This window comes from Vespula vulgaris, chromosome 3, assembly GCF_905475345.1.
Source record: "Vespula vulgaris chromosome 3, iyVesVulg1.1, whole genome shotgun sequence".
In the NCBI taxonomy this organism is placed as follows: domain Eukaryota; kingdom Metazoa; phylum Arthropoda; class Insecta; order Hymenoptera; family Vespidae; genus Vespula; species Vespula vulgaris.
In genome coordinates, this window is record NC_066588.1 from 1 (window position 1) to 276,907 (window position 276,907).

Sequence of the window (276,907 nt, forward strand, 5' to 3'; positions counted from 1 at the left end):
CAGACGCAACCCAGACGCAACCCAGACGCAACCCAGACGCAACCCAGACGCAACCCAGACGCAACCCAGACGCAACCCAGACGCAACCCAGACGCAACCCAGACGCAACCCAGACGCAACCCAGACGCAACCCAGACGCAACCCAGACGCAACCCAGACGCAACCCAGACGCAACCCAGACGCAACCCAGACGCAACCCAGACGCAACCCAGACGCAACCCAGACGCAACCCAGACGCAACCCAGACGCAACCCAGACGCAACCCAGACGCAACCCAGACGCAACCCAGACGCAACCCAGACGCAACCCAGACGCAACCCAGACGCAACCCAGACGCAACCCAGACGCAACCCAGACGCAACCCAGACGCAACCCAGACGCAACCCAGACGCAACCCAGACGCAACCCAGACGCAACCCAGACGCAACCCAGACGCAACCCAGACGCAACCCAGACGCAACCCAGACGCAACCCAGACGCAACCCAGACGCAACCCAGACGCAACCCAGACGCAACCCAGACGCAACCCAGACGCAACCCAGACGCAACCCAGACGCAACCCAGACGCAACCCAGACGCAACCCAGACGCAACCCAGACGCAACCCAGACGCAACCCAGACGCAACCCAGACGCAACCCAGACGCAACCCAGACGCAACCCAGACGCAACCCAGACGCAACCCAGACGCAACCCAGACGCAACCCAGACGCAACCCAGACGCAACCCAGACGCAACCCAGACGCAACCCAGACGCAACCCAGACGCAACCCAGACGCAACCCAGACGCAACCCAGACGCAACCCAGACGCAACCCAGACGCAACCCAGACGCAACCCAGACGCAACCCAGACGCAACCCAGACGCAACCCAGACGCAACCCAGACGCAACCCAGACGCAACCCAGACGCAACCCAGACGCAACCCAGACGCAACCCAGACGCAACCCAGACGCAACCCAGACGCAACCCAGACGCAACCCAGACGCAACCCAGACGCAACCCAGACGCAACCCAGACGCAACCCAGACGCAACCCAGACGCAACCCAGACGCAACCCAGACGCAACCCAGACGCAACCCAGACGCAACCCAGACGCAACCCAGACGCAACCCAGACGCAACCCAGACGCAACCCAGACGCAACCCAGACGCAACCCAGACGCAACCCAGACGCAACCCAGACGCAACCCAGACGCAACCCAGACGCAACCCAGACGCAACCCAGACGCAACCCAGACGCAACCCAGACGCAACCCAGACGCAACCCAGACGCAACCCAGACGCAACCCAGACGCAACCCAGACGCAACCCAGACGCAACCCAGACGCAACCCAGACGCAACCCAGACGCAACCCAGACGCAACCCAGACGCAACCCAGACGCAACCCAGACGCAACCCAGACGCAACCCAGACGCAACCCAGACGCAACCCAGACGCAACCCAGACGCAACCCAGACGCAACCCAGACGCAACCCAGACGCAACCCAGACGCAACCCAGACGCAACCCAGACGCAACCCAGACGCAACCCAGACGCAACCCAGACGCAACCCAGACGCAACCCAGACGCAACCCAGACGCAACCCAGACGCAACCCAGACGCAACCCAGACGCAACCCAGACGCAACCCAGACGCAACCCAGACGCAACCCAGACGCAACCCAGACGCAACCCAGACGCAACCCAGACGCAACCCAGACGCAACCCAGACGCAACCCAGACGCAACCCAGACGCAACCCAGACGCAACCCAGACGCAACCCAGACGCAACCCAGACGCAACCCAGACGCAACCCAGACGCAACCCAGACGCAACCCAGACGCAACCCAGACGCAACCCAGACGCAACCCAGACGCAACCCAGACGCAACCCAGACGCAACCCAGACGCAACCCAGACGCAACCCAGACGCAACCCAGACGCAACCCAGACGCAACCCAGACGCAACCCAGACGCAACCCAGACGCAACCCAGACGCAACCCAGACGCAACCCAGACGCAACCCAGACGCAACCCAGACGCAACCCAGACGCAACCCAGACGCAACCCAGACGCAACCCAGACGCAACCCAGACGCAACCCAGACGCAACCCAGACGCAACCCAGACGCAACCCAGACGCAACCCAGACGCAACCCAGACGCAACCCAGACGCAACCCAGACGCAACCCAGACGCAACCCAGACGCAACCCAGACGCAACCCAGACGCAACCCAGACGCAACCCAGACGCAACCCAGACGCAACCCAGACGCAACCCAGACGCAACCCAGACGCAACCCAGACGCAACCCAGACGCAACCCAGACGCAACCCAGACGCAACCCAGACGCAACCCAGACGCAACCCAGACGCAACCCAGACGCAACCCAGACGCAACCCAGACGCAACCCAGACGCAACCCAGACGCAACCCAGACGCAACCCAGACGCAACCCAGACGCAACCCAGACGCAACCCAGACGCAACCCAGACGCAACCCAGACGCAACCCAGACGCAACCCAGACGCAACCCAGACGCAACCCAGACGCAACCCAGACGCAACCCAGACGCAACCCAGACGCAACCCAGACGCAACCCAGACGCAACCCAGACGCAACCCAGACGCAACCCAGACGCAACCCAGACGCAACCCAGACGCAACCCAGACGCAACCCAGACGCAACCCAGACGCAACCCAGACGCAACCCAGACGCAACCCAGACGCAACCCAGACGCAACCCAGACGCAACCCAGACGCAACCCAGACGCAACCCAGACGCAACCCAGACGCAACCCAGACGCAACCCAGACGCAACCCAGACGCAACCCAGACGCAACCCAGACGCAACCCAGACGCAACCCAGACGCAACCCAGACGCAACCCAGACGCAACCCAGACGCAACCCAGACGCAACCCAGACGCAACCCAGACGCAACCCAGACGCAACCCAGACGCAACCCAGACGCAACCCAGACGCAACCCAGACGCAACCCAGACGCAACCCAGACGCAACCCAGACGCAACCCAGACGCAACCCAGACGCAACCCAGACGCAACCCAGACGCAACCCAGACGCAACCCAGACGCAACCCAGACGCAACCCAGACGCAACCCAGACGCAACCCAGACGCAACCCAGACGCAACCCAGACGCAACCCAGACGCAACCCAGACGCAACCCAGACGCAACCCAGACGCAACCCAGACGCAACCCAGACGCAACCCAGACGCAACCCAGACGCAACCCAGACGCAACCCAGACGCAACCCAGACGCAACCCAGACGCAACCCAGACGCAACCCAGACGCAACCCAGACGCAACCCAGACGCAACCCAGACGCAACCCAGACGCAACCCAGACGCAACCCAGACGCAACCCAGACGCAACCCAGACGCAACCCAGACGCAACCCAGACGCAACCCAGACGCAACCCAGACGCAACCCAGACGCAACCCAGACGCAACCCAGACGCAACCCAGACGCAACCCAGACGCAACCCAGACGCAACCCAGACGCAACCCAGACGCAACCCAGACGCAACCCAGACGCAACCCAGACGCAACCCAGACGCAACCCAGACGCAACCCAGACGCAACCCAGACGCAACCCAGACGCAACCCAGACGCAACCCAGACGCAACCCAGACGCAACCCAGACGCAACCCAGACGCAACCCAGACGCAACCCAGACGCAACCCAGACGCAACCCAGACGCAACCCAGACGCAACCCAGACGCAACCCAGACGCAACCCAGACGCAACCCAGACGCAACCCAGACGCAACCCAGACGCAACCCAGACGCAACCCAGACGCAACCCAGACGCAACCCAGACGCAACCCAGACGCAACCCAGACGCAACCCAGACGCAACCCAGACGCAACCCAGACGCAACCCAGACGCAACCCAGACGCAACCCAGACGCAACCCAGACGCAACCCAGACGCAACCCAGACGCAACCCAGACGCAACCCAGACGCAACCCAGACGCAACCCAGACGCAACCCAGACGCAACCCAGACGCAACCCAGACGCAACCCAGACGCAACCCAGACGCAACCCAGACGCAACCCAGACGCAACCCAGACGCAACCCAGACGCAACCCAGACGCAACCCAGACGCAACCCAGACGCAACCCAGACGCAACCCAGACGCAACCCAGACGCAACCCAGACGCAACCCAGACGCAACCCAGACGCAACCCAGACGCAACCCAGACGCAACCCAGACGCAACCCAGACGCAACCCAGACGCAACCCAGACGCAACCCAGACGCAACCCAGACGCAACCCAGACGCAACCCAGACGCAACCCAGACGCAACCCAGACGCAACCCAGACGCAACCCAGACGCAACCCAGACGCAACCCAGACGCAACCCAGACGCAACCCAGACGCAACCCAGACGCAACCCAGACGCAACCCAGACGCAACCCAGACGCAACCCAGACGCAACCCAGACGCAACCCAGACGCAACCCAGACGCAACCCAGACGCAACCCAGACGCAACCCAGACGCAACCCAGACGCAACCCAGACGCAACCCAGACGCAACCCAGACGCAACCCAGACGCAACCCAGACGCAACCCAGACGCAACCCAGACGCAACCCAGACGCAACCCAGACGCAACCCAGACGCAACCCAGACGCAACCCAGACGCAACCCAGACGCAACCCAGACGCAACCCAGACGCAACCCAGACGCAACCCAGACGCAACCCAGACGCAACCCAGACGCAACCCAGACGCAACCCAGACGCAACCCAGACGCAACCCAGACGCAACCCAGACGCAACCCAGACGCAACCCAGACGCAACCCAGACGCAACCCAGACGCAACCCAGACGCAACCCAGACGCAACCCAGACGCAACCCAGACGCAACCCAGACGCAACCCAGACGCAACCCAGACGCAACCCAGACGCAACCCAGACGCAACCCAGACGCAACCCAGACGCAACCCAGACGCAACCCAGACGCAACCCAGACGCAACCCAGACGCAACCCAGACGCAACCCAGACGCAACCCAGACGCAACCCAGACGCAACCCAGACGCAACCCAGACGCAACCCAGACGCAACCCAGACGCAACCCAGACGCAACCCAGACGCAACCCAGACGCAACCCAGACGCAACCCAGACGCAACCCAGACGCAACCCAGACGCAACCCAGACGCAACCCAGACGCAACCCAGACGCAACCCAGACGCAACCCAGACGCAACCCAGACGCAACCCAGACGCAACCCAGACGCAACCCAGACGCAACCCAGACGCAACCCAGACGCAACCTATTTTGCAGAAAAAACCTTCAGTCACAACCTCGAACACAACCTCGGACACAACCTTCAGACACAACCTCGGACACAACCTTCAGACACAACCTTCAGACACAACCTTCAGACACACCCTCGGACACAACCTTCAGACACAACCTTCAGACACAACCTCGGACACAACCTTCAGACACAACCTTCAGACACAACCTCGGACACAACCTTCAGACACAACCTTCAGACACAACCTCGGACACAACCTTCAGACACAACCTTCAGACACAACCTCGGACACAACCTTCAGACACAACCTTCAGACACAACCTTCAGACACAACCTCGGACACAACCTTCAGACACAACCTGCAGACACAACCTTCAGACGCAACCTCAGACACAACCTTCGGACGCAACCTTCGGACACTACCTTCAGACGCAACCTTAGACCCAACCTTCAGACACTACCTTCAGACACAACCTGCAGACACAACCTCAGATCCAACCTTCGGACGCAACTTTCGGACACAACCTTCAGACGCAACCTCAGACCCAACCTTCAGACACTACCTTCAGACCCAACCTGCAGACACAACCTCAGACCCAACCTTCAAACACAACCTTCAGACACAACCTCAGACTCAACCTCAGACACAACCTTCAGACAATACTTTTTCTACAACTTTTACAGAATTTTCTCACAAGTTTTACGCACCTTTTACGTAAGTCTCACACAACTTTTACACACATTTTGGACATCTCACACCACTTTTGCACAACTCTCATACAGTTCTTATACGTCTCTTTTACAATCTTTCCACAGCTTATGCCGCATAATTTAACATGAAACAGAAGGAAGTCTGATAGAATACTGAACGCAAATCAGACGTACTGCAGGCGGAATGTCATCGAAGCTCAGTCGTGTCTCTTATTCAATAAAGACGCAAGCTTGATGTAACCGTTTTCTTTTTAGACGATTATTCAAAGGCGTCGTATAAATGATCAATCACAAACATTCAAATTCTGATGTCTACTTATAGTTTTTCCTCTGTTTAATATTACATAATAAAATCACACAAATATCATGCAATAAAATTAAACAAATAGTATATATTAAAATGAGACAAATATTATACAATAAAATCAGGCAAATAGTATACAATAAAATGAAACAAATATTATACACTAAAATCAGTCTGAGAGTGATTACACGGAAATTACGGAGGCCTGCTACCTGTTTTAGAAAATGGCCGGTAGAGGCACTCTACGCTCTCATTCGTACGTACACACTTACGTTCACACCCATATGGCGGTGCCCCTGGGATTATGCAAATATGTTGTCATTTATCGATTCTACGTAATATTTAGAAAAATAAGCTGGGCATTACAGATAAACAGGAAAAACCAATCGATTACCTAAGAGAGAGGAACATAAGAAAAATAATTACTTCATATCACTGGATGGTTTTTATGCGATTACTGTGGAATTACGTCGAACCACTGTAAACCACCATAATACGTACTAGAATTTTTGCAAAATTTGTAAGGGTTACATAGAAACGAGCTTTATGGAAATGCTGGTGGTTACGCCGATTTTTCGATAATAACGCAAACGCCCCACGGACTATGCTAATTGCTGTTTATTAAATAACTACGTTAATATCTAGGATTAGTAAGTTGGTGGATGAAGATACCGTGGAAATTACACGGACATTTAGGAATTATGCAAAATCGACAAGCATTTTGACAAGCATTAGGTAGAAACAAATTTATTCGCTTATGCGGACACTATGACGTTACGCCTGACGCTCGGAGGCCACCTAAATACGTTCTAGGATTGACGACAAATCTATGAGGATATACAGAAATGCTGCACTTTATGAAGACGCTGGTCGTTACTTGATTCGTAGGAAATAACGAATATGCCCCTGGGATTATGCAACGATGTTGTCGTTTAAGTAACCTCTCTAGAATCTAGGGAAATAAGATGGGTACTACGGATAACCTAGAAATTACGTCGGTATATTAGTAATTATTGAAGACAGATATTACATAAGAATAAAAAATAAAACACAAATACTTACTTCAAATCGCCAGTCGGATAAGCCAAAATCTGTAAGGGTTACCCAGAAACGATGAGCTTTATAAAGATGCTGGTAGTTCGTATAGTCTACGTAAATAATGCAACCGCCTCAGGGACTATTCAAAAATGCTATCGACTAAATAACCTCGTTAATATCTAGAATTAATAAGCTGATCGTTACAGATATCCTGGAAATTACACGGTCATCTAGGAGTTAGGAAAAATCGACATCCATTACGGAAAAACAATATACTTGAACGAAATCACGAGATGGTTATGCGGAAAAAAATGAGATTACGGAGAAAGCTCGGAGGCCAAAAATGTCGTTTAAGTAACCTCGCTAGTATCTAAGAAAATAACCTGGGTATTGCTGATAAACCTAGGAACTACGTCGGTACGTTAGGAACTATTGAAAAACCGAGGGATTACCTAAAAAGAAAACGGACAAATACTTCTAATCACCGGATGGTAAAGCGAAGACAGTAGGGTTATGTCCCACGCTGTAGATTGCGTACTTAGATTTTTGTAAAATCTGTAGGTTACGCAGAAATGCCGGACTTTATGAAAATGCTAGTAGTTACGCAAATTCGTCGGATATAACGAGTGCCCCGCGGATTATGCAAAAAAAAATGCAGTCGATAAAATAACCTCGGTAATATCTTCGATTAATAAGCCGACAATTGTAAATACACGGGAACTACACGGTCATCCACAAGTTATCGAAAACCGACAGGAATTTACACAAGTATTACGTACAAAGGCAAGTACTTACGCGAAATCACAGGGTGGTAATGCGGAAACAATCGGATTACGCCGCATTCTCGGAGGCCACTTAAATACGCCCTATTACCGACGCCAAATCTACAAGGATTACACAGAAACGCCGCATTTCCTGAAAACCCTAGTATTTACGCAGATTCGTCGGAAATAACGCGAGTGCCCCACAGATTATGCAAAAAAAATGCAGTCGATCATATAACCTCGGTAATATCTTCGATTAATAAGCCGACAGTTGTAAATACACGGGAACTACACGGTCATCCCCGAGTTATCGAAAACCGACAGGAATTTACACAAGTATTACGTATAAATGCAAGTACTTACGCGAAATCACAGGGTGGTAACGCGGAAACAATCGGATTACGCCGCATTCTCGGAGGCTACCTAAATACGTCCTATTACCGACGCCAAATCTACAAGGATTACACAGAAACGCTGCACTTCCTGAAAACCCTAGTATTTACGCAGATTCTTCGGAAATAACGCGAGTGCCCCACAGATTATGCAAAATAAATGCAGTCGATCATATAACCTCGGTAATATCTTCGATTAATAAGCTGATAGTTGCAGATACACATGAAAGTACACGGTCATCTACGCGGTCATCTACGCGGTCATCTACGAGTAAAACCCTAGTATTTACGCAGATTCGTCGGATCTAACGAGTGCCCCACGAATTATAAAAAAGGAAAAAAGAAAAAATGCTGTCGTTTCAATAACCTAGCTAGTATCTACGAAAATAAGCTGCTTAGAGTATTCTACGAATAACGCAGCTGTTAAGAATGTCAAAAAGAAAAACCTCCGACAGGCATTATGAAAAAAGAAAAAAGAAGTACTTTCGACAAATCTCGGGATCGTTATGTAAAAATACGTTACGCTACGTTACACTAGGGCTTTCAAATCGTGCAAAGGTTTCGCAAAATCGCTTGGCGTTGTAAAGAAGTTGGACATTGCAACGATTCATCGGAAGTACCCCTGGGACTATGCAAATATTCTGTCGGGTAAGTAACCCATCTAGTATCATGGAAAATAAGCTAGGGCTCTAAATACCCTCCAAATTACGATATACGCGAAGAATTACGCGACGAATAGAGATCACGTTAAAAAAAAAATACGGTCGATAACTAAGTGATAATGTGGAAACGTTAGAGTTAAGTAGACACGCTAAAATGAAGCTAAATACACGCCACGGTTTACACAGAGACGTTAGGCTATATAAAAACGCGGATTCTTCGGATAAAACGAAAATATCCCGAACTATGAAAAAAAAAAAAATGCCGCAGTTTAAATAACTTCGCTGGTATCTAGGAAAATGAGCTGCGGGTTGCAGATACTATGCAATTTACGCAACACGCGTAGAATTACGGAACGAACATAAAGGCAGTAAGTGAGAAAAATACTTACTGCAAATCGTTGGGTCGCATCTGGATTACACCGAAGTTGGACCACAGAAGTTCGGCTGAATACACGCAAAGGTTTACACAAAATCTGTAAGGATTATATAGATACGGTGGGCTTCATACAAAAAAAAAGAAACTACTGATTACGCGCATTCGTTCAAAACGACGCAATGCCCTCAACATTATGCAAAAAAAATACCATCGCTTCAGTAATCTCGATAGTATGTAGGTGAATAAATAACTCCGAGGTTGCAGATAACCTGAAAAAGACAAAACTCTGGGTGTCCACGTTGGACGTTGCGAAAAATCGACAGGACTTACGTGTAAAAAAAAACCCATACCTTGCCAAATGGATACTTACGCCGAACCACGTAGTGGGCGAAATCGCTGGGTTGCGTCTGGCAGAGCCAGAGAATTTACCTAAATAAGGGTTAGGGGTTTACGCAATATTTCTAAGGGTTACGCCAATCTGTTCGGAATTACGCAACACGCTTAATTACGCACGAATGGATTCACGGTAGTTGAAACGCTCTACCATGCCCTAAAATTTCCGGTACACGCGTTGGACCGCGTTGAACCGCGCTAAACCTAGATCATTTTTATTTTTTGTCGTTTTACAATCATTTAAGCAATGTACGCTACATATGTACGCTCGGTAGTATCAAACTAATATTTACAGAATACAACCCCGCCGCTCAAGCTTTATACCGCTCGTAGTACGTAGAAAATAATTTTAATCGAACGTTTCGCAGAACAGAAATCTGCTTACATACTGCCTTCTATTTAAGCTTCTTTTTTTTCGACGCTTTCTTATTACAATGATAAAAATAATATTTTTTCTTTTTTAGTATATGAGCATTTCAATTATTCGCGAAGCTGGGGTCACGCGATATCCTAAGAATCGTCTAAAAAGATGTTTGTTGTTACGGATAAATACTGGACGACGGTTTTCGATACGCCCGACGGTGGTCTAAAATTCTCTTAACGCATCAAATTTATGTATGCTTTCTATCACTTTACAATTATTTAAAGAATCTATAATATACGATTGGTCGATATAAAATAAGATTTAAACAATAATACAACCGCTTAAACGTTGCACCGCACGTAATATCTTGTGAAGTATAAAACAATTTTATGTTAACATTCCGGAAAGAAATCAACTGATGTACTACCTTCCAATTGAAGTTTCTTTTTTTCAACGCTCTATAAACTCCAACAATATTATAACAATGATTCTAACAAATTTGTTTCTATCTTGTAATTTTTCGTAAAACATCGCAATTATGCGCAAGACTAAAGCAGGGGAATCGTTTGAAATGCTGATGGTTACGCAAAACGCTGAGAATTGAACAGAATACGACGTTAGGGATTGCGCAGGTACGCTGAGGGTGTCGCAGAAACGCTTAAGGGTATCGTGCAGGATCGCTTAGGGTGTCACGCAGGATCGGTTAGGGTGTCGCGCAAAAACGCTCAGGGTATCGCAGAAACGCTCAGGGTATTGCAGAAACACGCTTAGGGTATTGCAGTATCGCTTAGGGTGTCACGCAGAAACGCTTAGGGGTGCGCAAAATCGCTGAGAATTACGTAGAACGTTGGAGCTTAAGCGGATTTAAAGAAGCAATACGCACGAAGGAGAGGCGAGTCTTCTTTCGGTTCGGTAAAATGAAGGAAGCGTTGTTTTCCTGCTGATTTTAACCCAATGGAAGATTCTTCAAAATTCCATCCTTCGTTATTGCTTCCATCGCATCTTCCTGGCTCCTTTCCTTTCCTTTCTCATCTTCATATTCATAATAGATCCTAGAGGAAGGAGGCTTTCCTATTTTAGGAAAATAATAAAAATGCAGTATTGAAACCTATAATAAAGTACATGGCGATAAAAAATACTAAAATATCATTAAACAATGCTAACCATGAGTCGCAATTTTACAAAGACCATTTCCAACTAGAGCGTTGAATTGTTCTTTTACCCGTATCCAAACAGTAGAACGAAATTACAACATAGGCTTCCTATAAGAAAAAAAAAAAGAAAAAAAAAGAAAAAAAATTAACAAAGTTAATAAAAATAGTGTTATAATAAAAATATCAAAATGTTAAGTATTCCTCATCAGACAAGAGAATAAAGAACCATCTTGCTCTAACGAGCGTGATACTTAGGAACTGCTATCCGGGAATCCACGACCCAATTAACACATATATTTCGATTTAAGCAGTGTTCGTTCTGTCGTATACTATCGACGAAAAGCCTATCGTTTCTATTTCGCAGCGATATTTCAAGAGAGACCATATGACTCGTTGAAATAGTGTTATTTAAGACGCGTTCGCTTACATAGATTTTTTCATCGATTAAAGGAATGAAGTTACGATAAAGTTATCCAACTTGAATAAACTTTGAATTATCAGCTACTCGATGTATATTAAATGAAAAATGTAATCGGAAGAAAAATATACTCCGATGTAAAAGTATCGTTAACAGAACACTGTTTAATCGAAGAATGAATGTGTAAACAGATGTCAATTCTGTTCGACTGTAACTAAATTCACCATGCTTATTTCAAGGAACACGGGCCACGATGCATTGTTAACAATAACGGACGAAATCGCAATGCCTATACCCTGAAAAAATAAATGTAGAATTAGCTAAACGTTATCGTAAAGGGTAACGTGAAAATAAATAATAATATATGTCAACTATTGCTTATCAGTTGTCGTCCTGTGTCCAATACCATTGCTTATCATAGATAAGTAAAACTGATGACGAAAATTTTGAACTTCATACTTCTTTCTTTCTATCATCGAAAATAATGATTCCTTAGCTGGTTGTTAGATCAAGGAACGCTTCCTTCCACGATTTAAGTAGCGTTCGTACTGTCAAGATGTCAATTCTGTTTGAATGTAACTAAATTCGTCTTGCTTATTTTTAAGAAAATTAGCCACGATGTAATGTCAACAATAACGAAAGAAATCACGTCTACATCCTGAAAAAGTAAATATAGAATTAAGTAAACGTTCTAATAAATATTATACTAAATATTATAGTGACAATAAATAACTATTTTTTTCAACTAACGCTTACCAGTCGTTGTTGTGTGTCGAACACCATTTACTATCGTAAATAAGTAAAATTGATGACGAAAATCTGGACGTCCTACCTCTTCCATTCTATAATTGAAAGTAACGATGACTTAGATGGTTATGTTACGTTAAGGAACGTAGTAATATATGTTATATTTCGTAATTGAGCGTGATCGATGTTAATAAATTTACCAGCGAAAATTGTTTTCGATATTCTAGCGGTATATAAAATAGGAGTGTACGTTAAATAAAATATTCTAATTACCTGCAATCAACGAGAGAAAAAAGCTTGGTCGTAACACGTGCCAATAATTATTCAAAATGATGGATTCTGAGGCAGCAAGGGGGCTGTGGACCGCCGCGCTTGCGCATTACGTCACCTTTGCAATGGCTTCCCCACGTGCTTGTAACATTTCGATCTATTTGTACGAAAATATCGGAATATTAAAAATATGATATAAATTTTTCAATTTAATATCTCTCAAAATAAAGCTCCTAGGCGTGAAAACTATATTTTTAAGGAAAATGTACATAAGCCTGCATGCAATTACATATTTCTCCTAGATCATTCCTATATAATATCTTGTAGAATTTCTTCTAAGATCATATCTAAGTAGAGCGCAGGTCTGCACTATTAATGGTCGAAAAAAAGAAAAAAAAAGAATGAAATCAAGAAGATCGGTTTTCTGAGAAACCCACAATAAAATAAACTGAAGAATACAAAACGAAATACAGCTGCAGTAAAAGTATGAATAATTCAAAAATATCTTACGGCTAAAGAACTGTCAACCGCATTACAGCAATCAGGAAACGATCCGTCGAATGATACATCCACTCCGTGATTTAAGCAGTATTCGTTCTGTCATGTACTATCGACGAAAAGTCTACAATTTTTATTTCGCAGTGATATTCCAAGACGGACGAGACGACTCGTTAAAATAATGTAGATTAAGCGCGTTCGCGTACATAGATTTTCCCATCGATCGTCCTCGACGTGAGATCAATTAACGACATCTGAAGCAGGTCTAAAAAATAAGGAGGAGAGTAGAATGTCCTCGGTTATTTTATAATGCTGGACGAGGGCAGAGCAACCAGCGTAAATGCACAGAAAATGGTACGAGACAAATCTCGACCATAAACACGTGCTCGATAAAAAGTGGGTTGCGTCTAGAAAGATTCAACTGCGCGGTGACGACCGTGCAAAACTCCTCCCTATCCTGATGATGTCGATTATTAATCACATGACGACGATGAAGGTTGAAAGAATCCATATAAAATCCACTAATGTAAAATTAAAGAAACAATGTTACATCAACGTTATTCAATTTGAATGAACTCTGAATTATCAACTATTCCACGTATATAAAACGCACTTCCCAAAAAATGTACAATCGAACAAAAAATATACTCTGACGGCAAATTACTAAAAGAAGTTTCGCTGAAAGAACACTGCTTAATCGAAGAATGAATGTATAAACTTAAACGGAAGACGTCTACTCTGTTGAACTCTAGCCGAATCCATCTTGCTTCTTTCTAGGAACACAGGGCACACTGTATCGTTAACGCTCACGAACAAATTCACAGAATCTACGCCCTGAAAAGGTAAATATAGAATTAACTAAACCTTCCCGAAAAGATTAATGACAATAGCAATATTTTTTAACTACTGCGCACCACTCGTCGTCCTGTATCGAATATCACTTCTTATTGTACGTAAGTAAAATTGATAATCCGGACATCGTACCTCTTCCATTCTATAATCGAAAAAACGATGGCTTAGATGATTATGTTAGGTTAAGGAACGCAGTAGAATAAGTTATATTTCGCAATTGAGCGTGATCGTTATTAATAAATTCACTCGCGGAAATCGCATTTTTGGTATTCATCGCTGTATAAAATCTGAGTGAACGTTAGATAAAATATTCTAATTAACTAATAATTCTAATTAACGAGAGGACGAAGCTCGGTTGCGACGCGTGCCACGAACTAATTCGGAATGGCGGATTAAGCGGCAGGAAGGAAGCTATGGACCGTCCCGCGTACGCGTTACGTCATCTTTACAATGGCTTCCCCACGTGTTTGTTGTTTCGATCTGTTTGTATAATAATATGGAAACGTTAAAAATATGATATACGAAATTAAAAACTATCTAAACGGATATCTTGCTGCATCAAACTGTGAAAATTAATGATTTCGATTTGATATCTGTAGAAATAAAGCTCGTAAACGTGAAAATATATTTGTAAGAAAAATGTTCGTGCGCCCGCGTACGATTATTTTTCATATAAATGTATATTATTTTCAATGTTCGTACGAGGAAAGTATTAATTCTGAAGTTTCTGCTTTTAGAAAGAGAGTAACCATCCGATTCGTTCAAAGGTCCGTTTTTATTGACAGTCCATCACTCGTTGTTTTATGTTGGTTTACGCCAACGATAAATACAGGTATAATTTTTTAACGATTTTGACGAACGAGATCGCTTCAAAGATGAATATTCGAGTGAGAATACGATTCTTCCGAACTTTCAAATACGCGCTTCGTTTTGTTTGAAAAAATCGTGTCAAAAAATGATGTTTTCTCGACGATAATTCACGCATAAAAGTAAAGGATAAGGTTAATTTTAAAATTAGATAGTTTAAATCGTCGTTATAGCAAAGTCTCGTTGCGCGCACGTAAGTTTGTCTGTTTTTGAATACATACAAAGAGGCTCTTCGTAGAAAAAGAAGGATAACATTAGTATATAGATAATAGCTTAAAGATTCCTTTACCTATTGTTTCCGGCAAACAACGAAAGAAAAACCGGTCGAGCGTGATAAATTGTTGTTACCACGTGTGTATATATACATCGTATACAATTCGGAGAATTTGGGAAGTCTTGTAGTGAAAAGTATTTGTAAATAAACGAGGGACGATCGGAGAGATCGACCTTGGCACGACTTCTCTCCATTCGTCGTCCTTACAACGCGTTAGTCGCAGTATTCCTTCCTCTCGGCAGCTGTCTGGACGTGTTTTATCTAGATAAGGCATAATTCTAACAACGCTTGCAGCGCGTAAGTATTCCTGGAGTATTTCTCTTAACTTAATTTACGTTAATAATCCGATTGGTACTGGATATAACTTTGTTAGAAATGATAAATATTAATAATGAAACTCAAGTTGCAAGAGACATTTATAACCCTTTATTACGGTTCTTTAAACTTTTCCCATAGCTTCGAAATAATAATTTTTTTGTTGCTAAAGAATCTGGCGACCAATATACACTTGCTATTCCGTATATCATCGAAGACTATAATATTGAAATATAACTATGAAATATAAGGCTATAATATTAAAACGTAAAATAATCGTCTGCATATCGATATCCTAGAACGATTTTCTATCTAACAAGTTGATGCGATGTAAAACTGCTTCGTGTATATATCTATATATAATTGTTTTCTCTATCCGTTTGCCGTTCTTTTCCAGCACGTACAACTTTTGGAAGCCTAAAAAGTGTGACATTGTTTGGTAGGACATAAAATTAATTGCGTGTGTGTATAGGAGAGAACCATATAAGAAGTATGCATAGATGTGTGCTTGTGTGTGTAGGGGCGTGTGTATTCGAAAATCAAATGTAATACGAAATACGATATATGAAGTATAATTAATGGCAAATTATTAATTGATACATCGTTAAAAAGTGAAATGACACCGCCAAAAATAAGACAAGATAATTCGAAATAGAAAGCGTTCATAGAAGACACCGATTTTATTTTTGCGAATATTTTTTAAACGAATTCACAACTAGTGAATATTCATGTACGTGTACTTTAAATAAAATATTCTAATTACTTGCAAGTGATGACCGGACGAAATTTGATCAGAAAACGTGCCACAAAATAATTTTAAAAACATAGCGGATTCACCTGCAGTATAATTTACAAATACGTAGTATAAATTTACAAATTTTGCAATATAGAGTCAAGTAGTATATGTATAAGACAAGCATAATAATGAAATGTTTAATGCGTTAGACCTTAATAGAATTTATAAATAGATATTGACGATTAATACAATCAAATTAACTGACCAACTTATACGATGCCGCCAAAAATAGACGTGTCGCGATACCAGCGCTCCTATGTTCATACGTACATATTATTGAAGTATAGGCATGAAAAACAGAGACATGTAACGAGGTGCTTATTTTTTGTTTGGTATTCAATTACCTTAGTGTCAAGAAATATTTCGTGTATTCGTTGTTTAATGTTATTTAGTCAAATAAGAAAAATCCTAGGGTCTCTATGAACGATGGATTTGTTAGGATCTATTCTGAACTCTATGGAAAAGCCACCTACAGTGAATAACAGACAAAAGGCACTAATGAAAAGTCAGTTAAGAAATGTAACCTAAGCTTTTGCTTTGCATGTGTGATAAAGTGATTTGTGTGTGTCATTTAATCATTTCATATTACACAGAACAACAAGAGGAATATCAGAAGCATCAGAAAGCAGAATCCGAAAGGTTGAAGATTTTTAGAAAAAGGGTAAAAACAATACAATCGCTAATACATGTAATTTTACTATATTATTGCTCTAAAGTTGTTTAATTTGTAGGTAGAAGAGAAAATGAATAAGTTTCTTCAAGATGACAACGCAAAAGAGTATAAATTTCCTGCAATGGATCAGATTCATAGAAGTATAATGTATATAAACAAATTGCATTGAAACAAATACATCTTTATATTTTAATTGATTTCATATCCAACTTTATTAGACATGATGTTGCCGAAGTTGCAAATGTTTGGGCATATTCGTTTGGAGAAGAAGGTATTGACCGTTACATTATGATCTTCAAAAGGGAACATGCTCCTTCCGAAGATCAATTAAATACTCTTCGGAAAGGTGAAGAATGGAACGAAGAAGTAGCAAAAAGGATACAAGAAGAAAGACAAAGACAAGCAAAAGAGGAAGAAGAGGCGTCAAACTCGAAAAAACGAAAAGAGAATTTTGTTCCAAATAGTTATTATAAGGATAAATATCAGCATATAATTGGAAAAGAAGCAGCCTTGGAAGCTGCTAGAAAAACGGAAGCTAATAGCAGTTATGGTTGTGGTAAGTAGCATTAACATGTCGCGTTGATTTCAATAGGCCCCAAACCTGGGCATCTTGCAATAATATATTCTTTCTAGTACCTAGCGAGAATAAAAAGGATCAACGAAGTATAGAACAAACATTAGCGGACATACGCGCAAAGAGAAGAAAATTAGAAACAAGTAATACTGCACCTAACGATAAAAAGAAGTGAGAACGTAAAGTAGTTATAATTATATTGTTCAAATTTACATAATTTTAACCGTGTTCTCTTATTCCTGCTGTAAATATTTGATTAATTGACGGTTGTCACAGAGACCATAATATGTATACCTTATACATTAAACGTTTCTCAGATTAAAATTTAGATAAAACGCATACATTTTTTTTTAATATAGGTATAGAGGATTATTAATTTAACAAAATATTTTTCATAAATAACTGTCTATATATTAGATATGAATAGGCAGTGCTACGTATACTCTCTAAATTCGAATATATTGAATTTTTATAATTAGGATGTGATAATACACACACGCACAAACATACATGTATATATATATACACGCGCGCGCGCGCGTACCCAAAACACACACACACATATATATATACAGTATTATACAGTCTTTCACTTGTATGAAAATATCTTTTGACATTGCATTAATTGATTATGTTTTCAATGACGTTGTATCATTTAAATGTATTCCGTGGATGAGTATTTAGGTACCGAAGTCCTGGGTGCAGCTTTAGGCTTCATTGGAGAGATTGGTTCAAGCACAATTTGTTCTTTGAGTACTAAAAGTTTGGTAAACTTCCGATTTGTTACACTTTTATATAATTCCAGACCTCTGTTGATTACTACATCTCTGACATAAGCCGCGTTATCTTGTACCATTCGTTTCTGAAATATAGAATAATAAAATAATGTTAAGGTGAAACCATCTGTGCATTTAACAAGTGTCACATTACCTCTTGTTTTAATTTTGGATTATTAAGAGATGTTATTAAATATTGTACTTGTGTTCTCATCAATGACAAAAGAGCAGTATCGATTGTCTGCATAAGTTCCGGGGTTGCAATGCTTAGACAATCCTCGAGAAAACTAACGTATAATTTTGAAAATGCTAGTGTATTACTGGTTAATGCGATCCAAAAATCATTCGTCAAATAAGTTTTTGGTATGCCGATACCAAGATTATCTAATTCCAATAATGAATTTTGAAGATTTTGACTACTTTGAAGATTAGTGGGGTTCCATGTATCCTCTGGAGTTTGGGCCTTCGTAACGGTATCGATGTAATTTTCACTAGTGTCTTGTATAACTTTAGACAAAGGGGATCTGAGTTGACCATCTAATTGATAACGAAAATCCATGCCTAGTTGTGTTAGCTATAAAATTATACAAGATAATAAAATGAGCGTATTGTAATTGACAAATCCACAAATCTGTTTTACTGTAAGAAAATAATACGATTTTTATATACCTGGTCACAATGACTTCTAACAGCGACAATACATTCGGCTAAAATGCTTAATGATACTTGCGGGATGAAAAGTAAATTGGTTAAGTGCGATGTCAAGTATTTTATTTCTTGACTGCACCAAACCACTAAGCCTGATATAGGAAAAGGAAAATTAATCAACGAGATCGATATTACGTAAGAATTATACATGCGACATATTGTAACTCTTACCAGAAGTACAATTTGTAGACTGTGGGAAAAGTTTCAAAAATTCTTTTGCCATTTCTGCTATATTACTGAAAGCAATTGCACTAAGTTGTCGTATGTAAGGCACAATGGCACCTTCTCTCTTTACCCTTTTAACTCGTGCTTTCAGCATAGCACTACATAATCTTAGGTACAATTTACATCCTTGAGCACTTCGATTTAATTGTATTAAAAGTCTAACTATACGTCGTGCGCTTCGTAAACCACCACCTTGTAGCGATTTTGACTCTGAGCTCAATTCAAGCTCTTTGATTAAAACATCGATCAGAGCACGTCCTCTCTCGTTAACTTTTGCTTGAATTTCCAACAAAAGAGGTGTCATTGTCGTATCTTTTAAATATGTTCTAGCTCTTTCTAAAAGACTATAAGCATCTTCAAAGTGGCGTTGTGCTATGCAAGAGTCTAAATCCTCTGCTACTTCTAATACCCATTCAGGTGGTGGCTCATGATATTCCGATTCTTCATCATCGTCCATACCTACAAACTCGCAGATAAACGGGCATATATATTATTATATGTTTGATATAAAATAAATTAATACAAACAGACAGTTGCGCACACATTTCTCGCTTATCTCTTGTGGCATAATAAAAACTAACCTAATGTGTTTGATTCCAAAGACATCGAGCGTGATGGTATGGTTTGTTTTTCCTTGGAAAGTTTATTTTTATCTGCATCGTTACTTCCGTTCTCTTGTGCCAGCTTGGCTCTCTTTGCTTGTTCGCATTTGTCCAACCATTCCTTCTGCAGCAGATAATCTCCCTTAAGTCATTTCGTATATTTGATAAATATGATTCTTGTATCACACTAACTTTACTTGTTGCGGTTGCACACTGAAATACTCTGGTATCTGGAAACGCAAGAAGTTTAAATGCCAACTTCACAGTACCCAGATCTCTAATATTAACAACAGCTAAACTTTGTAAATTGTAGACAGCTTGCATCTTATATCTGGGTGGACCTCTTCTGCCACCATTAGCTAACCAAGAGGCTATCATTAATACGTCGTTGAATAAATAAGCATGAATTCTTTTTAATGGCATCCCATCAACTGGATCTAACTCTAGAAGAGAACCTTCGTGCAAGCAAACACGACCAGCAATTTCTGCCAAATTCTGTAGCAAATCAAAATATTATTATATTCATTTTGTATTATTTATATCGTTTGTTAAATCAATTTATAACTAACCATTGCACCCTCTACATTTTCAAGTAATTGAATCAGTTTTTGTTTTTGCTCTTGCTCCTTAGTAATATTATCATTATTATTGTCTTGTTGGGATTCTGATAAATCTTCAAACATAAGGCCAGTAGTTCTGGTAGTGCCAAGTGTACTTAGTAAAGAACGCTGTTCGCTTAACAATTGCGATAACTGATACATTTCACTTTCTAAATGAGAAATTTCTTTAGCCGTTTCTATAAATTGCATATAATTTTGATAAACATTGCGCTTTAACAAAGCAGATGTATTATTTGCAAGTTCTTGAATCTTTGCACGTTGCTGTCGAAGTTCATCCGCACCAACGCATTGCGCACTTAGATCCTTAACAACTAAAAAGGTATTACTTGATCAAATTTGTGTCAAATATGCATTGCTATAAAATGCACAATAAGATAACAAATAATTGTAAAACAAAATAAACACTTATTTTCTTTAGAATGACATGATGTATCCTTCAATATGAGATAATATTTTTGCCAGTATAAGGTTAAGATAGATAAAGATACATTAAAAATATGTTTACACAAAGTTATGTTCCTTACATTTCTCCGCATTAAAATCTTCTGCTGCAAAAACTTTAGCTAAATTTTCTGCCATCGTATTTTGCACTTTATTAGTTTGTGTTACTATTACGATTCACCTATAATAATTGCAAGAGTCATACGGTTGTACTCTAATCACTAGAAATAAAGCGAGTTTATTTTATTTACACACTTCATCTCTTTCCTCTCTCTCTCTCTCTCTCTCTCTCTTTCTCTCTCTTTATGTCGATGCTCGCTAATAGTACGTACAATCTTCTAACCTATCGAACTTTGTTGAATCTGACATCTGACATTTTTCGTACAATTTATGCATATATGCGCGCACGCGCGCCTTTTATACGTAGGTGTACTTATATGAATGTATAGATATATGTATGTAAATATGAAAGATGAGAGTATTGGGTATAATAAAATTAGAAGTGTTTTTATTTATTTTATTACTCGGTAAACATTAATCCAATTCCTTTGTCATTTACTTGTTTTTCTATATTTTCTTATATTTATTTCGAATTCTAGATGAAAGGCATACATAACGCACACATTGAAAAAAAGTATTTAAAAGAAGAGAATGAAATAAAGTTATATGCGTAATTCAAAGAAAATGTGTAAATATTTATTCGAACTATAAATTTTATATACTCATAGATAAACTATGATTAGTAACGTAACCAGTGAAAAGAGGAACAGTATCGTATATAACAGCATTCTGCTCTTGAAATTTCGGAAGTTCAATAAATAAATTTTTGTATTACTTACAACAAATATTTATTATAAAATAAAATTAGTTTTGTTAATCTCTATCTTATTTCAATATGTCTTGTATTTTTTTTTGCTTCTTAATGAAAACACTTGGGAGACGATGATGAAAAGGATTAGCGTAGTCGAGGTTGAACGAGATGTTCTTGTGAAGTAGCGCAGATGGCGCTTATGACGAAATTAATAGCAAAAAGAATTGGATCCATTGATAAAAGATATTCTTTTTTTTCTTTCACGGTGACCAATTGTGCGTTGCACGATTAACTAAAGGTCATAAAAGTGAACGATTTAACTGTTCGTATGTGCGCTATCATTGTATGAAATTCAAATGAAATAAAGATAATATGTATAAAAAATCGAAGATACGAATAACATTAATCACTACTTCTTTAATCTTTCTTTTCTAAATCACGCGTTATCAAATGAATCCTTTGAATCGTTATTTCGAACGTTCAAATATATATGTATATATATATATGTGTGTATGTATATATATATATCCTGTACGATATTTCAACGAAAATATGCACCGTCGATACGAATGGACAAGTCGTAGAAACTATAGATGCACGGAACAAATATTATAATAATGAATAATTTTTAATAACGATGAAAAGTATTTACATATTTACAAGCACGTAAAGACTTATATAGTAAGACATATATAGGGACATTAACGAACTGCTTCGCACGAGAAGGAAGCAGAATTAGTTCGATACGCAATATCGTACATCGATTCCACTATCTTTTCGAACGATACCGCGATGATCATCGTGACTATATCGCGATGAGTCTTAAACAAGAATTTTACTTTCCAAGATCTTAGAAAGATAATATTGGAAAAACACTTTATATTCGACGTAACGTCGGAATCGACCTACAATTTCGCTTCTATTTTATTTTAACAAACAATACAACATCACACAAATATCATATTTCCGCTATCTCTCGTTACTTACTCGCGTACATATTATGTACTTACATTACACATTATGTAAGTACAATTCTTTGTTTTAATTATCAGAATGAGAAATGAATGATATGTATATCGTGATACGTATAGAAAATATTATGAAAGATAGATGTTAACCGATCGTACGATACAGGTAGTATTATAGAGTTAGTATGCGCGTAATACGTTCGTCAAATGAATCATTAAGATGAATTTCAATCGATCTATCTTTGCTGTATCATCTTGTTGCGTTGGCATTTCTATGCGTTTCTTACTCGAGAGAAATGAAAGAATGTTCTCGATGCTAGCTGTTGCTTATGCCGTTGCTCAAGTATTGCTTTTTCTCTTTTCTTGCATCGCACCATTAGCACAAAGGAGTAAGATTCATGGTAAAAAAAACAACTGGTACGAAAAGAAAGAATATTACAAGTACCTACAGTTTCGACGATTTAGTTCGGACAATCGTTTAACAGCCGTACGAAAAGACGGATTATTTTTACTTTAGATATGTCGAACGAGATAATATATTGTAGATTTTCTTTCTCGATCACTTCTTTTTTTATCATTGTTCACGCGTGCATGTAAATACATTTAGAGCCTAAAACATAGGTACGTCGTACCTAATACCTACTACGTAGTACGTAGTACATAGGTACAATACTTACTTTTACTTATCAATGAAGCGCGCACGGAGAGAGAGATAAGTACTCACGTTATTATTAAGTACTTGTATATGTAATGGTATTAATAGATATATGGGTATGTGCGGGGATTAAAGATTGAATACGATAGATACGATGGAATGACACATGTATCTCGGCGAAGTCGTTTACGTTGCTATATTATGTTTTCCGACTCCTTCGCGCGTTGACGGCGAGGACTGCGTGTCGACGCTGACGTCGGATCACACGACGTTGTTTTATTATCGCATAAAAACGATTCCTATACTCAAGAGGAGCATTTTCCATTTCAGCGAAGCTTCGACCGAACATCCTAAAACATATATCGGACTTTTAACGTCTTTTTACTTAACGCTTATCGATAAGTAATATCTGTTGCAATTGGAGTTTATTTGAAATTACGTTTATTACCACTGATCAAGTCGTTGCGAATGTGACTCTGTGCTCTGGTTTCGCGACTCTCCATTACAGGAGCTTTCAAAATTCGCTCGTCCCCTTCGACACTTTCCTCGTTACTTTGGAGATAAACAGCGGCTATCGTTGCTAAGCATTTCAGCTTCATGTCCCCTCTTTTAAAGTGTTTACTGGCAACTCGAAATTCCAAACCTAAAACCGCCGTTTCCAATCCTCTCGCGTCGACAGCGGTAATATGCGGACCTTTCAAGTACTGCGCGTCGGCCTGCGAATGCGATCGCATATTCGATGTTTGATACTCCTTTGTTGTTGAAAAGCACGCTTTTCGAATTGATGGAATGGATATGTTTTTGGAAAAGTTTGACACTTACGGATTCGCCATTAATGAACCACGTCAATAGAGCAGCTGGCTTCGAGGGCGCAGATGTACAATTAAGACGAACGACGTCGCCGACCTGATATCTCGATCGACCACCCGATATTAGAGGACCTTCGTTCGGTAGGACTAAAAGGAGAAAATATGAGATAAAATGGGAACAGGAAAGAAGGTAACCTTTGGTTAGAAATAAACTCACCGACTACCGTCATGTCGGCATGATCGGAAACGGTCTGAAAAGCTGGCGCTTCGGCCGACACTTCGCATCGATACCTCCCGGAACTGGAGAGATCCACGTTATTCAAGACGACGGATCTTTCCGTGGAATGATGCGTCTGAAAGCCGATAAGAAGAGCTTTACGTCGGCAACGTTTACTCCCGAACCCGCGATTAGTCGTACGGGTATCGATGCTCCCCGCATGACTCTATCGTCTAACGTTTAATGATGTTCTCAAAGTTAGTAACGCACGTTCACGTTTACGCCGGCGACGGGGAAAATTTGTACCGTCGGCTCGTCCTTCGGAACGTATCGATAAAACTCATGACCATCTTTGTACCATTTCACCGAATACAGCAGCTCGTTGTCCAGGCTAAAGTTGCACTGCATACGAATCGTTTCGTTGAAAACGACGTGTTGCGGTATTTGTAGTGTCGTCATACGAAGGGCCGTTATATCTGTAACGAACGTGCCCGATGAAAAATTTTAACGCTTTCTGATATGCACAGATACTCACGTAAGTGAACATGCGTGCATATTAAATATTCTATACGTAACTTTACTTACCTACGCACACCTGCTTTCTCTTTAATATCTCTTACACCCTCCCCTATTTTTCTAAGATCATAATATTAATTAAAGAGAAAACAATAAAAAAGAAATAAAGACCAGTGGAATAAACGCAACGGGAAGAAGTGAAATTACATTGAATGGTCAATAATATTGCCAATATGTTGAAGTAAGATATGGATCGTTTCATTTAAGTTGGGAAAATAAACGATGCAGGCCAAATAAACAAGGCAAGGCAAAATTTTATCGAAATTCAAGTCAATTGGAACGTTCCTAAGCAGTTAAGATGATATCATTTGATGAACGGTTTCGTATTATATAAGATACTGGGTCATCGCTGGAAATCTATTGGTTGTCACAATGCATTGAACTTTACTTTTAATTTCGATATTCTTTAAATGACATTATCTATAATACTTTTCATATGTCGTTCTCTCTTATCGTAGATGACAGAAAAATGGCACGGAGAATAATAAATTCTTGCAGCATCGTATTTTTTTATTCGTGACGATTCTTATGTGTATAGTGCGAGGTTTTTATACGTATGTAGACACGTGCAATCTTGAAGAAAGAATTTTCAGCATTATCCAATCACAATCAGAACGAGACTATGTATGAACGCAAGTTATATCTTCGATTCGATTCGAAAGGACGACATGATCGTCCGTCATTCGATCGTTGAAAACGTTTATGTATTCGTATGACAATCTAAAGGAAGGGCTTTTGCGATGAACTTTTACGATAAACGATCGATTGTTCTAACTAGTTTGAGAAAATGAACGTGCAAACGAACCTGAATAAATATGTAATAGGGAGAGAAGAATGAGTCTCAAGGGTAGGGTCGTACGAAACGAGTCCACGTAGCGCAGCATCCTCTCGCGAATGCTTCTCCTTCTCCAGGACGGCGCGGCGTTGAACCGATCATGGACTTTTCCACGAAATAGGGAAGAACTATTTCTCACGATATCCTTACTCTTTTCATAGTTTCAACATGGGCTTTGCTTTTCTCGCGTTCTCCTATCTTTTTCGAGGACATTAACGCGCGCGTTTTTCCTCGTCCTCGTCCACCTCCTCGTCCGCGTTCTTGTCCTCGTAGCGGATCGATCCTTTCCTTCTCTTGAACTTGGATAACATGGAGGATCGCCGATGAAAGACAAGTACCTTTAGGTATTCCCTCTTTCTTCGAGATAACACATAATTTTCTTCCTACTGGTCAGCCCACTTGACTAATTGAAAATCTATATATGTATGGCTGCGTTACACAGGTTTCCACCTTCCGCGACAAGCAGTCGGTACTGCGGCATCAGCGGAGCGGTCGCTAAATAGAAGAGGAGGTGGTAAAGCGGGACACGCGACGACTACTGCTGCCGCTTGCTGGTGGTAGTGATAGCGATGGTGATAGTGATGTTGATGGTGTGGTAGTGGTGGTGGTGGTGGTGGTGGTGGTGGTGGTGGTGGTGGTGGTGGTGGTGGTGGTGGTGGTGGTGGTGGTGGTGGTGGTGGTGGTGGTGGTGCTGGTGGTGGTGGTGCTGGTGCTGGTGCTGGTGCTGGCGGTGGTGGTGGTGGTGGTGGTGGTGGTGGTGGTGGTGGTGGTGGTGGTGGTGGTGGTGGCGGCGGTGGTGGTGGTGGTGCTGCTGCTGCTGCTGGTGCTGGTGCTGCTGCTGCCGGTGCTATCGCTGCGTCCGTCACCGCCTCCACCTCCACCGTTACCACCGCCGACGTCGCTACCGTTGGTAGTTGACGATGGTTCGCGGAGCTAGCGACGCTTCGCGAGGGTGGAGAAGCACCCGGGGATAGAGAAAGAGAGAGAGAAGAAGTGAGGCCACAACACTAGGAGAAAGAGAGAAGAGGAGTGGGAGTGAGCGAGTCGGCTTTTAGTTCGTTCCTAGGCGACTGCGCCGTTCTCCAAGTCGATGATCGCTGCAAAATCTCTCTCTCTCTCTCTCTCTCTCTCTCTCTCCTTTTCTTTTATCCTCTCTCCTCCTTCCTACTATCACCAGGGTGAGAATGGGCTTTTCTATATCGCGCGTACCTTCCTATATAAATACATATGTAACTCTAGGTTTACTCGAATATAGGTTTTCTTTTGCTTATATTTACACGCAAGTCAATCGAGCGGCTATCATGTGTTGATTTTAACTCGATATCCTTTACTCATAGCTTTATTTTGATTCTCCGATTTATTATTATATTTAAGTAATTATCCCATGAACGTGCGATTAACTCAATGGACGCGCACAAGCATAATTTTTCATTAACAATTTCAAAGTCTACCACGATTATTGAGGCAATCGCGATATGAAAAAATTCGCCGATTAAACACGACTGCGTTAAAGTATTACAATTAGACGTTTCAATATCTATTGAGATTCAAGAGATATAGCAAGACGCCGATGGAAATTGAGATTATCGATAAAAGGGATTGATAATTATGTGGTCAGTCGTTATTTCATACCGGTAAGTACGCGAACTGGATTTGACGAATCGCAAATCCAGATCACTATTGTCACTTTTAGGTTTCCTACCTGGCTCGAAATATCGGTCGAATATACAATGTATAATATGTACAATGGCTTTTCGCTTACCTATATATGTACGTACGTAGATAGGTATGTGTGTACCTATCTACATAAACCCATATTCGCTAGATCCACTTGTTGCAAAAATGATGATGAACTCGTTATCGAGCCTACTCCAGGTATTGTTATCTATTTCCTTGAAATTATACTGATATTTCCGCGCTCTTTCAATGTTTCAAATTTCACAAACATAAAGATCTCCTAATACGCGTATATAAAAATGCAATACGCGAATATACGAGTTACCTATGTACGACGTACAGCCTACCACTCTACCATCGTCTCGATAAAATAAAAAAGACACACCGATCGATATCATGGTTATCGGTACTTGTAACCTTATGGATTTTTTCTTAATATCCATTGCCTTAATAACAGTTACAACTTGATTGTTCCATGTGCTTGGTTCTAATGTAATGACACAATGTTTAAGCAGGAAAAAGGATCACGTTGAAATTTCAGGCGAGCGAGAATGATGTCGAAAGTATCTAATGTGTAAACTTGAAGTTGCTAAAAATTCAAAGACGAAAACCTTTTGATTACGAAAATAAAAAATGACTAAATCGACAATACTAAATCGAAAAGCGATCTTCCCCTGTTCATCGTAAGGAGAAATCAACGGACAAGGGTTAGAGCGAGATAGGGAGGCCATGGAGCGCGTGTGCGAAAGAGAGAGCTAGATCGACTAACGATCCCCGCCGAGTAATTGGGGTACCAGTTGCACGCGTCAGGATGAATTTCATCCCCTGAAGGCAGCAGTCTTACAAACCCTCCCTTTGAAGTCCGAACACGTATTCGCGTTTTCGCGCATATGATACGATTGCATCGTGTATCCCGCTTTTTCGAAATATAAATAATACTTTATGCCTAAAAACATATAGATATAGTTCGATCGATCGACCCGCTGGCACGTTTCTTTCTCTCTCTTTCTTTCTCTTTTTCTCTCTCAAATATTGACATATACGTTTATCTGTAATTATATAAAAACGAATAAAGAATATTGTTAATAAAGCGAGACTTTATGAATCCGATCAGTTCTATTTAACAAAGATGATATCGAGTAGCGATTGAAATCGATGCTTAAACGCGTTACAATCGTGCCGAATCTGTTAGCCTTGAGTGAAAATACAATATACAGGAGTAGATACGTATATCTATGCACGTACACACACGCGCGCGCGCGTATATATATATATATATATATATATATATTTATTTATATATATACATATATATAAATATATTATACAAATGTATTTATATATATTTCCATATAATAGAGATATCTGTATAAATATCTACAGATCTTGTTAGATAGGAATATTGGAAAAAGAAATTTAAAGGATCTTGCAGGCTCGGAATTCTTTGAGCACCAGGTAGAAGCGGAGCACAAGACGCATGCGCTTATTTATTAGCGCGACCGAAAATCGATATTCGCCCTCTCGTTTGCTCCCTAGGCTAATATTTCTTTCGACTTCGTCTTTTCGTACGCGCGTATCGTTAAATTTTCTTCTACGTCCCCGATAACGAGGAAATATTCTGAACGTTTCCTCGATAAATTTTTGCGGACATTCGTGCGAGAAGAACGACGGCTTGTAGAAAGTTTAGGCGATTCTCAAGTGTATCGAGATAAAGGAACAAATTAATCGTCGTAATTTCGATAAAGGGATACGACCTATATATAGGTACATCTAATATTTGCGCATCGTCTATCTTCGTTCGAGGAAGTCAACGCTAAGCTCACGTGCATAGATACCTACCTACATATTTACTCGAGAGCATATTGTACAGTTTTTAAAAGTATTACCAAGTCACCTCCTACGTTCCCACCCTTTTCCCTAGAGTCGTTTTTATCAATTCGGCTCCTCCGTTCGAAGATATACTTACATATATACTCGTAGCTCGAGTCTCCCGAGTGAATATCATCCTATGACATCATACGATGACGCTCGAGCGTTATAGGTGCGCAACCCTCTTATTCTCTCGAATATGTATATTTTTTGATTCGCGATGGCTTCAAATTCCAATGGTAGACGGTAGTTAGATACACGTCGAATATGTCAAAGTATCCAATAATAGCTTCGTTGTTACGACCCTTTTAAAAGATGATTAGAGAGAACTATTGTCAAAGATTGCTTTCTCATTGGGTTTTCAAATTTACAACCATAAAATCGGTGATAACGTTGAACTTTTTCGATTCGTCGAGTAATCGATCGATCCCAGATCTGTACATATTGTCAATCGAAACGAAAATTAAAATGGTCATTTCAACGGAAATAGAAAATGGAAGAATTCGATTTAATCGAGATAATCAGCTTGACAAGTCTCTTTGGAATAAAAATAGATAACTTTTGTTCTCGTTTAAATTCGATACATCCTTTGATGTATTTTCCATATACGTACATATGGATACCCACAGCTATATCTACACATAGTAGAGATACACGCACGCGTGCACGCGCGCGCACACAGACAAACATATGGATATGTAGGTAATGCATTCGTATACGTAGCATACTTGCACAAGTATGAGTAGTCGTGTTGCGTAAGTAGATACTCGAGGAATATTACAGATGCTTATGCGAGCATGAAACCGGCTCATAAAATGTGCGGTTTTCGCGTATATAGGAGATGCAATGACATCAAACTATTTTGGATGAAATGGCCTGTATTTAATGGAATGAGAGATGCACGAAAAAATGTTCGTCGATTACGCGCATCGTGCCTTTATTATTGCTCCGGTGATACATCTTTTTTTCAGAATATTCTCCAAACTTTGTTTTTTTTTTTTTTTATAAGTTTTCTCTCTCATCGTAAATAATGCACGCGAAGAAATAAGTAGGACAAGTTGATATTCGGTTTCAAATGAAAGAAACCTATAAAACAAACAAAACGACTATTCAAAAAATAATAGAACCCCCGTCTTCTATTTTCGTCGATGGCAGACAGAAAAATATTCTTTTTTCGATGACAAAGTAAGTCTACGATGCACATTGCATGAAATATAGAAATTATAGGTAGAATAATTGCAAGCCAACCGGAACATAAGACAAAAGTGACACGTCTTGCAACGCGAATCTTGCGAATTTCCTTCCTGGGTTGAGAGTTCTCTGTCTAAAATAATTAAAGTATGTACTATACTATATTTTCCAAGTAAATAACGTGCATGCAATTTTTCGTAAGCATTTCGTAAGCGACAAGTAACAAGCGACATACTATACACACTCCATTAATATTGCATTATGAAATAAATTATTTTTTTCTTTCATCGTGTGTAATCTTTCAGTTAGAAAAAACACAATCACCCATAGCGGTTTCTTCTTGACCATGCGACTTTAACGAACGAAACGAAACTTTGAGTAGGTAATCTTTCTTTTTTCTAACAATATTCGAACAAAGGACGATAACAAAAGTTGGCGCAAAAAATGTAGAAGTAAAATAAAGAGGATCCGGTACGGAAAGAAAGAAAGAAGAAAAGAAAGAAGGAAAGAAAGAAAAGAAGAAAGAGTGACGAGAGAGAGTGAGAGAGAGAGAGAGAAGACTCCGTGCATTTTCCGTTGGGAAGACACAAAGTGGGTCATCTCGAGGAAAAGTAAAGTCCGTAAAAGCGAGAAATGCAAAAGTAAAACTATGAGACGCAGCGAGAAAAGTAGGGGAAACGAATAGATAGACGATAGGCAGAGAAGAAGCTCTTCTTGCCCAAGCAAGTACGTAGCTCGAGATGATTTGCATAAAGTACTTGCGATTCCGGAAAGCGTCGAAGACTATAACATATAACCTTGCGAACTTGTTACGATTTTTTACGCATATATCGTCCGTTTTTATATTTCTGTTAAAAATAATTATAAAAGTGGCAATGGATCGTCATACGACAAAATTCTCCAACTTATCGATCTCACGTTCGATGATTTTATTTCAGAGTTTGTTGCCGCATTTTAATATTTTTTCTATTTCATGTCACGAATAACAGTCTCCAACGATTTAGTCGATATCGAATGATTTGTCCAAACGGATTTGTCATCGAAAGAAATAAATTTGTCATTTTCCTTGAAATAATGTTTCTTTTAGTAGATACGCAGTATATAAGCAAATCTATGTTTTCGCGATATTGCCAAGAAAAAAATAAAACTCGTCCTTTCGAGGAAAGGAAGATATGCTTAACGTCGTGGCTAAGGAGTTTGTCCGTTGTCGATGAGATATCTAGGAAATCCTGAATGACGTTAATCGGGCCCCTTGTAGCTCTTACGCAGCAAATCTAAGTAGTTTCCACGCATTCGACATAACCCGTCGTCCTCGGGTCTGGTCTATCAACAAAATTAGGCAGCTGCTAGCTCTCGTAGATTCTGTCTCTGGCTCGCGACTTGCACGCACGCACGCACGCACGCACGAGGGTCAGGGACACGACGAATTCGAAATGGCAGATGCTAGCGTTCAACTAATTGCCCGCCCTCGCCTCTTTCTTTCCTCTCCCCTCAACGCGAGCGCCTTTTCAAAAAGTTTCCCTCGCACTATCGCGTCGTTTCGCGAAGAAGAATGCAAAGCTAAGTTGTACAGCGTGAGTAGCGCGTAGCGTGTAAAAGTCGATCGTTACAAATCGCCGAACGATTACCTCGAATCGAACTTTAAATTTCTATTTTTCAACGCGTCAATCGGACGGACCTGAGTAAAGTACGATAAAGCTCGTAACTTGCAAAGTTGAACGTTACCAAGCGCTTAGTAGGCTCTTCTCGTACGGTCGAACAAGTTTTCGAAAAATTTCAATCTTTTAAATGGAACGAATGGACCTTTCGGGTAATTGTACGAAATGCGGGTTCTACGAGATGCGCAAGCTGAACGAGGGCAGGAAATAAAAGCGCTACAAGAGACTCGTTCAATCGACTTGCGCGTATATACGGGCAATAGACGTATAAGCTATAGTTCCGCGCTGAAAGAATCTTTAAAGTGTTCGTAAGAACCTTAAACGAAGCTACTGTTCCCCGTTAATCCGAATCGTTTCAAATTGCAAAAGTATTGCGAATCATCGAGTTTAGCAATAAATATATTTCTTTTTATATCAAGAAAATATGTACATTCAGAAATCCAGTTATGCGTCGATCTATGCGTACTAATCATTTAAATGTACGAATCGCTCGTTCTCGAATTGATTTCTACTACTAGACACAGACGCACGCACACACGCACGCTGTGGTTAAATAACACCAGTGACGACATACGCATGCGTACGTAGAAACGCGTGTATAAGTAGAAGAGCGCATACCCAAAAACTTTGAAATCTCATAGTGACGTAGTAGAAATACTTTCTTCGCATGTACGTGCTTGTACGCTTATATTCGTACGTTATGTATTTACGCATATACGCGGATCGTTTCCGTGCGCACTCTTAAATGCGCTTTTTCTATCAAGCGAAACAAGCTTACGCGTTTTCCTGGACGAGTTAAAAGCTAATTCGACTCGTTAATTTCTTCGACCCAACTCATCTCATTCGAGTCGCATCCTTTCGAGTGCAACTTTTCCGTTTAAAATAACTCGGCTTAACTCGATTATTTCTCATTAGCTTGGCCGTCGGTGCAGTCATTCTTTTGTTCTTAACTTTTCCACGAAGGCGATGTTCCCTTCCTCTCGTACGGTTTACGCTTTCTCCTGCCACCTATATCATAGCTCAAGTTAAAGGTATGCCACCAATTACGTTCAACCTAGACATACATAGCATTCTGTGCTACCGTACATAGATGCATTTACATAAAGGATGTATACATAGGACTGGTGAAGGTCGTCATTTTCTTCAACCGACGATGATTCCACAGAGCCTAACAGAAGAGCGTGGATAGAGCGAATACTCGTCAGCGAGAGTAAGTGTGCCTCGTACAGGAACAGATATTCGTGCACGTCGGAAAAGTAGAACGAGATCGTATAAATTGGGACAGTTACATTGTACAAAATGCCCCGTACATCCTATATAGAAAAGTTTAAAAGCAACAACGAGATAGAATATCGAATAAAAAGCGAAATATGGAGCTGGAGGATAGGCGTGGCCGTAAGTTATGGAGCCATCTACTTATGTGCGTATTCGTAGGCATAGCTGTATTCGAAATATTCGATATGAACATTTGATTTAATCTTTCCATCATTTCGGTGGGAATAGCCAATTTGAATACTCGATAATAACAAATTTCGAATTTGAGCGAAAACAGAATCTGATCGAACGTTTGCGCATCTGCATTCACAAGAATTGGAAGGAATCTTTTCGAAGGAAGAGAAAGAATTACTTGGTAAAAGAAGCATTGTATCCAAAGGAATTTGTATCCAAGAAAAATTGTAACGAGAAAAGTACAAACGATAAAACGAGATAACTAGAAGCAAAATTTCGAGTTGGAATATCTAAAACGCAACGAGGGAGGAAAGCGAATAAGGCCTCGACGATAGGTCTTTCGATTTGAGTCTTTCGGCAGTGATGGTGGTGGTGGTGGTGGTGGTGGTGGTGGCGGCAGCGTCGTCGTCGTCGTCGTCGTCGTCGTCGTCGTCGTTGTTGTTGGTGGCGGTGGCGTTGGCATCGGGGGCAGCGCGCGGTTCCCGAGGCAAAGGCCTTCTCGGCGGCCGGTATTTCCGCGCGACGCGTGTCCGAGTACGCACGATCATCGTGGTTATAGCACGTTATCCGTGTATCGTACTCACGGTGTCGTTCCTTGTCAGAGGTCAAGGAAAACATTTTGGCGGTAGAACGTATCAGTGCGTGGCGCGCGCGCGCGCGCGCCCGAGATAAAAGGAACAGACAGAAAGAGGGGGAGAGAGAGAGAGAGAGAGGAAGGAACTCTCGATGACCGCCGCTCCCGTTATCGCGGTGGATGTCAAAGGGCAACGTACGACCTGACTAGAGCCGTGCCAGGGCCGTGCCAGGGCCGAAGCAGGGATCGCGTCGCGCTGGCGCGCGTCTCCTCCTTCGGGCGACGTCGCGACGTCCTCGACGCGAAAGTGACTTCGACGGTTTTCCTCCTCGCCATCGCCGTTTTCGTCGTTACCATCAGCATGGATTGGCTCCGCAAACTTGGACCGATTCTCCTCTTACTGCTCTTTGCTCTAGGCACCGAGGGTAAGTCGCAATCCGCCTCGCCCTAATCCCTTCTTTCCATTTGTCCTCGTCTAGCAGCGTCCATCCTTGCCTATGACAGCCTAGTCTAGCTCTCGATCTAATGTCGTTTCCGTCACGCTCGCCGCGCCGCCAACGCTCTCGCTTCGTCTCTCAATCGGTTCTTTGTTGAGCGCGCCTCCGATGGTAGATGTGACTCGGCGATATCGAGGATCTTCCTCCACCACCACTTTCCATCGTCTCGAAGGAATCTTCGAGAAACGACAACGACGACGACGACGACGACGACGACGACGACGACGACGACGACGACGCCTTTCCGAATTTTACTGCGCGTTTTCGATAAACTCGGACTTTACGTCGTCGTTGTCATTCCACCCAATTCACGATTCTCCATTTGCATACATTTCTTTAACCTTCAGCTCGATCGCAATAGTTTCGCCGCCTTTTATTTAAAAAAATCGATTGGCTTCAATTATATACACGTTTCTAAACATGTAGGTAAGTTATGCGTGGGATCGCGCGCGCATTAATTGACTCGTGAAATTTAGAGAGCTGAAGAATCCTGTCTGCGACAGATGCGGTTCGTAACGAAAATAATTGTTCTCCCCCCCCCCTCTCTCTCCATCTATCTGTCTATCTGTCTATCTATCTATCTCACTCATTCACTCACTCACTCTTTCTCTTTCCCCTCTATCTCTTGCTATTTCTTTCTTTTTCCCTCTGGTCATCGTCAGTCCTCCCTTTGACATACCACAAGTTACGCCAGAGTTTCAAACGAGTGTTGTTCAAAGGAGAAAAATAATTATTTCTCCTAGATAAAAGTTGTTGAAAAAAGTGATACTTCGAGATAAAAAGTCATGAATTCGAGAACTAGGTATCTCGATGTCCGAGAAAAATAATAAAAATCTCTGCGGATAGACGGTGGTATCGTTCGCGAGCAAAAATTTCTGATAACGATCTGAAGAAGAATCGCGAAATAGAGAGTATAAAGCATTTCTCTCATGTCGCTTCCTATATTCGCGAGAGACAATAGACGCGAGGATAGGCACGAATTCGTTGGACATTTCAATTCGGTAATGGAAATGAATTAAAATGAGAGGAGCGGACGGTGGTCTTGCCTCTTTCCCGTGAGACTCGGCTCACAATGGCTAGCGAAATTTGGTCGCTTCGCTTGCGACTCTCTATAAATGACGCACCGCGATCCCGGAACATTTCCAAAAGGATAGGTTTTCTCTATTCCATTTAGTTCTATGATGTTATAGTCGTTTACGCCTCGTGCGTCCACCGATCTGAGAGAATCGTGTAAAAAATTAAAACGTATTTATCGAATATCCACTTATGCACATATTAGAGTCGTAAGGTATAGCATCGCTATTATCTCGATTAATATTCCAAGAACATTACGGCTTTACGACTGTATGCGCACGTTCTCATCGTCCCTTCGATCGCATCGTCTAATCCTTGAATTTCGATGCGACTCGCGTCGTCGCGAGCATTGTCTATATCTACCTTTACACCGTTCCTTAAGAGCGCGCTTTTCGAATAGCTGCCTTATTATATTTCAACGATTGTTAGAGCGAATTAATAACGGCGATCTATCATCGATAACGGCATCGATTTACGATCGTTCCAACTGTATTTATAATCGAGCCAAATTGGCTAGGTTTCCTGTGAAATCGTGCATTTTTCGATCGAAAAAGATTTTAAATCGAACCGATTAAAAAGCAGGAAGGCATCCTCTTCGTCGTCCGTGTGTCCGGTCGAAGCCAGGACGGTCATCGGGGACCATCTGCTGTACGTTTCAAGTGCACGCGGTGTACCATGACGTTGGAAAAAATAACTTTATCGCATGCGTCTGTTTCAAATATACGCTTTTACGTATGGGTTGCAACAGATATGTATATATGTAGGTCGCGTATACAGATACGTACGTTAAATTATCGTTCGTTTCGCTCAGACATACCGGCAAAGAAAAAAAACCGGTAGAGAAAGATGCGGCATTGAGTTCTCCGCGGACGTTAGCCAGACACAAAATCGACGATCCTAGGCGTACGCGGTATAATTTCGTAAAGTTTGTTTTGCGATGCAACCGACACCACGGACTGGATAGCGTCTTTTATACTTTGGACGAGTCTGCTGGCGAGAGCTGAGCGAGAGTCGAGCGACTCTTCGCGTGTTTGTTAAATAAACGCTGAAGGGCGGGTTGCGCCTCGAGGGAAGCCAAAATGAAAGCCGAAGCGGAAAAGGGAGGGGGGAAGGTCCAGGCGCGGAACGATAACGAAGATACGGTATACGCGGTGCACCGTCGCGAGAGCTCAAAGAAGCGCGTCGTATGATCGTCGTATGATCGGGGTGGTGTGGGCGGGGGATGGCGTCGGTAGCAGCGGCGAACCGGAGAGCACGCGTCCTGATACAATCGTCTTTTTCTAAACGCTCTAAATCATTTGCGGACTTCTCATTTTTCGTTTTTCTCGAGCAAGTAAAAGATGAAAATGTTTTTTCAAGAACATATGAGATCTTCGATGGATACGTCGATGGTTCCTCTGCGGAGATGGGATCGAATCGATTAAGGGAAAGTTTCGAACGCAAAAACCATTTGAGCGACTCGTTGTCACGAACTCGTTCGTTGTCGAACGGGAGGGTGACGAAGAAAGAAGAAAATCAGAAAAAGGGATAAGATTTTCGTCGAGGGATTTTTCAACGTTCGTACGTCGACGTGTCGAAGGGCTACCGTTCTCTAACGAAAAGTTCCGACTCTTATCAATGACCGCCGTCCAATAGAATGCCAGTTTCTTCGATACGTTCGGTCGGTCGCCTTGCCTTAGCTTATTAGCGTGAGAAATTCTAGGCGAAGAGCGATAACGCGTCGATAGCCTCGTTTCCCTTCCTTTCCTACGCTACGAGGATAGCGTAGTGTGTTCCTTAGACGAGATCCTTCGATTCGCGACTAATAAAATATGATGATACTCGCATAAAGTATTATAAATATCGCGAGAAAATTGAGAAAGATCTCGAAGGACGTAACGCGATGAACGAGAAAAAGCGGAAATTTCGGGCTTTGGGCAATCACGGGTTTCACGGATGCGACGTATCCGGTAATTTGACTATTGTCGGGTAACGACGTGACACCGTGAATGCGGATGCACGCAAGTGTAACATCGCTCGGCCATGTTCCCGTCGCCTTTCAATATTTTTACCGTCTCCTCGCTTCGTCTTCGTCAATCGGCTTTTACAATTAAAACGATACTTCCTCGTTCCATCGAGCTCTTGTTCGTTGTCGTCGTCGCCGTCGTATTGGTATTCGCGATAACGGAAACAAATAGATATAGAGAAAGAGAGAAATGAAAAAATCAAACTCGCTGCTCCATTAGCCTGTATTTGTACGTGTCCGTATTCGATCTCATCGGTTCGTTCGCCCGTTCGAATCCTTTCGCGAGTATCGACTTAGAAATGAATGTTCCTTTTCGTCCGAGCAGCGACAATTCGTGCTCCAGTCTCGTACTCGTTGTCTTTTCGTCTCGTTAGCCGCGTAAAAAAGTTTTCGTAAAAAAGTCTCAAAGAAATCGGAAAGAAACGTGCGAAAGACGTCGAATCGTTTTATACGCTAAACCGTCATCCTTGTCACGAAGCTACAGGTTCGAGAAAAAATAACTTGGAGAAGGAAGCCTCCCGAAGGCCAATTTCCGACGCTCGGGCCGACGTTCTTTCCCTTTTCCTTTCTTTCCGCGGCAAGGAGCACGACTCTGCCTTCGCTTCGAATATCGTCGAGCATGCATCGAGGCTGACTACGAGTTTCTAATTCTCCGAACGCAACTCTGCGCTGCTCTGCGCTACCCCGATCTTTCCAAAACTTCATCGACAATCGCTCTTTTAGATTAGCGCACTTCCTTATTTTATCATACCTATATTATACGTACCTATATCGCGAGCGATCCGCGTCGCTTCGAAGCGACCGAAATAGGACGTACCGGATGCGACTAATGCGAAAATCCAATATTTACACGACGCACGGTATACAGGACGTGCGGTATAAAGTAACTACGCGGATATCGATATCCGTATTTATCGATATAAATATGAAAAAATATTTGGATACTTGGTCCGATTCCGTTAAATCCCGTTCGATTAGATCTCCTGGTTTTACAAACGAAACGGTCCATCATCTTTTTTTCTTCTTTCGTTATGCTCTCTGCGATACGGCAATCGCCGTTGCGATACGGTCAAAATGACAAATCGGACATATCTACGATGATCGTCGGATGAATTCGTGTTCGTAGACCGCGATAATACTAGCACATAGATCTGTGTACCTAATAATAGCGAGGCCAAATTTGGGGATAATCTATTTCGTAGAGATAGAAAAAGAAAGAAAGGGAGAACTAAAGCTTTCCCCCTTTTTTTCTTTATTTATTTATTCCCCAAGGACGGATGCGTCGCGTGAGATGTTTTTTTCCTTCTTCTCGAAACTTTCTCCGCGATCGTGAATCTTTTAATAGAAAGGCACGCGAATGCCTACGATATATTTGCTTTTGGCATGATTTACGACGGTCTTGCCGATTACGCGTGCTCTATATTTCATTTCTTTCCTTTCTAGGTACATACGCGAGAGGCATTCGCGTGAATATATGCATACGCAAATCGCTGTCCCCCAAAGAATATTTCCCTCTCGAATTTCCCTCGGAACGATCGCGCTCTCGAATCTGATCTCCTGAGGTAAAGATAAAGCGAAACGAGTTTTCGAGTCCGTACGGTATATCCAGATCCTATAAGAGAATGGTAAGAGAGACGAAGCCGTACGTCGTTATTACGTCGTTAAAGTTTCTCGTTTTTGCGCGTTCGTCAAAGAAGGAGAAAGAGAAAGAGAAAAAGCTAGAGCCTTTCTTTCTTCGGACGATGACGGTGTCGCGACCCTCCTGCGACCCTCCTGCGACCCTCCTGCGACCCTCCTGCGACCCTCCTGCGACCCTCCTACGACCCTACTACGACCCTCGCGCGAGCGACACGCGACACCGCTTGCCCTCTCGCCTCTCGTTCGACGCAGCCAGGAGTCAGCCGATGAGACTCGCAGATGCTTGGCTTCGTTCTTCGATCGGTATACGATTACTCTGTAAAGTAATACCAAAACGAAATTAAGCGACCGTCGAGACGAGAAGGGCTGCTAGTGCGACGACGCTTGCGATTCTTTTTCTCTCTCCATCTCCCTTTCTCGTTTTCTCTTTATCCGTCCTTCGGACCGAACGTAACCCAAAACTTTGTCTCTTCGCTATCCTTTATCGGTATCCTTCTTTTACGAGTAGCTCTAGTTTTGCAGCGTTTTACGTCGCTCGCTTACCCATCTCCTCCTCCCTTCTTTTATTTCCGCGACGACGGAAATTCCTATCCAGGAAGTCCGCTCGATCGAGTTTACGCGAACTATTTTCGAATTTGATTCCCTCTTCCTCTCCCTCTCTCTCTCCCCCTCCCTCGCTCTCTCGCTCGCTACGGAGTCTGCCGACTCGACGTTTGGCCTGAAGGTAGAGAGATCGATAGTCGCCCTCGCTCTTTCGTGATCGTGTACGACAAGTTTTTTTATAACGCCTCCCTTTCTGACTCACGATTTAAGGGCCGCACGAGAACGCGTTATAAGCGTGTATTATTACCGCACGAAAATGGTCCGGCTTTCCTTAAATTAGGCACGCGCGATCACGGCCATTTGACAGTGGGATAATTATTTACTTTTCCACGTACATTACGTACGCAGCTATCGATCAACGGCAATTCGATCGTCTCTGTCTTTTAGCACTCCGCGAGAAAAACGAACGAGTAAGCCTTAGTTAAGGAAGAGCGAGGAATCTTTTGAAAAATAACGTTATTGGTAACGGTGGCAGAATGTACTTTTGGCAACGCCAAAGACTAAAACGTACTTATCCCCGAAAATATCAGGAGTTTAGATCGCCGATCCTTGACGGGCAATTAACTGGCGACATCAACGTTACCGTCCGTTTCCGGACGCGTTGATTAATGCATTTTTCGAACAACGACGAAACGGTGGAAAAATGGCATTGCTTTCCGGTGACCTCATAGCCCGGTGACGATTACTCATACCTATTAACCGTTCGTTAGTCGCGGGGCCTTTCTTCTCTTCCGACGATTGCTCTTTTCTCTTTGGCTCTTTGGCGATCTTTATAGGAGTAAATCATAAATTTTGGATTTCCCAAATGAGATCGGTATTTACGAATTCGCCGCATTTTGACTAAATAGCGAAGAATTAAACCGAGAGCGCTTTTAGATAGAAAGAAAAGGGGTGGCGGAAGGTTTCGAGATATATGAAATATTGGAAGAAGAAAGGGGATTGGGAAAAAAAATGGAAGAAAGGATAGATGAATGAACGGAGGGGTGTAACGAGTACGATATACACACGTATATCGAGGAGACGGATATAGGTATGATTCATTCTTAGTGAGTTGGGAATGATAACTCATGCATATTGAACGACACAGGGGGTGGATCGTTTCGTGAGTCAGTCCAACGTCGTACACGCGCCTCTGGCGAAAAAGAGGCGAGAGGCCACGAGGAGAGCGCGGGATCGTTCCTGCTTTTCGATCTCGTTTCTGGCTTGGTTGCATGCACGCACCACTCGATGACTCGACATCGAGTTTTCGATAAACAGTAAACGGAACAGTAAACGGCGCGTCCTTTCGTAATATCGTTTCGTGCATCGTTTTACGCCATTAATTAGGTCGACGATGTCATCCTTGCCTTTACCTTTGTCTCGCAACCATAGGAATTAATTCGAGCGTGATTGCATTTTGAATATCCTTCTCTCCTCGAATCTTGTACAATACCTTCCCGACTTCTTCTTCGCGTTTATACATTTAACGCTTACGCTTACGTATGTCCGAACGAAAGGTGTAGAAAAAATAACGCATAAACCGTAAAATAAAAACGATTGAAGATTATGATTAATGTCAGAACAGGCTATTAATCATGGTCGGTGTCACGCGTTGTCTTCACAATTTATCCTTTAGAAAAGGAATACGTATGCTTATTCGCATAGCTACATTGATACATATGTACGTATGCACTTGTTTTAGAAGTAGAAGCGCTCAGGATGCTGGAGCTTGTTATACCGCAATACGTGGTAAGGGGACAGAACATACGTCTCGAGTGTAGCTTTAGCCTGGACGGTGAGATACTCTATTCGGTTAAGTGGTACAAGGATGGCAACGAATTTTATCGATACGTACCCAGGGATATGCCACCTGTATTGGTTTTTCCACTTCCCGGCGTTACCGTCGACGTAAGGACTATTTAACGATTTTTCTTGCAAACCTATACGATATAGGTATACGTGTGATGCGTGTGTGTGTGTGTGTGTGTAAAACACGCACACGCACGCGCACAAACACATGGGTACCTTTTTCCATCATCCATTATTTTTTTCTTTCATTTAGATTCATAACTCTACCGAAAGATCGGTCGTTCTTTACTCCGTAAATCTAATGAGTTCCGGAAGATACAGATGCGAGGTCTCGGCGGAAGCACCTTCCTTTCAGACTGTGTCCGATCATTCCGATATGATGGTAGTCGGTAAGTACGACCGAACGTTTTCACCTAGCAATGACACGCGCGCCTTAATGTCCCTGGACGACTTTCTCTATTTCAGCTCTACCCGAGAACGGGCCTGTTATCGCGGGTAGACCTGGCAGGCATCGTTATCAAGTATCGGACGTCGTCCGATTCAATTGCACGTCGGCTAAATCGAAACCAGCCGCCATGCTCAGTTGGTTCATAAATGGCGAGCCTGTAAGTAAATTAAAAGATATAAGATTGGCGAGAGTAGAAGCGAGAGAGGGGGGGGAGGGAGATAAAGGCGCGCGTGCATATTCCTTTGTCGATCAGGTCGATCCGCAATACCTAAGAGGACCTCACATCACGGAGGTAGACCGCGAGGGTCTAGAGACCGCCGTACTTGGTCTGGAGTTCCGTCTGCGTACGAAACACTTCAAGAAGGGTGACATGAAGATCAAATGCCTGGCGACGATAGCGACCGTATATTGGAAATCGAACGAGCTCAGTATAGAGGGTGAAAGGCCCCTAAAGATTCCGGTAATGGAGAGTAGGGAGACAAGAGCGCAAGGCCACACACACGCGGAACACATTTTGGGTATGGCAGATAAATACGATTTACGTTGCATTCTTCTTTCTTATCGACGAACCGAAGGTCGATTCTATCGACCAAACAAAGTACTAGAGGAACGTCTAACTGAATAATCGGATATTTTTATTCGATATTATTTTTTCAGCTAGCGGAACTATCAAATCCGTAGGATCATCTCTGTCGCTGCTAACCCTAGGATTGCTTGTACTGCGGTAAGGGCAAAGGATATCGTGTTACGCATTTTCGATTCTCCTCCTTTGTCACTCGTGATACCGCATCAGTGTGAAATAATCTATCAAATTATCTACCTTGTTTATATTTTTTTATCATTCCACTTAGCGAAGCGAGGATCGCATAAAGTGTCGCTTTTAATTAATTTAAGTGCATACGCGTGCGTACTAAAGAATTCCGACGAGCGAGACCGATCGTAATACCGATCGATATACTCGATATTTTTACAATAAACTAGGAGATTTTATTGATAAATGATTTTTAACGGATAGTCTTTCTATCTCTTCGATCCTTTCTTTATATTTTCACTCGATAACACGCGCTTTTACCGGCATCGATCGGGATGCGTTTCGTACGACGATGATGTTACTTTCAAGCGCATGTAAAAAGTCGATGATCGTTGATAATTTCGATATTCGGCGAAAAACGAAAAGGAAAATTAAGTATATTGGTGTACGAACGAATCGGGCACGAACCGATTAAGAATTCGGGCGTTATCGACATACATATCTATACGAATCTACACACATAAATTACATACTTATTCGTAATTAATTTCTCATTCAACTTGATCGCACTGTCGATATCTCGAACATCGAAACGATGAAATTATTTGGGTAAAATGTAAAAGCGATTATCCGAAATGGATCTTATCGAATGAATCATTTAATCGTAGGGCTAAGCAAATAGATCAACGAACAATCGATAGAATTTCCATTTATAAGGAATATCATCTTTATCGAATATATGCATGTACATAGATCTTTTTCCTATTTACGCGTATAAACACATTACCGTTATTATATTTACGACTGAATTTTTTACTTACGATTTAACACTTTTCGTATATCAATCGCCAAGCATGCCATTACATTTCAATGAGTTGCACTCATGGGTTACATACAATCATACTTGTGAAAAATACAAATTTTATAATTGGCCTTCGGATAATCGACGTTTGCTACAATCGCGGTTAACTTGATGAGTAAGCGTTGTCCAAGCTGGTACGATATATAGTTTCTTACGGTACAGGTATGAGTTGAAGAAATTTAAAGAACGAAAAAAGGAAAAAAAGAAAAAAAGAAAACAAAACAATCAACAATAACATTTCAAATCGTTGTTGCGTTCTCTGCATCATAGCTTTTAATATTCTAGTCGCTATAAATCATATAATAATAACGTCATATTTTAGGATGATTGTAAACTATGTAAATCTAGCGTGTGTACCAAAGATATTCAAATTATCGCGATAAACATTCCTAATTGTTAATCATAGTCGTAGAATGTGTAAAGATAAATGCGACTAAAATTTCATATATGACGACTTTAAAAATATTTTGTACATATGTACATAAATAAAATGTACGTTATGCAAGATTAAAAGGTAAAATGATGTTAAGTTAAGCAATGGAAGAAAAAAAAAAAAGTATCGCTATATTACCGATCTTTCGGAGCATTGAGATTTATAAAAAGAGAATTCTGTCCAAATATCTTGTATACCAATCAAATAAAATCATAAAAAAAATATGCGACTACATAATGTAATTTTATTACGGCGATAAATCCACAAGAGTGATGATCATCATAGAGTACTAGCATTGGTAATACATCGTTCTGTAAAGAAAACGTGCTTTTTAACGTGAACCTTGTAGGATTTTAAAGGTGATTTCGCAAAAAATTTAGAAATCTTTTGCTCGCTACGTATTTCGTGATCCTCTATTTCTTCCCACTCGACGGTTAATGCATTGGCTTCAAGAATCTTCTCTGCGGTAGACCAACTGAAACGGACTATCTGTGGAAACCCAAACACAGCATCGACATTGGCCGTCAACCATTTCTTTGTTACTGGGTCATTAGGATATCCACTGCCATATTCAGTTTCGTTACTACTTTCGGGGAATTGCCACGCGCGTATCGCATGATCTCTACAGACTTTTGCACAAATGCTTGCCGCGCTAACGATGGGATAAGTAGAATCTGCCTTCTTCGCAACGACTATTTCTAATTGAGGAAATATTTCTTCCAATCGAGCCTGATATTTTTCTGGTTTACCAACCGTATCGACGTATACTTTACTGACATTTACACCAGCTTCGACAGCTCGCTTGATCAGTCCAATTGCTGATTCCATAGAAACTTCGTTTAAAGATTTTTTACTACGACGATACATACTATTAGCAATGACATTAGGAGATATCACCTCCACAGTCCATCCCATTTTATCATTTTCTTCGCATATCTTATCGAAGATACCGTCTCTTTGATTTTCCGTTAAGCTCTTTGAATCTGCGCAACCTAAGTCTACGAGTAATTGTTTCTGGACCAGTGGAGCATAAGCTATTCCATATACCATGGGACCCAATACAGGACCTCTTCCTGCTTCGTCTACGCCCAATTGGCATGGTTCGTCGCAACACACTTTTGGAATCTACAAAATACGCCATAAATGTATTATTATTTGTGAGCATTTAAACAAAAAGTGAGAGAGAGAGAGAGAGAGAGAAAGAAAGAGAAAACAGATTTTAACCTTCGTAAAACAAATTATTTACCTCCGAAAAATAAATGCTATTATTACTATGATCACTCTCTTTAAAGTAAGATGTCAATTCCGTTCTACATTTTATTTGTATATTCGCTTCTTTGCTCGATCTGTCCGCTTCTTCTTTAGCATTCTCACTGATTATATTACCGAGTTGAAAACTCATGTCTTAACGTAACCACCAAAATAAATCAAAACACGTTCAGAGAAACCGCCAAAGTTCTCGTAAAGATTCCTTCGGTTTACATTCAGCCGACCCTAGCGGCATCAAAACAATAATATACACATATATGCGAAATATATATAATAGATATAGTTTGCTATTTCCGATTTTTATCAAAGAATGCTGTTACATGATATCTCCCAGAAAATGAAAAGATTAGAACGTATTCATGAAGATTTTATAAAATTTAACTGGTGAGTGTATAAACATGTTGGATATTAATTTGTTTAAACGAATTAAAACATTCAAAGCGAAAGTAAATGTAGAGTCTATTGGACATTTCTTAAAATCTGCACTAATCACTGATTGGCCAATTACGTGTAGTATCTCTAGACGAAATGCCAATGAGAAAATTTAATCCAATAATGGACATTGCTGTACGTTACATGTCAAACTTGAGATGCTTATGCGGTAAAACTTTTTGCACTTTAGTGGGTAAACAGTAATTTTGATAATATATAAAAATATAGGAATAATGAGTGATAAAACGTTACTTGATATCGATGATACGATGTTGACGAAAAATTTATTGTTATCTGTAAGTAATTTATCGTACTTAAAATATTTTTTAGGTTAAGCAATGAAAGAAAATAAAAAAAATACATATATGTGTCTTCCGTATTTATGTTTCAAACACAATCTTTATCGCAGGAAAATAAACATGAATATGATATAGATGAAATATTAAAGCAACAGTTTGAAACGAAACCTAAATGCATTATTATTCATCCTTTACCTGGTATGTGTTGAATTACGCGATATTTCTTACATAAATGTGTATCAAACTGGCAACATACATATTCATTGTACGACGTTGTAGGCGTTTGTGTAAAAACAAAAACGGATACAGGTGAAAAAGTGTTTTTAAATGTATGCACGACGACTAAAATACCTGAACCAGAGGACATATCGGAAGAGAAACTAATTTCTCTTTTGGACGAAGAAACGCCTGCTTATTCTATACCGATGAGTATTGGCGAAGAGAGATTAGAACCCGATAAAGGCAAGGAACGATCTCTAGTATATAATTATTAAGATTCCATGTAATTTCATTGTCGTTTAAAAGTATTATTCCACAGGTGGTACCTTGTGCGTGACTCATGACGTTGCGATAAATAAGAATTATTTTGAAAAATGTCAAACTAAACATTCCTTCTGGTTATTTACGATATCTGTTATAATCGAAGGTGTATCGCATAAATTTGGTAGATCTCTGGATTCCAAAACTTGTATTATTCTGAAAAACCGAAAAGTGAATAGTTTTATTTACAAAGGTATTGTATTTATAGAATTGATACGAATGGAACTTCTAACAGGTCATGGGTACAATTCAGTCGCAACGTATTGATGATCGTGAAGCGCGTAAAGTATTACCAACGCCTAAAAAACCATTAATTCAGGAAATATCAAGTTCTTCGAAGAGCGACTGTAATCGGTCAGCCACCCTGGTAAATAATCGTGAAGAATTTACGACTAACAATTACGTAATATTGAAAGAACCTTTGAAAGGAATTGCAAGGCGTTTAATTGGTTTATTTTATATACCCAAAGGGGTAAGATATATGACAATTGATTCATTCGTGTCGGTATGAAATAATATTATGCTTGTAACATACGCATTCCATTTTATTTCTTCTTCCGCTAGGTATCTGGTAAAGATTTAAATGTGCTTGTTGACGCTGATCATATAATTATTACAACGAATGAGAACAATTTCGCGTACGATGTTTACATACCTTATACCATAAAGTTGGACGAAACGGAAAGTTTCTTCGATAAAGATTATAGAGTAAGTAAATGTAAAGTAAAAGTCGCAAAATATTACTTTAACATTATTTCCTGTATCTTTATGTCATATAGGTTTTGCGATTAAATATGCCGATCGAAAATAAATAGTGATTAAAGTTAAAGTAACGAGCAATGTATGGAGAGGAGGAAACACACACGGCCCTAAAATAATATACGTATGTTTGCAGAGCTCTACTTGTATTCATTAACGTATTCATCATTAATTTTTATTTTATTTAAATACATCTATTACGAAGTGATATGCGTTCCTTTACATTTGCATTTTCATCATGGAAGTATGAATTTTACTGGCAAAAATACAAAATCACAAATAAAGATTCATATAAAAAAGATTTTCTTTACTTCGGACACCGTTAAATGATATCTATGATATTTCGCATGTAAATTATTCATGCATACACATGCATATCTCTGTATTATTTTCATTTTCGACAAGATGGTACATTTCCGAAGATAGTTTTAACTGTAGCAATTACATCGTAGTAATTACTTTTTACAGATATAATACCAAGTTTTATTTGTACAATAAATGCTCATCTACGAAGCTTAAAATTATTTGAATACAATAGAGATTTAAACGAAGTGACGAATGTTATATGTTATTTACAATTACATCTAAATGTATTATGTTTATTGAATCATGATTAAAAGAAGACCAATCAATCGATTACGACGTATCGACGAGGCTTCGGTAATTGAACTCGCACATGCAAGAGATATCCTCCAAATGCGTAACAATATATGTAATATTATATATGCAGATCGAATATTATCTTAGAATTCTGTATAGAATGTTGACCGTTCGATGCCAATTATAGCAAAGATATTTGGCAAAAGATACACCGTATTCACACCTATCATGAAACAAGTTAGATATTTATAGACTAGATCGGTGAAAATTTTTTTCTTATTTTCCAAATAGTTTTCACTTTTCATCAGCTCCTTAGAATTGACTTTAAGTATGGCACATATTACGGTATAACAAAAAGATTTGCAAACAGCCTTCGTTCCAACGATACTACAGAAACCAAGTAACGTTCTAAAAATCATACATCCTAACATACGATAAGATGGCCAAATAATATCGTATGGTGGTGGAAGAAGCGAAAGTGAAAGCGTGCCCGGCTTATAATTTAACCATGCTCCTGCATGAACTCCAGCAGCCACAGAAACGACCATGGTTGTATCGCCGCTACAAGTACATATGTTCCATAGCTTCTCATAAAAATAATATGAAATGAAATGCACGTAAGATTATTCCCTTACCGAGTTGGCGTCCATTTATTGCTACACGGATAATAAACCACAGCGATGACGCTAATTAATATTAAAAGCGTTAAAACCCAGACATTAGTAATGGTATAATAATCTAATGCATCTACTAGAGGTATCAATGGAACCATCAGCATGATAGCTAATAGCAGTCCCGCTATAATATCCAATACCGTGTGCATTCCCAAATAGAGTCGACTCGTGCAGATAAGCGTACACCTATAGAAATGAAATATATCAGACGAACCGCTTGAGAAAAGGAAAAAGAAAGTCGAATTTCGTCGTGTCGTAATTACCAGAAGAAAGCTATCGTACAACCAATTGAAAACGAATAGATGTATTTGTCCATGGTAAATATCAGTACGCTAAACGGAATTGAAATTCCGATCATGGCATGAGTCGACGGCATCCCATATTCTTCGGACCATTTGTTTTGCAATCTGACGGCTGGTGGACACGCCGGTCTTGGCCAACAAATCACATCTTTCAATGCTTGTCCTGTAACGCAAAGACCAAGAATCATAATGAGATAAAAATTTGTTCCGCGTATCGTAAAAGTACGTTGAACATATAACTTTACCGATGCTCATAACAACGGCCCACACTAAGATCACTTTCCGGCCAATGGTGCCATCGATATTCCAAAACCAAAAGGGTATGAATGCGGAATAAAAAATTTCATCCCCTAATTCTGTACCAAATAAAAACAAGTAATACCAAAAACGATTCTTAATGATAAATTCTGGAGATTCTAATTTCATTAAATATCTATTAGAGGAACATTCGAGTTCGTTCAACGCAACTTCTTTGCAGAATGGTATATCCATTTTAATATATCCATTTTGCTCCTTATTATCGGATAACCTATGAAAATAAAAGAATCCCGCTGACCTTTTGTAGACGATTCGTATCCTCCATGTAGACGATTTGATCTATTTTCTTACCTAAAACTCTCGGAACGCTTAGTTTTATAATTTATTTGTATTCCGAAAAACTCCTGTATGTTAGCAACGAGATGCGGGCTCTTTAAGTACTCGATAATTTCAAGCAACCACATTTTGGCAACTTTAGGGTATGATGTTTAGCAATAAGAGCACATTGTGTCGTTCTAAAGTTTACAATACAAAAATACATGTTTTTAAAATGATATCAAGTCAGTAATAAGGAATACAATGTAATAAAAAATGTTACTGCGGAGTGTAGATTTTTTTTCACTCGTCGAGTCATTTACCCACATCCAATTCGTAAACGATTGTTTTGTAAAAACAACAAAATAATTACGTAAGGATTACAATGACTCTACAATCAAAGTAAAAAAAACTAGGCGTTTAATTGGTTTTTGAAAGAAAAACGGCACGATACATTGACAGTCGGCCGGAATGGTATAAAGCAATAGACACCATGACACTTTGCTTTTATATGCGTGCGCGTGTCTCATTTTATAAATACAAGACATTGATCGTATTTTGACGGAACATAAATAATTGTAAGTACGAGTACAAATTACTTACTTACCGACAGTGAAATGCACGTGCACGATGCACGGCGTACGCACAAATGACGCACGCACGATGCACGTACGCACGACGACGACAACGACGACGACATTCTAACCCTATTTGCCCGTTGCATCACCACGGATCACTTTACGGAAGATCGTATCCCTGGAGCTTTGCCTGCTCGATCGTCCATTCGAGCTTTGGTTCGGGAAAGAAAGAGGAAAGAAAAGAAAAAGAGCTAATACGGTAGATAATTCAACGGATTACCGAAGTAATCAATTTTATCGCGTTTCCCACGCGTTCTTTCATGTCACACGCGCGCCGCGCTGATACGTCATACGTACAAACACCGTTTCTCGTCTTTCCCTTTTTAACTCGAAAGAATATACGGTATATGATTCGCCGCTTATTTAAACAATTACGTTATTGTCTACGGAATGATCGATCGATCGGTATTACGATACGACCGGTGAGTGTTTTTTATTTCGTATAGTTTAGCTCGAAATAAAAATATCAAGAGAAAGTTACGAGTTTTCACATGGCTCGAAAAAATATATATAAGTAATAACGAATTAATAAATTTAATCGAAATATTTGATTGCTCTTTATTGTATACATATATGGATCCATATTGAATTATTGTAATCGTACGAATTTGTATGTACGTGTAAAGCGAGAAGCGATCTTCCACGTCGAACGTCTTCTTTTGCTATCTCTCTCCTCATCCTTTTAGCGTGTATCCGTACGTATCGAGAACGCAATTTAATAGTTGGGTATTGAGGCGAACCGAAATTGTTTACGGCGGTTGAATCAATAAAACCACGCATTGAGAAGCATTCTCTCTCTCTCTCTCTCTCTCTCTCTCTCTCTCTCTCTCTCTCTCTCTCTCTCTCTCTCTCTCGATGCTTTTCTCATGAAAATCTTACGGTTTCGTATATTCGTGCGTGCGTGTGCGTGACATGTCGCATTAAACGTAGCCCCTCCCTCCTTCTTTGTCGTCGCATACACGACGATATCTCTTTCTTTTGCATACGTACGATAGGAACGGACCGATAAACATCGAAAGTCTTAATATACGCCTTTGTCGTTCTCGCTTTTATACGTACGTACGGTTAACTTCGGTAATAAAGTGCGCAGTTAGAGTTTCCTCCGCGCTTAACATATAATCGATATATGTGCCATCGTGAAAGCTGCAGATCGGAAAGGCGATTTTCTATGATAAAAGATAAAAAGAATCGATAAACGTAAAGTCGTATAACTTCTCGATTATGCGATGTGAAATTTGTTGTCGAATTGTCAAATTAATTACAATCAGCGAATATCTATTTACAACGAATCAATTCGATATAAGAAAGAAAATCTGCGAGACCGCTCAACGATACTTGCAATAGATAAAGTCACTTTGAAAGTAACGTATGTAGATGACTCGTAAAACGGGACTCGAATTTCGATAAAAATATTGATCGAAGTGAACGTTCATTATCCGTAATAGATGCATCATCTTCTTTCCCTGCAGGAAATATTCCTTCTATTTAGCAATTTGGCGTTACGCCGATAATACATATTACGCGTTTCGTTCCAACGTAAAATTACATCGAACGTTCTAAATTCGTTCATCTTCGTAAATGAAAAATATAATTCTACGTCATGTACCCCCATTAACCCGATAACGATATATAGTATAATCCGCGTAGGGATCCGCAAGAAAAATTGTTAATATTTCTCTATCGTAGCACGCATTCGACGTATACGACGTATCTTAACGCTTTACGAGGGGACTTGTTAAAAATTGTCACGTATCACAGAAGGGTTCTGCTGGTTAGCTTTCGTTTCTTTCTCATCGCAATTTGATCTTTAAGAGTAAAATACTTGTCCGATGATGGCGATGTTTCTTACTGCCGATGCTACGTCTGGAATATCCGGACTGGGATGTACATGCAACGAAGACGAACCGACTACGGCCGCAGCTGCAGCGGCAGCAGCATGCGCGTTCATCCTTTGAACGCTCTCCATATAAGTTTTATTCGCTTGAGAACTTAAAGTACCACCGATATTACTTAAATGAGATTGCGGCAGTGTTGAAATAATAGGAGCAATGACCGGCGTGCTCGCGCAGACATTTCCTTGAGGTTGTCCATAATCTTGCGTATTTTGAGTCGGCGTGGCTTGATAATTATTGTACTGGGCTTTACATTTCTTTTCGTGAACGAACAAGCTCCCTGAATGGCTGTAAGCCGTGCCACATATTTTGCACGCATACGGTTTTTCCCCCGTATGGGTGAATCTATGTTCCTTCAAATATTTCAGTCTTCTGAAAGACTTGCCGCAAGTTTTGCAGTGATAATTGGCTTCACCGGTATGCGTAGTAATGTGCGCCTTGAGAGTGCAAGATTTAGCAAAGGCAGCGCTACAAAAGTGGCAGACAAACGGCCTATCGCCGGTGTGCGTTCTCTCGTGATTAATACAATTTGAATTTGACGTAAATCCTCGTCCACAATACTTGCAAACGTGAGGCTTGTATCCTGTATGGGTTCTCATATGAAACATAAGGCCTGTATTTTGTCTGAAAGTTTTGCTACAAATATGACATAAAAACCGTTTGAAATTCGAATCCTGTTGTTCTTTCGTACGTTCGTGTATTCGCATATGCCTTTGCAACTTGATTTCTTTTTCAAAGGTTTTATTGCATTCCATGCACGTAAAAATTTTCACCTTTTCGTTACTTTTCCGAGTTCCTTTACGCTTGACAGCACACCCGCATTCCTTACCGCAGCTTACACAATTTTCTTCTTGTACATCGTGAGTGTTCGTCTGATGTTTCAACAACGATTTCTTCGTGTCGTAAGATTTACCACAGATCTCGCAAGGGAAACCCTTCCCTTCGTTATCGGAATCTAATTCTTCTCTAATCCAACTATTTATTAATTTAATGGCCGACTTGTCGTCCGGTGGTTTTTGAGGTATAGAACAATCTTTATCCTCGTCGTGTCCGTATCTGTCTCTATGGCTCTTGAGTCTGTCCTGCCGAAAGAATTTCATGTTACAAACATTGCAAACAAATTTCTTTTCGTCGTGTATCAACAGATGACGCTGAAGGGACTTTTCCGCGGAATAACATTTGTTGCAATGTTTGCAACGATAAAGCGGTACCTTGTCGAGAGAATCGGATTTATTGTCGCTATTAGAATCAGAACTGGACGTATAAAAATTATCAATTTTCTCCTCTGCGTCCGATGATACTTGTTTCGTTAAACTTTTTATCGGATCGTTGGCGCCGCTATCGAGCGCCTCTCGATCTTCTACATTTTTCCGATCTTGTACGGAAACGACAGATCGATTATTAATCTCCAAAGATTGCACGCTGTTTTCCAGCTTTCTCCTATCCCTAATTTCTTTCAATATAGAAAATACTTCCTTAGGATTGACTCTTTTGTGAACATTCAAGTGCCGTACCATAGTGTCGGTTTTCCTAAAACTTTTATTACATATTTTGCACGGTACCAAATTTGACTTTTGATTCGACCTGTGATGTTTGCCGTGTTGGAGTAATTTGTCGACATGAAAGAATTGTTTCTCGCACTTTTCGCACTTGAATTCCTTTTCGTCGTGAGTTAAGATATGCCTTTCTAAAGATTTCTTACTGGAATAACGTCTGTTACATCGAGGACATTCGAGATTTAATTCAGAATCCATAACAGAAACTCTGGCTACCTTATTACACGCGCTTTCAGTATTTATAGGCCCATCTTTTTCAGCAGCGTCGTGTTTCGTATTACCATTTTTCTTTATATACTGCCTTTGTCTCTCTTTGTGATTTCTTAAATTTTCCATCGAGGTAACTCTTTTGAACATCGTCAATCTTCTCGTACGATAGGCTTCTCTTTTGACGACAGACAACTCTTGTATCGACCGCTCAAATTTATTATCCATATCCGGCAATGTCTCATTATCGGTCTTAGGATTATCGTTGAATTCATTTGATACTGGTGCAGTAGAACTTTTTAGAAACGGGGGAGAACTATCGTTATTACAAACGACCAAGTCCTTGCGTAAAGAAGAACGATTATCTGCTTCTTCCGTTAGAACTGCGAAACATTTGTCGGTTTGACAATATTGATCCTAGAAAAAATAATAACGAGGCATTAATTTAAAAGCAACGTTCGATCGACGCCAAAATAGGGACACATACTTTTACCTCGGTATATCTCAAAGCGTTACCAGTCTTGATCGCTTTGCCATATAATTCTCTCAGCTTCACGTCCGCTCGTTGACATTGTTCCCTGAGTTCGTGAGCCGCGTTGACCCTCGAGATACATTTTGTACAGATATGCTCCGGTAATCCGTCGTTCTCGAAAACCTGAAGCATCCTTAAAGATCTTTATAGATACCATATAGACGCGTATCAATGGTATACGAAAAATATGGAACAGAAGACTGACCTCGATACCTCCGCACAATCGTATCTTTTCCGACAAGTCGTGCACGCTCTTGTCTCTCGTCTCGTGCGCACTTTCGTTCGTGAAAAAGATGCGTTGATTATCGTTGCTCGACGAGAGACAAACGCGACATAAATAGTTACTTCGGTTTGTCATTATTTTCGATTGTATTTCCTATTGCCGGTTGTGTTTATCTTAACCCCCCCCCCCCCCTATTTGAAGTCGTCGAAAAATCCTTCGTCGAACACGTTTTCACGAAAAAGCCAAACTTTGACGTGATCTCATGGTCGAGTGATATACGCCATCATACGTGTATGTCCCCATTTTTTTTTACTTTTTTCTTCGTTTCGGTCTTTTTTGCTTTCTTTTTTCGCTAGAGTATATCGGTAGGAGGTTATGATAAAAAAGCCTATGGTAATTTATAATTCAGGCCAATAAGAAAGATACACATAATAAATGTCCGTTAAAAGTCGAGCGTTTTCAAAAGATGAAAATTTGTAAACGAACCAGAAGGATTCGATCGAAACTTAAAGAGAGTTTATTAGAATCTCGTCGGCCAAGGAAGACGTTGCTGAAAGATAACAGTTTGAAAAAAAGAAGATTGAAATGAATTATAGAAGCTTGTGAAAATATCGTGAAAATTTCGAAAGAATTCGGGGTACTTTCCATTGCGTTATCGGTCGACGAGAAGGAGAAGACTAAGAACGCGTGCGCGAACTCGAATACTTAGCGGAAAGAGAAGAGAGAGACGAGTCGGTTGAGTTGAGCGGCAGAGCTCCGCGTGGTCAGTTGGTTGATTGGTCGGTCGATTCGTCGGTAAATTATTTAAGAGGATCTACGTCTTCAGGATAGAAAGGACGATGGCACTATTTCGTTTTAGTTCCAAGCGATGTCTCGAATTACAGGTAAGCGACGAATTATTATCTCTTTAGTTTTTGCACCGTATTACTGTGTAGAGAGCAGAACGATCAGGAAGATTTGAATAATTCGCAAGAAACAGCGACACGTTTTCCATTTCGGTGCGAAATTCGAACGATCTGCGATAGGTATCGAGAGAGGATAGCATTCCCAAGCTTTCATCTTGTTTCGCGAGACCTACTTTGCCTTGTAATTTTCGCGTTTTCACGAAGAGGAGGTCGATCGATTCCGTCCCCTTTCTCTCTCTCTCTCTACCGATTCTCTCGATATGCCATCCTTTCACGGCACGGTACATTCTTAAGGAGACTCGGATGTTCGGGGAGGGCGTTCGTTTTATCGACCGACATCACCTACCATTGTCGAGCATCGCGAACGACGAATATTACGATAATTCTCGACCTCCGTTTTACGATCCACCTTATCCTGCATCCACAAAGAGATGAAAATCTCACATTCGAAATCTCTACTTCTTCCTGCCTGTCTGTCCGTCTGTCTGCTGTTATCTCTTTCTCTCTCTCTCTCTCCGTCTCCCTTTCTCTCTCGTCTCTCTCCATCTCTCTCTCTCTCTCTCTCTCTCTCTCTCTCTCTCTCTCTCTCTCTTTCCCGCTGACGAAGAGCGTGAGAAAAGAAGCGTACCTATTGGAACGAGCCACTGGAAAGGGTGCCCCGTTATTCGACGGGCAAACGGCGGATGCACTCCAGTGTCAGAAAATACACGACGACGAGTCGAATTTTTCGCTGTACGATAAACACGATATAATATAGGTAAATCGATTTTAGGTCGATTATTTCCTGACACTTCTATATTTTAGGTATTCCGTTAGTGATACATCTAGCTTACCGACCAAGAGTTTACTCTTCGATCAATGTCATCTCTGGTTATGTAATAAAATTGTTGTGCCGACCGATCGGCAATATCTATCTTTGCTCGTGGACAAATATTCTTTCTCCGTTTAAAGAAGCAGACGAATGAACGGACATGAGAATCTAAAAAAAATGCTGCATTCTCTATGAAAAAGTAGCTATCGAGCACATCGAAAGGAAATTCTTGTTCGGTCTTTTTCGCGCTAAATCCTACAGCAATACACCTAAGCGCCTTCGTTCTGCCTTGTATCGAGCGTACGTAATACGACGAACGTTCGAAGAAACATTCGTACCAATTTTATAATTATCACCGAGGAATGAAAAACCGAACGCGTTATCTAATCGATAGAATCGATTAGAGTTTCTTTCAGCTCTCATACGCGACAAGATGGAAGAATGTGGGGCATCTTGATTCGTCTAAAAATACGAGACGCGTATGTCCGAAAATAGTGAAAAAATTGAGAAAAGCGATCGACCTTTCTTGGATCGGCGTTTGCTGCTTTTGGAGAATGTATCGTCGACGTGCGATCCTAGATCCGGATCTCGGAATGGAATCTTTCGTTCCTCGTAGGGTTCTCGTTCCCGTTTGAATCGTGCTCTCTTTCGTTCGCGGTTCTCTCGAGCCCAACCCTTTGTACATCGTTAAAATCGTTTACATCTATTTTCTTGTTTTCTTCGGTAATCAGATTTACGTATATCATTACGTATTTTCGATGGAAAAGGAAAAAGAGTAGTCGTGCCGCGAAGCATTCGCTTAAAGCGCGCACGAGTTATTCGAGGATTCGCGGAGACGCGAACAGAGACGTTCATTGAAGAAAATAAGTAATACGATGATAGTAGCGGTATGATAGAGAATGGCGATGTTTATTTTGCGAAGCGTGGGCTAAGTTTGGCGACATTTCGAGGTCAAAAATCTGACCCATTTTCTTGATCCACATTGGTCGTGACCCGTCCCTAGAAATCCTTGGTAGCACCTGCCTTCGCATACCACCCTCGAGCACGATCCGCTTAGATCGGATCGTAGATATCTATCCGTTCCGATCTGCGTGATATCTCGACCGATTTCATTTTTGTCTCTTCTATTTCTGTTTGAAAAGTATTGAAAATAATTGTTTGCTGCGTAAAGAGTATTTAAAGGAAGCAGTTAGTTCAAAAAGTGTTTCAAGTAACTGGTATCACGTCCTACCGTTGTTGTTATCTAGCTGAATATATTTTTACTCCGTTCGAATGCGTTCCTGCATGAGCCGAGCAAGAGGAGTTTAGCGAAGGAGCGATCGGGGAAAGGATGTCGGTCGAGCGAAACTATCCTTTCTCTCCTTTTATTTTATCCAAGATAACGTTCTTTCGCCCTCGTTATAAACGGCTCGGTCGTTACCTAACGTCGCGCATACAGGCATATGGCCTCCGAATCGCATAACGAATTATTTCAGTGTCGCGCTTCTTCCTTTTCTACTCGAAACCTTACTTTATTTTTAGTCGGGCGTCGTAAGCAGTAGTTTCATTTTCGTCGAGCGTCTACCAACCAAGGTGTGTAGACCTTGCTCTCGTCTTTAGATAGGATTATTTGTCTATACGCGTGTTTTAATATATCTGTGCGCGCGCGTATTTTTTCTTACGTATATATCATATTGTTTACGTTACGCGTAAACAGTTTGAATTTATTTCGGTCCACGTAAATCTGTCCTTGTCGCGTAGGTCCGATCAGCCGTCTGAAATTTAATCGCGCGTTTGGATCTCTAACTCTCTTCCTCGCATTGATACGCGTTGAGCATATATATTTCAGGACTAATAAAGAGCTCTTGAGACCGGACCGCCAACACCCTCCGTCGTTCGTTTTAACGCCGTTTGACGATTACATGACTCGAAATCAATTAGATAATTGCGATTCGCGGGTGTGCACCAACTGGCAATGCCCTTCACAAGCCGCTCTTTATTACGTAATATGCGATACCAAGTGTTATCAGGCGCGCGCGTCGAGTGGTTTATCTTACTAATAATTAATCAAACATACGCACGCACGCGCGCGCATAATATATACAATTGATCACACATGTCGTCGATGCGTGATAATTTGATTAAAAATGCGTCCGCACTCGAGCATACGTTCGACGATACGTTTTCCCGAATCGAGGATTTAATGAAACAAGTACACATCTATTCTTGCTATTCCGTACCTATGACTCTCGAGTCGTTTACGTTTCGTTTTCGTGCCAGCGACGAGCCCGTGTCATTCGCGTGTCTCCATCATCGTTCACCTTTCTTTCTACCAACGAACGAGTATAGATAATATTTCGTTGGATTCGTCCTCGGGCATGCCCCCTGTGTCTTACGCTCCAAGGACTATGATACGACAGAAAGGAACAAATAGATGCCGCTGTAACGCTGAACGGTGAAAGTCGGTACGCGTCTACGTTCGCGGGTACCAACGGGAGATATTCGAAACTGAAGAACCACGCGCGTATCTGGAAGAAACGTTTCCTCTCGCGTCGCAAGAAACTAGTGATCTTACGCCTAAAAAAGGCTTATAGCGATTATATCATCGATTACGCGTTCGTAGTGTATCTAAGTATATCGTACCGACGCTCCTGTGGTATTTAACGCGTCATATTTTCGATAAATCAATGCCTGCGTAAACGTTGCCTCCGTTCCAACGGAAAATATCGTTTCTAACTCGTCCGAGAATAAAACAAATGATCCGCGTTCGCAATGATAACCAAGTACTTGCCTTCGATTTTAGGAACGTGGTTCGTTTAGTACGAGCACTTTTTTATGGGGAGGAGGAGAAAGAGAGCGACAAAGAGCATCCTCCACGGCGCGGTTAAGAAAGTTATATACGGCCGAAAGTTAATCACACGACGAGCGTACCAGACGAGCTTAGTCGAAGTTTCCAAGAGGAAAAATCATTCCTTCGAATTTGACGTGCGCGTAAAGTAAGATTAATCGTCGATCGCTCGTCGATCGCTCGTCGATTAAGGAGAAACGTCGGGCGGTAGGACGAGAGATTGATATTCGACGAAATGGTACCGCGGAAAATAGCAGCAGCTACTTCGTAGGAGGTGGGTGCGCGCGAGGAAGAATCTACGTAACGGGAGATGGTTACAATTTTTTAACTCCTTCGCTAAGATTTTTAATAGCATTACAAAAGTATTATTTCCGTCAGGAGACGGCGGAACGGCAGACGGCAGCAGATAAAAGTTGCTCGTTGTCTCGTGAATTATCGTAACTACGATACGACGAGACGCGAAGCATTTATAATCGAGAAGCAAATAAGTTCTATATATAAGAAACATATATCGGATTGATAAATGTTTAATCGTTATCGTTTCGTTACCAATTGTTGTTCCACCATTGTCGAGTTTAAAGCGTGAGACGAACCGGATCCGATAAGTTCTTCGATCGTTGTACCTGCCTCGGCGATAATTGTAGGTAGTAACGACAATGGCTGTCTCGTGTTACGCACTAAGCACCCAATATATCTTTTTCCAAACGATCGACCACACATGCCTTGACGCGTCTTCTCGATGCAACGACGAGAGAACAAAAGAATATGTTCTCATATGCCTATCGTTTCGTATCGTTGAGAACGAAATAATATTCTTTCCATAGGTTATGAAGTACATAGGTACTACGTTGATATATTTGTGTGTCCAATACTCGTTGTAACGTTAAATTACATAATACGATAAAACACGGGCGATTTTATCTTTAAGTCTATACTGGCCAAGTTCCAAAATCATCGTTTCTCTGAGAACAATGTTGCGACGGAGATTTGACGAAGCGATCGAAGACACGCTCGAATCTTGTGGTTATCTCGTCGATGAAATTCGTACGAAAAATTAATAAAAATTACTTGGAACAAGTAGAGGCAACCCGAACCTCGATCGAGCTGTTGTTAAAAAACGTAAAGAAAAGAAGATCGATCGATTGCAGGTTATACGTCGAATCAAAGTAATATTTATACGTAAATTATACAGATATTCTTACGTAAAAATAATAACTCTTTTATAGAGTATGCTATCGAGCAAAAAGATAAGAGCGGTGCGTAAAACGAGGAGTGTGATCTTTGGACAGAAACTTTTAAGAATTGAAAGGTGTAGATCGGCCGACATCTTTCTTATGCACGAATAATGACCGAGTCAACGTTAGTAAATCCAGCTCGTATTCGTCAGATCTAGTTACGAACGATCAAGTTCGAATTTGAATTTCACGGAAGAACGTAACGAACGAACGAACGGACGGACGGACGGACGGGCGGACGGACGGACGGACGGACGGACGGACGGACGGACGGACGGACGGACGGACGGACGGACGAGCGGGCGGACGAACGTAGAAACGGACGAACGGACGAACGGACGAGGCAACGAAGAAACGACTGTCAACGTCACTCGAGTATCACGCGAGTGAGTAAAAATAGAGCCAATCGCGTTACTCGATGGCGAGCGACGATTTTTTCAACGATCGCCGGTATTGCCACCGCCGCGAGGCAAAGCATGATAATGACCTCTAATGCGAGACCTCGTGATCTCGAGACGGGTCCCCATTTTATATCATACCGAACGATCCGATTCATGTACGCGATATGGACGTATCAGCAATGACCACGCGCTTCGTATTAGGATATTACGATCGCGCAAAGTTTTTACGTAAAATTATTTCGTTTTCGATCAAAAAATGCAAAAGAAATTAACCAAGATATTATAGATATATTTCTCGAAGAACGATACCCCGAATAAAGATCGCTAAGCGAAAGGACGGATAGTCATTTGGCAACAGGAAATTCTTTCGATGTAGAACGATCGCGCTGGAACGTGTTAATTAAAACGTCGTATCTCAAATCGTTACGTTGCTTCCTTCATTGCCTTCAACTTCGATAATTTAATATCTATGATTAATATTATATAAACGTCGCTTATCGATCTACCGAGCGTACGTAGAATATAAAGATTCGTTAATTCGAAAAAAAGATGTACGCGCGTAATACGAGACGCGATAAGGAAATAGAAACGATTTAAAAAATCAACCGATGAACTTTATCGATTGATATCTCGCCCGTTCATTACTTAATATTCTCAAGAGAGCACATTAATCTCCGAGTAGAAATCTTGACGTAGCAGCGTGGAACTTGGATCGTTCGCGTGTGAATCGTTATCCACTTTTGACGTATTGGCATTAACGGCGGGTTAATGCGTGCGCGCGCGCGTCCTCCTCTTTTACGTAATTCATATATGCCATGTCGGTGGTTCGGCATTCATAGATATCTTGCGATCTTTGCGCATTTCTCACGTGTCGCTTCTACGACGGACACACGCATGCCGGTGTTTATGACGAAAATATCAATGTCCATTCTGTCTCGTTTCAGAAATTGACAAGCACGGTTACGAGCTCTGTGGTCTTTCGATCGTTAGCCGATGCTTCTACCGACCTTAAGAAAGTTTTATCCGAGAAGATACCCAAGGAGCAAGAACGCATAAAATCTTTTCGCAAGAGTTATGGCTCTACCAAAGTTGGAGATGTCACCGTCGATATGGTATTACGATAAGCTAATGCGATGACGACCAAAAAAATGATAATATGTATTTATGATTGATGATTTAACTCGATACGTAGATATACGGTGGGATGCGCGGTATCAAAGGATTAGTCTGGGAACCTTCCGTACTCGATCCCGAAGAAGGTATTAGATTTCGTGGTAAATCGATCCCCGAGTGCCAGAAGATCCTTCCAAAGGCTAGCGGAGGCGAGGAACCACTACCGGAAGGTCTTTTCTGGCTTCTGATAACCGGAGAGGTTCCAACCGAGAAACAAGTCCAAGCGATCTCGCAGGAATGGGCAGCGAGGGGTGCCCTACCGCCGCACGTGGTCAAGATCATGAACACTTTCCCAAAGAACCTGCATCCTATGACGCAGTTCTCAGCGGCTATCACTATATTGAACAGCGAGAGCGAATTCGTGAAAGCGTACAATAAAGGAGTCCATAAGACCAAGTATTGGGAATCGGTTTACGAGGATACGATGAATTTAATCGCCAAATTGCCCGCCGTTGCCGCTACGATATATCGGAACCTTTACAGAGGCGGCAACGGTCCGGGTGCCGTCGACCCCTCCAAAGACTGGGCGTGGAATTTCACGAACATGCTCAGTTACGACGATCCTCAATTCGTCGAGCTTATGAGGCTCTACCTCACCATCCATGCCGATCACGAGGGTGGAAACGTTTCGGCCCATACCACTCATTTGGTAGGCTCGGCCTTGTCCGACGCTTATCTGTCCTTGGCAGCTGGCATGAACGGCTTGGCCGGTCCGCTTCACGGTTTGGCGAACCAAGAGGTGTTGATATGGTTGGAAAAGTTACGTTCCCAAGTAGGAGAGAATCCTAGCGACGAGAAGCTCAAAGACTTCATCTGGAATACCCTCAAGAGCGGCCAAGTGGTGCCTGGTTACGGTCACGCTGTACTCAGGAAAACCGATCCCAGATATACGTGTCAGAGGGAGTTCGCTTTGAAACATTTGCCCGACGATTCCCTCTTCAAGGTAATTTATCAATGTCATCTCTCAACCTTCATCTCAATTTTCGTACAGCGGCCCGCTTACGGTACTATACCCAATTTTGCCTTTTCTTTCTCCCCAGTTGGTCGCTCAAGTCTACAAGGTCGTACCTCCTATTCTCCTTGAAACCGGAAAAGTGAAGAATCCATGGCCAAACGTGGACGCTCATTCGGGTGTACTTTTGCAATACTACGGTATGAAGGAAATGAATTTCTACACCGTTCTCTTCGGTGTGTCGCGCGCTTTGGGCGTCCTCTCATCCTTGGTTTGGTCTCGTGCTCTTGGCTTACCCATCGAAAGGCCCAAATCTTTGAGCACCGATCTACTGATGAAGGCCGTCAAATAAAATGGAGACCCGTGTTCGCGCGCAACGTTTCAGTATCATTAAAGCCACCTTAAGATCATATCTACCAACCACGACCATCGTTGATCTCTGCGAGAGCTCGGCGATGAAAATCGACCGATTCGACGAGTACGAGAAAGCTTTACGAGACAGTTTTAACTTCATTTTGATACGATTCCGAGGAAATCATTTTTAATCGCCGCTCAACGGATGGACGCGCCAAGTTACGAGGAACCGTTTTCTCTCTTGTAACGCGATGTCGCTCTTACGCGAAGACACTTTAGCCGCATTTGCGTACTCGCGGCTTGCGTCTTTGCGTGATCCGAGCATCGTGAAAAACGTAGCTTGGTACGTAACAACTGCCGAATTAAGAAAAAGAATATTAAAGATAGCAGTCTCTTGAGATAGTAGATAAGGTAAGGTATAGATGTACATAGTTGCCGCTTGATATTCGCATGATAATGATCTAATAAAATCAGATACCAAGTGTAAAGATAAAAGGCGGTAAATCGATTTCGAAGGATAATTTTCGCGTTTCGCAACGGAGGAAATTATCAACGCAGATAACGTTGGATATAGCATAGTAAGCGCATAGCGCTTACTGTTAAAAGAACATGATCGTCGTCGTCGTCGTCGTCGTCGTCATCGTCCGATAATTCAATGAACACTGCCCAAAATTACGCGCGTTTTTATTTTTTAGAATCTATAATACACCTCTCGATCGATATAGACATAAATTCTTTTCCTCACATTTCAAAGGATAATAAAAACAATATTGGTTGGTATATTAGTTAGCGCTAATGCCAAATATGTATGTACACGGTGCTACATATCGTTACAACGTCTTACAATTAGATGCACATATTATTTCACTTGCTCAGGAAGTTTACGTATGTCACGATTCCCACTACCTAATAGTCTCCGTAACAGAAAACACTTACAAGGCTAACTAAATACTTAATTAAATATCCTTCAAAGTGCTTACCATAGCACAGGTTGTTGGTTTTAGATTTTGTCAAACATACTAATAAAACGATTCGGTCTTATACCGAGCCGGTACGAGATACGCGTAAATTAAGGATGACCAGTGGTAGATCCACTGTTATGAGGATGTATGAGTGTGCGATTCTTTATTTATAACAAACTTGAAAATAAATAGATATTTAAAAATAATATGTGATATACGCGATCATTTCTTAATACCTAATCTGATAAATGCGCAACTACATGTGCGTCCACCCTTAAAGGAATAAACGATTATTGATATCGATTATATCAAACTCTTTCGTTTCATATGCGATAGACGGGAAATTAAGAAAATCCTAATGTTTCTTTGCGTTTTCCTTTAAAATACATTTTATTCGCTATTTGCTATCTATATAACATCACGGCGCAGAACGTAACAATCTAAGATAATGAATTACCGATAAGAGCAACTTCATTGCAGTCCTCATTATCTCTAACTTATGTGATTTAACGTAGAGATTTCGTTACAACTTTAAAGCACACGTACTTTTACCATACGGATCGTTGATTTTCATGTCAATATTTTTAAAAAGCAATACTATCGGAACAAAAATAGATCGTCACTTGTACGTGTAGTATCAAAGAAGAGGAAGACGGATAGAAGAGATCTAACGATTTCGTGTGATTTTAAACAACGTCGCAGGATTGGTTCGCCTGCTTTCTTTATTAAATTGAACATAATATATTTCTCTCTCTCTCTCTCTCTATATATATATATATGTGTACATATGTATGTATGTATGTATGTATACACACACACACACACACACCTACACATATATTCATACACACGTATACATATACACATATCACGCACGCCTTACAGAATTTGCTTTGAATTTTTCCTGCTTTTTTAAACTAATTCAAGTACGAAAATTACTCAAGGATCAGTGATAAAAATACTACTTTTAGCCACGCTTCTATCAATTGTATTATTGAAACACTTTGACAGAATTTCGATTAAAGAGAAAATGACGTATGTTTATATATGATGTGCAGAACAGTGCGATAATTATACGTATGCGCGATAGTTCGTTATTTTCAAGGGTCATTTCTCAATATGAGAAAATTAACGTTTCATTATTTTCTATGTAAGAATCTCACTCTTGACTTTAGACGGCATTTATCTTAACAACGATGTTCAAAATCTTCTCAAGTAAATTTAATCAACGTCCATTAATTGGTACTCAATATTGTTAACAGTTTAACTGAATATTGTCTAAGTGACGCAACCCAGACGCAATAATGTTTCTAGTTGCATACAAATTATTATCAAACAGCTGTTGGTTGAACATTAAACCAATATATTTTGAATTAATAAATAAAAATTTCTCTTCCATTATACAATTACATACAAATGAGTTTGTATCGTTACATCAAGTGCATTGATTTAATTAAGATTATTTGTAACGCACAAGTCAAATTAAGTTTTTCCAGCAAACAACCGCCCGTCCCGATATCGAGTCGATGTATCGCAGAACAATTCACCTTCTGTTTGCTAATGCTCAACTGTCTCTGTGGGTATCTTTGTTATGAAGTCCTACAGCTGTTTGCATAGTTCAGATGCTAAGAAATCTGCTTAAAATCTGATACAGAAATGTTAAAAATATGTTATAGATTGGAGCTATACTTGCTGATCTTACTTTTTTTTTTCTTTTTCTTTTTCTTTTTTTTCTCTTTCATCTTTTTCGTTATTTTTTACAGTTGCTTATTGTTAATAAAGTGTATAAAAACTATGTACAAAGATGTACCTTTTACTTTTGCATAAGAAGCCAAACGATGTATTCTCTTTGTATGTAAACGAGTATTTCCTGCGGCTTCGGCATTTATTATAAACACAAGTGACGGGTCGGACTATTTTCAAGAATTTATTTCAAATTCTTCCAATTGCGCTTCTTTTTCTTATAATAACCGATAGTTTATTGGATAGTACTTGCAGGAATTAAATGATATATGAATTATGTGCGAACGAGAAATAAAACTTGGCAGTTGTCACTCTTGAAAATGCATGTTACTTAAACGTAAAACAACACATATTTAACGTATCTGTAATATTGTAAAATTAATCAAGCGTTATACATTATGGTAAACCTATTTTATATTTTACAATCTTTTAGCTTCGCCCTGTTTTTTTTCCTTTCCCTTTTTTGCTTTATCCCTATCAATAATTCATTTTTTCTCCACAATTATTTTCACGCTTTTATATCAGAAACGCGCGCGTGTATCATCATTTTATTGAAAATAAATAAATTTTTTGCCCGTCCACTCTGAAATACATTAAACATTTGCTACAGTAATTGTCTCTCGGTATATGCAGTTATACTTTGATGATCGTACTATAAATTAATGTATCGTTTTAAAACATCATAAAATTATTTTTGCCATACGTACGACCATCAAAGTAGCAACGATACTAACTCGCGCTAATCACATATTATACAGCTTAGTTATTCCGTGGAATTTATGACAAATTCTCATAATGTACGTCATGTCTTCTTGAGACGTCCAACGATCCATTCCAGTCCTTGATAGAGCCTACAATGCCGATTATAATCATTATTTCATTAACGCTATACGATATTTCGTAGTTATCGCGTATAACACAAATTATCTTCTAACGAATAGTAGTTTAGATTACAAATTAGATTTACAAATAGTATTATAGATAAATTACTGAGAATATATCAAGAGAGCGTATCATAATGTAACGTATGAGAGAATGCAGAAAGAAAGAAATATTTACCCTTCTCCCGTGAGAGCACAACAGCTTTGTATGTGCCACTGATGTTTTTTGATTGATGTCAAATCTAGTTGCCTTGAAATTTCGGCGGCTGTCATACTACCCTTCAAGTCCTGCTTATTAGCATAAACTAAAACGTTGGCTTTGCTAAGTTCCTCGTGATTTAACATAGAATATAATTCTTCTCTTATTACACCAAGTCTTTCTCTATCCGTACTGTCTATAACCATAATTATAAATTCTGTATTCGTGTAATAAGTTGACCATGCGGCCCTCAAGCTCTGCTGTCCCCCTAGATCCCACATTATGAAATGAATATTCTTCCATACTACTTCTTCTACGTTTGAACCAATAGTCGGCGACGTATGAACAACTTCGTTCATTAAAAATTGATATAATATGGTTGTTTTACCGGCATTATCCAATCCTACCATAACAATTTTATGTTCTGAAAAATGATGTATGTTTCGATAAAATTTATACGTACACGGGTCAAGTAATAAATATAAATTTATAACGCACAAAAAAGCTTAACATACGTAGAATGTAGAAACATGCGAAAGAAATAAGTACGTTAATATGGCGAGTAAATCGAACAAGTAACTGATATAAGCAAGTATAGTAACTAATGACAAACGGAATACGCCAACAAATATAGCTATTGCCACGAACAAGGATTTTTCACTCTTGTATAATCTATTGGTATCTAGTTTTACAATGGTAAATGATAAGTAAGTTACAAGTAGTAAATAACAGATATTAAAAGCAACGCGATTAAAATCAACAAGGTAAAAATCTAATAAATTTGTAAACTTTTTCTACGTGTTGACATCAACCGTGAAGAAAATGCTATTTTCTGAGAACAAAGAAACAAAGCATAATATTGGATTAACCAAAGGATTTCTTTTACCTTCATTACCAAAGAAACTCCACAACTTAGCAAATAGCAATCCCATATTGAGCCTACAGTTCCAAAATAATTCGAAAAACACCGCGCTCGGTTACTCTCTCTTTCCTTCACTTTTCTCTCTCTCTCTCTCTCCCTTCCTCGTATCAGAATACAGCCTTGATTACAATAAAGAGAATGTATTTCGACTTAGAAATAGGGCATCCATCTCATTGTTACAGGGTTATGTCCAGCTTTTCATCACTTCACTCTTTCTCATTTGCACGATATTTCGCAGCCTCATGTCAACGACCGGTGTACCGCAAAAGTGAGAAACGCACAACGGTTTCCAACTGTTACGATTAGATAAATTGTTAAATGGAGTAATTTTAGGCGAACATTCTCTAATCTAATTAAGACGATCGCGACATGTTGCATATGCGATTAAAATGCTCCTACATACTGATTGGCCCAATCCGAGTTTGCAGGTATTACGATATGACGTCACGAAAATATAACCATGCGCCAATTGGAGGGGAACCACTTGTAAGCGTTGAGCGCGCGTAAAACGATATTTCCCTGCCAATCAAACGTACATATATGCACGTATATGCATATATTACGATTCCTAAATGATAGTTTACTATTCATAGTTGCAACTACCCTGATTAATAAGTACTACTAGTAGAAATTATGCTACACTATTACGTATATAGTATGGATCGTTCAACTAAATATTAATTAATCTAAATATTCTACGATTTCTAGAGTAGTTCAAGTTTCATATTTCCATTATACTGTAAAAAGATTAAAGTGAGAATGATTTAACGTATAGCTACTCTTTAGATATTTCTTCTTAAATTTATAAGTCGCGATTAAAAATGAATTTTATAAAAATTTCAATGTCTATTCACAATTGCATATTATTATCTTGCATCAGTTTCCTGATATTATCACATCGTTTATAACATATTTAGAAATCTTAAAACGTTAAGAAAATTATTTGTACGATTACGCGTAACAATTACTAGTCAAATATTTCGATGAAAATAGAATTAAAAGCAAAGAAAGCGCTGAAACATTATGGAGCCCGCCATCTAACTGCGAACTGTCTTAACTAAACTATACTCGAGCAACTATTATATATTAAAAAATTCCATTTTTTATTATAGCCAGCGCCAACTGGTGTGTCAATATTAAAGATACCGTTCGCGCGTTTTCTTTAAGAAATTTCGCTGTTACTATATCCTTGTCCCTGCTTAAGAAAACGTGATTTTTGCAACGATATGGCGATAATTTGATTTCTCATACGCACGCGTGCGCGCGCACACACACACACAGAGAGATAGATAGATATGAATAAATTTATTACATTGACGCGTATGTGGTAACGTTTTTTAAATTAAACACGTTTTGCTCAAGTTATTAATCTTTCTTGATGAACTTTCGTGACGCATATTCTCAGCGAATATAAAATTACACGGATAAAATATGCGGATAAGATGTTTAATATCCACGAGTATAATAGACATATGTATATAAGCACACATGTAACATCGGATACCTTTGTAATGACCGTGCTTAATCAGCAGAAATAATATCTGAAAATAATAGCTGTTATATAAAAGGATGCGTTTACTTGGATTTTTATTTTCTAGATCTATGTATGTGATACGATCGACTTAAAAAATCTAATGATTCAATTTGGTAATAACCAGCGAAAAAATAAATCGCACGTATGCGACATATCGAAGAAAGAATTTGGAAAGCTTACTTGCGTAATATATTATGAAATTCGAGCGTATAGTAGTGTAGTAGTAGTAGTGTAGTGTGTAGAAGTGGAATCAGCTAGCATGCCGAGGATATGTGCGTTATGATTGGCTTGTTAACGTCTGATGACTCTGCGAATACACGATTATGTGTTGTTCGTTGGACATTCGTCGAACATAAGTATATATGGCCACTTGTTGCTGCTTATTGTCCTTTGATACATCGTAAAGAATATTTCCGTTAATTGATCTTTGAAAAAAATGACGCAACCGTAAGTAATCTTCGTTAGTATGAAATTTAAAACGTATATTGTATATTGTATATGTAGAAATTGGACGATTTTTCTTCTATTTAAGAAAAGAAATTTCAACATTTATGTATACATTTAATTCGAATTTATATCAAAGAGATTCTTCTCGAACCCTTTAGCTATCCTCGGCATATCTTTAAAAGAGAGGACGATCGTTTCAACAATTCAAACCGAATTATATCGTATCTTTCTATCGCAAATAATGTTATTTTGAAAATTTCAGCACTGCGGATATCGCATTAATCGGCCTAGCCGTTATGGGGCAAAATCTTATTTTGAATATGAATGATCACGGCTTTGTCGTTTGTGCCTACAATCGTACGACGGATAAAGTAAAAGCTTTTCTTGAAAATGAAGCTAAGGGCACGAAAATCATTGGCGCATTTAGTTTACAAGAAATGGTTAGTAAACTTAAATCTCCAAGGAGAGTAATGTTATTAGTTAAAGGTAAGCAACTTAGTTTTTACCCGAGTTAAATATCGAGTATATTATATCATATATGTTGCAGTTTCAAAGAAACCGTTCAAACGTTATTTATTTAGTCGGTTAGATAATTAATTAGTTGGTTATTGGATTCAGTTTTATAATATTTGCTTAAAAGTATTCAACGTTTAGTAATTATTTCTTTGGGTCTAATGCGAATATCGATCGATGTTGAATATATTCTACGTTATTACAATTGTAACAAAACGTATGTAATCGAAAAAACGTACGACAAACATAAGTAATTATTGACTTTCGACCGATGTATGTTTGTTTATACGCGTACATTAAATATTCCTTATACGTCGAAGTAATACAGACGAATAAATTTTCCTGAAACTCTAAAGTGTATGGTACGTTTGCAGCTGGCTCCGCCGTAGACGCGTTTATAGAGCAACTTGTGCCTTTATTATCTCCCGGAGATATTATCATCGATGGTGGTAATTCCGAATATCAAGATACTGAAAAAAGGACGATATATTTGGAAAAAAAAGGAATATTTTTTGTCGGAAGTGGAGTAAGCGGAGGAGAAGACGGAGCACGATATGGGCCATCTCTAATGCCTGGCGGTAATCCTAAAGCTTGGCCGCATATCAAGCAAATCTTCCAAGTAATAATACAATTACTAAATAAGTAATAATAACATTATGGTTTCTTAATCCTCCGATGAAAAATTCTAAGGAACATTTTTTCTAGGCGATATGCGCTAAGGCTGACGGGGAACCATGTTGCGATTGGGTAGGTGAAACTGGTGCAGGACACTTTGTAAAAATGGTACACAACGGTATAGAATATGGTGACATGCAACTTATTTGCGAAGCGTATCATATCATGAGAGATGGTTTACAACTGAATCAAGAAGAAATGAGCAAGGTTTTCAACGAATGGAACAAAGGAGAACTGGATTCATTTCTTATTGAAATCACTAGAGACATTCTTAAATACAAGGACGAGAAGGGCTATTTGTTAGAACGTATCAGAGATACAGCGGGACAAAAAGGAACTGGTAAATGGACGGCTATAGCGGCATTGGATTATGGAATACCTGTCACATTAATCGGAGAGTCAGTTTTTGCAAGATGCCTTTCCTCTCTGAAAAATGAAAGATTAGAAGCAAACAAAGTGTTGCAAGGGCCTGATACTTTGTACCAAGGTGACAAAAAGCAGTTCTTAGAACATTTACGAAAAGCTTTATACGCGTCGAAAATTATATCTTATGCGCAAGGCTTCATGTTACTGAGAGAAGCTGCCCAAATTCACAAGTGGAATTTAAATTATGGCGGTATAGCGCTTATGTGGAGAGGTGGATGTATTATAAGAAGGTAAATATATATATATATATATAAGTATATAAATACAATGATGCGCGAGAGTACTTATCAAGAGAACGACAAAGGTCACGATATTTGAAGTCATATGTCTTTTACAGTGCTTTTTTGGGAAATATAAAGTTGGCTTTTGATAAAAATCCGAAACTTTCCAATTTACTGTTGGACGACTTTTTTGCCAAAGCAATGAAGGAATGTCAGAATAGCATTAGAGTTGTCGTTTCTAATGCTGTGACCCTTGGAATACCAACCCCTGCATTATCAACGGCATTAGCATTTTATGACGGGTTTAGAACTGCTCGATTGCCAGCTAATTTGCTTCAAGCGCAAAGAGATTATTTTGGAGCACATACGTACGAATTAATCGGTCAAGAAGGTAAATTTGTACACACAAACTGGACCGGTCATGGAGGAAACGTGTCTGCTTCGACATACGATGCTTGATAATATTTGAAGAAAAATAAAGAAAACGATAAGAAGAAGTACATACGTGCTGACATTACCTTTCGCGTTAAATCATATAACGGCCGAAAGGTTTTGTGCATGCTTTTCGATATCCGTTAATATTGACATGACTTTTGTTTTAGGGTGATCATAATCTGTTTCTTTTTTCTAAATATTTAATAACATGTTGTTTCCTAAATGATAAGTATAAACATTTATTTATACACACGTAGAAGGTGCTTGTACAGACTATGTTATTTTTGTACATCGTATCGTACAGTGTTACCAAACAAATATATTTTTGGAAGAGAAAAAGATATATTTATAATATATTTCTTTCGAACGATCGTTGGATTAATTTTTTTACGATGATTCGTATGGTATATACGACAAAGATTATATCACATATTCGTTGGGTATGGGAATATTGTAAAGAATAATAATCGTAATTGCGAGGTTTTGGACGAATCGCGAGTGAAACTTTTCTCTTGTCATTTGCACATTAGAATCGTGTTGTGCGACCGATATGTTGTATGTTACGTTTACATTTTGTTTACAAGCCACGTGCTAATGAAGGAGCGTGATAGTAGGACTTTTAGTATAACATTTAATGGGGCTCGATCAAATAAGAAAGGCTTCGTAAGAATATGTTTTTGCGATTAGTAGCGCAAGAAAAGTATTTTTGTGTGCGATGACGCGCCGAAAACGGGCCAATCGCAACGATCGTACGAGGAAGAAGTTCTACTACCCTGGTGTCCCGTCTAAGGGCGAATAACCGTGAGAGTCTATTTTTAATTGTTTTTCGTACAAACGTATATAAACATTTTACTATTTGTTCCTTCATTTTACATTGTACTTTCGAGTGATTCGTTCATCCTGTAAATACATTGATTTGAATTACGGAGTCTCGTTATTTTCCTTCGTTGAAAAAAGAAAAGAAAAGAGAAAAAAAAGAACACGCGGTAAAATTACTAGATAAAGTTCCCACGTATCCCATTTCCGGTCGAAAGAGAACCATTCTGAAGTTACCGAACAATCGATAAAAGGGTCCAGAATGGAAGCCAGTCATAAACAACTTATTTATCTTCATAATAATTGGTTGCCGCAAACGTTTGCGACACATAAAACACAATTCTGCGTTTTTATGTAAGTATAATTTAAGTTGAAATTTGAACGTTATACGGAAACGCTACGTACATTATATTATTTCCGATACAAACATATGGCGATAAGCTTGTCCCCATTGTCGTTTGCAAGTTAACCTCAACCTTCTTTCATAATACTTTCTACGAACACGCGTATAACGTATTAGTTCTCTGCGTTCATACGTGATATTTGAAAGAATCGATAAGGGAATGATATAACGTTGCAAAAATTATTTACTTTCAATTTTGGAATATTACTTTATACGCGAGAGTTGTAGATGATCAATGTTGGAAGGATGGTATTGTCGTTCTATCGCAAACAACAATGCAGATGCGGAAGAAGATGACGAGGAAAGCCCAGAAGAGGAAGTACCTAACTACAAGGATCAGTATCGAAATCTTAAGCGAAAATTAAAATTTTTGATTTATGTATGTCGCTATACGAAAGTCCATTGGCTCGCCGAGTCTGTAAGCTCGTACGTAAAGTTTCATTAACGAAGAAATGTATTTTAGGAAAATGAATGTTTTCAAGAAGCTTTAAGATCCACTCAAAGAAAACTACTTAAAGTAAACAGAGACAAAAGCTTCTTATTGGACAGGTTGTTGCAATACGAAAAGGTAGATACATCATTTAGCGAAAGCGATGAAACAGAATCGTCCGACGAAGAAGTTGCTAGGCTCGATACGTCCAAGAGGTAACTGGCTATAATTTTAATTATAGTTAAATGTCTATAATTTCTATACATCGTTGTAATACCTTTCCAGAAAAAAGATAGAAATGAATGTTGGTAATCATATTTCGCATCATCCGTCTACGGTTACGAAACCCCTTAATACCAGCAAAAAGAAAAAAGCTACGCCAAAAGTGTCAAAAACAAATAACATACCTGCAGTATGTAATTATATATACGTTCTCTTCTGATATCGCGACGTTATTTGTCGTAAATATTCCAACGTCAACAGAAAATTCAACGTTTGTATTGACGGATAATTATTTGTTTTAAGGTACAAGCGACTAACAATATGGTACCAATGTCTTTAATGTCGGACGGACATATGACACCCGAAGAAGTAGAAAGGCATTTGGAGTCTCGTCAAACGTTTATAGAACTTGTTCCAGAAAAAGCACCACCTACGGTTCCAACAGAAATGTTTAGTAATGACCCTTCGCTAGATAGGTAACATTATAATTCTATTTAATGGTCAGAACGTTAATTTGTTTCATTATGGTGCTTTCTATTACGATCGTCTATTGCAGTGAATCCAATGAAATTGGCGAGTTAGAAACGTCTCCCAGTAATATGGGTGAAGATTGTCTCAGTATGGACATGATGGCTGAGTGACATCAATTCAGTCGTAGATTATTAATCAATTATAAATTGCACATAATTGCATGTTTCGTTAATATTAATATTTTATTCAATTAACTTATCTGTGTATTCGTCGTGTGTAGCATAATAAAATTTTTTATACATATGAAAAATGTGTATGTAAAATATCTTTGTAAATAATTTCGTTGCAGCGTTTGAAAGAATATTTCATTTAAATAATGTACCAATGATATCATTGTTGATATTTATCATTTCTGCGAGAAAGTACGTTCTTAAAGATATAAGAATCGTATGAGACTTTCTATAAATACGAATACGTATGAATACGTACGTATACATGTATTTCCCTGCTCTGTGTGTGTGCGTGTGCGTGTGCGTGGTACACTCATAAAAAATTTCTCTTTTTGGCTTCGATTTGTTTCTGTCCATGATTTATCAATCATCTATTGTTTTTTCTTCTTAGTGCAGAATGCTCGTTTTGTTATAATTCATTATATTTTTCAAGATATATTGGAAACATTGGATATAATGATTACCGTTAATAGTTCAGTCGCAAGTATATTAGAAAGAATCATTTGCAAGATAGAAGTAGAAACGACGTCGGATAAGGAAATTTCCCGATTTGCAACTAAACGAAAACTCGATGACATTGGAACGTCAAGTAAAAGAAATAAACGTGCACGGTACGAGACAGCTGGTGTAGAAGAAATACATTGCCGCATATGTTACGATTCTAATCAGCAATTTCCTATTGTTTATCCATGCAAATGCAAGGTTGGTTCGTATAAATGTCAATAGTTTTAGCATGCTGATATGGGATAATAGTGTGTGTGCGCGCGCGTGTGTGTGGTATGTATATCATCGTATATTACCTATATTTATACAATATCCTGTCTTTTCGTCCATTTTTGGCAATTGACATCCACGCATACATAAAAAATAATTATAATATTTATATCATCATTTAATACATATTATTGGGCTGCAACCCATTGGATTTTATAAATATATAACTTATATTTGAGCATAGGAGAGAACGTAATTGAATATGTAAACTTATGTCTTACAAAGTTACATACGATCCAAATAATTTTTTTACACAATTCTTTCGTCTGTTCGAATTTTATTAATTATAGAAAAATAGATACGTTGCTCGTATGTGAAATTTCTGAAATATATATATTATTTATAGGGAACAATGGGTGCTATTCATGTCAAATGTTTGGAACATTGGTTAGAGGAAAGCAATAGAAATAGTTGCGAATTGTGTGGACACGTATTTCAAGTTGAACGCACACCACGTTATAAAGCTATTACATCTATTATTATTTGGTTGTGCGTTAGTCAACATCAACGTCAATTATACATGCGCAATTTGAGAACAGATTTACTTCGCTGTATCATTGTCACACCAGTGACTATAATATGTTCATACATTTGCGTGGTTGGTGCTGATTTTTACGCAATGAATAATTATAATAATTTTCCCCCAGCACGATGGACTACTTATTCTTTGCTAGTAATGATGGCATTACTAATTTTCTCATATTTTCTATGGATATACATGGCAGTTCAAAATCATCAAAAAATTTGGTTCTATTGGTGGCAGAAAACGAGCGCAGTGAAAATTACATTGCCTTTGCAGAATAGAACTTCAATAAACTATAAATCTAATATATCACAAGTTTGATCGTTATTTGACAATTAAAATTATAGAATGATGTATGTAAATGCCATTAATAGTTGGAGAATTACGATGCTCGTCGTTTTATAGAAATCTTGCCACGACTCAGTTGTGATATGTAAATCCTAACTTTGCTTCCATCCGAGATCTTTTTCACCCATATCTATAAAAGGGCATAAATTAAATCGATCACTTTTTGCTATTATTTAAAATGCGCCGAAATACAAAATCATTTCAAATATCAGTTGTTTTGAAAACTGTCAACATTCATTATTCTTCGTTCGTTATTTCAATATTTAAGGAATACGTAGAATAATTTCACTTACAGCTTCCGTTCCAATTGCCGATATGTTTGCCGCAAATCTTGTCAAGTCTTGTCCCTCTACATATACCGGTTGCCCACGATGGAACCTATGGAGTATTTCGTGTCGTTATTGCATTATCCAACGCGTATACCAAAAGACACATTTCAAATATATTATCAAATTCCTCATCGGACGTTAATTATACGAAGATATACATAGGTCATAGACGCGTTACCATCTTCTTTCATATAGGAGTTTTCCACCTTCTATCCTTGTTTCCACTAGAGACGTGTCGGTAGATGGCGAAATATGCTGAGATTGTATGTTTACTGTATTGTAATGCGGAAGTACTACTATAAACATTTTTACATATCCGTGAGAATTTATTAAAACGAAACGCGTAGATCGAAATAAGAACTTTACGAGACAATACCTGGTTTCCTTATCGTCGTTAAGATTTTACCCCGGCTAATAGCTTTCAAATCGCTTTCTATTTCTTTTTCATCCAATAGATAGTTCAATTGTGCCGGAGGCGGTTTTCTACGTTTCTCAACTTTTTCGGGTACTGGATCATTCGGTCGTCTACGTAATTTTCTCGTCATTACTGGCTTTACCTGGGAGTTACAGTTACGAGTAATGGATTATCGAATATTTGAGTTCTTTCGACGATATGGCTTGGCCTTATCGTATTGCCTTATATTAATCTTAATAAAATAAGTCTACCTCCATTGAATCCCCTGTAAGTTCCATCGTATGACGATCGGATTCTATCATCTTTCTTTTTTCTTCCATATCCGTTAATAAGTTTTCTTTCAAATCTATTTTCTTTTCCTCGAATTCTTTAGCAGCTGCTTTCTTCTCGAGTATGTAATCCCTTTCGACCCATTCCGTTAAATAATCTCTATAGATTATATTTAGACGCAACCTAACAATTAACGGTAAAGTTAAAACAAAAGAGATAGAACGTCGATAGAAAACAAAGAAATAAAAGAGAAACGCAATTCGATCAATAAAATGCATCACCTCTCTTTGTATTGTGCTTCTAATCGTTTCAGTTTGCGATTATACTCGGGATGAGTGCCATCCTTCAGTTGTTGCAACTGCTTCTTTAAATTGGCTAATTTATCTTGATATACCCTAAAATCCAACTGTCTTTATAAAATGAGCCAAGAAATCTCGATCTTCGAACAAAGTTATTCGTAACTCACTGTTCCTTTATCTCTGTGTATTCTTCAGATTTTCCCATGTCGGTCTCGCTAGCTTCTTCCGTATCTGTATATTGAATCGTAATTTATATGATTTATCGGAAATAATTCAACAAGATTGTAATGCCACGGACAATTCAATGGACTATCCGAACGTTCACGATGGTAATAATCGAAGTTACGACAGGGAATCTTATTCGAAGACATTTCAAATAGGATATACCTTCATCGCTGTCGTCCTGCTCCTCCGCGTCACGATCTTCCTCGACGTATTCTTCATTATCTTCGTCAATGTCAAAGTCTTCTTGGGCGTACATCGTTGAAAATGGTGAATTTTGATACGACATTGTCTCTTCGAAATTAATATCTACATTCTCGGATTTGAAAGCTTCGTGCTTTTAGGTTAGAGACATAAAATGTGAACGATGTCTTCCATCACGTGGCCCATGTGCAAACACAACGCAGCAACATATTCTTATAACGGATCGTAGCATGCGACGAACACTGGCAATTATGATCGCTATCTCGATTATGTCGATACCGCGTACCGTTTTACGTAGATTCGACGAGAGATAAATGACAATTCATTTTCTATTCAACATAGATCCTTCAACACGTCCTTCGCAGAGTTCAAAAGCATTCAAATAATTAATATTTTTACCGTTTCACTGTTATCGATCGAGAACAAATACGCGCTATAACAGCGGTGTGAAAAATCGTGGAGCGTGAACTTTTAATACGATTTCATCGCAACCCAAGACGATTAAGGCTGTTCGTCGATCGTGGTTTTACGATCACGATTTACTACGCTACCAACGACGAGAGCGGCCGTAATTTTTTATCGATTTTGACGAACAATGGCTCGTTTTAAAGATTGGAATCCCGCTTTTTTTTTTGGAATTGTTGAAAAAGCTTTGTTTTTTTTTTTTTTAAAACAATCGCGTCAGAAACAATGTTTTTTTTCGAGAATAGTTTACGCATAAAAAATGAAGCTTTTTCAAAAAAACAGGATCCTAAAAATAGAAAGTATAAGAAAAGAAGATCAGATTTTCTGATCCGTTGTAAACGCAGAAAAGTGCTTTTCAAGTTGCTCACAAGGAGAAGGTACGGTGGTTCATTCGTGAACTTTCTAATGGAACTTTCGCCGGATGATTCTATGTCAAAATAAAGAATATACGTGTTCAATCGTTTACGTCATTTCGCAAGCAACGTTTAGCACGTCGGCGGGCGTCTACATTCGTAATTCAGAAATCGTAGATTCGAGAATAAGTGATTCTGTCAATTTCTTTTTTCTTTCTTTTTTTTTTCATTCTATCGTTGTAAACGAATATAATCAATTAACTCTTTCGTTTCTCCTCGTCGTTCGACGGTTCAGTAAGGAGTCGCTATCCGATCTACCGAGCTTATACGTCGATACGATAGGGCGCATGGTGGGAGAGTGGTCCCATCTACACGCGTTTCGAGCGAAAAGATGACCTTACCGCCAGCTTGCGCTTCGATCACAATTTCAAATCGCGCATGTGCGCTGCAAGCTTCTGTAACGAGATTTTACCAACTACCGCATCATGTGTTTATCAATTGGTATAAATTTTTCTGTTGCTAACTGCGTTTCACGCGATACGCGTACGTATAATGGTTCTTAATCTTGTAATATAACAGTTGGTATGAAATTAATTTAGCTATAGAATTATGCGGATAACTAATTGATTTTGAATGGCAAAATGTTTGATGCTTATCCGTTATATCGATAAAAATATACGACGTATAATGTTTGTTAAGAATATATTAAACATAAGTTAAGCGTAAATTTTAATAAGAGCGATAGAGCACAAGTGAAATTCTCTGTATAATTTATATTATTTTAAGGTTTCTAAGATATAAGATACGTATTGTCAGAATGCCAGCTAATATCCAGGAAGATTTGTCCGGTTTTTCCACAAAAGCTATTCATGCTGGTCAAGATCCGGCTCAATGGAGTCATTGGTCGTTAGTTCCACCTTTAGTAATGTCTACCACGTTTCAACAAAATGGTCCGGCAGAACATAATGTAAATCAAAGAAAGTAAATATGTATTCTTTTTATGCTTGCAAATTATATACATAGAAATGTTCTTTAGGGTTATGAGTATGGCAGAAGCGGTAACCCAACGCGCAATGTATTGGAGACGTGTTTAACGGCGTTGGAAGGTGGAAAACATGGTTTTGCTTTTTCATCGGGTTTGGGAGCTATCACAGCTATAGCCGGTTTATTGCAAAGCGGAGATCACGTTATTTCTGGAGATGACGTATACGGTGGAACTAATCGTTTTTTTCAAAAGTGCTTAGTCAAACAAGGTATTGAAATTTCTTTTGTCGATCTGACGGATACAAAAAATCTCTTGGCTGCTCTACAACCAAACACCAAGGTCAGTTTAGTAACAAATATAATCTATTAAAGTAAAATAATCCTAGATATTTTTTGTATGTAACGTTATTGTGTTTACGAACGTAAGTTTAATCCAAACGTTGTTTTTTAGATGGTTTGGTTGGAGACACCCACGAATCCTTTATTAAAACTAGCAGACATTGAAGAAGTCGCAAACGTTTTAAAGTCTAAGAGTTCAGATATCGTTTTAATAGTCGACAATACCTTCCTGACGTGTTATTATCAAGTGAGCGATATAATTTGGCAGATATTATTTTTGTAGAATCTAAACTTATCGAATGATGTAATGAAATCTATATGTACGCGCGCGTGTTAGCATACATATACATGCATACATACGTACATATATATATATATATATACATGTTTTAGAAACCGTTAGAACTTGGAGCTGATCTTGTAGTATATTCTCTAACGAAATATATGAATGGACATTCGGATATTATTATGGGTGCAGTAATTACGAGGAGAGATGATTTAGCAGAGAAACTTCGTTTTCTACAAAATGGTACGTGAATCTATAGATGCGATTTACTTTTACTACTTAATTATACATTTTCATATTACAGCAATGGGAATAATTCCATCGCCTTTTGATTGTGCTATGGTTAATCGTAGTTTAAAAACTTTAGAACTTAGAATGCAGCAGCATATGAAAAGTGGATTAGCTGTTGCCAAATTTTTGGATAAGCATCCTCTAGTGGATAAAGTTATTCACCCTTGTACGTATATTCTACTTTGATAATACGTGTTGTTTTGTTGTGTCGTTTATATAAATTATTTAATGACATATTTTTGTGTGTATTGTACTAAGCTTACTTAAATAATATCAATATTTTTAGATCTCCCATCTCATCCACAGTATCAACTTGCTCTTAAGCAATCGACAGGTCACAGTGGCATAGTTTCATTTTATATCAAAGGAAATTCTAAAAAATTTTTGAAAAGTCTTAAATTATTTGCTTTAGCAGAATCGCTTGGTGGCTATGAATCTTTGGCAGAATTACCGTAAGTACGATTGTATAATAGACATATCTTAAAAGTTATATAATATTAACATATTTTATTTATTTATAGATCCGTCATGACGCACGCTTCTGTCCCAGAAGTCACAAGGAATGAACTAGGAATCACGGATCAGTTAATTCGTTTATCCGTCGGACTTGAAACCGAAAAAGATTTGTTAGCAGATCTTAATCAAGCTTTGGAAGCTTCTCAATGATACAAAAAATATTATTTACTTTTAATTATTTTCATGTAACACGTAATGTTTTAAAGACACGTCACAGATCGCCACATAGAAACTGTATAATATACACACACGCGTGCGCGCGTGCGCGCGCGTATTGTTTCCTCTGAGAAAGAAGATATGTTAACTATTAGAAATTATTTTTTTAAAGAACGTTTTAACACATTCCGATAATCACAGGTTAAATAAGAATGCAATAGTGATACGTTTTGCCATGCGCTTCGTATTGATTTTTAAGAACACGAGTATACTTTTTTTTTTTCTTTTTTGTATATGTGATAACTGCTGCTATTAGTTTCTTATTTAAAAAAGAAAAAAAAAAAGGTAACAAATTAGTCGATATAAATTTCCTTGCAGTTGCATATCCGTATAGATATATAGATTTTTATATTCATTTACATCCATATGCTACTGCTAAAAATAGAATTTCCGAACATAGTCTTTTATTTACGCGTGTGAGAACTCTTATTGAATGTAAATAAGTAAATCTAATGTTTTCGATAAGGAAATTTAAATGTCATTAAGAAAGAGATGAGTATTCTTATACTTTTGACATATCTAGAATTTAAGATAATTAGATTTATGGTCTTTTTTTTTTTCTCTTAGAACTAATTAAAAAAAGAAAAGAAAAAAGTTGAAACGTGAATATTAAAACTAAGATGCAATAGATACTTGACGATATTAGAAACATATGAGACACAACGATGTTACATGGTATCAGTGTTTATATAAATCTTTATTGATTTTGAAATTTTATTACTGTAAATTAATTTTCGAAGTATGTCGTAATTTAGCAGTTTTAATTCTATCATATTCTTGCGCTTGGTTGTATAATAATACACCAGCTATTACGGCACAAGTTCCAAGGGCCGATAAACCGGTTACCGAGTTATTGAACAGTAAAACCGAGAGCCATATTAGAAAAGCTCTTTTTGCTGTATTGGCAACACTGCAAAACGAACAATAAATATCGTTAAGAAGAAAAATTATTGATATCATTTGTCTACTTATTAACGTTTATAAAATTATTCCACCTACCTGTGTGTTACAGGACTGATATAGTCCATAAGTACGTACGCCGTAATACTTTGAAAATGGAAGAACACGCCATTCAAGAGAAATGCCGCAAATATCTTAAAACTTAGGGAATGCTCAAGAGCTGGCAAATCTACTAATAGAATTGACACTGGTATTTGTACCACGACCGATGCTAAACTTGTATAAAATTGTAATTCTGCTGGTCTAGAATTATATGTGACTGGATAAATGCTAATATATCTATTTGAAATACAAATAAAATACAGAGTACATTGTGCGTGCGTGCGCGTGTCAATATAGGGAGTAATTTGGACGCGTAACTTACGTATATTTGAAATTGTCTCCGCTAATCAACATTTTTGAATAAACATTTTGAAGACACTCGGTCATGTTTGTGGCCATAGCAGCGATAAATCCTCGTAAATCGAAACTAATTTCATTTACCGAGCATAAAGCCAGACCACCCATTACGGGGATTAAAGATAAATTTACATATAATCCAGTGTGTTCTCCTGTAATAGAAATATCGATACGTAACAAGTAGACAATTATATAACGTAAATAATTATAAAGGAGGGATACAAAACGGTCTTACCTAATAAATATCTGCTAATAAGGACGGTAAAAAGTGGTGCGCTACTCTTAATAGTTTCTGTAAAGCTTACCGCCACGTAATTGAGCGATACTAATCCTAAAACTACGGTCGTGAACCTTGTACATCCAACCAATATCATATGTTTATAGAAACCCGGTGGTCGCATTAAACGCGAACTAGCCTTATACATACCGCAGGGAAAATACATTTGTATAAATCCACAAATTGCTGTCATTAACATTTGACAGGCACCTGTAACAAAGATCACGTCTCTAAGAGAATACCTTCCGTGGCGATGCAAAATTTACGACTCATCGATACGACTGAAATTTCTTACCCAAAATAGTTGGATTGCCTTCCATGTACGACAATATGTACTTGTTTAAAAATAACGTACAGCCACTGAAGACGTACCACAACGTTAGGAATAATAACGCCCTTGGATTAAATAAACCACCCTTTACATCGTTCGTCAATATAACTATTTCCTCTCGTTTTTTAACATGTTCCGCGTATTGTTTCCCGTGACTTTCATGCACCATCGACAATTCTTCCGTGTCGTGAGGGACACTTTGCGCGTAATTAATACGAACGGAATGATTTTCCATCACACCTTTAGCAGTTACGACATTACGTACGATTTATAATAAATATTATATTATATTCTAACGAATTTATGTTCTTCCGCATTTCTATCGGAAAACCGAGCAACATCAGCTCTTATTGGCAATCAGTATACGTCGGCTGATATCGATGGGGGAGTAGTACGTGCATTTGTTTATGTTCATACTTAGGTTATGCTAGGCGAACTTGACTTATCGTTCAAACTTTTTTTTACAGATACACGTCGTGATACGAGATAAGGCGCGACAATCTATAATTAACACTCGCACACGGATTTCAATTCGACTCCTCATAATAATTCATCAACTTCGCATATCTCTCGTCAATGACGCTTCTTCGACTTGATATTAAATCGATTATGCGTCCAAGGCACTGAGCTTTCCATACGAAAGCCGCACTACGAGTTGAACGTATCTACTGGTTGAGCGACCGCGATAGACCAATCGCGTTATTCGATTTATTTGATTAGAAAACGAAAGGAAAGAAAACAAAAAAAGAAAAAAACACACAAATAAACGAATAAAATAAAACAAAAAAGAATACAAAAGCACAAAAAGAGAGAGAAAAAAAAGGAAGAACGAAAAGGGGGAAACGAAAGATGTGAAAAGTTTGGTCGCGATCCAGTAACGTTGTCGCAACTGTCTCCTCGTCAAGGATGTCTCATTAGACGACAAATCTGTATTATAAATTTTTATTATATTTTACTTAGATATAAATGCATATCGCAACGAGATGCCGATCGCTCTTCATTCCCTTTATTTCATCGTTTTGTCCAAATGGAGAAAGCAAACGCACTATCCTCACGCGTTGTACTCTTGACGATTATCCATATCGTTTGGAATTATGATGCTTTAATATCTCTTAAATAGAGAAAAAAAGAAAAGATAAAGAAACAACCTTAAAGCTCTACTTTATATTTATCCTTCCGTATATCGGATCTATTTGGTTCGTTCGAGAACCTCTGTAAAAATTCACGATGGGCTAAAATCGCTACGTTTCTTCCACCTATCGCACTCATCTCCATCGCACTGGCTATCCATTCGATGGCATTGACATGATAAAGGCCATCGTAAAGTTTAAATTTATCTAATCGTATGTTTGTAGAATATCGTGGGTAGGCTTTCCAAGCGACTTCCTTGACTTCTTCGATCTAAAATACACGTTTAGAGAGACTTATTATTTCACGAAGGTCTATTAAAATAATTTGTAATGTCTGGAGAACGTATTTGTCATACATTGAGAAAAAAGTTGTGTAAAACGTTTAAGGGTAAGGAGGCATTGCTAAAGATCTTCCATATTTTCGAATCAATTTTAGTCGGACCTTCGACCGTGTCTACTTTTCCAACGGAATGAATTTGCGCGTTAGAATCGCAACTTAATACGCTATCTAATTCTTCTTCGAGTCCAAAATAATTTGGATTCAAATCTCCTTTCACGAAGGTCGCAACAGTCGTCTGATATTCGCCTGAAAATGTTAAACCATCCGCAGGGAATTCTTCGAACGTAATCTGCATTTTCTGATCTTCCGTTAATGGGGTCGCCAGAATGACTATGTCATAGTGATTTTTCATAACGTTGTTTACGTCATCTAAAAAGGAAACATTTCGTGATTTTCCGTCAAGCGGTGGAAGAGCTTTTAGTCACCGACCTATGTTCGAATATTGTACTTCGTAAATGGGAAAATCATCCTCGTTTAGATAACGGATCTTCTTAACGTAAGAAGACACTACATTGACGTTGACGTTTCTATATATCAAGTGTTCGGGCACCTAAAATAGGGAAGCGAGATGAAACGTCAAAGCGTTATATCTCTTAATCAGAGACGTTACTTTCTTATTTCCTCCTTTAACTGCCCATAGATCTCCAATGGTCGCAGCAAGCGTTACGCAACCGACGAAACTGTGTACGCTCGTTGTTTGTCCGTAATCTACCAACAAAGGAGCTTCGACCAACTCGTCGATCAATTTTTCCGCATAGCCCAAGTTTAAAAGGTGATCTTTAACGGACACTTGCAATAGCTTCGGAAACTTCTCGTTTATGGCCGTCAGCATAGAGGTCACGTTGACGAAAGAACGACCCTCGTTTTGCAGGTGATAAATTTTATTGAAATCGGCTAGTACAGAACCTATATAACTAAAAGAGAAGATTTATTTGTCGTCGATGTCGTATATATCGAGGTAGAAAATTTATACCTGTTAAGCCTAAACGGCTGTATGCCATATCTATATATTAATTTGATCAAAGTGAATATTTTGGAATCGCTTTCTTGGAATACGACTTCCGTGCCGTCCCATATACCAAATCTTTGCTCTCTGGTGGGTCTATGTTCCATTCCTACGAGAGTATTCGAAGAGGCGTAAATAATACATTATTGCGACAAAAGTATTAATCGATTGAACGTACCGAGCAAATGTAGAAATTCTTGCATGTATTTGTTCTCTTGATGAATAATCGAACCTCCGGCCTCGTATTCGTTGTCGTCAATTTTTATCGTTGCCAAACGACCACCAATCTTATTAGCTTCGTAGAGGTCAATCTTTAAGTCATTGTTAAATAATTCAGTGAGAAAATGCGTGGTCGAAGCGGCTCCTATACCTCCACCAATAACGGCTAAATCGCGTGTGACGATATCGAAAGAAAAACGTTTCGACGTTAATAATTCGGTATTGAGGGTGCGCGTAAAGCAAATAATATACCTCTTACCAATTTTTGGTGTTTGTATTTTCGAAGAGAACGCATGTTTCAATAGAAAACTTGCTAGCAGTAGCAGAAAATAACGATGCATGTCGAGCTCTTTTTAAGAAAAATTACGATGTATGTACAAAGGAGAAACGCGTGTATGTGCGTACGAGAAAATATTTATCAATGAAAAATGTTTGCCCGTGTTATTTATTCGATATAGGCACTATGCTCCTACGATATCTAGCAGAAGAAAAATATGTTTTTCGTGCAATTGATCGATTAACGTCGCGAGGTTATGTTTTCATATAGATGCGCCGACAGAGGATCGCCCCAGGTCGTGCCTTTCAGGAAGCAGCGCCATCTTTGTCACTTGCGTACACGCTTAGTCTCAATCTTTCGACAAACGTCGAACGACTAAATTCGACGTCGTATCGAACGTTTCACGTACTCATGAGAGAAGGTAAATCTTGAAATCTTTGAACGGAAAAGCGAGCACGCGCAAAGACGATCGCTCGATCGACGAATAGATATGCTTTGATAACCGATACGCCGCGTAATATAACATCGTATCTAATTGTAAGTACGATTGAGCATAAGGAGACTCTTAACGCGGGCACGTACGTAGAATAATAGCGTTACGAATTGTTCTCCCAGTCGTTATTCCAAGGGCGAGCTTGTCGAGATGCTTTCGTCGAAAGCGCTATGACGTAAGGTATGGTTTTTGTAAGGTGGTTCTTTTTCATTTATTTATATCAGCTTCAAGATACGCGCGCGCCCGCCTGTGTATTTGTTTTCTTTTTTCTTTTTTCTCTTTCTTTCTTCAAGAAACATCGAAGACGAATTTCGTTTATTTAAATATACAGCTCATTGTTTTCCTCGTTGTATTTGTAAGAAAAAGTTGGAGGCTCGAGCACGCAGCACTTCGGTTCCTGCATTCGCGCACGTTCTACATTCTATATCCGTGCTTTTACGAACAAACCGTGCGAAGTGAAACGAAACTTTGCGTTTGAACTATTTCCGGAAGCGACGTTCGTACGAGATTATGTATTTTATGCGTACGCATACACGAGAAAAGGGTAAAACAACGAAAGGCTGTAACAGCGAGATAAATATAAATACAACGATCCGTCGATTGATTCGCTTCTACGTTTACAAGGTAGATCGGTGAGTATCGATCGACGATCAATTTCGATTCATTATCTTTCATATCGCGGATACAAAGGCGGCACCGTTTCGTTATCGTCTCCGTCGATCGGTTTACGGATTTTCTCAGGATCGTTTTCGACGAGTCGAGATCGATCGAAGAGACTCCGCGATTTGAAATATTCGACGTATCCTTGGAATTGGAGAAAAAAGCTAAACCGATAGACCGAGCTGAATAATACGTGTCTCGTAAATAAGGACGGTACGGTTTGTTACCTTATCTTTGGAAAGAAAATTTATTTTGATTTCGCCGATAAGCATCCGATCGTAGCTCATTCGCGTTTGTTTGTTTGGCCCACATATCATCGGTTTTATTTTCATTCGCGGTTCGCGTTACCTTTCGATCGAAAAGAAGTACGTACGTTAGGACGCGATTTCACGAGATCGCGAGGAATCGTTCGGCCTAAATTCTCATTGTACGTAGCACTTGGAATCTTTACGAGAGATAAATAAAGGCGACGGAGACGGGTCGGTGGTGGATCATCTCGTTGTTGGCGGACAGATGCATCTCCTTCTTCTTCTCTTTTTCTTAAATTCGTGTCGCGAAATGGAGGAGGGGACGAGAAGAAGAAAAAAGCAAAATGCGTGGGGGCGAAAAGTTCGTTTCGACGATTAAGCCGTTTAAAAAAGATCAGCTTTCGCGTCTGTTGCCGAGGCGAGGACGGTAATCGAGAGAGCGAGAGAGGGAGGGAGGGCGAGCGAGCGAGCGAGCGAGCGAGCGAGCGTGCGAGAGAGAGAGAGAGAGATCGCAACGGGAAACGCGCGAATATCTCGAGAAACGCCGAGCCCTTATCTTTCTTTTCTTTCCTTTCTTTCTTTTTGAGAGCCCTCCTATCCGGGATATGCGAGCGTGTACGTCGATACGCGAAACTCTATTCTTGAAAGACGAGTTATATAAAAGTTGTTCGGACGAAAGTAAGCGTGGGAAGCGTACGTGTACTAGGAATCTCTCGAGCGAAGGAAGATGAATGAAATCGAAGGAAAATTATTGATCGGTTTTTTGAGGGAGGGCAATGAGAAGAAAAAAGACGAAAGAAAGAAAGAAAGAAAGGGAAGATTGGTATATTCGGAGAATACAAAAACGTACGTACATATCCTCGGCGTGGAGCCGGCCGTCTCCCGAGCGCCGGCATTGGCGTCTCCTTCGCCGCACGCCGCTCGTCGCTCGTACTTTTGGGTGGGAGTAAAACGAGAGAGCCCGAGCGGGTTAACGAGAGAGAAGGAGAAAGATGGAGCGAGACGATGTAGGAAGTCGATGGTGGGGGAAGCAGCCGATCTGACCAGAGAGAGAGAGAGAGAGAGAGAGAGATACGTAGGAATCTGCAACACGGTGGGAGGAGCGCGAGTCGGAGAGAGAAAGAGAGAGCGACCGATAGACTCGAGGGAGAGGGAAAAGCACGGTGCTTTTGAAAAAGTTTTATCTTGCGGCGCGCTTGGTCTCTCAGACGCTACCGAACGCCGGTACGGTGTTGCACGGTGTGTGCTGTGCTTTCTTCGCCGTCCATCGGGAGAACAGAGAGAGAGAGAGAGAGAGGGGGGAGAGAGAGAGGGGAGAAGGACAGAGTCAGAGATCATCGCGTGGACCATCTCGCGGAGTCCTCGCGCGTACCCTTCCCATACCGATCCGATCCTCTGCTTTTTATTCTTCGCATCGTTGTTGCCCGCTCGTTTGCAACGACGGACACACCGATAATTAAAAGAGGACAAAGTTCTTCGTCTTTCATTCCTTCGTTTAAATATTCGCGTCATGAGTCGTTGAAGAATTCGTCGAAAGAAAGAGATAGACGAATAGAGAAAAAGAAAGAGACTGCGATTTTACGCGAGAAGAGGGCGAAGAGGTCGAGGAGTACTCTTTGCCTTGTTATCGAAATGAAGAGGAACCGTGTTTTATTAAGGAGTGCGTTGCTCTTCTTGCTGATCGGCGCTGATCTACTCGTCTCCGCATCCGAGGTGAGTCTCTTTCCATTTCCATTTCTTTTTCATTTTCGTTTTCTTTGCTCGCGTTCTATCGCGGGCTCGAAAAGAGTATCGTCTTCGATTCGACCAGCACGTGTTTATTCTCTCCTCGAGGTAGCTCGATTCCGTCGTTCTTCGTAGGAATCAAAGACGTTTTTCGTATCGGACACGAATTCATTCGTTATATACGTCCGTAGACACGTGCGCAAGTTTGCGCGTATTTCGTTTTCCTTTTTTTTTTTTTTTTCGAATAAAATTCGTGAGTAACGTCACGGTACAGAGGAAAGCTCGGTTCTGTCGCGCGACGTTTACGTTTTCTGGAGTTCTTCGTAAGTTCTATGGAGAATCTATCGTCGTTCTTGCGTTTCTCGTTTCGGTTTAGACTTATCTCGACAACTCGCGTTTCCGATATTTGAGTCGATAACGCGACTCGCGATCGTTTCGTAGAACGGCGTGCGCGACGGCTGCGATCAACAGGTATGTATGCGTACGCGCGTTCGTGTTCGAAGGACGATGGCTAAAAAAAAGACTCGTTTCTCGCCGGAGAAACTTGCCATCTTCTCTTTGCGAAGTCGAATCGTTATTCTCGACGACGAGATACGAGACGAGAGAAACTCGCTGGATAGTCCCGATATGTTCCTTAACGGACGTGCGGATAATTCCTCGAGGTCGATTATATTCCGATCACACCTCCAACTTTGAGACAAGAAAGAGAGAGAGAGAGAGAGAGGGAGAGGGAGAGGGAGAGGGAGAGAGAGAAGCCACGTTTGTCGTCTGGCGGGCGTTAAGCATTACTCGCGCACCATCTCGAAATACACGAATAGAAAATTAACGAATAACCGAGACGCTTTGTATCGAGCGAAAGAAGAGACGATTGAAGAGTCGCGATCCAAAGAGATCGCGCGTTCGTATATCTTTGAAAGATCTTCCTTCATTCTTAAGGTAGTCGGAATGAAATTCCGAAAGATAAAACGTCTATTTAAAAATCAGCCTGTATAATTTGGACGAGTAACGTTATCTGCTCGTGTTGCGATGCTCGATAATCGCGATATCGCGTTTCGTCATGGTGCGTGTACACAGCCGAGCTCGTTCGATAAAATTACTTCTGCCGGATGCACGTTAACATCGAGACCTAACTTAATTGGAGAGATTATCGGAGGTTGAAAGGACTCGATTCGCGAAATGGTAGCGCGTGCGGAGTTAATGACTCTATTCGAAACGAGGCACGACCTACGCACGTATACGTTCCTCTTCTTCTCCATTATATACGATTTTTTCGCGATAGCCGAGCGAGATCCTTGAAGATTAGCTTTTATCTCGATGTCTTGGAAGCATCGGTACGTCGAATCGATAAAGTTCACGTCGAGGTGGATGCGTCACGGTTCGTCCGCGAATCGTCGTCGTTCGACTTTTACATTTGCATACGTTACCTTGGCCACACCGTTCGGCATCCCGCGCAAAGGGCTACGCGCGTTTCGTAACAAACTTTCTTTTCGGAAAGAGTTTCGAATCGTTGGAAGGTTAACGCTAATTCCTTCCGACGATGCGTCATCGATATCCCCTCGATAACGTTCGATTCATCGTTTTTACGATTTCCTTGGCAACTACTCTTGAAAACTAAACGCGCTTTAGCAAAACTTTTTCGGAAGAATCTCCAGATCGAGATCGTCACCTCTGTTTCGTCAGTTTTATCAGAAGCTAGTCCCCTTAATTACCGCAGTGATTGGGACGACGAGCGCGTAGCGATTCGGAATAATATTCGAGTTGTAGTCGTTCGAACGAATCGAATTCATCGTCGAAGGATCGAGCGAAGTCGATCGAGCATGTCGCTGCATCGAAGTTGCGATATCGACTTCGTCGAAGTCGTCTTCGAAAGCTTTATCGTCGTTTGGAGTAAAGAATTTAGGTGATCGTTGCAAACGTAGAATTTTGAAATCAAAGCAACGATCTTTCGATAGATATCGCAACGATACGCGGAATGTCGGATACGAACGATTCGTCAAAAATAAGACGAATCGCGTGGCATCGTACGTTCTCACGACGAAATCGTTGTCCCAGAAGAGAGATGGAGGGTAAAGGATATCGAAGGAGAAGAAGAAGAGAAGGAACAGGGAGGGTGAGAAAGGTATATCGGAGTACAAGGTTCCTTCATTATCGTATCCTTTTTCCTCGGACGTCGACACGGGTATGGTCGATGTGTGTTTTCGAACGAAGAAACCTTTCGAACGGATACGGTATTTGGATTCGTTTGGGAAAAGGATGAAGGGAAGATTTGTACCTTATGAAAAATATGGTAATGCAGGTGGCTTTTCGCTGGCGCAGCTTTCGATTCGCGACCGTTTTCTCTCCTTCCTTTATACGCGAACTCGGCAAACGTGCGTTCCCGCACGAACATGGTCGCACTGCGAGGATATTTATATACGGCGCGCGAGAGAGAGAGAGAGAGAGGAAGGAAGGCAGAGAGACAATGTCCGCGAGAGCATCGGAATTGTATGCTGGAAAGATCGAGCGAGGAAGCGAAAATTTAAGGCTTCCGGACGAGACGCAATTCAAGCGCGGGTAATTTGAAAACTTGCGATGTCCTACGACTACGCCAGAGATATACCGAGTGTACCCTTACCTACAGAGATAAACAATATTCTTTATCCCGATGATCGTGGTGCTTCTCTTTTCTTTCGAGCTTCCTCGAAATGAACTTTTTGTTCTCTCTCTCTCTCTCCCTCTCTCTTCTTCGTCTTCCGCTCGCGCGTAAAAAAGTGGTACACCGTAATTAATTCATCGTTATCGGAAAACATTATCCTGAAATATCGTCGCTTCCGACGAGATTGCTTAATTTTTTGTCATTCCCTCGTACTTGTTCGGTCGAACGATTCGAGGAGTAAATCAGTATTTTTGGAGTCGAAGGAACCGCAACCGGTTGTCACGTATACACGGTCTTACGTAAATCGTCGTCAGGGTCGTCGAAAAAGTTACGCGGTGTGGTACGAGGAGAGAGGAAAAGAAAAAGTGAAAAAAAAAAAAAGAAAAAAGGAAATAAAGAAGCAAGAGCAGCGATCGCAAGAAAGATATAAATGCACGGGACATTGCGAGTCTCCTCCATGATAAATCGCTTACCTCACCGTGCAAAGTCCATTGGTACTTGAGTGGTAACGGCGTTACGACGTTTTTTAATGACCGTTACGAATGACGTATTCGTTATTTAAATATATATAGCTACACGCACGACGATATACGTAAGCCTAATGATCTTATAGAAAAATCTTGATTCGAAAATGGTTCGTAATTGACCAGATCGTAATAAATAAATTGTTCGAGAAAATGAATCACCTGTACGTGGATAGTATCGTCGCGGCATATTTATATGAGAGAGAGAGAGAGAGAGAGAGGGAGAGAGACGGGAGCTCGATACAGATATTTCGATTCGTATTGGCGCGGTCCAGCTTTAGGGCACTTGAAACGCCGCATTCGAGTACGAGCATCCTCGTGGAAGTACTTTTTCGTTCCCGAGTACCGGTACTCGAGTGCCGCTCGAGCGCCACTTTCGAGTGCCTTATCGTCAGAAGGGATCTACTTCTTTTAACGTGTCCATTCGCACCCGCGACGATTTTCGCACTGACCGCGCTTTGCGCGAGAAGACGGAGACCAAATATCCTCTTTCTATTTTTTTGTTGTTCCTTTCTTTCGCGTTCACGAAACGTAAATTTCGTTAACGCGCGAATTTCAGGATAACGTTTCCATTACAAGAGTCGTCGTGTTTTTTCCTTCTCGTAACGTACTCGTAAAAGAGATCGTCGATTCTTCTAGTTGGCGCGAAAAACCAATCGGATACCTGTAAGATTTATGAGGAGATAATTGACGCTTAAAGTGGGTCGAGCGCGTCGAGTAATTCGATAAGATGTTTATCTTCTCGTTCGGCGTTAAATTAAAGCTAAACCAGAATGGGACGGATCTCATTGAAAAAATCTTTTGTCCGACCAAGTATCTAGACGGATAAATATTTACATCGATAGATAAAATCGGAAGCTACGGAGGTAGGTATATAAGCCGTTAGTCCGATCGATTTTTCGGTTAATCCCGATGGGGACGCTAATATGTCAGTTATCGTTTTTCGTAGTCGATCTCACGCTCTCGATCATCCCACGAAATACGTAGAGATACAATACGATTGCGATTATCCCTCTTTTCTCGTAGTATTCTCGTAACATCGATTATCCTTTTAATCGGATATGGACGGTGAAATTGCGTGACTGACCGTGAAATTAAAGGAGACGAATACTTGCGGAAGTTAACGGTATCGCGTTACGGTCAACCCTCACGATCGATCGCGAAGGAGCCAAACGAAAGAGAAGGCTCTTGTACTTTTCCTCGAATAGAGTAACTTCGATGCCCGGTCAGGTAGGATCCTTTCGAGAGTTCTCCCGCATCTCTACGCATGTACCGATAAACAAACGCGTCGCGCGTCGCGCGTCCACTCGACCGGAGTGTCCTGCACCTTTCTTTTTTCTCTACTTTTATCGAAGGAAATCATCCTCGCGCGGAGGCGTGCCGAATGTGCTCGCAACCCAGAGTGTGCTCAGAACGAATAAGAGGGATTAAGCGCATCGTGACCGTGTCAAGAGAGGGACGGAGGGAGAGAGAGAGAGAGAGAGAGCGAGGGAGGAAGGAGGGGAAGGAAGGAGCCTCGTTTGCTTGACGAACAAAGAGCGTGTTCGAGGAGAAAGCACGTTGTACGAGAATAAGAAGGGAAGAGAGAGAGAGAGAGAGAGAGAGAGAGAGATGCTAAAGAGGAACGCGAGGAGAGACGTTAGGACGATCGCGTCTTAAACGTGTGGGCGAGTCAAACTGGTTTTCACGTTCGCGTGTCCATGGAAAGAAAGGAGAAGAAAGAAGGAGGAAGGTCTTGGAAACGAAAAGCAAGAGCGAAGGCGACTTTCGTACGTATCGCGGTGCTCCCCATGGCAACAACGCAAGTTGGTCTCTCGTTTAACGTGCATACTTGTGTACTACGTACAACTCTTTCTCTCTCTCTCTCTCTCTCTCTCCCTCCCTCTCGCCCTTTTTCTGCGTGCTCCTCTTTCTTCGCCTCCGCCGCCCATGCCACCTCCGCCGCCCCCGCTACTTCCGTTGACGATTCTGACGCTCCGCGATATCGCCGAGTGATAATACTACGCAACAGCGCAATATCAAGTGCTGTTCGACGAGGAAAAAGTTTGATATCGTAATCGTAGAATTAGCTAGAAATGAAGATTTGTAGGATTTTCAAAATTTCATGTTTAGTCGGAGATCGGAGGATCAACGGTACGAGGTTATATGGGAGTGTTTCAACGAGACCCCATGGCAACGTCGGAGTCGAGAAAAGCTTGAGCGAACACGTGCGCCTCTGCGTCGTCTCTTTTTCTTTTTTATTTCTTTCTACGATTCTCGCTCGGAGAAGCAACGAAAAAAAGCGATAGGTTACACCGATCACATTTTTTCTTAATTTCGTCCTTTGAAAAGATTTGTCAACGAGCGCCATTCGGTGTTACACCGAGAGAGAGAGAGAGAGAGAGGGAGAGAGGGAGAAGTCTTTACGACGACGAGACGATCAACGTAAATATGTAAATAAAAGAAAAAACGTTTCTCTCGAAGAAGGTTACTCTCCGAAATTCTTATCGAGAGGAATTGCGTTTGATTTTGATACGAAGTAAACTTGGAATTTGTCAAATATAAGGGTGTCAGGTGTGCGTCGGAATATCGCGATAGTTCGATTTACTTTTCGTTTTCCTCGATCGACACGCATTGTTCGCAAGTGATATTCGATCGCGATTTATACAGGAATATTAGATTCATAGGGTGTGAATAATGTAAGCGATATTCGAACGTATGTAAATCCGATTTGGATCTTTTCTTCCTTTTCTTCGATCGGCCTAAAGCTTGCTCATTTTGCGCGCGTATACCTAACCATAGGGTTGTACGTAGAGAGCTACTTAGGTACGCGGACGAGAACCAAACTATATCGACATGCAAATTCAATTTTTTTACCATTTGTTTGCCTTTCAGAAAGTAGCGCGGTAGCCGAACGAACGAAAGTATTTAACGTTAGGTGGCCGAAAACTCGGCGATTCCTCGAATTTGCCATCGCTGCGTTTCGTCTGTCGTCCGTTTAACGGGACGCACGGTTTCGCTCGAGATCGTAAAGCATATTTTTAGATACTTCTCGCGCCAGGCCTTCCACGAAGGGGCGCGACAAAGACGAATCGTTTTCGTTCGATTCCGATCGTCGATCCGGACTTCTTTTGAGTATTACACACGTACCGTTAACGTCCATACCCGTGCGACGTTTGGTGCGGCGTGTAAAGTCAAGGCCAATTCTCGCGATCGTGCACGTGTCCGTCTCGACGGGATGGCGCCGTGGCGAGGCCCTCCCACGTGGCAAGGGCCTCTCGCAAAAAGGGAATGCCGATTCTTGGAACGTCGTTACAAATCGACGATGCGCGAGGAATATCGCGTGCTACGCGCACGAGAAAGAAAATGTAAAGGCGAACGAAGGAAGGCAGGCGCGATACGGAACGAGAAGTTTCGCTCGTCTCCGATCGTTGCAAGATCGCGTCGGTTCTTTTTTTTCTCCTCTAAGGCGCGAACGGCTCGGAACGACGCGGCATTATCCAGCCGCGAAAGTTGGTCGTTAGCGAACGCTTAACGATCACGCGCGATCCCGAGATTCTCCTCTCGTATGCGTGTAAGCGCCGGCAAATACGGCCACTTCTCGGTCCGACCAGCAACCGCGGCACTCTTCGATCCTAATCACTCGCCATTCAGCGTAGCTGCTCTTGGCGGATCCTTGCCGAATTTCTCGGCATTGACGAGTCGAAGGAATGGAGAGATCCGTCGATTGTAACGACGGCCGCGTAATTAACTACTACGATCGCGCGTTGTGGGTTAAGTACCTGCGCTAACGCGGATCATTTCGTTTCGAAGGGAATAGGAACGGAACGAGAAGCGTTTCGAGGCAAGGAAAAAGGGAAAGGATTAACGCGAGAGTCACTCCAAAGCCGAAGAATCAACGTTCGTCCGCCGTCCTCGTTTGTCTCCGCGTAGGTCGCAAGACAAGGCACGGTATTGAGTCGATTGACTTTTGGCTCGATAAGGCGATTCTCGAATCACGCGGACGGCGAATGGTTTTGAAAAGAGTAAGCCACGGTATCAATAAATTCAACGTTATCTGCGGTCATAAATCCATGCGGTGCGACCATTGGGGCTCGACGAAGCATGCTTAAGCCGATGTCGTTTGTGTGTCGGCAGACACCGCGAACCGGTGGAATACGCGAACGCTTGCGCTTACGTCGGTGCGTTCCTACTTAAAATAACTCGTAAAAGTACTCGCTGGAGGACGAATCTTTTACATATTCATACTTGCATATGGTACTCGACGTACGGCGAGGATCCCAGCGCTGCGCCGGTCGAGTGCATTGCGTTTTGCACGTTATCGCCTCGCGAGTGCCACTTTCTCGAAGCGTTAGAAACAGGCAGTCGATGAATTCGCTCGTAATAAAGTCTTGGGGCAATCGGTCGAGTTAATGAGCCGAGAACCTTCCGGATAGTTATCCAGCAGTAGTTTTCTGGTAGATCGCGCGATAAATTTCAACGAACGTACGCTTGGACGTTCGCGTTGCGTATTCGAGAAGGAAGAAGGGCGAGATCGGAGTAGAAGGGACGGATACGTCAGGAGGAAGAGAGGGACGGTGTTTGTCGTCGTCGTCGTCGTCGTCGTCGTCGTCGTCCCTCGGTACGATTCTATCTTTAGCCCGCGCGCTCTCTATATTCTTCTCTTGTCTTTTACCGTCTCGCCCTTTCCCTCGTTCTCTCCCGCGTCCCGTGAAACGTCCGCGACCAATCGATCGACTTATGATCGTTCCGTTTCCGAGTCGAGAGCATTGCGACGACAAGGCCGAACACGGAACGTATTTGTTTACTACGCTGGAAATATCGCTCATCCCTTTCATAATTAGGATATTTCTTCAACTTCCACAGGGAGAAGCAAGGAATAAAGATAAATGAAAGTGTTGGAAAGCTTTGTAGGTTAGGGGGAGCGAGAAAGGTTGTGTCAGGGTTGCGATTTCTGGGGACTTTTGTAACAATTAGAATCCGTGAAAAGACGCTTCGCAGGGAAAAGAGCGATACCGCTGCGCCACCGCGGTCGGTGAAAAGAGAAAATCTGCTCGTTTCCACTTGCTCGTTGAAAAAATCCCTTTTTCTTGAAGAGTCGGTATTCGGGTCGTGCGTCCTACATTCTGGCCAAGCGTCAAAGTTAATTGCAGGTGTTGAGGACGATTATGTGTCACGCGAAAGCGCGAAAGCGCGAAAGCGCGAAAGCGCCCCTTCCGTTGGCTCGACGAATGCAACAATTTATCGCCTATATTTTCGTTCCTATATTCTCTCGAACGTCGATGTCTTTCACATAGTCGCGCGACGCGTGTATCACGCGCGTACGCTTTTTCGAAAAGAGATGAGCTCCACGCTCGCAGACGCCTACACCTACGCGGGTTAACCGTACGTCGATCGTAGGTTGCTCGCGAGCCTCGATTTTCGACGTCGAACCCCAGCGAGAAAAGTCTTTTCAACCTGGCGCGAGGTTGCCTTTCGAATGGAAACACGCGCAGAGAGAGCGAGAGAGAGAGAGAGAGGGAGACGATCGCGTTCGAATAACAGTTTGATTTTCACTTTTTAAAGAGCGACTTTATCTCCGACAAATCGATCGAACCGTCGATAGCAGACGTCTCTAATTGAACGATATAAAATCTACCACGATACGAATTTCAACAAGTTCGTATAATGCGAGGTATAAAATTTCTGGTAATTAACATCGCGATCATCGAAAGGATTCGCGAGAAAAACTCGTCGAAGCCATAGGCGCGATTCGCCGTTATGGATTTATTTTCAGAAAAGTCTGTTAATTAAATTCTCCCTTAATTTTTCGAGATACTGGCTAGTTTAAACACCACATCTCGTTCAAATAACAAAGAACGAGCGAGCAAAGTTTTATCTAATTTTATTCCAATTTTTCATATTCATCGGATATTAATTACTTCGCTTTTATCAAAAACTGCATTTTTCTCCTCTCTTCTCTCATTCGTCCTTTTTATTTTCTCTCGAAATGAGAATCAAGCGAAAGTAGGCGGATAAAAAGTTGGCTCGGACAGGGGAGATATCGCGAATGCGTTATGTCTTCGGGTTACTTTACTCGCTCGCGCCGTTACGTAGGAACAGGGATTATCGTTATCCCGCGAAGAACCTTCGTCAGCTTTCCTCCTTCTCGGACGAGATAGAGAAACATCTCTGGCACGTTCTTTTTTTCTCTGCAGGACTTTCTTTTCACCAACTTTGCCCTAACCTGTCCGCGTAATAAGATAGTGCCGCGCAACGATACAACGCAGCGGAGAGAGCAGCGTTAGCACCGCAGTACCGTCAGTAGTAGCATCGGATTATTATCCTTCCGCGGACGATCGATTCGAGATTCTCGTGAAAAATTTTCTCGCGAAACGGATGTAGGAAGCGTGGGTATACGATAGAATAAAACCACGCTTCGTATTCTCTCAGCTATTTCGAGCAATTCCGTCACGAGCGTTTCCCGAAAAAGTTTCTTCTTCGGGTACAGCGCGAGGCTCTATAAATAAGCGCTTACAGAATGGTCTCGCGCATTACATGTACCTATATCTAGAAAAACGGGACGTTTCAATTAATGGATCAACATTTTTTCGTTCGCCCGTTAATATCGTCGTTATCGAGAACACGTTCCCCTCTTCCCTTTTCCTCTTTTCTCTCGGTCTTTCGCGACACGCTCTCGCAGATTTCACTTATCGCGTAATTCCTCTTACACACATTCATACGCGTACTCGTTGGCCGATTCCACCAATTCGTACATTTTATTCCTTCGCCATACATTCTCGCTCGCGGCGGTGTCTCCCATTCCCGGCGAATCTTTTTCAACGAAACGAAAGAGTACCTACGTACGTCGAAAATATACGACTCGATTCGGGCTTTTATCGCAAATTATAATTTCTCATTGCGCCGAGATCCTTTAAATAAACGAGAACGTCCCGGTAACTAATCCGATCGTTTAATCTGAAATCGCAAAATATGAAGATCCGTTTCGCGTCGACACGATTTATTTTTGCAAACTGCGATTCATTCCATCCTCGCGTCCGTCCTGCTTCGAGGGACAAAAGCAAACGTGTTTTCTGGGGACTTGACCCGTTTCTCGGTCGAACGTTGCGCGTCTCGACGAAAATTATCTCGGATTTCTCCGGCCAACGTGTAGAAATAGATATATCGTAAAGAAAGGTTAAGAAGCGATTGAAATATTAAAAAGGAAACGTTGAAAGATGTACGTGTTAAAAGCGATAGCAATTTCTTTTCGTTATTTCTCCTCGCGGTTCGACTCGAGACAGAAGTTATCTCGTCGGACGCGTATATCGCGACGCGCAGATATGCCTTCTCCGAAAACTCCCAATCTTCGTTACGCAATTCTTCTTGAGACCGGTGATACCATTATATTCGACTCGGAGAAAGTATTACGCGGACGCGTCGCGTTTCATAATCGTACGCCGCGTCGATGCAAAGCGCTACCATATACGGTCGAATCCTTCGAAACGCCACGTTTTTATCTTTTTTCTCGCATCGACACCTTTGCTGCTGACTCGAAGAAGCAAAGGCTAGCCGTCGCGACGCGACGGAAGAACGAATCGTTTCCGGCGGAAGTTCCGGTCGCTTCGTTTCCCTTCTTTTTGTTTCTTCCAGCTCCTTTTTCATTTCTTTTCCCCTTCAACGCGGCGAATGCCTCGTCCGACGCGACGCGTACGAGTCGAATCGGACCACCTCTGACGACGAGCGAACCTCGGATCGATGTTCGTTGGTATCGTTATTCGAAATTGGAATAATAAAGGGTGGATTTAAGGGTGGACATCGATGACATCGAGAGACGCGGATGGAGTCGAAAAGTCGGTTTTCGCTTTTGGGACTCGACTCTCGAGATCGAAGAATACGACTCGGTCGCCGTTGTTGCCGAGCCAGGATCGAGCGAGCGAGAGAGAGGGAGCACACGCCGAGAGCAAACGGTTCTGCCGCGCGAACGTGGCTTAGGGCGAGCACGCTAAAAGGTAAAGGTGATATTGCGTAAGCCCCGAGAGCACATACGTACGTGCGCTGTGTTTGCCGTCTCCTCCTCGATGAGTCAGACCGCGCGCGCTACGACGCTATATCGAGGATTCTCGAGGATTCTCGATCGATTCGCTCGGCGGTATCGACCAGCCGCTTATTATCGTTATTGGGGTAAAAATTAACCGTCGAATGTGCAAAAGTTTACGCGAATCGATTAGAAGGAGTTCGAGACTCACGCGACGAGACGAGAGACAAAGAGTAACGAACCGTGACGCACCCCGGGCCATCTCCAGCTACCTCTTTGAAGTCGATCGAGAGATCGCCGGAGAAATTGTTCGAGAGGAGAGGAGGCCCGGTCTCGATCGGAGAATACCAACGATAAGCGCGAACGCGATTGCAAATATTCGATACGTCGGAATATCGTCGTTCTCGAGGATCGTGACTATCGACGAGTGACCAACGATTGCAAATAGCGCAGGTAGAGAATTTGAATAATCTATTGTCGGAACGGAGTCGGTGGATCGATGATGTCATGGCAAAAATGACGTAAGTCGCGAATAAACGTCCAAGCGTTCTCCGCGAAACCATCAAATGTGGTAGGCGAGATGTATCGAGTATGTCGTCGAAATGTCACGCGCTTACTTCGACGGACCGTGAGAAAGAATTAGCGAGAGATATCGATCGGAGAGAACTTTTTGTCATTTCTCTCTAATCTGTGCGCTCTCGACTTCCTCCGACCGGTCTCTCCGTTTTAAACGGCGGCGCGAACGACGAACGACGGAAACGAACGCTCCTACTTGAGAATTCGGAAGACGGAAAAAGAAACGAAACGTTCGCTTCGATCGCACCGAAAATAGGACCTTCTCCGAGATGCACGGTTTCTCTCGTATAAATCGACTTTATCGCGCGTAAGCGTTTGACTGTTCTTCGACGAAGTAACAGACGGTCGTCGCCGTTTCGAGCGGTCGCCTCGTTTTCCGCTCGAAAGACGGAAAGAGCCAACAATGTTGTTCTTCGAGCGGGCGCGAATCGATCGACGTCCGTTGACCGTTAAAGCGATATATTCCCGTATCCCGTATCCCGTCTGGGTTATTAATTCGCGGTAAGCGTCTTTAAATTCGTACGAAGAGGAAACGTTCTTAGTTTCCGATATTCCGTTGGTGGCTTGCCTTTATTATTCTCATTTTAATCAATCCCTGATGAGTTCTCGGTAATGACCGAAGCTCCCTCGGAAGTGTTGCGTTGAAAACGTTATAATTGGTGCTTAATTGGAAAGCCGATATCCACGTATTAGATTTGCTTTCAGAAGCAACGGATAACTTTAGAGCGTTGGGCTAGCGTATTACGGAGGTTTACGGACCGCGCTTCGTAATCCATGAAATTTTTCCCAAGAAAATTGAACTTTTTTCTTTCTTTTTTTTTTTTCTTTTCTTTTTTTCTATTTTTCCCCCGCTTAATCGTTTTCGGCGCTGCGAAGGGAACGAGAGAGGGAAGAAACAAAAGGACCGAAGGAAAGCGAAACGAAAAAGGAAGAAGGGAGAAAGGAGAGGAGAAAACGAAGAAAGAAACGTAAAGGCTTAACGATCCTCCTCCTTCTCTCGACGATAAAGTTCTTTGGTGAGTCATTCGCAAATGAAGTGAGCGCCGCGAACGAGTTAGGCGGCCGAATTGAAACGTTAGACGAGGTCAAATAAAAATGATCGAGCGCGTTGAAGAAAGGAAGGGAGATCGCGAGCGAGATAGTAGGAGAGAGAATTGATATTTCCGAGAGCATGCGTCTGGGTTGCGTGCCAATTAACGAGATGCATCTCCGACGTATCGTCTCGCGTTCCTACCACGAACGTTTAGAAAAATATTCTCTCTTTCTCCGAGCGTAGGAACGTGCCATCAAAGCGAAACGATTACGGTCGCTCGACGTTCCGCAGACTCGGATGGATGTAAGGATCGTGTAAAGGGGCGTGCAAGCGTCGCGACGCATTAGAATTAACGTCGATCGTTGCTACGCGTCCCGGAAGATGAGCGAAGCGAACGAGCTCGTAGGCACGCTTTCACGGGCTCCGAAGGACGGATGAATCGCGGCGCGGCGTTTCGGAGAGCAAAGGGCGTCTCGTCTCTCCTTTCTTCTTTCCTTCCCTTCGCGCCGTGCGAAGCTCCTTTTATTTCCCTTTCCGTCCCCTCTTCCTCTATTCGACTCTTTGGGGGAGAGCGCGAAGGACGCTCGAGGAGCGAACCGCGCTCCGTTTCGCGGTCTCGAGTCTTCGCGCGAATTTTTACGCGTCGAAAGTATCGAAGGGTGGTCGCTTCTTCGAGCGAGGAAGAGGATCGCCGCGACGAGAGGCGATTATCGATCGACGGACGATCGTTCGTCGGTCGGCGCGACGAGCTCTCTCTCTCTCTCTCTCTCGCACTGATTCGTTTCTTTCTTCGGCCGAACGGTAGGATATATTTGTGGACGATGAGTCACGATCTCTACCGTCTACACTGTCATTGAGTCACGAGAGCGAGTTATAGACCGGGTACGCGAGCGACTCGCGTACCGCTCGTTTATCGTTATTTCTCGTTGACGATCGAAGATGGCCACCTTCCTCCTTTGATGCGGGGAGAAGAGCTTCGGTGTCGGATGACGAATCGTAAAGGTTCCGAGTTTTAGGCGAGTTAGCCGTGCGGATTCGCCGTAGCTCGGATATGTCAGACAATGGACTATTAGGGCAGTTTTGCGGTAAGCTGCTCGACGGGCTGCTCGTACCTCCTTATACTCTCGGGCATTCGCCGAGAGGGTGCCTGCTCTCGAGTGGGCTCTCGTTGCACGTTCTCCCTCCTTTTCTCGCTCCTATTTAGCCCCCGTCGCTGAGAGTCCGCTCGGCTTCGTAGTCTTTGTCGCTCCTCGCTCTCTCTCTCTCTCTCTCTCGAGAGAGAGAGACGCTCGAAAGACGCTCGAATTCCTTTGTACATTGGCTCGCCGCTGTTTCCCAATAGCGATCGGGTAGGGGCGGCGGTGGCGGCGGCTGTCGGTTGTGTGCGGACTCGAGGAGAATAAAAGATCGATCGAGACTCGCCGCTACCTTCGGCCGTCCGCGATGATTTTTTTCTCTTCTTTCCTTTTTCATACGAACGAAGTTCGAACCAACTCGCTCGGTGTACGCGACGCGCGTTCGAAACTTTGTTTCGCCCTCCGTCGTACCCCTTATCGTGTATCGCGACGTATGACGTTTCCCGAAAGACCGCGATTCTTTGTATATTTTCATCGACACGAGGCTTATACTCGGTTTCTAGCGTAAGACGGGATCGAGGTCGTCTTGCGATTCCTTTTTTTTTTTCTTTCTCTCCTCGCGAGATGCGCTCGACAACCGTAATCCTATACAATGGTCGTAGCGCCACGTAGGTATACGAGGTAGCGCTTACGTACGAGTACGGGGACCCTCGTAGAGTTTCGTCGTAGTTTCGTAGGATCTCGTGATTTAAAAAAGATACGCGGACGATGAGACACCATCGGATGCGCGTGCAAGCGCGTCGTAGTTTCTTTTGTTCGAGATCGAACTTAACGATTCGCTACAGGTCGTTCGTGGTTGGCATACGACGCGACCGACCTGCGTTTCTTATTTTTCTCGTCGCAACGCGTCATCGCCTATGCGCCAAACGACCAATCAGATTTCTTTCGCGTCGATTCTTCGATCGAACGATCCGAAAGGTGCGAGGAGTTTAGCTCGCCGACGACGACGACTTTAATGATCGCTCGGTGTAAGCGTCGTTTTCGCGCGCGATGGCATCTGCGAGAGCAACGAACGAGCGAGGAATACGAGGTATGACGTTGGAGATTAGGCAGATACGTTTATGAAATGCAGCGAGAACGGCTGCGAGAAAGAGGGGAAGGAAAGAAGAGATACATCTATTCTCGATCCGTGCTCGATCGTCGGAAGTGGGTCTCGCCGCGGGAATTATTTGCTTTCGTCAAACACGCGGCTCTGCCGGCCTTCCGAAAGATACGTTCCAGTCCCGAGCGAGCACAGGGGCCCTTTTGTCGTCGAGCGGGGCTTGCCTCCTTTTTTCTCTTTTTTTTTTTTCCTTTTTTGCGCTAGAATCGACAAACTTTCCTCGAAGAGGAGTCACGAAAGAAGAAGGCACGGTTTGTCAAAAGTATACACATATTTCCTTTTCTCATTGGCGATAGTCGATCGGAAATGTTTGCCGATACGTGTCTTCGACGACACATTTCTCGTACCTATGTATCCGAGTACATGAACGCGTACCTTTGGTTCGACCGCCGAGATACTTGACCCATTATTTTCTGTGAAAGCACACGCAACGCTAGCCAAAATACGATATCGACCGGATACGATTACGTTCGCTCCACAACACAGATCGCCTTTTTATTATATCGTAATGTCCGAGGCAAAGGGAATTTTGTCGGCGTGTCAAAAAAAGAAAAAAAAAAAAGAAAGAAACAGAAAAAACGGAAAGAAGGAAAAAAATCGCGCAAGAATTTTATTTAAAGGCGCACGTTCGCCGGTCGGATCGTTTAACGAAACGGCTGGAGAGAACGGGAAGGCAAAAAAGCTTACTAGCCGTGGGATGTTTCCAAGTACTCGCGTACTCGGAATAAAGCGCGACCAACGGCCGTATTTCGGCTATTCAGGCGTTTACAGTGAAAACAAAGTGTCGAGCTTTGGCAAAAGTGAGGATCGATCGTCGCTTTCGGATATCAGCTTTCGAAGCTTCGGCGAGAGCCGCCTTTAGCTCTCCTTCCTTATCAAACGTCCTCCGTAGCGCGTCACGAGGGAGAGAGAGAGAGAGAGAGAGAGCGAACGGGTTACATGAAAAGAATAGAGTAGAAAAGGAACCAACGTTAGCATCGAACGTATCTACCTACGTCGAGAGTAAATGCGGAGTCGAAAAAAGAGAAGCCGAGCTTCCTCCTATCCCTTCTCGGATATTTTTCGAATGCGAAAAAAGAGAAGCGTTCTCGCGAGTACCACCGAGTAGTGACTTCTGACTGGCAGATCGTAGCCCGAGGGATCTTTGATTTGCCGGAACGAGTCGGGCGAGGCTTTCCTCGGGAAATCAGACCGACGTGATTTCCGCAATTTCGCGTAGAGCCTTGGCAAAATGCGGTGTCCGAGTCCGAGAGGATTGCCCGCTTGATATTTGGCCTCTCTGTCTCTTGGTACGTCTCTCTATCTCTATCTCTCTGGATATGAAACTTCATATAAGATCATCCTCGAGGAAATCTCCTCTTCTTCCCGCCTCCTTCTCCCGATCTGGCTGGGAAATAGCACGTGTCGTTTATTTCTCGCTCCTACCTCGCTTACCCGCCGTATCTTTCTTTATTTTTCGGACGACACTCGAACTCGCTTACAAATACATAAGTAATACACATTTCCCCGATATTGTTCGGATAAATCCGATATAGGTAGGTAGATGGATGGGCGGCGAGGGGGGATAGAGAGAGAGAGAGAGAGAGAGAGAGAGAGAGAGAGAGGAGACTAGCGAGTCTCACGAGGTAGACGTTTCCAAGGGCTAGCTCGAACGGGTCGAAATTTAGCGACAGGCACGTGTGCGACATTCCGAAAAGATGGGTCCGCAACGTCAAAGTGGATGAAGGGAAATTTTTCGCGCGTGCGGATGTTTCTCTTCGCGAAAGAGTCGTCGTTCCGGTGAGAGGCTGTTAAAATGCAAAGGCGCGGTTAAACGACGCCGGACCCGCTCGCACGCTCCTCTTCTACTCGCGAGTAGGATTCGCCGCGTGCGACCGCTATTTAGTATTCCGTGGCCTTCTACGAGTCTCTCCTCTCTAACGTGTTCCTCGCATTAATATACCATAGCTTAAGACAAAGGACGATCGTTGGGCGCTCTCCTGCTTTCCTCTCTTCGCCCTCTCCCTTCTCGGTCGCCCTCTCGGAAGCACGGCACGTCGGCTTCCACCCCCGAGCTTCGAGCCCCGAGCTTCGAGCCCGAGCCCGAGAGCTTCGAGAGCCGCCGAGCTTCGGCCTCGAGCTTCCTCGACACTCGACCGACGTATATTTTCGTTAACTCGAAGCCCTCGAGAGGTCTCTCAAATTGCCGGGATTTTCGCCTTTCGTCTCTAGCGACGCGTCTTCGAGTTCTCGCCGTCCTCCTCTCGCGTTCCTCATATTTCTCGTTCCTTTTTCGTCGTTTCTCTCTCGTCTCATTTTCGTTCATAAAAATGAGCTGGAGCGAATTAAAGGGCTCGAGACGCGGGCGTCGAACGTAATTCGAAGAAAATTCGCCGAGACGGTGGTCGAAGGAAAGATAGCACTGGCGAGCACGGGCCGACTCGTTCGGACATTCGTTCGTCCGAGCGAAGCTTTCGCAAATTTCTTGGTTGGTCCGAGCCGTGCGGCCCGGTCGTACCGGGCAGGGTTATCGACGTTACGCGCCTTGACCTCGCGGATCGCAAGCCCCGCTATTATAATAATTATACGAGTCGTCGTTTCTCGGCTATTCCCTTGATTCTCGATCGGGGAGAGGAGAACGCCGTTGATTATTCTTTCCGTTCCCCTTCAGTTTTCTACGAATCGCTCTCTTAGTTACATCATTTTCGAGATAGAAATGGATTGGGTGGGGGATAAATTAAACGACGCTGGTAAACGATGAATATGCGTTGCACGTGTAGGCGCGCCGGCCGGATCAACGTATCGTCGGAACGTCGCGTTCGAGCGTTCTCGCTCGCTAAATCGAGACCTCGGCGAATCGTCGCGTCGTTCTCCGCGAAAAGGATTTTTCCTTCGATCTCGCGAGGTGCCGTCCTACGTGCGATATCTCTCGCTCTGGAGCACTCGCGTACCTCGTTTCGATCTTCGCTTCTTCGGGGCGGCGGCGGGGGCAGCTCTCCCGATGAGTCATCTCGCACGGCTTTTTTCTTTTTCGTTCGCGGTTTAACGACCTCGCTCGCTACGCGTCTCCTTCTCGCGCGCGCGACCGCGAGAGATCGCTCCCGTTCTTCCGGCTCTCTCTTCAAAATTGATCCCTTCTCCCGTCGGGAGAAGTTTCTCTCGACGACGATCCAACCCGAACGGGATCGACGATAACGAGAGAGTTAAGGCCGATCGAATCGGCGTTTCTCGATCTCATCGAGTATCGTCGCTGGTCGCTCGCGGGTGTAGCGGGGCGTAAGAGCGGCGAATCGACGATAAAAGAGATACGAGTCGTGCGTCGTTCGATCTATTACACGTACGTGGAAAGGGGTCACGTCGGTTCGATTACCTAATCGGTTCGTCCGTAAGCCACTCGCGAGAAGTCGCGTTGCAGCTGTTACAGAATGGAATCGTATCGTTAGCGACGGTTCGGTCCGAGAAAGGCGTGGATATCAGAAGGATGGAATGTTCTCTTATCTCCGGTGCGCGTCGTCGAGCGAGCAAACTGCGATGGCCTAAATACGGGATGGGGGTCCGTAGATTGGAAACGCGACTTCGCGTTCGAGCCGTGACACGGTAACGTTGCTCGGTCGAATTCGCGATCCTTCTCGAACGATCGAACGCTCGCCACGATCCCACCCTCCGTGATACTCCTCGAAGAGCAATCGTCTTGCTCCGGCGATCGAGACTGAGGTCGAGGGGCGAGAGGAGGGAGGACAGAGAAAAAGATCCAAAGGAGAGAGCTCGCGCGTGGCTAGGCGTTTTCCCGAGACTTCGAAGCGCTCTCGCCCGGCCGTTTTCTCCCGTTTTCTCCCGTTTTCTCTCGGCTCGACTCTTCGAGGTCCTTAGCGACGCAGGACGAATTTCCTTCGGGCACTTAACCTGCGCGGACACGTATTTCCCATGCATTTTAAGGATTTCGGACTGTAGGGGCGGTGTTTTGTCGAAGTATGAGCACGTAGTTGCCGCGAAAGGATCATAGAGTGGACTTAGCTCGAAAATCCCGTGTAAAACTTGGCCGGAATAACAAAGTTCCGTCTAGCCGGCTCGGATCTCCCTTCCCGATGCTCCCTTCGACTCTTTTATTCTTCCACCGAGCCGTATATACCCGCGCGGGTCTTCGGGAGATTTATATTTCCGCAAATTTCTCACCCTACTTCTCGGAACGTCTCTTAATACGTGCTCTTCTCTGCGACATATTTTAACTCAACACCCTCCCGCCGCCTGTACGTACGCTACTCTGGAATCTCGATCGTCTAAATTAAAGTTGATCGATCCAACTGGGTCGATTTGCGTAACCGGGTACGTGGCCTGTACTCTCTTCATCGAGACGCGATATATCGGGGAGCGGAGTCGCGGTCCGCGAAAGGGTGCGTTGCGATACGGTCGAACGTAATCTATTAAATATCTATTTTCTCGATGTCGACTCGATTATCCGAGTGCGAGCGTGTCGGCCAATCGATAAATTCCGAGTTTGGAACGCGACGTGCCACTTAGGAGCGGCGATTCGTATATCGATACTGATATCTCGCGTCGTTGTCCTCGTTGTCGCGATTTTGCGTAAAAGGAGCAAAGGTACCTTTGCGTCGACGGTTTCGAGAGCGTCGCGATCGGTGCGACGGTAAAGTCGAAGCGAAACGAGAATCGTATTTCCATGGATCGGCTCTCGTTCTCGTAATTTCGCGTCGTAAATAAGCGCGCGCTAACGCAAATTCTTCTTCGGTCGACTCGATTCGAAACTCGGTTGCGCTCCATAACGATAGGTTAGATTTTCTTCGTATCTCGTTTCGGTACACGTAGATGGGGTAAATCGTTCTCTTCGGGTAGAAGTCGGTTAGAAAGCGGCCAGTTTGCTGCCCGTTGCCTGAGGCTTGCGAATCACGGATCGCGGCTCACACGACTCGCGGTTCCCGAGCCCGAAGAGAATGCCGGGTACGATCCTGAATTTATATCGCGTGTTTAGGTGAGAATTGCTTCTTTACGAGGGGCACGTGAGAACGCTTCGCGATAGCTATATGCAATGGCCGTGTGCGCACGTGTACGTGGTCTGTCCGTGTCCTTTCACGTCCGTGTGCGCGCGCGCGCGTGTACCCATATGTACACACACACACACACACACAGCGTATGTGCGCGCGACGACGTATCGGATATGCAACGAAACGCGTAGGCGCGCGAGCCACATTTTTTCATCCGCTTTACGCCAGACGTTATCGACAAAGATTTGTTCCTCCGATTCTTTTCAGAACGATGACTTGGTTTTCGATCAAGATGGGAAACAATCGAGCCTGGAAATTCCGTTGATCGAGAAACACGAGGAGCGATCGATCTTTCACAGGATAAAGAGATCCTTCTTTAGCTTTTTCGATCCCTTCGTATCGACGCCTGCCGCTGCCAATACCAGTGCTGCTACCATCGACAACGGCACCGGCGGCTCAGCGACCGGTACCACGACGGTATCATCGCCGACGCGTGAGTCGATCCTTCTCTCTGGAGCGATAGTAGCCCGTCGACGACGACGACGACGACGACCGGATCGTTTATCGGATCGTTTCTCTCATATCCATCTTTCTTTTCCTTCAGACCTTCGGGAGGACGAAGGCACCGTTCGGCTCGTCGACGATAGGAACAACACCGACGTCTCGAAACCTAGGAAAGGCGGTCCGAATTTGGAGAGATTGATTCGGAACAGTCAGGAGGAGTACGTCGACGATAAGCAGCAGGTAACGTTGAATCCTTCGTGGGAATTATTTAAGACGGCGGCGATCATCGCAGGCGGGAATCCGTTTAATCCGTTGAAAAACGTTCTCCCGACAGGAGAACGAGATCGGTGAAGCGGCGGAAGGGCGAAGGCAATCGCAGAGTTATGTCAATTCCGACGACGAGGACCTCGTGGCGTCGGGTAAAGATATCGAAGATATTCGCTCCGTTTGGACGACGGGTAGGTTCACGTTCCCTGCGACTTTTCCCATCGCGGAACTCTTTCTTTCAGGCGAGATCGAGGGTAGCGCAACGGACTCGGACGTTTCCCAACCTGTCACCGAGGGGCAAAGGATCGAAGGAAAGGCCCGTAAGTAGCACCGACCCGGGAACCTCGGTACAGCGACTGTTATCGATGCACGAACGTTATTGCCAACGAACTTGTCTAAGGACGATAAAGCGTGATCGAATCGTTCCCATCGACAGGGCTCTATCGGATAACGTTGACGGTCGGCGAGCCTTACAGAAGAGAGTACGCCGACAGGAACAGCAGAGAGTACAAGGAGCTAAGCGGCAATCTGACTCAGGCTTTGGAAGAACTCTACGCTCGACGTATTCCCAATTACGATCACATGGCCAACGTCATTAAAGTATCGTAAGTACATTGGCTGGTATGCCCGATCCGAGTAGAAGGTCGGCGATCGAACTCGTTGACGCGCGATGTGCGAGAGACGAAATATGATTTTACTTTCAGGCCAACGTCCGACGCGTTTACGTCGCAAGTCACACTCGATATCGGCTCCACGTTCACGGACGAGTTGGAGATTCGAGATATACTCGAGAAGCAGTTGCAGTATCACTCCTTGGGAAGCATCCAAGTCGGTCCGGAGGGATTCACTTTCCGACATTTCCTAGGTAACTTTGTCCGTAAAAGAGTACGTTTCGGCATTAGGAAATGATCGATTCTTCGTCGTACAGTCGCTCGGTAAAAGAGTAAAGTTTTCCCGACTATCGCGTACCAGTCGTACGTGGCTAGCTAGGTACGTAGGGACCTAACTACGTAGAGAGAAAATGTTCGTTCGAAGAATGGATCGTTTCCGTCCGAAGAGATGGAAGAGAGATCGAGAGCACGTTGCGATAACGTCGAGAACGTTGCGCCACGCACCGCGGATGCACGTAGAGCCTCTCAGTAGGTATTCGCACCCAGACATTGCGCATCGCACAAGATTTGTTTTCTCATCGCCGCTTTTTAAAGATCCTCCTTTTGTTACTTTCTTTTTTATTTTCGACGACCACGGCGGCAATGGCATTGCGTTCCAATCATCACGGGACAGTGGAGAAAGAAAGCGTGTTGCCGGAATGCGATCAGTCGAGCGAATTAACGTGTAGAAACGGTGCATGCGTGCCATTAGATTCGCGCTGCGACGGCACGGAGCAATGCGAGGATGGATCCGACGAGCTCGATTGTCACTCGACCTTACGGCCGACTACGACGCGTAAGTACCATGCCTACGTAAGGCCGAGTTACGCTTCGAACGAGACCCAACCCCTGTACCCCTTGCTTTCGCTACTCGTACAGCTTCTGGCCAATATCCATCCTTTCGAGTCGGCGCGCTTCGTTTTCCTCCTACGTGGGTACTCGTCTGGTGGCTAAACAAAATCCTATTTTAACGCATCGAGATATTCGCCCGACTAATTCTCCCAACTGCGTATTTGATTAACCTAGTCGGTAGGAGGGAAAAGAAATGGCTTTTCTGTGCCGAGGCTCTCCCTCCCTCCCTCCCTCCCTCTCTCCTTCTCGGTTGCGTTACGTGCCTCTTTCGTAATAAATCGCGCCGCACCCGTGCTCGACGAGCAGCACCGATATCGGTGGAAGATTGGCGCGTTGCGAATCGAGGAAGGGGCACGCGAAGCGACCGGGACGAGATCCGCCATCCGCCATCCACTCGTCCCCGAATCGCTAATTGCCGAATTGCCGAATGTTTGCGTTTCGCGCGAGCATATACGAGTGTGTATATCCGATCGACACGCGATAGACGTTAGCGAGAGCGAAGAAGAGAGATGGTCTTTGCCAACGGAGATAACCGGCGACGTCGAGGAGCCGACCGAAACTGCCGTGGCAAGAGCCAAAGGAGAGGAAGAGGATTCGACCTTGAGAGCAGCGTCGAACAAATGTCGCGCCGACGACGTGGTCCGCTGTCAGGATGGAAGTCGTTATATTTGTTCCGTACAGCGATGCGACGGCGTGCCGGATTGCGAGGACGGGGCCGACGAAGTAGGATGTCCGCATTCAGGTATACCCAGCGGACCCTTTCGATCGTCCGAACGAGCCGCGTACATATCTCCTACGCGTACTCTCTTGCTTCACCTTCGGAAGGTCGAAACCTACGGGGATCGACGTTTCGAGGACGAACGAGTTGCTTACGAGAGAAACGGAGCCGTCCGACGAGAAACGAAAACTTCGTTTCATGGTCGAAATGCGTCTCAAGAGCCGAGCTACGATCATGAGTCTCTCGAGCATGGCCGATCCAACTTGGTATCTCTCAACGAGTAGATCGTTAGTTCGGACGGCTCGTCTCCTTGTAATCATTCTGGACTAGTTACATTTTTCCGCTTCGATAACTATATATATATATTCTTGTACATATGTATATGATTTTACTAAATATTTGCATGTTTATATCGCAAAATGGTAGAAAAAGCGTAAAAGTTTTTTCGCGATACGCATCGCCGGTAGCCACATCTGTATCCATCTCTAGTGTGCGCGCGCGTACACACACACACACACACACACGCGCGCGCGCAGCGCTGTGTCACCGATTCGACGAGTTCGACGTTAAAAGCGTCTCTTTGTACGATCCCACAGGCTGCAAGTTCGGCGAATTCGCTTGCGACGTACGGAGGTGCATCCTGGAATCTCAACGTTGCAACTTCGTCGAGGATTGTCAAGACGGAAGCGACGAGCACGATTGCAACTATCCCGGTGAGTATCGAACGTTTCTTATGGCTTCGTTTGCAGAAAACTAGCTTACCGTGGAAGAAGATCGATGGTAAGAGCAATTTATCCCGAGCGAGCTTATCTACGGTCGGTCGAGCGAAGCGAACGGTCAGAGTTACCGTGGGTAGGAGAGAAGAAAGGAAGCTGCAGTATCGACGGTGCCTACGGTCGATAAGAAGCGAGGGAATCTTCGATCGTCTCTACCTCGGAGGGACGCGTATCGAGCAGAGTTGCAAAGTCGTACTCGGCGGAGGAGGAAAGATTGGAAAGTCGGAGAAAATAAATCTTGGGGAAAGTTTATTAAAAAGTTTGCTACGATTCGCGTCTTGTCTCTCTTTCGGAGCGTCGAAAGACTCGCACGGAGATCTTTTTTCTCCCCTTTTGATAAAAATAGGGTCAGGTGGAGGAAGGTGCGGAACTACGAGCGAGTCGACGACGAGCAAGCAGGACGTACCTACTGAATATTCAAAAACTCGAGAGCTTTTTCCCTGCTCCTATTTCACGAGCACAACGCGGTCTCGTGCTTCTCCCTTCCTTTCGCTACGTACTCTCGCTCGTCTCGTCTCGTCAACAACGCGGAAAGGAGTACGGGTGTCGGCCAATCTGCCAGAGTCGCTCGATCGCGCTTACACGTCCAGCCCTTCCTCGAAGCGAACGTCGATTGATTCGATTTCTTTTATGGACGATGAAACGCGGAACGTTCTCTTATTTTTTCCTTTTCTCATCGAGGTCCGATTAGCGAAGGAAAGAAACGATCGTAAATCAACGCGGTAGGAATAGGTACGTATCGTTATAGTTTAAACGGCCTTCGTTGCTTACGTCGTGCGCGCTGACTGGGACAGAGGACGGAAAAATAGAAAAGAGCGAAACGATTTCATATAAATAACCGGAGACACGCAGCTCTTCGTCGTCGTCGGTCTAAGCATGAGGTCGTTTTACTCGAGTAATCGCGATATGCATGCTTAATCAATATTCAAGTATTCAGCAGCGAGCTAGACCGGGGAGGATTTACCTGTTCTACCCTCTTTTCTCTCTCTCTCGCTCGCTCTCGTCCACCCTTCTTTCTTCCCATCTTCGGTGGGTAGGAATTCGCAAAACTACTTTCGTGTCTCTCGCTTCTTCCGTCTCGCAATATGCCAGTGCGGACAATTATGAGTCGTTGCTGGAAGCTAAGGTAACTGGAACCACGACAAAATGAAAAGAGACGGAACGAGAATAAGGGCTAGAAGAGGGAGAGAGAGAGAGAGGATCGTTGGGGTTATCGCACGCTAGGCACCACCACGACAAACGTCAGTACCCGCCCCTTCGAACATTATTCAGATGCGTCCTTCGACTCTGCAAGCGCTTTAGGTAGAGCCGCGTTTACGTATTTTAGCTCTCGTATCCTCCTCGCAGCCTCGAAGCGCTTATTAACGTCCTTTCTCGAATCGGCGACCGAAGAAAATAAAACGGATTTGTACGATATCGATTGCCAATTTCGTAATCGCGCGGACACGCACGCGATATACGCGCGAGATACGCGCGTTTGCTTTTCGATCGAACGGACGTTGGCGTTGACGAGCTTTTGAAAATCGACCGAGAACAGATATTGCGCCAGAGTTCGCGGAGGTAACGGCCCGTAATGCTAGACCCGAGCCAAAGTGCTCGTTTCGTCCGCGTCCTTTGTCCTCGGAAACCGACGTTCTCCGAATCCCGGAGACTGCGTCGCCCGACGAGGAACGATCCCCGATATGCCTCTCCGAAGACGCTTCGACCGAGGAACGGTCCAGGTACATGTCGGTGATCCGACGGTAAACGAGGATAGCGGAGCAAATTCGATTGAAAAGTTGGAGGAAAAGGTCGTACGATTTGATTTAAAAAATGTTGTCAAGTAGGACGTTGTTGAACGATATCGTGCAACGTCGGTAATTCGTTTCGTCGTTTCGCTACTACGCATTATTTAATTCTTCAAAGGGTAACATCCGGATGCTTTTAATCCGGCGCTCTTCTCTTTGTTTTTCAAAATATTACACAATTTCCATTATCGTCGATGGGAGAGACGAGCCGGAAGAAACGTTCCCGCTCTAGCTTTATCGTCGTTCGATACGTCGCGTCGGGTAACGACACGAGCTAGAAATATTTCAAAGGGCGAATTTTCGAGAACGGATTCGCAAGCTCTCTCTTTCGTAAAAGCGTACTCTTTTCCTCGGCGTGCACGGAGGTCTAGAGTAAACAAGGGAAGGGTAAATATCGACGCGCGACGCGTCGGACCAAGATCCCGTAACCGATAAGGCTCGTATTCGGTATTGTAGCGTAATCGTCGTCTCGTTGCTCGCGCCTTCGCGCTCGCATCCGGTCTCGCGTGAACGCGCCGGCATTCGTTTGGATCGCGATCGCGTCTCTTCGACACGAAGACGTCGGTCGATCGATCGATCGACCGATCGATCGGTCGCCTCGACGTCACGACCGAAAGGAGCCGAGACCGATCGTCGGCCTTTTCCTCTCGACGCCTCGCCATTGAAATCGATAGGATTCTGAGAAAAGTTATTTTTTCGTCGGAGCTAATCATCTCTTAATCGTCCGTCCGTTGGAGACTACATAAATCAGCCCCTCCCCTCTCTCCCTCCCTCCGTCTCCCTCCGCGCATTAATAGGACGGAATAAAAAAGAGAGTATGTTTACGTTCGACGTCGGCCACCCTCAAAGGATCATATTTCATCGAAGCGTTTAATGGTATTCGCTCACGCACGAGTACGTCCTCTATCTTCGCCGGCGAGTCGCTTCCCGTCGAGGGTTTCCGACTTGAAAATTTGCTCCCCGAGTAGGATTTTCGTCCTCGTCGAGCTGCTACGCCGAGCAGCGAGGAGGAAGGAAAAGGGAAAAGAGGAGCGGGTCGTTTTCGGCGTCGCTCGTCCGCGCGGCGAAATTCATTTTTGGTCGGTCGCTCCGAGAGGAGAATTAAACGCGTATCGTCGGCGAGGGGGACAGGGGTCGGGAAGGAGGGTCGGAAAACGGCGGATTGGTAGGCGTTACCACCCTCGGTAAGCGAGCTCGTAACGAAGGCGACGAGGAGGGGGACCTTCGGTTATCTCGCTCTCTCGCGAGTCGCTGGAGCAATTCGGCGGAGCCTTTTTTGTAATTTACGGCGATATCGCGGCCCCGGAGCCGCGGGAACGCTCAGCCGAGCAGCCCGTTTAATCGCTCGCCGAGAGACGCCCGCTGCGAATTTCGGGAGGCGCTCGTCGTTCGCACTTCCCGCGCGCTCACGCGGTCGTCGGCGGATCGCCGCGAACTCGGCAACGTCCCGTTCGCCCAACCAGGCGAATCTTATCTACCGCGCGTCCCTCCGCGCCGTCGGATTCGTTCTCGCCGGGCGAGAAGGGTGGCAGGGAGAACGTCAGCCGCGAGGGACTCGGCGGACAGTTGAACGAGTCCATTAGCATGAAAATGCGATGTAAGATAGGTTTGAATAAACATGCGACCTTTCCTTGGCTCGTTCCTCCTTCTCGGACTGGTCGCCGACGACGTACTCGCAATTACTTCTCCGCCTCTACTTTTCTCGTCCTTTCGTCCTTTGCCAGCTGCCCCTCGTTCTTCGGCCCCGGTCGCGGCGTCGGCCTGTGTCGGTCAGCGGAGCTGGTCGTTCCATTCGTTCGCCTCGAACCGACAGCCCGGCAAACTTATTTTATTTAAACTTGTGCAATTCGAATACGAAATTCCGTCGTACGCTTTGAAAAGCGCGCAAGTGGTTCCGCGCGATCGAAGCAACGTATTTTCGATGACGTCCCGCCGAATCGAAAGACTTTTCGCGCGGCCTTTGACCTTTTCCGCTCCCTTTTTTCGTTGTCTTTTTTCGACGAAATAGTTGGTAGATTATTTCTGCGCTAACGGATCGATCGGAAAGTGGATAGGTAAGTGGGTCACCGGAGGATAGGACGTTGAACTAACCGCGACGTTTGTTGGTTAAATACCACGGGATCCATTAGAAACGAGCGTTTCGTCGTTATCCTTCTTCCAAACCGGCTTTCCTTGGACGAGATATCGATTTATCGTATACGCGTTCGCGAATATCTCGTCGCGTCTCTCCCTTTTCGCCTATCCGCGCTAACGAGGTACGCGTACGTCGTGCCTTTCGTCGGTTTCCACGATTCAGGCGAGGAAGATAACGGATTTCAAAGGGTCCGCGTTCGAGAGCCTCGTCCAAGAGGCCGACCAGCGAGAAGAGAGAGGGAGAGAGAGAGAGAGAGAGAGGAGGGTTACCTCCCGGGCATCCGGTCCCCCAAGAACCCCACCTAGCGATCGCGTAGCGCGCGCTACGGCGATCCTATTACGATCGATGACGATCGACGATCGTTGCGAACGACCTTGCGTCTTTCGCAAGGTTTGTCGTTCGCGACAGCCTCGCGGAGCAGCGAGGAACGGCGAAGTCGCTCGAAGAGCCACCGAGACCGCTCGAGTCTAGCCGAGGTTCGCCGAGGCCGAGCGAAGGGAGGAAGCGCGCCAAAGGGACGCGCAAAGGCGCGTTGGGTGCGCTCGGTGGCAGGCGCGCGTGCCGTCCTACCTGCGAGACCACCCACGCTTTTCTCCACTGACAGTCATTCGCTCGAAACAACGCGGTTCGGTCGCTTCTTGCGCTCTCAGAGAGAAGGAGAGCGGTCTTATCTCGATCGCGCTGCGATTCGTCGAACGGAAAATAGGGAACAGCGAACCGATCTTTCGTCTCGGTACGCGTCTCTCGACTCACGACCTCTCTCTCTCTCTCTCTCTCTCTCTCTCTCTCTCTCTCTCGGAGCGTTTTTCTTTTTTCACTCCCAACGGAGAGCCAAGCGTCCGTTTCGAAGCGTGTCTCGCGTTCAAAAGTGATCGTTCGCGGTTACTTAGGCGTAATCGCTTTTCGCGCCTTCCTTCTAACGATTCCGCGTGGTTCTCGTAAAACAGAGACAAGGATCCGCGGACCTCGTGGTTGCTCTCTCTCTCTCTCTCTCTCTCCCGCCCTCCTACGCTCGAAATCAGCCGCGCGACTTTCCCTTACATCGAATTTTCGAATCGCCAGACCATCTCGCGCGTCGAAACGGAAAGATTTTCTTGACACGGAGAAAGGCATCGACGGTGCGCTCGTTCGCGTTCGGAAGTATTTTTCGGAGACTCGCCGATCGTCGAAACCGATCGCGAAAAGAGAGCGATGGGAAGGGGCTACGGTAACGTATTCCCCGTGGAGTAATTCGGCTAATTAGCCGTCGGTTAAAAGACGTCGGAGGGAAAAGGAGGGTTTCGGCGCGTATCGCGTGGCGTTTCACCGTGCCACCGAGTTAACCGGCAGAAGACGGAGGTAAGGGTGGGGGGGAGGGAAGTAGCAGAGGCGAGCGCGAGGGGGTTGGCGGGAGCGGAAAAAGGAGATCCAAAGTAGCTTAGTGCCTCCCACGCTTGGCATCGCGCGCGTTGACAGGAGAGGTGGGGTGTGCCGTGTAGACAATGTCGGTCGCGTTCGTTCGGTTCATGCCGAGGAGACTAGCAGTTTGCCAGTCTGTCAGGTTCGGCCAACGCGGCAGCTACGTCCTTTTTCTCGCTTCGTCCGGCGATCCGAGTCGTCTCGATTTCTACCCCAGTACCCAGGTTTGCTCTTGATCGCCCTATCGAGCAGCTCGCTTTTTCGTTTCTTCAGGCTTTTCCGCGCCACTTTCGCGACTCTTTCTCCGAGCGCGCGCTCTCTCTCTCTCTCTCTCTCTCTCAGCTCCTTTTGAAAATCACTCGGCGGACCGTACGCGTTTCCCCTTTGAAAGGAGCGCGCCTTTCGGGGTATCTCGCGGCGAAACGCTCGTGGGTCTCGTTTTCTTTCGCGGAGCGAGGACGAGCGCCAACGGCGACTACGTCGACGGCACGTAGACGAACGTGGAACGAACGGGGAAAGGGGCCGACTAAACGCGGGAGAAAAAGAAAAAAGGGTGGTGTGTGCGTTAGCGGTGCACCGGTAAAGAGACCGCCACGGTTGCGTCAAACGCGAGGCGCTGCCATTCAGAAAATAATTAAAAATAATTGAAAACACAACGAGTGGCGCGAGACTACGCGACAAGAACGACGGGGTGCCCGCTGCTGCGAGCGTGCATTGTATTTTCCCGGCTCGCTATTTCCTCCACCTTTCCTTGTCCGCGTTTTCTTTTCCTTTTTCTTTCTCGACGAGCTTCAACGGCTTTGCCTTCGCACGATTCGCCTCCGCTTTCTCCTCTTTCTCTCGTTTTCCTTCCCCTTGCTACCGCGAACAAAAACCAAATTGTCGCTCGCTAAAGAAGAAGGAAGGGGGGGAAAAAAGGGGTGCCGGGGCGAGTGGTCAGGGATAAAGGAAAGAGGTAAAGAGAAGAGAAGCGTTCGCTCGCGCGAACCAAAGGACGAAGCGAGAGAGCGAGCTCGGAAGAGATCGGCCGAGTAGATTCGAAGGGGTCCGTCGTCACGGCTGGAGAGAGAGAGAGCGAGAGAGAGGGGATGGGCAGGGGCCAGAGGGGAGAACGGCTTCGCGAGAATAGCTCTTCGAGTTGCGATACTGCCGGTCCGGTGGTAGTGACGGTAACGGCAGACTAGTACCGTAAGGGAGAGAGAAATATCGCGTACGTCGAGAAATAATTCACGTTGCGGCCCGTTAAATATTTCACGCGCTAAACGCTTCGGACGTACGAGCGAGCTTTTTCCTAGAACGAGCGAGAGGGAGAGAGAGAGAGAGAGAGAGAAAAGATCCGCTTTCGAAGGTACACCTTGCGGAAAGGTAGTCGATTAAAAAGGCAAGATTACTCGCGATCGAGCGATTACGCGAACGCAACGTAGACGTAGCTTGGATGGACGACGGTTCCCAAACGGTTTTCTTTCTTCCCTTTTTCCCTTCGAAACGTTTTCTTTCTCGGCGAATGATTTCAGTTACGTCGGCAATCGAAGCAGAATAGTTTCGCGAGTCGTTTCTCGAAAAGGAACGTCGATTTGATTTTCTAGAGGCGCGAGTCCGCCGCGAGTAAGAGGTTAAGCCGCGATCGTGGGAGGGCGGTCCTCGGACGAGGCGACGTTCGTCTCGACGAACGTGAAAAAGGATTCGAGAAGCGAGATGGAACGACCGGCGAGAAACGTCCTCGCCGTCATCCTCCTATTGGCCTTGACGTCTTCGAACCTCGCGCAGGAAGCGAGACTGTCTCACGGAACACGCAACAGAGGTAACTTTATTTCTATCCCGGTTTGATCTTCGGATTCGACGCCCGAGAAAAATCTTTTTTCGACGCTACGGCGAGTTTTTCTTCCCTCTTCCTTTTCCCTCGCGTTCGCTCTCGAAACGTTCCACCGTGGTGGGTAACGTTTCGAGGGAAAGGACAACGACGCCCGTCTATCCTCGTTTACTTCGATTTCTCTCCCCGAGCTTCAATCCCGAGAGATTTCTCTCGTTCGCGAATTCGCGCGTTAAAACGTAACTCGGCGAGCGATCCGGGTTGCGTCTCCCGAGCGCTATTTACGATATATTTTGCGCCCGAGAAACGACGTTTAAAAGGGGCGCATACGTATCTAGGGTCGCGTCGAATCTCTACGTGAGAAGCGACAATAGCCATTGTCGAGGACTTTTCCTCGACAGGAAGATGTAGGACGCGCTCTTGTTTTTAATCGAACGATGCTTTCGACGATTTCGAGTTCGTCACTTGCTATTTCTCGCGTGAAAATTGGTATCGCGAAAAGAATATGATTAAGAGACGACTCTCACAGCTGTACGCGTGGGATGCGTGGGAGGAAAAGAATTTGTCAAGCTGCTCTTTGTTTCTCGATTATCTTTCGCGTTCCGCGAAAGCGCGATAGATATCTATGCTCTATCGAATTCGACGGCACTTGTTGCGCGGGAGAGAGAGAGAGAGAGAGAGAGAGAGAGAGAGAGAGAGAGAGAGAGAGAGGGAGGGAGCGAGCGAGGGGAAGGGTCGGCAGGAAGAAACTTTCAGAGTTTGAATCCTATTTGTCGTCCCTTTTATTCCGCCAGAGTCGCGCCGGCTTTGATTCGTTCTCGGGCATGGCTCGTTTGAATCGCACAATCGTATCGAGTAATAATCGATACGAGCGACGTCGATCATTTCCCGATACCGGTGAAATTATTTAATCCTCCAAACGCTTTCGTCGGTTATTAACGCGTACGACGCAAAAGATCCTTTTTTCGCCCTCCTTTTTCCACCGAAAAGGAGAAAAGGAAGATCGATAAAGGCGACGAGTCTGTAAAGAAAATACAAGTGCTTCGCGAATTCAACGACTGGTCGAAAGGCGAAAGGAATGTCGCGAGAACATGAAAAATTCATTGTCGCCATGCCAACGATAACGAACGAACGAATCTCGCAGTCGCGTTACAAACTTCAATTACGGATTCGTAAAGTTAGGGAAAAAGAAAAAAAAGAGGCGATTGTTTACGGACCGATGATCGTCCGTCGAGCGGCGATGGCGGGAAGAAGGTCGTTTCTTTAAATTCGCAAATTGCATCGGCGCTCCCCGTTCTCGCGACTTTTCGCGGTAATAGATTTTTTCTCTATGTACTTTCGCGCACAACACGCGTAGCGTTTAATTGCACGACGTTGCTACGTGCGCGCGTTATGTATTTTCTGGGAGTAAACCACGCGATGTTTTTCCACCGAGAAAATAGGGGATAACGTCGACCGGCAGAGGGGGTGGGATAAAGAGGGATAGAGAGAGAGAGAGAGACGGGGTAAAAGCATAAGTCGGATATAGGGTCCGTGCGCGCGAGCGCGCGCAGGAGAAAGGCGAAAAGCGGTGGTGCGTGAATATCATTTTGAAAATGAAACAATCGCGCCTTATACGAGGTACGGTGGTCGTATAAAGGGCATGCATTATGTCCCCGGCTCGAGCGGAGGCTGCTGCCCGTTTTATCCGCGTCTACTCCTGCTAACGTACCGAACGTACTTAGGTACGTAGCTATCCACGGACGAGCTCGTAGTAAGCTCGACTTCGCGACCTCTCTCCCACCTATTTAACATATTATTTTCCACGGTGGAGCGGCAGATGCACCGCGTCCACCGAAATTGCCGACTCGCCTTTTCCTTTTCTCCGTAACTTTGTCGCCTTTACGCGTACGGCAGCTCTATCTCTTCTAACCAAGAAAATTTCTTTAGCGCGACAACGTGAAAATATGCGCGATATGAAAGGATCCTCTTTTCTCCTTTCCTTCGGAGAAAGGAGTTTTCTTCTCTTTCCTCCTTAACGGCCGATCGGTTTTGCAATCGACGTTCGCGATACGATTACGCTTCCGCGTGGAGCTACTTGTTGGCGCGTTTCAATAAAATATTCAGTAAAATATTCGATATCGACGGATTCCTCGAAGCAAGATTTCTCGTAAACCGTGAAAAAGCATCTCCGGGGAATTTCGACACGGGCCTACGGTAGAAATTTCGACGCGCCTTCTCGCGTGCCATTCGTTATTCTTTCATAGGACGGATCGCTCGTTGACGAGAGAAGAAAACGATAAAACGTTGCGGCTAGTCGCCCTCTTGTATTTCTCATGAACCGATCGTCGCATCCCCGATGCGTTAATATTTCCCATCGCATGGTTTTAGCTCGCCGCGGTTCAAATTCGTTGCGCACGTGTTGGCTGCATGCACATCATATTTATATATGTATGTACACATGGCGGGAGAGGAAATACGAATATGTTAAAGTTTTACATGCGCTCTGATAAAGATTAATAGACACGACGTCAAGCGTTTGCGGGATTATTTTTCTCGATTCATTTCGAGGTATTAAAATCGTAGAGAAAACGAGGAGATAATTATATTCTTCGAAGGGAGTACTCGATTCGATCGATCGAAACTCGAAAGTAATTTTCGAGCTTCGTTCTATCGAGAACAAAGTGCCATTCGATGATCGCGTACGAGTCTGGGTTATGGATTGGCAGTTATTTCAACACACAAAACCACGAGTTGAACCGAATCGATTATACTTTTTTAATCGGAACGAAGTACTCGACTCAAAGCGGACCGATCTTCTGAATTTTTAAAGAAACCAACAATACAGAATTTGTAGAACGAAGCAACGTTTGGTTTACGTAGAAACGCTCCTCGTTAGTCTCTCTCTCTCTCTCTCTGTCCCCCTCTTTCATACCTCAAGAACCTTCGAATTTCTGCGAGCTCGCGCAAACTTAGGGAGCTGGCAATGATTCCGTAAAAATCAAACGAGCTCTCTTCGGGGTCCTAGCGGGGACCTAGCATTTTTTCTCTAGGTTCTTCACTTTTTTCTTGTTTTCCATTTTCCTCGTTTCACCTTCTTTTGTCTAAAGCGACCATAAACCGAGAAAGTTTGTAGGTCAACCGGCGTGGCGCGGCGCGGAACGAAGGTATGGAAACTAGGTTTGAAACCCCCGCGGATAATTAACATCGAAAGATCGCTTTTATTAGAGCATAAATTCTTGAAACCTATATTAAAGTGATAAAATGCGGCCAACTCCCGTCGGCCGGTTTCTCTCTTCTTCTGTTCTTAATAATAAGAGAGCAAACAAGGACAAGGCACCCTTTCGAAATAATAAATCGCATTCGTTCTTTCCCTTTTTCGAGCGGAACGCGATGGAAGGACGTCGGCGGCGGCGGCGGCGGCGGCGGAGAAGGGACGCGGCCGAGAACGTAGCGGGACGTAATATTCCAGTTGGAATATTCGAAATGCTTCAGAGAGAACATTTATCGAAGATTATTCGGAATAATTGATGGGCTAACGATAAGACGAAAAAGTTGGATCTCATGCATATTGCGGCTCGATTAAATCCCATTAAACGATGGAATTATCCGGCGGACATCGCGATTAAACGCGCTTTGCTTTTTCCGTTTTTCTTTTCTCTCCGTTCCTTCCTTTCCCTCTTCCTTTCCCCCGGGGCGAATCGGTCCTAAATGCAGCGTAGGCGTGGGCGACGACGAACGACGATAAAGGATACCCGCGACGATGTCTCTTCGAGTCGATCTTTCCGTCGAACGAGAAGAACAAGTGGAACGCTTCGATCGGCATTATTTAACTCGGTAGCTGGATTCGCCGGAAATTCGTTTAAACGCGCTTCTCGAGGACGGCGAGAGACGGCGAAAGACCGTGAGGGAATACAAAGCGGGTTCTCGGCGTTTAGTCGCGGATTAGAAGGCGCGATAGGCGCGAGAAGAACGATCCTTCGAGGTGGGATGAAAGAGGAGGTCTTCCGTTCGAACCCTCTCCTCCCTCTGAAAACAATTCCTCCCGTTATCCGATTGCGAGCTGAAAACGGAATGCCACGGACAGCCGAGAGAAAGACGGAGCGGAGGGATTACTAATTATTTCAATCTCGGTGCGCGTTTAGGCGCGTCCCTCCTCGAGCTCTCGCTTCGAACGAACTCGAACGCTATTCTCGCTCGTTACGAAACGAAACGAAACGAAACGAACGGATATACGGAGATACTGCTAGCCGGTAGAACCGACGTCTTCTCTTCCTCTAAATTGCTCATTGGAACTTTCCTGTCCTCTCGCTCTCCCCTGAAGCTTCCGGAGGAGCTTTCTTCTTCAAATCCGCTTTTTATTCGCTTCTCAACGTAGCAAAGCCCTTTAACGGGTCTTCCACGAGCGTTGTTAACTCTTCTACTCGTCGAGCGGGGAACCGATCTCGGTCCCTGCCTTCTCGTCGGATCTCTTTGTCTCGACGGAGCGCGAGGAAGACGCTCGGTCGCGCGACCGAAAACCCGTTACGTCGCGTTCCTAGATTCCTCTTTTCTCGAATCTCCTCCGGGTCGAGGAGTTCCGCCGAGGAATTCAACGAGGTGGATACCGTTGAGATCGAGGTGCAAAGTCGCCTCGGCTGAAAGAAGAAATATCGGACGTTGTGTATGGATGGGCGAGAGCGCAGGAAGAAAAGGAAGAAGGGTGGCGATAATTAATGCCATAAATTGAGAGTCTCCGCTCGCGATTCGTCGAGGCGCGACGGTTTTCGATATATCGATTCGCGGGAAGAAAGAGGGCTCGAGGAGGAAGGAAGGGCTGCCTCCGACTCGCGGCCTCCTCGAAGCGACTCGAGTAGACGAAGCGGAAGTCGAAGCGGGCTATGACGTACCGCTTCCGGCTCGCGCCACACGTACGCGTAGACGCGTCTGTGCATCACCTTGCAACCGTGGTCGTAGAAAGCGCGTCGCGGCGTTAAACGATCGATCTTCTCGCCGAACGCCTTTCGTTTCTCGATCTCTCCTTATCGGCGCCTTCCCGTATTTCGTACGGGCGTTGCCGCGCGCAACGTTCGGTCCGACGTTTGCTCGCAACGCGCGCACCTTAAATCTCTTATGTATTTAGCCTTAAAAATGAATGGGATGGAAGGGCACGGGAAAAAAAACGAGCGAGACTCGTAGTTGTTCTTTTCTTCCCTCTTTTCCTCTTCTTCCTCTTTTTCTTTTACGAGAGAAATCATCCGTCGTCCCCTCTTCGGCACCCTCGAAAAGAGAATCGTCGTAAGTCTACGACATTTTCCCTCGGTCGGATATATTTGCTCTTGGGAATTATTGGATTTGCGGCTGGCTTTCGCCTTTCGTAGCACGGAGTAAACATACTTTTCGTGAGGAGAGCACACGCGCTCTTCTCCTCTACACACCGACGCGACGCGACATGGCTTTTCTACGGTTGGTGCGCGCGCCCTCACAACTTGCCAACCATCGCGCTCTATTAGATTTCATTCTTCTCGTACTTCTTTTTTACTCGGCTCTTCCTTCCCGGCTCCTTACGTTTTAAGACGCGCAACTATATTCTCTCTCTTTTTCTCCCCTTTTCTCTCCGCTCCGCTCCGCTCCTCTTTCCCCTTCTCGTTGTTTCGAGATAAAAGGGGAAGGAAGAAATTAATCGACGATCGATTCGCGTCTCGTCGTCGTTCGGCGAGGCAAACGTTTCGTTTGAATATGCATTGGCGACGTCCTTTCGCTGAGCCTCCGACGACGATCGCGCAAGAAAGAAATTTTTCCACGTCCCGGAACGACTCTCGAGCGCTCTTCGAGAGATTTTAAATCGTCGTTGGGCTCGGACGCCCTCGCGCTCTCGCGCGCGTCTCTGTCCTCTCGGAAAGCAACGGAGCGACGTACGAGGCTCGCGATTCGTTTCGATATTTACGACGTTTACGAGGCGAAGCGGCAAGGAGCGGCCCGACGCTTTCCCGACGTCGTCCGCCGTTCGGCTCGCTGCTCCCCTCCCCCGAGCATCTCGACCGAATCTCGTCGGAAGAATTCGTTTCGATCTCTTTTCGCGCAAAGATAAGGCGGAATCGTCGTTAAAGAGTGCCCGCTGGGTGCGTCGATGGATGAAAACGTATGCTCGTCCAAGGTGCGATAAATTATTCGTTCGGATCTCAACCTTGGCGCGCTCGAGCGTGGCTAATGCATATTGTAACGCGTGCTTCGCGTTCGTCGCCGTGGGCGTGCGCTAGCGCTGGAGATACGGTTAAGATGTTTCTTCGATGATGCAATCGATCCGGTACGATCGAGTTATTCGTTCGACCGAGGTATTCCAAACGAAAGTTCGCTCGGAGAGAGAAGAAGCGTCTCTCTCTCTCTCGAAATATCTCGAAGCGATCGCTCTTTCGGAGAGTACAAAATCGTTTGTTCGAAGATCTCTGTCGAGCGTCGGCCGTTGCGCAACATCCGTCTCGTTGACGCTAAAGAGGCAATTCTTCGGATTACCGTAGCGCGATTTCATTCGATTACAGGCGCGAACTTGGAAAGAGGTAGGAGGCGATCGCGTCGACGATTTTGGATCGCGCTCGTGGATCGACGCGACCTTTCTTATCGCTCGAGAAAAGCCAAATATAGTCTCGACGGTTACGCAAAAGCGCGAGGCATTAATTATCGACGTACGAACGAAACGTTCGAGTCGAAGGATCGTTCGTTAAAATAGCGGGACAGCCGTGCCGATCGATTGAAATCATCCGTCGAAGATAGCGAATAAATCTCACGGATGGGTAGACGATGAATGGAGAGAGAGGGGGGGGGGGAGCAAAAACTTTAGTACCGGTATTAAAAGCTACGCCATCCGATAGGAATGCCGATAAACGCGTACGACTGATTGATCGTTCCGAAATGTATAATGAATAGCGACAAAGTGCTTTAACGTCGCAAGCGTTCGGATGTTTCTTCGTGGCATGTCATTCGTTAGTACGGTATTCGTGCCTGTATATTTTTTTCTCCTTCTTCTTTTTTTTTTTTTTGTACGGCATTGTCAATGAGCTCGCATCGTGTCGGAATCTCGAGGTCGCTATCTCGGCTCGCCGTGAGTTATGGTCCTCGCGTCGGGACGGATCGAGCCTACCACCGTTACTTCCTTCCTTACTTTCGTTCGAAAGCGAGCGCGAAATATCTCTTCGACGTCGATCGATTTCGTCGATCGCGACCGCGCAGCCACCGCATTCGACGTTTACGACCGGACGAAATAAGGCGTCTCGATGAAATTCCAGAAACGATCGTACCTCGGATATAAATAATTTCGAGCGCGTTGCGTCGCGAAACAAACGTATATTGTAAAGCGCGATTAAAAGTCTCATTCCCCTCGACCTTCCACGAGTCGAACGATCTTGAGCGACGCGACCGAATCGGCGTCGAGCCGTTCCCTCGATCGACGCGCTTAACTCGACCCGATTAACAGGCGTCCGGTTATAAATCCGGCTCGTTCGATCGACCGTCGCGATAGCGCGTCCTCTCCGACGATCTTACGGATCGCGAGTACGGCTAATAATTCGGCGGCATCGTTAGCCCTGCCGATCGGGTCCTCGACGCGTCACGATTAGGAAGTTCCCGTCGACGTTCGCGCTCGCATAGCTTCAGCGGCCTCTGAAACGCCTTTGACCGAACGAAAGCGAGCCAGGCCGATGAGCGAGAATTCCGCGATTTCGCAATCGGTCTTCTCGTCGTACGAGTTAAACGCGCTCTCATGGACGTTGCAGCCTCGAGGCCAATCGGCGATCCTTGCCTCTTTCCTCTTTCTTTTTCGCGATCGAGCCGATTCGACGTTACGGAGTCGGAAAGAGAAGACGTGGCATAAATTCGGCGTCGCGCGAACGCGCGATATGCCACGGTAACAGTAAAATCATTGGCATTCGAGTTTTCGGCCGTTACTCCGAGCGAGTTAACGCGAGGAAGGACCGACGTCGCCGTTGGGGCGCGAGGGGGAGAAAGGAAAAAGAGTCGACGAAGATCGTAGGCACGCGAAAAGGCTTTAGCATTGACACGGAATTGAAGCGTAACGCGCTCCTACGGTATCTACCCACTCGTCGGCTCGAGGACTCGTCGCGGAAAAGCCGTCGGTTCGCGAGGCATTTGAATTCGTTCGTTCGAGACGTAGGTCGGACGCGGCTGCTTCGGCGCTTGAGAGACGAAGCGCGTCGGCAGCGTTCGCCTTCTTCCTTCGCTCGGGAGGGCAATCGAGATCTAACGGACGAGGAGAGGTTGGGAGAAGAGGGTGACGTAATCGTTTTTCCGCGTTACGCCTCGATTTCCTGCGATGAACTCAACACCGGGCGATGCTCGATGACATAATCTCGCGCGACGCGACGCGCGCTCGCTTATCGAGCGGAATGAGCAATACGAGGGAGAAGGGGGGGGGGGCCGGCCGATTGACCTTATTAGGATTCGCAGCGCTCCCAGTTTCGGTTACTTTTTCAATTGCTTCTTCAACGACTTAGACTCTTGTTTGCGTCGCGAGAGGAGCCGACTGTACGAACTCGTGCAAGTGGCTGGATAATATGGACAAGTGGCGTGTAAAAGTAATCGACGCGATTTAAACGTTGCGAGAGAAATATCGCGTCCCTTTTTGTCGCACGTCCGCGCGAGATCGTGCCGCGCCAGTTAACCGGAGCCAGATTCGTCGGCTCGTAAATAATCCTCGCGACAGCGTGCGAGGAATTTAGCAAAGCGTTTACGAAAAGATTAACGCAATAACGTTGCGAACGTTCGCTATCGGTGTCGGAGGAGCCGGAGAAAAATCAAAGCGGATTACAAGAAACCGTGTTATTCGTCATATTCCTATCCTCGAATTATCTCCATCGTCCGACGATTCGTCTATTATCTTTTCCTATTATTGTTTCATACGAACGTTCGTAAATCTTTTCTACGTTTCGAGTCATTTTCTGCTCGAGTCGTACGATAAATTAATAAATCAACGCGAGAGATGCTCATAGTCGAGCGGATATTTAGATAATTTTGGAAGATTATCCGATCGGAGAGAGAGATTGGAAAATTTGTAACGATGACGAAGAGTCGGCGGGGTCAGCGTCACGGTTACGCGGAGAGAGAGCGAGACAGAGAGAGAGAGAGAGAGAGGATCGCGAGTTCGATAGGCGATAACGGAAGCGAGACGGTCCCTTTCGCCCGCGAGTGCCGTAAATAACGACTAGGTAAAACGAATCGTCGATAAATAAATGTTCAGAGAACGCGTTCGATATGCGTCACGTATCTCGAGCTCGAAGAGAGCGAGTAGGAGAGATCGTTATTTCATAACCGTTTGCGATATCGTTTTCAAGCTTGATTCTCATCGTCTCTCTCGCTCCCTCTCCTTCTACCCTTGTTGACTATGTACGAGTACTACATTCGTTGCGATTTGATAGCGGATGGACGTGAGCTCGTTGTGTTTCAGGATCGTATTTAGAATTCATTCTCTCTCTCTCTCTCTCTCTCTCTCTCTCGCTCTCGCTCTCGACGTTTCTCTTCGTAGTTCATCGACTATTTCCGATCGTGCGGGTTAGATGGACTGGCGTTTACCTATCGACGTTTGCGTATGTTCCTCTTCTAGAAGACATTTAGCGAACGAGGCTCGGCCTTGGACGAAAGACCCTGTTCGTAGACGGTACACGATTCTAACGTAGGAAATTTTAATCGGGAAAAATACAAAAACTTTCCCTCTTGCCTCTACGGCTGGATGAGAAGAGATATGCGTCCGTCTTTCCTCTCGGAGAAAGACTGCCAAGATTTGGCCGATTAATAATTGAAACATCTCGAAAAAAGCGAAAAGGCTCGTTCCGAGCTATGCTCGTTCCGAATGCGAGAGTCGTGTGACGCTACTTTATCTACGTTCCAGGTAGCCTTATTCTCACATTTTCTACGGAGTATCACGTTTTACTGCTATCGCAGCACGCTCGAGTTTAGAACTCGCTGTCGCGAGCCCGAAATAAAAATTCTACTCGTAATTATATTCGAATCGTCGACTTTACTTTCGAGTTCGACGATCGCTCTTCCTCTTAACGACGGTTGAATTATCATCGAAAATATCGAAATAGAACGTTTGAAACGTTCGAGAGAGATCTAACTCGGTTGCATCGAGGTCGAATAAATATCGCGACGTTCGATCGCACGATTCGTCCAGCTTGATCCTATGTACGTACCCTGGCGCACAAAGGTATCTCTCTTTTCTTGGCAAATCCTTTGTTTGAAAGAACTCGTTGAAAAAATAGACGATCGTTCTGGAAGCTACGTAACCGTGACGCCATCGGATATACTTACGGTCGCGTCTAACGGACGCTTGTAAATCGCGACGAGTGGGAGGATCAACAACCATGACGCATACCTATTACTCGTAGTAAGTATATTTGTTCGTTCGAAGCGCGAATAAAGAAAGGGGGAGTCGTCCTGCAAGGTTAAATAGATCGAAAACCGTCGACAACGCGAGCTCGACGAGCAACGCGAGTTTATTTCTAGGAATCGCGAATCCGCTCGAACGTAAATCACAGGCGATAAAGATTCGAGGAGAGAAGAAAGCTCTCCATCGGTCGGGAAATTGTAAAACGTTTGCAGGAACGTAACTCTCGAAACGTAAGTTTGGCTTTGCACATTCTTGAAAGGTACACCTACGGTTCAGCCACGGTACACCGTTATCGGATGATCCCCAAGGGGGAGGGAGGACGCGACGGACGCACGTAATTCGCATTCCGTCGACCTGCGAACTCGCTTTAATAACGTCACGATCTCGCCTTTCTCTCTAGGATAAGGGCTCTGCGAAATTGAGCTTTTTCTCTGGCATTTCGATGAAAATAGGATATCGTCGAATGTATGAGTCCAACAAACGATTCGACGAGGACGGTCTTTCTCGCGCTCGAAGGAAGGATTTTGTTTTTCCTTTCTTCCTTTCTTCTTTTTCTTCTCCGTCGTCCAAAGGGAGAAGCAGAGGGGACTCGTCTTTCGAGAAGTTTCGCCAACTCTTCGAGAGACAAACTTTGCGACCGGAGAAATCCGAGCTATAGTTCATTATCTTATCGGGAAGGAGAAGAAGAAGAAGCGAGACGCGATAGCGAAAACGTTTCGCGGAAGAAATCCGTATAAGCAAACAAGCGAGCGAGCGAGCGAGCGAGCGAGCGAGCGAGCTGGCAACCTACCCACCTCGTAAGCGTTCCTCCTTCGTTCGAGACACGGTCGACGACGTTTCTTCGGCGTCGGATCCTCTTTACTTCTCGAGATTGAATTTTTACGTTACGTGGCTCGAATCGAACGAAAGAATCGAGAGAAAGAAAAAAAGGAAAAAGAAGTAAAAGTCGCGGATAATCCGAGAAGCCATCCATTAGCGTTGGCTACCCATCGACGACCCGTTTTTTTTCGATTATACTCGTGATCTTTAATTACGGTCATTCGTCTTAGGACGGATCGTCGAATCGGGGGTTCCCCGTCGTTGACAAGTTGGAAAAATACGACGATATAGAGACGAACGGGGCTGCGGCGGTAGCTTTGTCTCGTCTTGTAAAACCTTGATGCGAGCTTTCCCCGGAGCCATCGATATTTCGGCTTTCTCTCTCTCTCTCTCTCTCTCTCTCTCTCTCTTTTTTTCGTTAACGGTTGCCCCGTTCGTTACGTTACGTCCGGTCTACGTGCTGTTGCGCACACGCACGCATATCGTTACGCGAGATTCGCCCAGAGTGATTAAAATCCACGAGCTTTCGCCGCGTCGTTAAATTTTTACTCCATCTACTTTTTTATATCACCCGGTCGCGGTATATCGGGACGATACGTTGTCGTTACGTAAGCGGCAAAAGAAGAGAGAAAAACGAGCGAGCCTTTCCTCCTAGGGAACTATTCCTTTGCAATTATTCTCGAGTATCGGCATAATCGACGGAACCCGGACGCAACCCGGATACTCCCAATTTCACGAGTTTATTTACTACTTACGCATTAAGCCGAAACGAACGTTGGCGAACGTATCGCGTAACGATAACTATAACGATACTTTGATGATCATTCGAACGAACGACAATTGCGTATCGCGAGCGAAAAGTAAATAAAAAGGTATCCTATGTATCGTACATATTTGTTAAGCGTCGTTGAAAGTCTACGTATATAGGTATCGTTTGATGATATTCGTAAATTATCTACTATGTAACGAAAATACTATAAATATGCGAAAAATACGTTTGGCATATTTCGCGAGCTTGGAACAATAACAACGAGAACGTTCGCGTACGCGTTGCGTCGATCATAAATTGTACGGTTTAATTCTATGCCGTTATGCATGTATTTCCATATTTTTTTTTCTCTCTTTTCCCCTTTTTTCTACTTTTTTTTCTTTTCTTCTTCCTTTTGTTTTTTCCCTTCTTTTTCTTTTTTCCCCCTTTCGTAATTATCTTCCTTTAAAGCAACAGCTTCCGAAACGACGAGAGTCGCGCAAGGTTCGTAGTAAATACGATCGAGTCTTGAAAGTTTTTAAATGAAACGTATTTTAGAGAAAAAATCGTACGAGAAAATCCATCGCTTGGGACGATAATAATTATTATCTCGTTTTTCCTTTCTCTCTCTCTCTCTCTCTCGGGCTGTAGCGTTGTTTTTCTTTTTCGCAGAGCCCCTTCAACATCTTTCCTCTTAAACGACGATATCGTTCGTTCGTTAGTTCGTCACGAGCGCGCGAGGACGTCATTAATTATAGCGTTTAAATTGCAAATCGGCCACTAAAATACGTCGAATCCCAGGCGCATAGCATCGAGCGGGCATTTCGCGTTAACGCGTCTACGACACTTTGTGTCGCGAATATAGCAGTCGACTGTAATACGTCGTTTATGTTTGCGTTGCGTGCGCGCGGACGCGTGCGTGCATCTTACGGATTGCACCGGGACATGCACGACCACATGCTCCGGGATCGTTTTCGATCGGATCGGGTCGGGTCGGGTCGAAACGAATAGCTCTCGATTTTATTACCTTTTCGAGACTAACGTCGCGTTTCTCTGAATACCCGAATACACGATACGACTACGGCACGAGCTACTTTCGACGGAGGATCCGTTCGTTGGATGTAAGACGACTACGAAGGGTCATTCGATATACGTCGGAGGAAAACCGCGTCAGCGACTCGAACGCTCGTCGTTCATCATTTATCTTTCGGAATTATGCAAAAGCGAGACAAGAAATAGACGATTCGGACGGATCGCTCAAATGTCGCACCGAGACGACGAGGCGCGCGCGCGGCGAGACGGGGAAGTTATATTCGACTTTTCTTTCGCCGTGAAAGTTCCTGTCTTTTTTTCTTTTTTCTTCTTTTTTTTTCCCTCTCGTACGTCTCCCCGTATACAGGAGATGCAACGCAAATCGGTGTGCGCGTGCAGAGCCGATATGTGTTTGCGCGCGTCGTTACGTGGAGCAGGAAGCTACGCGTCATACGCGCTTTCGTTCTCGCATACCGAGCGAGGATTTTTCATGCAAATTTGCTTATAAAATCGATGTTAATTTTTGTAAAACGATTACCACCACCATTTATGTGACAATAATGTTAACCAAGCTGGCTCCGCTGGACGGAAATTCCGTTGACCGCGTCGTTGCGAACACGACCGAGCCGTCCTTTTCGAGAAAAAAACCGATCCAACCGGCATTTTCTTATCGATCCGAAGGCGCGATTTACGATCGTGCCGACGCGATAAGGACGGGACGGAATCGTGAGACGATTCGGCCTTCGTTCGTACGGGTGCGAATGTAACTCTTCTGAAAATCTCGTCGTACTCGATGGCGTCGCTCCGAACGCTTTTTTAGCCATCCGTTTCGGGTTGCTACCTGCCTAAGAGTTCGCCTCTGCGCCCGGCGTTTAACCGACTAATATTCTTTCAAGATCGACCGAGAAGACGGAAGAAAAGCGCGCGTAAGAAAGCTCGCCGAGGTCAAAAGTTTTTCCGTCGGCAGTCCATTAGAAGCGGCACGGACGATTTAGCAGAGGGAGCTTCCACCGACGCGCAGCTTTTAGGTCCAGCAATTTGATGCTCGTTGCTTGTCATGCTAATATCCTCAGCTTTATATCGTACCGCGTTTTTCTTCGCGTCTTGATATATGCGCGTGTATCTCTCTCTGCCTTTTTCGTAACTCGAGCACTCAAGGTATCTACGTCGCGACGCGTATCGCGCGTCGTTGAGAAAGAGAGCGAGCAACTACGTCCCCTTTTCGACGACAACGCTTCCACCGCGTTTTGGAGAGCGAAATAGAGATTTTTCGCAATCGTCGAATTACGAGAAAAAGAAAACGGAAAAATAAGAGAAGTAAAAGAGGAAAGAAGAGGAGAAAACAAAGGTAACCGTCCACATTTTCCTCGACAGAAAGGACACTTGGTCGCGTTGGAACTTTGCGCCGAAAGGCTGCGAGCAATTTTGCGCTCTTCGAAGATTCGTCGATTCGCGATCGGTTTCGAGCGAAGCGACCTATCCGCGGATGATTCTCGAGGAAGGCAGTAGGAACGGGCAAAGAAATGGAATAAAGAAAAATAAAGAGAAGCCGAGGAGAGACGCAATCGTCTTCTTCTTATTACGCAATGCGACGGATAAGCGGCATTGCATAAGCACACATGTCACTCGACGAACGCGCACGAGAGCGCGTTTCTTGTCTCCTCGAGAGAACGATTCGTTTCAAGGTGTTGGCTCTCTTTCACGCGCCCTCGTTTAACGATTCTCCGTATTCCGAGATGTTCTAGCGCGATCGCATTTGGCAATATTATTAGAAGTGGAATAACTCTGAGGAGATTCGTCGAAGCGTCGGGTTCTCTCGGTAAACAAATCGGCCATTTTCTTTCGAACAAAAGACGATTTATCGTTCGTCCTCTTTGTACGTGCGTACGCGTACGTATACTCATCCATTTTATCTCTTCCCTTTGTTCGCGCGATCCGTAGATACGTAAGAAGCGCGTTTTCTTCGCGTCAAAGGTCGAGTTTCGTGACGTTCCACAGTCACTTGGAACTACTTTTAAATAGAAACGAATTCGAAACGAACTCCTCGCAGGAGCGACGCGGCTCCTCTCGTTTTTCGCGATTAACTCGTCTCGCGAAATATTCTCCGAGCGCGTCCGATAGTATCTACGCGCAGAGCTCAAAGAGTTTCTTTTCCTCTCTCCGAATTCTATAACATTAATCCCGAACGATCGCAATCTTTTTCAGGAGCTCGCTCTCCGCACGGTACATTGATAATCCGATAAAAAGGTGGCGCGTTGAAAGAAAATAAAAAGTAGAGAGATTCCACTCAACGAGGAAAAAGATATTGTCCGGTGGCCGAGAAATAAATTCGCCCTGCGACGGCAGGCGAGGAAACTCTTTTCCCTTTTTCCTTTTTGCCCTTTCCCTCGCTTTCCTTCCTCTTTTCGCACATCTTTTCGCGGCTTTTCCGCGATCCGCTCGTAAACGCTCGCGGCCCGTTGCACGCGATATTAATGCTCTCGTTACGATAGGTCTGAAAAGTAGAGACACGGTCGGCGGAAGACAAAGAGAGCGAGAGAGAGAGAGAGCGAGAGAGAGAGAGAGGATCCACTCGGGCTTTCGCGCTCGGTCCGCTCGTTGACACAGAATCTCGGAGTAGTAATGGTAAATTAGTCCAACCGAAACATCGCCCACGTTCTTCGCCCTAACAAGACCAAGTACAATTAAATCCTCACGGGGAACAATGTCGCCACTTTATCTACGATAATTATAGTCGCACGGCGGAGGACGGTCTTCTTTTTCGTTGGCGAGTGAGAAGGAATATCCTGATTAGGTACGAATTCGTCACGAATTCGTCACGAATTCGTACACGTTTTGCCGAGTTAGCGGTAATAACGAGGAATAAATACGCGTGTACGTTTGGGCGAAAATTGAAAGACTTAAAATAGAGATCGACTCGCGATAGGTCGGTGCTAAGAACCGAAGCTGCCGTACAACCGTGCGACGGTATTCACGCATTTTTATTGCGCGCTTAACATTGCCAAGTACTCGTTAGCCTCCTTTTTATCGGTCACGCGCGAACACGAACTCAAGTAGCACGTGTACGTATAACCATCGGGCAGTTTACGCAAATAATCTTTCCGACGAGTAACGACGAAGGAACAACGACCGGAAGGGTGAACCGAAGGAGTAGAAAAAGAGAAGAAACGAGTAGAAACGAGATCGATCGAGGCTTCGATCTTCGAAAGAGTCCCTCGGCGATCGACGCTGCGCGGATTCTCGAGAAATAAAGAAAGGGAGGAAGAGAAAGAGGAAGGGGAAGGGGAAGGGGAGAAGAAATTGTTCCTCGCAAACTACGAAAGTTGCTCGCGAGTCGATGTGACAGCGCCATCGAGGTGCATGCAATTTCGCAAACTTTTTAACTTTGAACCCGTTAAGATTAAGAAACATAAAAAAATCAGAGTCATAAAAATGTATATTGTAAACATGGACTTTGGAGACTCCGGTCTCGAGGCCGAACCGCCCGCCTCGTTCGTCCAATATCCTTTAGCGTAGAAAACTTTGGCGTGCATCCATTTAGCGTTGCCGAGGCGAGAATCGTTTCGACGATTCGCTCATTCCTTCCCGTCGAAAGGCGCGATTCGAACGTTTCTTTGGAAGAGCTCCTCGCATCCAACGAGAATCCAGCGAGGGAAGCTTTGTAAATAGGAGGACGAAAGAGAGAGGAGTGGGTTTCCAAGGTATTTCCCAGACGAGCGCGCTCGCGTTGTAACGGGAGGCACGGCCGACGAGGCTTTAGGCCGTCGCTCCTCTTCCATCCCGGCCCCCTCTCACTCGGGTACTTCGATTTCGATCGGGCCACCTACAGAGAGAGAGAGAGAGAGAGAGTGGAGAGCGTCATCGAGTCGCAGTTTCTCGTGTCAAAGCATACCTTTCAGGCAGCCTAGCCGCAACGCTCTGCCCATCTCACCCTTTCGTCCCGCCTTTCGCCCTTCCGCGTTAAGCCGCAACGTGGCGCAACCTCCATTCCCAGCTGCAACGAGAGCAACTCCTCCGATACCGGCCTCGTCGATATGCCTCTTATGGGACGATCCCACCTAAATCTCTACGTACGTACGCGTACCTACCTACGTCGGCCGATAACCGAGCAACCGAGAACCGACGGAAAGAAGGCGGGAGAACGTTCAAGAGGAACGTACCGAAGTAAAAGCGACATTTTACGAAGTTTCTCGCTCGTATGCCGTCGATCGAGCGAAAGTCGATCCTTTGCGACGTGACCGCTCGCTCGCGTTTAAAATGACAACGTAACTTTAGACGCGAGCCGGACACCGTTTTAGCTTTGAATGCTTTTCAAACGGACGTTCGAATCGCGAGAACGGTCGGACGCAAAGAGAGGAGAAGAGAAATAGGGAGTATCGAGGAATGGAGCGAAGAGGAGGGAGAACCAATGAAATCGGAGCTCCTCGCGGCGAATTCTTGTCAGTACGGGATATCCCCTCGATATCTTCTACGAACCCGTACGACTCGATAACTCGTACGTTTATGCGTCCGTTTCCTACGTTCAACGCGCTACGAGAGATTCACGAAATTCGTGAAAGAAGAGGAGAGAAGAAAAGTCGGATCTCTCTCCCCCCTCCCCCCCTCTCTCTCTCGAAGCGGCGTCGTATGACCAGCGCGGCGAGGCGCCGCGCCCCTTTGAAATTCCATCCGACGCTCCGGAGCCTCTTAAAACTTCTATTAAATACCAATCGCCCTCGCGATCCGTTCTGTGCACGTAACCTCTCGTATATCAAACCTTCGAGTATCTCGGTAGACCTATCGTGCGAGTCGAGCGTTGGCAAGAAAGAATTTATTTTCGATAATCTCTTTTTATTTTCAGCGTGCACGTCGAGCCAATTCAAATGCAGAAACGGAGAGTGTATCGACGGAAGCAAGCATTGCGACGGCGTTTTGGATTGTCGAGACAGATCGGACGAGTATGGCTGTCGTGAGTATCGATCTTTGTAACGCATTCCAACTATCGAATAGAAAATCGAGTCACCGTCTGGGTAAAAAAAAAAATGTTGCTTGGTAACGTTGTCTCGTCCTCGTTAAAAATACATTTTATTCGTCTAATCGGAGCAATTGTGTGCTTCTCGTATATCATATATGTACGTATTTGCGCGTAATTCGTCTAGCTATGCTCTTGCAATTTTAAGTCGTGTCTTTTAAACGCTCCTACGTACCTGATACAACTCACCGGTCTGGTCGTTGCGGAAAGGGTACGTATAAACCGTGGCTCAAGATGCAGCAGCCGAGTAAGCGCCGACCACCGTCCACGTTTTCTCTTATATCTAGCTACCTACGTATCTACGACGACAAAAATCGTTTCTTCGTTCGAGCCAATGCCAGACTTTGCATTTTCCTTTATTTCGGCTCCTCGGAGAAGTTTATTTTTACGTTCAACCCCGACGGATAAATAGAGAGAGAGAGAGAGAGAGAGAAAGATTCGCGTCAACCGAATAAGGCGAAAACGATCGATATTCATCAACGTCGATTAGAAGCTACAATGACCCCGCTTCGACGCGATCAATTATTCAATTTCCATCGAATTTGAATGAACATTGAATTCGGAGAAAGGTAAACACTTTATATTTGTATTTCATTATAGTAGATTATATTTGTCAGAGAGCATAATCTCTCTCGTAGACCAAGTTAGCCTCGAGATTTCCTATTTGTGCACACGAGAGGCGCGTTATTTCTCTTAGCGATTCTCGCCGATATCGGAACAAGAGAGAATATTATTTACGGGCGTGCTCGCGCGTTCGCATGCGGTGGAACTAATCGCGTACGAGAACCTCGCGAGGTATTACGATGAGCTGCTCAATAATTCTAATAGCTGTGACAATGGCGGTCGCGTGCGCGCGAGGAAGTTCGAAGAGGGTGGTTAGTCGAGGCCGTTGCACTCGAGCTGCCTTCGAACCACTTCCGATCTCCAGCCTAGCCCCTTATTATTTCCGGCGTCTTTTGTCGAGGCACGACCGCTTCCGCTCGCACGTCCTAACCATCCGGCTAACCATCGGCCCTTTAATCGCCCTAACGGAGCTCGATTTCGTATAACTTTTATGTCGCACCGTCGATCCAATTTTTTACCTTTCAAAGGGCCAACGCGCGCGGGAGGTAATACTTGGACCTCTCCCTCTCGCCCTCTCCCTCGCCCTCGCCCTCGCCCTCGCCCTCGCCCTCTCTCTCGCCCTCTCCCTCTCTCTCTCTTCTCTTCCTTTTCCATTTTTAATTCGATGGTTCGTTAGCAATTTCGTTGCCGATGATTGGCGTGAGTCGCGGTGCCGCGTAAACAAAAAAAAAAAAAGGAAAAAAGTGGAAGATAAAGAGAAATCAGCAACCCTTTTTTTTTCCAGCACCGGCGCAAATCCGGGCCCTTGCCGAACGAGATTTACTCCCGTTTATTAAGCCGCCCTAATAACCGGCCACAATTTTAATCCGACGTTAATCTGCAGCGGTCGCGCCGACCGAACGCTCGGCCCTTTCCATCAGCTCTGTCCAGGAATTTCGCATTTTCACCGCTTTAATCCAATTCGGATTCGCGACGGAACGCGGAAGGAGCGGAGACTCTCTCTCTCCCCCTCTCCCCTCTCTCTCTCTCGCGAAGCGTTAAACATTTCGAGTCTCGGCGAGCGAGCGTTGACGTCTCTCTTTTCCTTGCGTAGAGAAAACAGAAACGATAATATAGTTTCTTTTTGGGCGTTTTGCGCGCAGCTAAAAAACGATTGAAATTCATGGATCGTAATCGAGAGGCACGTACGCGGAGCCACGGGTACGCTAAATCGTTTTAAATGATAACTCGATTGGCAACGCATGAGCGGTACCAATCGAGCCAAGTCATACATTTCCCGCTCCCATTCGAATCTACCAACTGCGATTGTGTTAGCCGCGGTTTAACGCCTTCCATTTATCTCTCTTTTTTGTTAACACGCGCGCGTTACGGCACGGCAGACGTCTCTCGTCTTTCGTGATTTTTCGACGATATTTCGAGAGTATTTCGACTCTACCGAGAGAGTAATCCTCTCTAAAGTTTAGGAAAATCTAATGACTTTCTAGTAGAGAGAATGTACGACAATAAAGGATAATAAACGGTCGGGGTATGATAGGTCCGAAGGCTTCGTATTTTCAGTCCCTGGCATTAGCATCTGACGCGAGTGCCCATCGATTTTTGCGTTTCACGCTTGACGAAAAAGCCCGCGCGGTAAATTAAAACGCAATGTGATACGACAGTGACGAAGAAATATTTCTCGATCGTGAGTATGCACCTTGCATATTCCATTTCGTTATTAAGAATTCCAGCGGCGTACGATCGAGGCAGGGCACTGCTTCGAAAATTTTGCGTTCGGCCTAAAACGAAACTCGGAGAAAAAATGGACTTTGAATGACAAGCTCGACGAAATTAATGTTTATAGCCGATTTCCGACGAGTAGACGTACATTGCCCGACGACTCGTTCGTTCGTCTTCGTCGATTAGCTAATTGCCGATGGTCAATTATAAACGGCGGAGGTGCGTCTCTCTCTCTCTCTCTCGTAACTTCTCGTTTCACGAGTAATTCCTTTCTACGAAATTTCCTCGAGTGCGTGTTAATTAATGGCTGTGGAATTAGACGAACCGCTTAACTCGCACGTTTCGCATTTCCGAATAATTTCTTCTTGGCGCCTTTCATTTCTTCGCTCGTTAAAAAGGCATCCTTTAGCTTACTTTACTAGTTCGTTCGCCGTCAACGTTACTTCGCGAGTAGTCGTACTCGCGTTTGATTCATCGATCCATCGATCGTCTTGCTAAAACGTTTCCACGCTTTGCACGCGTTTACGACGCGTTATCGCTTTGTGTCGTTGAATTAACATCCAGCAGGCACGCACGCTCGCACGCACGCACGCTCGCACGCACGCACGCACGCACGCACGCACGCACGCACCCACGTTACTCTTGTACGTACGATCGTAAAGAACGGACTCCTTCCATCGGGGACGTCGTCTTTGTGTAAAATGTGTCATCTTCTCGTAAATAGCAACGCTTCCCGAAATCGCAATCCGTTGTCTCGTCGAGTCTCCCGCATCTCCCAAGGGACGCTTCCTTTAAACCGTGATTCTTACAGCCTGCAGGGAATACCAATTCGAGTGCTCGGCCGGTTACTGCGTAGACCTATCTCGTCGCTGCGACGGATACATCGATTGTTTCGGCGGAAAGGACGAGGAAAATTGTATCGGAACGAGTATGAGATATTATTTATTATACTACTTGGCGTCTCGCGCTTCGAAACTCCGAAAGTCTTAATGGCCGAGCGGGGATTCGCGCGCGAACGACGAGCGTTCGACGAGCCGACGAACGCTCGCTTTTCGACTTGGACTTTCCAAGGATCTAATTAACCGTCTCGAGGCGTGGCACGGCCTCGTTATAGGAAAAACGGGAAACTTTATCCGACGTAGCTGGTAGTTCCTTCGCGGGTATATAGATCGGTATTCGCGTTAAGCCAAGACCAAATGGCGATACTAAACTGCCGGACCTTAACTCGCGCCTACCTTCTTCCTTCGGGTTAATCGTTTTTCCGATTAGCGCGATCTTTCCCGGAAACCTTTTCGGAGGAGCCGTGTCGTAGAGTCGAGTCGATACGAAAATTGTCGATTTTTCCTCCCTATCGTCCCTATCGTCTCCATCGCGTAATCGCTCGACCTTACGCTAATATTCGAAGAATCGATTCCAAAGAGGACGTCGCTCCTAGTTATTTATTTTATTCGTCAGGACGTTTCATCGATACGAGTAATTCGTTGAATTCCAACTTGCGGCACGGTGGTGGCAAAGCAAATATCGATAATCGTTATTTATTACTGGACTTTCGAAGAGACGACGAAACGATGAAAATGCACATTTATATAGGAGCGCGTATATCCGCGAAACGATCGAACGTCGTCTCGCGATCGTCGAAGGAAGGAATCGCGACGTAACGTAATAACGCGGATTAAACGAATTTGTCCAAAGGACGTATTCGCCCCATGCGAACGCTCGAAAGGACTCGTCGTGGCGAGCGTGGAGCTTTGAAACGCGCAGCGTAAACACGAAAGCGGCCGCGCGTCGCTGTTTTTCCTGACGTATTATTTTTTTATTTTTTTTTCTCTTTTTTTCCCTTTTATGTTTTTTATTTTTTCATTTCGTTTTATTTATGTATATTTTCTTTTTGTTTATATTTTTTCAATGCACGAATGCGCACGCATGCACGCACGTATAGCAAGATGCCGAGAGGGCGAATTCGAATGTGCCAGCGGTACGTGCGTCAGCAAGATGGCAAGGTGTAATGGACGCAACGACTGCGACGATCGTTCCGACGAGTATAATTGCACCGGTATTACCTTCTCTTTCTTTCTCTTTTTCGTACTCCCATCGGCCTACCGTCGAGAGGCCTACGCTACCTCCGTCGACGCGCTTTCGACGAACGTTCGTACATCTTTTCTTTTCTTTTTCCAGTGACGACCTGCAGCAGCGATCAGTTCCGTTGCATAGACGGTATCTGTCTGAGCATCGACAAGAGATGCAACGGCGTGGCCGATTGCCGTAACGGCGAGGACGAAAACCAGTGCGGTGAGTGGGGCAGGTCGCTTCTTTATTTTAATCCTTTTTCCAAGAACCCTCTGAGGATAATACGCAGGTTGATCGATTGAGCGAGCGCCGACTAAAGGATAAAAGGACGAGTTAACGCGAGAGAGATCACGACGCGTCCAGAGCTAAGCGTCGTTACAACGGGGTCTCTCTCCTGTCTTCGCTCGTTCGAATGAAACGTTTAACGCCTAACGCAGTTGCTACGTATCGTCACTCGTTATTTATCAATGTCGTTAATAACCGCGAAACGCGCGTGAAGAAGAGAAGAGAATGCAACGACGGATCGATAAGGTTCGATCGGCGGGCACCTGACGCGCGTCCTGCCAACCTCTTTTCGACAAATCTACGCTTGTAATACTTATCGTTCGAGAGCACGCGCGAGGCAAAGCGACTGATCGACGCTTTTTGCGACACGCGGCTAAAATTTTCGACGTATCGTCGAAAATTTCTCCTCGGCGATCCTCCTACGCGCAAGACCGTGGCGTATCTTTGAATCTAAAGGAGCGCATTTTATCGAGTTCCTCCGTATCGTAAAACTTTTAATCGCGCGCAGAGCCGTAAGAGAATCGGGAGATCTCTTTTTCGGATAAATCGACGGCCAAGCGCCCTCTCCCCCTCCGGCAAAGCCATTTTTTTCTTTACGATCGCGATCGCGTATCTTTCCGCGATTTGAAGCGTTTGCTGCGTTATCGCGATATTATACTATTCGAAGCACGTGAATTCGAACGTGTTTCAATTTCCGGCCGATCATTTGGACGCAGATCGCGCGAAAGGAGTCGACGTCGTTCGATTGTACGTAAGTCGCTGTTTCAAAATCATCCTCCAAATTATTTTCGTAGCGCGTTATCTCCGATCTTTTCATTTTTCGCGTCGCTTCTCGCGAACGATCGCGTCTCGGCCCTTAAATTTATCCCTTCACGCTCGACGTGACATTCGATCGAGCAATTTTTCACGCTGACCAAACGCCCGTCCGAGTGTTCATGCGAAGCTGGTGTACGCCGGTACGCTAGGAACGTTGCTACGTTGCAGGAAGAAAATTATGGACGCGTCTTTTCTCTCTCTCTCTCTCTCTCTCTCTCTCTTCCTCACGCGCACGCAGTCTCTGCCAGGTAATTTTAAAAAATTCCCGAAATATGACGGATTTGGTTGCGGGGAAAAAAGGGGGGAAAAATGGGGAAAAGGAAAATTAATTAAAGGAGACGAGTTAGGTAGGCCGAAGTAGAGGAGACGGTAAGGGTAGGGTCTAGCGGGAGGAGGGTAGAGTAAAAGGAAGGGTCGATAGGAAACGGATAAGAAAGAAAGGGTTGACGAGGAGCTTCACGCATTGGCAATCACCTTTAAACGCGCATGAGTGTGGTGTATGGAGCAGGTTGCGGAGATGCAGATTTTCGGTGCACGGACGGCCGATGTATAGGCTACGAGTTGCAGTGCAACGGGGTGAACGAGTGTTCCGATGGCTCGGATGAGAGGGATTGCGGTAATTATGCCATTCATATCACATACTTACTACTCTTACCCTTCTTTCATAGACCCACACCCACACTCACAGCCACATTCACAGACGCAACTCAAAGACGCGGACGCGCCGATGAAATTCCAGCGAAATTCAGTCTTTTTTTAGTTCTTCCCCCCCCCCCCTCTCTTTCTCTCCCTTTCTCTCCCTTTCGCGAATCGGCTAACAGCGTTTCGTTCCGTTGGAGACGGATAAGAAACCGATAGACGGCACCGATCGTTCGATCTTTCTCGCTCCGTCTTTGATAATTCCTTTGTTCGTGATCAAACGTTCGATTCATTGTTATCGTAGAGAAGTATCGCCGACGAAAGATTTATAATCCCAAACGCTTCGAAACGATCGTAAGGAAGTTGTTCAAGGCTAAGGAAGCATCGCGAGAGAGCAAGTACAAGAGACTGAAAGCTAGCGAAGGAAAAAGTTCGAAGGAGAAGTCATCGATCCTGGCGACGTGTACCGACAAATTTTTGAGGAATAATTCGTCGAACAACGATCTATGCGCTCTGATAGTTCGAAAACTCGCGAAACAATGGATACGCCGTTGGAAATATCAGGAAAGCGATCGAAGGAGAGAGGAAAAGAGTCTCGCTTTCTCGTTGCTGAATTCTTTTCCCGAGCTGAAAGATCGGAAATTGGAAAACTCGAATCATCGACGCGTCGATGATTCGACTTCGAGGCAATATTCGACGGAAGATATCTTAATTTCTACCAGCCTTCCTGGCTCGACTCGAACTGATTTTTCGAGCGATACCACCGAACTTTCGGAATTTGGTTATTCGACGAGTACAAAGGGAGATTTCGTAGGTACGAGCGAGGATTGGAACGAAACGGATCGAGCGGAAAGTTCGAGCACGACTTCGAGCTCGACGACTTCGGATTACGAGGCGAACGATGAAAAGTATTTGAAAAATAAGACGCTTCTCGACGGCGCGAACAACGACTATTCCGAGGAAAGCGATTCGTTTACGTCGAGAACAACGACGAGTTCTCGGGACGTCACGAAGATGACGTCTCGCGAAGAAGACTCGAACGAGTGTACGTCGAAATGTGCCGAATTCTGGATAAAAAAATTTTGGCACCAAGTGATAAAAAATTCGACCAAGTTCATTAAAAGTTTGACCAAGGACAAGATTGCGAGCGACGAGCCGGAGGATTTTATCGATTCGACGACGTATAAAAGTTTTACTTTCACGAAGAAACCGTTGCACGTTATTCCTATAAAAAATATCAAAGAGTTTCGATCCAACAAGAACGCGAGCAACGACGAAAATTTGTGGGAAAGGGACGACGTAACGAACGCGACTACGGAATCTTTCGATTTTCCTCTCTCCGATGATTTGATCAATTGTCGGAAAAAGACCGAAGGGGCTACCGTCGAGAGTATCTGGGGGAATGATTCCGACTTGGGAGAAAGGAGAACCGAAGACGAGGAGGACGCCACGGACGAACTAGGGATTTCGTCGACGATTCCTGCCGATCCTAACGATGATTATCGAGGCGCAACCTCGACCTTGAGAGAAATCGAATCGAAGGAAAATACGGACGAAAGCGACGAACGTACGACGAGGTCGTATCGCAATTCGACGGAAAGCGCAACGGGGGAGAACGAGGTGGACTACGACGAGGATTCGGATGAGAACGGCGAGGAGGACGAGGAGGAGGAAGAGGAGGAGGAGGAGGAGGACGACGACGACGAGGAGGAAGAGGAGGAGGAGGAGGAGGAGGAGGAGGAGGAGGAGGAGGAGGACGAGGACGAGGAGGAGGACGAGGACGACGACGAGGACGAAGACGACGACAAGTGCAACGACAGTCAGCACTCTTGCGACGAAGGTAGTAGGTGCGTTACGGAGGAACAAGTTTGCAACGGGATCGTCGATTGCAACGATGGCACCGACGAGATCAGCTGCGATTATTATTTAGACGTGAAAAATAAAGTCGACAGAGTTAACGACGAGCGCTGCAAGCTCTTCGAGTTTCCTTGCGATGGAAAGTGCTTAGACCCGTTGCTATTATGCGACGGCGTTGAAAATTGTCTCGATGGCACCGACGAAGAGGATTGCGATGTTTCCGAGAAAACAGGTAGACTCGGCAGAGCTCGAGGAGCAACTTTTTCTCTCAATGTCACTCGTCCGTCCTCTCTTCTGTCTTCTTCTTTTTCTATTCCTAGTCGATGCTGTAAAAAATAGGAGCTTTCCTTGGGGTTGGAAGATCGCGTATACATTCTTTGAACGTCCTCGCTGGGATTCGTCGACCGAGGGATCGCAACCGAGACATATGCGATGATGCCGATCACGGCCGACGATCGCTTTAACGTGTTTTATATTTCTTCTTGTAAATTTATTATGTTTGGATAACGTCTTTTCCTTTTTTTTCTATTCGTTTTGTCCATCTTTTGTCTCTACAAAAACGACCCGGAAAACGAAGAGTCGCTGGTACGCGCGCACCCGCACACATGTGTACATAAAACACGACACGCTACCTACACCATCCAGACTCTCTCTCTCTCTCTCTCTCTCCCTCTCTCTCTCTCTCTCTATCATCGTACGAGAGCTTATTTACATTGCTTTATATGTTAGACGTGTTCTTTAGATGCGCTGAGATTCCTGACGATACGATAACGAAAGAGTCTCGCCACGATCGAGACGTCGTTTAAGCGATTAATCATCAGCTTTCTGTGTTTTATCGGTTTCGAGACATGCCTTGTCGCGGCTAAGATCGCTTTAAATGTGTCTTTCTGTAAGCTCTTTGTAGCTCGTAGAAATCGTATTGTACGTACGTAACATAATCGTGCATACGTAACCAACCGTCCGTACGATGATCATTCTTACGTCGTTGGCAGCTCGTCTCGACGACGCGATCGTTTTTTCTACGACTCATTGAGCTTACTGCGACGATAAAGGGCGAGTACGCGTTTTCTCGGGAATTTCGGAAAAAGGCACAATGAGACAATGAGTCGAGATGTCGCGACTGAAAAACAAGCTCTTTTGTTTTCGGCCTCCCGTAGGTTTGGCCCCCTGCCCTTCCATGGACTTCACCTGCGGCGATGGCTCTTGCATACCGAAGAGTTCGGTCTGCGACGGATTCGACGACTGCCCGAGGGCAGAAGACGAGCTTAATTGCGGTATATAACCATTTACCCTTTTCATGATACCAATCGCAGCGTCGGACCAATCGTTTTATACACCTTGTCCGCGTTCTCCCTCTATGGCAACGTACTTACTCGCTCACGTACTGTCTTTCGTTCGAAATGCGTATCCTTCGAAGAAAAAACGATCTCCGATGCTGCGTTTCATGAAACTCGCTTCGCTTGCGTTAAGAGAAAGTACACCGATGCTTACGTCGATGGGGCTATCGCTTGATTCCTTCTACGACATCTGTTTCCGCGGATCCGCGTGGAACGACGAACGATAAACGCGTCGCGATTTACAACGAGATAACGATACTTCGTTCCTTACGCCCGTACGTGCGCGAATCCTTGACATTTTCTACGAGACGCGACGTTTCGAAGTTGGATCTCTATCTATCGTGGAGAAAGCATACATCTCTTATCGTTTCAACCGGTACCTTTTTTCTTCCTCTTCTTCTTCTTCTTCTTCTTCTTCTTCTTCTTTTCTTTCCTCGACGAACCTCAAAGAAGGGCGGTTAAATTACGCGGTCAGCCCTCGTCGTATATCGTTCGAGCTTAGTGCTTCGTGAAATTAAACGGTCCCGAGACTAATCACCTTTAACTTGACTCGTCGAATCGAATAAGCGCTTACGTCAAAGACTCCTCAAATAGATTCTATCCTTGTAGAATTATCTTCTTTAGGAGCGCGTGCGCTCCCTCTATCTACGTCGGATTAGTGCTAGTTAACGTTAGAAATGTCCGTTCGCTTCGACCGTTTCAACCGCTTGATACTTATCGATAATTGTACAATAGCCCTGACGCAACTCGTCGCGTATACCGATCGATATCGTGGATCGTTAAATTCTCCTAATAAGTTGAACGTCGATCGCGCGATACGGACGCACGAAAAGCGCATCGAAAGTGAGCGCGTCGTCTACTCCGATTAAAGAGAAAAGAAAGAAAAGCGAGGAAGACGACGCGCGAATTTTGGTGCGTTTCGTTTCGTCGAGCCGATAAAATTCGACGTACCTACGCGTTTACAAAATATGTGTGTGTGTTCTCTGCTCATATGTCACGCTGAATGAAAACAAACACAGACCAGGAATGTACGCCAACGCAGTTCAAATGTCTCACCGGGAACAAGTGCATCGAGGGTATCTACAGATGCGACGGCCATCCGGATTGTCCAGATCGCAGCGACGAGGACTGTGCTAACGAAACCATTACACATACCAGCCCGCCTACGAGTACGCCTTTTTATCCGTGTGTTTGTCGCTTTCTCTTTTTCTTCTTTCTTTCTGTCCTCTCCTTTCTCTTTTCTTCTCTTCTCTCGGTGGTCTTTCTCTCCGATGATCATCGTCGCGGAGTCATGACCGGACCGCTCGGGTGCAATTGAAAAAAAAAAAAAAGAAAAAAAATTGCTCGGTGAAAAAGCAAATAGATACGCATACGCGGTCGAACGCGTATCGTACTCCATTTCGATGTTCGACGATGAAATTCGGAGAAAATTCGTAGAAAGTCCGCGAACCGACGATGAACGCTAGAGAGTAGTTGTGAGAATAGTTGTCTCTTGAAAAATGCATTTTGCATCGGCAACGTCTTCAAGCTCGCATGGCTCGCCGTACGAATCATCGCGATTGCATTTAAATGTCTTTGACGATGGTTAAATCTCAAATTATCCGCCTGGATTAGCGTCTTTCGAGCTCGCACTCTATGCATAACTTTCTTCTTTCTTTGCTTCTTTCTCTTTATCTTATCGTTTCTATGGAATACGTTGGGTGTATGTGCCGTCAGACCGAACCTGGCCAGGATGGGCGAACGAGAAAACGAGGGAATGCGATCCTAATCGAGAAATGCGCTGCGACGACGGCAAGTGCGTGCTTCTCAAACGTAAATGCGACAATATCTTCGACTGTCTCGATGGTAGCGACGAGCGCGGTTGCGGTAAGAGCTTTTCTTCCGGTATTCGTTCATTTTCTCTCTCTCTTTTTTTTTCTTTCGTTTTATTTATATCGTACACGCTTAGACGCGTACTCGTCGTACTCGCGTATAGCGAGTGCCCTCTTCGAGATAGTACGAGATCAAACCTTGTGCTGCCTCTTTTCTTACGCGTCTCGAAAGCGACGAGAAAAAAGTTACTTGACGCGCGTCTCGCGTAAAGACAAAAAAAAAAAAAAGAAAAGAAAAAAGAAAAAAAGAAGAAAGAGAAAAGAATAATAGAAAAGAAAGAGCTTGGAAGCTTTATTCGTAAGCTTGCGTGTACGTGGCTTGTGTCTGACAAAAGGAATCTGCACGCCTGCCGAATGGAAGTGCGCCAGTGGCGAATGTTTGCCAGAAAACGAAAGATGCGACGGGCTACGCAATTGTGCCGATGGATCGGACGAGTCTGGATGTGGTAACTATTTATTTCCCCTTCATAATTCTCGCTCAACGAGATTTAATGTTTGTTCGATCTAACCCTCATCTCTCTCACGCACACGCACACGCACACGCACACGCACACGCCACGGAGACGCAAAACGGGCCTTCCCGCTCGCTCGCTACTCGTATCGATCCTCAAGAACGTGTCCCTTTTAAAAGCATTAATTATTATCATCGTATTTACATCGGGATCACAATAGGTAGCCGCCGGTACCGAATAGATACCGATTGCAAAGCACGCTTTATCGTTTTAAATCTCGCCCAGTCGCACCCGTGTGCCGGAAGTATAATACCTATTCGACGTTACGCGCCGCGCAACAAGTTTATCATTATTATCCATAAAATGAATTATTAGCACCGACTCGAGTATCGAAACTCGCGTTACTAGTTACGTTTCTACTCTACTTTCCACACACGTACGTATTTATATTACCGCGAACACTCGATTCGCAATAACGGCTAATTTTCAACGAAACTTTTCGTAGCTTTCCATCCGTTTGAACGTGCAAAGCGCGCGAGCGTCCTCGTCGTCGTCGTCGTCGTCGTCGTTCCCGACGTTTTCACCTTTCGACGCGATCAATGCGTCGATCGTACGACACCGATAATAGTTGGCGTCGTCGCGTACGAATATAAAGACAAATGAGATGCTCGTAAACATCGTTACTCGGAGCTAATCATTATTTGGCGCGAACAAGTTTTATTCCTTAAAGTTTAGCGGACATGCTTTTTCCATCAAAGAAACTTTATCGATTTCTCAAAGTCTCGCGATACGACGGTCGTCTTGTCTTTCTCGACAGTTAATAAGTAGAAAGTTCGATTCAAACGAAAATGTCTTTTCGTTCGACCTTGTCGATGCGCCTATCTAATCTTGCATCTCGGTTAAACTGCGAGATGGAAGGAACGCGGACGCGCACACGTACACCTACACGTACACGTACACGTACACGCAATCACGTTCGCTCCTGTCGTACGCCAGCCGAATACGGAATAAGAATTCGAAAGGTCAACGAAAGTCCTGTAATATCACTTTATCGCACGTTCTCTTGATTAACCCACTTTACCCTATCTTTCATTCTCTTTGGGAAAAACGACGAGGAACGTTCAAACGCGATGATGCATGCGTTTCACCTCCACTTTTCTCTCGCCTTGCATTCCGTCGAAACGACCTAAAGTAGACGAGTACGGATTTCATTTAGGATCGTCGTCGCAGGGGTTGCACGTTTATGCATAAAAGATCGGTGCACGTTGTAACGATTATAAACGGGTTACGTCCATTAGATAGTCGTTACGCATATGTACGTTATACCAGACGCATGTTCTCTCCTACTCGAATATTTACATTACTCGTTATTCGTACTTGTTCTCTCTGTCTCCATCTTTCTCTCATCATTTGCCAGAATTCTTTGAGTATAAATCGTTACGATTTGCGGATCGATTCGAAAGAAGCGTGAGACGTTTGTAAGAGAGAATCGAGATGATTCTATTCGCGGCGTCACTCACTTTTCGAGGAAGATGGTAACGAACGTATCGCTCGAAGAAACTTTCGTCCTTTTCTCTTTTCATGAATGTTTCTCGATCGTACGTGAATACGTAAGACACGTAGGGGTACACGTGTACTTAGGTAGGTATAGATTTGAATTCATCCGGGTGGTAAGACCTTAGCCTGGCATTAGAGATCGTGTGTGATTTGTTCTAAACTAACGGTTGGGAACGAACTAACAGTTGCCTATGCACGATAGCGTAACACGAATATAGAATTTGATAATTATTGTAGTAACTGAATGTCCGCCTGGAAACTTTCGATGCAACGACGGATTGTGCCTCGACAGTAAGAAACGATGCGACGGACGATCGCACTGCTTGGACGGCTCCGATGAGATCAATTGCCGTACGGTCACGATGTGTCTGCACTTACATATTATTTACGACCGTCGAGCGGTAGGACCATTCCGATCGTCGCTATTCGACGACTCTCGACGTACCTTTCGAGCGATTTTTGCCTAATATCGTGATCCCCTTTCGAGGATAGCACGTCCGATCAAAGCGATTCGAATCGTCCTACCGTGAGATTTTATCTATTTCTCTCTCTCTACCTCTTAGCAACGTATAAGTACACACTCTTACGGTATATTCTTCCTTCTTTTACTCTTCTTTCTTTTTTCTTTCTCTCTTTTTTTCTCTCTTTTTTTCTCTCTATCCTATCGTATATTCTTCGTCCGCTTTTTTCATTATTTCTTTTATTCCTATTTCTCTCTTTTCTTTTTCTTTTTTTTATCGTACCTACTCCTCTTCCCTCTCGATCTCACAGTAGAATCACGTAATGTAATCTCGGCAGCATACCGACTCGTCTTTTACACCGGCACGTATCCAAAGAATTACTCTCTATCCGCGACTTTTGAAATTCTTATTATTAACCGATGCTTCCAAGCGCCGTCCTTTGCCTGCTCCCACATCCCCACCCTTCCGTCCTAGCTCCGGCTCCTTAACGTCTCTTTGTATTCTTTACGGTATCCTCGCAGCGAGATAATGCAAAAGTTGAATCGAACGAGTGCGTGATTCGCGACGGATCCTTTTTGTTTGAGAAAAAAACAGACGATTTCGATATTCCGTCCCCCCCCCTCTCTCGCTCCATTTGTTGCGAGAACGAAGCTGTACGCCGCGAGAGTCTACGAGTCGAGTCGAGTCGAAACAATTAAGAGGCTTAAACTTTGCGCGAGAGCACGCATGTACGTGTGCATAGAGGCAGGTGGAAAGCGTTAATCTCATTTCGACGGTGTATCGACCGTTTGCCTTTTAGCCGGACGTTGACTGGCATTAACTCGAATGTCGGACGTCGTCGACGACCTCGTTTTTGACCTCGACGCCGAGAGCCGTGTCGCGATCAACGCAATTTCCTCTTCTTTCCTCCGTCTTCCCTGTCTCTTGCGTATCGTCAATTCTCATCCCCTCCAATTTACAAATTTCTTTGTCGATCGTGTCGGTATCTCACTGTTTATCTATATACAAAGTATTACGTTTATCTATTTCACATCTCTGTCTGTTTATATATATTTTAATATTCACGTACCAGACATGGTCTAGTTTTGGAACTCTTTCTCTTTCCATACAGGTCGCCCGAGTTCTTAGCGATCGAGCATTCAAAGTTATTATATCGCAATATCTCTGTATACATATATATATTTTTTTTATTTCTGTAGGTTCGTCTTCTTCTTCTATTTATTTTCTCTCTCTCTCTCTCTCTCTCTCTCTCTCTCTCTCTCTCTGATCTTTGCACGTTGCCGAACGCGTACAGTACGACGATTACATCGTTTTGCGATTTGCTATTCTTTTTCGTCGAGAAACGTTGTAATCGCATACCGGGTACGAACGTAGCGCGACGATGCGCGCGAGATATTAACGAGACCGGCTGCGAGGCGCACTTATTTACAGCTACCGGACTCCTTGGAAAGTCCCTCGAGAATTTATCGATTATCGATTATCGCGCTTGATACGAACATCCGCGGTCCGTCCTCCCCCATCCGCCCCGCGCGGGGCGTAAATACGGGTTCCCGTAAATAGACGAGCGTTTGTCGTAGTACTCGAGAGGGAGGACGTATAACGTAGTCGATATCTTTGAGTAAGGAGAAGGAGTAATCGCGCGCATCGTCGTGTCTTACGTCGTCCGTGAAGTATCTTTTAGAGAAAACTTTCTTTCGTTTACGACTCTCTTTTCGAAAGCGATCGGGCGTTTTGGATGGTAGGTCAAACGAACGAATTGACGATTGCAGAGTGCCCCGTTGGTAATCGAGCGTGCGACAACGGCGTCTGCATCGACGAAAGATTTTTCTGCGACAAAAGCTACGACTGTTTGGACCACAGCGACGAACGCGATTGCCGTAAGGACGTTTCTTTTCGTTCTCGAAGGTTCTCCCGTTCGGGCGAAAGATTTTTAAGGATTACTCGATTGTTTCTTTCAGACGACGAGGCAACGAGCGAGAAGGGCTATCCCAAGGAGGACGAGTGTCGCGCCGACGAATTCGCCTGCAACGACGGAACTTGTATACCTCGAGTTCTCGTCTGCGACGGTCAACCGGACTGTCCGCAGAGTACGGACGAGCTCGATTGTTATCCTCACGGTGAGTCGCGGGTATCTCGCTGCTTATCTAATTCTCAACGAGGACTAAATCTATCGACCGCCGAAAGAGCTGGCGCGTCGACGACCCCTTTTTACTTTCGGCACGTACGAGTCAGTTTGTATTTGCATTTGCAAGACCGAGGACTAATCGATTAAACCGGACTAGTCGCTGAGCCATTGCTCGTACTTGCGCTTAGCCGTCGTAGACTCGAAAACTCGAGAGTTTTGCTCGAGAGAGAGACACGATCGTAGGAATCGCAGAGGCTAGCTTCGATCGGCTTGATCCGAGCTTCTCCGAAGAGAAACGACGATCGAAAGTAGAGAGTTCGAGCACGTAGTCGAAGGCGTTGTCTCTTGAAAATGCTCGATCTCGCGATCGAAGCAAAGCGTTTCGGAAGTCGAGTCCGAGCGCGTTCGATCCGCTTTGATCTTTGTAAATACGCACAAGAACCGTCCACGACGCACGGTGCGCACCATTTCGTTTGAAACAAGTAGAAGATAACTGGCACGAAATATCACCACGATCCACCTTCACTGCTCGTGAACGTTGCTGTGACGCATCACTTTGCACCCCGATTGATCTTTTACATCCGTAGAGATCGTCATCGAGAACAGCACGCGTTTCTCGACCCAGGGACCAGGACGTGCGTGAATAGCTATTAAACGGCGAGACTCGCGTCGAGAAAGAAAGAATCGCTTTTGGGAGGAATCTCGGACGGATTTCGGACGAGTTCGTGGGAAGGGAAGGGAAGGGAAGGGAAGATCGCCGGGACGATAGGTGCGACGAACGCAAAACAGTGTCGTACAGATTCGGTTACTTCTAGGTCTCGTAGATGTTCCGGATAAAAGCTCCTCGAGGGAGCGCCAAGAGAACGTCGCGGGGATACCCCATGGCGAGGCTTACGGCCCAGAAACGGATGCAAATGCTCCCGAGTTGCCGACTAATCTGAGCACGCCGAGGAGTTGTGCTCCGGACGATTTTCTTTGTGCCGACGGCACTTGCATCCCCGAAACTCATCACTGCGACCATTTCTACGATTGTCGCGACTTTACCGACGAACAATACTGCTTCGGTTAGATCACCTTGTGATTCGTAGACCTTGATAATCTATGACGATACCGGTGTACCGACGCCGCGACGATACCACCTTTCTCCTTCCTCCCGATCGACCTCTTTTCCTCTTTCTTCCTTCTCTCTCTCTCTCTCTCTCTCTCTCTCTCTCCCTCCCTCCCTCTTTCCCTCCTCTTGCTCCTGTACTCTCATTCTCGCCCGAGTAATTCCCGGATTCTCTTGGTCTACGTTAAATTTCCTATAAATTTGTGTTAGACGCTGGATAGAGGATGCGTAGGTTGTTTGGTAGAAACTTGAATATATTTTGCGAATCGTCGAGTCGTTGCGATCTCGTCATCGGACGCACCCTCTCCCAATAGCGTGCATCTTTGCCTGGTATACTCGAGTACTGGATTGTTCCCTTTTTCCTTAGGTAGAGCATTTAGTCGAGTAATTAACGTCGTGCAGCATGCTGAGAATGAATATCGTAGATCTCGTTCCAGTAGAAGTTGCGTGCAAATCATTTTTCCACTCCGACGTATCGATAGTTCCGTCGATTCGTGGCAAAACTCCTCGTCGTCTACGAACTTTTAAAGATGCGATCTCGCGTCTCGGTACGATCGACGCGTCCGCTCGCTCGCGCGTACTTTTAAAAGGCCTGCGAAACGCGCCGAACGAGGATTTTTTCCACGAATGTCCATTGTTTCATTGCGTGTTCGTAGAAAATAGTTTCGACCATTGTCAATTTCTATTTCTTCCATGTGTGTCTATGTTCACAGAGCAAAGAATGCGCAGCGAGGACGACGTGACCGTTCGAGTAGTTAACGTTTACCTCTCTGTATGCTCGTTCGTAAAAGTACATCGATTTTCGTGTTACGTCCTTTAAGTCAAATTCTTTTCTTAGGTCACCCGAGGAAATCTCATCCGTCGCTCGTCGTACTTCGATCATAGATATATGTGTACATACATTACTAATCCATTTAGAAAGTAACGAGAGCATTGTTCTTTGCCGATAAAATTTTCACGATATTGTCTATCCGCGTATCCATATGTACATGTCCGTGCTTGACTCGGCTCGTTCGATCCGAGCCAAGAAAGCGAAGGCGGCGATTGTACACGATCGAACGAAATCTTCGATTTTAGGGTGCGGACAAGATCAGTTTCAATGCAGAACCGGCGATTGTATCAGGAACGACCAGAGGTGCGACGGACGTATCGATTGCGAGGATGGCTCGGACGAACCCTCCGAGTGCGGTAATTATATATACGAGGCGACGGCGCGACGACGAATTCGGGAATAAACTCATCGACGAATTCTTCCTCTCAGACGCTACGACCCTCGAGCCGGAAGGACCGGGCGCCCGTCCGATGCCAGGCCGTTGCCCGGCCGGACAATTCCAGTGCGTTTTGGACAAGGCCTGCGTACCACACTCGTCCGTTTGCAACGGCGTTCCCGAATGCCGAGACGCCAGCGACGAGAACAATTGCGGTAAGATTTCTTTGAGATCCCTCCCGTCTCCCGTTTTACCCTCCTCGAAGGGGGAGGATGGTCGTTTCGAGCGCTAAATCGGCGAGATATCGCGTTAATGCTCTCGAATCAAATCGAAGATTACACGATCGAGGAGGAGTGCTCGTTGGACGAGTGGAGATGCGAGAACGGCGGTTGCATCTATCTCCATCAACGCTGCAACCAATTAGTCGATTGTACGTTCGACGAGAGCGACGAGCTCGGCTGTAATTATACGCTCGGAAGGGAAAGTAACGGTACGTGCGAGCCGCACGAGTGGAGATGCGATAACGGCCAGTGTATACCGTTGTCTCGGCGCTGCGACGAAAGGGTCGACTGTCTTACGGACGCGTCCGACGAATTCGACTGCAGTTACGATCCTCGTGAGTTGGAAAGCGCAAAAACGTCTGGTCGATCCCATAACCGACCCCATCGTAACCCTTTCTAATCCTTGCATCGCGACCGTGCGGGCACGACTTATCACCCGATACCTCCTCGCATGGTTTTTATACTTGGCCTTTCGCTCTCCTCCCGGCTTTCGTCGAGCGCAACTCGTCGAAACGAACGAGCAAAGTTGGACTCTGCCTCGCACTCGTCTTTACAATCGATAAAACGAGATTGACCCGGATGGCATTACGCCAGGGATGCGACTTAACAAAAATTTCCCCTTCGATAACAACGAGTTTCTCTTTCTTTCTTTCCTTTCTTTTTCTCTTCCAACGACTCTCATCTCGTCGATTACATCGTGCCTCCTCTTTTTCTCTAGGTCCGACCGGTGGATCGACCGAGCTGAACTTGAAAACTTATCCGAGCGAGCAAGTGATCAAGGAGAGTAAGTATGCGATATATTAGTCTTGAATTTCGTACGTTTACGATCAGTAAGACCGGCTATCGGTTACTTATCCGCGTACGCGTCATAGATTTCGTCGATCCCCGACGATCGACGCGTATCCAATCGGTCGAAGACAGCGATTAATTGGAAAAATTAAGTCGATTAATACTCTTGTTTCTTGTGTTTTTCTTGCCTTGGCCAGATCCGGCGAAGCAAGGTAAGAGATTTTTGAAAAGGTAATAAGCAATGTTCGTATACGCTCTGGGCTCGCATAATCTTCATTCTTCATTAGAGACACTATTACGCACATCGAAACAATGTTATTAATGTAGGGAGTATCGCCTCGTTGGTTTTACATTGTGGGTTTTCACGAGTCATAAGGCACACGCATAAACACGCGCGTTCCGAAGAAGCAGCTTGTTCGTCGCGCGTTAAAAAAATAATTATCTACTTACGAGCGTTGGAGCGAGATTTACGTTTCCGCGTTCTTTCGCGTCGTTTGAATACGGAGGCTGCAACGCGCGCGCACTAATCGTTCGAACGGGAATGCTCGAGGGAAAACTTGTGCATGAGATTCGGCTTTAGCATGATCCTCCTCCGCGTTCCTATTCTTCCGCGCGAGATATACGGAACAGGGTTGATAATTGAAACGCAAGCGACTAATCTGCGACTGCGAGAAAGTTAATCGTATCGTTGACGCGACATACGTTTAACGTTGCGACGACGAAGCTTGGTAAGTTTCCTCGTCGACGAATGGAATCGCTCGTACGAGATTCGTCGATGATTCTCTTCGGGGGAGTGCCATTTCTCGAAAGTCGACAAAAACACGTCCGTAACATTAACTCCGTACTAATGAAAATCTCTCTGGCGTTAACGTAACTGCGATAAATTTGTTGCACGTTGCACGATGAAACTAGCACATTAGTCTTAGCTAACGCGACCATAAATCGGTCCTTACGGGCGTTAAGAGTCGTCGTCCATGGAATAACGTAATCCCCCCTCGGCTACGAAGGATCGACCGGGGGAAAGGATTTTTGAATAACGCGCACCGTGCATTACCTCTCGCATTACCGTGCAGGCCGCGAGGTCGTCTTCCAATGCCGTGACGAAGGTCCTCTGCGTGCAAGAGTACACTGGCTTCGCGATAACGATCTTCCTCTACCGCCTGCCAGTCGAGATCTAAATGGCAGATTGGAAATACCAAACATTCAGCTCGATCACGCGGGGACTTACATTTGCGAAGCAGTGGGCTATCCTCCATCCACCCCGGGAAGTCGACTAAGCGTTAATCTCACCGTTGAAAAGTGTACGTAAAAAGTTTCAACGTTCTTCTTCTTCTTCTTTCTTTTTACCTCGATCTCCGTTCTCCCCTTCGTTCGGTCTCCTTTCCATTTCCATTCGAGTGCGATGATATTCGTAATCGAAATGTGGAAAATGATTTCGTCCGCCCGTGCACGGGTGTTGGTACTAAAAAGAAGGGGAGAGGGAGATCCTTTCGTAGGTTTTATTCTCGTTCGTCTCGTCTCGTCGCGTCTCGAGCGAGTTAAACGAACGATATTGTTGTAATTAGTCGAGGAGCCGGCAACGAGGCCGCCGCAAGTATGCCAATACGATCAGGCCACGTGCAGCAACGGGGATTGCATTCCGAAGTCTTACGTCTGCGACGGAAAATTCGACTGCACCGACGGCTCCGACGAGATGAGATGCAGTACGTACTCCTTGCCCTCTCTTCGGCCGTCGCTGCCGAACGATCCTCCGGATCGGATATTACCGAAATTACCTTTCAGGTCCGCACGGGTGCGAGCCCAACGAGTTTAGATGCAACAACAAGCAGTGCGTGAGCAAGCTTTGGCGCTGCGACGGCGAGAGGGACTGTGCCGACAACAGCGACGAGGAGGACTGTGCACCCGCTCCGCCCGGCTCGCCCTGTCGCTATCACGAATTCGCTTGTGCGTCCTACAACCAATGCATACCGAAGGTCTATCATTGCGATCGAGAACGGGACTGTCTCGACGGTAGCGACGAACTTGGCTGCTGTGAGTCGGCGCGCGAGTTACGAGCACGACGTCTCGTCAATTGCGTGAAATCAGAACGGTCGATCCTCTTTCAGCTCCCGTATACATCGTGAAGCCACCGCCGCCGATGGTAGTCCTTGAACCGGGCGATCTTATGGTACTGACCTGTACGGCGATCGGCGTACCCATTCCGGAGATAAACTGGCGACTGAACTGGGGACACATACACTCGAAATGCAGCACTACGTCCGTGAACGGAACCGGGACGTTAACGTGTCCCGATATACAGCCAGAGGACTCGGGCGCTTACTCCTGCGAAGCCTTGAACGTCGTCGGCTTCGTTATAGCCCAGCCGGACGCTATTTTGGTGGTAAAAGGACCGAAGGGCATCTGCCCGAAGGGAACGTTCAACGCGGAAGCGCGCTCCGTCGACGAGTGCATATCTTGCTTCTGCTTCGGCGTAGCTACCGAGTGTCGCAGCGCGAATCTCTTCACTTATCAGATCCCGCCGCCGTTCGAAAGTCACAAAATCGTATCGGTACAAACGGAATCGGAGATACGTTTGTTCGGCGACATCAAGGATCAAATATCCGAGGTTCGACCGATCGGCCGCGATGGCATTCAGTTGCTCGAATCCTTCAGCAACGAGATGAGCACGCACAGGATACCGTATTACGCCCTCTCCGAGAACTATCACGGCAGCCAATTGAAGTCTTACGGCGGTTATTTGACTTATACGATCCATTACAACGGCAACGGTGCGCCGAACGACGCGCCCTCGGTCATTCTTACCGGCAACAAGTACGTGCTCGTTCACAAAGGCCATCACATACCGCCCGACTACGAGACGAAAGAAACCGTTAGATTTTTCTACGGCGAGTGGTACAAGCGTCAAGGTAACAGCGAGGTGCTCGCATCTAGGGAAGAGATAATGATGACGCTGGCTAACGTCGACAATATTCTCATCAAGTACGTAAGAATCCTTTGATCTTATCCTTCGCGATCCGCTCGAATCTCTCTTACGCTCGATTCCTTCCTCCCGTTCAGAGCGAAGTACGAAGATTCCCCGCAGTTGGACGTACGCATCACCGACATCGTGATGGACACCGCCGACGCGCGCAATACCGGATTGGGATCCGCGTCCTACGTGGAGGAGTGCCAGTGCCCTACCGGTACGTACGTACGTCGCTGAACGACGTTCCCTCAAACGAGCGCAACGCACGATCGCTAATCGTGTCTGTATTAACTGTCGCAAGGATACACCGGGCTTTCGTGCGAGAACTGCGCACCGGGATTCCTCAGGCGCGAGAGCGGACCGTGGCTTGGACAATGTTACCGGGACGATCCACCCTGCGCCCCGGGCTACTACGGAGATCCTTCGAGGAACATACCTTGCCAGCTCTGTCCGTGTCCTCTGACCAATCCGTCGAACCAGTAAGGAGACGATCTTTTCTCTCGATCTCGAATCCGCGAGCGCGTCGCGACGATATCGATAACGTTTCGTGATTCAGATTCACTCGGACCTGTCATCTCGGATCGGACGGCGAGCCTACGTGCGACTGTCCGGCTGGATACGTCGGTCGTAGATGCGAGCAATGTGCCATCGGCTATCAAGGAAATCCTCTCATTCCCGGCGACATGTGCGTACCCGTTCAACAATGCGATCCCGATGGTAGCCTCACTCCGAACGCCGACCCCTACACCGGAAAGTGTCGTTGCAAGGTATCGCATTTATCTCGATCGTTTCCTTCGAAGACTCCTCTTTAGCTCGTTCGCCCATCCTCGATATTCACCGTCTGTATTTATTCTTAATGCGTTCGATTTTTCTCGATCCTCGTCGGTGCGAAAAACGTAAGTACTTGGTCGAATTGCCACGAGAAATCGTCCGCTTTTATTCTCAACGAAGACGGACCGAGCCGAAGGCGCGCTCGGTCGGTCGTACGGCCAAGCGTACGCGACGTTTAACGTCCTCGCGTGTACTCTGTTTAGCTATACGCAACGGGCCTGACGTGCAACCAATGCAAGGCAAATACGTTCAACCTGGGCTTTAGGAATCAATTCGGATGCATAAGTTGCTTTTGCATGGGCATTACGAACAAATGCGTCTCGTCCAATTGGTACAGAAACGAGGTAATGAGAACGAGTTTGATTACGAGTCGTTACGCGTATTGCGTAACGCGATCGTCGTCCACGATCTACGATCTTTCGTTTCTCCTCTCTTCAGATTCACGTGTCGTTCACGAATTCCTTGCGAGGTTTCACGCTGACCGAGTCGAAAACACCCGACGCACCGCCGATATCGGATGGCATTCGCCTCGACACGATCAATCGCGAAATAGTCTACAACGACTTTCATAATCGCGGTAACAACGACGTCTATTATTGGCAACTGCCGAATATATTCCTCGGCGATCAGATAACGTCGTACGGTGGTCATCTCAAATACACGGTCCGATACGTCCCGTCGCCCGGTGGTCAAAGTTCGAGAAACAACGCCGCCGACGTCGAATTGATCAGCGTAAGTAAGGGATCGATTCGAGGATCGATCCTTTGTTCTTAGTCTTGGATCTATATTCGTTGGACGTACGTGCTCTCGCTAATACGCGATCCTCTCCTTCGACACAGGCCAACGACATTAAATTGCTCTATTACTCGCGAGAATCTCCCGAGCCTAATTCTCAGCAATCGTTCACCGTTCCGTTGCTCGAGCAATATTGGCAACGTGCCGACGGAACCACCGCCGACAGAGAACATCTTTTAATGGCACTGGCGGACGTACGAGCTATCAAGATCAAGGCCACTTACACGACCCACACCGACGAGACGGCGTAAGTCGACAACTCTCTCTCCCCCCCCCCCTCCTCTTTCGTCCGTGCGTTTTGCGAAAGTCCTACGAAAGAGATTTTCTCCTTTCAGGCTCTCCTCGGTTTCCCTCGATACGGCGGAAAAGCATAACACTGGAAAGGCAAGGGCGGTCGAAGTCGAGGAATGCGGTTGTCCCGTCGGATACAAGGGACTCTCGTGCGAGGACTGCGACGTTGGATATACGAGGGCCATGGAAGGCCTGTATCTTGGAATTTGCGAGCCTTGTAATTGCAACGGGCACTCGAGTCAGTGCGATCCCGAGAGCGGACTGTGCGAGGTAAGTGAAAGACGTTTATCGATCGCGTCGTATCGCGTTCCGCATCAATTTGATGTACCGACGATTCTGATCTAACCTTTCTAAGAATTGTGCCGATCACACTACCGGGGAATACTGCGAAAGATGCGAACCCGGATACGAAGGAGACGCGACTCGTGGTACCGCCAACGATTGTACGCGCAGAACCGATCCCGTGCAGTGCACCTGCAACGAAGCTGGATCTCGTAGCGCTTCGTGTTTCGGCGGTCGCTGCGAGTGCAAGAGGAACGTCGAGGGACCGGAATGCAACAGATGTCGTCCGTCTACCTTTGGATTGTCCGCTGAAAATACGGACGGTTGTAACGAGTGTTACTGCAGCGGCGTGACCAAGCAATGTCACGAAAGTTCGCTCTACGTTCAACAGATTCCGATATGGGTTTACGATTCCCATCATGGATTTACCCTTACCGACGAGTAAGTTCATCGCGTTTAATGCTTTCGCGATCGACGACAACGATCTACCCGTAACGAGTATAACCTAAGAGCAACGACTCGACGCAAACATTTACTTCATTCTTTTCAAATTAGCACGAGACAAGACGTTATAGACGACGGCTTCGACTTGAACGTCGCTATGAACGAAATTGGATATCGCTATCCCGACAACCGTAGTCGCAGACTGTTTTGGTCTTTGCCATCCGCTTTCACCGGTAATCAAGTAAAAAGCTACGCCGGCAGTTTGACCTTGACTCAGCACATCACTGCGCAGCCCGGGGCACAAAGCTACAAAGATCAAGACATTTTACTCGTTGGAAACGGCATCACGTTGTTCTGGACCAATCCAACAGACGTTTTACCGGACATACCGCTGGTTCGTACGAAGGAAGGCGGGGGGGGGGGGGGGGGACGACGGGGAGAGATATTTCGAATACACGTTCGACTTTCGTTTCAGACCTACTCCGTTCCACTGAGAGAATCGGAGTGGAAACGATTGACGACGGCGGGACCACGCAGTGCTTCTCGTACGGATATGATGACGGTTCTTTCCAATATCGAAGCTATTCTGGTACGAGCTTCTCACAGTGAAAAAATGACGGCGACTTACATCAGCGACATTAGTCTCGACACGGCGGTAGAAAACTTCACCGGACACAGAAGAGCGACTCAAGTCGAAGCGTGTCGTTGTCCAGCTGGTTACGTCGGAACGTCTTGCGAAACTTGCGCCCGTGGATATTACAGAGATACCAGTGACAGAGCTTTCAGCGTTCTTGGCTCTTGCAATCCCTGTCCGTGCAATAACAACGAAGAGAACTGCGAGATCAATAGGTCCGGACACGTCAAGTGTAATTGCTTGCCAGGATACGCAGGACAAAATTGTCAAGACGTCGGTAAGTAGCCCGTTGCGTAGACCGGATTACGACAGAGTTCGCTTCTTTGATCGGTCGTGTAAAAATGCACGAGACTGGAGAGACGAGTTTTCAAGCAGATTATTTACGTGTACGAGATCGCAACTATTTTCGCGTTGACATTCTTTTTCAGTCGAATATCCTCCAACGATTCCTCCTCCGACACCGACCATTACCCCACCAAGGATCGTCGTTTTCGTGCAAGAACCAGAATTCCAAATCGTGCACACGGGAAATACCGTCAGATACCATTGCAGCGGTAGATCGCTCGACAACGTAAGTCTCATAGTTCGAATCGTTCCCGACGAATCTTACTCGCACGCTTTTACGTCACACAGGGTTCTTTGTACATTCGTTGGGAGAAGGAAGGCGGTCAGTTGCCATCCGGTAGAAGCATAGACGATTCTCACGGAGTCTTGATCATCAGAGACGTCAAAGTGTCCGACAGCGGTATATACGTTTGTCAAGTTAGCGACGGAATAAACATTGGAATCAAAAAAGTCACTCTTACCGTTGGAGGTACGAACGAGAGGTTTTTAACGTTGTAACATTAGTACAAGTAGATCGATATATGCAATAAATCGTAATGTCTCTTACGGACGCAGCTTTTCCCAAAAGTTTGTTAGAGATACCAGGTATATCTCGATGTGGTAAAGAACGGGTAACGGCAAGGTTGACAGTTGCATTCGATTTCAGGAGCGAATCCGGTAAAACCTCGAGTCGTAATTATGCCGCCTTACCTCGAAGTCAAGGAAGGAGAACCGGTAGAATTTCATTGCGACGCCAATGGTAATCCTCCTCCGCAAGTAGAATGGATTCGACTTCATGGAAGCATCAGTTCGGAGTCTTCCTTCCATAACGGCGTTTGGAGGCTCCCGGCTGCCTCGAGAAACGACGCAGCCGAATACAAATGCATCGCTAAGAATAACGTCGGAGTGGAGGAAAAAACAACGATTCTATACGTTAGAGGTATCCATGATCGTAAACGGTATAGTAGACGTAACGTAGACAGACGGGACTACATTCGCGCGTATCCACAGAAAATCCGGAAGGGCCTCCGGCTACCGGCTTGGCTCCGATCATAACACCCGCCGAATGGGTCGGCTCCATCGGAGACGTCGTCAGACTTACCTGCACCCCGTCGCAAAGTGCTAATCTAACGTGGACTCGATCGGACGGCTTGCCTCTACCTTACTCCGCGACCCAGCGCGATGGCATTCTGATAATCAATAATCCAACGATCAGCGATTCCGGCTTATACGTCTGCATCGCTGTCAGTTACAAAGGAACGGAAACGAATTCTACCGCTAGAATAACGATAATCCCACGAAGAGATCCTCCGACGGTTAAAGTCAAGCCTGAAAGACAAATAATATCCCAAGGAACGTCGACCGAGATACGTTGCGTTACGGGCGGAGAGCCGGGTCTGCAAGTGAAATGGAGTAAATTTTCGGAAACGATGAATTCGAACGTCCAACAAGTCGGAGATACTCTTAGAATTATTAATGCGCAAGTTTCTGACCGAGGCGTATATATCTGTCGTGTCAGTAGTCCTATAGGCAGCTACGAAGCTAGTGCCATCGTCGAGGTCGAACGTAAGGCATAAATTTCATATTTGTAAATCGATCGTTGCCGTCGTCTCACAGACGGCGGCTTTCGAACGAACGAGTACACTTTTATTCGCAAATTCGCAGCTCGTGAAGTTCCGGTCCTCGAATTGTATCCGAAAGACATCCAGCCCGTCACGCTTGGTGGCTCTGCCGATTTGCAATGTCGCGCCATAGCCGGTCTTCCACTTCCCGAGATCCATTGGTCTCGTCAAGACGGCAGATCGTTTGCTCCGAACATCGAACAACTTCCTGGCGGATTATTGAGACTCTCTAATATCACGATAAACGACGGTGGTTCTTACGTGTGCTCGGCCACGAACGAAGTTGGTTCCGCGTCCGAGATAGCCCATATCGAAGTACAGTCGATACCCGTTATCACGATCGAGCCAAGGACGGGTATTTTGCAAGTGAAACTTGGAGACAGGGTGCGATTGACTTGCAGCGCTGTGGGCCATCCACAGCCAAACGTTGCCTGGAGTAAACATGTCAATGGATTGGCCACGTAGTAAGTTACGCTTCTTCGAAGAAGAATACCTTTCTTTCAAAGAGTCGTCTTTTTTGCGAAATCGTTGCTTACATTTACAGCGATGCGTACAGCAAAACAGCTGCGACGCCGTTAAGCGCGGTATACGAAATATTCTCGGTCTCCTCCGACGACGAAGGTTCCTACTCCTGTCAAGCGTCGAACTCGGTAGGCATAGTAGAGGACCGTGTCCAAATACGCATCGAGGACAACGATATCGACTCTACGCCTTGTCGAGGCGATATGACTTGCGATAACGACAACAGACGTCCGCCAACTCAGGATCCCGTACGCTTATCACTTTTTTTTTTCATCTTTTCTTGCTAATTTTTCCCCAGTTGTCGTAGCCGTATATCATCACGACGTACGTCGTTGTAATTTTAGAGATATCCTTATCAGGGTGGCGTATTGATTCCCGAAGACTTTTTAAGAATTCCCAATAGCGGTAAAGTGGAAATGCGCTGTCAGGTGATTGCCCCAGATGGCGATCAGATTTATCTTGATTGGAAGAGAAGCGATCATCGTGCCTTACCGAAGGGCAGTACCGTTCATAATGGCGTTTTAAGCATTCCGACGGTCGACAAAAATGCCGCAGGGGAATACATCTGTCTTGGCTTAAATCCTGCCGGCACGGTCATTTTCAAAGCTAAATCTCATCTGGAAATCATATGTGGGTATTCCGAAAAGTGCGATTGTAAAGGGAAGCGAAAAATTATCCGCGTTAGAGGAATATCTGATATTTCTTCTTTCTCCTTTTTCAGCTCCACCTAGGATCGAGCTTAATCCGACCCGTCAAACCGTTGGTCCTGGTAAAAATCCTTCTATAACGTGCACCGCAACCGGCGACGAGCCTCTTCACATTCAATGGGAAGCTATAGGACGGCCACTTCCGTATTCCGTATCTAATGATAATGGCGTTTTGCAATTCCACGGTATAACGTATTCGGACGCTGGAAAGTACGTTTGCAAGGCCACGAACGAGGCGGGCACGGCAGAGGCGGTAGCGGAAGTCATAGTTAACGGTTCGTCATCTTTCTCGATCTCGATAAACGCGTATCGAATTCGTTCCGATGGATCTCATTCGGATACCATTATTCACCGTATTATTTTTTCTCAGAACATTCTTACGACGACACGAGCATTCGCGCCACCCAAAGAGACATTACGACGTATCCAGGTAATTCTGTACGTTTGCGTTGCGAGATCAGGGAACACGCCGTGATAGAATGGAGTAGAGAGGGTCAATTTTTGCCTTTACACGGTCGAATTGGCGAAGACTATTTAGAATTAACGCAAGTCAAACCAGAAGACAGTGGAAGATATATTTGTCAAATTCGTAACTCCCATGGAGTTTCCAGTGATTACATTAATTTGAATGTGATACGTAAGTAGTGCATTGGTACATACATATGCTTGCCACTTCAGTTAAACTTTATAAAGTATTATCGTAATTTATGCTCAATCTCATTAACAAGTATCGTCTAATATCGCTGACGTAGATCGATCTTAAATATTTCTCTCAAAGAATCTGATTCCTACAAACTTGGATCTTTTTTTCTTTTCTCTTTCTTTCTTTCTTTCATTCTTTCTCTCTTTTCAGCTTTTTTAATTACTTTTTTAATAACATTGTTAATTTATTACATCGCTGCCTTTTATTATTCTTTTTTTTCTTTCTTTTTCTAACAATCTCTCGACATTCGTCGATACGAGATCGTTCAAACATCTTCTGAACGTGACGTTTCAGCCAAACAATGAAAATTCTTTTTCGTTCGTTCGTTCGACGAGAACTACTCGAGTAACGACATATTACGAGGCGCGGTTACTTTTCTTTTTTTTTTGTTTTTCAAAATCTGTCATGCAGCTTGTCATATTAGAAATGGTATCAGTAGTGAAATATTTATCATAAAAAAAAAGATCATTGCAATAATGGTTTCAATGAAGGACTTCTTCAAATTAGATTTTTACAAAGCTCGCGTTATATGATTTAGTAGTTAATTTGCTTGCGGATTGCATGCCAGTGTACCGATCGCAGTGCAGACCCGGGGAGTATAAGTGCTACAGTCAACAATGCATTCATTTGGATTACTTTTGCGACGGCTATGCTCAATGCAACGATGGTACTGACGAACGCTTCTGCCGCATCCCGCAATATCGCCAATTTCTTCAAAGACGACGCGGTTTGTTTTGAGATTTGTGTGTCGTGTGACGTCTCGTAGTATAGATTATATTTTTGTCTTATCTTTTTTTTTTTTAGCACTATTCTTTGTGTTGCCTATTCTTATTCGATCGGTCTATTCGATCGTCAACATTTTATTATCCCCATTCCTAAACATCTTACATATGTGTCATTTATGTTTCGAGCCGACGTAGACAACATCGTTGGATTCCTTTCCATACGACGTACCAAATTTCGTCCAACTCCCCCCTTGACCCTTCCTACCTACTTAGAGATAATGCCGCGGCCGTTGACGCATGTTACTTGCATGTACGATACTATATGTAATATACATTATTTTTACTTTAGCGTAATACTATCGAAAGGATTATTAAGTTGGACAAATGTCGATCCCAGATATCCTGTCAAACGATCGGCCTCGAATCAAATTTTTTCCTTGCGCGTACGAATCGCTCGCCTTGTTTTAGATGTTTAAATTTTAACATTGACGAAGTTGACTTTTTAAAAAGAAATTTTACATTTACGTTACAACGGTAAAATGTACAATTTCTTTTACGAACGTTGAAGCTCCGAAAAAAAATTGAAAATACTAATCTGTATGTAAATATTTACGGGAGAAATTATACAGCGTAAGTAATAGCGACTGTTAAATTTCAGCTGCCGTTGCACCTGCACTTACCATCGAGGCATCTCAAGATCCTGTAAATATCGGAGATACGGTTGACATACGTTGCGCGTGTTCGGGTATTCCTAGTCCGCACTATCGATGGTCCAGACCGAACCATCCGGATTTACCAGCGAATGCTCAAACGTACGAAAATATTCTTAGATTGTCCAACGTAGCCGTCAGCGATAGCGGTACCTACAAATGTACAGTAATGACTCCGCAAGGCATCTTTGAGGAAGATTTCAATCTCATTGTACATGGTAAATATCAAACATTTTTCATCGATTGATGATATTTCATTTACTGTAAATTCAATTGTCCATATGTAACTAATGTGTGCGACTATAACGTGTTTATTTTATCAATGCCATCCGTTGCATTCTTTGTAAGTATAAATATGATACGAACGATGAATAGCGGCTACAAAATATTTCTATGCCGAGTTATCGTCTTTTCATATCTTTATCTAGGTGGACATAACGATGGGCCAGCAATTGAAACGAAGTTGGCACCTTACGGATCTAGTATTGAAATGGATTGTCACGTTGATCTTGAGCCACCTGTTAAATTCCAATGGAACAAACTTGGTGGACTGTTATCTCTGGACACAGAAACTTACCAGGTACAACGAAAGTATTCCGGCATAACTTTAATAGGATTTATGAATATTTATTTTTCCTTTCGACACTCTTAACAGAATACATTGAAACTGAAAAATGTCAAAGCCGAAGATGCAGGAACATACATTTGTATAGCGAACAACGATAAAGTAAATTTAGAAGTACCGACCGTGCTCGTCGTAACGGGAGTCGTACCTAACTTCAGTCAAGCGCCAGAGAGTTACATAGCTTTGCCTCCATTACCTGATTCGTATCTCAAGTTCAATATTGAGATATCTTTCAAACCGGAGAATTATGACGGCATTATCTTATACAATGCCGAATCGAATCACGGTAGTGGGGATTTCATTCTTCTATCCCTAGTAGGAGGATATCCACAATTCAAGTACATATTACTTTTCGTTACGTATTATATCTACGCACGTGTGAAAATATATGTATAATATATATATATATATATGTATAATTGTTATAAACTGCTAGATTTGACCTTGGTTCTGGATCAGCTGTTATATTAGCGGATAAATCGGTTACTTTGGGTCAATGGCATACGATTAAAATTCAACGTGTTAGAAAGGAAGTAACGATGCTAGTCGATGGTCAAGGACCGTACAGAGGAGTATCGGCTGGTCGAAGACAAGGATTAGATCTTAAGGGTCCACTTTATATCGGTGGAGTTCCAAATCACAGTATTGTTATCAAAGAGGCTGTTTCGAATATCGGATTCATTGGTTGTATCAGCAGACTAGTCATTGGTGAAAAGGAAATTGATTTAATCGGAGATCAAACGGGTAACGTAGGGATAACGACTTGCGAAACGTGCGCCGAAAATCCATGCAATAATGGTGGAGTTTGCCAGGAGGCAGCTACGAAGAACGGTTATATGTGTTTATGTAGAGCTGGATTTAATGGGAAACATTGTAACTTTGTCGGACAATCTTGCTATCCAGGTAAAAATTATGCGTTATGAACTTCGTAGAACGTAACGAAATTTGTTGCGGCATGCAGAATGTGTGTATTCAAATAGTGCGTGCATAACGGGACAAAATACGCGCGAGCACGTACATGACACGAACTTTTTACAGGCGCCTGCGGAGAAGGAAAGTGCGTGGAGAAGGAGGCTGGTTTTGATTGTTACTGCCCGTACGGAAAGACTGGTCCACGTTGCGAACGATCGGTAAAGATCTACGAACCAGCTTTTAACGATGACAAAGCTTTCATCGCACATGATACACCAAAGGCTCTTCGAAGGCAAGTATACGTAATCGTTTGAAAAGCATGCACGAGACTTTAATAATATTTTTGTCACTTGACTGTTTTTTAATCAATCTGCAAGTAGTGGTCGTATAGTATATTTTCTAAAATTTTAATGCACTCTTTCTGTACATACATCTGTGTATATCTGATTTTACATGTAAATACAAAAGTTAGTACAGTTATAATTAACATCGTATTCGTTAGCCGAAGATGATTGATATTGTAATAACGAATGAAAATACGCACTATGTAAATACTTTTTTTTTTTGTTTCATTTACTAAATGATTAACGCACTTGACGTACTCATTGATGTACACGTACATCCATTATACGTACACATATACATGCACACGTACGATACACACGCATATAATAGTAATAATACAATTAATTTTTCTATGCAGAGAATGAAAGTGTACGCATATGAGAAAAAAATCTGACCTTTTGTTGTTAACGAAAACACTAGCTGTTAGTTATCCTCAAACAGGCTAATTGAGATGACGTTATTTTCAGGGAAAGAAAGAGTTCGAGCACTACACACAGTCGATCACGCAACGTACAAGTTAGACAAGTTAACGTGCGATCGAGGGCACATCACCACAATAATCTGCACCACACAAAACATTAGATATAGCATGATATTTATGCACGTTGAAAGTTATTACATATAATAAGTCGAAATAATTGGTAGCCTTTTTGGTTAGATGCGAAAATTAAATATGCCATTGCTACTAGACGTGGGTTTAAAGATACCTATGTGAATTTGGAATCGATTCAATTTACAAAGATTTTAATTTACAAAGATTCTAGCATTGTTCTTTTTTATTTCGCGTAGTAGCATTTCTACGTAAGAAGAAGATTTGAAGAAACAATCGCAAGAAGCCTAAGTAGAGCTAGTTTCTCGGAATGACCTCCCGAACGGTGCTGTAACGATAGAAGCTCAGTCAATTTGTAATGTAGCGATAAATGTTTTGTACAGCTTTTAATTAATACACTTACGCATCATTTAGTTATATTAATTATTAAAAGTAAGACGTTAAGTCACTGCCAAATATATTGCATTTAACAGTTTGAAGCAAAGCTTAAGAATCGGCAATACGTGATGTCATAGAAATATATGATATCTATATACGTGAAAATATATAAATTGTTTGTACTTATATATATATGTATATATATGTGTGTATATATATATATATATATATATATATATATATATATATAACATGATTCTATATAACATGTTAAATATGTTGTTTCATCTATGAATCAGCATTTATATACTCAATGGGCCTAGGCCTATGCCCGAAATAGGTATGAATAAATATTATAAAGGCAAATAAACATTGGTGTGACGATTCATCTAATATAATTTCATTTTCCAATTGTTTTAGGAAGTTTATATTTATCGCGCGTTTCTCTTTTCGTTTCTTTCTTCTCTTTTTTTCCTTTTCGTTTCTTTTTTCACAGCTATTACGTCGCTTAAGCGCAGCATGCGAACGAAAATTAGCGAGTACGAGATTAGCCGAGTAATAAGGACGTTTGATCCCTTTAGTGCTTTCGTATACGAGGTTTTCAAAATACTGCACAATGCTTAACTTCGTAGCACCTTGCAGTAACTTGTTACGTTCGTTCATTCACGTTTCATGCATACAGTCGTGGGTATTGATTAATCCAATAACTTTCGTACCATGTCAACAACAACGTCTTCATGTTTACAACATACTACTAATGAATGAATTGCTCAATGAATGAAAGATCAGCTCAATTACCTTTGATCTATTGTCTACACTTATAGGCTTAAAATAGCTATGAACTTCAATCCTACCGACGAAGGAGATGGAATATTGATATATTGTTCTCAAAGCGAAGAAGGACTTGGAGATTTCGCAGCGCTCATAATAAAGAACAAGCACGTTGAATTTCGCTACGATATTGGCTCGGGTATGGCCACATTGAGATCTAATTATATCGTACAACCTGGAACGTGGACGTACGTAACGGTAAACAGAGATTTCAAAGAGGCGAAATTATCCGTGAACGGAGAGCCGTTCATCGAAGCAAGATCTCCTGGTGGCGCACGTACCATGACATTGAATACGCCGTTGTACATCGGTGGCGTTGATCGTAGAAAAATTACATTGAACAAGAATCTCAATGTTGATCGTAATTTTCGTGGATGCATTAGCGAAGTAAGTAAGAGGTAACGATTTAGGGCGGCGATCGTTAACCGTAGTCATTGGTTTCAATTAGCAATTAACCGTGTAATACCCTTCGATCGTACAGCTTGAAGTAGCTTCCGTTAGCCTGGAGATCTTAAAATCGGCAACGGATATGGCAAATATCGAAGATTGCTCCATGCTTCATCCGAATCAGACGATTCCACGTACCACGCTCATTACCCCTCCACCTACAAATCCGCCAACAACTTTGTACGATCCGTGCGCATCGAGTCCTTGTATACACGGGTTCTGTCAGAGTTTAGATTCTCGCGAATATTCCTGTACCTGCGAATATGGATATGCGGGAAGAAATTGTGAAAATGTATTGAAACAGTGCGAGGTATACGCGCCTTGCAGAAACGGTGGTACTTGCACGGATCTACACGGATCTTACAAATGCGACTGTAGGCTTGGCTTTAACGGGCAAACTTGTGAAAAATGTAAGTCTCTTTGATCGAAAACAAAAAATAATGCTAAAAAGCTACGCAATGTTGGTACCTCGTCGATACGATATGCGACGAGTGGAATTAAAAGTGTGCCTTTATTGTTATCGATGCAGTGGCAGATATCACGTATGACATCGCGTTCAAAGGAGATGGCTGGTTAGAACTGGAAAGATCAGTGATGACGCACGAAGAAGAACGCGAGGTATTGGGTTTCGAGATATCGACGAATAAAACAAATGGTTTGATCATGTGGCACGGCCAAACGCCAAACGATTTGAATCCCGATGACTACATATCTCTGGCGGTTGTCGATGGGTAAGTCTATATATCTCGCCGTTAGATAGAAAGAAAAGAAAAATGATGGCGAAAAGAATTAAAAGTCGCATACTTTCAATTACGTGGAATTTCAGTTACGTGGAATATCAATACAATTTGGGATCAGGCCCGGCGGTTATTCGCGTAACCGCTCAAAGAGTCGACGACGGAGAAAGGCATAGAATCATTTTAAAACGACAAGGCAGCGATGGTAGCATCGAGTTAAACGGCGAACATACGGAAAGTGGACTGAGCGACGGGCTACAACAAATCTTGAATACCAGAGGCAGCGTTTATTTAGGAGGTGTGCCTGATTACGCAATGACCTACGGACGATACCACGAAGGATTTTCCGGTTGTATTTACACTCTCGAAGTACAAGACTCCGGGGCCATCGATATAGGAGAAAAAGCTATTAGAGGAAAGAACGTTTCTCCGTGTACCAGGTAAGGACGAAGAAATACGCCCTCCATTTTCGTGAGGATTTTTCATTTTATAAGATTAAGCAACATTTATCGAAGGGTGAAACATTATACAAGCTTTTTAAAATAACGTTACATGCTGCATAGAGTGAGATGGATTCCATCTTCGTTGGTATTTACGGACGCAGATGCAGATATTTTTGATGCGTTTGTACCTCCACCTCCTGTAAATATCATTCATCCAAAACCTGCTGCAAACGTAGCCACGTGTAATATTAAGAGTTATCTACTATTGATCGTGTTGCAACATTTGATTGCGTTGAAAATAGAAAGCAGAAATTTAATCGTTGTTTGTACACTTTTTTACATAGGTGCTATTAATACGTCATAAGAAATTTATTGATTTAAATAGACAAATACGTTTCAATTTATACAATTTATAGGGTATACTTATATTCCAAGTTTGTGCTAATACGTAAATGCTTGTAATATTCGTATTCCCATAATTTTCGAAGAAATATGTCTCTATAATCGTTAAATTTGTTGATTGTTTAATGCATTGTCAACGCAATCTGGAACAATCTGACCAAACCCATGGTACGTTCAATTATTATAGTTACGAAAACAAACCATACTAAATTCGTTTCTTCCATTAATTGTTATAACAACCTACATGTTTTTATTCAAGCCTACATATTTAATTGCAAGAAATGATTGTTTCACAGTGATCCAGTCGAAAAACTTTCTATCCGTGGTGATCCGGGAAGAAGACATTAAGAGAATCTGTACGTGATACGATCCTACCTTATTACTAATTCATTTTTCAATATTCAAAGCGGATGGTTCTTTTGTCAAATGTTTTAACGTTCGTTAATGCGTTCCGTTTTATAGAAAACTACATTTGTTTACGATATGAAAGTACTGCATACAAATGTTATATAACAGCGAAACGTATGGCATTATTGTAACTTTAAAAGTTTTCTACTAAGAAATAGGGATAAACATTATCGATTGATGTAAAATATTTAGGATATTTCTCTATACACAAATATTAACTATAATCGGATAAAGACTTTGACATCAAACCCATAAAGGTTTGTACTAATGAAAGTATCTAATTAAAATCATACTTGTTCATTGATAATAGTAAGAATCGTATCAAGCCTATGCAAAGTAATTATGATTTTTGCTAAAGTATTTTATATCGACCACGACGTTATCACGAACTAGTAACAACTACTCAGTTACTTTCAAGCTTTTTAATAATCGCCACCTTTTATTTCCATCATTGAAAATGTTTTTATCCAGAAATGTTATATTTTTTTCTACTTTATCGGTAGTCTTGCGTTTAAAAAATATATGTACTCATAATATATGTACTCATAATTTATATCTCTTATTTCTCATTTTATGCATTTTAATGTCTAAAATAACGTGACACGATTGTTTTATCGATTAAAAATATACACGCGCATACGCACGTGTGTGTGTGTGTATCTATACATACACATATATACTTGTAATATTCCCCTTTTTAAATTTAAGATATATTTCTACAGCTGCCATAGTGATTGAGAAAGAAAAAGAAAACAGTGTTAAAATACAATAATATATAATTTTTCACTGCCATGATCTTATTTGTTAGACTTTAGAACTAACAGCGGATAACAGTGGATTTGTCTTTTAAAAAATTGTAATGACGATGTATGAAAGAAGTCACAATTTGTAAAACTTGTTTTCAACGTCATTTAGCAATGAAGCTTTATATACTCATCCTTCAAATATATCACCTTTCCTTGTGAAACAATTTATTACATTACGAATCAAGCTTATATATTTTTTTAGGCAAAACACGATGAAAAAAAATCTTTGCCACGTGTAACGAGAAAAATATGTTTTTACACGGTTTCGTAAATCTTAACGTAATTTAAACATAACGATGATAATAATAATAATATAACAATGGTATTGATAAAACTTAACAATAATATTGATAATATTAAAAGTTAATTCAAATATATCTCGATTCGATCGAAAAGTAGCAAATAGATAACATGAAAAATCGTTTTTGCAATTATTTTTTTTTAATTGTGACTACTTTCGTACTTTAGCAAACTAATATCACTTGTTATACAATGAGATAAATGAATTTTGTTAAAACAAGCGCGACGATAAAAGTTTCGATAGATAAAATTTCAGCTAAAGAATGAAATTTTAATAATTAAAATGTACTATTTTTTATCAAGAAATTCGAGAGGTCGCAATTTTCGTAGTACGAACGAAAGCAAGTTACTTTTAGAACCTTTAATATAATAGTTCCGATTGGTGCTAGTAAAATGTGTTGCAAACGTTGTATCGATGTCGAATATATTGCAACATGTGCATGAAAATAAAAGTGAATAATTTACTCTTGTAATTAATATTCTTACAATTTACATATTCTATAATTCTAAAGAAGAATCGATCAAATATCGTGCTGGAACAGAGATAGGCCAAAAAGTCTACGATCTCTCTCTGTCTACTTTAATTAACAATTATCTATTTTACTATTTCCTCATAACTCTGTATATCTCTATTATTTTATGTATAATAAATAAAACAGAATTTGTTTTGCAATAGCTTAAAAGATAAATTTCATAGAGGACAAATACGTTAATGTTATCTTTGTCAACACAAGATATTTTAATCCTCCAATATATCGTAAAAATCTACGTATAAAAAATTTAACACGCAATTACAATTTAACACAGTTTGCGCCGTAATTTAACACTGAGAAAATGCTTATTAATGTCGATGCAAATGCTAACACGACTTACATGATGTATTACATATGTAAATTTATAAACTGAAAGTACATAACACGATTAAAATGTAGCTTGCGTTGTTAAAAAATAATATTATAAAAAAATATATGTCTACGTGAGTGTGGGTGTGTGTGTATGTTGTGTGTGTATGAGACAATAAATATAATTTTGTTAACAAATAAATCAGTTTATTCCAGTCTCGTGTCAATATGATATATTAACGTTGGAATTTTAACTTGCAGCAAATCTCATACAAATGCAAAACAACAAATTTCCGCGAAATCGTTGGTTTGACTTTTCGGTACGAGTTACCAGTTGAAGAAATAAATAAGCAAAACTATATAAAAAATATAATACATGGAATATTATATTTACAAAAAAAAAAAAAGGGAAAGAAAGAAAACAAAGAAAAACTTATAACGGCATAGCGTTATAAGTACTATATATAGATACGCATTGAAAGACGCGTTAAAATTGATGTATCGGCATCCAAATATGCGGTTCGACTAGACATCTATAGCTTGCTATAAATTAATTTTATAGCCAGATATAAATGGTAGTCCGGTAGGTACTTTTCCTTGGTATTCAGCGTATGCTTCGCCAAAAAAGTTCAACAACGTTATTTCTTCTATAAGAATACGATCGTGGAAAAATCTCCAAGAAGCCACCGTATATGCCAAAACGCAAAATGGATTTTGGAGTATCAACTGTAAGAAGATCGAAGGTAGATTATTAAAATATTTTTATAGGTACGTATATACGGTGTAACGTTTGAATGTCATAATTTAAAGTATAATATGGTATACCTGAGTTCCAATGGCCCAATAAAACCATCCGACGTAACTCGGATGTCTAAATATTCCATAAATACCATGCGTTATTAGTTCGTGATTCCTCTTCTTCGCGCTTTGCACAATATGATTAAAATTATGTTTAGCCGTAAACATGGCGCTTTTTCTTAATAGTTCTCCCAAAGTGGATAATATTAAGCCGATATAGGAAACGGAAGAGGCCATTTTCATTTCGGGGAAGTAGTACCTCTCTATGACGAATTCGATCCAACTAGAACACGCGGCTATGCCGTACGAGACACTGTGATTAAGAACGAAGCTATCTATAGACAACGACGAAGGATTTGTCCACGCTATAGCTAAAAATTCGGTGTAATGGAATATAGCTATTACTGCCATATAAACGCCAAACATTCGCCAGGAAGGCGAAGCGATAGAAAATATCGTAATTGCAACACCAACTACATATCCTAAAAACGTGGATCTCAATGCGACCTGAAAGAAGAGAAACGAATAAACGTACGAGTTTACAGATGAATATTAATAATTCAGAATATCATACGAAGCGAAGAAAACTTATACCTGATATTCAAATCCACCGAAGAGAAGGAGCAAAATGAAATTCGAAAAACCATACTGAAGAAAATGCACGAACAAGACGTTTTGAAAATATTTGCTATAAATATCGAATTCTAACCTCGAAAATAATTCCGGTAAGAGTGCGACGAGAAGAGCTATGCTAAAGCAAAACAAACTCAACTTTCCATCGCGACACAACATCTTTTAAAATATAAACAAATGTAATATCTGCGAGATCGTTGGGAAAATCGAAATCGTTGCAGAAAAAATAACACCTCATTTCATGAGCGACAAGTGCTTGTATATACGCCAACGCAAGACTTTTAACCGAATACTTTTACGACGTATCTAAGAATTTATCTAAATTTAATTTTAACCTATTAAAGGTAGGCTTCGTTAAGGAATAACAAGTACGAATAAATATCCGAGGAGCGACAAAAGGAAGCTAAGAGTTTTAAGACCGTTTATTCGTTCGGCTGTCCGTCCATTCGATCGCGGCAAAGACGAAACAAGAAACGTCGTTTTTCCGTTCCCAACGTGCATGCCCGACAACGGTACGAGCGACAATGGTCGACGCACGACATTTGGTCGAGACGGACATATACATCGAAAGCACAGGAGCGTGACGCGTCGTCGCTCCGTCGCGGTAATACAAAGAAATGTATCGTAAACAACGTACTACGAAGTCAGAGAATATCGACAAATTTGGAACGTAGAAAATGCTTCGGCAACGCATCGTGCACGCAACGGATTATCCTTGAAAGGGAAAGAGATTGATAAAGCAAAGCACGATGAAACTTTGTACGTTGACTTTGTTCGAAGCTACTAAAAATTACGATCAAACGAGAAGATTTCCGCGCGTATCCTCCGTAAAATAAATCTCTCTCCATCTCGCTTACGAGTCACAATATCGAAATCTTTTTCCCTCCTCGTGCAATAATTTTCTCCGAAGAAACTTCTTTTCGCAAACGCGGAATCGTTAAACGGATTTGATCCCGTAGAACGCAATTTCTATCTCGTTATTTACGTTTGATTTCGAATTACGTTTTTTGAAAAACCTTGGTCGAGTCTCAAAGAGACGAATATTTCGATCGTTTCTGCGAATATCTTTCCTTTTCGTTCCCGCTTGGTTTACGTAACGTCATGTCGGCATGTCCTCGATGCGATAGAGTCGTCGTGCGCGCGCGAGTTTCGAACGTGTGCCTGTGCCTTTCCGTTCACGTGACTCGGAACAATACGCGTTAATCGCAAACCCTTGTTCGGCTTACGTAAAAGGACATTTCCTTCTCCTTCCACCCCTCGTCCCGTATGGAGAACATTCGTTGTAATTAATCATTCCACCGGTTCGCGTTCGCTTTATCGTCGTTAGACCGATAAATAAATTAATTATCGTAGGTCTTTTGAATGAACCGTCAAGCCGATAACCATGTACTTTCTTCGATTCGATCAACAAAGGAGTTCTCGTTTAGCAATTTCATCGCTATAAGACGCCAATGTACGTGAAATTTTAATTTTTAATTCGAACGGAGTTCGTTTTAGCCTCTCCTTTGCCACGATCTGTGTTATTTTTAAATGAAAAAGAGATCAAAGATATCGCAGACGGAGAGATCGCGCGATACGCGATTAATCGGAGAACGATCTTTGTTTGATCAATTTTGCGTCGTCGACAAGGGATTTCTTTTTCAAGGAAAATTTTAAAGAGAAATAAGATTCGTACGCGGTATCGCAATTGGAAATGGAAATGAGAGATACAGGAGGAAATTTTCGTCGATGATAGACCTGCTGATAGAAATTCGAACGCGAATTTTTGTTCGCTTTAGTTTACGTTCGAAAAGAATCAAATCGGAGACAAGAGTGGCCTTTTCGTAGGATGCACGAAAATGGTGCGGTGTTGAGCGATGTAAACGACGTCCGTCTCCGAGCACTTTGCCTTTATTACTTGTTTGCTCGTTTATCGATTATAAATTCGATAGGGAATGTTTACCGAACTATGGATAAGAGGACGATAGACCGAACGAACTTTCCCGACAAGTAAATAGATTGAAGAAAAAGGGTCGCCCGCCTAATTATTTTGAAATTGTTTTGAAATCTTGGAATTGTATGCGTTAACGAGGAAAAAAAACGCTTTTAGAGGGGCAGGAAAGCGTGCTTTGATCGTCGAATGTATCGGGGGCGGTGGAGGACCAATCGCTGGAGTGTAATCGGGACGAGCAGAGATGGAGGGAGAATACAACTCGGGACGGAATGCGCGCCTGACAAGCGTCGGGAACAGTTCGCGCGCGTACATTGACGCGTTATCATCTATTTTTCTTTTATCCTCGTACTCTCTACTTATTTATATCCATCTATTTCTGTCATTTACATACCATCTCCGTCATCCACTAACGCTCGCTCTCTTCGTCCATTCAAGTTCATGAAAACTCGTCTCGTCTGATGACGATGATCGCTGAAAAATGTTGACGAGCGTCGTCGTCGTGCCGCCGTCGACGTTGACCGTCGCTCGGAGTATCGTCAGACGCGAAAATTTTCTTTTCCATCGCGGAAAAGAATCCAACAGGAGGATCTCGCTCGGTGAGTTTCTCCAAGTGCTCCATCGAGATATTTCAAATCATTAAACGCGAACGCGATTGTCGCTTTCGTTCCTCCTCGGCTGATCGAAGTCATCTTGCCTAAATCATTGCGAATGAAAAATGTTCAACGACATCCGTCGTCGATATCAAGTAACGCGATTAGAATTTAACCACGAGCCGATCGTTAAGCGATTTTCTAAACGAAGATCCTTTTTCGAAAGTTCGATTCGGCGATTGTGGGATAACTAATTCGCGAAGCAAGCTTGGAAAAAGCATCGAAAGTAGTCGTTCCGTGACTAGTAGGCGCCGCGCCGAAAGGATCTTACGAGTTTCAATTCGATTTAAAAAAATCGAGCGATCGTCGTTATCGCGTCTCTTTGATATCGCTCGATTATATCATTCTTCGGTGGACTCGTCTTACTTCTTCGTTTATTCGCTTTACAAGTGGATTTCTTGTCTTGACCCTTTTTGCCCAAAAAATATTTGCGAAAAATATTCAAAAAATGTGTCAAAAGCGGTCAAAACCCGCGAGGGTCGAATATTTATATTCAAACCCGAATCGGTATATCAACGATTTCCTTCGGAAGAATAAAGGGTCTCGCTTGAAAATAGGCGAATCTTCAAGAAGCTACGAAATCTGGGCGGTCAAAGATGGTCAAGTTTCGAACCGTCGATCCGCTCGACCGCGTCTCTCTCCTTCGTTCAATTTTTAAAGCCGACAGAGCCAAGCTCTACGATAGAGGAACACTCCTACCCTTCCTTTCTATCCCTTTTTCTCTCTCTCTCTCTCGCTCCGCATTCACGGACCATCGAGATCGAGCTTACGTTCGAATCATTTTCTCGATTCGAACGTCGAATCGCTCGACCTCGAAAGACGACCTATCCAATCTATCGTTCGAAAAAATTTGCTTCGAGGCAATTTTCACGTCGTGTAGAAAAACTTACGTGTGCTTTTGTATCGCGCAAGTCTCTCTTTCTCTTTCGTCCCGTTTTTTCTTTCTTTCTTTGATAATACATTTACTGTACATTTTTAACTAATTAAATATCATGTCGAGGAAACGTCGTTATTTTTCGAAAAAAAATAAAGCGAGCTCCGCGCGCTCGTTTGCGAAGAAATATCTGCAAAAGCTACTGTCATATAATTATAATATATACTCGTTACATCTATTATCGTAGGGAAAATATTTGTATGATATAGGCAAGCGCTCGAATCCTTTAGTTTCTGCCATTGATAGATTGAAAGCGTGTGCGTGTGCGGTAAATTTTACATTTCTATTTATCAAAAGTAGTCAGTATCGTACGTATTTGACTATTTTGTCGATTTTCGATGAAACGAACCAATGTGAGTAAATAAACACGGGAAGAGGAAAATGACTACTCCCACGGATTTGATCCCCGAACGCTTTTTTTTCTCCGCGAGCGAACTACGGATCTTATTCGTACCTTTCGAATTTATCAAGAATGGGAGAAAACTTGGAATGGACGGTACGATGCATTCTTTTCAATTAAATCTTTTATTATTTTTATCACGATTATTCTTGCGATATTCCGATTGGTAAATATAGACTTTTATGACGAGCCGTTGAAAGATAAGAAAATAAGAGTATGTTAAATCGTCTATTATTTTGATGTGTATCGTATTACCGATAGCTTTGTCGATTCGTAGTTGTATCAATGAGAGAAACATATTTGCTCCATTACTGTAAAAGCTTTGCTATAACCTGTATATTTTTAATATCGTTGGACGCTGATACGTAATACCTCAATTATTATCATGATCATTTTACACAATATCTGTTTCACCTATAGCGATGCTATGATATCGACGAGTCATGGAAACAGTGCTAAGCTAATTTCAAAGATATTAGCGCAATTTCGAAAGGAACGACGCTTTGATATGCGAGAACATTTACGAATATCTGCTAGGTCGAAAAATGATCTCTCTCTGAGAATATCTTAACGCACCGATGCAATAAATTTTCTCTGAGAATATCTTTCAAGAGGTTTCGATCGACCGATTGAATCTTTCTTAGAAGCAACGAAAAACTAGTACGTTTATTTGTTGGAATGCGTTAATAAAAATATCTTTGCGTCGCAAGTAAAGTTTTGAAATTCAACTCGTGCATTTCGTATTTGTGAATTTGCACGATTTGGAAATTTCACATTGAGTCGATGAATGTAGGCTTAACGCGTTTATCGTGCTCAATTCGTTTTGCTTATAATACCGATAGTTGGACATTTTATAAACTAGCTACCGTAGAGTACTTTTAGCCCGGCTTACCCTTACTACTGCCCCGTCTAGCTCAGATCCTTTTCTTCTTCGCATTGGCTTTATACCCTCCCATTCCACTGTTACTATTATCCCCTCTCATTTTCCCTTCGTCCCGTCTTTTCGTTCGTTCGAATTTATCCATTTTCTCTTTGGCGTTCGGTGCTCCACGATACCATCTCGGTCCAATTAAATTTGCTTTTCGTATTTTTCCACGGTTTTGACTCAGCGGTTCGTTGCAATTTCTTTGCGCTCTTTCTCGATCTCTTTGTCTCGCTCTCCCTCTCTCTCTTTCTCTCTTTTCCTCCTTTAGTTTCGACGTAATACGTTGCCGCAGATTGCAAAGATGTGCGGCAAAGACGTTTTTACGGGTCTATCGAACGACGCGGTTTATCAGTTGGCCAAATGACGGGAACGCATTAGTGTAATTCTTTGTTTGCGATTAATATCAATATTGTATTCGATCGAGCGTTTTACGTGGATTAATTAAGATTCTTCGACGTTTCCATTTATAAGTGAAAAAGTTCTTTGATACGTTCTCATCGAGCGAACGAGCAATACGAAGCGTTCCTAAATATTCTAAATACTTTAAATATTCTGTTATCTCGAATAAACGAATCGTTGTTCGAAAAACTCTACTCCGGCAATGCGTATCCTAAAGACGCAGTAATAGGATGCATCAGCGAGTCGTACATGCGTTTGTAGCGAGAACGATCTCGTAGGAGGAAGCATAGTGTATTGTTAGCTCGAATTTCTCCGGTGCATGGCACGCGCGCCATGAGTTTCCAATTCCTCCTTCCTTTTCCTAGAGTTACGTATGAACGTAGATCTCTTCGTCGTACAAACGCGACTAGGCTTGCCAAATTCGTAAGGTTTCATTCTAGAGCAAGACGTTTACCGAGATGTTCGTCGAGATATTCGTCGTAACGTCCGTCGTTACATTCGTCGAGACATTTCTCGAGACGTTTGCGGGGGAATGAACGACGGGAAACGAGTAGACGAGAGAAATTATTCGGCATATTAGTCCTTTTGTTATCTAAAAAGGACGAAAAAAATCCATCGTTCGGATTGTCGATCGGCCATTTAACTCGTACCTTACGCTAATTAGTAACACCGTGGACGCGTTCATTAATACCGCTGCGAGTTTCAACGAGCAAACATACCCACGTACCCACGCACCCACGCACGCGTTGCGAATAGCAGGCACGCACGCACGCACGCACGCACGCGTTGCGAATAGCAATTCTCCCCTTCTTGCATCGGCCAATTAATTTCAAATTTCCCTCGAACGGGCATCGCCGTACCCGTCCCTTTCCACTGTTGCAACTTTCGCCCCCATAAGAGTTTTGCATGATTAATATCGCGTCGGCACAAAAGTTTCAAAGTTGCCATTTTCTTGACCGATAGGGAAGAAAGAAAAAACGAAAGAAAAAAGCTCTGTCTCTCTCTCTCTCTCTCTCTCCGAGATCGAAAAGTTGTTGCAAGTTACTTACAAGATCTGCTGTCAACTCCGTCCGATACTCAACGATCGCTTCGTTCGTTCTTCGTATCGTTCGATAGAATACGAAAACAAACTATGTAGGTACGCATAGCAATACCATTGTGCGTAATGCAAAAATCCTTTTTGAAAGTGCGTTAAACTTTTTTAAGCGAATACGTATATACGTAAACTTTCGAGAATATTATCTTTATTTTAATAATCACTGCCCATTTAAATTGTCTCGGATTAACGCTTGAGATCAAGAGAATTTAAAATAGCCTTTCTTTGTGCATCGCCTCAAAGAGAAACGAATAATATTTTCTACTAATAGTCGGTTACATTACCCTTGGAACTTGTGCTCGAATATATTACAGTTGGAATTCTGTCTTCAACGAAATTTTCGAGAGACGGCGAAGCACGTATTACGGCGAGATACGAATTAAGCGTGTAATCGGTGAGCACCGCGGAGTAGCGTTATTAAAAATTGTCAAGACCGTGGAGTCGACTTAAAAAAAAATGAAAGAGAAAAAATGTTTTCCTTCGAATTGTCAAAAAAAAAAAAAAGAAAAAAAACAGAAAAAGAAACTAGTAATAAGGAAAATGCGAACAATACGAAGTAACAATACTTATGTACGTACATAAGTAGGTCGTGGTTTAACCGATTTCAATGCAACGCCAAGTGGAACGACGTATATAAGATCGCTTTTAGTGCGTTTTAAAGGATCTTTATATCGCGGCCACTCGTACCTTAATACTACCATTTTGTCGACCGTCGTTTTCATACGCGACGCAAAAAAATAACTTAATTTTTTCTATTGGTATTAATCACGGTTGGATGAACAGCAAGATGGCTTTGTACGGATTTAATTAATTTCCCAATCTTCTGTTCTTCGTACTTTTTATTTTTTTATTATTACAGAATACGCGAGTAATGAACAGATTAATTTTATACAAAATACTTGGAACAATTGATACGTAAAGGTCTTATGAGTAATCATTTAAATGATATTACGTAACAAATATGAATAACAAAGGTACTCGGCCAAGTCGAAAGCTTATATTCATTACGTAAGCATTACGAATTAAAACTAATCAAGGTATTAATCAATATTAGTAAAAGAAACAAGATTATCTACGGACAAAATACTGAAATCTGTCTCTCTCTCTCTTTTCTTCTCTCTTGTTAATCTCGTCGATTGGTTTCAGCTCGGCGAATTAAACGCGAATCTTTCTTCAATAACGTAGAGTAGATCGTTTTCAAAAGTGCGCTTGGTCCGTCGACGCGTATCGAAATTTGCGTTATTTGTTATTTTACGACAAGATTTTTTCAAAGATCGTTTAAAATATCAATTACTAGCTGAAATATTAGTTAAAATTATTAGTAACGAGAGGTATCATCTGAAAATGAATTATTACAAAGTACGATCCATTTTTATGTAGAAATGAATTTTTCTGTCTGTCCCTCTTGCTCTCGCTTTCGCTTGACTTCTTCGTACGGTCTCATAAATTCTGGATAAAATATTATCCTCGCTTCCACCGGATTAAACCGATTTAAGCGAGCCGCGTAATCGAGGAGGCAGGCGAATATCCCGAACGTAAAAGAAAGCAAGAAACGCGATCGCGAAACGGGCGCTTAACCCTCGGTGCTGTCTCGCCCGTGTTTCCGACTCAACACTCCTCCGTTTTTCTATCCCCTCGAGGAACGGAGTGTCCTCAGGTGTGGTCGTTTCAGCATTTCCGCCGGTACACGCTACGACGTTCTACGTTGGAAATTCTGACCTACTAAAAAGGATTGCCCTTGCCCCTTGGTTACCTCCGTGCCATCCCTCTTCTTCCAATCGATCGTCCCATTTCCCCGCGAAAAGCCGGCCACGAACGTACCTTAAATAGAAATGCGATTCTTCTTTCTTCCATTCCTTCTTTTTTATATCACGCTGAGTAAGCGCAAAGCCTAAGAGATTTTCCTAAATCCTTTAAAGGCTGTTGCACCTTCTACTTTGCATTATTTCTGCATAATGTTTGTAAACGAACTCGTGCCTCGAGTGGAGCCGATCTATCCAATCCTGAAACAAGACGCCGAGTTCACAAAAAATTACAAATTTCTATATTTGACGGCGTTAATATCAATATTTAATTTTATCGTTTGTGTAAAAATTTTTAATCTATTTTCAACGTTTGGCTATAGCGTATCTCGAACGCCCACGAATGATTATCGCTTTTAATACGCGGTAAATGGATATGAGTATCGCAATAAAATGGGATTATTAGAATGGCGACGTCTATGTCGTATTAAATTTGTGACGGAATCGTCCTCGCATACGGAATATCACGAACGTGCCACCAGCCTCGTTTTCGATCTTACGGCTGATACGCGACGAGTATGCGCGACGATGCGTATCGCATAGATACCTTTGATACCGTAGCGGTATATCCATATATCCCTTTTCAACCGGGCCGTGGATCCAAGGAAAAAAAATAGTCGATAGAAATGCGCGAGAAGATTGGAAAGTAATCGGCGATATGAAAAATAAGTCACGATTGATATTAACTTTGATCGGAGAACGAAATCGAAGCAAGCATTTCTGCGATTGGAAGGACGCTCTAAAAAATAAAAAATATAAATATAATACGATAACAAAATGAGAAGGAAATATTTTATGGAATATCATTGTAGATAGATGCTCCGGGCTATGTTAGAAAAATAAAGAGAACCGAGGAGGACAAAGCGCGTTTTATCCGGTGGACTGGCGGATTATTTTTTATTAGTTTGCTCTTTGTCCAAATTTTTATTCACGAGTATCGCGGTTCAAATAGCTCGGAGAAAATAGTTCCCAAGTCTACTCTCGTGGATTGCGCTCTGCCGGACATGGATTTCAGATATAATCGCGCAACTTACGTACTTCTATTTTAATCAAAAGTAATTTTCGAAGAAGATACGTATATTAGATGAAATGAACGGAACTCGTCGATTTAATTGCTTTCCTCTCTAGGGAAAAGTTTTAAGTGCAATGCCTATTTACTTGCGAAATTTTCTCGCTCGTCCTGTCATATACCACCTCTACTCGCTCTTTCTACTTAGCTCGAGTTTCTATTCTAAACGAGATAAAACAGCGTTCACATTATTTTGTTTTGTAGTACTGAAAGTACGTGAAAAGAAAAAAAGAGAAGAAGAAAATAAAAAATATCCCGATGTTGGACATATCATTTGCATCACCTTTTCGATATATCAAATGACGTTAACGACCGATCGAAGCAGCTGCGGCGGGAACCGTAATTGGCTACTACGTAATCGCCGACAACATTTCTATACCAATTACATAATTTGCAAAAGATTCGCAAGCATTCAACGTTGGTTTACGCGTCTAATCGATAGATAGATAAATAGAAAGGTATATCGAGTTGAATAGAATACGGCTTTTCTTTTCGCACAAAGGTTTCGGTATCTATTATTTGCAACGTAAATCGTATCGTTCCTACAATTTTTAGTTATTATCTGGGCAGCTTTGTGATATCCTTTAGCATTTCCATTATCAAAGATATATCGAAATAGACTGTATTTAAATTCGCGGAACATGTTATAGTTTTCATGCTCTTTTCACGAACTCGCACGATTAACGTTCTAGCGAGAATAGCTACTTACGCACATACATAAGTACGTACGCAATTATATGATCGCGTTGAAACGATTTTAGATGACCCTATTCTAGATCCAAAAAGAAATAATTAGAAAAAAAACAAACAAATCCACGAAAGAATTTTATTCATGGTCGACTTAAAATTTTACGGACAGTAAACCGCGCCGATACGGATCTTTTGTTTTCGGGACTATGAATATACACATATATATGTACTACTTTGAACAAGTTCTTTCATAGTTTTGGAACATTCCTCCTCGCTATAGATCGAAATAGAGGTGGATTTGATCCGTAGTAGTAGGTTGAAATGCTCCACATAAAAGTTGGCCGAAAGTCGATTTTCGTTTACATGGTAGAACCGCGGTAATGACACGAAAAAGATCAAAAAACAAAATCATTACGTTCGTTCCATAAATATAAAATTTGGAAAAAAACTTTTGTGTTTCTTAGATCTATGTAGACCCTAATACGACGCAATCAAACTCAAAATGATAAGCATCGAATATAAATTGAGAGGTTTTATTGACTTTCATTCTATTTCATTTACCATCTATTTAGTTGTGAACAAAAAGGAACTAGAAGAAGTTAGAACTAACAAACACGCTACTCTAATTGTAAAGTCATTATTATTTGTCAAAGTTAATTGACCAAAAATAAAAATGGACTGAACAACGAGAGATAACAAAAAGTAATTTATTACTAATAAACCAAAATGCGTAAAATACAATGAATTAAATTAAATAAAAAAAAATAAATATTTTGGATATATCGAAGGTACCAAAGTATATGGCTATAGATAAAATTGATATACGATATACGTATTTAATGTGGCGAATACCTAAAATAAAATATACGAGAAAAATATTTGGGATTATAAAGTAAATGCGTATTTTGTCAAAAAAAGAATATACGGAATCTCACGACGGCGCGGTAACAATGCGATCTTGTAACAATGTGAGAGTACTTGAGAGAGGCTACTCGACCGAACGAAACCACTTGGCTCTTTTTTTTCGACATTTTTCCTCGAAGACGAATTTCGTCAAACTTATAAAAAAACACGGTCGAATGTTCACTCCTTGTCGTGAGATACGTTCACTACCTATCTCTCTATATCAGGCTCTATATTAGGTGTGAGATTTTATTGAAATTTTATTGAATCTACATATCTCGAGGTTCTGTAGCAGCTGCGAATTGAAAACACCATATTCCAAATTGATAAGCTCTGCTTAACGTCGTAACGTATACGATGCAATCGGAAATCCTACTCGCGTATGCGCACATGTACACGCGTGCATATATATTTACGTGGAATAAGAAACGCGAATATGATTCGAAAATCGATCGATTACGAGTATCGCAAATGAGACAATATCGATAACACCAGTATAAAGACGGAAAATTCGAGAAACCAGTTATTACGCTATAACTCTCGGGAAGCCAACGAGACGTCGAAAAAGTTGACGCGGACCGTTCTCGGCGCGCATTATTTTCTACGTTAAAAAACCAACGTAAAAGCCCATTTACGAGTGCTACATTAATAATGCAAATTAAATGAAGTATTAAAACTCGGTAATACGTTCGAGCAAGCTCAAGCAAATACGCGTACGCAGCAAATGCACAAAACAGAAATCGATTTTGAGCTAAAATATAAATTTAAAATGGAATCATAAAAAATTGGCGTTTATATTTTCGATGAAAAACATAGATATATCGTATAAATGCTAGAGAAAAAATACGTTTTTATCAAACTCGTGTTTTATCTATATTTTAATATCTATATGAATCGCATTAACTCGCTCTTCATTTTTCTTCTGTTTCAGGTCTCGAAATTATCCAAAAGCAAAGAAATTCAATGTGAATATTCAGATATTCGAATTGTTCTCTTTCTTACAAAACGGAAGACGCTTCAAGGAAATAAGACAAACTCGGTGCTTGAATTGTTAAGAACGGTGAAAGAGGAGGAGAAGGGACATGATCCTTCTAGCAAGAAACTTTATATAAAGTAGTTTTCACTTAGAACTTGATACGCTAACAAACTCAACGGAGAACTACGTATAAGACGTTGGAACGCATAATTTATCGTGAAGAATTAATATCAACCAAAGAAGAGCCATTTAAACCTTTGATTTTATCTTTTTCGAGTCTTTAAGTTTGGAGATTAATACTTTTTTAGTGGTTCGACAAAACCGATTTATTATACTTTCAATCGATAAATTTATATAAAGAAAGATAAACAAATATTTCTTTTCGATAAGAGAGAACGATTAAATATAATGACGGAAAAGAGGATGCAGCCATAATAATGCATAATCGTAACGTCGAAGATGTAGTTGCCCACCGAAATGGACAAATATTGTAGATGAAAAATGGATGGCCTCGAAATAAGAGGCAGCACCTGGGAGCTCTGCAAAATTAAGTACAAACAATTTACGCCACCGCATGGAGGTAACGCGTTCTCTTTTTCCGTCTGAATACGTTTAGAAAAAAAGAAACAATATTACGAATGGCACGACTCTTTGTTTCTATTTTCGTAGAGCTATGGTGTAATTCTGTTTGGGACTCGTTGCTTTGTTGGCCGCCGACGAAAGCTTTCAGCACGGTCAAGCAAAGATGCCCTTTCGAGGATGGTTTCGACACGACGAGTAAGTAACTCTTGACTTGCATATAAATGAAACATTAAATCGAAGAAATGGATAAAATCTATTCGTAGTAGCTCATCCACAGGGGAATCCAATTGATGATACGTAGCGCTCTGACATACGCGGTGTAGGAATAACACGAATTTTATCCTAATACTTGTTTTTCTCTCTCGTTCGACTCGGACGAAGATAGTTTGTGTTTACCAGCAAGTTTGGCCCCTCAGGGATCTCTTGCATTAGCCGAAAGCTACGTCGTACTCGAATTTCCAGAGAGAGAGAGAGAGAGGGAGAGAGAGAGAGATTAAAGGATAAAACTCACGGTATATATTTTGAACGAAGGATAACAGAACGACTCGATGAAAACGGATATAAGACATAGAAAAGAAATTGTTTCTCTCCGTCGTCTCAGATCTATGATATTGTTCCGTAAATAATAGAAATTATTGCTTTTTCGACGACGACCCTTTGATTTCTATTTTGGATAGGAACAGAATGTCTTCGTTTTTCCATGACGATCGTCGCGTCAATGGGAATTTCGTAATAGAATTTATCGAATCGAATGAAAAACGAATGGAGTGAAACATGGATCGGAAGGATCTTATAAGGATGGTATCCTAGGAAAAACATTTCGTGCGTACATTTACATTGAGAAAATCGTACGAAGCGGATTTAATATCGAGAAAAAAAGAAAAAAAATATTTTATGTCACAGTTACATGTTACGTAACTTGACATTTTCTCAACTATTCCGTTAGAGTAGAGTCGGATCGATTTGTTGAGACACAATGAGACACACGTGCATCAGCAAGGATGAACTTGGGCCGCGGAGGTCTCGAAATGCAGTTTCGATACGACGACGAATAAAAGTAGCCAGTTTCGAAGTTGATGCTCACTCGACCCACTTTGATCGACATGTCTCGATATAATTCAGCTAGACGCAAATGATTACTCTCTTTTTCTCTCATTTTTTTTTTTTCACGGAAGGTAGAACGCTCTCGCGTTTTTGAATTTAGGAAATATTCTTCTTCTAGGAGAGCAAAGGAGGTTTAAAACGTTGTGCTGTCTGTTACGGCATATTCTTATTCTCGTTTACTTCCATTCAATAAAATGTCATAACCATCTCACGTTTACGTGAGAGCATTTCGCAAGACAAACGTTCCTCGCTCCTTTGCGGATTCGCGATTATGCTTCTCGTGACAGCGCTAACTCGCGAGAAAATGGAAGATTTATTAAGGGCTCTCGGCGTGCCCGACTCGTTGGAATAGTTACTCGTATCGAATCGAATTTTCTATCTCGATCGTGTTAGAAGCGCGAGACGATACGTGACTCTAATCAGGGTTTCGTTTCTTTGATCGTCCTTACGCACTTGTGCGATGTACGTATAGCCGATAAGACTATTCATGTATTTATCTAAACACACTTTGAAACTCCGATCGATGGCTCTCAAAGGAAATTGTTTATTTTAGAATTCGTGGAGAAGAAATGTGGTTACAATGGCCGATGGGAAGGACAAAACGGAAGTTCGACCGACGAAGAGTCGATTCACGGATGGGCGAATTATACGACCTGCCTGACGCCGGAATTGTTTCGCCTTCATGGAAAAGTTTATACGAACCCGCAAGAAGGAGAGGTAAATAAATAAACAAAGGAGTTAAAAGTTTAATAAGCGATAAGAAAATGTTTTCCGTCGAAAGATTAACGGTAAGACGCAGCCTTAATAAATTGGAGTTATCGCGCGAATGATACGCCGCGATTCGATCGCGTTCGGCCCGTTCCATTTCCTTCGACGGTTGAAAGAAAACGAGCTTGTTAAATAAGATATTACGGCCGAGAAAACCATATTTTATGATCGAAAAATCACGGAAAAGAGCTGTCGGCGGGATCGTGAGTATAATCGGTTCTTCGACGGGTTGATCGAAAGCCGAGTAAACGTAAATCCGTGCTTTCCATTTAACAAAATACTTTGCTCTATTATATTTTATAGAATAGAGTCTCTAAGTTTTACCGTCAATAGACTCTAACAAATATAGAGGTCTACTACTTTGCGAACGTTAGATCAGAAAAACTTTTTACGGAAAAAGTAAAGACAATGCACGCGACTTTCTAGCTTATAAGATTCTTCGAGACGTAGGAAGAAAAGTTTTCGGGAGGAGTCGGTGAATCATTATTCGTAGAAAAAGAAATAACAGCCGACCCAACTTTATGAAAACGAAAGTCTCAGGAAGCGCGGGTCGTCTAACGTAGAAAGGAAATAAATGGTTCGATGTGAACGTGCACGTGATGTTACAATCGAATAAATAATTACATTTTATTTCCAAATTCGATCTTCGAGAATACGAAACGTTTGAGAAATGTCGATATTTTTCCATTGACGGATTCATCAAAGTCAATTCGAAATACACGCAAATTAAGGTATATCGTATTACGTGTATTCGAAGCGATTAGCGTAGGAGGTGTCGACAGCTGTCTAAACATTCGAAACAGGAGAAAAATTACAAAAGAGAGAAAGAGAGGAAGAAAGAGGAAGACTTTTCATCTATTCTCATCCTTTCTACGGAGAATCATCCTTCACCGTTTGATCCTCGTTTTGATCTTCTCTTTCTTTCGTATTTCCACCGTCTCCTTAATCTCGCGCTAATTTAAAAGTCCGTTTGTTGCATGAAGCAACGATAAGCCGTTATCGGTCGTAAACAAATTCGATCTCGAGTTAATTATTTCTTAAAGCACAAATTGTTCTGACATACGATATAAACTACCAGCGTCCGTCCGTCCCTATTAGATCTTAAATAACGAACTGCTTCTACTCGATTTCCACGTCGTCGGTCGATCGGTCGTTGAAATATAGTATCGTATTATCGCGTTCCCGTCGGAAAATCGATTTTACTTATGCTCGCGGTTATTCAAATAGCTCGAACAAAAACGAAACGTCCAAGTTTCGCTCTTATAACGACATTCAATATTGATACAATAAAGTAACGAGCGCGATGACGTTGATTTGCTCGTATTGAAACAACATTTGGATAAATTAAAAGGCACTCGCGAGATCTTTACGAAGAAATGTACTTCTCCCTGCAAGAAAATTCCACAGTTTCCTTTCCTTTTTCCTCTTCCTTCGAACGTAGGACGATAGATCTCTTCGATCTCGTCGTTACAAAGGTGCCACGCCTCCTTCCTTTCAGATGAAATTGGACATAGCCGAAAAAACGCGCACTCTCGAATTCGTCGGATTGAGCATATCGTTGGTGGCTTTGCTCGCCTCTTTGACAATTTTTTGTCGATTCAGGTAAGTTTCTTATCCGAGTATTAATATCTATCGAATATCAATGCCTATCGTTAAAATCCTGAATAGGTCCCTGAGGAATACCAGAACGAGGATACACAAGAACCTCTTCGTCGCCATGGTCGTTCAAGTCCTAATAAGATTGATCTTGTACATAGACATCGAAGTTTTGAGAAAGAAGACACCCGGCACGCAACGTGGCATAGGAAATACCGTGAGTCATATTCCACGTCTAATTCCACGCGATAACGCTAGTCCTGTAACGTATATACCTTCGCCTCTTTCGCAGCCGTTTCTCTGCGAAGCCACTTACGTTTTGCTGGAGTACGCTAAGACCGCCATGTTCATGTGGATGTTTATCGAAGGTCTCTTCCTTCACAACATGGTCACCGGTAAGTAGAGTTTCGTGTTTCCGCGCTTGGCGACGACTAGATTCGAAATGCTATAGCCGGCCGAGCAACGAGCGGCCAACGACTATACCGTATACCTACGTACTACGCGTTTACATAGAATATACGTGTGTACGGTATGCGTGTATAAAAACTATAACGGAATGGACGATACAAACATTTACGTGATAATGATATAAACATTATCGTACGGGCACGTACGAGTTGTTTCCAACGCGTTGTTCTCGAAAACTCAAGGAATCTCCGTTCGATCGAACGACCTTATACGATTTACTTATCGCCTTTGTTCGCGATACTCTTTCGCTTCTACAATTTCTGTCTTTGGAACGAAAACGCGTTTATCTTTTACGCTTCGACGCTCGTCGCTCTCGTGAAAAATAATATGTAAGAAATAAGGAGGCGTACGTAATAAATGCGTACGAAGAGGATGTGACGGTGCGAAAAGAAATAGGAATTAAAAAATAGGAATTAAAAGGAAGGGGATGCACGGGAGCGAAGAAGAAGGAGAGTAGACGAACTTCCATGCATGTTAAACGGGCCATTTGCATCCGTTAACGAACGTATCCGCTCCACTCGCTTTGATCGCACTTTTCTTGACAAAGAACGCAAGTACCTCCCCGTACGGCCTATAGCTTCTTTCCGTTCCTCAAACGAACGAAAGTCCGTCCGAACGAAATTATTTTGATGAAACTTTGCGAGTGCGTAGGTCTAAACATTTCAAAACTAATGCTTCTTCTCGTTGCTACCGCAGTGACCGTCTTTCAAGAGACGTCTTATTACCGTATGTACCGATTCGTGGGCTGGGGATTTCCCGTCGTGATAACGTTGATCTGGGCCATCGTCACAGCGCTTTACTATCATCCCAAATCGAAGTAGGTCTTACAAACGTTTGCCCTCTCGTATCGCTAAAAGCTTTTCGCATTATCGAAATATCTTCGACGTTGTAAGAATTTAAGGAATTCCTTTCTAAAACGACACCTCTTTCGATAGATTTTTAAGATGTTGGTCGGGATACAATTTGTCTTCCTACTTTTGGATTCTCGAAGGTCCGAGATTTGCCGTAATACTGGTAAGTATCGGTTTCTCTTTTTTTCCTTTTTCTTTCCTTCTTTTCCATAAGAGTCATTGAAGATGCATTTAGCAGATAAAAAAGAAAAAGGATAATTATTAAAAGAATATTTCTAAAAAAAGAGAGAGAGAAAAGAAATGATACCTACAAATATCCCAGTCAGGTTTTAACTCTTACTCTTTCTTTGTTTCTAAACGTTTCAGCTGAATTTTTTGTTCCTGCTCAACATCATACGCGTGTTGGTGGTGAAACTACGACAAAGTCACACCAGCGAGATTGAAAAAGTTTTGTAAGCTCCGAATAAAATAGATCGTAATGTCACCGTCGAATAATTCTCTCGATTTTTTATTCGGTCGACGAACGCGCGTTTTCTTTCCTTCGTAATTCGTCGTCATTTAATAACGATTTAATATGATGAAACGAAGAAACTTTACGCCGCTTGTCTTATTATTTAATTAATAAGAGGAACTCTCGATCGCTGTGCAATTTCGAAAGGAAAACATTCTTTTTCGCGGATACTTCATCGTAGACTCGTTCGTCGACTCGAGTAAAATAGAAAACAAAGAAGAGAAAGAACGTTCGTAAAAACGACGATTTTTTCGATCGTTCAAATTCTAGTCTTTGATTTTTATCATTTTCAGAAAAGCTGTAAGAGCGGCCGTAGTTTTATTACCCTTGTTGGGTATCACCAACGTCTTATTCATGATAGAAGCTCCATTGGACAACGTTAAGAAATTTGCCTTGTGGTCGTATTCGACGCATTTTCTTACGTCTTTCCAGGGCCTCTTCATCGCGATCCTTTATTGCTTCCTCAACGGCGAGGTAAGAAATTCTCTTGCAAATAGACGGAAGGAAACCCTCCATCGCATTCTCCAGACAAATGAATATTTGCGATCGAAATATTGAAATAAAGAAAGAATTCGTTAGAGAGCTATAGAATTTCTTTTTCTCGATATTTTTCTTCGAAAGTTTCTTCAACTCGTCAGCATTAAAATCAGTCTCGAAAGATTAACAAAGTTGCGAACGATCGTTGGCGAGTTAAATCGCTGCTACTAAAATATGAACGCGTGCTTGGAATATAAGCGATCGACGCGTTTAAATCGAAACACTTCTCGTATTTTGCGACGAAGGGGATGGAGCGAACAAAACTCTCTCTCCCTCTCGCAGGAAAATCAAGAAAGTCATTAAAATGCGCGCGCGTGAGCGAGAATCGTTAACGAGGATATCTAGACGCACGTATAGACTTGGTGCCGTACTCAAAATTGCGGTCAACTTTCGTACGGATCCTTCGATGACAATAAGTCGATAAATCCGGCCTATGGTAGCCTAAAAAATGCTGCGATTTATCGATGAATTTTCAATGTTTCAAATATTTACAAGCAGATCTTCTAAATATCAATTATTATACGAATGCCGTCACGATGACAGGTGAGACTAGCTCTGGACAAGACCATCTCCGTCTATCTTTTCCTAAGAGGAACGGACCTTCAAGCGAGAAGACAATCGACTTACAGCGGTTGTCAGCCTTATCGAATAACCTCGGGTAAGTTTATCTTTTTCTCGTCAATGTGTTACGATAAAAGGAAGAAAAAGTCGATCGATCGGTCATGGGAATTGGTAGAAAAAGCTATTCCGTTGATTCGCCGGAAATGGCATTCGAACGATAAATATGTATATCTCTGTCAATGTTCGACGCCTTGAAAAGTATTTTCTCATACATTTTCTCATACATTTCTCCGACCTCTCTCTCTCTCTCTCTTTCTCTTTTGATTTCTTATCGACCTCATTTCGTTTGACGATATTCTCGTTGAAAAATGAAACGAGATAGAGTTCTTCTTCTATCTTTCTCTTTTTCCATTCTATTACAGTACGCACAAAATTCACGTACCCTGACCCTTAAATGGAATTCGCTTGCGTCGTCGAAGTTACGAAAATAAATTAGTTGCAATCGTAATTCGTAGAATGATGGGTGCACGTTATTCGGAGTTATACCGTGTCTTCATTGTATAAATAAAGAACCAAATAACGTATACTCTTATCGCATTTAATTTGGTCTATTAGAGAGAAGAGTATAACGAACATCGATTCATTCGCACGCATATATCTGACATGTTTGCAGAACGACGCTCTGACTATGGCAGTTCTTGCGAGTCTTCGACATCTAGAAACAAGGCTGGCATTATAACATCCCCTCGACCCATTGAACATCCAGCGATGCCTTTGAACTTGACGACGACGACGACGACGACGACGACGACGACGACGACGACGACGACGACCCCGACGACGACGACGACCCCGACGACGATGATGACCCCGACGACGACGACGACCCCGACGACGATGACGACCCCGACGACGACGAAGACAAATAACGAACAACCATTGACGAAGCCAGATTACACGATCATTATTTAAACATCGATCGTCCAAAGTAATCTCGCAACTATTTTCGTTATATCCTTTATTGTTGCATCGAATACGATGAAATACGATTCAAACCTAACTCGATGAAATTAAATTTAATCGCTTGAAAAAATAATACTCAACAATCGCTTCAGGCAAGTCGAGTAATTTACGAAGGTATCTACCTACGTTGTTTTTATCTACGTTAAAAGTTTCTAACTCAATTTCGAAAAGTGTGAGAAAACGCGATGAGTGATTATGATCGATTCGCAAATTTGAACGAATATGGAAAGTTCGTGAGAACACGGTCCATGTAAATGACGACGTCGATGACGATGAACGGGTATTATCGCACGTGTGTACACATACCTATATATAATATTAGATTAATTCTCTTCGTAGCTTTCTCAAATCGTTCGATGCCACGGCCAAAAGAAGATCGATTTCTTTCTTTTTTTTTTCTTTTAACGAGTCTACGTACGTAGTACGTCGCACAAAATCGTCGTTTAGGAAATTATTATCCTAAAGAATAATGAAAAATCCTTTTTGTTCTAAGTGTGCATATCCTATACCTTATATATGTATCCATGTAGAAATAAGAAATATTAGTACTCTCAAGCGTACGATATCAAGTGTATGTCGAGTAAAAAACGATATGACATTTTATAAATATATAAGATGAGGATGTCGCGTGCTTGACGAAAAAGAAAAAAGATAAAGATTATATATTAAATGTTGTCATAGAGCTTTGTCGAAACGCGTACTTAAAAGCGACGCACGCCGATGCTAATGCTTCGAAAGGATATCATGTCAATTCGATTAATGTTGGGTAAATATTAAAAATTACACGGGAAACTACTAATCTCTTGATATCTGTTCCTTGAACGGGTGAAGATCAAAATCAAAATTGAAAATTTTTACTAATTTCGATAATCGACCGATAATCGACAGCTAGGCGTTACCTAAAGATAAAACGTGAGAGCGGATAGAAACTAAGAGGAGTGACTATTGTGTATTATTATCATTGTTCGATTTGCAAGCTAAGAAAAAGTTGCATTACGAAAGTGTCCTTATATCGTTTAGAAAAATTTTAGGGTATCATTTAAAGAGTACATTATCCATATTCACGCCAATTTTAGAAATATCCTTTAATACATGAGAAATAAGAAATTTATTGCTTTGCATAGTACATGGGAATTTATATATTCGGTAAAGAAATCCTGCGTCCATGCGCGATACGACACAATATACTCGTCCTCTTCGTCTTCTCTCTCGCTACTGGTGCGTACCTAGTTATACATTAGGCAAATTAGAGATCACGCATGCTATTAGAAATTTTTATCGAAATAGTTTGTGTTCGCGCGTTCAAGCCATTAAGAAATGATAGATATTATTCGTTTCTCGAATCTATGTAAAATAAATACTTGTCGATTGTTAATAAAAATATGAAAAAGCCGTGGAAACATAAAAAGCTTGATTCATTTTTGTCTCCAAATCCAAAATATGACGAAAGGTGAGAAATGATTTTCGTTTGAAAATGCACGTACCTCCATATATTTCAAAAAATGATTTTATTGCGACCGAAAGACACAAAGGTGATAAGACATAGGAACCGTTCTATATCTGTGTGTGTGTGTGTGTGTGTGTGTGTGTGTGTGTGTGTGTGTGTGTGTGTGTGTGTACATACACACACACCTCTACGATATGTGTACCCTTTTAGAAAGGTAGATGTTCTTCGTTATTCTCTAACAAACCAAAAAATTCGCAATCGCAAGCTCGAAGGAACACAAAATTGTACATAGAAAGTTATACGAGGACGGACTTATCGATTTCTTACCGTTGAATGTTAATGCCAAAACTATTCGACCGGTTGATATATTCGTCGAAACGAGCAATCGTATCGAATCGATCCAACGCGGTGAGTATCCTTCTGTTACCGACGCGATATCGTATTTATAGAATATAGTGAATCTTAATAACGTAGCTACGTTGATCGAAATGATATTCTATGTTGAAAAGACTATCACAGACACGTTGTCAGAAATCTAATCGGTAGTCCGGCGTAAAGACTAGAAAAGAGTATTGTCTTTTTGAATATATAATAATATATCGCTTATATTACGCATTTCCCGATCGATCAGAATTCGTCGTGGAAGCTTTTTTCGGTGTCGACCATTTTACTGCATAAGAAGAGATCCATCTTGCTCAAAACTTCCGGGAGATTTAATTTCCCGTCGTGATTTATATCAGAGAGACTGATCAGATGTTGGGCCTCTTGAATAGCGTGCCTTGGATTCCGTGGATCGATATACGTCTAGAAAGAAAAAAAAAGGAAAAGTAGAAATGAGGACAAATTCGAGACCCATTCCTTGATCGTATCGATCGAATCGAGAGACGAAACACCGACCAAGAGTTCGGTACGATCTGCCTTCCCATTTTTATTTTTGTCGATGAGGTGACGAAACTCCTTTCGCCTGTCGACGCTACCTCCGACGGTTTGATGCCGATCTTCGTTGAATTCCAAACCGACACTTTCGGACGGCAAATCCGAAAATTCGTCCTCCGTCAGTTGCTCGTCGCCGTCGCGATCTACGCGAGATAACAATAGTGAGAAAATTACGAGAACGACGACGACAACGACGACGACGACGATGACGATGATGTGATGTGACGAATGGATACAACAACAATAATAACAATAATAATAATAATGGATTCGATAACGGTGATCGATCGGATTACCAAATTTCTCAAAGAGATCCTCCACCATTTGCAAAAGCGCCCTGTGACTACTTTCCGGATGAGTAAAGGCCAAAAACTCGTCCAACGTCAACTTCTCCGGATCGTTTCTCGCCGCATCGGTCCACCTCGCTCTGTCCCTCATGATGCTCTCCTTCAACGTTCTCGGCATCTCCTTGTGCCTCTTATCGTGCGAGCGAACGTAACTCTCCGGGAAACCGTGCAATCGTAAAAAGTACGCGTGGTATTCCTCCCAGGAAATTTCGCCTATACGAGAACACATCGAAGAGGAAAAGGAAAAGATAATCGAAAGGGCAATCTTTAGATCGATCAGTATAGAATTCAATGTCGTCCAACCATGTTCCACGGATTTGCACGGCCCGTAGAGGAAAAATAGCAAATAAAATATAGCAAATGTATAAAAGTAGAAAATGTTCTTCTTTTTTAATCACCGCTATCTATTTACATCGATGCCGCTCAGCACGCACGGTACTTTGGTCGGCGCGATCATCGATCGAAGCTACCGAAGGAAATATCGGGTTGGACGCCACTGATTCGAAACATTTCCTTACCATTTCTCGGATTATTGTCGACGGCAGTGAAGAGACCGACGTTATCTCTCATAGCGCGATGAACGTGTGCCGTGATCTTAACGTGAATCCATTTAGCGAGCTCTTGAATGTCCAACAATTGATTCTCGTCGAGGTCAGCCCTTTGAAAGATATCCTCCAACAAATTTTTCGGATCCATGCGATTCTCCGGATCCCCGAGCTCCCTTATACTCTCTTCCTCCACCCAGTTGAGGCCAGCGTTCTCGTAACGATCTCGTTCCTTCTTTCCGATCGTCGCGAACTCCAGTTCGAAAAATAGGCTCTCGATCGCGGAATCTTCCTTGTCCTTGTCGTCGTTATTAGGGATGGAGACCCGGCTCCTTAGAGGTAAGTTTTTCTTGTACCAGACGATTAAAAGGGAGACATATATCACGAGTGGCACCAAGATGGTCCATCGTAAGAGCCTTAGCCATGGTAGATTATCAAGCCGACAAATCATTCCTTTGACATTCTACGAAGGTACATTCGCTGGACGAGAGTACGTAGTATGGAGCTAAGCAGCTTCCGTCTACTCGCCAAGACGTCTACTTACGATGTCGGTTCGATTCATCGCAGTTAATGGAAACTTGATATCCGTGACTGGTATCTACTATCTCTAGAAAGACTTTCTAAAGAACGTCGAGCGCTCTCTCGTTTGAGCCGACTCACGATCGTTCCCAAGGTCCCACGAATCGCAATAGCAAACTTTGTTCACTTATTTACGAAAGAAGTAACGTAATAAAAGAGGAATCGTTCGCGTTCGTTGGTTCGTTCGTACGTGGATGTCACGATCGCATATGGATTCGCTGGAAAACGCTCGGAGCATTCGACCGTCAAGGATGCAGCGGACCGAATCGCGAGACGACGAGTCGCTTAATGAGAAACGCGATGGACGAGTCGTTCTCCTTCTTTTTTTCCCTCGAACCGACGGATTCGACGAGAGACACTTATTCCGCCCGAGAGCGTTCTCTCGTCGAGCGTACGACACGACTTTAGGATGAAGACTCCATTCGTACGCCACCAGGCGGGTCAAACGTTCGTACGCGTCGTCGTATTGATCCACTTTCACTCTAACCTCTCTCTCTCTCTCTTCCTCTTGCACCTATCGCTCTTCTGGTACGCAAGAGAGTTTTCACGAACGTACCTTAGAAGAGCGCAGGTGCTCGCACCTTTTCTTCCTCTTTTTCTATGATGGACAACGAAATAATCAAGAAAATACTTGACCGTGTATTTATTCAACGAACTAAGGTACATTAGAAAATCTTGACGGTCTAAAATCCGTCGGTAAAGTCATGAGAGAAAAAATAAGAAAAAAAATAAAATAAACGGACAGCCATAGTCGAACTTTTAATAGCTGTATTTTTCATTTTCTTCTCCATTTCGAACGAGTACATCGACAAAATCGAGCCGACAAACGGGACGAAAATCAATATCATTTGTCGATAGTTTCCGACGAGCGTATCGATCGACTCGACATATTCGTCTTCTCTCCTTGTGGAAGGTGCTTACGCTTGAAACCTGACGATGAAAATCCATTGCTATTTCTTTCGAAATCGGTTGTGCGAGGAGGTTCGAGGAAAGGATTAAGGAGCTTGTGCCTTATTACCTACGAGGGACTTACGAATCGAAATGTTACAAATTCTTTTTAAAATCTCGATAATAAAAGAAAAGAAGGAAAGTCGAAGAAATACCGGAAAGATTTTTTACGACGAATCCGTCGACCTGAGTTTATACCAGAAAATACACATCCTGCCGGGCAAGATCATTTTAAATAATATCGATAATAACAATATTAACAGAGTAATAGATTAATAGTAGTAATAGTAATAATAATAATAATAATAATAATAATAATAGCAAAACGACGACGAAATTAGTCAGCGAAAAATAATATTAGCGTAGCTGTCAAATCGAAGAAACGATCGGCTTAAATCTATTCGTACAACCGTTTCGTCTTAAGATATAGTCTACTCGTTAGATGATACACTTATCGTTTAGCGTTATCGCAAAAGTTCGTTAGATCTTTCTCAATAACAGGTTGAAGTCACTAGATTCCTAAAGTCTTGCTTTTTTTTTTCTTTTTTCTTTTCTTTTTTTTGTTTTTTGTTAATAAATGTTCGAACAAGCCACGCGTTATCCTTGTAACCGAGCAATGACCCGAGTGACTCGTCCCGCGATCAAGAAAATCTATACAAATATTATCGGTACGCGTAAGACCGTTATCTTCGCGTTAACGTTCCAAGTAAGACGAAGACGATCACATCGGACTCTTACGAGTGTCCGCTTTCTCATCGTCGAGTTCCAGGCCAAAGTTCGCAACACCTTGAACGTTCCTGTTCGCTCGTGTCTTCGTTCGCAAACGAAATATGGCTGCGATCGGTGGACTGAGAAGATCCTGATCGAGTTCTGCCGGATTTTGTAGGCCGGTAAAGAGACTGACTACGAAACCCACTACCATCGTCAGAATGCAACCGATAGCGCTATACCAGAGATAGCTCGTCTATCGAAAGAAAGAAACAAATAAGTGATAAAGGTAAATCACGAAACGGTCGTTGTCCTCGTCTGCTTACCCTGTAAACGGAAGATATCTCGAAATCTTTGCTTCCCTCGGGAAGGTCGGTCGACGCGATCGTCGTCGGTATCGTGTCGTTTAAACACGTACAGCCCTCCGTCGAGACGAGCTTACTCTCCAGACGAATCTGCCCGTTGATAATAGCGATCTGAGCTCCTAATCCGATCCACAGAACTATCGTCAGACCGGCGAGGGCACCTGACATGGCTCCCTTGGCATTGGCCCACGGTACGAACATCCCCAAAGAGAATAGTCCCAGGGTAACTCCGCCCACCATACCATTGAAAGACAGAGCGACCTAAAGATCGGTAAATCGATCAATCGTGCACGATTAATAACCCTTTAACGATCGGTCTACCTGGAGAACGCTACCGAGACGTTCGACGACGAAGATGAGAGCGAAGCCAAAGACGCCGAAAAATATACTGATCCATCTCGCGTAAGTCGCTCCCTTCCGTGCTGGTAACTCCATGTTGAAAAGTCCTTGAAGAACGTCCTCGCACGTGATCGCGGCCAAGGAGTTCAAAGCACTTGCGACCGTTCTAAACCGATCAAACGAAATTGAGTAACTTCGAAGGGACGCGAAATACGTATGTAAAGGTTGAGCGCGTTAATAACGGTTCGATTCGAGTATGCTAACCCCAAGGATGCTGCGAAGATACCAGCGACGAAGAGACCGGGCATACCGCGAAGGCTGCCCAAGTGATTCATCACGTATAGGGGCAGTATTTGGTCGGAGCCGCTTATGTAGTGGGCCGAAAGCGGATCGCAGTCTTTGTAAACGCTATAAAGTACCATGCCCGTTAAGAAATTGATCGTGTATATCACGATCATTCCGAAACTGGAAACCCACAAGGCCCTGAAATACAAAAAAAACGTATGAGGAATGATCGAACGATCGAACTTGAATTCGGATCCGCTGATCGATCGAATCGGACTTACGTTCTGGCCTGAGAGATGCTCGAAACGCTGAGATACTTTTGGACGGAAGCCTGATTACTGCAATACATGGTGGTCCAATAGAAAGTACCACCGACGACGACGCTCCAAAAGCTGTGTCGCACCGTTGGACTCGGATCCATATTGAATATCTCCATCCTTCCGCTTTTTCGATTGTCTTCCCAGACGAGCGAGCTTCCACCTGCCCAGGATAAACCTAAGCCGACTATAAGGAAGAGAGATCCTAGGAGAACGGCTGCTTGAAACGTGTCGGCCATTATTACAGCTTTCATACCACCCTGCGTATGCATAATAGTACGCGCGTGATCTCGGATCTCTTGGACCTTCGTCGAAATTTATTAAATAAATGCGCTTGTTACCAACCTGCGAGGCGTAAAATATGCAGACTAAGTAGACTAGAGTAACGGCTATGTAAGTATTAAGGCCTGTGACTGCGCGAAAACGAGAAAAGGTATTAATCTACGTCGTCGTGACTAGAAAAAAATAATGGATGGCGGATAATAAAGATTATGGAAGAAGTCGAGATGAAAGTTACCATGACTTAAAGCTAACGCCGGCGCGTAAACGGCGACTGACGTATAAAAAATCATTTGAAGCATGTACAATCCGCTTGCGAGCAATCTACAATGTCGATCGAAGCGTAAATTCAAGTACTCGTAACTCGAGGTCAACCTGAGCTTCATGTAAACTGGCAGATAGAGGTAAGAAGTGATCGGTACCACTAAAACAAACGCCAGGCACGTCATCCAAAACTGAGTGCCCTGAAACACAAAAGTTACGATCGGTAAGCAGTCCCGAGGACTCGTCGAGCCCGTGTAATACCAACCTGGGCGTACATCTCCGCAGGATTCCCAAGGAGCTCGATGGCCGTGATAAAACTCGCGGCTAGGGACATGGCCATGGGAAAAGTGCCCATGGTGGAGCCACCAAGTAGAAAATCCTCGCTGGTTTCTTGTTTCTTCGCGAAGAAACCGTAAAAGGTGCCGATCATGCAGGATACGAGTAGCATCGAGCCGAGAACCGCGTAATCGGCCCAGGAAAAGTAATGAAGTAAGAACGGCCGATCGTTCTCGCAATTGTCCTCGGCTACATCGGTTCGTCGTTGCTCCGCCGACGAGGCCGACAGAAAGAGGAAGAGCACGAACAGACGTGGCCGCATTTTTTCGAATCCCTGTCGAAGGAAGCATCGGATGTCAAAGGCTTTTCCTCTTTCCTTCTTTTTTTCTTTCGATCTTACGCCGAGCGGCGTATCGCCTACGTTTGGACGACCGTCGAAAGACCTTGACATTGAATTGCTTGGTACGCGTCATCGATCCAACCATTAATTAACGCGATTCGTAACGCGGATCGTTAAAAGGCGTACGAGTTGACACATTCTCAATCAACATTCTTTTACTTGTTTGATGTACTTTGCATACCGGATCCGAGGATTCGTTCGAGCGCTAGATCGATCGTCGTCGTTACCTTGGACGAATGAGAACGTTAAAATCTTATAGCTTTCAACGACGCGAGATCGTAAACGTCAGGTATCGTCCGAGCGATGACTTATGGAAGCGATCGACGAACTTCGGACCAATCCTCGTTAAAATGATCATTCTACTCGTGCCGTGCTATCGACGATTTGCATGCGCGAGATGCTTGTCAGGCCGAGAAAAATATGGGTTATCGGAAAAACGATCAACGATAGTTGTTACGTCAATGGAGAAAAGCCCAATAGAGATGAATCGAATTCTATCGGGAATCGAGCGCGTAAATTGACGGTAGATCGTTTTAGACGCGTCCCAATTGATCCTTACACTTGACATCGGTCGCAGCCTTGATCTTGTAGCGCGTTTACCATCGATTTTTATCCGATCGAATCGACTCTGGTTTACGTGATCGTCGAACTATCGAACCGCTCTCTGTATTTATAATGCCGCATCGAGAAATCATTGTCCGGCAATTACGTAACGCTTTACCGTTTGATCTCTTTAAACGGGCCAATGCTGATTCGATCAAAGCCAAAATAAAAACAAGATAAAAAACGAAGAAAGAAGAAAGAGTAAAGAACAGACATAAAAAAAGAACGAAACATATTTGTCACCGCGATGAATCTTTTAGCCCCGCCACCGAGTCGAGTTCGCGTCATCGGCGACATCGCCTAGAGACCAACGGCTATCGTTCGACCATCGTTGGGAGAAATCTGCCAAAGTCTTTGGTAGAAACCGATTACTCTCTTTTCTCTTTTAAGGACCAGATAATCCGAAAGTGACTGTTGGCGATCCAAGCGAATATTGGTCAGTTTGTTTCGTTATTCCGCGTCGCGCGAACGATCTTTCGTCCGAGTTAAAATCCAGACGCAACCCCGACGGAGCGTCTGGTTACAACGCGAATCACCGGACTACGGAGTAGTAAAGTATTAGTGATAAGCGTAAATTTCACGTACCTCTTGCCTGTCGAGGATGACGAGCAACGAATCAGCTCCAGTTCCTCGATTCCGCTTACGCGAGGATAAATTTTCTTTTTCGCGTAGGCTAGTCACGCGTCTCGAGCAAAAACGTACGAAATTGCAATTGTATGATCTTGCTCGTTTTCCTGACGTAGCGCATATATGTATACGAAGTAGGAACTGCCGGTGAAACGAATTTTCTCTTTCTTTCTCACGACGAAACGATCAGTGGTACGTATTCTCGCTCCTTGATTACGGGAACGAAAGATTTTCTAATCGCGTCGTCGTTAATTTTATTTTCGTGAAAAGTCAAGGAAAAGGTAAGGGATCGCGAGACGTTAGGAGTCGTGCGGATTAAACTGAGAACGGTTTTAAGACTGGCCGTTTTAATTGTCATGTGAGCGCCTTTATACGTTGCATCCCCTTCTACCCGTATGAAGTGTGTGTGTGTGTGTGTGTGTATGCGCGCGCGCGCCCGCGTGTCGTGCGTGCGCGCGCGTGGGTCCCGTCGATGGTACATCGTAACGACGCTCGTAAATAATAACAATTATTGCGACTCTTCCGTGACGAGGAGCGATGAAAGGAGCTCGATTCGACGATTTTCAGGATAGAAACGTAACTAAGTTTAACTCGAATTAAGTCCGGCGAAGGATCGATCGTGCTCTTTGATCTCTTCCCTCTTGGTTTCGCGGTATCGTCTCTCGTGTCGATCGGACATCGGAGTACCGGGAGAAGACGGAACGGAAAGATGTTGCCTTACTAATGACGCAATCCAAAACGACTTGGTTTTTCCACGATCTTTGCTTTTATATTTCATATCGAAACCATCTTCACGCGCAGATCCACGTTGGGAGCATCGTGACACCGAATTCGTCAAATCTTTCGCTTCGTTCGGATCTATAACTAATCGTCGTCATAAGGCTCGTCTAATAATCGGTAAATGATGTAAACTAGAAGGCACATAGAGAGAATTAGAGGCGCATACAGGAGCACGTCGACGTCGCGTAATTCGATGCACGTGTTTGCGTCGTGCAAGCTCTACGATTTCATCGCGCTACGTACCCATCATTGGATCGTATACGTGGCGATCTGCTGATTCGACTAAACAGCCTGCGATTCGTTTGCTCGAACATTTTTTTACTCGCGAGAAACGTGAAACGAAAATGAAACATTTTCTCAACGATCCATTTGAGTCAAGGCGAAATTATTAGGCTCGTCGTCTCCAAATGTACCCTCCTCTCGAACGGTCGCATCTCACTCCGAAGCTCGTGCAAACGTGCGGCCGGTGTTAACTCACGCGCTCCAAAGCCCGATCGCGAAGAGTAGCGTCGTCGGAAAGATCGAGTAACGAACTACGAATACGATCGATGCCCACGACTTGGTCGAGTCGACTTAGAAAGGACGAAACGAACTCACCCCTTTCCCGAGAAGAGATGATATATCTAATGAAACTCTTGACGCGCTCGCGATTAACTCTTATTGTGTACGTATGTATCCGACATTCGAAAATGAAAAGAAAAGATATTCTTTCTCGCTCGTGAAAGATGATCAACAGATAGTTATAAAGCCAAACGGCGGCTAAAGATCGTGAGGGCAAGCAGGACTAACAACGATCGTCTAGAAACACAACAAACAGAGCGAGACCTCCAAGACTTCTTGTAAACGTCCCCGTCGCCTCGTTATTTTGATATACCAATGAACGTCGTGTATTGGTTAGTCGTAATCAAAAGTAGTATCGAAAAAGACGTTAGGCGCGAGCGATGGAAATGAATTTTCGATAGACGAATGCTCCGAGGAGCTAGGGGTAGGAAATACAAGGAAGAAAGGTGCGATCGTCTCGATCACGAGCAGCAACCCTGACAAAGAGACGAATAATAGACGGAGACAAGGAGATCCGACTCGGATGCGGTAACGCCTTGATTAATTAATTGCTCGACTAACGAATAACGGCCCGTCCTACGAATAGAAAATATGTCCGAGTGTCGCTGTCATACTTGACCGTTCTCTTTCAGTGGAAAAATAATTAAAAAGGGCCCCCGTGCTCGATCGGACTGCAGCAGCTCGTATAAATTGAAACTGGTTTCAACCGACCGACGGTGGTTCGATCTGGAGACACATGGCGATGGATGAAATCGGCACCCATTCTCTTCAACTTTCTACGACCATCGTATCTCTCCTTCTCGATACGCGAAGTTCTCGAAATGTTGTCGAGAACAAAGCATCTCGTCTTATTTCGCTCTCTTTTTAGGGATACTCACAATACTGTAACAATCGTGCGTGCTCTTATCGCATAAAATCAGTTTAATCATCTCAACATTCTACAATTTTCATATTCGATTTGACACGATATAAACCTTTCCCACAAAAATAAAATAATTATATTAATACTCTCGCGTCGAATGGTAGGACGATGCGACGTTATAAAACGACATATAAAATTAAGATTCTGTCGTATAAATAATAAGTAGTACTCGCCTTTTGTGCATTCATATTGGACCAAAGTTTCCGATAGGCCTCGCGATGGGAACTGGTTATTGTACTTTGTACTTATAAACGGCATACTGTTTCCATCCTAAATTCATTTTTCTATATTTAATTTAGAAAAACTAAAAAGATATACGTAAGTAAATTGGCAGTATAACGATAATGTATGGAAGACGATTGCACGGATCGAAAAATATACGTATATTACGCGCGAATTAGATTCCTCTGTGCGGAAACCTGTATAAGAAAGAAAACCTATGTAAAGTATATAGAAATCAATGATATTAGATACTTGTACCAATTTTATCAAATCGTTTCATCGGATGCAGCATTAACATTAAATTTATATTTTCCTTGTACTTTATTATATTCCGTAAATTCGCTGCATTCGATACGAAGAGATTGTTTCTTGCGTAATCGTTTTCCGATTACTGGAAAAAACAAATTAGGATCTAACTCTTTTCGAGTTCGTCTAAACATGCACCTGACTACATTACTGACTAGCAGTCCAACGATAACAGTAATTAGGAACCCAAGTGGTGCATACCACATGTACGATATACGATATAAATAAAAATAGGAAGTATCATCGATTTTTCTGAAACAGATATGTAGAATTTCCTTTCAAGAGCTACTGTTTCTCTTAAGATATTGCAATACTAATTAAAATATATTACTTACTGAGGAGATAATTTCATCGAACCTTCTAAAGCGTTTAAGGTTATATTTTTTATTGTATTTACATCACAGCCATGCTTAGATAGTACTAACTTAGGAGGAACGGGTCTAGGTTGTCCATAAGCGATCCACAAGAGAAAAACGAGTGATAGTATCATTCCCGTTATAGCTCCTGATTCTGTTGCGGTTTCGCTAGTCATACCTAATGTAAAGACTCCCAAAAGTGGACCACCAACGACGCCAAATATTGTCAATCCTGCCTACAACGCACAGCAGTGATTTATTATATTATTTCTCCATTACCAATAAACAAAAAAGATTGTAAACCCGTATAATTCAAGCGAATTAGCGTACTTGTAAAACGCCTCCCAAAAGTTCAGCGAGAAAAGCCAAAGCGATAGAGATTAATCCATACGCGAGCGCAATCATTTTTCCAACGGTGGCCGAACTTGTAGGACCTAATTCTTTGCGGGTATAATGACTATATACAGGTTTGACGTAATCTTCTAACGTAACAGCTGCCAGAGAATTTAAAGCCGCAGATATTGTACTGAGACCGGCACTGAAAATGCCTTTTAAAAGATACGTTAAAGAAAAGATAATTACTCGCACGAGTATGAACATGTCGATTAATTTATATTAATTTTATTACTTCATCTTTTTTATATATTCTTTGTTATTTATCGATAATATTTACCTGCTATGAAAAGACCCGGTAATCCGGGTAAATAATGCATAGTGTCCATTACGTATAATGGCATTAACATATCCATAGAAGAGATTCTTCCCTCTGTTAAAGGATCACAGTTGTAATATTTACTGTACATCGACAGTCCGGAGAAGCACGTTGATACTGAAAGCAACATTAAAATAGGCAAAGATAGCCATAACGCTTGCTGCGCATCGTTCAAACTTTTAACGGTTAATAAACGTTGCACTTGAACTTGATTTACTCCGTATAAGGACAAAAAAGTAGCCAAACCACCAAAAATGAGAGACCACCAGGTATGTCGTTCTGTTGGATGTATAGAAATGCTAAAAGAATACTTTTAATCAGTGATAAAGATATTTTATTATTCATGATATATATATATAGAGAGATTATAAATTTATCAAATAATACGCTATAGAACATTAAAGAATAATTTAAAGGGTAGTACTTGTCGAATTCTATCCGTTGTCCCATCTTGGCAATTTCCCAAATTTTTTCTATACCTCCTATTTCGTACGAGGCTATAATAATGATAACGATTACAGAAGCGAACATAAGTATACTCTGAAATACGTCTGTTATTAAGACAGCCTTAATGCCTCCTATACTAGAATAAAAACTGCAAGCTAGTCCAATTATTACGATACTTCCAGATTTAGAAATTCCCGTAGTTGCTTCCAAAGCTAAGGAAGGTGCGTAAAGTACAATTCCTGAATATAAAAGCAACTGCACCCAGTACACAAAACTAGCCATCATCCTAGTTTTAACCCCAAAACGCTTTTCCAAGTACTAAAAGATGTTAATTTTTAAGCAATTTACTATATAAAATGAAATTTATCCAGCTATAATAATTACCTCGTATGCGCTTGTCGCTTGAAGCTTAAAGAACACTGGTAAAAATCCGTAGCAAACGATAGGCGTACCTATCAGGTATGATAAATTTATAACTACGAATTGTGTTCCGTAATAATAATTTTCAGATGATACACCTAACAAAGTAATAGCCGACATGAACGAGACCATGAGTGCAATGGCAACAGGAATAACGCTCATCGATCGGCTTGCGATAAAGTACTCCTACGAATGAAAACGTAACATTTCATTATTCCCATTCGATGAGTATAGATGTCACAAATTTTTAACAGATATACTTTTAATTACCTCGATGGTTTTTTGTCTGCCTCCGCTAAATCTGTAATAAATACCGATACCGATACTTATGGAAAGCATGATAAATATAACTGTATAATCGGCCCATCCTAACGTCGCTGTTTCTACCATATTGAATATCTGTAAATTACAGTTGCAAGTCAATTAACCAACAAATTATACTTTTATGAAAATAATAAGGTACAAACAAGCTTTAGAACTGTTCATAAGATTAATACGTCTGATGCTTTATTATATCTCTAGCTTAAATATCTTATTTGTTTACTAATTTTCAGTAAGATAAAGTAAGATATAAGATGATTAACATCACCTTAATCAATCTCGTAAAATTTAACTTTATCTAATCGGTTGTAAAAAAAATTGAAGTCAAAGAAAGAGATAAAATCAATATCGACGCCGGCAAGAAGTTAAAAAGATTTGACAAAGACACTTCTATCAAAGTGAATCGAAGATCATTATTCATTGCTTTCCGTGGTAATTCTCGCAAACGCGTAATCGCAGAGAACGTTTCTAAAAAGGAAAATCTTATTCCGACATTCGTACCGTCTATACTGATTTGATATAAATCTAATATAAATACCTGTACAGATGTAATATTTGTATAGATGTGTAAAAACACAACACAGCGTATAGGGTGAGTAAAAACTTGTTATTGGATCAGGCACGGAAATTCCAAAGATTGGACGAAATGTCATATAAACGATATTAACAAACTCATATCTTATTTATTGTTTCCTCGAGGATACGTACGAGCACGTTACACCAAAGTATACAAAGGACAAAACTAAACGTAACTCGCGCAAAGCCACGCGCGTACTAACGCACGTGTTCGACTTTTATCCCATTTATAGCGTTTGATTTTTATCGCGTTCACAGATGTGCACTACTCCCACTTCTATAGACGTAAATCCACGTTCACATTGAATAAATCCTTTTATCGAATTTTGCCGGCTCGTTGGTCTGTCATTGTTTGAACAGTGAATATCGAAAGAAAATGTTTTAATTGTTATTTTCTTTAAAGATAACTTCTCAAGGCAAAATATGTCCGAGTTAAGAAATAAATTATACCTGCTATCTGAATCATCGTTAAAACACACTAATAATATAAGTTATTGTTCTCTCAATAAGAAACGTTGAAGGTGAGCGTAAAGCAAACATCGTAGAACGCGTAATAATGGTCAAGCGATCCGTTCGTGAACTCGTTTATCAACAAATCAATAGATCAATATTTGATGATATTTTGCATGGAACTGTTGTTGTTTTTCCTTCTTTTTTTTAAATTAATTTACATAAGAATCGCTTTCCATTTCATATACGTCAATATCGATAATCGAAGATCCCTAATAAAACGATCGTTGTACGTTGCAACTTATCGATTCTTATTCCGTCGAAGTAGAGTTTTATTGGCTTGAAACTGCCGCATGTACCAGGTTTCAAATGGCGGATTACAGTGAAAAGTGCGGTGAAGATTGTTCTTTCGATTACAGCGACGATAAACACAAAGGCGTATGCCTTATTAAAGAAGAGTAATCTTTTTATTATTACGTATAATCGTTACATAAGTCGTCGTATCATTATATTTTTACGCACGATGCAATTATAACCTCAAATAACCACAAGTCGTGTCTCACACATTCGTTCGTTGTTTTGCGTGGATCGGCTTAAAAAGTTGTAAACATTTACGTTTGTCTTTCGCAATATTAAAGAAATATTTATTTGTTGCAGATTCATAATCGAAGATAGAATAAGATTACAAAATGAAGAGTGCCTCGTCGGGACGAACAAGCGCAGCGCGGAGGAAAGTATTAACGCGAATGACGAGGAAACAACGTCCGACGAATTTTCACCGAAAAGATTCAAGTCGGACGATAAGAAAGAAAAACTTAGGGGTCAAAACAAGGCTAGGCCGCCACCGTTCAAAACATTGCGCGAATCGAATTTGTGCCCGTGGATAGCGGATCAGGCAGAAGGGGAGGTTGAGAAAAAATGCGAAAATAAGCGTTGTTCGTTCTTACACGATCGAAAAGAATATTTACAGATAAAGCCTAGCGATATCAACGAGGAATGTTACCTCTTTGATTTGATGGGTAGATGCCCTAGAGGGGCCGCGTGTAGAATGGGTTCGAAACATCTGACCGAAGATGGTTTCAATATAGTAGACGCGAAGAAGTTACAAGAATTTAAAAAGAAACCCTCGTCTACGCAAAATCAATTGTCCAAAGTTCTTCAAAATAAGCTTAGAAAGCATAAATATAATTTTTCCAAGGCAGAGACAATCGTTAAGGGAAACAATCCTTCCGCCAAGAAGATGTCTACCAAAAGTCAGACGTCGAGCGACAAAGAAGAAACGTCTCGACTGAAATATTCAAAAGTAAAGAAAGACGACGAAGAAATCGAGAAAGATTTACCTTCGGAAGAGGTCCTCGGCGAAGAGGAGAACGTATCCGAAAGGAAAGTACCGAGAATCGGGCCCGTGGAGGACTACGATTTGATTAAAATTCGAACGTCGGAGAAGAAAAAGATCGATTGGAAGAATAAAATAATGTTGAGTCCTTTGACGACCGTGGGTAATCTTCCATTTCGAAGGATTTGTAAAGGTTACGGCGCCGATATCACTTGCGGAGAAATGGCGTTGGCTCCTAAAATACTGAAAGGAGCGCACGAGGAATGGGCTTTGGTAAAACGACACGAAAGCGAAGACGTTTTTGGCATACAATTGTGCGGTAATAATCCTGGAGTATTGACGAGATGTGCTCAGTTATTGAACGAAGAAATTGATATAGATTTCATAGATTTGAACTTAGGGTGTCCTATCGATTTAATTTACAGACAAGGTGGCGGAAGCGGTATGCTCAATAGATTAAACGTATTAGAAACAGTTATAAAGTCGGTTAGTCAAGTCGTGGAGATACCTTTGTCCGTAAAGACCAGAACAGGAGTTTACATAGACAAACCTATAGCGCATAATTTAATGCCAAAGTTTCGAGATTGGGGCGTATCCATGATCACCGTGAGTAGTTTTGATAAATTTTTATTACTACGAGTGAAAGAGGACGACGAATCATTGATTTAATCGTCGATCTTAAAACTGTACGCGAATTTAATCGAAAACGCTTGCATGTCGAACAGGTTCACGGAAGATCTCGCGAACAAAGGTACACGAAACTCGCAGATTGGAATTATATAGAAAAGTGTGCCCAGGCAGCAAAGCCCATACCTGTATTTGGAAACGGAGATGTCCTTTCGTTCGACGATTATCAAAGAGCACTCAAGCTGTGCACTTCCGTAGAAGGAGTGACCATAGGAAGAGGAGCATTGATAAAACCTTGGATTTTTACCGAAATGAAGGAAAAAAAGTTGATAGACGTAAGAAGTACGGAAAGATTCGATATATTGAAGAGATATGCTAATTACGGTCTCGAGCATTGGGGATCCGATACGCGAGGCGTCGAAACGACGAGGAGATTCATGTTGGAATGGATTTCCTTCTTGCACAGGCGAGTATCTTGCTCGAAAGTCTACGAAAGGGGAACAAAGGCTTGCGATTGAAAACTTACAATTGTATTATTTTCTCTAGATACGTGCCGGTCGGGCTATTGGAGAGACCACCGCAGAGAATCAACGAGAGGCCACCGTTTTACAAAGGTCGAGACGAGATGGAAACGCTTATGGCGAGTTCAAACTGCGCGGATTGGGTCAAAATATCGTAAGTTCGTTTAAACGACAAACGCATATGTAGTACGTCGATTGCTAATATCGCTACGATGTATCGTATCACGCTTGACCTCTTTTTCTAGAGAAATGTTGCTTGGAAAAGTACCCGATGGATTTCACTTTTTACCCAAGCACAAAGCAAATTCGTGGAAGTAGCAGGAGAATCGTATCTTATATTTTCCTCTCTCGCGAGAACTTTTGAAATAAACTTTAGCGACAAGCGACAACTCCGATCTGGAAAAATTTTATTCGACGTGCAGATGCAATCGATCCTACCGTAACGTCATACGTAATATTATGCATTAAATTTTTTCGCAAATACGCAATTTAAAGTCGCGTGGATGAGGATCGATAACGAGCTAAGTATTTCCCGTCATTGACGAAGAGCGGCGATGTCGGACGCAGGGACCGACATGCAATCGCAACCACTGGGGATTTCTATGGTGATAGGCTCCCAACAATTGCTCTCCCAGAGGCGTCTGGATAAGAAGAGGGTCTTTGTCCTTTGGACGCATTGAAACTTGGGATGAGCGCATTTCTGAAATAAACGGGCGATCGTGTAGAAAATCAATGATATTTCGTAGATCGTGGAAATGAGTAGGACGGTAAGATGCGTTCAACCTGTGCAGAGGATGATCCTCTCGTTCGTTCTTCCGCTCGATCGAAAAACTGGTCATCCTTGCAATAGACTTCGTAATACCGAAACGGCTGATAGTCGTAAGTTGCGTCTCTGAGCTCCACTAGTCGTTCCTTGGTTTTGCAGAGATATTCCTAATGAAAAAAGGGAGGTAAGAAGGGTTAAAAGATAAAACTAGTAAATAAATCTCGAAGAGAATTACAGGCTCTGAATTTCTGTTCCGCCGATCGAGCTCTTGAAAGTCTTTCGGCCCTTCCACGCCGTCGTACTCCTCCGATAGATAGGAGAGATCTCGTAAAGCGGGATGATTGCTGCGCGAGTGACCCTCGAAGAACTTGGTGAGATTGACTTTCCCGTAGAGCGCTGTGGAATCGTGCGCGAGCACGAGCAATTCGGCGACCTATGGAAAAGAGCAAACGTTGATCGAAGTAAAAGGAGCGAGTTGTAAAGGTTCCAAGCTCAGGGATCGGGCCGGCGATGGTTCTATCGAACTCGACGAAGCGTCGTAAATCGCGCGTACCGAGGGTACCGGGGCGACGCAGCACCGCCCGATCGAGTGGGAGCGAAGCTCGCGTGAATCATCATCTATTCGATATTGCGCCTTACGCGAAAGCACGAAATCACCGACGACGATCGCCATACGCGAGAGAATATTTCGAAGCCGTATGAGAATCGCACGTTTTCCATCGTCCAATGTCCGGAGCGAACGGACGGAGATTGTTGTCTTCGAATCGAATCGAGATGACGTCTTTTCGACGATGAACGTTAATCGGTTTCCCGTGAAAATCAGACTTGGCTCGGCCGACAAGGTCAGCCCTGATTGAGTCAACGTGCCCCATGTCGTACGATATAAATTATTCTTCCCCGCGAGTGCCTCGCTTAATTCGCGCGGTGCCTTCCAAGCGACGTCGTATCGACGAAGCGCAAGAGGCAACTAACGATTTTCATTTTGAAACGCGGATAAGCGAGAAAGATTCCCTTTCTCTCTCTCTCTCGTTGCCTTTCTTTAAGACCAAAGTCGAGAAGGAGGTAACGGAGGAGAAAGAGAAAAAAAGACGAAATACGATAAATTCTCTTCTCGTGTGTTCGCGAGAGCGCGTAGGAGCGAGGCGCGCGATCGACGCGAGAAGCGCGCTCGTCGGTCCGTGGTAGGTAGTTATTCAATTGAGAAGTGCGCTCCCGTCTGACATAGTTCAGTCGACGACGAACTTACATCTACTCCGGAATTTGCATCTCTCCGCTCCGTCGCGGGCTCGGTCTTTTCTTTCGCTCTTTCCTATTCGATCTTTCTTCTCGGTTTTCTCTATCGTTATCTCCGATCGTCGAAGAAAAAGAGGAGGAGGCAACAGCACCGGCAGCGTACGACGTCGACCCTTTCGGCGATCGCGCGTTTAAACGCGTAAATTTTACGCGGCGAAGATGTCGTCGAGCTTCTTCCACCTTCATTGATATCGACGACGACGACGATGCCATGGCGACCGATCTTTGCGCGAACGGAACTTTGAAATCTACGTCCGGCAGGTGAGACACACGAAATATCTGCGTTACAGCAAACGGCGATGACTCGAGCTCGCCCTTTTCCAATTGCGATTTACGATCGATCCAATATCGGCCACGAAACGCAACCTTTTCCCGTTCGTAACGATGATTTTCATGACAGTGAAACGGCTTAATGGTCATTATTCCTGGCCGAGTTAATAACCAATTGACCCTCGACCGCCTGACCAGAGGTTTCATTGATGAAGAGCGCTATTAGACAAAGTCAAACCGTGCCAGCGCTCGAAACTTGCTCCTTTTTTTCTCTTCCTCTCCTTCCTCTCTCCTTTCCCCCCGTTCGTTCGTCATTAGCTGTTTACGTACTGTTAACCGTTAACGTAATTACGCGTTAATCCGTTAATAAAGGAGCGCGTCTCGCGAGCTCCCCGACTAAAGCTTTTCCCCAACTTGTTTCAACTTTTCCGAAAATCGCTACTTCTTGCGTTCCTCGATATACGGTAATAGATTAGTAGAATGAGTAAATTGGAACGGTACGACCACGGGACGACGTCTAGTTATTCCATTTAGAACAATTACGGATCATCGGAAAAGATACACGTGGACGTGTTTGTTCAAATGTACTCGTAAATGTGCTCGTTGATCGCACGCATGATCGATCTATGACTAAGCTATGCATTTAAAGATAGCAAATGCACGTGCCGTTAGCGAGTTTCGAGAATAAGAAATGAAAAAATACGATCCGCCGACGCGCGATCTTATTTTCAATGTCGCGATATTCACGTATAAATCGGAATACCTGGAAATGAAATACGATACGTACGTGGATGGCCGAGGCGTACGTCGAATTTCGTGGAACGGAACGATTTTCTCTCGTCGTGCCTCGAAAATTAGTGTTTCTGACGTAACGGACGTGGGTGCGAAACGACAAGAAAATTCAGCGAAAATCCTCGTCCTGGCCCACGAATTAAATTAAATTTAATCCAAATACTTGATCCCGTCGAACGCGCCTTGATTGCGCGAGGATATAACGAAAGAAACGAAAAAAAAGCCGGAGGAGATCTCTCGATTCTTCTTCAACGCTGACGCATTCCGTGCAAACGGTCTCGTGGGCGCTTCTAGTGTTTGAAAATATACTTAGACCACAATACGACGAGAAAAATAGAGAGAGAGAGAGAAACGGATTTACACGCGTTAATCGCGTTTTTAAACATTGAAATAAGATATTTTAAGCGAATACATACGTTGAAGAAGATTCGAATGGAACTCCGTAACGCGTTTGCTTCGTCCGAAAAGTTGTACATTCGTTGATCTACGGTATAATACGACTGTACGTGCAAATGATGTAAAATAAAAAGAGGTTACTAGCCGGTCACTGAAAGACGTATGTACGACGGACCATTGACTCGAAGGAAGGGACGGTAAATTTGCGATAAGATTATTTTTAGCCAACGTTAGAGGGCTTACCCCTTGGCGGTGGCTAAAAATAGTCCGTAAGGCCAATCCAGCTCCAATTATTCCATTTAGGTATTTAGGTGACAATCGACCGACCGCCAATTTAGAAATATTCCACACGCTCGCAAGCGGGAATTTTACGTGGCTTCCTTCGACCGTGATAAGACGCTACGCTACCGTCTTACGATTCCGATCGTTCCGTCGATTTTTCCTAATCGAAAACTTTATCGGAAGTTAAACGTTGCGAAAGAATCCGAATTCGAAGACGAAAGAAACGACGAGATTTGTCGTTGAGCGGCGAATTAAAGATCGAAGGATCGAATCGACGCGCTCGAACTGAAAAATCCTAAAATATTCGCGTTTTAATTATAAAAGAGATCGACGCGAATCGGTAAACGCCTTACGAGCCGCAACCCGTCTAACGAGCTCGCACGTCCGTTTGCAGCGTCGTAGATAACATTATGAGGCAACGCAAGTCCGGTGCACTGGATGCCACGGCGCCGATACCGTCGGAGGAGGAGAAGCTAAAGTTTCAAGATAACAGATTCCTCACGACTTTGGTACTCGGTAGAAGTAGGTGAGTACACCCTGTTTCTTAATTTCTTTTCTGCGTCGTCGCTTTCCTTGCCTTTATTTTCTTTTTTCCTTTTTTTTTCTATTAAAATTAACTTTGTTATTTACGTACTTGCGAAAAAGAAAGAAAGAAAGAAAGATATCGAAACTATCCCAAACGAAAAGGCATTGAAAGGCATAGCTTTAAAGTTCGGGAAGTCGACGGGCCTTAACGAGCTAAACGAATCGTTCGTAAACTCGTCACGCGATCTCGTTCCCATCGTTTTCGATGAAGAGAGGGGAGGCCGATCGTCTCGCTCTCTCTCTCTCTCTCTCTCTCTCTCTCTCTCTCTCTCTCTCTCTCTCTCTCTCTGTCTCTCGGTTTCCGCACACGGTTTCCTGACCGCATTGAAATCACAAAAAATAAATCGTCGAACAAAAAACCCGTCGCATAATCGACATATTTTAGTGGCTCGTGAGAATTTCATTAGCGCCTCGCAAGAAACATAGCGCGTCCTTCTACTCGTCGTACGATGTCGTTTTATTTAGAAATGAGCACTCTTGCACTCGAAAAATTTGTTTACCCGACTTGTTTCTCGATTAAGGACGATTAAAGAAAAAGTCAAACAACTTACTAAAAATAGTTTTCCGTACATCTCTCGGCGTTTCGTTGATTTATTCCACTCGATCTGACGAAGCACGCGAGTCAAGATGGTAAGCGTAGAAGTTGCGAACCTTTTGTAAAATCAAAGTAAAAGTCGAGCAGATTATATACCGGAGAAGGTATCGTTTCCAGAGGGAAAATCATACCCGCTTGCGCTCGATGCTAAAGGTTAAAATAAAATTCCTGTACAAATAGAGAAAATCAGAGATAAAGCTTCGGTGGCATCTGACGCGTCGAGCGTTTATATCTACGGATCGATCGATTGACATTAATTAAATCAGTAGGATTGCAACCGAACAATTTATTTAAGAGATTTATAAATGCGAGGCGAGCACCGATATCGGTTGCTATCGTCACCGATATCGTTGGTAAATCCAAAAATCCTCGTTAAGGTTCGATCCAACATCGTTTTTCAATATTTTTGCGAGCCACCTACGCGTCTGAAGACTCGTACAATAAAATTCTCGTTCCAAAATGGACGGACGAACGCCTGGGAAAGAGGAAAAGACGAATCGAGAGTCGGAGTAATTAAGTTTGAACGTTCGAGCCTTGAGACTTTGTAATTAGTTCTACGAAGTTAATTCAACGAAGACACGAAACGATTTCGCTCGAATTAACGGCGGCAACGCGTTTCAGGATTATGAGGCTGTCGAAACGTATCTCATTAACCGATTCGTACCGTAAGTTTTATTTCAAATTTGCCACCTCGACTCTCAGCGTTGCATCGCGATCGTCTAAGGCTCCTTCGTATTCACGGTCGGTATCGTTCGAACCAAGATTTTTTTTCTTACTTTTTCTCAAAATCCTTTTGCCAAAAATTATGCGTCGTCGATTAATGTACCTAATAAAAGCGTAACATTTATCAAAACCATAATCATTCGTCGTATCTTATCAACCTAACCAATTTTATTCTCTCTCTCTCTCTCTCTCTCTCTAGTCGTGCTGCGTTCTTACTCTCTATTCTATCTATTTCGAGTTTTATCTCTTTCCCGTCGTAATAGTTGTATGCACGGTTATCTCGTTAGTCGAAATTATTTTTGCTCGCGCAACGAATACGGTAGCAACTCCCAATCCTACCGATTAAGATTCTGAGAGGTTTTCATCTTGTTTTTATATTTCATACGCATAGCGTATAAGGTCTGCAAATCCAATACGATAAGATAAGCTGCGTATAGTTGGTTTCGTAAACAATAGTAAGCGGTAAAAGTAAATGTCTTTCCGGAAGTATCCTGGATTTCGATAGGAAAGTGATGATTCACAGTAATTCATGGTACTATTCATTTTCTTGTTAAAATCAATAACCTTTTTTTCTCCGATGCGTTTCTAAGCACACACGATCGACCCTACGGACAGCACGTTTTTTCATCTCCAAACTCTAAGACGAGGTTCACATGAGATTTACGAGTATAATTCGAATTACTTTTTGAAAATGATCATAATTTATTTTAACGTGTTTTTATCTCTTTTTATTTTATTATTATTTCTTTTTACATTACGTACGATTTAATCATCGAGCGATCAAGTTATAAAAATGTAAACGAACGATTATAACAATCCCATTTTTCGCTGTGAAAAATTTCAAAACACGGTACGATACATAAAACAACGTCGCATTGCGTTAGTTTTATCCTGCCGTAAGACGAATAACACAGTTTCTAAACCCATCGATCTTTCGAATTTTCGCCGAATTTTTCGCTGATAAAATAAATAAAACGATTTCGTGAAAACCCCTTTCGATGGAACGTTGCATATCGTCGATATTTGTTTCAATTGGAAATTTATTCGTTAGTTTCTTCTTGTCCTCCTTGCACGTATCCATCGTTTATAGTCGATTGTCTCAGGATAATCGACTATCCGAGACATCCATCGTTGCCAAATAATCCCGTCTGTACAAAAGTGTGAAAAAAATATAATATAATAGATATAGTATATATAATACAGACACAGATAAACGCCCTTCCCATTCGAGCGTCCACTCCAAAGACGGTACGTACGAGTCTTCGAATATACATACCGCCTTTGAAGCAAAAGGGTTAACGATTTTGCGTCACGACCAATAGCGCGCCGCTAAAATTAACGGTTCTCTCCGTCATGACCAATAACACAGGGCCAAGAATTATGGCGGGATTCTTTATAAAGTTTGACAGCCGGAGTAGGATTATCGGTCGCGCGACGCAAAGTCCTTTACCGAAAGAACGAATGCGCGCTAGTGTTCGATCGAACGCGCCAGACTGCGGTACTCGAGTCCGATAAATATCGTCTAAACCAGGAATACAAAAAAGGAAAACAAGAGAGAGAGAAAGGGAGGGAGGGAGGAAAGAAAGGGATCGATCGCACGTAAGTATCTTGTTACTTCCGTTCGAATTGAAAGTAGCTCAAAAGTTACGTCAAAATCGTTCTCTTCTTTTTATCCATATCCGTTATATAAGAATTCGTCGATTAAAGAGAAATTGCTTTAGAAACGTTTCAGAAACGGTCCAAGAACGTTACGATTAATCGCTTTGGTTTTCGAAGACCCTTTGGTTGATCTCAAATAAATGAACGCAACCGTCTGTTTGCTGCGTCTACGATCAATTCGAGCGTACGCGTGGACCGTCGGTGATTCGGTTCCTTGAGAAACCTCAATCGTTTCAATGAATCGAAACGAGTTTCGCGTAGGACGCATAATCACGAGATCGACGCATTTGTCTTCTCGCGATTACGCGTAATTGATGCCCGATAAACGCGCTTTTCTTCGTCAACCAACAAAACGGACGTAATCGTAAACGTGTGACTAAACGATCTATGGATTGTATGTACGTATCCGCGGAAAGCAGTGAAAAAGTTTTTATATTCTAAAGTAAATCTTTCTTTGGTTCTTTTTGGCCGAGGCGGCCTTATCTTTTGCAAAGACATGACAAATAAAAGACAACGTTTACACAGTTCGTCTTGTAACGCGCAAAGATAATCGACTTAATCCTTGAATCTTCGAACGCAAGATCGCAAAAATTAGATCGCAACGTGACTTTACGTTTTCGACAGAAAAATCTCACCGGACGTTCTGCCATCTTGCCCTTCTGGAATATTTCGTCAAAGATCCCTTCGTTCGACGACTCCTACTAAATTATCCACGTCGACGACGGCGACGACGACTACGACAACAACGACGAAAAGCAACGGTAACGAAGAAGTGCAGGCAACGCGAAACGATCGGCAAAACTCTACGCGAGTTTTTTCGACCGTTTTATCGAGCGTCCTTTCGAGCGGTATTCGCGAGAAAAGCAACGTTTTGAACAACAACAACAACAACAACAACAACAACAATAAAAACGGTAATAGCAAGAAAAGCGTCGTCGGTGGCGGTGGTGGCGGCAGCGGCGGCGGCGGCGGCGGCGGCGGCGGCGGCCTCAGAGGTCAGGCGGCGCGTGCCATTCGAGCCGGGAACGCCGGCGGCGGTGGCGAGAGCGGAGGTGAGAGCGGAGGCGGCGCCTCGTTACTCGCAAGGGGCGCCAGAGCTGCCAGTAAGCACGCGCGCCTTGGCACGGCACTGGCTAACAAAATGGCGTCTGCGAGCTCAACCGCGGTCGTGCAAGGCTGGCCGAACACCAAGGACGACTACGAGCTCAAAGAGGTTATCGGTGAGTAACTACCGTGTCGCCGCTTACCATTCCCCTCTGCTATCCCTTTGTCCTTCTAGGTATCGCGCAAACCAGCCACCGTCCAGAGAAAATCTTTCGGAATCGGAGCCGGTCGCTCGTTTCTCTTCTCTCTCTGTCTTCTTCCTTCCCATCTCTTTCTCTCTCTCTCTCTCTCCCCCCTCTTTTTTAGTCAACTATCGCTTCGTCGAATTTCACGATTCCCCGAAAATTTTTTCGAGATGACAGAACAACAACGAGAATGACGTAGTGCTCGACGATGTTCGACGACGCGTCCAGTTATTTCCTAAAGATTTTCTCTACCACCTCTGAAACGCCATTCTCGACGAGGAGTCTTAACCGGCTCCTTCGCGATAACGAATTCCTCGTTTCTGTCTCTCTTCCTTCTCGCTTCTCTCTCTTTCTCTGTCTTTCTCCATTCTTCTTTCGTGCATAACGTACGTTAAACATTCGTTCTCTCGCCGTTTCTCACATAGAAATATGCTCGTGATCTTGTCTGTCTGTCTCTCTCTCTCTCTCTCTCTCTCTCCCTCTCCTGTCTCTCCCTACCTCTTTCTCTCCCTCTCCCTTCTCTAACCCTTCTTCGTGGATATTGTACTCCATTGCTATATATATATATATATATATATATATGCATATTATAACCTAAATGGTTGGCATCGATCGTTTGTTTTGCTTCGTTTCTTGCTCTCTTTCCGTTAAAGATTCATCGAATGTTTGTTATGTACTATTCGTACGCAGCTGTTACGTATCGTGGCACTATTCTCGCTCTTTGACTTTATCCTTGATTAGTTGATAGGTTTGCTAAAAATACGTTGTATACGAACTGTTATTCATTATATCCAATTATCGTAGAAACGGAATAACTTATCGTACGTTGATTAATATTCAAAGGTGTTGGAGCCACTGCAGTAGTACACGCGGCATTTTGTATTCCACGCCAAGAAAAATGTGCTATAAAGAGAATAAATTTAGAAAAATGGAATACCAGCATGGACGAATTATTGGTAAGAGTATTTGTAATTTACGAGTAATTACTATGTACTTTTCTTTCGATACGCCTTTACTATCGTCACGTTTGTCGTTATTTAAACAGAAAGAGATACAAGCTATGTCTTCTTGCAACCACGAAAACGTCGTAACTTATTACACGTCGTTTGTCGTAAAAGAAGAACTTTGGCTCGTTCTGAGACTACTGGAAGGTGGATCCCTGTTAGATATAATCAAACATAAAACTAGAACCACCAACTGCAAACACGGAGTGTTCGACGAAGCTACGATAGCTACCGTACTTCGAGAAGTCCTAAAAGGTCTTGAATATTTTCACAGCAATGGTCAAATCCACAGGTATCTTTGTCGATATTCTTTCTCATTTATTTTAACAATTTTAACCTTTGTGGTTTGGTGTATTAAATGGGAATATAATTATATTAAAGATATTAATTTACTAGTGTATATGACTTTTAACAAAAAAAACAAAACGATATTAGGGACATAAAAGCGGGTAATATCCTACTAGGAGAAGATGGTACTGTACAGATCGCTGATTTTGGTGTCAGTGCTTGGCTCGCTACAGGAAGAGATCTAAGCAGACAAAAAGTTAGGCACACTTTTGTGGGAACGCCATGTTGGATGGCACCTGAGGTCATGGAGCAGGTGAGAGAGGAAAGTAACACTACAACTTCTTAGCCTGCATTTTCTGTGTCTACATTTCTGTTGCATTTACATATATTGGCATAGAGAAGTGCTAAGACGAAGATGTACAGTTTACTATCGCTATAAACACGTTATGCTTTTTGTTAAGTTTAAATACTAAATACGTTTACACATGATCGTATCTACTGCTAAAGAGGCATCGGTAAAACGCTTTTTAATTTCTAAGAAACGAGATACAACGGATACCCTTACGTTACACCGTTTGCATGAACTCGATACTACCGATTATTACCGATTGTTAACGAAGAAAATATTTCGTTATTTCCAACGATTCGAATAGAACGTGTATTTAAAGAGCTGAGCGCTTGCAGACGTGCAAATGCATATGAGTATATCAAGGATGGTTATCCTTGGAGATGCTTGCGACGTTGATTCTTCGAGTTACGTCGAGTTTTCGCGTCATTTCTAGAAGCACGCTTCTTTTAAGTGTTGTCTATCTTTGTTTAATATACTTATCGTAAAAGCAATTATGATATGCATATTTATTTGCAGGACCATGGCTATGATTTTAAAGCGGACATTTGGTCGCTCGGTATCACTGCTATCGAAATGGCAAGCGGTACCGCTCCTTACCACAAGTATCCACCGATGAAGGTATTGATGCTCACTTTACAAAACGATCCACCGACCTTGGACACAGCGGCGGATGATAAAGATCAGTATAAAGCGTATGGTAAAACATTCCGTAAAATGATCGTCGATTGCTTACAAAAGGATCCAACTAAGAGGTAATAAACTAGGCACGTACGTTTACAGAACCGACGTAAGTGGGTACATGTAATGGTACACGTGTATCGAGTCAAATCCCTTTCTTTCAGACCAACTGCTACAGAACTTTTGAAACATCCCTTTTTCAAAAAGGCTAAAGACAAGAAATATTTGCAACAAACGTTAGTCGCTATAGGTCCAAGTCTCGAAACTAGAGTACAGAAGGTATGTTTGTTTGGAAACGTAAGATATACGCTTGATCTATACTCTTCGATATGAAATATCGTTACGATCTAAAAAAACAGGCATCGAAGAGGCAACCGGGTACGTCGGGTCGTTTACATAGAACGGTAACAGGGGAATGGGTTTGGTCGTCGGAAGAGGAGGATAGTGCATCTAGCGGCGAGGAGGGCAAAGAAGCGTTACCAGTCAATACGATAGAGAATGCGAGTAGCGAAGAAGATCTTGAACAAGACGAGTTTTACTCTCAGGTCAAGACGACGCAAAGTCACGCTGCTATACAAGCTGCCGAACAAAATGTTCCTATAAATCTGGTGTTACGACTACGGTACATATTAAATACCTCGAAAGAACTTTTATTAAATGTTCTACTCTTTGATGTTATCATATATACACATACATATATCCAACGATATCCTTGCAGCCGTCCAGATACCCAGTTCACCCTCGCAGAAAAGTCCAAGTACACGTCCATCCTTCCTGATCCTATTAATATTTGTTTAAAACAAGTTGCTATATTCTCTACGATTTAATCTTTAAATAACAATTTAATCGTTAAGCTATTATTTTTATTTTTGTTTATTTTTATTTTCCTTTATTCCTCTTTTATTCGTTATTCTTTATTTATTTGTTTATTTATTTATTTATTTTTTGTTTTTTAGTAATCAGAAACGTGAACTAAACGACATCAGATTCGAATTTGCCGTGGGAATTGATTCTGCGGAGGGCATTGCTGCCGAACTGGTTGGCGCAGGATTAGTCGACGGAAAAGACATTGTGGTCATAGCAGCGAATTTACAAAAATTAATAGACAGTGCCGGACAATTGCGGACTGTTACGTTTTCATTGGTAAAACGAAACTTGCTCTCTCGTTACTTTGCACTATCGTGCAGGTGAAAAACTTTGCAATTATTTTTGATTTGTTTTCTAGAACTCTGGTCATGCAGCCAACGAAGTACCGGATGATAAAGCATTGATAGGATTTGCTCAGATCTCCATCACGGATTAAACGATTTCGTAGTATTCTGAAGTCTCAGAATAATACTCTTACGTGATATATGATGCAGAAAGAATCAAAGGCTATAGCTATACCGTTTGATCGTTATAGAAAAACATTGTACAGTATAAACCATCGACGAATTTGTTTCACACGTATGGCTCTAGCTTTTGGTATTTTTGCGATTACTCTTTTCAGTTGCTATGATTTTTCAGGTAATTTGATCACACAGGACATAGAACCTACAAGATAGTACATCGTAAAAATATTATATCCGGTGACAAAGAACCTTTGAAAAAAATTTTTACGTCCATTTTATGTTCGCGTAACATACGGTAAGACGCAACCCACGCGATTATTATCCAAGAAGGCTTGCAAATTAGACGTATTCTCTTAATCTAAAAATTAAAAGTTCATGTTATTAATCTATAATGATTCATATTACTTTAATTTATGTAAATATTAGCGATCCAGTCTGTTCGTTAAGTTGTTTCTCTTCTTAGTTGTTGGCTGTAAATTTGAAAGAATTTGCACACATTGAAAGAGCATAGCACTTGAAATAACGACCGAAGAACGCATTGGATGAAATCAGTTAAGGTGCTTTAATATCTCGTTTGTTTATTCGATATAACTTTCTTCCTTTATTCAACGAAGGATATATAAGATGCACTATAATATAGTGTCATTAAAGTCATTAAGTCCTGTACAAAATATCAATTATTACATTTTAATTATCATATTTGATGAAGAATCAATGAAATATTACACGAAGATTCAAAAGTACTAGAACACATTTTGTACTTAATTAAATAGAATTACAATAATATATTCATATTCTTAAAGATTTTAGATAGAACTGATTTAAGACTTTTATTTCTTGAATCGTTTTTACAAAAGCGATATATATATATATATGTACATATATATGTGTATATATATATATATATACATACATATATACGTATATACGTATAGATACATATATGCGCACCTGTACGCAACGTGAGCCTGCCACAAAATATATGAGATCAGAGTTATATGTTATTTATGATTAAAATTATTCTGAATATATTATGGAATTTTGTAACATAAGTTTTAATATAGCCAGGCTTGTATATAGTAAAGAAGAGAAATATGTAATTATCAGATTTTGTTTATTATTTCAAGGTTTCTTTTTCACTACGAAATATGAACGAAAAATCAGAAACATTTTTAGCTTGCACACACGCAAGGCACAATATCGTGTTTGCGATAATAACGCTAAATTATTTTAGTTCTACTCGGAATATATATAGAAATCATTTTATCAATTCTGAAGTCACGAATGTAATACTCTATTCATTAAACGGCAGATGTATCTTGTATGCTTAATAATTACTATAGAACATACGGAAAATGAGCATAATTATTATTAAGCCAAAAGCAACAACAACAACAATAATAACGATAATAATAATGTTATACAAACTAAAGTAGAAGCAGAAAAAATTAGTTACGTCGAACATGGCACTATTTGGTAGTATTTAGGCTTACCACCATCGGGATTCGAACAAAATTTAGTCCGAATGTTTTAGCGTAACTGTATTATCATGATACATGTGCCTTATCCCCCACCCCAACCCAAAAGAAAACTATACTCGCTGTCGATTCACAAGCTTTTAGACGTAATATTCAACCTCTATCATTTTCTTACCGCGACGTATCATTCGTAGCATCATCGAAATGGTGCCAAACAAAATGTGACGATTGATTATGTACCGATATAAGAAGTAATTTATTTGTATCAATATCAAACAATATTAAGTAATGAAAAATATTGTGCTTTATTCCATTGCATTATTACGATCACTTGATATGTAAGAACAGTGTGGTTCAATGGAAAGAAAAAAGAAGAAAGGGATATGCAAGTTAGTACTTAATTTTAACTTAATTTTTATAGAATTTCTATAAATCGATAATATAATTCTTTTTATACACGAAATATCTGAGCGAGTTTATTAATGACTTATAAGCGATTCACGTCGTCGCAATAAAATATCGCTCTTTCTAGTAAATACATGGAAGTCGCTTTTTTCTTACTAAATCGGACGAGTGTATTCTTCAAAACGATTAGAATGTCAGAGAATACGCATTCGTATGGTTAGAATATTTACCAACTTTCGCGGTAAAAACTTTAAACATTCAAGTACCTACGATCGTCACCAGGGATGCTGTAAACATCCGATCGAAAGGAATACACGCAACGTATATTGTTAACAGGTTATCCGATGTATACATACGCGCTATGTTTTTACTGTTTACTTCATGTATCCGTTATTCTGTAACATTCCAGAAACATAATTTAGAAATATGAAGAGAGTTTTACGGAGTAAACGAAACGCACCAATAATTATATCCTCCGATGAAGAAGAAAATGAGAAGAACGAGAAGAAAGAAATCAAAAGGAAAGTTGTAAAGAAAAAAATTCAAGTTGAAGATGATAAAATAGGAACGATTGATAAAGGTAAGAGAAAGAGAGTAGGAAATGTACAAGTAAGAGGTAAGAGAATTGGAGAAGAACATATCGATAAAGACAACGACGAAGATGTAATGACGAAGGAAAAAGTAGACGAATGTACAAGGGCGAAGGGTGTGAAAAGGAAAAACGAGGATATAGACGAGTCAAATGTTTCTAATGGAAAAAAGGTAAGATTGAAGAAAGATGTAAACAACTCCAACGAAGATGTATCGCTCAAACGGCCAAAGAAAGAGAAAGAAATAGATCTAGAAAATTTTTCTACCAAATGCGTAGAATGGACCGACGTGGATTACATTTGCGAAGTACAGAATATCGATAGACAAGTAGCACAAAATATTGTGAAACTTTTCAAAGACGAAAATACTATACCTTTTATCGCGAGGTACAGGAAAAACATGACGGGTGGTATGGAACCGGATCGATTAAGATCTGTGAAGGAGTCCTTCGATCGAGTAAGGATAATAAAGAATCGCGCAGTCACGATTATTAAAGCCGTTGATAAGTTGGGAAAGTGGACGCCGCAGATTCATTCTGCCATAATGTCTACCAAATCCATGGACGATTTGGAGCATATTTATTCTATGTTTAAAGTTAACCAGAAGAGATCCTTGGCGGAGAGGGCCAAGTCGCTGGGCTTAGGTCCGGTAAGTAACGCCGTAATAGAAGGAACAGAAATTCCTCCTATGTCGTCGCTGATCGACCGAAAAAAGAAAGAGCTGCAAAGCGAGCAACAAGTGAAAGAAGGAATTGTACATATCATAGCGGACACGATAAGTAAAAATAAAGTTACCTTCGACGAAGTGAGAACGCTTGAAAAAGCATCTATTATAGAGATTCAGACGCTACGATCAAAGTTGAACGATAAGTCCAAGAATGAGAAGAAGGACGAAGAAAAGTATGAAATATATTTCAATTTCAAAAGCAACACAAGAATTATTAAGCCGCATCAAATTTTAGCTATCAATAGGGCAGAGTCGCAGAAAATTCTCGCTGTGAAGATCGTTATACCGGATTCTTTGGTAGATAGATTTAAAAATTATTGTTTGAATTTCTTCAAAATCGGAGCTCGAGCATCGAGCTTACATTTAACATTATTGAAAGATAGTATCGATTATGCTTACAAGAAATTTATTAGACCACTAATAATTCGAAGAGTACGAAGCGAGTTAACGGAGAAGGCTGAAGAAGCATCTATAAAAGTATTCGCTATCAATGTCAAACAGTTGTTACTGATACCTCCCGTACGAGGAAAGATCGTGCTAGGTATAGACCCGGGCTTCTCTCACGGATGTAAATTAGCAGTAGTGTCGGAACAAGGAAGCGTTTTGGAAACTGCTATAATATATCCTCATAAAAAGACAGAAGGCTCAGAAAGATCAATTAAAATTTTGACCGATTTGGTAAGGAAATATAATAGTACTGTCATAGCGCTTGGCAACGGTACGGCATGCAGAGAAACAGAAGTGTTTCTGTCAAATTTAATCAAATCCAATGCCTTCGAGCCTTTCGACGTTTCTTACACGATAGTCGACGAAGCGGGAGCTTCCGTATACAGCTGCAGTTCGGAAGCCAAACTCGAGTTTGCCAACCTCGATCCAAATATAATCTCTGCGATCTCAATCGCAAGGCGTATACAAGATCCGCTTGCCGAATTGGTCAAGGTAGAGCCAAAGTATCTAGGTGTTGGAATGTATCAACACGATTTGCCCGAAAAACAATTGTTACAGTCGTTGAACGAAGTTAGTATACGTACGATTGGTTGATCTACCGAGAACATCGGTACATTCCTTGATATAACGATAATTGGGTGATTTTAATTTATCCTTACAGGTTGTCACAGAGGCTGTAAGTTTCGTCGGCGTAGACGTCAACACAGCTTCCCTTTCTCTCCTTAAAAAAGTCGCTGGTCTGAATGTATCTAGAGCAACTAACATCATAGAATGGAGGAATAAACACGGTCCATTTTCAAACAGGCAACAGATTTTGGACGTAAAAGGCATTGGCACCAAAACTTTCGAACAGTGTGCCGGATTTATAAGGATTCTACCAGAGACGGCGGTTGTTAGTGGGAGTAAAGCAAAGAAATCCAAATATCCTGATTCATCTCCAAATTTTTTGGATCAAACTTGGATTCATCCGGAGTCATATGGTATAGCGGATGAATTTATAAAATCGTCTGGATGTAATGTAAAGGAAATAGGCAGTTTGTCTTTCGTGGAAAAAATAAAATCGTACGTGAAAGACGGTGGTTCGAGTTTTCATAAGAAATTTCAGACGGACGAAGCCACGTTAGAAGTTATAATAAAAGGCTTGACTATGAAAAAGGACGAAGACATAAGAATGAAGTCGCACTGTCCTTTGTTTCGTGCTTCTTTGCAAAACATCGACGACTTGACCAATGGTACCATCTTAAGCGGGGCTGTCAGGAACGTCACGCATTTTGGGGTATTCGTAGATGTTGGGGTAGGAAGAAACGGTCTTATGCCCACTAAGTGGTGCAAGGATCAAACGCTTTGCATAGGTCAACGCGTGGAAGTAAAAGTCATCAACATCGAACATCGTCGCAATAGGTTCACCTTGGAATTAATGAAGGTCTTATAAACTAACATCGAAAGATTTTCTTTATCGATCGTGCGAGGCGTCAAGTACGATCGAAATACTTTTTTTTTTTACCGTCTCCTTTATCATCGATTATGTACATCCCCATATACGTTTTGTACGGATTGTGAGCGAAATAAATTCATCCATTGAAAATATTGAATAAGAAAAGATAGAGAAAAGTTTGATTTGGAAAAAAATAGGATTTAGAGCGATCCTTTTGTTAAGAGGATTTGATGGATTTATTACGTGCGAGTCGGAACGAAAGGGTAGACTATGTTCCAAGAGTCTCTCCGCCGTTTGTCGATCGATATGAGCCGTTCAGTGGCGCAACGGTAAGAAGCTACTTTTTCTTTCCTTTCGTTCATTCTCTCGATTTCAACTTGATTCTTTACTCTGGCTTTATTCGACAATGGAAAAATGATTCTAGGGACGCGTTCGTAAATAGTTTATTACCTGACAGGGGAGGGTATCCGAGAAAATTATATATCGCGATAGAGAAACGAAAGGATGCGAGGGTACTGAAAGACACGATATGGCATTCGTAGCGCGTATGATACATTATTCAGGCCATATACATAAAACCGCCCGACTGCGAATTTCTTTATAATTGATGGAATCGTTTTTTTTTTTTTTTTTAAGACCACTTTAAAAAGCACGTTTAAATAAAATTTCCAATGTGGCGTATCAAGAGTGCCCTCTGTAATCGCTTTGCTCGGTTTACCTCTGTCGATAAGGTAGATCTTCGTACCGTTTGTACCAAATCCAAAAAAGCATATTTTGTACTAAATAAATTCGATCTCTAATCGATCATTTTCTAATCGTATCGTTATTTAGATGGCAATGCGCAAACCAAAAGTAATTAATATCGCGTAATTTTCCTTAGTGCTAGAGCATCGTTGTCCTTTGTTGGCATCCCGGCGGTAGGTCGATCTTTTGGAGCATTTTCGAGGGTATACGGTGGCGTTACGTTTTCAGGACAGCCGGCTTGAGAACGTTAAAAATTGCCTCGTTTTCTTCGCGAAGCACGTACTTAACAATTTCTTCGTTGGGCCCGCGTTGCTCTCCGCGTACGTATGGTAAATTACAAGAGGTACGCGCGGGTAAAGTAAAGCACAACGGAGCTGCTATTTGAGCTTTTTATTTATTTTAACGATAAAACGATATTGCTCGAGGATTCATCGAGGCTCGGGATTTTTCGATGGAAATGGGTGACCCAGAAAGCGTCTCTCGCACGAGTCGACGAGTACGAGATTTGTTTCATAAACGATAGCCGATAAGTTTTAATTAAATTTCAATGCGGAGTTGGGCCGACGCGTTGAAAATTTTAGGAATAAATGGTTCCATACGCGTCGATTAACCCAACCAGAGCGCAAATAAATTTCAAGTTGGTTAGAAAAGTTGGAAACAAGGTGACAACCGTGAAACAGTTTTATCCGCTATCTTCGCTAATTATAATACAACAGGTACTAGGATACACGATGGCCGACGAAACAGTTTTTATTCAGATGAAAATGTTTCGTACGAGCTTCGCGACGGTCTCGGATTTGTAAAAGGATGAAACGAGAAGGCGTCGATGAGAGAGGGAAGGAGAGAGATAGAAAAGAAATTGGACGAGCTCGACCGATCGCGAGAGAAAATAGAAGTAAATAGTCGTGGTGCGGTCTCTTTCACGGGCGAAAGCGTGCTCGCTGATCTTGAGAACAATCGCGTCGTTTCGTAAAAGCGCCCGCCGGCAATTATTATATTTGTCGAAAGTCTGGAAATTTATATTCGCCGGGTGAGAACAATGGCTTGTTATTTTCTATCCTTGCCGTTGAGAAAATATCTCTGGATTCGACACGATGTTTATTTTCGCTCGTGGTACCTGTTAGGAGACTATAGAGCCGGCATAGCGACGGAGCAGGGCAAGGGGTGCTCCGCCGACGATTCCAACAACGATGCTGCCCGATGCGCTAGTGCTTTTTTCCCTGGCGTCTAGACGTCGCGGCGCCCGTTTTCAGGCATCAGCCGTTTTACGGAACTCCGCTCGATGCTTCTCGACCACGTTCCTTATCGATCCGCGACATTGACGCGAATTAACGAAATTTTTCACTCCACCGAGAAGAAGGAGGAGAGATAAAGAAAGGAAAAATACGCCGGTAGGTATACGCGAGAAGAATCACATTCGATCCCTTTCACGAACGACATCGAACTTTTTAATCAGCGAATGTCTCCCATGCATTAGGATACGTTAAGGGGCTCGGATCGATTTTTAATCTTGGCAAATGACTGGAGGGAAGCGCGCTCGGACTGCGTCGAAAGCGTTTTAAACCCTCGCAAGAAGAAGACGATGTCGCCGACGACGACGATAACGTTGCCGTTGCTCGTCGACAGAGGTTCATCCGATGGACGATCGTTTCGGAAAAGGTAAATCGGTTTTCTATCTTCTCCTTCGGTCCTCTTTCGTGAGGGGAGACAGACAAACAAACAAACAAACAAACAAATAGATTTATTTTATTTCTCTTTGCGCCGAATATTCTCGCTTGGTGGAGCAGCGCCAACCGCGGAGAGTTTTACGGTCGTATTAATCACCGACAGTGGGTTACGTGCGCGAACAAAACTCTCGATATTTTTTGGCGAGCTTTCGTGGCCGGTCCTTTCCGAATCGCCGAGCTTGATATTCGAAGAGGAGGGACGATCCGCGGCGATTTTATGAAACGTTTCGTACGTTTGGCCTTTAAGCTTGAAATCGAAGCGTAGCGTTGTTTTAATAGACGGCGAGGGGGAAAAACGAAAGCGTAGCGATAAAAGGCAAGGTGTAAGACGATTCCGCAATAGGAGGGCAATCGATGCACACAGATAGGCGGGCGGGCTTGCGCGCGCGCGCGCACACACAGTAATGCACGCACATAGCTCGACTATAGCGCTTGAAACGTTACGTAGGCACGTTTCGTACACGTAGGAGGTAGACTTTCGACCTTAACGTCCACCGACATTTAGGTTGGCTCGCCTACGCGGCTCGCAAAGTTATTACGAAGCTAGCGCAAATCGTATTACGGTAGCTAACCGTGGAATGGCATTTATTTTTCGCATAGCTCGCAAACTTTAGCCGCCTCTCGTATTGCCTTTGAATCCTTAACTCGGAGTAAAATTTCACTTTCCTTTCAGTTTCCTGTGTAATATTTTCGTCACGATCTCGATCCCTCCCGTAGGAGGATACGGTTCTCTCGATCTCACCGGCAGAAGCTCGTTAATGTATACTCACCGGCACGGTAGGTGCCTAGAACGTAACCTAATGCAAGAGCGATGGCTACGTTTTATTTCTGACAGGTCGTCGCTCGATTAAACTCTCGTAAGCTCGTTGATCTCTCCCTATCTCGTTACTCCCGACGGAGATTCGAAGGAAGCGAATGCTTGGCCCTCTTAACGGTCCGACGAGGGCTAAGAAGCAACGTTTCGTTTCGCTCTCGCAACCGCTCAAAAACGCTCGTTACGTGTCCCGACGAAATGCTCCAACGTCGTCGCGTATGAACTATACGCGTAGGAGATGGAATTTTGTCCATGTAAAGTCATCCAACCTTGCACGGTTGGAAGCTCTCGAAGTGTAGGATGAAAATCTTGAAACGGGATTTAATCCCAGCTGCTCACCCACGTCGATTCCCTTTTGATTTCGATCGACGGAAGAGAGGATCGCGTCTGAATAAAGAGGAGATTACTCGGGCAGCCGTAAGGGAAACCGTAGGACAGTTTTGTTCACGAGAGGTACGGAGAAGAGGAGAGGAAAGGAGACTAGTTGGAATTCCGAGGTTTCGCGACTCGAACGTTTCTCGTTGGTAAATGAAAGAGAATAGCGAACAGCGGGGTAGCGGGGTCGAGGACAGACGCGTACGTGCGCGTATTCTCCGGTGTAGGTGTTTTCGAGAGGTAGCGCTCGTAGACGGGAGAAAAGCACGAAGGACTCGGGAGCGCGCGCGATGCCGGACCTGAGAGCTCTCCTCGTTAAGACGCTGCCAACTTGGGAATATCACGTGCGAAACTAAGGTGTCCTCTGGGAGAGCTACGGGGGCAGGCATGGTGCGGCCATAGTTCTTCCACTTTATCCGCCCGACAGGACGGAAAATAGAGAAAACGTTCGAAAGATTCGTCCTCCTCTTCTTCCTCTTCCGTTTGATCCTTGAGGGAGCTCGCTCGGTCCGTCCGTCATACTCGAAGGTATCGAAGGCAGGTATTAATCAGCTTTTGGCAGTAGTCGCGCGATGTAACTTTAGTGTTCTGGCAAAGTACGTGAGCCCACGTCGTATCCCAGGCGAGCAACACCTGCTACGATCTTGGTAGGTAGGATCGGTTCGTGAGCTGACGCACGACTTTGCGGACGACCATTTCTAAAGCCACACGAGCAGTTGTTCGGTCTTTGCGGTCGTGACTCTCCAGAGTGCCATCCTCCCTAACCTCGGAGTACCTCCCAATGCCATCCGAAGGACCGCCGCTTCGGACTCGAGACTCTAACTTTTCCGTCCTTATTCGTGTCGTGCCAGTTCGTCGTGCTAACGTACACGAAAGAAAGAACAATGTCGGTGAATCTGGATGAAAAGAGATAAAGATCGTCCCTTATCTATTTCCTCGAGATCGTTGGAGTTGCCCTTTCTAATCACATTTTATTCGGAGGAACGAGTAATTTTATTCTCGAACGGCGCTGCTCTTTCCTACCGAAGAAGGAACGGATCGACAAAAAATTCGACGAAAAGGTTTCAGTTTCGTTTTCCTCGTCGGTTTAACTTGCATCAGCGTAACGGCCTTTTTTTCCATTCCGCTCGCACCTCGCCTCGTTTCCAAATACATAGATATCGCCTCGTGAGTTTAGCATAACGTTTCCGTTCGCTCGTATAGCGAATTTTCGGGACGACCGCCTTCCTAACGGGGAGAAGGTCGAGCGAGAGAGAGAGAGAGAGACCTCGATTTTACAACTTTCCGAAATTACTACCGCTGATCCTTCTTCGGATGGATTATATAGCTTCGCAAAAAATTTGGCAAAAATTTAAATCGGAGAGGTAAGCTAAATAAACGACGACGACCATTCGGCACTCGATCTCGTAATTTCGGACATTTTATGCACTCGTCAATTTGCTCGCGATATATCTTCTTGATATTGTACGAAAAAATTTCAAAGTTTGCCGGCGTGTTTTGAAATTTCATTACTTTTTCATGAAATGTTTAAATCGACAAAGCCTTTGTAACGAAAGCTCTCATCTCAGTTCGAAGCTTGTTCGCTTCGAAAGACGGTCCAGGTTCCGTTCTTTTACTCTTCTCCTTACACGTTATTCGTTACAACGTTTACATATTTTGCAAAATTTTTCCTCGCTTACCGCAAACTGGATGACACGAAACGTACAATATTTGTTTATCAATGGAGCATCGTAGCCGCAATTGCAGTCGCAGTCGCATCCGTTTCGCAAGTTTGAATGAAAACGCGGAATAATTGCACCGGGTTTGCTTTTGCTGCGTCGTTTTATTTGTTCTCTCTCTCTCTCTCTCTCCTCAGCGATGCTCGAGGCTCGAAATATATTTATCAGAGAGCGCGGTTCGCGCGAAATAAAAATGAATATCTGAAAGGTAAAACGTTGCACCGAGCGTGTGCGTAAGTGGAGGGGTTAAAGCCGTCTCTCTCTTTCTTTCCATCTTTTCCTCCGCACGTCGTATCCAAAGTTTGATGATTACTTTGGAGGATCGTTAAAGTTAATGAGGTGCCCGACGGAAATCTTCGTAGGAAGGAAAATCTCGTACGCGCGACGTACGTGTTCCCGGAGCGTCGGTTGCGTGAATACGAAACGCTTGCGAGGAACCGTAACGGCGAGCGTTGAAATTATTTCCTCTCTTCTCGAGTCCTTCTTATCGCAGCAACAGCAGCGTATCGTTCAACGCGATTCGCATTTACCGTTGTGAATATTTCTTCGTGGAAATAGGGGCCACGATGAAAAGAGAAGATCGGATAATCGGAAATGTACAGTTTGCCGTGCCAACGACGACTCCTCGGATCCCCGAAGGAAGGGATGATCTAAGGATGATCCAGGGATGGTTATACGTCGAGGAAAGGTCGAGATATGTGACGGAGAGGAGGCGTAAATCAACGGGAAAGAGCGAAATGTCGCAGCGAGCTCTTCCGAGAGGAAATTTCGAGTACTTATTTATAAGGAGAGACGACGGAACTCGGGGGGCGGTTCGTTTCGTCGTACAACGAAACGTGCTCGTATCGACCTTTCGATGATCGTTAGCACGTACAAGTGGCGACGTTCGAGCAAAGACGACGACGTTCGGATCGAGCGAAATAATTATCATTTAGACGTTTAATTAAGCGCATCGAGCTACCGCGTGCGAAAGGAAGAGGAATTATTTACAACTAGCGGTTCTAGCATTACCGTACACGTCGCGCGGTCTTGATGTCGCTTTAAACGCATTACGGCTCTTCGTATTTCCCCTCGTTCCACCGTATACTTTACACCGTAACGAAAGCAGTATTTCTGGAATATCGCCTTTCGCCGTAATGCGAAAGAGATTCGAGAATGAAAGTTGTCGAGACGACGAAAGAGTGGACAAGCCGCAGAGTTGGAAGGTGTCTCGAGTACGATACCCTCCCCTTCGGTAAACGATACCGTGCCGAACCAATTTCACTAGGACGAACTCTCTTCCTCTTAAATCCGTCGCGATTTGGAATAGGAGAGTCGAATCGTTGAATAGTAACAACGATCGTTGAACGGGGCGAACGTACGGGTACCGTTTGATCGAGGAAACGTGCTGCGAGTAACGATAACGATCGCAGTTATATCGTCTATCCCGTCTTTCGACGCGTTAGATCGAATGGCTGGCGACTCGTGAAACTATAGAAAAAAAGAAAAAAAAAGAAATAACAACGGCTTTCTATTACTCGTCGAATCATAATTCGAAGACAAGGTTTGTTCGTTCGAAAAATGCCTGCAGAGGAATCGGCTTTTCGAGGGAGCAGTCGCTTAGACAAGGGGCAAGACAATCCCATAGGAAGCGAGATTCCCCGAGAACGAAAAGATACCGGTGGAAAACGGATAATTGGCTTGCCTTACGCTTTCCACAGTAATTATGTATTTCGTAGTAATTAAGCCTTTGCGATAGCGGATAGAATAACGCGAACGAGATCGGCCAAGTATCTCGAGTTTCGAGCGGCCTGCATATTTTATTACTCCGATGGTTCTTTTCGTTAACAAGCGCCGCTTCTCCGGCTCGAAACCGAAGCTCTCGTGGAAGATTGAGCATCGTACGCGTCAGTGATTTTACCCTCGCGTGTTTTTTAATATTCGGGGCGAAAGAAGAGAGAGAGAGAGTACGCGTTCGTTCTTTATTCTTCATTTCGACGATACATGGTTGGACGTATACGTCATGGAGCGTAGCTAGAGGCAGGTGCGTTGGGGTTGCGTCATCGATCTGGCTGACTAATCCGACGTTCTCGAAATACTCGACGACTTTCTCGTATAATTCGCGCGACAGTAAAAGTACCGATCGAAATATCATTTGCTCTAATATTCGACAGTTTCGTTATTCTGTTAGGTTCGAGCGGCGAGCCAATAATAATCGATAATACGGCGCAAAATGCTCTTACCTTAACGGTTAACTGTTATGCAATTGCAATTGTATGGTTTCGGTCTGCCACAGTTACATAAGCTCAACAATCGGATATAGGATCGTACCTTTTCGTTTTACACGACGATTACGTAAAACGGACTTTCTTCCGTTTTCTTCTCTCTCTCTCTCTCTCTCTCTCTCTCTCTCCTTCTTTCTTTATCGCAAGCGCGCGAGTAACTTAATCGTCGAGAAGAGGGAGTTTTTCACGATGCAGAGTCGCGAGAGATTTATCTCGAATCGACGAATCCGTCGGTCGACCTCCGATTCGTTTAATCGCGTTTTAAAGAAGGACCGAGGAAGAAAGATGGCAAAGTTCGAGGCGCAACCTGTAGCAACCGTCGTTGCGATATCTCGTAACTTTCCGCAAGGGCTGAAATGCAAAATGTAAAGCGTGCTAGGAGAGACCCCGACGAAATACTGCTAATTTATTCGTAGCGCATATTAGAGCAACCTCCGGAGGGTCTAAACTCCCGAATGTCTTACCTTCGTTCGAGAATAGAACGCTTGTCCGGTAACGCGTTAGCCGCGCAGGGATGCCACGCTTAATTTCGCTCGCACGTTCGCACGATTAACCATTTTCGTAGCAGGCGGACTAGGGCGGATCCGACGAAGGGCCGAGGCTCGCGAAAGTTCCGACTTAAAATTTTTATGCGTCGAATCGTCGCTCTTGAAAGCAGACGCAAGCCTCTCGATAGGAATATTGCTCGTCGAGGGACATCGATGGAGCAGGAAATAATAATTTTGTAACTCGCGAATTAATACGACGATATTCACGAGGGTGACGCGCCTAATATCCTCGACGCTTTGCCATCTAATTTAGTTTCGACGTCGAAATATCGATCGCGAGCCATCTAGGAGAAGCGACGTTATTAGAGAACCGACTTGAATCGAGTAACACAATTTCCGTGGGTATAACGTTTAAAGAGCGTAGGACCGTCGAAGCGAACGTCCGTTCGGCTCTCTCGACGATAACGACTTTTCCATCTCGCAGCCAGCTACGAAAAGTATCGTGTAACGCTCGCCCTTCCAACTTTTCCCTCGCTACCGGTGTATCGCTCGGATACGCGAGAATAGGAGGTACCCCGGAAGATACTCGAGACCGATAAGAATTTCCGGGATATCCGAATTCCTCGCGACGCGACGCGACGTTAACGTCCGCATCCGCGTCTCCGCAAAACGATAGACCAAGCTCGTCTCACCACCGGCGCAACCGAGATCCTGCAATATTTTGTTTCGAAAGGCAAAGGATTCTCTCGTCTTGCTCCTCGGTATTTCTGGTGTACCGTGAATCTTTCCTGGAAGCCGAAATTACCACTAAACTATGCGTCAGCGCCTTTCAGGGTGGAGAGAGAGAGAGAGAGAGATAGGTAGGAGCGTGCATCCCTGCTCCAATATTCGAAGCTTCGAGCAGAGCTGAGAGAGCTCGCGTATTAAGGCAACGCGCTTCCAGGCGCAACAACGTTGCGCGAGATACGACGTCGGCGTGGAATTTCTCGCATAGCTGTCTCATTAATTACGATATGCGACTGGTATTAAAGGATTCGAAGGACTCGCAAAGCATCCCCGATCCTAAATCTTTTCTACTTCGACGCCTCGGAGTCGATGCACTTTTATCCTCGATTCGCGGGGGGTAGTAAAGCGCTCTCGTCGAGGGACATCCGTATGCGTCGGGTACGAAGGTCGATCCGGTAGCACCGTTAACGAGGTAGAGCTTTAACCTCGTTGATCACGGGTCTTGCGTCATTCGAGATGCGAGGAACGTCGCCATACGTCGAGCATTTTCCACGGTAACTTCTCGTAGCTTCGGAAAATTCGTCCCGTCGTTACGCGCGGCGTAAAAAGGAGGAAAGCGCGGACGAGAATCCGAGAGCGAAACGCGAAACGTGGCTTCGAGTTTACGCAAGGATGCACGAGAATAGAACGCTCGCGCGTCGTTCGAATCTATTTTTAGCGTATCACCGATAGGAGGACTCATCATCGATCTCCTCGTCTAATATCGTCGTAATTGAGAAATTATGCAGATCGTCGGTTTAAAATTCGTTGCGGCGTAAGGCGGAACCAGTTTGTGACTCATCGTAATGAACGAAAGGAGGCGAGAGCGACGGAGCTGCCCCGGCTGCGGATGGAGGTAAAGAGGTGTCTCGGAACAAAGTAGATCCGCTCTATTAGCGTCCAGATAAGGATTAATCGGCTCGTTGGAGAATCGACTAGTAGAAATTTGTTGGCAGAAAGGGAACCGAGGTAGAGGTGGAAGGAGAACGATTTCGCGATAGCGATCGCAACGACGTCTTCGTTTAAACGAGATCTCTCGTCTCTTCGGGGTGACCATTAACGGACCGCCGAGAGATGCCTTCGATCGGCCTTGCGCTCGAGCACTTTCGATTCGGCCGAGCAGAGAGAAAAGGGTCGCTTGGACTGGAGGTATACTTTTTCGGATTTTTCGAGCGTTTCGCGTTTTACTCGGATCCTATCCACCGCTAGAAACGTTAGCGGTTACGTGCGACGAAAGGGCAAGAGTTTCTTTACCCTCGAAGAGGCGCGCGTCGCCCTCCGCGAGATACTCGCGCGGCCCTCGAATTTAAGCGCGATTTATCGGCCTACGCTCGCACTGGGAGACGACTTAACCGATGAGACGGATAAGGAGAAAAAGATACCTACCTACGTACGGACCGGATAGGATCGACGTTCGACGTCCCGTAAACCGATAAAGAGAATCATCGAAAGCCGATCGACTAGTCCGCGATGCGTTTAAGGGAGTACGGAGAACGTACTCTTACCTCCAGTCTCGGTCCTCAAAAAGTACGAAGGGAGAAAAAAGTAGGAAAAGACGGAGGCGACGGTGGGACGACGGTCGAGACCCGGCCGCCGTAGGTGGTACGAGCTGCTAGGAGAGCTAGGAGACGCGGCAGGAGCGGCGGCGGCGGCGGCGGCTCGAAAAGGAGGGGGGATGGAGATAGGCGCGATCGAAGGGGCAACGAGGAGGACTGTCGGCGCGCGCGCCTCTGGTGGGGGCGAGCGCTCGAGAGCGGTGCCGCGGAGAGGGGAGTAAACACGCCGGCGCCTCAGTCGAGCGACGTCCGCGGACTGCGTCGTACTTGTTCTTGAGTCTCTCCCGTCATCGAGCGTCATCACCGTCGCGTCGACGGGCTTCGTCGTCGTTGTCGCCGTCGTGCTTGCGTTTCCCCAAAGAGGAGTGTCCATTCTCTCTTTGTTTACGGCGCCATTACGCGTACCTATCGTAAGTCTGTGCGAATCGATCGGACCGAGGATGGACCGTTCCTCTTCCGACAACGACCAGTTATAAATCGATCCAGCATCGATATTTATCTCCTTCTTCCTTGGTAAGAAAAGAATCCGGACAAAAATATACGCTTTGCTCCGACGCCAGAGAAATTCTCTGTACGTGTACGTACGCGTATACACACGCGTAGAGAAGAGCGAGCGAGCGAGCGAGAGAGAGAGAGAGAGAGAGAGAGAGAGAGAGAGAGCGCCACAGAACGCGCGCGCGTCTTGTGTTCCGTTCGTTCCCTTTTTTCCTTTTTCTCGCTTTTGTGCCCGACCTTCCTTCCCTCGTTTCGCGGAATACGTGGCGGTTCTGCTCTCTGCCCAAAGAGAAGAAAGATTGCTTTACTCGCGAAGTAAATGTCTTCTTTTTCATCTTTCTTTTTCTGAACGTTGACTCGAATTTCCGTTAGTACTCTTTCTCTCTACGTACGCGTCATTTTATCTCTTTTCTCTAGTAGCCCAGCGCGACGGAACAAAGGGACAGAGCGGGGTTAGGGAACGAAGAAGAGACGGAAAAAAGAACAGTGGATAGAGGGGAATGAGCGGGGGGCGAGAGAGAGAGAGAGAGAGAGAGAGAGAGAGATACGTCGTATCGATCGAGAGCACAGCCTGTAGCGTAAGTCGATGAAATCCTTCTATCGTATTATTGCTGGTAATGATCGAAGCGTTTGTTCGTAACGATGGCAGATACATCGAAGCGTATTTCCGTAAGCAAGAAACGGAAAACTGGTTCTCTTTACCGGTTCTTTCTTTCTCGCATACGACGCGCGCGCGCGCGCACGCACGCATATGCTATCTCTCATCTCTTTCTCTCTCTCTCTTAACGTACTTCTCGAACTTCGATTATCGAAATAACTCTCGCGAGAGAGAGAGAGAGAGAGAGCAAGTTCGCTTTCCTTTCTCTCCTTCCTGTCAGTCACTCAGTCAGTCAGTCAGTCAGCAGTCAGTCGATCCAAAGTGCTATCCTTCGAGTCGAGCTCGTTCGATCGAATATTCGCCTTCGTCCTTGGACTTTTCGAACAAAAAATGCTACGCGGTCAAAATTTGTTTCTTTTAGGTTAGGCTAACGGAAGCGTAACCGCATACGTCCTGTGCACAACGTATCTCGAGTACGAAGCACGGCAATGGTACGAACGAATTCGATACTATTATAGGTTATGGACGCGTTGTGTCGTCGTTAACGATCGGCAGTGCGTTCGAACGATACAACGCTCCCTCTCGTCCGCCTATCGTCGAACGAAACACGCAAGTAGTTCTCTATCCGCGAGTAATCATCGTTATTAGACGCTTCCCAGCAAGTTGCACTTGAAATTATACGGTACATCGAAAATTACGAACGATATAGGTACGTTACGATTATATTTTCTACTCGTACGTGCGTTTGCGACCGACGCGTTCCTTTTCGAAAGCGAACCACGATCGATTCGATTACGACGTGTCCGTTGATACAGACGTTTTCGTCCTCGATCGTCGACTTTTAAATATGGCCGAAGGCTCGCGCGATCGAACAATTTTTATTGTTCAGTACGCGCGTAACGAGACGCAACCCGGAAGTAACAGGGTCTTTTACTTTTCGATGTCGTCTTCGTTATTCCCGCTCGTTGCCCGTACATGATCGTCCACGTAATCGCGAATACGTGTATCGGTTGCGCGCTCGAAACGTACTCGATGCGTCGAATCGAACGCGTTCCGATCCTGATTGATCTTCAACGCAAGAGCAACGAGCGATCGATCGAAATTTCTGCGGACGTATGGCTAGTTCGTTGGATTTCGATCCGTCGTCTTTTAACGTCGCGGTAATTCGTCTCGCGCGTGACGTAAAGTCACGCCGAGCGTAACGAGAAATTATCGTCGGCTAATTAGCCGTTTCTTCCTCCTCTCGTTCGAGCGTCCGCCGGGATCGACGTTGGCTTTTGTTTCTCTTAGCCTCGCGTATACCGCTACGCGTGTTCGCGAAAACGGATCGCGTAATTCGAGGGCAAGAAGCTCGTCGTACGCACCGACCGACGACGTTCCTTCTTTTCGCGCGAACGTGTGCGCGCCGATCTTTGAAAAAAAAAAAGAAAGAAAGAAAAAGCGAAGAAGAGGGAAAGAAGAGAGTATCGATCGCGTATTCCGTGGAACGGACGGACGGACGAGAAGAGTACTTCGAATCTTGGAGCTCGCGCGACCGACATATCGGGCCGTCGGTGTTTCGTTACGAAACAGGTTCGTGAGAATGCACCGCGTGCACCGACGATCCATAAACTTCGAATAGACGGAGATGCAGGTACAGCGGAACGGCGAAGTAGGGTGTACGTGTGCGCGCGTGTGCGAGCGAGAGAGCGAGAAGGAAGCCCCGTCGGATACGTTCGGCGTGGTCGGCGAAGCTGACCCATACCCCACGGCTGAGCCGAGCCGAGCCGAGCCGAGCTGAGTCGAGCTGCGAGACGGGTAGTGACGTCACTGACCCAGCTGCCACTCTTTCGCATTCGTCTTTCCATCGGCGGGAAAAGCGAGTTTCTGCTAGGAAGGGATACGCCGCTCGTCCGATGCGCGCAGCGTCGGAAATTAGTTCGCGCCAACTCTCCTCGATAGCGAGGGTCGTCGGTTTCCGAGAAAAGTTTCGTTCTCCAACGATCCTACCTCGAAAGCGTTTCTATTCCCCGTAGGCGCGCGACCCTGAAACGCTTAGGGAAGCGCTTCGTTTTCGCGGCTAGACGCGGGACAAGAGGGAGGGCCGGGATTCGGTCGAATTTAATATTGGCACGCGCGGTGAGAGTGCGTGAGCGAGCGTCTGTCCAACCCCCCGCGCCCTCTCGTCGTGGAGGCGAAGGAGAGCGCAGTCTCGAGCGGTGCAGCCGCAATCGCGAGCACGGACTGCGGACGAAAGAGCGAGAAGCGACGCGCACCGTGCCATTCGGCCGAGTAAATATACTCGGCGATGACTTCCGTAACGAGGACGTGCTTCGCCTCCTCTTCTCCAAACCACTCGATGCATGGTTTAGCGCGTGACCCTCGATTTTGCCGCCTCCGTTCCGATCGTCGATCGATTCGTAATTATCGACTTCGTCGAGGATTTATTCTCTCCTCGAGTTTCGTTCGGAGCCACTCCGGCGGTTCTCCCGACACCGTGGACACCGCCGATGTCTCTGGACGCGAGAGAACGTCGAGGCGTGCGAAAGCGAGACGACTCGATGTCGCGTCGTCGCGGCGGATCCGTTACCCTTCGAGCTGTCCTATGGACCTTCGATCCACGTAGAAAGCGGCTCTTTTCTCTCTTCGTCCCTTCTTCCTTTCGCGCTCGTCGTTCTCGTTGGTGGACGCGCCACGCGGATCGGGCGAGACAAAGGAAGATACGAAGGCTCGTCGCAACTTATCACGTGGAAACGTTTCTCTCGATATATTCGCTCGGAGTTTCCGTCGAGGCGTAGATAATCGTTCGATTTCGCGGAATCGGCCTAGCGCGTTTACGTTCGCGATCGCTGTAAATTAAATCGCGCTTGATCCCCCTTCCCTCCGTCTCCCGGTCGCGCGGCAAGAGTCATCGAACGCTTGCCGAAACTGCTACGTTCGTTTCGTTCCAGAATACGGAGCTAGGACGGAAACCACGCTGTATAGGTTTCGCGAGGCTACGAAGGAAGGCGACCCGTCGTAGAGACGCGTCGATATCTCGCGTCGATCGGAATAGAAACGTACGCGTCGTATCTCGCTTCTCGCGAAACTATATTTATAGGATAGAAACTGGATGATGCAATCGACGATACCAGGAGATAATCCTATCTTACGTTCGTTCTTCCTCCATCTTTACGATCGTATTTATCGAGTCGAATGCGAGGAATATAAGAGCGGAAAAAAGAATCGCGATATCTCGCTTTTACAAGCTCGACGTGAAAACAAGCGGGAGGTTTACTTTCGTTATCCATTATCGAGTAGCAGTCGCGTCGGGGGAGCGTCGATCGAGAAGACGTTTCGCAGCTTTGTTATTGCAGCTCGTCGTCGGAAGATAAAACGATTACGCGAACGTGTAGCTTCCGAACTTTCCGCTCTCCATCGACTTTCGCTCGCGAGAGTTTCGTCGCCGAGTCGAAGGGAATTCGGTTTGCGTAGGGACCGTGGATGCGGGTCTTAGGACTCCGAGGTGACGGAGCAGTCGTCGTGCTTTGCGAGGACGCGAGAGAAAGGAGAGCTTGCGAGTCGATAACGAGAGGGAACCCTCGAGTACGCGCACAGACGCAGGAAGAGCGAGGGGAGAGAGAGAGAGAGAGAGAGAGAGAGAGAGAGACGTAAGCACTCGCTTTGCTCGTTCAAAGCTTTGGACGCTTTGGCTCTGCCTTCTCCTCGGGCTGCATTACGTGTTTCCAAGGCGAAACGACGGACACCCACCACACCCTTCTACGCCCTTCTTCCTCTTCTCTCCTTCGGTTCGAGCCTCCATACTCCATATTTAACGAGGCGCGCCCGACACAATGGGCTTTATGCTAGCAATCAGTATTCTACTTCCGTGAGCAGACATTGAGACGCTGAGTATCGATCCGCTTCCTTCAATGTCAATAACCTGGGCTCCGCTAACTCTATCGTTCGCGAATCGACTAGAACTTGTCTCCTCGCGCGTAGTCTAGCATACGCTAGCACGGAGCGAGCCGGACGCCCTTCTTGGGTATCCTCTGGGTCGACGTTTCTTTTTTCCTGTTCTTTTTTCTCTTCTTTCTTTTTTTTATCATTCAACCTCCACCGACGCTGCTTCGTCTACGCTTCCTGTACAGGCACCTACTTGGTATAAAGTATTTGGGTTAATAGAGTAACGTTGCATCGATAAACGCTCGTTAAGCGGCAACTCCGAGAACGTTGGGAATTAAGGAAATATCGGAAAAGCAATGGAGAAGGAGAGCGTCTCGCGTCGGGCTGGCATTATATATCCGAACGGCGTCATAAATCCTCGGACGAGCTCGTAATTTCGAGTACAACGCCCATCGCGATCGTACCTCGGGTCCGTGGAAGACGATCCTTTCGAAATCTTATCGTGACAAACGATATCCCGCTATTCGTTCGATCGCGTATTTGCTCCGGCCATTTTTGTCGGAGAAATGGATGAAGTAAAGAAAAAAGAAAAAAAAAAGAAAGAAAGAGAGATCGGGTCCCCGAGAACTCGCGTACGATTCGATCGGAAAAATAACTCGCGCGTAAGAGCGCCATAAAATTATATTTCGTTTATGATTTTTTAGTAGAGAGTCGGCACGCAACGCACACACGCGCACGCAGCGTTTCTAGCGCGAAATTCAATAAAGCGCGCTTTGTCGAGTACGCCCGTCATACGCCGAGTACGACGAGTCGTGCTGAAAATTTTAACGCGCTTCGTTGTACGTAGAACCAGCGAAAATCGTCCGACAATACGCACCGAGTCGGATATGGCGAGGGTAAAAATGCATTTGGATGCACATCGAGAGAAAGTGAGCCGACCGTCACGGCACCCTGGTCTATATTTGCTTTACGAAAAACACGAAAGCACCGGAGCAAATAATCTCTCGCGCAAATACCCTTCGAAGCTCGTTCGCGAGATGGATGGTTCTATTGTTTTCCTTCCTTTCCCTCCTTTTTCATTTAGTTCTTTCGTGTCCACGCGTGACGTTATATCGAGTGCACGTTCGCTCTGGACGTTATTGATGTATTTTTATGTTCTATCATAAAAAAATACCTTATTCTCTTTTATCTCCGTGGACGAGAGCCAGTCGCGATCGATCGCGAACGATCGGACGCGTCGCGAATAAAATCGTGAAATTCCAGGAAAGATATTCGCGTTTAGTTTGAAAAAACACGCGTATACATCGGATAAATCTACGTATATCGCGGATGGAACGAATAGTGCCGCGACCGACGGATAGAAAAATGCCATTTTTCGCGCAGACGACGACCATCTTTTTGCGGCGATTTGGCTCTCGAACGTTCTACGCGATTGGGAACAAATTTGCGAAACTTTAGCGCGCGAATATGCTCGAATAAAAAGTTTCATCAAGGGAAAACGTTCTCTCTGCACGGTCGAGAAGTAACGCGGAAAGGTCTGTCTCGTTACAGACGTAGCGTGGAAAATCGCGTAGAAAAAGTAGGGCCGGCAAAATGTCCGCAATAACGAAGGACCTTCGAGTAGCTAGGGGTCGTCTACTTGGCTGCGTAATGCCTTATATTCTCTCTCTCTCTCTCTCTCTCCCTTTAGCCTTTGACGAGGCGAACGAGGAGGAGGAAGGTATTGCTTCCTCTCGGCTGAGAAAATTCTATCCCTTTTAGGAAGGAAATTCGATGTGCCAAAGTAGTCCAGTCACGAAATTCGCCTTTCCATGGATAGTTTACTCCCAAGGTTCCCCTTCTAGCCGTTTCTACCTTCGCGTCTGGGTCGCGTAGGCTCCTCTTATCGCGTCGCTGGGAAGTTGATTTTTTAATCGAGCGCCGCGTCTCGAATCTTTCGATCCGACGGATCGCTTCTCCTTTTACGCGGCCAAGAACTCGCGCGACCAAGCAGCTTGTAGCGGTCCAAGTTGGAATCGGTTATTCCTGGCGTTAATTTTACGCTCCCGCGTCGTGACTCGGAGGGGGAGCCATCGTAACGCGTGATGCGTGGAGCTTATGTCATCGAGGCCAAAGGCACGCTCACGCGTCTACGCTTTTTTATGCCCTTTCGCGCGGTCGGCTTCGTTGGAACGAGCCACGAGTAAGAAATTGTTCGAGCGAGACGAACCGATTCGTTTTCCGTCGTTCGAATCTATTACGCGATAGGTATTTTCGATCGATCGTTTTACACGGATCGTCCTTTCCAACTTTATTAACAAAGTTGCTCGTTCGAAATCGTGCCATCCTTCGCCCGCGGACGCGTTTCTCGCGACGGCATCGAACCTGCCTCTTTCTCGTTTTATTCGCTCGACCGTTCGATCAAAGCCTAATCCGGTAATTAAAACTTTGACTAGAACCGTGCCCATAGTCTCGTTCATTATTCTCGGATCGTTGGATGAAAACGGTTAATCCGGTCGAAGAGCAATCGGGAATTGGAATCGTTCTTCGGTGCGTCGATTACGCGGTTGGACTTGCGATCCCCGAGGATCGCCCTCGTGGATGTAACTTTTTTCTTTTCTACGACCTGTGAAAAACGTCGTCCGTTCGATAAAAATGATTCACGGTTCGTTTAAGATTTACCACGGTAGAAACGCTCGGTTAGAAACCGGCGAGGATCGCGAGAAAGATCGCAGGAGCGTAATAAACGTAATGGACCGAACGCGATCTCGGTAAGAAAATCGTAGATCGCAGTTGAGTCTCGAGAGAAGCAGAGATATAGATACGCGCTCTTGATACGAGTCGTGAATAATTTTCACGCGGAGTGAAAGCAGCCGTGAGCGTTCCGAGCTTCGTCATCTTCCTTTTTTTACCACGATATTTATTAGAGTCTGCCATACGTACGCTCGTGGGTCGCAATGACGACGACGACGACGACGATGATAATAACGATAACGTAACATAATAATAACAATAATAATTGTTAAACCGTAGGAGTCTAAGGAAATCGAGATCGAGAGGAGTCAACTGGCGTTGGGATAGCGTCTAGAGGAGATTTCTATCTAACAGCGACTAAAACGAAGCAACTCCGAGTTGTGTGCCGTTGCTGTTTCCATGCGCGCGAACCGAGCGTGCGAAAGAAAAAAACGAAAAAAAAAGAAAGAGAGAGAGAAAGAAAGGAAAGTCCGTCTGCAGATAGAATGCGAAAGATGCGCGCTTCTTTGGACAAATCGAAGATTACATTTTTACGCGAAATTGTTCGGATAGCCGGCGATAAAAGCGGAAACTTTCATTCAAGGGTGATAAAATTCTAACGGAGGGGGAAGTAACTCATAAATTATCGACGCAGATGCTCGTGACGGGCGGAATAAAGAGAGAGAGAGAGAGAGAGAGAGACGTATATGAATGCTTCTCGTTATACCGAACGTTATCGGTTAATTCGGAGTCTTCGACCAAGTCACGCGAAGAACGTCGCGTTCTCGAGAAAATAACGTCGTTATCTTCCAACTTACATCTTCTTGACGAAATTTCGTTTACCGTTTCCCTTGCCGATGATGTCATCGCTGGAAACGATGCGAGTTTGCGAAATAATCTCGAAAATGACGACAATTCCGTGCGATCGCGAAAAAGAAGGAACTAAACGTAGGATCCTTTCGTCGAAAGTTCCGAGCTACCTATCGCGTTTACCTACTTTACGAAAACTTCAAATGGTACGTGGGAACTCGCGGAAAAGGATTTTCACCGAATCGGGTCGTATATTATCGAGCGACGTATTACGAGAAGGAGAACAACGACGAGAAAAAAAAGTGCGGAGATGGAGGTGGAAAAGAAGAGCTGCTCGACGTTGAAACGTAAAGTGCACTAAATAGGAAAGGAGAGTGTGTGTGTGTGAGAGAGAGAGAGAGAGGGAGGGAGGAGGAGGGATGAGAGTATCGATTTGCAGCATCTGCGACATCCTCGTTCGGAGGGCTCGAGAATTATTCAGTTCACGAGTGTGCACGTCGTTACAGGGTGGCGCTTTATTTCAAGCCTCGTTCCGAAACCCAAACCACTCTTCCAGCAGCCCCTTTTGTGTAAGAAAGCGAGCCTGGACTTACCCGCGCGAAAATTGACGATATTTGTACGTTACGTAATAACGAGAGAACGCGTATGCGAGCGCAGATTTTCCCGTCTCGCTCGTCGCTTTAAATCCCTCGGTCTCGCGGGATTTTTGTCGAGTATTACGGTGCAGCCAACTCGAAATTTAATAGTCGACCGGTCCTTCCGATCCTTTTCCTTTCTTTTTTCTCCTTCTCATTTCGTTGAACGGCAGATTCGTGTCTCTCGCTCAACGACGCGAAACGAACGACGGATACGTTACGCGCGACGAGGTATCTAACGACGCTCTAAGGTCTATCAAGAAATTGGGGTCGATTGTGGACGGCTGGAAGTAGAACGCGTTGGTCAGTCGCGTAGAGTCGGAGAGGGATTCGAGAGCGAATCGTAGCGAGTCTTATTGCGTTCTTCGAAGATCGGGGTCGAAGAGGTCGAGGTAATTGTACTACGCTCGCGAGCTCCGAATCGACATTCCTCTTTAATAATGGGACAGAACGGTAGAAACACGTCGGTCGTCCCTTCTCGCTTCCGTTGCTTCGCTTCTCTCATCGATATTATTTACGAGCCACGCCATGTAAATCCATTTCTTTTCGACTCGGATTCGAGCAACGTCGCGAATCGCGATCGATCGATGTCCGACGGCAGATGTAAACGTTTGCTTCGATCGCATACCAATCGCGGAATGCGACTGACACAGCGAACGCTCGACGACGTTTTCGACGATACTCTTGGGAGTATCGGGAGGAGAACGATGGACGGGGAGAAAGGTGGTCCAGCGAGTCTGCATCGGAAAGGGCAAAGTTCGCAGGGTCCCTTCGCCGGGGACGAGCGCGTTCTCCGACGATTTTTCGATTCATATCCGAAAGTTCCTACCGTGCGATTTGGACGAGGAAATCGAAGAGAGGGGAGAGAGAACCTTCGGTAACTTGTTACGGCATTCTTCTCGGAAGTACCTTCCGCATGATAGGACGGATGAATGAGTAATGCATCGTCATGAATTAAACATTGGGACGTATGTGTGTTTGTGCGCGTGCGTGTCGTCTTCGCACGTACTGCACAGACGGATACGCGTGCATACGTGTGCACGTAAGAAGCAGATACCTGTTATAAAGTTTACAATCGCGATAAGACGGAGATATTCGGAAATATTTGTTTCTCCCGTCCAACGTTACAAATCGAATCGCGAGAAACGTAGTCGTCGGCCAAAGAAGCGCGAGGAACGTCGGGGAAAAGCGTACCTTCGCGACGATACGTTCGAAAGCAGCTTTTTCGTTACGACGCTAACGACGAGGAAGTCGATTGAGAACGAACGTAGGCGACGGAGGATGCGATATCATTTTTATTGGGCAAAAGCGAAATAGACGAAGATAGCAGGGGACGCCTACCTCGAGGAAACGAGCGATAAACGAGCGTTCGTTATTTCTCGAAAAATATACTCGAAATGAATTTTTGTGGAAGGAAATGAACGAAATTGGCGATTAAATCGTTTTCGTTCCTTCTAGCGGTAGTGCGCTCTCGAATTTGAAAGGTCGCTGTTGGTTATCGGAGAAACGACGAGCTGTCGACGGCATGCTCGACAAGTTCGATACGGAGTTCGTGTTTCGAAGAGAGCGTGACTCCGGACTGGGGGGGCTGTTATATTCCGTTGGCGGATACACGCACACACACGTATATATAGCACAGGGGCGAACCTCTCGCTTTCAAGTTTTATCGCTCTTGAGGGAGGCCAATGAAAAAGTACTCGGCGCCGCGTGTGAATTACAGAAACGTCTTCTTCTCGTACGATCGTTACGCCGTTTTTATACTTTCCTTTTCGATGCGTACCTATGCGCGCCGATTCCTCGCCCGTGTATAGATATTTCCGTATTACGTATCTCCGACAGCTAAACGCATATGCGCGAATAATACATTAATCGCGTGTCGCGCGCGTACGCGAGCGACCAAGTTTTTCTGATTTATCTACCGGGAAGAGCGTAGGTGAGAGATATCATCGCTACGCGTATTTCCTACGTGTAGCAACGAAAACAATTTATCCGCGTACTTATTAAAGCTTCGCGTCACGCACGCAACGGATCGCGCACGGAGGATATCCTGTTAAGTAATTTCATCGGGCCGCGTTCGCTCGTCGCAAGATTTGCCCGTGGCGAGAAATCGTTAAGATCTTACGTCGAGAATGGACGGATCGTTTTTAAGCGCGCCTTGGTAAACGATCTTAAACGGTCGAACGAAAACGCGAGAGAGAGAGAGAGAGAGCGTAGCTAGGTACAGGTATGGCGAAAGGACGCGAAAAAGCAAAGGCACGAACTAGAGACTCTGGGTCGCGTCTGCACTTTCGACCATCGTTTGCCATCTTGCTTGTTATTCGTTTACATCTTTACTATTCGTATAGACGCCACGTCGGCGTCGCGTTTTAATCGTCGCACGCACACACATTTACACGAAAGCAAAGTTCTCCTCGTGAAGCGGCGATATACGCGCGACATCAGAAATGTCGTAAACTTCGAACACAATGCGTCGAACTAGAGGGCCATTATAATCCGGGGGTATCGTACCGGATGTCTCGAACTCTCTGCGCGCGCGCCCCATGTGTGCGCAATATGCGCTCGTCGTAGACCCGTACGAGGAGGAGAAGGAGGAGAATTTTTTCCTACTTACACATAGGAGCGCGCGCATATCCAGACGATTCGCATCGATTTATCAAAACTCGTCGCGTTGATAGGAAGGGCCGCGGCACGAAGTAAGATCGATTCTCTCTCTCTCTCTTTCATCGTCTCTTATTATCAACGAGTCTTTCTGGTATCTATGCCTATAGAATACTGGGAGAATATAGGTATACGTAGGTAGGAATATGTATCTCGAGGTACGACTTTGAATGCAGATTTAATACGGCTCTCGCGCCGTTTTCCACGCGTAAAGTCGGCGCACAATGGAGAGTCTGTTTCCGATCGATCGGAGAATGGAAAGAAAACGCTCGACGCGTATGTGGAGAATGTGTGTATGCGCGCGCGTGCGAATACGCTCATATCGATTATCGATAGGAAAGTTCAAGTTCTCTCTCTCTCTCTCTCTCTCTCTCTCTCTCTCTCTCTCTCTCTCTCTCGGTCCTTTCGTCGCAAGCACAAACGTCGAAGGTCTTTCGACAATGAATAATTAAGCCGGCAATTAGAGGATCCAATTAAAATAATAAATCGGCTTAATTACCCAGCTACGACTCTACGAGCGATTTCTACTATTTACTTTACCGGCGAATCTACACGTAGGTATTACGAGTCGTACACCTCGTCGACCGACAGTCGCCACTCTTTCATAGAGATCGTAACTTCGATTCGAGAAAGACGAGCGGAATAAAAAGAAAAAGATTAAAAAAAAAAAAAATCTCGAGAGTTATTCCGTCTAATTGCCACTCGAACTTGGCGCCCTTCTATCTCGCCAGACTGCAATTATCGAACAAGTTCGTTTGCGAAGGGAAGCGCTACTATAGTTATTATTTTTCCTTCTCTAATAACAATTTCCAGAAACTCAACGAGTCGGACGTTCGAAAAGAATCTCTCGAAAAAAATATTAGAAACGATTTCGTGTTTCGTTGAAATTATTCTCGCAACGTTCGTTCGCGGTGATTTCTCTCGTATCATTGATCGAGAGATAGGCCACGAAACGCAGACGCTTTTTGTGTTCTCGACTCCGTCGTCTAGACGTTTGATAATAGTGTTCCTATAGAAAAATAGGAGAGAGAGAAAGAGACAAAGAAAGAAGCGTGCTCCCTAAAGCTTACATCCGAAATTCCTCGGGCGTTCTACGGCGCCGCTTTCAAAACGCGCGCGCGCGCGCGCCACGCGATCTAAGAACGAACGTCTTGCGAGTCCAACGCCACCGACGTTACTCGAATCTTTTTCTTTTCTCTTCTTTTCGCCGGCAGTCGCTAGACTTTTGACGCTTCGTGTCGTTTCGTGGTAACGTTTCGCTTCGTCTCGAGCGACCTCGTTTACGAGGTCAGTCGAGGTTTGGTGCGCGCACCAGCTCGGCGAGCGCAGCACGACGACCTTGTAAAGGAGCAACGGGAATATCGTTGCTTTCGCACGGATCGGTGATCTCGTTCGCCGTAAGGAACGAGAGAGACGCAGGTGCGCGCGCGCAAGTACTCGAAAGTCAAGAGACGAAGGGGAGGTTCGGTACGCGAAACGTTCGGTCCCCCGATCGTCGTTACCTCGTTGAAAAATGCACTAGGGAACGGACGTAGGACATAGATAGCGCACGGTATAAATCGTCGGTAATAATCCCGGCATGATTCATCCTCGCTGTACCATCTCTATTTCTTTCTCTATCTCTTGACAAGAACACGATTCTCGTCCACGGGAATAATCCTTACGCATACTTAGGCGGTATTACCAGCATTATTTCCAACGTGACCGGGCTTCTTCTTCCTTGGCAAGAGTCGTTCGCGTATCACGTTCGCCAACCCCGACTGGCCGAGCCACGAGAGAAGCCACTTTGCGCTGGAAAAATGGCACGCGGTGTGCTCTGCATTATGGAACTCTTCCTCTCCCTTCTCCTGCGTCTTCCATCTCGCAAACGACGATTCCTAAAACAGACTCGGTTAACTTTTCATTTCCACGATCTTATTCGCGCAAAACCGTTCGTAGAAAATTGCAGTCGATCTTTAAGATCGCTCGTCGTTTCGTCGCGAACGAGTAGATACATAGGTACGTAGTATAGGTTATCCAAATTGAAAGGATCTTTGCGAAGCGATGAAATACGCGAGGCCGAATGGATCGAAATATATCGAGTCGATCCAAGCTGGACGAGAACCAGTTATATAAGCTCGAATTCGTCTCTCGAAGATTCCTCTTTTACGATCTTAGGATCTCCTCTTCCGTCTGTCACATCGAGAGGAGAAGTCGAACGTGACGGAGCGCGACAGCCAAGTCGTCTTCTGGTTTTTTCCTTCCGAACATCGAAAGGATCTCGACGGTAAATTCACGTGGCACGTTTAAGACGTACTCTCGACGGTCTTTAAGAGGAGCTCTCTTCCTTTACTTCGTTTCTCTTGGAAACGTCGAAATTTCGATCTCGCAAGGTCATAAAGCAGCACGTTCGTCACGAAATTCGTCTTCCTCTCGAGAGAAAAGAAATGATAAAAAGAAGGTCGAGCGATCCACTTCCGAAATAACTCTTCGAAAGTCGCCGCGGCTCGAGTCGTCTTTTGACTCTACCCTTTGCCTCGGAGATAACGTTCGACGCAATTCCGTAATATTCGATGAATATTCAACGACAAAGTCGTGTGCGTTGTCCTTCTATCTCAAAGTTTCTCGAGTTTGATTTACTTACGCTACGGTTTCCTCCGTTATTTTCCTTACAATCGCAACACATTTCGCGCGGTAATTTATTCGATATTAATTGTACCGTCTGGGACGATTTTTAATTATTATGGACGAACGAATATATGTATTTGTCAATTTTCGAAAGATTTTTTTTCTCTTCCTTTTACCACGCTACTCGTCCCTCGCTCGGTTCAGCGATCGTCGTCGTCGTCGTCGTCGTCGTGTCGTTGTCGTCGAGAACAATCGGCGGAACTCATTAAAAGCCCTTGCGTCCGTCGACGGACGACGTGCACGTACGCTTATAACGTACGCCGTTCCGCATAATGACCGTGTTCGTTCGGCCCTTCCCGTCGCTCGGCTTGTAAACTCGGAGGACGTTACAACGTCTTGCGGTTGCGTGGTCATATTAACCCTTTCGATAGGTGGACCAGTGCTATAGCGCGTCGTTATTGTCATTCGTATGACGATCGTACGTACGTACAGCACTGAAAATATGCGCTCGTGTATACGCTCGTGAACCGTTCGAACCGTCACATCGAGCGAGCGGTACTTAGTATTCACGCACGTTATTTTTCAATCGCTTTTAGAAATGAGTGATCTCTCTATGTCGGAAGTAACGAGGTGCCGTTCAAAGAAGCTCCTGGGTAAAACGTCACGTCGATCCGACATCTGTTTCCGGGATGTCATCGCATTGTACTCGCGTCTATCAGAATCGACGAGGTTGCTGCGAAGAAGGGTCGAGCGTTCGGGAACTCGAAGAAATGAAAATCTTTGATCCGTTAAAAAAAGAACCGTTTCGGCAGTCTTGACTTTATAAAACTCCATTCCAGTTTAAAGTCGATATCGTTACGGATTCGTAAATTATGTCGTTCGATCGAGGAAAAATCGAGCCGTATAAATATCAAAGGTGGCGAAATTTAGCCGATTCGCGAGATTTATGTCACCCACCGTCCCTTTTTGCTCGTTGAGCGTGTCGTGCGACGTTCGGAATCCGAATGATTAATGTCTTTGCGAAATACGTTCGGCCGTTGGACCGTTTACGCGGCAACGGCAGGAGAGAAACGTTGTAATTATTCCGTCTATGGTTGCATCAACGGGTCTATATGCTAAATCGATCGACGGGGTTTCGTTGGAACATCGTTGAAAGGATCCGCGTCGACGATTCGGGCGGCCGATTAAAATCGTCGTCGTTTATAGTCGATCGAGAACGCGAGTGACGATGAGTCGATTAGCGATCGGCCGCGTTCTATCCGCCCGAAAGTTCTTCGTTGATTAATGCTCCTTAGGAACGAGCGGCGGTAATCCCCTGACGTAATTGCGGATTCTCCGTTGGCAGATCCCGTCGGAAGAGCTTTGTTTCGCGAGCCCGGAGGAAGCTCGCGTAGATTTGCACGCTCGCGGACAATGACGGTCGGGGACAATACGCGTTTGTCGCGGTTGTACGTTCCTACCGCCGTGAACTCTACTTCGACGCGCGCCATCTATCCATCCGTTCTTCTTTCTCTTCTTCTCAGCTTCCATTTTTGCTCCACTCGCACTCTCTCTTCCCGCTTATTACTTATTTTCCAATCGACCCTAAGCGCGCTACAATTTCCCCGAGTTATTCGCCGTCGTCGCCGCATTAACGCGTTCCTTTCCGTCCGGCCGCTCGGCGAAAATAACTTTATTTTCGCCAACGTTCTTCCAAACTCGGATGTTCGTAACGAACGTTGTAATCCGACTCCAAAGCGGTTCGAGGAGACGCAAGAAAGGAGGTAACGTCTTTGTCGGCAAATCCCTCTTGATCTTAAATCTCAGGTACGAATGTAACCATGGTAATCGTATTCCGTGCGGTGCGAACGCACCCTCGGAATCATCGGGGTCTTATCCCGCATCTGCGAGCGAGTCGCCCGCCGTGGGGCTAGGTAGGAACGCCTTGCCCGTTTACTACCCTTTTGCCTTATCTCGCGCTCTACGAGAAAGCCCTCTTTAGCCCGATGCTTCCCTTCGTTCCAGTCTCGAAACAATACGCTTTAAAAAGATATCAAAGATTTTAGCGGCTCGGAGGGACGAGGAGATCGCGACTATTAGAGGGGAACCAAGGGCTCGCTATTATTTCGAAACACGGCGACGCCATTTTTTCTCTTTTCAATTTTGTAGTCGGCGAACGGGGTCCTGTTAACGCGCGTAAAAGGGCCGAGAAACTTTGCGAAGGAATTACACGCGTGATCGTAGCGAGAGACGAGTCGCTGAAAGCCGAGTTTTCGAAAGCTGCACGCTTGATTAGGAAAGTTTTCGAATCAGCGAGAGCTCGCACCTCGTCGTCGCAGCTTCGATAGAATTAGTTTTTCGGTCGCGGCGGCGAGACCTTCCGTTACCTGTTTAATAACGAATAATAACGTCGTTTCGCGCCGATCGAGGTCGTTGCCCTTCGAACGGCTTATCGAACTCTGTGACGGTTTTTTTTTTTTTTTTTTTCAAATTTTATCTTCGCTTCGATCGATCGAGCCAAAGAGATAAGGGGAGGGGAAAGGCCGCGCTTGGTCGTTCGGGGCTACGACGTTAAAGGGAGATCGTAAAGCGGACGGTGAGATTCGTTCGCATCGAAAGTGGCCTCGATCTCTGATTCGGGAAATACGAAATTACCGAGGATAAAGAGAGTATCCACGTAGGACGGTACCCCTTTCCTACGCGTAGGTATTTGCGAGCATTGTTTGCCGTTGAGAGCTCGAATTACGGTCCTGCCGAGTCAGGGTACCGTTTTTACGAGATTAACGGCAGTCGAAAGCGTCTTACCCTTCGATCGAGATAATCAGGGTTCGAGTTTTTTTTTGTCCGAGTTTAGTTACGACTAATTATCCGGGAGGGGTTGCCTCGTTCCTTACGTCCCATATCAAGACTCTTCGAGAGCGCAATCAGAGGCGAAGGTCGCGTTACTTTTCCAAACTATTTTCAGCCACGAAACTTTGTTCACAGATCCTCGCGTGGACAGGAAAGTTTCTTCGCGAGGCCGACTAGACGCGACGAGAAAGAGCGCCGTCGGGAGGAGGAATGGCGGCAATTAAACGAATTAGGCGAGATTCGAACGAATTCTTCTCGCGCGGCGGCTCTTTGCGACCGCACGGCAGGATAGGAATCAAAGTCACGAGAAAAGGAGTAGTCGCCGTGCGTTCGATCGATATATATCGGATTACAAATTGCACGCTCCGAAAAGTTGGCGAAATCTGGCATGGCGGGCAATCCTTTCGGAGCTCTCCAATCCGCTTAACTTTGCAGATTTCGACGTCGGAACATATTGGATCGAGAGCTTATATCTAGGAAATCGCGTTATGCATCCGCATCGAGCTATCGATAATCTCGCTCGAGGGGCTTGATAACGCGTAGGGGGTTGTTGCTTTCGATCTTTCTCGTCGGCTCGTTCGTAAATATCGGGAAAGGGTTTTTCGAATTACTCAAGGAGGAAAGTAACGTGAAGCGTTCGCGGGTCGAAGATTCGGGGAACGATCTCGCGAAGAGGATTAAATTACAAGCGTAAAATCGAATGAAAGTCGAAACGCATTAGCATAATTGCGTGGAGTGGAAGGGAGGGAGGGTGGCGTGGGTAGTTTCGCAAGGAAATCGGTAAAGGTGAGAAGGGGCGCGGGGCGTACCCGGTACCGTCGCGCCGAGACACACCTGGGTATCGTTAAAAGGACCATTTGCGGCCTCGTCCTGCGCCCCGTCGCCCGATCATCTCTCTCTGGAATTCTTATTTATGCTTTTAATGCGTTTAACGGCACGCTCCCTCGTCTCTACTGCGTCTGCGGAGATAGCTCGGCATAGCGCTTTTTCACCTTATCGTCCTCTCTCGACTTTCTTCGTTCTGCTCAGGCATTAAGGCCGCGTTAAGGCCGCGTCCTCGAAACGTCCGCTCCCGAGCAACGGCTCCACCCAGATTGTCGTTCGGCCCGTCGTTCCGACGATCGATCAGCCCTTGATTCTTCCTTAATTACGCTCTCGCTTCTAATTTTATACCTTTCTCGACCTCGCGCGCCACTTTTCCACATCTCGCACATTTCGGTGAAAACTGTGTCGCGATTTCGCCGAGTAAATTGAAATCTCTCGGAAAGATGGGGGCTACGCGTCGGTGCGAACGACGGCTCGTTCGCACGATATCGTTCGAGCGGAAAGGCCCCCGTGAGATCTCTTCTCTCTCTTCATCCGGTCGAACGACGGAACAAAAGAAAAAAGAAACTCGGCTAACGAGCACGCACGCTATTTGTTCGATTCGGCGCTTACGTGGATCCGAGTCGACGAGAAAAAAGGAAGGAGGGCCGACTCTTTGGGGAAGAGTCGAACGGAAGCCTCTCGTCTCGTGAAATTCTAGGGATTTAACTTTGCCCGTCGCTGGTTCGCGATTCGCGAGGGGAATAGCCTCGATCGTGGCCGTTGCCTTTTGGTCCGACCGTATTTTTCTATCCATTGCGAAGAGACGGTATCGAGTCTCTTCGTCCTTGATAAATCGAACAATATTATCTTGTTTATCCGCACCAACGCGAGGAAATAAAACGGACGTATATATACATATATATATACGTACGCGCGCGAGTTTCAAGGGCACTTTTTGCATCCTCGTCGTACTCTCGGTCTTTGTCGACGATTCCACGTGCAAACGATATTGCGCATTTTGGAAATGAGAGAGAGAGAGAGAGAACGTCTAGCCGCGTCCAATATCTAGCATCGGCAAGAATCTTTTGAGGGGATAAATTTTATTTGCTTTGTACTCGACGTAGACGCGCGATACGACGGGAGATATTGGGTCGATCGAAAGAGCTTCGAGACCGGCCAAAGGCACGGCTCGTATTCGAAATAACGAAACGCGATCGAATAACGAGCTGCCTTCGTTACCTCTTCCAAGCGCTGAGATAAGGAACGGTTGTTCTTTGAACGACGCGAGAAAAGAGAAGGGAAAGAAAAAAAAAGAGAAAGGGCTAGAGCGCGTCCAAACGCTCGCAAGAATTCTCGCCGGCTTTCAAGAGCGGGTAATTGCTTTTAAAATTTCAACCAAGTGGCTTCCTACCGCGAAGAAAAATTCATTCCAGCGGTGGTAGCACTCTACGAGACGCGTTATAATGCTTCGCGCGCCTATTAGACGCTTTTAAAGTCTCGCACCTGCTATAACTCGGCGATTCTCCCTCAAGAATCGTTTTTTATCGACGCAACGAACGTCTCTCGCCAACAAAAATAACGTCGTTTCGTTCGATCTCAATCTCGCTCGATTTTGGAACATTTGTCACGTTACGTAAGCGTATCGTTTTTGCGTCCAGAACGAATAAGTCGTTCGAATTATTCCAACGATCGTACGAGTTGGTATGCTAAAACATCAATATATATTCAAATTTTCGCGAATAAAGGAGAGGGTAAAAGCTTCGAGGCACCGTAAAGATATACCGCAGCTTTAATAAGATAGCCTCGACCTTTTCCGAAAGAAGGCTATCTCCGGTTCTCGCATGCACGCACGGAACCCGAGCGTACCCTTCTTCTTTTCTCCGTCTCCCTCTGTGCGCGCGTGCAGAACGTCGTCGTGCGAATTATCGCGCAAGATCGTTAACCGTACCGCGCGATGCTCGACCAACTCGTGCAAAAAGCCGACAAAGAAGGAAAACCAAGGGAGGTGCGAGAAAAAGAGAAACGAATGGTCCGGAGAGAGAAAGACGGAGATCGCGATGTAGTGCCATCGAAAAACGTTTAACGACCTAGTTCTCTTTTCTCTCCGTCTCTCTTCCTCGTCTCGGTTTTTTCCCGTCCCGTATAGTCCAAGATTCTCATCTGGAAGCTCGCTTTACGACCGTTACGTCTTCGACTTGACGCGTGCAGGAAATAGGAAGCGAGCCGTTTTTAGACCACGGATTCCGCGAAATGGCGCAAGATTACGTCGTTTTTCAACTAATTGTATTAAAGCGGACAATATCTCGTACGGTATCACGTTAATCGAGCTCGAGGTTATTTCTAGAAACGTGTAAAGACTCTGATAGGTACGGAACAGGGTGATTTCGAGACTTGCCACGAGATCGAACGGATAAGAAAAACGGAAGGCGGAAATCCAGTTAGCAACAAAATTCATCGTCGCTCGGCTATTAACGGCCGGCTACTAGCGGTAGGAGCAGGAGGAGGAGGAGTGGTAGGCGAGTACAGCAGAGAGACAGAGAGAGAGAGCGGAGTCGCGCGTTTCGCCTCGGCGGAGCCCCGAGCTCGAGCTTTTCAGATTTTCCGCTCCCGTACTCCTTTCCAGCAGGCAGCCAGCCAGTTTTTAGTGCTCTTTTCTTCGTCGCGACAGTCATCGTGTGGTGCCATTCGTTGCAGCCCGTCACCACCAGCTTCGCGTAGCGTATACTATACGCCGCCGCCTTTCACAAAATTACATTTTAATTCGAAACCGGACGACCTCGTAATCCAACCGGACGACTCTCTCAGAAGCGTAAAACGCATCTCCCCCGATTCTTCTCCGCGCGGGAGAGCCCGCGACAAAATTCCATCCTCCTTTTGCCTCCGTTCCTCGCGCTTCGGATTTACGTTTACCGCTCGATACCTTTATAATACGCGTCGCCTCGCGTTTTCATCGCGAACGCGCGCAACGAAGGAAGAATATAATTATACCGGATCCCGGATGGCCTCTTATCTGGTCCGTCCAGAGTCGGATGTAACTACTTATCGCGCTGGACGTCGCGCATCGTAAATCACAAGGAACGAGCGAGCGTACGTGCTAATGAACCGCTTTTGTTTCGAAAAGAACCATTTACGAGTCTTCTTCTCCTTCTCCCTCTCCTTCTCCCTATTCTATTGCGCGAAGAGGAGAAGAGAAAAGGAGAAAAATAATCCTTCGAGGAGGAGATTTACGGTCGAACGAAAGCAGCGCGACGGTGGCACCGGCAGCTGGGCGAAAAGAGAGAAATCGCGTCTCGTCTCGAAACACTTGCTCGCTTCTATCCGCAAAGATATACGCCTATCTCGTTCGTTAATTTCCAGTAGCAGCTTGTTAGACGCAGCTTCCTAACGTACGTCGCATCTAGGACGAGGCGTTTCGTAGGGGCACGAAAAAAGCCCGATAAGACACACCGTTAATTTGTCGTAAGTTATTGTTAGTCGCGCGATCTCTGACCATTTACGGTTACGCGAACGTGGACGTTTAAATGCCATTGGAAACCGGTTCGCGGGCATAGCGCTCGAAAGACGTACGGTATTGTAAAATATACATACGTACCTGCGTACCTACGCGCGGTTCCGTGTGCCTCGAAGCGGTTAGAGGATTTAACGTGGAAGCCCGCCGATCTTACAAAGGTGACACGTATCAATCGCATTAATTTCGTCGAATCGATTAACGCGAGAGGACGATACACTCGAACGATTCCAAGCACGAACTCGATATTCCTCGATGGAGACGTGCTACCGTTGGGACGAGACATATTTGGCACGTCCTGTATTGTCGTCGGACGATCTTTGATTAATCTTTGATTAGCTACTTCCCGTCCTGTCTAGCATCTTAATACGCGAATCCCCACTAGGGACCGTTGTACTTTGATTTTGCACGAGGTAATCCGTGCTTTTCAGCCCTCCAATTTATTCGCATTCTTTCCATTATCTCGGATTATTATTCCGAGAGTTCTCTCTCGCGCTGAAAACTCTAATCTTCGTATTAACTTCATTAAGTCTTTCGCGGCTATAAAAGTTACAACTTTATACTCGGTCGGAGCTCATTAAGAGTCCTTCTATCTTCGAAACTATCTAAGCCATCCTACGCTCGTTCGGCTCGTCGAGGTGCCTGCGCGTATTACTCGGAGCAACTAATTCCGATCGAATTCCAAATTCCATCTCTCCGTCTCTCTTCCACGAGAGCGTTAAATCGTGGAAAAAGCGGTTATAGGCGAGACGATCGGCGCGAGCGTAGCTTCAGACCTATACTTGACGAAAATGAAATAAAAAAGTGGAAAGCAAAGAGCGGTCCGGGGGATAGATACAAGGGCCGTGGAATCGAATTAAAATTGCGAAGAGCTTTTAAAGTAACACGCGGAGAGAGAGAGAGCGAGAGAGAGAGAGAGAGAGAGAGAGAGAGAGAGAGAGAGAGAGAGAGAGCGAGAGAGAGCGAGAGGAGCTCTGGCAATTTTCTTCTAGCCTTTTTCCTGCCACAATTAAATCTCCTCGGGTACTCTCGTGAAATTGAAACGAAACGTGCGTATACATTCGTGCACAAACGTATGCAGATACGTTAGCGCGTGGAACGCCATGAAACGAATTCCATAAAAGCGTCGTATTTCACGGTATACGCGCCAAGTATAAATCATGTGGCGTGTCGTTTGTCGCGGAATCACGTGCATAAATACGATTCGTACTACGGTAGATATTTCCCAAGACTCTTATGTCGAAGTTTATGGAATCTCGTTATATCTATGGTTCTCTTCGCGCGTTGCGAGCTGAAACGCTCGACGTACCGTAAACGGCTGCGCGCTGGCTACTACACCTGTCGCCTTCTCGAGACTTTCGCACGAAACGAAACGCGCCGTCGCTTTGTTCCTCTTGTCGTTGTATGCGTTTCGCGCATCGTTTCGAAACTGCGAGTAACTCTATTCGCTTTAAAGTCGAATTCGAACGTCGAACGTTGAGTACCCTTCTCGACTTTGGAAACTTTACCGTACAATTCGTCTAAGCACACACCGAACTTGTTACGGGAAAGGAGTGTGCGAGAAAATACTCGGGCGTCTGTGTTTAAATACGCCCTGTATACGAGATAAATAAACGAGACGAATCCTCGGCTTTCGTTCGCGTTTCGGACGAATAAAGAAAAGTTGAACGCGTAACGTTGCGTCGAAATCAAGGTTCTTTTCAGAAACGACATTATAATACGCGAGCGTCTCGAGGAGCAAGTGGCTACTTTGTCTCGCGTTATGCCAGACGAGAGGGGAGAAAGGGAAAAGGCGATAGAGACGGAAGGTCAGGACGGGGTTGAGTCGCGTCGAAGGAAGAGAAAGAGAAAGAAGAAGCTCTTCCTACGGTCTTCTTTCGATTTGTCACTACGTTACGCTCGGATATGCGCGCGCGCACGGAAACGACATGCATATGCATTCGGAGAGTCGCGAGTGGTGCACCGACACGACGAGAGGTGGATTAAAATGAAAGAAGAGGGTAAATTGAAGAAGTCTCGAGGGGATGCACCGAGAGTGGGAAAAGCACCCTGCGGCTTGCACGTTGCCATCCGCCTGTGACAGCTCGGGTCTTGGGGGATTTTTCTGACAAATATCGGAGCTCGTAGGAGGTCTAGCCGGAGAGGAAGGATCCTCCTCCTCCTCCTCCTCCTCCTCGCGTCGTCAGCAAATCTCAGACTTTTCTCTTTCTCTTTCATGCGTTAAAAAAATTCGACGTTATTTTGACGTTCGATTTTGTTCGGTCTTACGCCTTTAACTACGTACCACTGTATATAGTACACGCACGTATATACCGCATGGTCCACTTTCGATCCGAACCGGTTCCCACGAATTTGGCTCTTTTCCAACGTAATTGTTACGTCGAAAACGAGTTTCTCGTTCGGTTGATACGTTTAATTACACGTAAACCCATTTTTATTATATTCTTTCCTCTCTCTCCCTCTCGTGCTCTCTCTGCAAAAGTTCGAAAAAGGAATTTTCGATGCAGCGAAAAAGGATCGTAACCCAAATCCGAATAGAAATGGGATGAAAGGTACTTTGGGAAAGTATCGATTAGATTTACATCGGTTTTTGTAGAGCAGCGATTCGTTGACGCAATCAACGAGTCAACTTCGAACGGGGGTAACAAAGCGTCGAGCTTCGTCTCCTCTTCTTTGGGGAATATAAGCGTAGAATAATATCTACTGGTCTCAGGTCGCCTAGCTGTTCGAGGTTCGTGCATTCCGTGTGTCGTTCGAGAGCGTCGTAAATAACATTTCCCACATTCTGGGCGTCCAGCGAGTTAATGCGACCCCCACCTTTTCTCCTGCACTCCCTCCCCTCTTCCTCTCTATCTCTCTTGCAACGCGGCACTAACCTCCAAACTAACTAACTTAATTAGGCTGGCACCGACCGGCCACTTAACTTCATCAGCGCAACGCCGTTGATCCGCGCATACTGCGAGTAACCCGAGGCAACGCTTCTCGCATTGTTTCTGCGACGTCGCTCGCTTGTATTCGGCCCTTTCCTTTCGCTTTATCATAGAAAAGCCCTCGAGGGCGGAGGTCCTCCAGTCGGCAAAAAAAATCTCCTCGGAAAAGGAGAGCTCTTAAGCGTTTTTACTTCTAAATATCTAACGTTCGAGCATTTTTACGTAGACTCGAAGCGATCGATTCGATCGACGCGACGGAGTATCCTCCCGAGGATACGACCGCTTTCATAAACGATCGATTCGAACCATGATGCGAGAAATATTATTTTTCCTTTCTGCGGTTCGAAAGGGGTGAGAACTGGCTTATTCGCTGGGCCGACGGGAGTCGAGGGTGTATATCTCCGTGAAAGTTCGCGTCCTTCTTCTTCTCCCTCTGCCATAAAGTTTCAGCGATACGAGGGACTCGCGCCGATCTGTCGGCATCCTCGTCGTCTCCATAGCGGCGTGGGATGGAAATCGATGCAACGCGACGCGTGTATGGGAGGGAGAAAAACGTAACGTGGGAACGGGAATATGTAAAAAAAAAAAAAAGGGTTGCTTCTCTTATCTTTTCTCGCGACAGCGTTGTAACCGATCCTTAAGCCTTTTACCGTCCACCCGGATCGGACAATTTATTTTCACCAGTTCGCTACGAGGAAGAAAAGTACGGCATTGTCGAGTAAAGCGCGAGCCACGCCGTTGCTTTATACGCGGCCATTTCGAGAACACGAAATAGTCGCTGTGCTGCGTCAGGGTTGAATGGACGACGTCGTACGCGAAAAGAGACGACAACGGGCGGTATCCGCGCGTCCCTCTCGCAGAGCTCTTTTCGACGACGCAACGTACCGAACTCGTAAAAGCTCCAGGAGCTTTTGAAAGCCGCGCGCTTAAAGCCCGACGCCACCGTTTGCGCGTATATTTCGGTACGTGTGTATACACACTCGACTTCGTGCATCCGATACTTTGTTCGGGAGAACGCGAACGCGTAGCTACGGGAGAAATAGTCCTTATTTTCTGCGCAACTCCAGCAAAGATCGCTGCTCCGAAATGACGAGAATAAAGACTAGAGAGTCGCAGAGATAAAGAGAGAATTATTTGTCACGTGGGTAGACGAGACCGCACGGATAAAGGTACATCCGTCGAGAGAACTGGCAAATGATCGCGTATCTATCTAGATAGCGGTCGTCTAGTTTTCTCTCCCGTTCGAATCGTCGACGTCGTTTCCATCGAACGTTCGATTATTAAGCGAAACGCGGCACTACTTGGGATAGCGATCGATGGACGGAACGTCTCGTTTAATCTCGATCGTACCGTGGTTACGAGCTTGATTATTTAATTAATCAAATCGGTCGGACCAACGAGTTTAATCGAAAAGTTTTCCAAGTTCGATCGAACGACCGATAATCTGTGAAGTACCGACCGACGAGAACCTGCGAGCTAATGCATCACTCGCTACCGTTGGCGGTAGATAATCCGTCAAGGCACGAGGTGAAAAAACTGTTGGGACATTTTTATTATCTCGCTTGGGTCACGCGATCGTCCCGTCTGAATCACCCGCCCAACGTCTACGTATATACTTTCGATCGGCCGACGAGATTCGGCCTTTTCTTATTAACGAATAGGCGCGCGATTAGAAACGCGCTAATCGCGCGACGCATCTTTCGTTGGAAGGAAAGTGTAACGAAAGGTGATGGAACTCGGTCAGACGAGTCTTGGCGGAGAGGGAGAGAAACGATGAAAAAAAAGGTGGAGAGCCGAGGAACGGGGAAAGGGCAAAGGATTGCTCTCTCGAGTTAAGTAGTTGGCTCGGGAGAAGCGGTTTCGATTAGCCAGCTCGTTGAATTCGCTCGTCCACGAGAGCGACGGATGACGTCGTTCGAGGAGTCCTGCGAGGATTCCGAACGTTCCATTCGACTCACCGGAATGCTACGGACCTTCGCTTAAATCGCAAGTGCCTCGCGAAGGTCCGGACTACGATCGGGTGGGATTCGCACGACGACCTCCTTCGTTCGGCTATTATCCAAGTTTTCGATAGGGAAGAAAGAGAGAGAGAGAAATTCAAATATTCTCGCGTTGATCGGAGAAGGGAGAGAATTTTATAGAGAGATTCAATTACCCTTTTGCCTTTTGCTTTCAGAGCAATAAAGCCCGACGATCGTCGTGCAAAAAGGACGAAGCGAGGAAAGCGAAGGGAAGCGCGCAGCAGTCTCGAGAGCTCGCAGGGCGTAGGACGAGGCCACCGTAGTCGCCGTCGCCGTCGTAAAGAGAAAGGGTGAGTTCTCGAATTCACGGAGGCGTCGTAAAAAAGTAAAAAGGCCAAAGTTGAAATCGTGGCTGCGGAAGAAACGCGTCTAACAAACTCTAACAGAATTTCGCTTGCGACGTGCTCGGCCCTCTTGGTCCCAGCAACGGGCGAAGACGAGGAAACGTGTTTGCTCGTGGCTTACTCCTTTCTTCCTTCCTTCCCGCATTCGCCGCGTCGGTAAATACCAAGTCTCTTTTCTCTCGGAGTTCTCTCGATCCGGCCGAGTCCCAATTTTTACCGGGCAAAGACGAGAGACTCGGTCGATTGCCGACATAGAGAGGGAGAGAGAGAGAGAGAGAGAGAGAAAAGCATTCGTTTTTCGATCCGCGTAACCCGTGCAGCCGTGGTGCTGAAAATCCGCTCTCTTCGATTCGCTCGAAATATATCTCGATGTCCTAGAAGCGCCATTACGTTCTAACGAGAAAAGTGTCACGATTCACGCATAATGCCGATTCCAACGTGGGAGAGGAAAGCGAAGAAATCGGATACGATCTACCGGTGGCGTTGCCGGGGCAACGAGCAGCCTCATCGGCACGTACCGTGGATAGGACTTCTCTCCTTCCTCCATCTATCTCTTTTTCTCTCTTTCGCTATGTGAATGCAACCAACAACGTTGACTCTCTTTCTCTCGTGCCATTGACGATACTCGCGTGCTCTCTCGTAGTCGTCGTTGAACACCGCTACGGCTCGTCTTTGTTCCGGTGTCTGGGCCGACAGTGAGTATCAAAGTCTCCGTATCTAATAATAAACGAACGGCATTGTTAGAAAATGGGTCGAGTAACTTTGCGCTTATATGCGAGATACGATGTCATCCCACGTAAACGCGCCTCTGTGTACGTGTATCGGTACTCTTGCTTGTATCGATGATCGACGTTTATACGTCTCTCTCTCTCTCTCTTTCTCTCTCTATGGAATAGAATAGATTACGTAATATCTTCTTCGTGACGTTGCGTATCGATACGAAGGAATCGTCCCTTTGTTGGTCTTCCTTTTCTTTGCTCGCGTCGTTCGTTTTTCTTTTCTTTTTTCTTTTTTCTTTTTTTATGTTTCGAACGATATACGAAAGAAACGTTCTTCTCTCTCTTGCCAAGAATTCAACACGGTCAAGATATACGTATATATCCCTTGCATTTTTCTTTTAACGCGACGGAAACGTTTACGTAGAATCACGAGAAGAGGAAGGACAAACGACGAGGAGGAAAGAGAAGAAAAACGGGCCAAACTATGTTTACCTTTCGTGACTCGAGGACAGTTCTCGTTTCTTGTCTTTTACACACGAGTAGCGTGTTTGTGCGTTGTACACCGCAGAAGTGACGATACGTTAACGATGTATTAGCCTCGACGCGTGCGTCATTTCATTGCGTTTAACACCGACCGCGGCAGCTGGCTCTTCGTTCGAGAGCTTTCCCAAATAAGCTTTCCCCTTCGACTTTCGAAAGCTCCGGCCTGAAATCAGCCAAGAGCCGAAACATGACGTAACTTTTCTTTCCTCGCAACGCGCGCGCTCTTTAAAATTCTCCCACGCTCGAGCCGTCGGGAGAAAATTCGTATAGTCGATCGGAGTAAAAACGCCTCTTCGAATTGCATTCTTTCATTTCGTTTTTCGCTCGATGAAAACGGTCGAATGGACGTTTCGAAGAGAGGAAGCCTTCTTTCCTTCGTTTCTATTACAACGTATCGGATCCGGTCTCGCTAAATTCGTTCTCATCAAAGACGACGTCTTTACGACTCCTTGTTCGTTCGCCGACATGAGACTCCCGCGGTAAACCGACGCACCGAAAATTTATCGTTCCGCTTCCTCGAGACGCGGTTTTGCGGTTCGTCACACCTGGTTACATGTCGTATGCGTGGCTCGATTTTTGTTCAACGCCGTGAATACGAAAATTTATTACCCGAGTTTCTCGACAGTCGGATAGGTGGATTTGCACGAAACTGCCTGCAAAGGTAAGTTTTCTCATTTAACAAAGGTAGACCGAGTAAACTGCAGCTGCTGCTACTTCCCTAATTTATTAGCAACGTACACGTTTCCGCGTGTACGGACTCGGCTGCGCGCAAACGTTCCTTTTTTTTTACGGCGCTTCTCGCGAGACTAGGAAAGGAGAAAGAAGGAAAGGTCCGATTCGTGCCCGACGGATTCATCGATTTCTTAACGATCTGCGAGGAAGAAGTGCGTCGCGAATGTTGCCGTAAGTGGTAAGAGCCGATTATCGGTCAGACGCCGCCGTTGTCCGTGATCAATTTCTAGCGTTGGTAAAGAAGAAAGCTGCGAGCGTCGATAACGAGAGCAAGTCTCCGAACGAGAACCGTAAACGAGTTCTCTCCGGGCGCGATTTAACGCGAGCGTGTTTCGTCGGCGGTCGCATCGTCGTTAATTCAAGCCGAGATACGTATCTCGGAGGAAGGCAGGAGACGAAGAAGGAAGGGTTCGACGCTCGAAAAAAGGAAATAACCTCGCGGTAAAGGGACGGAGCGTGAACAATACCGTTGCTCTCTACGTGTTACTCGATAAAATTGCTTCGACCGTCGCACGGTCCGTTCAGTTTGTCCCTCGATCCGTCATTCCGGAGAGAGGAAATTAACCGGACGCGCTGGCATATCGGCAATGAACTGCGCGGACGTTTGCTCGTTTTCTCTCTCCCTCTCTCTCTCTTCTTCATCTTTAGAAAGGGCGCGAACAAACAAAGTCTCGGAAAGCTGGCGATAAGACTCGATACGCGACTCAATGATATCTATGATACGTACGAAATGATGAATGGATGTTGACTCGACGGAAAAAGGCTCGACCTTGCTCGTAATCTCGAATATATTATTTCTATCTCTCGTGCACTCTTCGACGATAGTTCGCGCATACATCGATTTTCTTGTTTTTCTTGCTTCCAGTTTTCGAGTTACGTACTTACCTACCATTTCTTCTCTCCGTGTAAGAGCGCGCTGGATTTATATGACCTACATATATACGTGCGTATATACGCGTGTATATACGTGTACGTGCCTATTCGTATACGGAAAACGTTATAATTCAGGCGGATCCGTATACTATCGCGAAACAAGGTACACCGAGAGAGTCTGTAATCGAACGCTTACATGCGCGTCCGCGCACAACTTGGCTACGTGCTTACCAGCTGTAGAATTATAACCGAGCGTGATACTAATTTCTACAGGCATCCGAGTAAATGCCGGAGCACGAGCGACCGTGTTCGCGGTGCATACGTCGATAGGAGGCTATATTTACTGCCTTTTACTCCGATCGAAGGCCGAATACGGCGCACCTGGTAAGAATATATCTTTCCTTCTCACCCCTCCTCTGTCTCTCTCTCTCTGCAACGCTGTTTAAACGCAAGTTCCATTTGTTTGCACTTTCAAGAAAAATCGACGATCGGTGTATGAAAATTCGGAAAGACAGCTTCGATGAAACGAGTAACGTGGATGAGGGAGGACGTTGGGTCGCCGTTAAAAGGAAATCGAAAATAAAAAATGAAAGGGAGAAAGCGTTTTTCCTGCAAAGCTCTCTCAAGTATTTCGTGCTTTGCGCGTAATTCGACGATGGCTCGTACACGAGACACAACGTTTGTAATTCATGGCTCGTATTCCATCCTGCTAACGGAGTACGAACGGTCTATAAAGTACCTGCGTGTACATACACGCCCGCCCGTGCTACGTATATAGGCACGCGCGTGTTGTTTACCCGCTTCTGCCAATGGTACTCCGTGTCGCGTTCAAGCGCTACAGAATGGGATGCTAATTTCAACGAACGTCAAAGTTAAATGCGAAAATGAGAGGCAAAGCGCGCGACGTTACGAGAAGAAGAAAAAAGAAAGGAAGATGAACGAGAGGGGGAAGGGACGAACGTTTGAAAAATAAATATCTGCTAAATATATATTCGCCCGGAGGAATCGATTATCGTGGCTGAAACGTTTGACGAATTAATCGGTCTGTAGTAAAGTCGGAACAGGCACGTGGACGTGTCGACGATTTTCTGTACGACGTAGGAGAAAAGAAAAATAAAGTGTTTCTCTTGGAAGAAACGGAGCCGGTCGAGTGGCCTCTCTCGGAGTACCTCGACGGGTAGTTTTCTTAAGAGAGCAGCCGGCGCGTAGTCTCTTCTACGTTGGTCGAGGTAACTGGGTAAAAGCGACGTGCCAACGTAACGACGAGACTCGACCCAAAGTCCACGAATTAAAATCGACGACTCCGTTGGTAATCGCAGAAACGAATTATTCTGCGAGCGTGGCGTACAGCTTCTGACGACTGTTAACGACCAACGGGTACCTTCTTATCGATTCTTCGCGAAGCACCGCTAATTTTTTTTTACTTTCATCAGCTTTCTCTTCTTTATTTTAATCGCGTAGTAATGGTCAAGAGCAAGGTTCGAGGAGAGATCTCCCGACGTATGTTTTTCCGTAATACGCTTTCGGGCGTCGCTCGACGTTCCGAACAAATTCGACCAAAAAATATACGATTGGCTGCGAAGCAACAGTTACCGAAGAAACGGTCGGAGCGATGGCTGGAGCGACGAACGTCGTTGCTGACGGAAACAGCAGGACGTTTTCTCGTTCCCCTTTTAGAAGTCTGACGACGAAGCGTAGCATCGATCGGTCGAGAATATAGTCGCTTCTACGAAGAAAACTAGCGCGTCCGGTTAATGGGATCTTTCCGCGCGAGAAATGATCTCGAATTCGACTCCTTTTCGCTTCTTTCGCGCTTTTTTTTTTTCGTTTCCTTAGAGACGAGGAGTCGGAAAGAGCTCATAGAAAATTGCGAGGCGCGTAAATATTAATTACCGAAATTCTGCTGGAGAAGATACTAATCCCCGTAGGTACCTACTAAGCGGAAGTCCGTCTTAAGTTAATATCGTGTCGAGCCTCGAGCGCTCGATGAAATCGTGGGAAGGTTGCGGTGAGAGGAGACGAAGAGAGCCGGCTAAAGCAAGGAATGATTAAAATCTTCTGGCAGGACCTTCCGTAAGACTGGCGCGTCCTACGCTATGGACGAGTAGGCTGTGCAAAGATTATCACCCGACGAATCAATTAAACGGTCCAGTTAACCGGCTAATTGCAAGCCGGATCGAGAAAACGAGGCAATCTTTCGAAAGTGGCCCTCGCCGTGCTCGACGCCGTCTCTGTCTCTCCCTGTCTCTCTCCCTCCCTCTCGCTCCCTTTCTTTCTCGAAGCCTTCCTTTTCAAAGTTCGATGCAAATTCGCATTCGATATCGGCAGAGCTTCGAAAACGCGAGCACCCATTGCACGTAGAATCGTCGAGACGCTCTCGCCCTCGTCCATATCGGTGAAATTTGGAACGCAGTCGAGTGCAACGACATCCAAATGTCTTCTAACGATCCTCTTCTTCCTCCTCCTCCTCCTCCTCCTCCTCCTCCTCCTCATTCTCCAATTCAAACTTCTCTCGTCTTGTTTCGTCATTCTTCGCGATCTTCGACGTGTTTTCAAAGTCAACCTCTCATTTTACTAATGGCCTTCGTTCGACGGCGCGAAAAAAAAGAAAAAGGGAAAAAAGACGGACCGTAATCCGTGCCAAGGAGATTTGTGTACACTTCGTTGAAAAAGACTACCTCTAAAAACTTACGAGTGTACACGGAGCTTTTTCTAAGAGTACAGACCGAACGAAACGTCGCAAACTCGTCGATTTATTTGGA

General features: G+C 43.9%; 28 protein-coding genes and 1 long non-coding RNA gene across 125 annotated transcripts in view; 14 read left to right on the top strand and 15 right to left on the bottom strand.

Moving 5' to 3' along the window:
• Positions 1–7,002: 7,002 nt before the first annotated feature.
• Positions 7,003–14,657, bottom strand: LOC127062257 (uncharacterized). 8 transcript variants are annotated; one of them, XR_007781098.1, is made up of 8 exons: positions 14,262–14,654; positions 13,360–14,181; positions 12,853–13,006; positions 12,589–12,674; positions 12,205–12,490; positions 11,425–12,128; positions 7,334–11,331; positions 7,003–7,254 (listed from the first exon to the last, which is right to left on the bottom strand). It is a non-coding gene; the product is annotated as an uncharacterized LOC127062257 (long non-coding RNA). The 8 variants fall into 8 exon arrangements; XR_007781102.1 differs by having other exon boundaries at positions 7,334–10,853; positions 11,144–11,331; positions 11,425–12,490; positions 14,262–14,649; XR_007781099.1 differs by having other exon boundaries at positions 7,334–7,980; positions 8,313–11,331; positions 11,425–12,490; positions 14,262–14,647.
• A 2,065-nt stretch (positions 14,658–16,722) lies between these two features.
• On the top strand, positions 16,723–18,597 carry LOC127062251 (sperm-associated antigen 7 homolog). Its single transcript, XM_050990114.1, has 5 exons — positions 16,723–16,956; positions 17,045–17,112; positions 17,183–17,271; positions 17,343–17,680; positions 17,758–18,597. Exons 1-5 carry the CDS (start codon positions 16,878–16,880, stop codon positions 17,871–17,873), a joined length of 690 nt encoding a protein of 229 aa, XP_050846071.1. The 5' UTR covers positions 16,723–16,877; the 3' UTR covers positions 17,874–18,597.
• LOC127062227 (exocyst complex component 8) lies at positions 17,879–21,461 on the bottom strand. 2 transcript variants are annotated; one of them, XM_050990056.1, is made up of 9 exons: positions 21,326–21,461; positions 21,154–21,251; positions 20,579–20,940; positions 20,202–20,504; positions 19,989–20,133; positions 19,354–19,866; positions 19,144–19,274; positions 18,629–19,048; positions 17,879–18,560 (listed from the first exon to the last, which is right to left on the bottom strand). In XM_050990056.1, the coding sequence occupies exons 2-9, from the start codon at positions 21,206–21,208 to the stop codon at positions 18,354–18,356; spliced, it is 2,136 nt and encodes a 711-aa protein (XP_050846013.1). In that variant the 5' UTR covers positions 21,209–21,251; positions 21,326–21,461; the 3' UTR covers positions 17,879–18,353. The 2 variants fall into 2 exon arrangements, with proteins under 2 accessions (XP_050846013.1, XP_050846015.1); XM_050990058.1 differs by having other exon boundaries at positions 19,989–20,130; positions 21,154–21,453.
• A 1,027-nt stretch (positions 21,462–22,488) lies between these two features.
• On the bottom strand, positions 22,489–26,561 carry LOC127062247 (cell adhesion molecule 2-like). 3 transcript variants are annotated; one of them, XM_050990109.1, is made up of 7 exons: positions 25,912–26,561; positions 25,116–25,166; positions 24,801–25,006; positions 24,531–24,666; positions 24,327–24,460; positions 23,944–24,220; positions 22,489–23,854 (listed from the first exon to the last, which is right to left on the bottom strand). In XM_050990109.1, the coding sequence occupies exons 3-7, from the start codon at positions 24,987–24,989 to the stop codon at positions 23,784–23,786; spliced, it is 807 nt and encodes a 268-aa protein (XP_050846066.1). In that variant the 5' UTR covers positions 24,990–25,006; positions 25,116–25,166; positions 25,912–26,561; the 3' UTR covers positions 22,489–23,783. The 3 variants fall into 3 exon arrangements, with proteins under 3 accessions (XP_050846066.1, XP_050846064.1, XP_050846065.1); XM_050990107.1 differs by lacking the exon at positions 25,116–25,166 and having other exon boundaries at positions 25,912–26,558; XM_050990108.1 differs by lacking the exon at positions 25,116–25,166 and having other exon boundaries at positions 23,953–24,220; positions 25,912–26,535.
• A 7,634-nt stretch (positions 26,562–34,195) lies between these two features.
• On the top strand, positions 34,196–44,695 carry LOC127062248 (uncharacterized). Its single transcript, XM_050990110.1, has 6 exons — positions 34,196–34,784; positions 41,858–42,063; positions 42,218–42,353; positions 42,430–42,569; positions 42,666–42,930; positions 43,070–44,695. Exons 1-6 carry the CDS (start codon positions 34,721–34,723, stop codon positions 43,138–43,140), a joined length of 882 nt encoding a protein of 293 aa, XP_050846067.1. The 5' UTR covers positions 34,196–34,720; the 3' UTR covers positions 43,141–44,695.
• LOC127062244 (ribonuclease H2 subunit A) lies at positions 44,681–45,868 on the bottom strand. Its single transcript, XM_050990100.1, has 2 exons — positions 45,705–45,868; positions 44,681–45,583 (listed from the first exon to the last, which is right to left on the bottom strand). Exons 1-2 carry the CDS (start codon positions 45,858–45,860, stop codon positions 44,738–44,740), a joined length of 1,002 nt encoding a protein of 333 aa, XP_050846057.1. The 5' UTR covers positions 45,861–45,868; the 3' UTR covers positions 44,681–44,737.
• A 120-nt stretch (positions 45,869–45,988) lies between these two features.
• LOC127062246 (PIH1 domain-containing protein 1-like) lies at positions 45,989–48,308 on the top strand. 5 transcript variants are annotated; one of them, XR_007781095.1, is made up of 8 exons: positions 46,240–46,455; positions 46,569–46,656; positions 46,738–46,920; positions 46,997–47,169; positions 47,234–47,470; positions 47,563–47,706; positions 47,778–47,881; positions 48,226–48,308. XR_007781095.1 is itself a non-coding variant. In XM_050990106.1 (7 exons), the coding sequence occupies exons 1-7, from the start codon at positions 46,393–46,395 to the stop codon at positions 47,811–47,813; spliced, it is 924 nt and encodes a 307-aa protein (XP_050846063.1). In that variant the 5' UTR covers positions 46,240–46,392; the 3' UTR covers positions 47,814–47,894. The 5 variants fall into 5 exon arrangements, 3 of the variants coding, with proteins under 3 accessions (XP_050846062.1, XP_050846063.1, XP_050846061.1); XR_007781094.1 differs by having other exon boundaries at positions 47,563–47,881; XM_050990106.1 differs by lacking the exon at positions 48,226–48,308 and having other exon boundaries at positions 47,778–47,894.
• LOC127062241 (sphingosine-1-phosphate phosphatase 2-like) lies at positions 47,917–50,805 on the bottom strand. 4 transcript variants are annotated; one of them, XM_050990091.1, is made up of 6 exons: positions 50,510–50,805; positions 49,943–50,106; positions 49,579–49,862; positions 49,295–49,496; positions 48,993–49,217; positions 47,917–48,918 (listed from the first exon to the last, which is right to left on the bottom strand). In XM_050990091.1, the coding sequence occupies exons 2-6, from the start codon at positions 50,053–50,055 to the stop codon at positions 48,501–48,503; spliced, it is 1,242 nt and encodes a 413-aa protein (XP_050846048.1). In that variant the 5' UTR covers positions 50,056–50,106; positions 50,510–50,805; the 3' UTR covers positions 47,917–48,500. The 4 variants fall into 4 exon arrangements, with proteins under 4 accessions (XP_050846048.1, XP_050846046.1, XP_050846047.1 ...); XM_050990089.1 differs by having other exon boundaries at positions 50,514–50,804; XM_050990090.1 differs by lacking the exon at positions 50,510–50,805 and adding an exon at positions 50,190–50,500.
• Positions 50,806–50,876: 71 nt separating this feature from the next.
• Positions 50,877–64,780, top strand: LOC127062233 (probable citrate synthase 2, mitochondrial). 2 transcript variants are annotated; one of them, XM_050990068.1, is made up of 4 exons: positions 50,877–50,966; positions 62,078–62,245; positions 62,326–63,249; positions 63,347–64,780. In XM_050990068.1, exons 1-4 carry the CDS (start codon positions 50,892–50,894, stop codon positions 63,608–63,610), a joined length of 1,431 nt encoding a protein of 476 aa, XP_050846025.1. In that variant the 5' UTR covers positions 50,877–50,891; the 3' UTR covers positions 63,611–64,780. The 2 variants fall into 2 exon arrangements, with proteins under 2 accessions (XP_050846025.1, XP_050846026.1); XM_050990069.1 differs by lacking the exon at positions 50,877–50,966 and adding an exon at positions 55,690–55,838.
• On the bottom strand, positions 51,074–55,349 carry LOC127062225 (oocyte zinc finger protein XlCOF6-like). Of its 4 annotated transcripts, XM_050990052.1 has the most exons (4): positions 54,937–55,349; positions 54,687–54,854; positions 53,648–54,616; positions 51,074–53,518 (listed from the first exon to the last, which is right to left on the bottom strand). In XM_050990052.1, the coding sequence occupies exons 1-4, from the start codon at positions 55,087–55,089 to the stop codon at positions 52,352–52,354; spliced, it is 2,457 nt and encodes an 818-aa protein (XP_050846009.1). In that variant the 5' UTR covers positions 55,090–55,349; the 3' UTR covers positions 51,074–52,351. The 4 variants fall into 4 exon arrangements, with proteins under 4 accessions (XP_050846009.1, XP_050846008.1, XP_050846007.1 ...); XM_050990051.1 differs by having other exon boundaries at positions 51,074–54,616; positions 54,693–54,854; XM_050990050.1 differs by having other exon boundaries at positions 51,074–54,616.
• On the bottom strand, positions 64,387–68,731 carry LOC127062253 (ADP-ribosylation factor-like protein 5B). 2 transcript variants are annotated; one of them, XR_007781096.1, is made up of 4 exons: positions 68,284–68,731; positions 67,377–67,821; positions 67,052–67,168; positions 64,387–66,900 (listed from the first exon to the last, which is right to left on the bottom strand). XR_007781096.1 is itself a non-coding variant. In XM_050990123.1 (3 exons), the coding sequence occupies exons 1-3, from the start codon at positions 68,327–68,329 to the stop codon at positions 67,120–67,122; spliced, it is 540 nt and encodes a 179-aa protein (XP_050846080.1). In that variant the 5' UTR covers positions 68,330–68,731; the 3' UTR covers positions 64,387–67,119. The 2 variants fall into 2 exon arrangements, 1 of the variants encoding a protein (XP_050846080.1); XM_050990123.1 differs by having other exon boundaries at positions 64,387–67,168.
• Positions 68,732–70,139: 1,408 nt separating this feature from the next.
• LOC127062235 (6-phosphogluconate dehydrogenase, decarboxylating) lies at positions 70,140–72,911 on the top strand. The gene is made up of 5 exons (XM_050990076.1): positions 70,140–70,300; positions 70,563–70,786; positions 71,188–71,432; positions 71,519–72,144; positions 72,252–72,911. The coding sequence occupies exons 1-5, from the start codon at positions 70,290–70,292 to the stop codon at positions 72,592–72,594; spliced, it is 1,449 nt and encodes a 482-aa protein (XP_050846033.1). The 5' UTR covers positions 70,140–70,289; the 3' UTR covers positions 72,595–72,911.
• Positions 72,912–73,582: 671 nt separating this feature from the next.
• On the top strand, positions 73,583–75,222 carry LOC127062250 (INO80 complex subunit E). Its single transcript, XM_050990113.1, has 6 exons — positions 73,583–73,740; positions 74,018–74,168; positions 74,253–74,434; positions 74,505–74,631; positions 74,745–74,917; positions 74,998–75,222. The coding sequence occupies exons 2-6, from the start codon at positions 74,025–74,027 to the stop codon at positions 75,080–75,082; spliced, it is 711 nt and encodes a 236-aa protein (XP_050846070.1). The 5' UTR covers positions 73,583–73,740; positions 74,018–74,024; the 3' UTR covers positions 75,083–75,222.
• Positions 75,223–75,999: 777 nt separating this feature from the next.
• Positions 76,000–79,104, bottom strand: LOC127062245 (sin3 histone deacetylase corepressor complex component SDS3). 2 transcript variants are annotated; one of them, XM_050990102.1, is made up of 8 exons: positions 78,488–79,104; positions 78,268–78,331; positions 78,083–78,196; positions 77,783–77,984; positions 77,493–77,673; positions 77,295–77,409; positions 77,081–77,165; positions 76,000–76,917 (listed from the first exon to the last, which is right to left on the bottom strand). In XM_050990102.1, the coding sequence occupies exons 1-8, from the start codon at positions 78,609–78,611 to the stop codon at positions 76,822–76,824; spliced, it is 981 nt and encodes a 326-aa protein (XP_050846059.1). In that variant the 5' UTR covers positions 78,612–79,104; the 3' UTR covers positions 76,000–76,821. The 2 variants fall into 2 exon arrangements, with proteins under 2 accessions (XP_050846059.1, XP_050846058.1); XM_050990101.1 differs by having other exon boundaries at positions 77,295–77,412; positions 78,488–79,101.
• LOC127062254 (E3 ubiquitin-protein ligase MARCHF3-like) lies at positions 76,269–76,760 on the top strand. Its single transcript, XM_050990124.1, has one exon. It carries the CDS (start codon positions 76,269–76,271, stop codon positions 76,758–76,760), a length of 492 nt encoding a protein of 163 aa, XP_050846081.1.
• A 97-nt stretch (positions 79,105–79,201) lies between the features above and the next one.
• On the top strand, positions 79,202–82,923 carry LOC127062237 (cystathionine gamma-lyase). 4 transcript variants are annotated; one of them, XM_050990081.1, is made up of 8 exons: positions 79,202–79,368; positions 80,131–80,311; positions 80,381–80,668; positions 80,780–80,914; positions 81,061–81,196; positions 81,258–81,410; positions 81,531–81,696; positions 81,766–82,923. In XM_050990081.1, the coding sequence occupies exons 1-8, from the start codon at positions 79,217–79,219 to the stop codon at positions 81,908–81,910; spliced, it is 1,356 nt and encodes a 451-aa protein (XP_050846038.1). In that variant the 5' UTR covers positions 79,202–79,216; the 3' UTR covers positions 81,911–82,923. The 4 variants fall into 4 exon arrangements, with proteins under 4 accessions (XP_050846038.1, XP_050846039.1, XP_050846040.1 ...); XM_050990082.1 differs by lacking the exon at positions 79,202–79,368 and adding an exon at positions 79,707–79,845; XM_050990083.1 differs by lacking the exon at positions 79,202–79,368 and adding an exon at positions 79,723–79,887.
• Positions 82,645–84,727, bottom strand: LOC127062242 (solute carrier family 35 member E2A-like). 2 transcript variants are annotated; one of them, XM_050990095.1, is made up of 5 exons: positions 83,908–84,727; positions 83,571–83,822; positions 83,301–83,487; positions 82,976–83,179; positions 82,645–82,886 (listed from the first exon to the last, which is right to left on the bottom strand). In XM_050990095.1, exons 1-5 carry the CDS (start codon positions 84,176–84,178, stop codon positions 82,694–82,696), a joined length of 1,107 nt encoding a protein of 368 aa, XP_050846052.1. In that variant the 5' UTR covers positions 84,179–84,727; the 3' UTR covers positions 82,645–82,693. The 2 variants fall into 2 exon arrangements, with proteins under 2 accessions (XP_050846052.1, XP_050846051.1); XM_050990094.1 differs by having other exon boundaries at positions 82,976–83,215.
• A 142-nt stretch (positions 84,728–84,869) lies between these two features.
• Positions 84,870–89,227, bottom strand: LOC127062234 (prenylcysteine oxidase 1-like). Of its 5 annotated transcripts, none has more exons than XM_050990073.1 (7): positions 89,171–89,227; positions 86,598–86,730; positions 86,387–86,528; positions 86,024–86,327; positions 85,843–85,963; positions 85,430–85,782; positions 84,870–85,344 (listed from the first exon to the last, which is right to left on the bottom strand). In XM_050990073.1, exons 1-7 carry the CDS (start codon positions 89,210–89,212, stop codon positions 85,093–85,095), a joined length of 1,347 nt encoding a protein of 448 aa, XP_050846030.1. In that variant the 5' UTR covers positions 89,213–89,227; the 3' UTR covers positions 84,870–85,092. The 5 variants fall into 5 exon arrangements, with proteins under 5 accessions (XP_050846030.1, XP_050846032.1, XP_050846029.1 ...); XM_050990075.1 differs by having other exon boundaries at positions 89,167–89,196; XM_050990072.1 differs by lacking the exon at positions 89,171–89,227 and adding an exon at positions 88,296–88,370.
• Positions 89,228–89,510: 283 nt separating this feature from the next.
• Positions 89,511–177,227, top strand: LOC127062218 (basement membrane-specific heparan sulfate proteoglycan core protein). 44 transcript variants are annotated; one of them, XM_050990009.1, is made up of 63 exons: positions 89,513–90,029; positions 110,287–110,512; positions 110,624–110,763; positions 110,858–110,942; positions 111,033–111,110; positions 111,227–111,395; positions 111,495–111,655; positions 112,075–112,236; positions 112,777–113,034; positions 113,607–113,723; positions 138,712–138,819; positions 141,974–142,090; positions 143,102–143,215; positions 143,338–143,451; positions 144,839–144,946; positions 147,984–148,100; positions 149,183–149,332; positions 149,880–150,029; positions 150,370–150,480; positions 152,281–152,394; positions 154,274–154,381; positions 154,463–154,621; positions 156,815–156,925; positions 156,999–157,160; positions 157,280–157,561; positions 157,945–158,010; positions 158,213–158,227; positions 159,089–159,316; positions 159,581–159,718; positions 159,798–160,046; positions 160,121–160,994; positions 161,073–161,197; positions 161,282–161,459; positions 161,537–161,747; positions 162,015–162,155; positions 162,250–162,543; positions 162,651–162,853; positions 162,942–163,167; positions 163,253–163,620; positions 163,735–164,017; positions 164,099–164,534; positions 164,686–164,828; positions 164,891–165,071; positions 165,158–165,187; positions 165,249–165,521; positions 165,593–166,147; positions 166,247–166,667; positions 166,748–166,973; positions 167,070–167,355; positions 167,447–167,707; positions 167,803–168,069; positions 168,674–168,862; positions 169,519–169,788; positions 169,999–170,150; positions 170,226–170,533; positions 170,632–171,098; positions 171,234–171,399; positions 173,205–173,598; positions 173,693–174,068; positions 174,188–174,389; positions 174,485–174,835; positions 174,959–175,408; positions 175,537–177,227. In XM_050990009.1, the coding sequence occupies exons 1-62, from the start codon at positions 89,949–89,951 to the stop codon at positions 175,200–175,202; spliced, it is 13,299 nt and encodes a 4,432-aa protein (XP_050845966.1). In that variant the 5' UTR covers positions 89,513–89,948; the 3' UTR covers positions 175,203–175,408; positions 175,537–177,227. The 44 variants fall into 44 exon arrangements, with proteins under 44 accessions (XP_050845952.1, XP_050845961.1, XP_050845965.1 ...); XM_050990037.1 differs by lacking the exon at positions 158,213–158,227; XM_050990012.1 differs by lacking the exon at positions 152,281–152,394 and having other exon boundaries at positions 89,514–90,029.
• LOC127062249 (protein-S-isoprenylcysteine O-methyltransferase) lies at positions 177,196–179,552 on the bottom strand. Its single transcript, XM_050990112.1, has 3 exons — positions 178,989–179,552; positions 178,422–178,901; positions 177,196–178,322 (listed from the first exon to the last, which is right to left on the bottom strand). The coding sequence occupies exons 1-3, from the start codon at positions 179,184–179,186 to the stop codon at positions 178,140–178,142; spliced, it is 861 nt and encodes a 286-aa protein (XP_050846069.1). The 5' UTR covers positions 179,187–179,552; the 3' UTR covers positions 177,196–178,139.
• Positions 179,553–181,231: 1,679 nt separating this feature from the next.
• On the top strand, positions 181,232–200,213 carry LOC127062232 (PDF receptor). Its single transcript, XM_050990067.1, has 13 exons — positions 181,232–181,556; positions 190,760–191,384; positions 191,474–191,581; positions 193,044–193,207; positions 194,757–194,860; positions 194,927–195,071; positions 195,147–195,249; positions 196,019–196,139; positions 196,258–196,336; positions 196,540–196,625; positions 196,978–197,158; positions 197,765–197,879; positions 198,456–200,213. Exons 2-13 carry the CDS (start codon positions 191,306–191,308, stop codon positions 198,752–198,754), a joined length of 1,584 nt encoding a protein of 527 aa, XP_050846024.1. The 5' UTR covers positions 181,232–181,556; positions 190,760–191,305; the 3' UTR covers positions 198,755–200,213.
• On the bottom strand, positions 199,890–203,126 carry LOC127062239 (45 kDa calcium-binding protein). 3 transcript variants are annotated; one of them, XR_007781093.1, is made up of 4 exons: positions 202,054–203,125; positions 201,150–201,748; positions 200,580–201,056; positions 199,890–200,031 (listed from the first exon to the last, which is right to left on the bottom strand). XR_007781093.1 is itself a non-coding variant. In XM_050990087.1 (4 exons), exons 1-3 carry the CDS (start codon positions 202,529–202,531, stop codon positions 200,880–200,882), a joined length of 1,254 nt encoding a protein of 417 aa, XP_050846044.1. In that variant the 5' UTR covers positions 202,532–203,126; the 3' UTR covers positions 199,890–200,031; positions 200,865–200,879. The 3 variants fall into 3 exon arrangements, 2 of the variants coding, with proteins under 2 accessions (XP_050846044.1, XP_050846045.1); XM_050990087.1 differs by having other exon boundaries at positions 200,865–201,056; positions 202,054–203,126; XM_050990088.1 differs by lacking the exon at positions 199,890–200,031 and having other exon boundaries at positions 200,299–201,056; positions 201,150–201,331; positions 201,485–201,748; positions 202,054–203,113.
• A 161-nt stretch (positions 203,127–203,287) lies between these two features.
• Positions 203,288–210,654, bottom strand: LOC127062229 (sodium-coupled monocarboxylate transporter 1). Of its 3 annotated transcripts, none has more exons than XM_050990060.1 (9): positions 210,507–210,654; positions 206,430–206,774; positions 206,139–206,364; positions 205,967–206,034; positions 205,586–205,881; positions 205,284–205,502; positions 205,002–205,185; positions 204,642–204,941; positions 203,288–204,571 (listed from the first exon to the last, which is right to left on the bottom strand). In XM_050990060.1, the coding sequence occupies exons 1-9, from the start codon at positions 210,519–210,521 to the stop codon at positions 204,329–204,331; spliced, it is 1,896 nt and encodes a 631-aa protein (XP_050846017.1). In that variant the 5' UTR covers positions 210,522–210,654; the 3' UTR covers positions 203,288–204,328. The 3 variants fall into 3 exon arrangements, with proteins under 3 accessions (XP_050846017.1, XP_050846019.1, XP_050846018.1); XM_050990062.1 differs by lacking the exon at positions 210,507–210,654 and adding an exon at positions 208,029–209,030; XM_050990061.1 differs by lacking the exon at positions 210,507–210,654 and adding an exon at positions 207,400–207,976.
• A 159-nt stretch (positions 210,655–210,813) lies between these two features.
• On the bottom strand, positions 210,814–214,290 carry LOC127062230 (putative sodium-dependent multivitamin transporter). 4 transcript variants are annotated; one of them, XM_050990064.1, is made up of 9 exons: positions 214,144–214,290; positions 213,656–214,035; positions 213,067–213,195; positions 212,761–212,982; positions 212,354–212,694; positions 211,891–212,228; positions 211,548–211,765; positions 211,197–211,453; positions 210,814–211,113 (listed from the first exon to the last, which is right to left on the bottom strand). In XM_050990064.1, exons 3-9 carry the CDS (start codon positions 213,184–213,186, stop codon positions 210,822–210,824), a joined length of 1,788 nt encoding a protein of 595 aa, XP_050846021.1. In that variant the 5' UTR covers positions 213,187–213,195; positions 213,656–214,035; positions 214,144–214,290; the 3' UTR covers positions 210,814–210,821. The 4 variants fall into 4 exon arrangements, with proteins under 4 accessions (XP_050846021.1, XP_050846020.1, XP_050846023.1 ...); XM_050990063.1 differs by having other exon boundaries at positions 213,656–214,257; XM_050990066.1 differs by lacking the exons at positions 213,656–214,035; positions 214,144–214,290 and adding an exon at positions 213,386–213,592.
• Positions 214,291–214,371: 81 nt separating this feature from the next.
• Positions 214,372–217,016, top strand: LOC127062228 (tRNA-dihydrouridine(47) synthase [NAD(P)(+)]-like). The gene is made up of 5 exons (XM_050990059.1): positions 214,372–214,601; positions 214,801–216,085; positions 216,205–216,572; positions 216,653–216,781; positions 216,873–217,016. The coding sequence occupies exons 1-5, from the start codon at positions 214,513–214,515 to the stop codon at positions 216,943–216,945; spliced, it is 1,944 nt and encodes a 647-aa protein (XP_050846016.1). The 5' UTR covers positions 214,372–214,512; the 3' UTR covers positions 216,946–217,016.
• Positions 215,348–225,742, bottom strand: LOC127062252 (uncharacterized). Of its 7 annotated transcripts, none has more exons than XM_050990122.1 (4): positions 225,236–225,742; positions 217,629–217,826; positions 217,411–217,560; positions 215,348–217,327 (listed from the first exon to the last, which is right to left on the bottom strand). In XM_050990122.1, the coding sequence occupies exons 1-4, from the start codon at positions 225,236–225,238 to the stop codon at positions 217,163–217,165; spliced, it is 516 nt and encodes a 171-aa protein (XP_050846079.1). In that variant the 5' UTR covers positions 225,239–225,742; the 3' UTR covers positions 215,348–217,162. The 7 variants fall into 7 exon arrangements, with proteins under 7 accessions (XP_050846079.1, XP_050846075.1, XP_050846074.1 ...); XM_050990118.1 differs by lacking the exon at positions 225,236–225,742 and adding an exon at positions 224,624–224,760; XM_050990117.1 differs by lacking the exon at positions 225,236–225,742 and adding an exon at positions 221,563–221,802.
• Positions 218,336–230,713, top strand: LOC127062226 (serine/threonine-protein kinase OSR1). 2 transcript variants are annotated; one of them, XM_050990054.1, is made up of 11 exons: positions 218,336–218,947; positions 220,821–220,952; positions 224,613–225,208; positions 226,121–226,233; positions 226,323–226,573; positions 226,717–226,889; positions 227,433–227,670; positions 227,761–227,875; positions 227,956–228,218; positions 228,553–228,739; positions 228,822–230,713. In XM_050990054.1, exons 1-11 carry the CDS (start codon positions 218,898–218,900, stop codon positions 228,897–228,899), a joined length of 2,196 nt encoding a protein of 731 aa, XP_050846011.1. In that variant the 5' UTR covers positions 218,336–218,897; the 3' UTR covers positions 228,900–230,713. The 2 variants fall into 2 exon arrangements, with proteins under 2 accessions (XP_050846011.1, XP_050846012.1); XM_050990055.1 differs by having other exon boundaries at positions 226,717–226,882; positions 227,435–227,670.
• LOC127062224 (S1 RNA-binding domain-containing protein 1) lies at positions 230,674–234,174 on the top strand. 2 transcript variants are annotated; one of them, XM_050990048.1, is made up of 3 exons: positions 230,674–230,794; positions 230,938–233,144; positions 233,236–234,174. In XM_050990048.1, exons 2-3 carry the CDS (start codon positions 231,237–231,239, stop codon positions 234,004–234,006), a joined length of 2,679 nt encoding a protein of 892 aa, XP_050846005.1. In that variant the 5' UTR covers positions 230,674–230,794; positions 230,938–231,236; the 3' UTR covers positions 234,007–234,174. The 2 variants fall into 2 exon arrangements, with proteins under 2 accessions (XP_050846005.1, XP_050846006.1); XM_050990049.1 differs by lacking the exon at positions 230,674–230,794 and having other exon boundaries at positions 230,852–231,146; positions 231,220–233,144.
• A 10,509-nt stretch (positions 234,175–244,683) lies between these two features.
• Positions 244,684–276,907, top strand: part of LOC127062222 (ankyrin repeat domain-containing protein 50-like) — a 44,402-nt gene continuing 12,178 nt past the window's right edge. For 6 of the 8 annotated variants that reach the window (XR_007781089.1, XR_007781090.1, XR_007781091.1 and 3 more), the window contains exons 1-2: positions 244,684–244,973; positions 271,090–271,224. The gene's annotated coding sequence lies outside the window, so the exon portion shown is untranslated. The remainder of the gene's footprint in view (positions 244,974–271,089; positions 271,225–276,907) is intronic. The other 2 variants (XM_050990042.1, XM_050990040.1) reach the window with 2 other exon arrangements.

Bases quoted from the DNA above. Each gene is read 5' to 3' on its own strand.
- LOC127062228 (XM_050990059.1), top strand. From the start codon at position 214,513: ATGGCGGATTACAGTGAAAAGTGCGGTGAAGATTGTTCTTTCGATTAC. The intron at 216,573-216,652 runs GCGAGTATCTTG...TATTTTCTCTAG, and splicing joins TGGATTTCCTTCTTGCACAG to ATACGTGCCGGTCGGGCTAT. The intron at 216,782-216,872 runs GTAAGTTCGTTT...CTCTTTTTCTAG, and splicing joins GCGGATTGGGTCAAAATATC to AGAAATGTTGCTTGGAAAAG.
- LOC127062229 (XM_050990060.1), bottom strand. The intron at 205,882-205,966 runs GTTGGTAACAAG...ATGCATACGCAG, and splicing joins GCATATTTTACGCCTCGCAG to GGTGGTATGAAAGCTGTAAT. The intron at 205,186-205,283 runs GTTAGCATACTC...TGATCGGTTTAG, and splicing joins ATCTTCGCAGCATCCTTGGG to AACGGTCGCAAGTGCTTTGA.
- LOC127062237 (XM_050990081.1), top strand. From the start codon at position 79,217: ATGTTTTTTTTCGAGAATAGTTTACGCATAAAAAATGAAGCTTTTTCA. The intron at 79,369-80,130 runs GTACGGTGGTTC...TATTATTTTAAG, and splicing joins AAGTTGCTCACAAGGAGAAG to GTTTCTAAGATATAAGATAC. The intron at 81,197-81,257 runs GTACGTGAATCT...TTCATATTACAG, and splicing joins ACTTCGTTTTCTACAAAATG to CAATGGGAATAATTCCATCG.
- LOC127062242 (XM_050990094.1), bottom strand. From the start codon at position 84,178: ATGGAAAATCATTCCGTTCGTATTAATTACGCGCAAAGTGTCCCTCAC. The intron at 83,488-83,570 runs GTAAGACCGTTT...TTTCTATTACAG, and splicing joins TATTAGCAGATATTTATTAG to GAGAACACACTGGATTATAT. The intron at 83,216-83,300 runs GTAAGTTACGCG...TATTTCAAATAG, and splicing joins GGAGACAATTTCAAATATAC to ATATATTAGCATTTATCCAG.
- LOC127062225 (XM_050990050.1), bottom strand. From the start codon at position 55,089: ATGACAAACCGAAGTAACTATTTATGTCGCGTTTGTCTCTCGTCGAGC. The intron at 54,855-54,936 runs GTCAGTCTTCTG...AGGATGCTTCAG, and splicing joins GATTGTGCGGAGGTATCGAG to GTTTTCGAGAACGACGGATT. The intron at 54,617-54,686 runs GTATGTGTCCCT...TATTTTTTCTAG, and splicing joins TGAGATATACCGAGGTAAAA to GATCAATATTGTCAAACCGA.
- LOC127062247 (XM_050990107.1), bottom strand. From the start codon at position 25,990: ATGCTGCGCTACGTGGACTCGTTTCGTACGACCCTACCCTTGAGACTC. The intron at 24,667-24,800 runs GTGCGTTACTAA...ATCGGCTTTCAG, and splicing joins TCGCCGGCGTAAACGTGAAC to ACGCATCATTCCACGGAAAG. The intron at 24,221-24,326 runs GTAAGTGTCAAA...TCGCATTCGCAG, and splicing joins GGTTCATTAATGGCGAATCC to GCCGACGCGCAGTACTTGAA.
- LOC127062230 (XM_050990064.1), bottom strand. From the start codon at position 213,186: ATGGTAGAAACAGCGACGTTAGGATGGGCCGATTATACAGTTATATTT. The intron at 212,229-212,353 runs GTACTACCCTTT...GTATTCTTTTAG, and splicing joins CAACGGATAGAATTCGACAA to CATTTCTATACATCCAACAG. The intron at 211,114-211,196 runs GTAAGTAATATA...TATCTGTTTCAG, and splicing joins TCGATGAAATTATCTCCTCA to AAAAATCGATGATACTTCCT.
- LOC127062227 (XM_050990056.1), bottom strand. From the start codon at position 21,208: ATGGCAGAAAATTTAGCTAAAGTTTTTGCAGCAGAAGATTTTAATGCG. The intron at 19,867-19,988 runs GTTAGTTTTTAT...GCGAGTTTGTAG, and splicing joins TTTGGAATCAAACACATTAG to GTATGGACGATGATGAAGAA. The intron at 19,049-19,143 runs GTATATAAAAAT...ATAATTTTATAG, and splicing joins TTAGAAGTCATTGTGACCAG to CTAACACAACTAGGCATGGA.
- LOC127062233 (XM_050990068.1), top strand. From the start codon at position 50,892: ATGATTCGCCGCTTATTTAAACAATTACGTTATTGTCTACGGAATGAT. The intron at 50,967-62,077 runs GTGAGTGTTTTT...GTCTCGTTTCAG, and splicing joins TCGGTATTACGATACGACCG to AAATTGACAAGCACGGTTAC. The intron at 63,250-63,346 runs GTAATTTATCAA...CTTTCTCCCCAG, and splicing joins CCGACGATTCCCTCTTCAAG to TTGGTCGCTCAAGTCTACAA.
- LOC127062253 (XM_050990123.1), bottom strand. From the start codon at position 68,329: ATGGGATTGCTATTTGCTAAGTTGTGGAGTTTCTTTGGTAATGAAG. The intron at 67,822-68,283 runs GTAAAAGAAATC...ATCATTTTTCAG, and splicing joins GAGTTTCTTTGGTAATGAAG to AACATAAAATTGTTATGGTA. The intron at 67,169-67,376 runs GTAAATATTTCT...TCGGCATTGTAG, and splicing joins TGTGCTCTCACGGGAGAAGG to GCTCTATCAAGGACTGGAAT.
- LOC127062218 (XM_050989992.1), top strand. From the start codon at position 89,949: ATGAAGAGGAACCGTGTTTTATTAAGGAGTGCGTTGCTCTTCTTGCTG. The intron at 111,656-112,074 runs GTAACTTTGTCC...ATCACGGGACAG, and splicing joins CACTTTCCGACATTTCCTAG to TGGAGAAAGAAAGCGTGTTG. The intron at 165,072-165,157 runs GTACGAACGAGA...TTACGGACGCAG, and splicing joins AGTCACTCTTACCGTTGGAG to CTTTTCCCAAAAGTTTGTTA.
- LOC127062250 (XM_050990113.1), top strand. From the start codon at position 74,025: ATGTTGGAAGGATGGTATTGTCGTTCTATCGCAAACAACAATGCAGAT. The intron at 74,632-74,744 runs GTATGTAATTAT...ATTTGTTTTAAG, and splicing joins AAACAAATAACATACCTGCA to GTACAAGCGACTAACAATAT. The intron at 74,918-74,997 runs GTAACATTATAA...CGTCTATTGCAG, and splicing joins AATGACCCTTCGCTAGATAG to TGAATCCAATGAAATTGGCG.
- LOC127062254 (XM_050990124.1), top strand. From the start codon at position 76,269: ATGGGTGCTATTCATGTCAAATGTTTGGAACATTGGTTAGAGGAAAGC.
- LOC127062232 (XM_050990067.1), top strand. From the start codon at position 191,306: ATGGATGGCCTCGAAATAAGAGGCAGCACCTGGGAGCTCTGCAAAATT. The intron at 195,250-196,018 runs GTAAGTAGAGTT...TTGCTACCGCAG, and splicing joins CCTTCACAACATGGTCACCG to TGACCGTCTTTCAAGAGACG. The intron at 196,337-196,539 runs GTAAGTATCGGT...TAAACGTTTCAG, and splicing joins CGAGATTTGCCGTAATACTG to CTGAATTTTTTGTTCCTGCT.
- LOC127062245 (XM_050990101.1), bottom strand. From the start codon at position 78,611: ATGTCGTATCAAAATTCACCATTTTCAACGATGTACGCCCAAGAAGAC. The intron at 77,985-78,082 runs GTGATGCATTTT...GTTAATTGTTAG, and splicing joins GAAGCACAATACAAAGAGAG to GTTGCGTCTAAATATAATCT. The intron at 76,918-77,080 runs GTAAGTGAAATT...GCCCTTTTATAG, and splicing joins CGGCAATTGGAACGGAAGCT to ATATGGGTGAAAAAGATCTC.
- LOC127062241 (XM_050990091.1), bottom strand. From the start codon at position 50,055: ATGTGGTTGCTTGAAATTATCGAGTACTTAAAGAGCCCGCATCTCGTT. The intron at 49,863-49,942 runs GTAAGAAAATAG...TTATTTTCATAG, and splicing joins AAGCGTTCCGAGAGTTTTAG to GTTATCCGATAATAAGGAGC. The intron at 49,218-49,294 runs GTAATTACGACA...TCATTTCTATAG, and splicing joins TGTACGATAGCTTTCTTCTG to GTGTACGCTTATCTGCACGA.
- LOC127062251 (XM_050990114.1), top strand. From the start codon at position 16,878: ATGGATTTGTTAGGATCTATTCTGAACTCTATGGAAAAGCCACCTACA. The intron at 16,957-17,044 runs GTCAGTTAAGAA...CATATTACACAG, and splicing joins ACAAAAGGCACTAATGAAAA to AACAACAAGAGGAATATCAG. The intron at 17,681-17,757 runs GTAAGTAGCATT...TATTCTTTCTAG, and splicing joins TAATAGCAGTTATGGTTGTG to TACCTAGCGAGAATAAAAAG.
- LOC127062252 (XM_050990115.1), bottom strand. From the start codon at position 218,066: ATGGCGATCGTCGTCGGTGATTTCGTGCTTTCGCGTAAGGCGCAATAT. The intron at 217,827-217,946 runs GTACGCGCGATT...TCTTTTCCATAG, and splicing joins GCGTCGCCCCGGTACCCTCG to GTCGCCGAATTGCTCGTGCT. The intron at 217,561-217,628 runs GTAATTCTCTTC...TTTTTTCATTAG, and splicing joins GGAACAGAAATTCAGAGCCT to GAATATCTCTGCAAAACCAA.
- LOC127062226 (XM_050990054.1), top strand. From the start codon at position 218,898: ATGGCGACCGATCTTTGCGCGAACGGAACTTTGAAATCTACGTCCGGC. The intron at 225,209-226,120 runs GTGAGTAACTAC...TAATATTCAAAG, and splicing joins CGAGCTCAAAGAGGTTATCG to GTGTTGGAGCCACTGCAGTA. The intron at 227,876-227,955 runs GTATGTTTGTTT...CTAAAAAAACAG, and splicing joins TCGAAACTAGAGTACAGAAG to GCATCGAAGAGGCAACCGGG.
- LOC127062246 (XM_050990104.1), top strand. From the start codon at position 46,393: ATGAGTGATAAAACGTTACTTGATATCGATGATACGATGTTGACGAAA. The intron at 47,170-47,233 runs GTGAATAGTTTT...AACTTCTAACAG, and splicing joins TTATTCTGAAAAACCGAAAA to GTCATGGGTACAATTCAGTC. The intron at 47,471-47,562 runs GTAAGATATATG...TTCTTCCGCTAG, and splicing joins TATTTTATATACCCAAAGGG to GTATCTGGTAAAGATTTAAA.
- LOC127062235 (XM_050990076.1), top strand. The intron at 70,787-71,187 runs GTAAGCAACTTA...GTACGTTTGCAG, and splicing joins AGTAATGTTATTAGTTAAAG to CTGGCTCCGCCGTAGACGCG. The intron at 71,433-71,518 runs GTAATAATACAA...CATTTTTTCTAG, and splicing joins ATATCAAGCAAATCTTCCAA to GCGATATGCGCTAAGGCTGA.
- LOC127062239 (XM_050990087.1), bottom strand. From the start codon at position 202,531: ATGATTTGTCGGCTTGATAATCTACCATGGCTAAGGCTCTTACGATGG. The intron at 201,749-202,053 runs GTAAGGAAATGT...GTTCTCGTATAG, and splicing joins CGACAATAATCCGAGAAATG to GCGAAATTTCCTGGGAGGAA. The intron at 201,057-201,149 runs GTCGGTGTTTCG...TTTTCTTTCTAG, and splicing joins CAGATCGTACCGAACTCTTG to ACGTATATCGATCCACGGAA.
- LOC127062244 (XM_050990100.1), bottom strand. From the start codon at position 45,860: ATGAGTTTTCAACTCGGTAATATAATCAGTGAGAATGCTAAAGAAGAA. The intron at 45,584-45,704 runs GTAAATAATTTG...CGTATTTTGTAG, and splicing joins ATAGCATTTATTTTTCGGAG to ATTCCAAAAGTGTGTTGCGA.
- LOC127062234 (XM_050990071.1), bottom strand. From the start codon at position 86,979: ATGCATCGTTATTTTCTGCTACTGCTAGCAAGTTTTCTATTGAAACAT. The intron at 86,805-86,897 runs GTAAGAGGTATA...CACGCGATTTAG, and splicing joins AATACAAACACCAAAAATTG to CCGTTATTGGTGGAGGTATA. The intron at 85,783-85,842 runs GTCGGTGACTAA...TTTCCTTTTTAG, and splicing joins AGTACAATATTCGAACATAG to ATGACGTAAACAACGTTATG.
- LOC127062249 (XM_050990112.1), bottom strand. From the start codon at position 179,186: ATGTTGTGTCGCGATGGAAAGTTGAGTTTGTTTTGCTTTAGCATAGCT. The intron at 178,902-178,988 runs GTATAAGTTTTC...CTCTTCTTTCAG, and splicing joins TCGGTGGATTTGAATATCAG to GTCGCATTGAGATCCACGTT. The intron at 178,323-178,421 runs GTATACCATATT...ATCTTCTTACAG, and splicing joins ATTGGGCCATTGGAACTCAG to TTGATACTCCAAAATCCATT.
- LOC127062224 (XM_050990048.1), top strand. From the start codon at position 231,237: ATGAAGAGAGTTTTACGGAGTAAACGAAACGCACCAATAATTATATCC. The intron at 233,145-233,235 runs GTTAGTATACGT...TTATCCTTACAG, and splicing joins TGTTACAGTCGTTGAACGAA to GTTGTCACAGAGGCTGTAAG.
- LOC127062248 (XM_050990110.1), top strand. From the start codon at position 34,721: ATGGATTGGCTCCGCAAACTTGGACCGATTCTCCTCTTACTGCTCTTT. The intron at 42,354-42,429 runs GTAAGTACGACC...TCTCTATTTCAG, and splicing joins TTCCGATATGATGGTAGTCG to CTCTACCCGAGAACGGGCCT. The intron at 42,570-42,665 runs GTAAGTAAATTA...TTTGTCGATCAG, and splicing joins GGTTCATAAATGGCGAGCCT to GTCGATCCGCAATACCTAAG.